At 43.4% G+C, this 266,747-nt stretch overlaps 8 protein-coding genes across 17 annotated transcripts; 3 read left to right on the top strand and 5 right to left on the bottom strand.

Moving 5' to 3' along the window:
• Positions 1 to 12,524: 12,524 nt before the first annotated feature.
• Positions 12,525 to 25,195, bottom strand: SELE (selectin E). Of its 2 annotated transcripts, XM_060276635.1 has the most exons (14): positions 25,066 to 25,195; positions 24,133 to 24,231; positions 22,093 to 22,479; positions 20,275 to 20,382; positions 19,965 to 20,150; positions 18,767 to 18,952; positions 18,450 to 18,635; positions 17,370 to 17,555; positions 17,071 to 17,256; positions 16,166 to 16,351; positions 15,649 to 15,759; positions 14,878 to 14,899; positions 14,705 to 14,762; positions 12,525 to 13,811 (listed from the first exon to the last, which is right to left on the bottom strand). In XM_060276635.1, the coding sequence occupies exons 2-13, from the start codon at positions 24,167 to 24,169 to the stop codon at positions 14,714 to 14,716; spliced, it is 1,830 nt and encodes a 609-aa protein (XP_060132618.1). In that variant the 5' UTR covers positions 24,170 to 24,231; positions 25,066 to 25,195; the 3' UTR covers positions 12,525 to 13,811; positions 14,705 to 14,713. The 2 variants fall into 2 exon arrangements, 1 of the variants encoding a protein (XP_060132618.1); XR_009557861.1 differs by having other exon boundaries at positions 14,705 to 15,759.
• Positions 25,196 to 34,823: 9,628 nt separating this feature from the next.
• LOC118089152 (14 kDa phosphohistidine phosphatase-like) lies at positions 34,824 to 39,389 on the top strand. The gene is made up of 3 exons (XM_060277514.1): positions 34,824 to 35,174; positions 37,765 to 37,886; positions 39,187 to 39,389. The coding sequence occupies exons 1-3, from the start codon at positions 34,940 to 34,942 to the stop codon at positions 39,271 to 39,273; spliced, it is 444 nt and encodes a 147-aa protein (XP_060133497.1). The 5' UTR covers positions 34,824 to 34,939; the 3' UTR covers positions 39,274 to 39,389.
• A 2,163-nt stretch (positions 39,390 to 41,552) lies between these two features.
• On the bottom strand, positions 41,553 to 46,668 carry LOC132592479 (FIGNL1-interacting regulator of recombination and mitosis-like). Its single transcript, XM_060277447.1, has 4 exons — positions 46,648 to 46,668; positions 42,933 to 43,073; positions 42,201 to 42,363; positions 41,553 to 41,896 (listed from the first exon to the last, which is right to left on the bottom strand). The coding sequence occupies exons 1-4, from the start codon at positions 46,666 to 46,668 to the stop codon at positions 41,775 to 41,777; spliced, it is 447 nt and encodes a 148-aa protein (XP_060133430.1). The 3' UTR covers positions 41,553 to 41,774.
• Positions 46,669 to 49,556: 2,888 nt separating this feature from the next.
• Positions 49,557 to 53,451, bottom strand: METTL18 (methyltransferase 18, RPL3 N3(tau)-histidine). Of its 3 annotated transcripts, none has more exons than XM_035124011.2 (3): positions 53,092 to 53,451; positions 52,528 to 52,563; positions 49,557 to 51,750 (listed from the first exon to the last, which is right to left on the bottom strand). In XM_035124011.2, exon 3 carries the CDS (start codon positions 51,596 to 51,598, stop codon positions 50,516 to 50,518), a length of 1,083 nt encoding a protein of 360 aa, XP_034979902.2. In that variant the 5' UTR covers positions 51,599 to 51,750; positions 52,528 to 52,563; positions 53,092 to 53,451; the 3' UTR covers positions 49,557 to 50,515. The 3 variants fall into 3 exon arrangements, with proteins under 3 accessions (XP_034979902.2, XP_034979903.2, XP_034979904.2); XM_035124012.2 differs by having other exon boundaries at positions 53,106 to 53,451; XM_035124013.2 differs by having other exon boundaries at positions 53,256 to 53,451.
• A 1,690-nt stretch (positions 53,452 to 55,141) lies between these two features.
• On the top strand, positions 55,142 to 84,052 carry FIRRM (FIGNL1 interacting regulator of recombination and mitosis). Its single transcript, XM_035123570.2, has 23 exons — positions 55,142 to 55,320; positions 56,160 to 56,248; positions 57,504 to 57,608; positions 61,571 to 61,711; positions 62,281 to 62,443; positions 62,748 to 62,832; positions 64,094 to 64,232; positions 65,214 to 65,294; positions 67,060 to 67,124; positions 68,269 to 68,417; positions 69,688 to 69,817; positions 70,244 to 70,430; positions 71,379 to 71,461; positions 71,851 to 71,902; positions 73,989 to 74,078; positions 75,146 to 75,331; positions 76,320 to 76,442; positions 77,408 to 77,503; positions 78,405 to 78,518; positions 79,450 to 79,554; positions 81,034 to 81,114; positions 81,942 to 82,061; positions 83,797 to 84,052. Exons 1-23 carry the CDS (start codon positions 55,284 to 55,286, stop codon positions 83,980 to 83,982), a joined length of 2,607 nt encoding a protein of 868 aa, XP_034979461.1. The 5' UTR covers positions 55,142 to 55,283; the 3' UTR covers positions 83,983 to 84,052.
• SCYL3 (SCY1 like pseudokinase 3) lies at positions 83,968 to 102,891 on the bottom strand. 5 transcript variants are annotated; one of them, XM_035124015.2, is made up of 14 exons: positions 102,724 to 102,891; positions 99,723 to 100,009; positions 98,556 to 98,741; positions 97,185 to 97,298; positions 95,219 to 95,275; positions 94,529 to 94,631; positions 93,188 to 93,299; positions 91,211 to 91,288; positions 89,698 to 89,837; positions 88,465 to 88,652; positions 87,599 to 87,770; positions 86,200 to 86,358; positions 85,148 to 85,848; positions 83,968 to 84,799 (listed from the first exon to the last, which is right to left on the bottom strand). In XM_035124015.2, exons 2-14 carry the CDS (start codon positions 99,885 to 99,887, stop codon positions 84,743 to 84,745), a joined length of 2,232 nt encoding a protein of 743 aa, XP_034979906.1. In that variant the 5' UTR covers positions 99,888 to 100,009; positions 102,724 to 102,891; the 3' UTR covers positions 83,968 to 84,742. The 5 variants fall into 5 exon arrangements, with proteins under 5 accessions (XP_034979906.1, XP_034979909.1, XP_034979908.1 ...); XM_035124018.2 differs by lacking the exon at positions 102,724 to 102,891 and adding an exon at positions 100,113 to 102,705; XM_035124017.2 differs by lacking the exon at positions 102,724 to 102,891 and having other exon boundaries at positions 99,723 to 102,705.
• Positions 102,892 to 107,700: 4,809 nt separating this feature from the next.
• On the bottom strand, positions 107,701 to 179,008 carry KIFAP3 (kinesin associated protein 3). 2 transcript variants are annotated; one of them, XM_035124014.2, is made up of 20 exons: positions 178,815 to 179,008; positions 173,885 to 174,016; positions 171,597 to 171,751; positions 170,039 to 170,094; positions 168,989 to 169,130; positions 167,622 to 167,721; positions 167,284 to 167,408; positions 166,862 to 166,960; positions 164,636 to 164,814; positions 163,035 to 163,197; positions 151,845 to 151,945; positions 144,648 to 144,756; positions 143,342 to 143,454; positions 142,412 to 142,577; positions 139,691 to 139,816; positions 137,342 to 137,440; positions 135,230 to 135,315; positions 131,956 to 132,145; positions 129,741 to 129,840; positions 107,701 to 108,614 (listed from the first exon to the last, which is right to left on the bottom strand). In XM_035124014.2, the coding sequence occupies exons 1-20, from the start codon at positions 178,907 to 178,909 to the stop codon at positions 108,506 to 108,508; spliced, it is 2,445 nt and encodes an 814-aa protein (XP_034979905.2). In that variant the 5' UTR covers positions 178,910 to 179,008; the 3' UTR covers positions 107,701 to 108,505. The 2 variants fall into 2 exon arrangements, with proteins under 2 accessions (XP_034979905.2, XP_060132614.1); XM_060276631.1 differs by lacking the exons at positions 107,701 to 108,614; positions 129,741 to 129,840; positions 131,956 to 132,145; ... (5 more) ...; positions 144,648 to 144,756; positions 151,845 to 151,945 and adding an exon at positions 151,954 to 161,791.
• An 8,135-nt stretch (positions 179,009 to 187,143) lies between these two features.
• NTMT2 (N-terminal Xaa-Pro-Lys N-methyltransferase 2) lies at positions 187,144 to 199,335 on the top strand. 2 transcript variants are annotated; one of them, XM_060277513.1, is made up of 5 exons: positions 187,144 to 187,300; positions 193,652 to 193,834; positions 196,532 to 196,536; positions 197,637 to 197,886; positions 198,698 to 199,335. In XM_060277513.1, exons 1-5 carry the CDS (start codon positions 187,147 to 187,149, stop codon positions 198,985 to 198,987), a joined length of 882 nt encoding a protein of 293 aa, XP_060133496.1. In that variant the 5' UTR covers positions 187,144 to 187,146; the 3' UTR covers positions 198,988 to 199,335. The 2 variants fall into 2 exon arrangements, with proteins under 2 accessions (XP_060133496.1, XP_034979349.1); XM_035123458.2 differs by lacking the exon at positions 196,532 to 196,536 and having other exon boundaries at positions 187,147 to 187,300; positions 193,652 to 193,827.
• Positions 199,336 to 266,747: the final 67,412 nt, after the last annotated feature.

The following is a 266,747-nucleotide window of genomic DNA, read 5'->3' as shown; positions in this document are numbered from 1 at the left end:
TGGCAAAGAGTTAATTAGAATCTCTGGACTCACCTATACAGCTGCAAATGTAATGTTTTAAGTGCTTTATACAAACGTGACACTAGATGGCGCTGGTGAGCTACAGATAATTTCCATATATTTTTTTAACGTGTTTTTTAACATTTTAATACCTTTTTATACATTCAGCCTCTATGATATTCCCTAAAATTACGTTTCATTTCCTGGGTTGGGTTTTTTAAAAAAAATTGTTATAGCGACCTTTTATTTATTTATTTTTACTATTTTAAGTTAAAATACTAAAACAGATTAAAACTACTTCAAGTTTCTAAGCAGCTGAGTAGGCTTGTCTAAATAATAATGGTTTTTAGCAGGCACCGAAAGAGTACAGTGCTTGATCTCAATTGGCAGTGAGTTCCAAAGTGTAGGCACTGACACACTAAACAAGAGGAGACTGAGAGGAGGGGAGACTGAGATAAGTAGCGTAGGTGGGGGGCAGGAGATGGCAATTCCCTTTCACCCCAAGTGGTAAGAGAAGGCAGGCCACCCCCGCTTCTACCTCTGAAATAAATAGCCACTGGATTTTTCAGAGAGCCACTAGATTCTATTTTTATTAAATATGTTACCACCAGAAATTAAAATCTTTATTGCTGTATGCAATGACTGCGGCCAGGTGTATTAGTGGCAAGAAAGTGGAAGAGTGAGAACTTACCCACTGTAATGGAGTGGCAAACACTTATGTTACAATATGTACAACTGGCAAAACTTACTGACTCAGTAAGGGGATCATCAACACAAAATGTATCCAAAGAATGGAGTGTTTACAAAAAAATATTTAAAAATGTATTATCCTAATAATTCCATACTAGCAGATATGGAATAACGTTTGAAAATATGAAGTGAGATCAGGAAAAAACTAAGAAAAGAAAAGAAGAAAATCGTAATCCAGGCCCGTGGAAAGTAAAGAATCTGCTATTGTATTATTAGAAGGACGGGAAGCATCTAAGAGGGAAGAAATAGGGTGAAATCCAAGGATGGCATACAGTTCACATTGCGAAGAAGAATTTATTTTGAATTATGTATTTTGTTTTTCGTATTTTTTCTGTATACAACTCGACGAGAAGGAAAAATTATGTTGTACTTATGTCATATTTATGATATGTTTTGTATTTTAAACAGTAAAGTATTTTTATTTTATTTTTTTTAAAAAAATAGATTATTCAGAGAGCCAATAAAATGATCCCTGTGGAAACACCAAGTCTAATATCTTGAGCAAATGCTGTTGGAGAAGCTATGGCTGCGGATGCCCAAACTCCACCGTTTGCTTCATTTCCTTACGTTACAAAACAAAACAAAACCCGACACAACCTTGTTCTGGAGGAGATGGCAAAGCCCATTACACTCATGGAGTGTAGTGGGGGTTGCGGCCGAGCCCAAAAGAAATCTGGGAGGGGGTGGGCTGTAGTCAGGCTGAGTCATGGGGCGTGCCTTTGAGTTTGATTGACAGCCACTTCTAACTTAACGACCACGTTGCTTTCGCTTTCCCCACTCTTTGAAAAGCTTGCGAATCTCCCACCCACCCACCGCTGCCTTTAGGCTTTAGTCGACACCGATTAGTGGGGGGTCGCCTGTATTCAGGGGCCCAGTAGGAATTTTGCCACTTGGCTGATTGGCTGTTGCCATTTGGTTTTTGCCTACTGTCAAGCAAATCGCCACAACTTGTTAGGTTGGCCGTTAGGCTTTGGTTAAAAATTGGTATAGGAGGGGCATGGCATAAAAATGCCTACCCCCCCTTACTTGCTCCTTATAGAAGTATTCCGTTAAAGGAATCCTGGGGCTCAGGGGCTCTAGTCCATTCATCCTGCCATAGGCAAGGATGGTGCAGCCATTACAGAGCCGAGCCTTGGGGAACATTCCTTGGGGGAAGGAGAGTGCCTGCAAACCGCACCTCCAATCCCTTGGGGTGTTTACTTGACTTACCGACCATTAGGTAAGTCGTAGCTGGTCCTGACCCAAATGAGTCAGATGGAATTGGTCCTGCCCAACCAGGGCAGATGGTATGGTCCCGACCCAACGGGGGTCAGATGGAAATGGTCCTGTCCCTTAGGGTGGACAGGTGGATTAACCAAAGCCTAAGCCAACACTCAGAATTAAATTGTATTTTGAATAAAGTTGTGTCCGAAAATTAATGCCAAAAACCCAAACCTTAAATATTGTGTCTGTTGTGAGTTATTTTGGGATTTCTGGGGGGCTTTGACACACAACATTGGTTGGATCTTATATATTAGTCTGTGAATGAATGAGCTATATAGACTGAGTATCCTTTGGACAGCAGACACCTGCCTGGTTCAGAACTTTTTTTATGAAACCAGAGACCCCCCAGCAATAACAAGCTCCCTCCCTTCTTAGTAAACATCATTTCCTAGCCAAGCCTGCGGTGGTTTTGCTTCTTTGCTTCGTCCTCGCAGTCTCTCTCTAATAGTTTCTCTTCTACGGAGCGGCAATTGGAGCTGCACTGTTAAAAGCATTCATATGTCAAGTAGCTCTGGTTTCAGAGGAAAAAACCCCCGATGTTTTCATCTGAGATGGGAGAGTTTGAAAGCAGCACATTCCAAAAGGTCAATTCTGCAGGGTGGAGGGTGGAGGAGCAGGGAGGAAATTGGTTGCCATGGGAACCAAAGAACTTGAACATCCAGTTACTTCTCACCAAAACGCAAAAATCCTGCTCTGGGAAAACACAGCAAAGAGCTGGTGAAAACAGTGGGCAGTGGTTTTGTTGCTAAGAAGAGACCACTGCTATTCCACCCATTGTTTGGAAATACTATAGGATGACTAGGCCCTCCTGGAGATGGCGGCTGTGCATTTAAATGCTCCAAGTGGGAACCAACCAAGGCTTCTTACCCAACCAGTTCCTGCATTCACCCTCTTCCCGCGGGTAATGTGGCCAGCAAGATGCATGAATCTTTTAACAAGTGGAATCTGTAGCACGGCTACTCTTGGGCAATTTGTTTTCTATATATATATCCAGCTGACCTTTTCTTCAGGCTTCTCTGTTTCCTTGTTGTAAGGACAGGAGAAGGATCTTGCTGGAAAAGGCTAAAGATCCATTTGGCCCAGGAACCTGTTCCCTGCTACTGTGGCAAACCAGTTTTATTTTTTTTATTCCTCTTCCTTTTTTATTCCCTGGCAATGGGCTTGCTGTTCCAGCGCTGTGGCACGCAGGGTTAACGTTTCCACGAGGCTACTGTTATAGGAATTCTGAGGTCTCAAATATAGACTCAATGTTGATAAATGCACAAGGTAAACACACATACGCAAGTATATAAACAACATGTCTGAAATAGTACAGGAGAGCAATCCAAAAGCCATCTTGGCCAGGGGTCCCCAGACTACGGCCCCCGGGCCGGATGCGGCCCAATTGGCCTCCCAATCCGGCCCGCAACGACCCCCGCCGCCCGCTGCCGCCGCCCGCTCTTACGGCACAGCGGCGATCTTCAAAATCGGGGAAAAAACGCCGAAAATCCTTTGTGCGCATGCGTATGGGCCTCTCCCGACCCAGAAGAGGTCATTTCCGGTGCACTTCCGGGTCGGGGGAGGCCCATACGCATGCGCACAAGCGATTTTCGGCGATTCCCCCCCCGACCGTGTGCGTGTGTGCATGCACACGGGCGCGCACTCCCCCGCCCTCCGGCCCGCCGCGCAGTCGGCGCGGCGGGCACCGGCCCGAAGCCCGGTAAGTCTGGGGACCCCTGATCTTGGCGGTACTAAAGACTCTCAATATTTCCTCTGCCTCCTTAATCCCCCTTGTCTGAGAACAGGCAGGTAGATAGCAATGAGGGAAAGTTCCTGAAGGGATTCCTCTCCTATATCCTTGGTATTAATTATCACCGTTTGCCCAGGTGCTCTGCATTGAGGGATGTCTGGCGGGCATCCCAAATGCGAATGTTTTCTGTAAACTGTGTCTGGAACTATGTAAAACTTGCTAAATTCTCAGGAATATCACACCTCGGCCTGCCTGAGCCACAGCAACCTCACCTTATATATGATGTAATTTCTGGCTGTTTGTAGAGGGGATGTCCTCCTTCTCCATGCCAAAATGAAAACTCTTAAAAGTGTTGTTTCTTCTTGGTTCTGGGTCTCTCTTGCCTGCTTGCTAGGAGGGGAGGGAACTCTGTTGCAACAGAGAAATAAAGATCTGCCTTGCTTTCACTGCATCCTGCCTCCATCCATTCATCTCTGACCGATCATGGACTTAGGGGGACTCATCCCTTGGGAATTGGGCAGGAAAGGCCAACCACCCCTATTTTTCTAGATCACTACCCACAATGATCTCAAGATCTTTCCCGTCACATCACCACCAGTTCAGATTTTTGTGTGTGTACACTTATTCATCCAGATTGGAAAGGGACCCCAGCTTTCTTTTTCACCTTCCTGATGAATTTTGCATAATTTACGAACTTGGCCATCTCAGCCAATGTTTATTGAAAGCACATTGTAAAGGAACACACTAGGAAAAAATTGGTACCCAAAGGTTCTGGGGTTCCCTTTTAATATACAGTGGAACCTCGGTTTATGAACACCTCGGTTTACGAATTTTCGGTTTATGAACACTGCGGACCCATCTGGAATGGATTAATTCATTTTCCATTACTTTCAATGGGAAAGTTCGCTTCAGTTTATGAACGCTTCAGTTTATGAACAGACTTCCGGAACCAATTACACCCATGCTTCGGGTTAAGTACGCTTCAGGTTGAGTACTCCGCAGACCCGTCTAGAACGGATTAATCCACTTTCCATTACTTTCAATGGGAAAGTTCGCTTCAGTTTATGAACAGACTTCCGGAACCAATTGTGTTCATAAACCGAGGTACCACTGTACTGTTAACTCCCAGTGCAGGAGCCCTCAGGTGGAGGCAGCGCACCAGTTTCTAGTACCCAAACTTCCTAATCCCAGCTCGTGTCCCATGAGGGAAAAGAACAGGCAGCTCCTCATTTACCCAGCAAGAAAGGCACTGACAATTACTGCTGCAGATATAGATGCAATGGGAATTCCCACTGTAGGGACATCAAGAAGGAGAAAGGCAAATTGCTTACTAGGTCACGATAATCAAAATACTGTGCATTCTGGACTATGTGAGAAAGCATTGCAGAAATCTCATCTTCTGCTTGCAGGTGACTGGCTGTGTGAAAGGGCAAGCATGCCTCCCAGTTAATGTCACTCACGGCTTGCAGAGGTCAGAGCATCAAGCAGTGCATGCTCGCCTCTCAAGCACGCCGTGCGACACCTATCAAAGAGCACTGGCTCTTCTCTGCACCATGCCGAAAGAATATGGGGAGGGTGGAAAAGTGGGCCTGGCTCACATGTTTGGCTGGGGCAGAAGAAGGGGAGGATAGCAAGGTGGAATGGGGCAAACCTCTGCTCTTCGCCATGCAGCTCACTTCCTGTATGGGCAAAATTCCTAGCATGAGCTGGTACCAGGTACCCTTTGGGGGGCAGCAAGGCCCACCCCACATGTTTTCCTGGCGCACCATTCCAAGCAACACAAGGCAACTGGATATGGCTACCCTTTAAATATCCCACAATCCCCTCAACTGGCATCCCTCTGGGATATTGTGGATTATCCAAAAGAAGGCTACACCCAGCCCCGACTTAGAGCACAAAAAGCGGTCAAGGTAGAGGACCCCTGGACGATTAAGTCCAGTCGAAGACAACTATGGGGTTGCGGCGCTCTTCTCAGTTTCAGGCCGAGGGAGCCAGTGTTTGTTCACAGACAGCTTTCCGGGTCATCTGACCAGCACGACTAAACCGCTTCTGGCACAACAACAGGACACCGTGACGGAAACCAGAGTGCATGGAAACGCCATTTACCTTCCTGCCAGAGCGGTGCCTATTTATCTACTTGCACTGGCGTGCTTTCGAACTGCTAGGTTGGCAGGAGCTGGGACAGAATAACGGGAGCTCACCCGCTTGCGGGGATTCGAACTGCTGACCTTCCGTTTGGCAAGCTCAAGAGGCTCAATGGTCTAGAGTAGACCACAAAGTCACCCATGTCCCCGCTTAGAGCACTACCACTGCAACCAGGTAAGCGCACTGATGGAGGAAGGGTCTCAGCAGAGGACGCGTTTGTCATTAAACCTGGAATGACTCTGGAAGCTGATCACATCAAGGCCTGGTTGGAATGATCTCTCTCCCTCCAAATAAGGGATGAGGAAATCACATAAGCCGGGCCTCGATGTGATGATAGAATTACAGAGAGAACATGGTTCATGGTGTTTGTGTGTTTGCAGGGCCGGTGCGTCCATTTAAGCAGACTAGGCGGTTGCCTAGGGTGCGTAAATGGAGGGGGCGCTGGCCACCGCCGCCCTCCCACGGCGTGCGCGCTCCTCCCGCCTATGGAGGGGACGCTGTGAGCTCCTCAGGGGCTGCAGAGAGCGAGCGAGTGAGCGAGCGGTGGTGGTGGCAGCGGCGGCAGCGCCTGTAGCTGAAGCCTTCAGCTATGGGCACTGCTGCTGCCTTCAGCTATGGGCGCTGCTACTGCTGCCGCTCGCTCGCTCGCTTGCTCGCTCACTCGCAACAGCCGCTGAGGAGCTCACAGCGTCCCCTCCATAGGCAGGGGGGCGCCAGAAGGCGCTGTGTGTTTGTGCATCCCCCTCATTCTCAGGAGGAAGAGGAGCCAGCCACTGAAGAGCTCCTTGCTTGGCCCTGATTTTTTGGAACACTGGGGATTGCCCCCTATATATATATATATATATATATATATATATATATATATATATATATATATAGAGGAGGGGGGCAAAAGCGTTGGGTCCCCAGCAGTTGGTGCTCCTGATAACAAGTCTATAAAAATAAAAACACAATGAGCTTGGAGATCTCTTATTTTCCAGTGGGGCGAGCGGCATTTCCAGTGAACCTTAGTTTGTAAAGCTCAAACAATAACAATAACAATAACACTTTTATTATTTATACTCTCTCCTCCCCAATCTGGCCGGGTTTCCCCAGCTACTCTGGGCGGCTTACAGCACACAAAAAATTGTCATAACATTAGACATTAAAAATTCCCAATACAGGGTTGCCTTCAGATGTCTTCTAAAAGTCAGGTAGTTGTTTATTTCCTTGACATCTGATGGGAGGGCATTCCACAGGGCGGGCGCCACTACCAAGAAGGGCTTCTGCAAAAAATATATATACAAAATATATAGAAAGAAAATATTGCCATTTGTTGCATCATCCCCAGCCATTTTTTGGGCAGGGAGAGAGAGAGAGACTGGTTCTGTTCTCTATTATTAATCTAAACAATAAAACCATGCCAGACAGAAAGAAATTTGTCCTTTTTTGACCTCTAGAGGCTCTCAGTTTATATGTCGGTTTTTCTAGTTGTGCTGATTTCCATACCTTGCAGAAGAGGAATTTTTTAGCAGGTATAACATGCAGAAAGCTGTGCCAATGGAAAGTCCCTCTTCTAGACAACTGTTAAAGAGCTGCCTGAGCTCTGTGTATCTACACAGAGGAAAGGTTGACTATAACTATTTATAGGAAATAACCACTCTTATATTGAGACGTTTGTGAAATTATTACATGATCAGAAAACTTGGCACCTGCGCATTCAAGGTTTGTTAAAATGGCACGGCCGATCTCATAAACAGAGACATGTCAGTGAGGTCATTTTTCTCATCAAGATTCCGTCTTGCTCTTTTCCTCTTCTCCGCCAGATGTTTCTACAGCTGTGGAGACCTAAAAGTAGCAGCACTAGCAAACAAAGCTGCTGGGTAGCTCATGTAGGGTTGCCACCTTTTAATCTGGCAAGCTATAGACAGTCTAGACATCCATAGCTCCAGTGGATTATTACACCACCATACAATCTTGGGCATTTAGTCACGCTGTTTTAATTCTCTTAACTATTAAATACAGAGTTGGACAATGGAATAGTAAAGTGTATAATGACAAGATTCTCCTCGCCTAGCCAAACATTTTAATATACAGCAAAACCTCAGTTTTCAGAGTGTGTGGGGCAAATGAAATTACAACCATGAATTGTGCTGCTGCAAAACAATTTACCTTTTGCTTCGAACCACGTTTGGTATCGCTCTTTGCCGCCTCCAGAAGTCTCTCTTCGCATCCTTTTGATGCACCGAAAGTTTGGACTCTGCCTTCAAACGCAAAAATGGACAGATTGCCATCCATCATGTTATCTCCTCCTTATTGTCCACGGAGCTTTCAGTATTCGAATAATGCGTAAAATTGATGAAGGGACAGCAACTGTAAGCTCTGGAGGGACTTTAGTCTTGAGAACAGATTCAGTGGGGATTTTTCATCGGGCACGTGGGGCTAATCCGCAAGGCACCTCAGGGAACCGGTGGGATTAACAAGTTCCATCTGATCATCCTGTGGGGGCTCCATCCTGCTTGAGGGTGGTGTGGCGGGGAATGGCAATTTATTGCTTACTCTTTAGTTGATAATCACTAAGTCATAAGCAGTACCTACTTAGATCTCTGTCCCGGAGGTCATTCCTTGTTGTGACGCTCCCATTAGACATGCTGTGACCATCCTTGCCCCCTGCCCTGGCTCCCTGTCTGCCTCCCTATTTTAAGCAGAAAGCCCCATCAGGGTGGAATAGCACGCCAATAATACCTTGAGGTTTCAGTGTTTACAAAGCGGTTTATTTCATGGACCTTTAAGGACACGTAGAGGCAGACAATCGTTTTGTGTGGAGCCAGGTGTTATTTTCCATGCCTGCGTTTAATCATGTTCTTGGGACAAGCTGGTTAAGATGAGATCTCCTCCTGTCCCCCATCTGTATTAGAATTATTTATAATAAAAAAATTTTTAAAGCTGTTTCTAATGTTTTTATTGTTTCTATCTCAGGCATAGGCAAACTCGACCCTCCAGATGTTTTGGGACTACAACTCCTATGATCCCTAGCTAACAGGACCAGTGGTCAGGGATGATGGGAATTGTAGTCCGAAAACATCTGGAGGGCCGAGTTTGCCAATGCCTTTTCTATTTCTTCTTGTTTGCCACTTTGGTCTCCTTTGAGAGGAAAGGCAAGATATAACATTAAAAAAAAACCCACCACAAACATCAAACCTCGATATAAAATTAAATAAATAAAACCTGCAACTTCTTACAAAGGATTTTTGGCGTCCTCTGGCTTTGTATAGGCAGGAATTCAAGGAGTGCTAAGTATCAGCTAAGCAGGTCCAGCCCAAGACATTTGGGCACCTGAGGTGAACCACAAAAGGCCGCCTCTCCTCCTGGTCAGGGAAGAAGGGGTGAGTGATGATCTGCAGCGAGACCAGGTCGGGCAATACGGATCTACTGCTCCGTGATCTGCTGCTCCGTGGATCCTGCCACCCGAGGCAATCGCCTCACCTTGCCTCATTGGGTGGGCCGGCCCTTCAGCTAAGTAACTTTCTAGCGCAGAACCTCTTGCCCTAAGCCCAGTCCCCTGCACTGTTTCAATTGCAGATGTTTCATAAAGGCAGAAAGCTAGAAGGGGTGCCTCCAGGGTATTCCTTCCCCATCTGAAGCACTAATTCTGCAAGGGGAACTTGGGGGGGGGGCTTGCTTCTGCCTCAGAGGTGGTGAATCCCTACTTTGGGAGCCTGATCCAACCACCCAAGCATTTGCCCCCGTCCTACTCCCTGTAGACCCTGCTAATTTTGGCAATGCTCTGATATGAACTTCCCTCCCTGGCCATCAGGTCAGTCATTTGATGATCAGAGACGACGATGACACCCCTTCATACCTGACATGTGTGGATCAGCTGAGGAAAGGGCTGCTGGCCTGTGAGAGGCTCTGGGGCACGGTCAAGAGCGAAGGTGGAATTTTACAGCTGCAATCAGAAGAGTTGAGAACAAAGAGAGACCTCTCCAGAGTAACATCGAGTCAACAAAGCCGTAAGGCACAAAGGGATCAGGAATAACTAATATGGACATAATATTTGATAAAGAATTAAAGGAACAATTGATGGAAATTAAAACCTCACACAGGAAGGAGAACTTCACTTGCGAATTTACAAATTACCGAACTCTATGTGTTAATGCGGGGACCCAGGTGGCGCTGTGGGTTAAACCACAGAGTCTAGGGCTTGCTGATCAGAAGGTTGGCGGTTCGAATCCCTGCAACGGGGTGAGCTCCCGTTGCTCGGTCCCAGCTCCTGCCCACCTAGCAGTTCGAAAGCACATCAAAGTGCAAGTAGATAAATAGGGACCGCTCCGGCGGGAAGGTAAACGGCGTTTCCGTGCGCTGCTCTGGTTTGCCAGAAGCAGCTTTGTCATGCTGGCCACATGACCCGGAAGCTGTCTGCGGACAAACGCCGGCTCCCTCGGCCTATAGAGCGAGATGAGCACCGCAACCCTAGAGTCGGACACGACTGGACCTGATGGTCAGGGGCCCCTTTACCTTTACGTGTTAATGCGAATTGAAGTTAATTATTGTAGCTGTGGTATAAGGGTTTTTATCAAGAATGGATGGTATTTGGTTTGAGCAATAGTCCAGAGGCAGAATGAAAGGAAATAAGACCTTGAAGTACAGCACGTGGGAAGCCACACAAAATTTACAGTTGGCTATGCAATTGATTTGTATTTGAATTGTTATTGCTATTTGGTGTTGATATCATATGGTGCATATTGGATTTTTGGAACTGAAAATTAATAAAAATTATTTAACCCCCCCAAAAAAGTGAAGGCAGCTCTTGAGCCAAGAAAAGGGAAGGACCCCCCCCCCTGATTTCACTCCTGGGACTGTGAGCATGGTGAGGTGTTTTAAAGCGGGTGTAGGGTTGTTTGAGAAAACTATGACTTATTTAAGAAGGCTGTATGTTAGTGCTTCTGAACATAAAAGATTATTATTATTATTCAGCATCTATGTTCTGCTGTTTCAATTGCTGAGCTGTTGTTGTTGGTGTGTGTGTGTGTGTGTGTGTGTGTGTGTGTGTGTGATATTTCAATCCTTGTAAACCCCAAGGAACTATAGTGGCATAGACATATTTTAAAATAATTTCCGGAGGCTAACAATTCATAAATGCGAAAAACGTATGCAGAAGCAACAGGGTTTCTATAAGGAATCCGCTTCTTTCAAGCCCCTCCTGGAAATGGGGAAGGCCCCACTTAGGGAGGATTCAGCGGCTGGCTAGGGCCCTGGCCCCTCGTTGCTCTTGTTTGATAATTTGGGGTGTTCAGCTCTACCGTGACTGAAGCACCCTCTCCATCTGTCGGACACGGAGTCTTGTGCAAATGTCACCATCTGCCGGTCACAGTGCTTTCTCACTCTTAATATGTCAAGGGAACAATCGCTGCAAGAGTTTGATTCCGTGGAAGCTCTGTGGCGGGAGGAGAGCACTCCTTCCATGAAGTGCGCCCTTGTGGGCGGATGAGCAAAACAAGATTATAATCCAAGTAGCTGCTGCCAACGAAAGTTGTGAATTCAGACTCAGGCAGTTCAGACTTAATAATGCGAAGTTTCAACATGCTTTGAATTCAGAACTGTTTTATTGGGAAGTACGTAAACAAAAAAGCACAATAAACTTCTGGCAATGGTCAATTTTAATACATAACTTTGAATAAATTAAATAAATACCATATTTTATTATGTTTTAGATTTAAACTATTTGTGTGCTGGGGGGGGGATTTGAAATATAAGGAAACCCCATGCTTCTGTTTGATGGGGTAAACACTAATACCCTGATCTGAAACACATTGCTTGGTCGACAATCTCATTCATGGTCTATACTTGGATCAGGATTTAAAAGATTTGTATGCCCAGGAACCTAGTTTTAACCATGTTTACTAGGAAATACAGTACATTGTGTCACTGATTTTAAGGGAAACATGCTTAGGGTTACTGCCAGGATCTTACTGGAAGCTACCTATCAACATGCTAATGAAATTATATCCCAAATGTCTGAACATATACCAAATAACTGTTAAATTTTCAGTCTCTACATTTCAGATACTCAGAATAGCTTTTGCATATTTTTGTACTTCACATATAACAGGGTATCATTTCTAGTAGAGAGTTTTGTGCAGGTGCAGTTATAAGGTAGTTCAAAGTACTCCTTAGATGCGACTGATATATTCATCCTGAACGACTGAAAAAATGGAATGTTTATAGAGAAAAATAAGATCAGGCAAGCCCAGGACAGGACATGGGCATCATTTCCAGAAATTAGCAGTGCCTTTTAACTGTATTTGATAGTACTGAAACACCCCCCAAACACCCCCCTAATTTAAAAATATATAACTTAACTCTTCAAAGGAAAACTCAGAATTAAGAAGTGACAAAATTTCTGGGGATGGACATAACCGTCTGCACCCTTTGTGCTGTTGGCCGGATATACAAGTATATAAACTATTTAAACAATATTGAATTGGAACAAATTAAGTAAAATCAAGGTATTCCAAGACTGTGGATATAAGCCACAATAAGGAAGATATGCTTCCATTTGTTTCAACACTTTTTAGCTTTGCTATTTATTAGGAAGATTTTTAGTAAATATAATTAATTTTACTACTTTTTTCTGTAGATAATCTTTTTTTTTTTTGGCCCTGAAATGAAAATGCCCAAGCAATAAATATAATCAATAAAATTGAAATTACAGTACTTAATCCCATAGGGATGAAAAATTGCTAATGCCTTAGATGTAATTACACTTTTGCTTTCACAAAGAAGGCTCTGATAGTGAAAATGCTCTGTAAAACATAGCAGCCAAAAAAGGGGGGGGATCTACATTGTTATAACTGAATTAAGGTTATGATAGCTTTCATAAATGTTTCAAAGTCAGCATTTAAGAAATTAAATAGATTCTACTATCCTAAAATTAATTTCAGTGCTTGCTAGATCATATATATATAAATATTGCTGTAAGTTACTTGGAGATATTCAGGTTACAAGCAACTAATAAGTTTAATAAATAGAAATTAATAAATATATAAATAGAGTTCATTGAAAACAAAATAATATCTTCCACACCAGGAGGAAGAGGTGAAACTCATCCACATTTATTTTTTGGCAAAGTACTTGAAGTCTGGGTTTCAAAAAACACTTTTAGGATATGAAACAAAATGTTTCCTATTCAAAGGTGCGAACCTAAAACCCATCTCCAAGCTGAATCTAAAATCAAAACAGCACATTTTCATAGCTGTCTTTTTATATACGGTATATATTTGGATTTTGGCATAGATCAACTATTTTGTATGGCAATAAAAATGCAAAATTCTGGGTGAAGATTTCAACAGATGCATTTAAAAGTTAAGAATCGGAATGTGAATTTTCCCACTATTGCATTTGAACTCTAACCATTATACAAATAATTATTTTATCCCACGAAATGTGGGTAATTATCCACTAGAAAATTCTCCCTGCTAGACGGATTGAAATGAAAGGAGACTAGCTGTTCATGGAATGGGACATGGGAAGAGTCTGGTGGATTGTGCCCAAGGCCATTAGGTTTCACTTTAAACAAACAACAAATATCTTCCACACTGGCTATTCAGTGCTCTTCCTCATCTGACGCAGCTTCATCAATAGAGATGCCCAATAGGTGGCGGGTGGCTTTGGTGTAGCAGGAAGATTTTTCTCAGGTTGCTGTGATACCTTCTCTTCAGTTCCAGGATAACAGATCTCTCCACCAGAGGCACCATGTTTGGTCTTTGCCCATGTTCTCAGAAGCCTGATGGACACTGGCACTCCCATACTGTATTCCCTTGCAAAAAGCAAATGTTTAGCTCAGGCTGTTCTTATTGATAAAACACAAGAACTTCTGATGCCTGGCTTAGGGCCATTCTTCATTCTCCTTCCTCACATACTCCAGAGGAGACAGCTTGAAATCCTACAAAAATAACAATGTTTGACATTTAAAAGAGGTGGATTCAGGAGGAACCCTGTACAACGTACAATCCTATGCATATTTACACCTTTCTGTCCCACCGAAATTCAGTGGCGCTTGCTCCCAAGTAAGTGTATAAGGATCGCAACCACAAATTCTTATTACAAATACATTCTGTGGCCAAGTGGCTCAGATCTGGGGGAGAGGTTGAAACAAGAACTTGAAATATCTAGGAGAATATAAGTTAGCATCCCTGGATATCATGGGCTGGTTGCTATGATGTTACCGTACTGGTGGGAAAATATACTGAGTGAGATGCTCAACCTTGGAGTTCCTATCTTAAAGAGAGTGAGCGTGAGAGTGAGAGAGAGCACAGGCTACATCCGATGTGGGACAAAGGAGCTGAGCAATAAGAAAATTGCTATGTTTCTAGACACACAGAGGGCTGGAGAGGAAGTTTTATTCTATGTTCATTAATATTAATCAATGATTTAGTAGGGATTGAAAATGTGATGTGACCTCACTTGTTGAAACTGGAAATGTTAATTTAATATACGTGCAGGAATTGATTGATGGATAGCTGTCTGAAAAGGAATTAAGTCAAAAAGGCAAGTATATTGTAATGTAAGGTTATCTGTAGTGTGTGAAGTTAAACTAGAATTAATTGGGGAATATGATGTAGCACTAAGGAGAACCGTTGACACATCTAGGAAGGTGTGCGATAAGTCAGATTTGGAAAAATGTTAAATTTGTCTTAATTTAATTTAATTTGCTTAAATTAGTGACCAATCTGTAAAAACTTAAAAATCAATAAAAACAGATTTAATATAAAAAATAAAAAGACCCCTACTCTCAGCTTTATATGTCTTTTCCAAATGAACGTTCTGATGTCTTACCTGAGTGAGTTAAATCAGGTGACCAAAAGCAGCTTCGGAATTCACGCTGTAGCAACTGCTGCAAAACACAAATTAAAAATGCATGCATTAATAAATCACTCTGCCATAAAACAGTGTGATGTCAATGAAATATTACTTTGAATTTTCCACATAAGTTTTGGAACGTAATGTACCTGGCAGGAGAAAATTTCTTCACTGCAAAAGAAAAAGAAGAAGTATTAGTATTTGGAAACCAAGGCTGCAAACCCATTGGGCATAAGTACCTAGGGGGAAAGTTCCACATTCACAGGAGATGGCTCCACATCGTTTTGCTACTATTCCACTTTCTTAGGTCCCTACACATGCCATCACATTGCTTCTGTCACACTCTTTGCACCTCTCCTCGGTGCAGAATGGCATCCCATGAAATGTGGGCAAGTTTAAGGAAGAGTGTTTAATACAAGGATGCCTAAGTGTGTGCAAACAATTACTGAGCAGGACGAGCAACCTGCCTCTTGTGCAGTGTGGATTATTGAGGGGATATTTACTGAGTACTTTATTGGGTGTCATAGGAGATACCAGCAGGTGCATTGGCAACTCCTGATTTAGGTAAATGTTAATACCTTTAGTTGAGATTCCTGCATTGGGGGCAGGCGGGGTTGAACTGGATGACCCTCAGGGTCCTTTCCAACTATACAACACACTTTTGTGATTCTATGATACTCCGTATTTCTGCATCATCCCTTTAAGTGCAACTATGGTGGAATCTACACAAACATTAAAAAAAGCTGTGAAAGTGCTTTTTATATATATAAAAATCGTTTTGAAAACGATATTGAATTTGGCACAGCACACTGTCGCCATCTGGTGTCACGTTTGTGTATTGCACTTTGCTACGCATTTAAAACTGTGCACCTGAGTCCTAGGTGTAGCCTGGTAACAAACAGATGAGGGAAATATCTCACCTTTCCTCCGAAAACGCTTCATGAGCCAAATAAGGAACGATCCTATTGAAAGCAATGAGGCCGAAGTGACTGTAGCTGCAATTGTCATGTTTCTTGAAGATGCTGAAGGAGCTGAAGTTGGAAAAAGGAGTTTGAATAAAATCAGTAGTAAATCACTATTATTATAATACTTTATAGCTGTCAGAGCTTATAGCACAGGAGGCCTCAAATCAGCACTTCTGTTCCTCTGTAGTCTCTCCTTGGTTCCTCCATAGCAGTGCTTTGCCTGGGACAATGTTACCAGTATTTCCCCTCGTGGATGAACTCCTGTTTACGACTGGTTCCTTATCTCCCATAATTCATATGAGCGTTTCCCCTTTCCAACCATCTTCAGAAAGCAACATTGGAAGAGGCCCTCCGTTATGTGCTTATAAAAATGCTTCCTTTTCCCACCCTGATTTTCAAGATCACTCAAAAGTCTCTTCTATACTGCTGGCACTACAAGAAAGGATAGCAATGAAATGAGTGGATACTGTACCTCCACATGCAGGAAGACTTGACGTCCAGTTTCCTGCAGCCAGGCAATGGAGTCTGTTGGGACCATCCAGCACCCATCCCTCTGCACAGCTGACCTCGCAAATTGTGCCGTAGACAAAATGTCTATCAGGGTCCGAACAATTCAAGAAGCCATTCTCAGGGGGTGTCAGTATTTCACACTGTATTGCTGAAATACAATGATGCAGATATTAACCTAAGGACTCAGCAAATAAAAGTGGATTTTACAGTGCAATATACAAATGTGCCACTAGATGGTGACAGCAAGTTATGGCAAATTCAATACATTTTCCAAAATGTTTTATAAGAAGCATTTTCACAGTGGTTTTTTTTATAAGTGTGCAGTTTCTACCCAAGTTTAGTAAACTGTGAATTTCAGTGAACACTGATCTATTTCTCATGTAACAGCAAACTAAAGTAGTGTAGTCTAAAAAGAGGATCGCCTGCTCATCTTGCTACTTGTATGAACTAGCCACTTGGAATATAATTAAAGAGCAGACTATAAATATAGAAACATAAATAATAGGCCTGAGATACAACTCTGCTACAGACAGGGGAGAAGTTTGGTTTGGTTCTGATTTGAATGCAAACCTACATCATTTGCATTTCCCAAAACAAGACCCAAACTGAAACAAAGCTATCCTTTCCCCTCCTCTATATTTTGTGATTCAATTCTCCCATAATTTTTTTTATAAAAACATATATTAGTGAAAATATATGTGCATTTATTGGTTCTTGTATACATTGTGCAAAATTGTACACAAACATGTGTATGTTAGGAGAAATGCACACCGGTACTACAATGCTGATGGATTTTCCTGAGGGCTTTTTATTTAAAAGGATCTGCAAACTGCTTTGGAAATGAGGTGAGATGGGCTTAAGTCTTACCTTCACAAACAGGAATTGGCTCTGACCAGAGTCCCTTGGATGTGCATTGAATTTTGGATGATCCTCTCAAGGTGTAGCCCTCCTCACAACTAAATTTGCAGATTGAATTGTAGCTTGGATCTGTATCCAGCTGGGAGCAGTTTACAAAGCCCCTTTCGGGCTGATGTACCACCTCACATTTCACTGCTGTAAAAGACAGTTGAAACTTACAGTTAGTTTGCATGTCACTGGGACACCAGAAATTAGAAAATAATAATCCTGTAATGCAGACAAAGGCAATGGCCCAGAAGAGGTAGTACCTTCACACTCTGGTTGTTGTCCATCCCATTCTCCATAGGCACCACACTGGAGCTCACTGGACCCTCTCAGAGCAAACCCTTCTGCACAAGCAAACTTGCAGGTTGAATTCCAGGAAAAATACCCGGAAGCGTGAGAGCAGTTCAAGAAGCCATGAGCCGGAGGTTTCAGTTCACTACACGCTACAGCTGTTAAATGACATATTCATCTGCATTAGAGGTTATCTTAGAGTTAACAAGAAAAAATACACCTGGCAACGAGATGGGCTTAGGCTTTTTGTGGATGGGAAAGGGAGCTGCAGGTGAATGGACTGGGTCAGGCTTGAAGGTTTCAAAGTGTTAGACTCTACCGTTAGAGGCAAGATGCTAGAGAGCAGCAAGATTTCCTCACTCTGAAATTCAGTTGGTGGTGGTGGTGAGCTCATAATTGTAAGGTTGCATTAATGAAAGGTCAGTTGTCACTACTATGGGCAGGGAGTGTGAAGGGCCTGCATGTTATGGGAAAATATATTCCCATGTTTCTTTGGGGTAAACTACACATTAGCACTGACATGCATGAATATATCTTGCCATGTGAAAGGCAATACCTGTTGTTGTTTGTTTATAATAGTTAGAGCTGAAATGTAGCAGTAGAAAGTCTTGATAAGCCTTTAGATGTGTAAGTGGGACTTCTAACCTGGGACAAATAGCAGCTTTGGGGAGGAAGGCGCCTTTACCCACTGGCAAAAGGGTAAAAAAGCCTCACCTTGTGGTTCTGATCTGGATTGCCCCTCCCATGACTGCTATTTGAAAGAAGCGTAAAGGAATGGTGCTTCACAAGGCTTTCTTCCTTTTTCTGATTTGGTTTTTGAAAACACCAGGGGCCAGAATCAGTTAGTAAGAACAGAAGCAGGCCAGCCAGCCTGTTTCCAGCTCTTTCAAAACAACTATTCCCAGAGATAAGTGTTGAAAGCTTTCATTACAGATGATTTTAACAGATCAACAGGTAAATGAGTGGGATTTAGCTCATTTAAACCAATGGAATAAAAGACATAACTGCAGATTTTTCAGAACATTTTCTTTCCCATGGATAGGAAATCTTACCTTCACATGCAGGGATTGGCTGTGACCAGCGTCCCTCAGATGAGCACTGAATTTGAGGCGATCCTCTTAAGGTGTAGCCCTGCTCGCACACGAAATCACAGGTTGAGTTGTAGGTTAGTTCTGCGTCCACATGGGAGCAACTCACGGAGCCATTTTCAGGCCAAGGTACTGCTTCACATTTCACCGCTGAAACAGACACAGATTGTGACCTTGGTTAATCCAGATACATTACAGGAGAGCGCTGGGGGGCTGGGTGTGCACAGAGAAATATAATGGGCTATGTGAAGGTAAGCAAGGCAATGAAACAAAACCAGTACCTTCACAGACTGGCAGTTGTCCGTCCCACTCTCCAGATGCCTGACACTGCAGCCTGCTGGAGCCACTCAAGGCAAAGCCAGCTTTACAGCCAAACTCACATGACGAATTCCAGGCAAAATTCCCAGAGGGGTGGGAGCAGTTGAGGAAACCGTGAGCAGGTGTCTGGAGCGTATGGCATTCCGCAACTAGAAATGCAATCAAAATGCTTTAGGTTTGTCTTTGTTCTCCAATCCACAAGATACACGGTACCTGAAGCCGAACATGGATTCTTCACCTAACTACCAAAGGCGTGACAATTTTTCCCCCAATTTGATGGCTATTACAAAATTAAAAGTGGGACCTGAAACAAATTGTTGCCGTGTGGAGTGCTCCTGTTCAGGGTTCCAGCTGGCCAAGCACTTTTCTAGGTTACTCCATTACACACACACATACACACACACCCCACACACAGAGTTTTCAGATACTCCATTCCATATTCACTGCTTGTATTTCTTCCCTTCCTACAGTCAGTCATCATTCTGTGGCTTTTTAACATACTCTGGGCCGGTTTTGAAGAAGTGTATTCCCTAATTTTTTTAAAAATGTGGGTTGTTTTCTTTTGTTTGTACTGCTGCAAACCTTAGGGATCTCCCAAGCCTGCCTGATCCCTCCCCTCTTAAGCATGGCTGGTGCCATCTTTGCTGTCTCAGGGAAACCCCCCTCCCCCCCAGGAGAAAGAGTATGCTATTTGTACTTGGGATCTGAAGGTGGTTCGGGCTGTCCTATTGGGTTCTACAGTCGTACCTTGGAAGTCAAATGGAATGCGTTCCAGAAGTCCTTTAGACTTCCAAAACGTTCGGAAACCAAAGCATGGCTTCTGATTGGCTGCAGGAAGCTCCTGCGGCCCATCGGAAGCTGCAGAAGCCCCATCAGAGTTTCAGGTTCCAAAGAACGTTTGCAAACTGGAACACTCCCAGCTTTGTGGCATTTAGGAGCCAAAACGTCTGAGTACCAAGGCGTTCGGGATCCAAGGTATGACTTTATTGTCATAACTCCCACAGAATCTAGCAGAAAACAATGTCCTTTGCCAACTTAGCAAAGATTTTGATGCTCCATGGCTAATGAAGACTCACTTCCCTTTTCGCTTATAGGGTTCAGCTAAGGGGTTCTGCATTACCGGTAGTTTTCATTCATTTAGGACTCGCTCAGTTCACTGACCTTTACACAAAGGGGTGGGTGCCGACCAGTTCCCAGAATCGGTGCACAATACTGGTTCCAGACCAGTAGATTTGTAGCCTTCGGTGCATTGAACGTGACAAGACGAGTTGTAGCTAAAATCCTTCACTGGGTGGCTGCATTCTAAGGTACCATGATCTGGTTCTTTCAGTGTGTCACAAGTAATTACTATAGAGAAGGAACACAACAAGCAAGGAGTTAGGCAAGGCCGTTGTTTCAAGCAACGTGCATTAAAGCTACAGGGTTAGAGATGAATTGCCTGGTTTGAAAAGAACTATACGATTAATCCTACCATGTTCACAATTGCGCCCGTAGAATCCTGTATCACACTGGCAGGTGTAATTATTAATAGTCTCCATACATTTGCCATGGCCGCTGCAGGAATGCAGATTACAGGAGGCTGCAAGACAATTAACAGGCTATAAATCACCCCATCATATGTAACATGATTTAAACGAACTATTACAACAAGTGAGTGGAACAGGCTCTTGGCCCTGAAGACATTGATGCATTAAACCACTTTGGGTTTAATATTGCATCATATGTAGGCCACATCTTCAGGCTTCACATCCTCTTTCTTGGCCTCATGACCTTTGGGTGCTGCCCATCTTTTTCTGCTCTGTGGATCCAAGGGGGAACATGTTCCACAAGGCAGCAAACAACACAAAAATCCACAATTTGGAGTTACTGGAGGATTCTCCATCTTCCTTCTATGCAAAAAGTTTTATTTTCACCAGTCTTTGATATGGTTTCCCTATAGAGCACTGCACCACTGCATATCACTTGGCTATCACAAGGTGTCATTGGCATAGTTGTCCTGTGATTATTTTCCCGGCTTAGCCCACTTCCATGCTGTTGCTGGTTTGCAGATGGGATTCAATCACACACCGGCAAAATCAGATGGATATATCCAAAATTGAGGTGGATGTACGGTATGTGCTCTTGTGCAGCAAACCTGCTCCCACCACCAAAGATAAAAATAAACATCATACTTTTTTTGAAATAAGGGAATTAACAGCAGTGTGGAATTGACAGTTGTAAGACCTCCTTGTGAATAAATCAGAACAAGGAACAACTGACTTTGCACAACCCCCTTGCAAACTTTGTGCAAATGAGTAAAATGGAAAACTTAACTAACTGGCCCTCTTGAAGCGATCTCAGGCTTACAGGCACCAACAACTGCTTGAGCAAGAAACATACTATTATTTTTTATTACTTTATCAGTTTATTAGTTTATTGATAAGGGACCCAGGTGGCGCTGTGGTTAAACCACTGAGCCTAGGGCTTGCTGATCAGAAGGTCGGCGGTTCGAATCCCTGTGACGGGGTGAGCTCCCGTTGTTTGGTCCCAGCTCCTGCCAACCTAGCAGTTCGAAAGCACGTCAAAATGCAAGTAGATAAATAGGAACCGCTACAGCGGGAAGGTAAACGGCGTTTCCATGTGCTGCTCTGGTTTGCCAGAAGCGGCTTTGTCATGCTGGCCACATGACCTGGAAGCTATACGCCGGCTCCCTCGGCCAATAATGCGAGATGAGTGCGCAACCCCAGAGTCGGTCACGACTGGACCTAATGGTCAGGGGTCCCTTTACCCTTTACCTTTAGTTTATTGATAAACAAACTGAAAGACAACGCTGATGATCAAAAGGCGTTTACTGACATTATTTCCCTAATCCATATTACATTTATACACCATAGGCTGGTAGTATTATTATAGTGCTGATATTGAAGAGTAAATAGACTGAATAGAGAACAGTGGAACTGTGGTGCAAGCCTGCGAATATTTAGGGTTCATCCTCTTTACCATTGAATCAGAGGCAAATATCAGTTGGGTTTCCTAGCGGCTGACGTTTACTCCAATTCAGCAGTAAAGTGGGTTTTCCTGGGGAAAGCAGTGATGCAAACGGAAAACCTCTTGGACCCGCGCCTAGACAGGACGGAACAAGCGGGAAACCACTCAGACCCATGCAATCAGGGCACGGAACAAGTGAAGTAAAGTAAATTTTAAAAAAAGTGTAAGATGCTCTCTTACATAGAAGCCAGTAGGATCTGCCAAACAAGTTTCTAGCTGTTTTAGCGGCAAATATATTAGTCAAATGGATCCCATCCCATACCTGTATAGCACAAAGCCCTTTTCTTATTGCTGCAACGTTCATCATTCCACTTTCCTGCATCTTGTATTCGGTTGATGTAGATTTCCACGCAGTCCTGGTTTTTCCCTTTGTTGTTTGGTTCACCTTTAGCCCAGTTTTTAGCTTCTTCAGTCAATGCCTTGTTTGTTCCCACCCACCTCCACACATTGCCAATTTTTCTGATCCCAATCCAGTAGTACGATCCATTGTAAGGGATCTCTTTGTTTAAGTACTCATTTTCCTCCTTATTTTGAATCGCAACCAGGTGGGTAAAGTGGGTTTTACACCATTTCTCAGCTTCTATATAATTCATGGTTTCAAGTGAATAATGATATGTCCAGCAGGTGCTCTCCTTAAGCAACAAAAGTCCTGGGGAAAAAAGAACACACCATCAAGTTGCTATGTATGTCTATTTATTTAGAAAATGTTGCTCAAAGAACTCTCCAAGCCTTAAGGGTTCAGAAACAGGGTTTATGCTGGAGTAAGAAAACAAAATAGAGAGAGGGCCAAATCAAGTGGTAAATGGTGGAAGGAGCAGCATCCTGGCTCTAGAAGTGGTGGACAACTATGTCATTCCCAGTGGTGGACCTGAGAGGCAGAGAGCACAAATCCATCAGCAGTACTGCCAGAAATGCTCTCCCAACCAGGAATAGAAGCTTTAGGCCCTTTGGGAGTAAAGAGCTTACTTGGAAACAAGGTAAAACTCATAGCTATGAAGATGGGTGGTGGAGGAAAGCAAATGAGCTTGGAGACTGGCCTATAAGCGCCAAAAAAACAGTGAGAAGTCAAGGAGGAAAGGTCTCCTGAACTCTCTAGGCTAGGTGGAAGACAAAGAGAATAACATGACTTTGGACAACTGGTCAAGGCAGTCAAGAAGGAGAGGCTACACTGTATTCATTTTTAAATCAAAATATGACTTCTGTCTGTTTCTGGCTTTTCAGTATACTTTTAAATAATATCTGCAGAATTAGGCTGCCGCTTACAGATGAAAGAAAAACTAAACAAGGAATGTCGATTCCTGAATTATTCTCCACCCCCATATAATATTTTTTATTAATTTTCATTTATAATAATTCGATAAAAGCCACATTAATACAATACCAAATTGCAATACAACTAAAAGAGCCAGGAGGACTGGGTAAAAGGTAAATGGAAATAGCTCTCTGGTTCATTAAATTGGCAAGCTTTCTAACACAAGCAACAGCAAAATTACTTTTCCCATCTAAGCCCCGTTCCGTGCCCTATGAGCTTGGGGCACCTTTGCTTGGTGGTGCTGTGGCTCATAGATTGAAGCAAAATGCTGGGCAAGGGTTAGAGCCTTCACTGAGCAATTTTGGGTCACTGGTTGACCGGGCCAGAAAGGATTTTTTCTCTCTCAACCTGATTGGCACTTGGTTGGTTTTCCCCCCACCTCTCCCTCAGTGAAATTGTGGCCTTCCTTTGTTAGGCAGAAGAACGTTGTTTGTATGAAGGCAGAAATGGTATTGGTATTGATCAACATAATATGGGGGGCAGGGGGCTATGGGCTTAAGGGGAGGATTGACCACGGCAAACCCAAGCATGGGTTGGATTTCTACCTGGTTGGAATCTGCAGCCTGGTCGCCCAGGAAGCCTTGCTTGCTTGGTTTGCACCACAACAAGGTTCAACACAGGCCAACTCCCATGGGACGTCCAAACCCAGCAGATCCATCCCATCAACATGGAGGAAGGATGAACTGATCCTGGGACCCAATGCCATGCCAACACTTGCCCTGCCTGCTGCTGTCAATAAAGATTTGGCCTGATTTCAATCCATCACCATTGTATGGTCTGGTTATTTTGCTGCTCTCATGGGCCACATAATGCGCCTGCCTGGGCTAATAAGGCAGCCAAATAAGAGTGAGCTGAATAATTCACCCAAGAATTGTAGGCTGCAAACAATTCTGTTTGGGGCTCTACTAAAAACCAAAGGAGTTCCCAGAAAGCTGAACTCCACCCGTCCCTTTTCTAGAGGATTTCCCATTCTTGAAAGACATTACTTACCATAGGTGAGAGCAGACAGGAACCAAAGGGCATTCATTATGGCAGGAACTGACTATAAATCTTTTTTTTCCCTCCCTTGAGTTGACTTTGCAGAATTTGCTGTATAAAGAAAAAAGGAAGCACAGCACATTTATGGTAAGGAATGGGTTTTTAAGCAGGGGGAAAACATATTGAGGTTGAACACTGGGACATGGTTTTAGGCTGTGAGGTTTGATGCACTTTTCTGAGACTACAATCCTATGTATCCATAATTACTTGGTAGTAACTGAATTAAATAGGATTTACTTCTGACTTAGGGCTCACCCACACTTCAGCTTGACCTGTGTCTAGAAAACACGGGCCTGAGTGGTTTTCCCCTTGCCCCACTCCTTTCCCAGGGAAAACCTGTTTTTTTAGCTTTAAATTGGAGTAGATGACAGTTCTGAGAGCAGCAGGACAAGAGGAAATCTGGCTAAGTCCTGAGGAGATGGGCATAGGATGATTACACCGCAAATAACATACCGGTAATGAATGTACCTAACAATGAACAGGTTCTTAGACATAAAAATAAAATTGTCCAGTAGCACCTTATAGACCAACTACAGTATGTTTGTTCCGGTATAAGCTTTTGTGTGCATGCTTATATACCAGAACAAACTTAGTTGTTCTATAAGGTGCTACTGGACAATTTATTATTATTATTTATTTCGACTGCGTCAGACCAACACAGCTACCCACCTGAATATAGGTTCTTAGAAGAAATGGACAAATCACACACATGGAATTCTTTTCCAAGTGATATTGTTTCATTATGGGCAAGAATCATTATTTTGAGTTCGGCACCTTTTACATTTTTGCATTTCAGCAATGGTGCAATAAATACATGGCTTACTATCTGTTTATTAATATGCAATAAAAATACATAAACATGCATGCAGAACCTTGTTTACTTACCAACAATAGCTGCAGAATCCTGATTCTCAGAAGTATGCTGGTGTAGCTGCCTTGATGTAGAGCCTGTATCCTTGGTGAGGTCAGTATTCTAGGTTTTGGCCAAGGACCTGTCTTACAGCTTTCACTTGCTGATACACTTAACTGTGAGCCATGAGCCCTGTGTCTTTTATACTGTGTCCAGCAAAAGGTTACTGAGGAGGCGGGGAATGAGAATTTCCCTAGGTAGGAAAAAAATGATTTGCCCGGAATATCCGTTTCTAAATTAGTCAGACAGCCTCCCTGCCTCTTCCTTCTCAAAACACTGGCGAGCATCTGTGCTATTTTTAAAATTCCTGGACATAGAAATCAGTCCTAACAGTAAAAAAAAAGGGGGGGGGCTTCAAGTTTCTTTGCTGCTGTAGCTGCAAATGGAATTGTGTTTGTTTCATAAGCAAGTTCTGTGTTCTAAACTAAGGAAACTCACATGGTGGAATCAAAATCTGCTATTTCAGTGAATCAAATTTACAAATAATTTGTTTTTGTTCTTTTTGTTATTTTCTTCCAAATCCAAATTTTCAAACTTTTTTTTTATAAATAGGTTTCAGAGGCTAGGGGGGAAATGGTTTATGTAGGTTGCTCAGGTTTGGGCTGGGTTGTTGTTGTTGTTGTTACATTTGTATACCACTTAGATGCCCAAATGGCTTCTAAGCAGTTTACAGTTATAAAATTGTAAGAGAGGAAAATGTAACTCAACACATGATTACAGTTGAACGGTCCAATTCCAGCCTTGGAAAGTGGTACAGGGGGGAGGGCACACTCACACAAACAATGCTGCTGCTGCTGCCCCCTCTCCACCGCTTCCGCCCCGGGGTCAAGCCTGACCCGGGAGTGGAGCTGGGGCCGGCTGGCAACATTGGGCCATTGCGTGAGAAAGCTGCCTCGGCAGCTCCCTTGCGCGCTTTAGCCAGGCCCCAAAGACCCGCAGCTCCGGCCTCGATGAGGGAACCTGTCGTGGGGGCACCTGGTTGTGCGCCCCCTGAAAAAAATATGCCAAGGGCCACAGCCCTGCCAGATCCCCCTCCCCCTCCACTACGCCACTGTGATCATCTACATTGACAAGGCAATCTCTGACAACCCCTAGCCACACCCAGGACTTCAGCAACTGCCAATGTTTTTTACATATTCAGAAGTGAGCCCCCTGCCGCTCCTTTCCTGGCCATGGAGAAAACCCCTTAATCCGGATTTTTTAATTTTTGGGGGGCAGAGTTACAAAAAGAAAAGCCCACAGCAATAAATCGGTTTTAGAAAGGGGCAGGATTACACAGACGCACAAAGCATTTTAAAAAATAAAAATAAAATTGAAACACCTTGTGCTCTGCTCTACTCCCCATTTGTTCCCGCCCAGAGTGGTCCTGCCCTCTCCCTGCCCCTCGGCCCTAGGCCTCGGCAGTGGCAGCCTCTCCTCCTCCTTGCCTGGCCCCCAGCAGCCGCTACAAGCTGCCCAACAGGGGAGGCAGCCACGGAGAAGCAATGGGAGGCAGCACTGGAGGAAATAGGGACATTCTGGGATCAAATCAGAAGCCAGGATGGCTTTTTTGTAATTCCAGGAGTGTCCCTTGAAAATTGGGGCACTTGGAGGGTATGCATGTGCCAAGCGGGTCTTGGCCAGCAAAGAAGGAGGCGATTTTGAAATATATTTCTTTGCCAGAAGTAGACCCAGGGTGTAAAGAGCTTCTAAGCTCTCCACCTTGCTTGGACTTAACTTGCGCAATTTCAACCGTGTGCAGTTAAAACCGTGCAAGTTAATTGATGGAGATGATAAACAGCTGCCCTGGACACAGAATTGACCTGCGCGTCCAGGCAGAGAATTGACTCTCAGGCTGAGCACCTGTATTAGAGGGGCCCAGGTAAACCCCACCCCGCACAATCAATCACAAGACATGGCACACATACACACACAGCATTTGAATGAAAATGTCCATCAACTTTTATTGGTGGGGGGCCAAAGGGACCTTAGCCCCTAGGAGTTTGTTCCTGTGGTAGTCATCATTTCTATAGGTATACCAATATAAGTTCCCCTTTGTAGTTTGCAGTTGGAAATCATGTAGCATTAATAATCTCTGACATGTTTTCAATCATACCCCCAAATTTGAAAATTCATTTGTGATTTGAAATGTACACTTTATTATGATTTGATATTTTCCCCTTCGTGGATTTTATGAGCTTCCTACTAGGCATCACTAATATTGAAACCTACTTTTATTGACTGAAGTTCTTAAAATGCCATGTTGGAACTTTACCGGAATAATACATCATTAGTAAAGTTCCAGAAAGGAAGGAAACTCCACCAGGTTGTAAGCTTGTTGGTTATGAAATACCTTTCCTGTCCAGTGTCCAAACAAGACTTTACATCTGCTGATAATCAGGAAAAAGGTCACTGTAAAACTTCCACCAAGTTGATTGTTTTGGCTGCTTACCCAGCTTCACTGGAAAGTGGGTAATTAAGTTTATTAGCAATAATCCTATTGTTCAGATCTGATCCTTTCCATTAAACCCCTTTTCTCCCCTATGATATTTCCCTTCTCTCTTTCATTCCTTTTCTTTTTGTGTTGTGTATTTTAGATTGTAAGCAGGGACTTACCATTGATATTTCTATGAAAGTCACTCTCAGTCTTTGGTAGGGGCATGTTGAGGGAGGAGTGTTAGAGGAGTATTGCTATGTGATTGTTTTTAAAATATAGTATGTATATTTCTACCAAAAAAAATATCATTTGCAGAAATCGTTTTATATAGTATTAGCAAGGGCGGATGTGGGTAATATGGTGCTGTGAGTGAGGACAAAATTTGGCACACATGCATGCTAACATAAAAGCAATATAAGCCCTACATGTGAGTTCTTTTGGAGAGAAGGGAGTAGGGTTGTCATATGTCCAGAAAAACCCAGACATGTCCTCCTTTTGGGGGCCAACATGCCCATCTGGGTTGGCAGCAGCTCATGATGTCCTCTTTTGTGATCTTCAAGATATGGCAACCCTAGGGAGACCATCAAGGGACAGGTTTGGCAAGGGGTGTGTGCATGCACAGACCAAAGGATATACTAGGACTTGATTCACACAATTTTTCCCTAAAATTACTATTGAAGTCATTTTGGTAGGGAGAAAAAGCTACGTTTCTGAAAAGTATTCTTTTTTATTATTTACTGGTAGGTATGGGACCCAGGTGGCGCTGTGGGTTAAACCACTGAGCCTAGGGCTTGCTGATCAGAAGGTCAGCGGTTCGAATCCCTGTGACGGGGTGAGCTCCCGTTGCTCGGTCCCAGCTCCTGCCAACCTAGCAGTTCGAAAGCACGTCAAAATGCAAGTAGATAAATAGGAACCGCTACAGCGGGAAGGTAAACAGCGTTTCCGTGTGCTGCTCTGGTTCGCCAGAAGTGGCTTTGTCATGCTGGCCACATGACCTGGAAGCTATACGCCGGCTCCCTTGGCCAATAATGCGAGATGAGCGCGCAACCCCAGAGTCGGTCACGACTGGACCTAATGGTCAGGGGTCCCTTTACCTTTACCTTATGGGCTCAAATATATATATCCTGAAGACCCAAAAACAAAACTTTTCCTGATCTGAACGAAGCTCAGAAACATGGAGAAATAAAATAGAAATGTTTACCGTTTCAAGGCAGAAATGATTACCAATGGAAAAGTGGGAAGAGGTGGCAGCAGCCAACCTAAGATGTTTCCTGTTTTGTGGTGCTTGTATGAGAGTGTTGCTTTAATCTTTTGGTATTAAGTTAAACGACTCCTTTGTGTATAGAAAAGAAGAATTGAAATCTATGTCTGGCACGACATTTCTACTAGGAAAAAATCCTTTGGGTATGGAAATAAGAAGATGCTGAAACATCTTTTTGTTCTTGCCCGGGTTTTACGTTTAGTGGAAAGTGAGGAAGCTGTGGATCCTGCCAGCCCCAAGGGGCTGGGAAATTTTCTTTCTTTGACTCAAGTCTCCAATCTGTCTGGCACTCTCTATTGTCAGAACTTGGAATTCTGTGCTTGAATCATACAGGCTGCCTCATTCAGTTCAAGGGAAAGAACAATGTTTTTTTTTTATATGGCTGGAGACACACTGATTTGAAAGAAAGAAGTGTCACTTCCTGTGCTGTATCTACACTTTCTTCTCCTCCCTCTGTTGCCTCTGCTCCAATAGATTTGAAACAATACAAAATTTGTTTACATGAGGCAAGTGGAAGAAATGTGTTCACACATCGCAAGCAGCTAGCTCTCTTTAATACCTTTTGTTTATATATGGATGCAAGAGAACTCTAAACTTAGGCCAACGAGACAGAATTTTACTTTTCAACAGAAACAACAATTACAATCGTTAAGCTGTCATTCTGTCCCTTCCTAAATAGGAGTAAGCAAGCCACATTGATCTTGATGCAACTTGGAGCAGACCTGCATAGGACTGGACTGCAGGTGTTGTAAAATCAAATCATAAATGGTATTTTGATGCAGGGTGGCATCAAAGCACATCTTACCACAGGTTTTTTCACAAGTTCAGTACCAATGAGTATTGAATATCTGAATGGAACTGTAGAGGAAGGAATAAATGAAAGTGTCAAATATAGAGGGAGGGAATCCAGGGCTCAGGACAAACATATCTGGGCTAATCACCAATTGCAAACAGCATAATGTTACTTCCAGAGGGTGGTTCAAAAGTTGCACACCATGCAGTTTTTTTAAAATTTTGGAACAGCATTTCATACCTCTAACCTACAGTACACAACTGCACTAGAAAAAGTGGGCCATCACTTTGTAGAAATAAATCTCAACAAAAACAATGAAAACGGCACCAGTGGAGATCTTTTGCTACTGTACCAGAGCTATACCGGTAACTTTTACACTGCTGCAGACAATGGTGTAATGCTGCACTTCCTTACAAAGTTTACATTCACATGTCTAAAATGTGTTTTATGACATTTCAAGATAAACTCAAGGCCACAAATCCATTGTTTGAATCCCAGTTCTTCAAAGTTATTGCAAAGTTATTAGTAAGTGTTGCAAAGGGTCCAGTAAACACTTGAAAGAGTATTTAGTTGTGCTTCGTTTATGACTGTAAATGCTAAACCAGCAGTCTTACTCTGCTTCTGTGGCAGATTCCAGCAAAGGCACCATTTTTAAAGTTTAAATTGTACGTCAGATTTATATATAAATATATATTTAGCACTAATGTGGTATTGTTTTGGTCAGACTGGATCAAACACACGACTCCCCCCCCCCCGGCACTGATTTTTCAAAGGTTGTCCACTGTGCAGAAGAGCTTGAAAATAAAAATACCCGATTATCGTTTTTTAACTGTTGTCAATGGCCTATTTGAAATATTAAACCCCCATATATATGGAAGTGCTCTAAATATTAAAGCACTGGTCAAACACATATGATGGAATTCCTCCCTTTTGATGTGTCTTGTCTTCCAGGAGTAAAGAGGAATTTCCCCCCATCTTAGCTGCCCAGTTTCCCCCCAGGTCTACCTCTGATGTATTTATGGGAAGTGCTGAGAAAGTGCTAATATCTCGTTTCCACACAACCCCATACCAGTTTACTTCCAAGGATACTGTAGAGGCCTATGTTTTGCTGGTATGTGAGTTACTGAAACCAACGATCAACAATTCCTTAAGTTTCCTTGGTTATCTTTTTTTCTTTTTAATGCAACTTACCATTTCTCTATGCCATGGGGTAGGCAAACTAAGGCCCGGGGCCAGATCCGGCCTTCTAAATCTGGCCCGCAGACGGTCCGGGAATCAGCATGTTTTTACATGACTAGAATGTGTCCTTTTATTTAAAATGCATCTCTGGGTTATTTGTGGGGCATATGAATTCGTTCATTCCCCCCCCTCCAAAATATAGCCCAGCCCCCCACAAGGTCTGAGGGACAGTGGAACAGCCCCCTGCTGAAAAAGTTTGGCGACCCCTGCTCTATGCATTTGTCTGGAGTCTTTAAAAAAAGGCTGGTGAGTGACAGGTTTGAAAAGTGCAATGCAGCCCTGTAGCTCTGAACGAAGCTTCTTGGACTTCAAAGGCAGGGAGATCTTGATGGTGGCAGTAGTGAGTGATTCGTCAGAAGTACCTCTCCCTTGAGTGAACCCTGTTTGCCACACCATACTTGGGTTCAAGCGAGGATTGTTTCTTGTGAGTAAAAAGAGCACACCAAGGGGATCTTTCCTCCAGACAAAGCAAATCTTTTGCACATAGAAAAATAAGATATCAGAGAATGGCTGGCCTTCTCTTGCTATGTATTTTAGTATCATTTTGATGTCTCCCACCCTGCTCACCATGTGGGACACTACTGACACGGTTCAGTAGAAAAAGCACTCAGACCCCAGAGCAAAGAAATTCAATGCTGTTTAAACGCACATTTCACCTAGGCAGTGAAATAACTAAAAGTAGAAATTCAATTTTACAACTCCTCTCTCTGTCTCTGTGTGATACCGTATACATGCCTTGTGAGCCATAAGTGGGCACCTTTGAGAAGTTTCTCTGCAGATTGGCCCTTAGTCACTACTGAACAATCAGCTGAAGTGCTGTGACCGTATATGAGCCATTAGCACTTCCTTTTCTTTGAAGAAACGTTCCATTAGATGTCCTGTTGAGCAAATAAGAAGTCTCCTGGGCATAATGAACAAAAGAACAATGCCTCTAGAAATGCAGGCAAGTGACTAAATATTAACTATCTATAGACAGACAGTTTGCATGTTTGGAAGCTGGTTTCTAAAGCCATGTTATCTTTCTGGTACCAGATGTACTTCCCATACCCATATCCGCATATATTTCAGACTACTTGGGCAACAGAACAGAGATATAAAATTGCCCACAAATGGTCTGCTCATAATTTTTCTCAAAGAGGGGAATTATTCATTGGTGCAAAGCCAGCTATCATTCGAAATGCCTCCATCTATCCACTTTGTCATGGGTTATGAGACTATCCATCAACCCAGAGGTTTAGAAGCAACCTCAGCAAGGAAGGAACTGTTTACACATTACTATAAAAAGGTAAAGGACCCCTGAAAGTTAAGTCCAGTCGTGAACGACTCTGGGGTTGCGGCACTCATCTCACTTCACTGGCTGAGGAAGCCGGCGTTTGTCCGCAGGTTTTCTGGGTCATGTGGCCAGCATGCCTAAGCTGCTTATGGCAAAACCAGAGCAGCGCATGGAAACGCCGTTTACCTTCCCACTGGAGCGATACCTATTTCATAGAATCATAGAGTTGGAAGAGACCACAAGGGCCATCCAGTCCAACCCCCTGCCAAGCAGGAAACACCATCAAAGCATTCTTGACATGGCTGTCAAGCCTCTGCTTAAAGACCTCCAAAGAAGGAGACTCCACCACACTTCTTGGCAGCAAATTCCACTGTCGAACAGCTCTTACTGTCAGGAAGTTCTTCCTAATGTTTAGGTGGAATCTTCTTTCTTGTATTTATCTACTTGCACTTGTGTGCTTTCGAACTGCTAGGTTGGCAGAAGCTGGGACCGAACAATGGGGGCTCACCCCGTCACGGGGATTCGAACCGCCAACCTTCCGATCGGCAAGCCCAAGGCTCGGTGGTTTACACCACAGCGCCACCCGCGTCCCTACACATTACTATACTAAAGCATAAATTTTGGATCACCCAAATCCTATACCCCTCTTTCTGGAAGACTCTTTTCTGGGTGCTGTAGCACGGTGTCCGGTTCAAAGTTTTGTTTTTATGTTCCATCGTCCTCGGACATAGGGCACCTAAGTCATACACTAATAAAACGAGAACTGAAGCCTTGCACATCAGTCTTGGGCCACCCAAAACCATAAACACACTGGCCCATAGAAGATTGTGCTCTATGAGCATTAATGACCAGACAAGTCCTGTTTATGAGTGAACTTCACCTCCTTTTCTCAGGCTCACCACCTTCCACCCTTGTTCTCTTCTCGGGATCTCCCACCTTTCTCTCACTGCAATTTCACCCACCATGACTCTGGCCCTTGGGTGACTTTCCTTATGGGTTTATAGCCCTTCATAGAAAAGGGTTCCCCTTCCAACCTACCATAAGGGCTTGACAAAATGCTATGGGTAGGGATGTATGATTTGGGATGTCCTCAAAGTTATCTTGGCATACCCTCCAACATTTTTCTGTTGAAAATAGGGATGTCATGATAATTTTACTATTTATACCCCACACATCTTACTGGGTTGCCCCAGCCACTCTGGGCAGTTTCCAACATATATAAAAACCTAATAAAACATGAAACTTTTTTTTTAAAAAAAACTTCCCCAATACAGGATTGCCTTCAGATGGCTAGGGAGGCAGATAACACCACCACATTTATCAGATGAAAATAAGGACGTCCTAAGGAAAAGTGGGACATTCTGGGGTCAATTCTGAAGCCGGGACGGCTTCTCTAAATCCAGGGCTGTCCCTGGGAAATAGGGACACTTTGAGGGTCTGTTTTGGGGAGCAAAAGTGTGGAAACTTGATATTCAGGCTTTTTTCGCTGAAAGGATCTGCAAACTACCAACTTCAGAACCAACTTCAGAATTTCATCAAACCAGCTCAGGTCATTTGTGTGGTTTTTTTAAATGGTATTTACGGTCTATGTAACATAATGGTGCAAAACTTTCAAAATTTTGGTGAAGGAAGCCATTCCTTCATTTATTTTAAGCTCTAAGCACTATTTACTCTGAGGTAAATAAATGTGCCACACTGCACAGGATACCTGAATTGGCAGCCTGTTCTGTGAGCTTGCTTATTCATTCATTCATTTATGCATTTATTTATTTATCTAATACTTGCAGTGTCAAAAAACAAAGCAAAGCAAAACAAAACCATTCTTCTTCAGAGAAGAACAGCAGATTCAAAGTTGATGGACTATGCCAATCAAAACTTACAGGAAAAACATGAAATCAAGATAACTTTTTTAAATAAAATGGAAATGGTTTATTGAATATTTACAGATAAATTGTAAACGCATAAAAACATTGACAGGATTATTGTAATGACCTGCAGTTTCCAAAGAGTATTTATTTAAAGAAGAAGAATAAATGAGCAAATTAGGTTAATTTGGATAAGCAGAAGATAATAAAAATAAATTTAAGGAACCACAGAAAGAGTGGGAAGGAAGTCAAGTTTTGAAATGTCAAAATGATTGTAAGATTAGTGAAATGTATAAACTTGTAAAATATATTTTTAAAAATAGACCAAAATTTCAATAAGGAATGGGGAAAATATATAATTTACCTTAAAAACCATTGCAAACAATTGAAATTATTAGTAGGATTGGAATGACACTTGTAGTTTAATGTTGTTGTTGTTGTTTTCTGCGTATGATGGCGTTTTAAAAGATTTGGATGAACAGAAAAGATTCATGAGGGAAAGTTTCATATAAGGACCCACAAAGGGGAGGAGGGAAGTTCAAGAAATTCTTCGAGATTCTCTTTTTATTTTGGTTGTTAGATAATTGTTTGTTAACTGTCAAAATCTGTAGAAAGTAAATACTTTTTTTTTTGAAAAAAGAGAATTTTGGGGGGAAATGACAAAAAAAGCAAAAGAAAACCAACGCGCCAACGGCAACGAGGCGAGAGCCCGCCAAAAAAAAACCGCCACAGAATCGCTGACCGTTATTCCTGTCTTTCTAACAGCCCTTCACGCGCTCTCTGTCCAACCAGGGCCTCGCGCGCGGTAAGGCGTGAGCCAATGAGCGCTCGTCGTTCTGCGAGGGCCGTTTGTCTCCATCCCGAGCGAAGCCATTCCTGAGGGGAGTGAGAGAGAGCGAGGCGTCATTTTCTCTTCGCTCGCTATTTTCTCTCTGCGCGCAAGCGGGGCTAGTGGGGGCGGGACGCATCCTGCGCTACTCTCCCTTCGGGCAGAGCTTGGCCATGGCGTCGTCGTCGTCGCCTAAAGGCTGCTTTGCGGGCGAGTTGGCCGAGGTGGAGATCGACTCCGACGGCTGTTTTAAGTACATCTTGGTGCGGGTGCAGCGCGGAGGCAGTGGCCAAAGCCAAGGCGGCAGTCCAGGCCGTGTTGGCAGCCCAAGCCGCGGCGGCGGCAGCCCAAGCCGTGGCGGCGAGTGCAGAGACATCGTGAGGGGATCCGCCTCCGCCGAGTTGCACAGTGAGAGATGAGATTTTACACGCCGCCTTCGCACCCCCGCCCCAAGGCGGCCCACAGATTGGAAAATAGGACATAGGCGTCTCTCGCTCAATCCACCACTTGGCGAATTGTTATTAGATAGATAGACAGATAGGGACTCTTTAACAGATTAAAAATAATAACAGCTAGAAATTTGTCGGGGGAGGGGAAATCATAAAAAAACCACAGATAAAAATAATAGAAACATTTGGGGGGGGGGGAGAGGTCGGGGGAGGGGAAATCATTAAAACCACACAGATAAAAATAATAGCTAGAAACATTTGGCAGGGGAGAAAGGTCGAGCGGGGGAGACAATTCTTTTTTTAAAAAAAACCCAAACATTTGGCGGGGAGGGAGAGGTGAGGGGGGAACAATCATTTTTAAAAACCACCGATAAAAATAACAGCTGCAAACTTTCTTTGGGGGGGGGACAATAATTAAAAAAGGATCCATTTAAACCATGCAAATATGGTCATTGCCAAGAGGTCCCCCCCAGTCCTCAAAAAGTACTGAAAAGTGTTAAAAGTAATTAACTTGAAGTTCTGTACCGCCCCGCCCCAGCAGAATCCTGAGCACCAAATGAAAGCTTGGGTACATGGGTGTAGCCAATGATATTTATATCAATAAAAATGCACAGCTAACAGGTTTGGGCCCCCCAATAAAAGGCCTGCCCCCACCTAACAAAACTTCTGCCTGTGCACATGCCCCATAATTGTCCTCTTTTTTTTAAATGCAAGAACTCAAGTGCTTTTTGGGGACATTCCCACCCCCAAAAAAGATCAACAACTCCACCCCCCAAACAGTTACAATAAAAATGGCATGGTGCCCACCCTTTAAATAAAAGTGTTAGTTTCCCAAAGTCTGTTGGAAGAAGAATGCAAACTGAATGTGTGTTGCCACCAGCAATTTTTGTTCTGTTGCTTTGTCTCGCTTTTGGGAAAAAGGGAACACGGCTGGGCTTCTTTCTGCTTGCTTAAGATTTGCAAAAATACACTTGCCAGTGGCTTGGTTAGGGATAATTCAGGACTTCTGCGACACCTAGAAAAATGAAATTTGATACACTGTCCAGCAGGGTACTACAAACACTAGAAAATGGGAAGTATGATAGTTTGTTTTAAGGGTGGGGGAGAGATCCCAAAATAAATTGAAATATGATAAACTTTGTAGTCCCAGTTACAGGTAGGTAGCCGTGTTGGTCTGAGTCGAAGCAAAATAAAATGAAGGAGTTTTTTTATTTTGCTTTGTAGTCCCAGTTAGAAGACTTAAATACTAGGCCATATGTATGGTTCACGTACAAGAGTATGAACTAGTGTAGATACAAAGTTGGGGAAACCCAGCCGGATGGGTGGGGTTTAAGTAATATATTATTAAAGTTTGAAAATCCTGCCCTAAAGGAAAGTGTTAAGATGCCTTTGCAACCCCCTATATGTTCCTAAAATTCTTTTTTAAAGGGGTGGGGATGGGAAACCATTTGAGCCCCCCGATATTTTTCCTTATTTTGAGCCAGCCTGAATATGCATGTTTAGCTGCCCAGAGTATTACATATAGCAGTAGAAATAAATTAAAAAATTAAAGTATTGTCCAGTAGCACCTTAAAGACCAACTAATTTTCTTCTGGGTATAAGCTTTCATGTGCATGCACACTACTTCAGATACACTGAAATAGAAGTCACCAGTGTATTTCAGTTTAGTAATAAGTTGTAATTCAGCAACTTATCTTTCAAGTCTATTTCTGAAATTCTTTTGTAATGACAGCTGCTTTGAGATCTTGTATTGAATGTCCTGGGAGATTGAAGTGTTCTACTGGTTTCTCTGTCTTGTGATTCCAATCTGACATCAGGAATCACAAGACACAGAAACCAGTAGGAGAACACTTCAATCTCCCAGGACATTCAATACAAGATCTCAAAAAGGTGCTTTTAAACGGGTGTAATACTGTAAAAATGGGTCAACGAAATATCACAAATGGGTCATAAATAACAGGTTTTGTTTAATGTACTGAACCTTCCCCTAGAAAGGGTAGATTTGGACTAAATTGGGGAGGGAGGGAGATATAGACTGGGATTTTGATGGTATTGACAGTGAGATACTGTGGAAAACTTAATGCATGAGTAGCACTAATCCCACATTGAACACTCATCTTGAATCACTCAAAAGTCCTTTACAACCATACTTTATTCTTCTGATAATCCTAGGAAGTAAGACACTGCTAATGCCATTTTACAAAAGATGGACTGAGAATAAAATACTGTACGCTTGCCCATGGCCATTCAGTGAAATCCAATAATAAATGCAGTTCTCCCAGACTCAAGTACAACTCTAGTCACTGGATTTCTCTATTCTAGTGGATTTCCCCCACTCAATTGATAAATCAAAAGATGAGGAGCACCGTTTGTTTGTGATAATTCCTGACATCTTTAGGCCTGAAACACCCATGTTAAAAATGCTCCAAATCTGTACAGAGGCAACGTATTAAATGCTAACGCTCAAATGAGGCAGAATTATTTTTGTACTTCAAGTATTTACACCTTTATTTTTATAAAGTATTCGTAGTGCTATTATTGTTTTGCAGATCAGCTGTATGAAAAGATATGTTGTGAACTTGAAAAGATGGGCTGTATGTGCAAGTGCCTTGGAGGAGGAAAAATTGATCACAATAGCAAAGACAAAAAAATCCATGTATCTGGTAATTCAGTAAGTGTTGTATACATCCAGTATCTAAATATGACAATTCACTTCACATATGTTCTAGTAATTAATGATAATGTCACAAAAATGTATTTCATATTGGTCTCTGAGAAGGAGCACAATTATGAATTACATAATATTGACGGAACTGAATATTTGTTTAGTATGTGAATGTATCAGTCATTGCATAATCCACTAAGAAATTTACTTTTACCAGAAACAAGAAATGACTTGTATTATTTTAAAGCTTTATGAATAAATAAAATAAAATCCCTATGAAAATAAAATTTTATAATTAAGTTGCTACAAAAGCTCAGGCAGGTGACAGCATCCTAAAACAAGCTAGTATAATTACCTGTGAGAAGAGCCACAGAATCAATCAAGACTGGTTTGCTGAAGTCCAGCATCTACAACTATATTGGCTATTTAAAGGTTGCTAATAAGATGTCCAAACTTCTCACAACCAAGGGAGAGCCATTCTCATCACAATTTTAAAAGAGCTTCAAAAAACCCTTCTCGCTTTAATATCTAGTATGATGAAGAGTTCTGGAGATCTTAAAAGCTTGCAAATGGTTTTGTTAAATTTTGATTGGCCTAATAAGGATTTAGGGTGGTGTAGGAACTGTTATAGGGACCCAGGTGGTGCTGTGGTTAAACCACTGAGCCTAGGGCTTGCTGACCACAAGGTCGGCGGTTCGAATCCCTGTGACGGGGTGAGCTCCCGTTGCTTGGTCCCAGCTCCTGCCAACCTAGCAGTTCGAAAGCACGTCAAAATGCAAGTAGATAAATAGGAACCGCTACAGCGGGAAGGTAAACGGCGTTTCCGTGTGCTGCTCTGGTTCGCCAGAAGTGGCTTTGTCATGCTGGCCACATGACCTGGAAACTATACGCCGGCTCCCTCGGCCAATAATGCGAGATGAGCGCGCAACCCCAGAGTCAGTCACGACTGGACCTAATGGTCAGGGGTCCCTTTACCTTTACCTTTAGGAACTGTTATATATTCTTACTGCCTTTGTTTTCCCCACTGTTCTTGGAGAAAGAACAGTAGATATTTTCTGCCCTCATTTTCCTTTTCGTTTCCCAAGCATGTCTTACTATCATAGGGGGGAGTAATCTGGCCTTTTGGGTAGAGAACAGAAAGAAAAGATCCCAATTGATACAAACTATGTGGTGTACTTAGGTACTTATTAAATGAAAAATGAGATTGATAATCATATGTTTGCTTTGAAGAAATTCTAGCAAGAATCTTTAGCGCACACATTTTCCCTTTAGGAGTAATAATTTTGTGCATTCTTCTTTCCTACAGGCATATGGTAAAGCTGATCATTCCATGACTGTGGCAATACTGAAGAAAACCTTTAAGGATTATGACATTAGTTGTTCAGATGACTAGTGAACTGTTGCTTTGCAGTCTAAAATTTAAAGTCAGTTTGTTCTTGGTTCTTTTCAACATAATTCTAAACTTCCACCAAAATGTATAATTTAGCTTAATGCTGAATAAAAAGCTTGACTGTGAATTTGTGGGTGCTTGATTCAAAATTGGTTTTAAAAGTTCTTCTGATCTTGTGAAATTCTGCTATAAGCATTTCAAATATTGTAAGACGCAATTTCTGCCCACAACCTAACCTAAAGTGGTGGTATCAGTTTAAAAACAATGTAGAGCTTAATCTGCTCTTAGTGAATGGGGATACAGTACAGTACAGTACTTTCACGAGTTCTGTCTACATCTTTCCTGTGGAAGCCCTTTTCATTTGGTGGAACTCTATTAATCATAGAGCAGAGATCAACTTTTCCTTATCTGCTTGATTAGATAAGGAGAGGGGGAAGGTTGTGGCTTAATTGGCCGCAGTATCAACAACTATTTATGCTTGGACAGAGAACAAGAATCCAACTTCACCCTGCCTTTCTTACAGAGAGGAGAAGCATCATGGATGGGAGAACATCCCCTGGGCACTAAGAGCCAAGGAGCAAAGCTTGGTCAGTTTCTGATTTCTAATGACATAAGAACTACACTAGGCATGGTGGACATATTAGGTCAAAGCCTAAGAATTCTATTAATGGATTTGCAAATTGATGGTGAGGCCTTGAGGCAATCACCAATCCATCTTAAAAGGACACAAAACACATTAACTCAACATGCTGCTACGACTTAAGTTAGGCATTGGGGCTACCAATACTGTGTACCTCTTTTTAAAGGTCCAGATGATATTCCAATAATTATTAAGTCTAAAACAGTTTTTTTAAAACTTAGGACAGGTTCAATCCCTAGTAACATGAACCAGAACTAGTGTGGGTAGGGATAGAATGTGGAATTAACCTCTCATAGCAGAGCCTTATAGCAGTAAAGATAATTTATTAAAAGAATTGAGTATTTCAAAGGTAAAAAGCTGAACCAAGAGATTTTTTTAAAAAGCTAATGTAACTAAAAATGGGTCTGAGCAAATGCCTTCCCACTTTATGGATTGCAGAAAATACTTTTCAAAATTCACTCTAAAAGGTGGTGCTTTCCAAAAATAATGTCTTGAAGATGCAGTCCATGCTGCCAGTCAAGGTGAAGTCTCCCAAATCCAGGAGGTCAATTTCTACCTAAGATTAACTTCACCTATAGAATCAGCTGATCTTCCCCCCTTTTCATCTGCATTTCAGAACCTGAAGGAGTGGCACAAGGTAAACTTTGCAAAGTTTACCTTGTGCCTCAAGTACTCTTGTGCCTCAAGTACACAAGGGAGTTCTGGTTAATTTACTCCAGTCTCTAAAGCAGAGGTGGGGAACCTGTGACTTCTAGAAGTTATTGTACTCCCAGCTCCTACCAGCCCCAGCCAGCATTGCCACCCCTAAATCAGTAGTCAAGAATGTTGAGAATCCGTTGGGGGAAAATCAGAATTGGAAATGGAGTGCTGTGGAGGAGGTTGTAGCTGGCTGCCACAGTGGCCTGTTAGAAGTTACAAATGGGGAATGGGGAATATGTGGCACCTGCTATAGTGCCACCTTCACAGGTAAACAGGTGCAATCTTCACAGGTAAACTTGTCCCAAGTAGTTAAGGGCTTTATATACTTGGCCCAGCAGCAAATCAGCAACCAGCGCAGACCTCCAAGCCCAGGTGTTACATACTGAAAGGTCACACTCCTGTCAGCAATCATGCTCCAGCATTCCATACTAACTGCAGCTTCCAGCTCAAGTGCAAGTGCAAGGGAAACCCCACACCAGTACATTGTTGTAATCCAGTCTTCAAGCAACCAACACATGAACTACCATGGCAAGGCTTTACCAGTCCAAGAATGGCTGTAGCTGTCAAACCAACTGCAGTTTTTAAGAGGCACTTCTAGCCACTGAGGCTACCTGAGCCACCAGTGACAGAGCTGGATCCAGAAACAACCCCCGACTGCAAACCTGCTCCTTTGCAGGGGGAGTGCAACCCCATCCAGGGTAGGCAATTCACTAATTTCTCAGACATGATAACTACTCGCCCACGGTGCCTCCACTTTGCCATGATTCAAGCTTAGCTTGTTTTCCCTCATCCATCTCACCACTGCATTCAAGCAATGCAATGGCTCAGTACTCTGTTGTATTTTTTAATTAAGTATTTAAATCTAAATGATTCATTCCTTCTCAGATTTTAAAGCCATGATCTCAGTGTATACTGTAAAGGAGATATTTTGGGGCTTAATAGCCCTTTAGTGTGATCATGTACCGTTTAACTAATTTGAAACTAAAAATTCATTTTTATTATATTGATCCGTTCTGATCTATTGTTTCTAATTCTGCAGAGCATTCTGCACAATGGAGGGGCTGCTGTCAGTCCAATCTGAGTCCATATTATGTGTAACAAGCTGGATTAGATATAGAATTTTCAATATCACAATTTGATGCAGAGCTCATATAATCTACTTAGATTATATAACAGATAGCAATAATAGAGTAAAAACATACCTGATTATGAACTTCCATGTGTTTGCATGAAGTGCATGATCTATGCTGGAAATAGCAGAACAGATCTCCAGCAAAGTATGAACAGCTGTAGAGCAAAGGACAAAAAGTAAATGCAAGGTACGTTCAGCATATAACATAGCGAACCGTTCAATACAATGAAGATCATTCAGTTCAACAAAGACCACCATTTCCCTATGTTCACAATATAGTAGTAAAGTGATAGCTGCACTTTTAATTGCTTTCATCTCACATTTAGCCCTGAATTTGAGAAGCAGATCATCCTGGACTGATGAGGAACACCAACTTTAACAGAAGGGAATAGGTATGTGGTAGGAGTTTATACATTTGGGAGAGTGGTTTGCTTTAAAGTGCATGGTTTGCATACACACCTGATGCTATAATTGCTATGCTGTCTTCAGCAGCACAGGAGTTCACAGATACCATCTCAAGCAGTTCCATAAACTGCTTTTGCAAAGCATAGGCCTCCTTAAACAGAGACTGGAGTAAATCCGAAAACAAGTGGAGACACTCGCTGTACAATGACTCACTATTCTGTAGCAAAATAAAAAAACAAACGGAGAGAAAGTGAACACATTGCATAGATCAGTGGTGGGAGTAACTAATTCATGAACCAGGTCATTTCTCTATTCATATTATCTGTAGCTGCTAAGCACTAAATACCAGATCTCACTACATACTATACAAGATGTATTCCAGAATTTATCCCAGATAAAACAACAGAGTTTCTTGCGACACCTTATAGACAAGCAAATGCCTTACTTTGGCATAATATACATTTTGGGTGTTTGGGTTTTTTTGCTGCAGCATACTAACACCAGAGGTTCTCCCCTCTGGAAATTATCCTTAAAAAGTATTAGTGCGTATTAGGATAGTATTTATTGAACAAAACTGTATTCAGGCTTTTTCAATATCGATTTCAATGGAAACAGACAAACACTGGAAAATTGTTTGCACCAAGTTACTAATTCTCTAATAACCTTGTTATACCCTGTGAGAATATAGTTGGCAATTATCTAAAGGGTTGTTTTCCACTGACAGCACAAGGCTATCAGGGCAGTATAGAAATTTAATTAATAGTACTAACTATGAAGTTCACCAACCTTGCAGTGTACAAATGTGTTCTTGATTACATGAAGAATGGAAGAGGGAAGACTGTAGACGTGTTCTAAGGGCACAACATCCTGTACAGTACAGATGTGGCGCACAGACCCTGTTAATGCTTCCAACACATGTACCAAAGTCTGTACGACAAAAATTTTATTATTGTAAGCATCAATGGAGGTTATATAAACAACAATTCAACACAAATCAAAACTGGCTTCTTTCCCACCATTGCAACCAGCTTTTCAAACTGTTTGAAAAACTGGCCTGGCTTAAGCTCAGCAATCAAGTGGCTATGGCATTGCAGCCTGCCTTAATACTATTGCTGCCACAGGTCCAAAGAGAGGGAGGGGAGGGGAGGCAAGTCGCACTGTGTCCACAGACACTCCTCTTCCTCTACATGGCAATAGTGACAGCAGTAGAATGCTTTTAAATTTCTCCTGAAAGTCAATAATGAGGGAGAGAGACAACAGTGAGGGCAATCCACAAAGAGAACCATAACAGAGAAGGCTCTGACAACGCCAGAGGCAGCCCCCTGTCGTGGCACTACCAACAAGGTCTTGGATCTTGTAGGGTCCAAGATGGTTGATAATAGGGGAGGTATTCAGGTCCCAAGCTACTCAGAGCTTTGTGTCTTAATACCCTGAAATGGGCCTACCGTGTTTCCCCTTTTTTAAGACGTAGTCATTATATAAGCCATAGCAGGATTTCTAAGCAATTGCGCGATACAAGCCATACCCCGAAAATAAGACATACTGATAGACCCTTCACCCACTAGCAATAACCCCCCTCCTGCCAGCCAACTCCCCCCTTAAAAATCTCTCCCCATTTTGCTGTCGCTCCACAGACACGTATTTCCTTTAAAAGCTTGTAAAAATGCACCGAACAGCCGTAGCTGCTGGCTGCCGAAGCCTTGTGATTTCCCTTCCCCGTTTCTGAGAGCATTTTTTTAGCCAAGCTGTGTAAGCTCTACTTGGTGAAGGGGAGAAAAGTGGGGTGGGGAGGAGATGAAGGCACGAGGAAGAAAAGAGGGGCGATTGAAGAATGCAAAGGCTGTTTTCCCTTTTAGGGAGAGACCTCCGTGCGCGCGTCTGTCTCTCTCCCCCCCCCCTGCGTCTCTCTCTCTCTCTCTCTCTCTCTCTCTCTCTCTCACACACACACACACACACACAGCCCACCTCTCGCTTCCCCCCACCTTTCCCTAAATTCCCTTCCATTCAATGCACGTTGATTTCCTCTTAACGGGAATCTCCCGTGTCTGATTGTTGTCTCATTGCTTTTACCGGGCATAAAGCAGCCTTTTAAAAATCCTGCTGCAGTTTTCTTTCTACCTTATGCTGCTTGGTTGTCTGTGGAGCTGCCCCTTTAAGGATTTGTAAGTAGTCTGGATCGCAGTCCTTGCCTTGGGGACTTTTATTTATTTATTAAGGACTTTTTCCTTCGCTGTTTGCGAGCTGCTAAAAGGAGCTGCTAAACGCTGCTTTACACAAAAGTTAAACTGCCGGTCCTAACAACACGTGCTTCCTCACCTCGCTGGCTCAATTGCTTCTCAATTGCTACCATTTACCAAGTCAGCAATCTTAATTGCTGCTTAGCTGGCTTCTTTGTTCTCAGCAGGTAGCTTCTTTGCTATCAGTGATAGCACTGCAAAGTGCTATGTTGTTGGAACTTCAGACAGTCTTGCAGTCTTGGGCAGCTGGCTGGTAGAGATCCTTACTTGCTTTAGGTATAGGCTACTGCTAGGACTGTATCACACAGATAGATTCCATTATACTGGTTTAGATTTAAGAAGCTCCAGTGTAGCAGATTGCTATTAAGTGAGTCCCCACCTTGGAGGAGAGAGAGAGCAGCCCTTCGCGAACATCCCAGGGCCGGGGAGAGAGGGCTGCACCAGGGACGCACACACCTCCCTTCCCTCAGACTCGTAATAAAAATACCGGTACCAGTAAGACATCCCACCAAAAATAAGCCACCCTGTGGTTTTTTGAGAAAAAAAAGTAATAAGACGGTGTCTTAAAAAGGGGGAAACACGGTAATAGCTCACAGGCAGCCTGTTCAGTACTTTCAGGAACAGTGGCACATGTTTCTATTAGGCTTCATTTAAAAGTCTAGCAGCCACATTTTGCACTAGCTGCAGCCTCCAGATCGTCCTTAAGCGTAGCTCCATTACAGTATTCCAGGTGGGAGGGCGATGTGTTTCAAACGCATGGGTCAGACTAGAAACAGGGATGATGAGAGTGGAGGCTTGTATCTGCCTAACATCAATCTACAAATGGCTGACATTGAATCTGCTCCCCCGAGGAATAGCCCCACTGATCCTCTGCGACCAGTTCCAGTCAGGCTGGGAGACAGCAGTCCTGAACTGGGTTTTGCCCCTCAAGCCCTTCTAAGTCTGCGGTTGGGCCAAACAAAAGTTACGGTTAGGCAAAGAATCAGACACCGAGAGACAACAGGACTGCTCAGGGTGCCCCAACTATAAAATTGGAGAAATTGAGAGAGATATAGCCGCACCGGCAGCATATCTCTTCTTTCTTGTATCCAAAAATGCAAGAAGGGCTTTTACTCTCATCAGAAGCTCGGCTCTGCCCTCGCCTGTCCTGGAAGGATCCTTTTAAAAAGTCCCATATGCTCAGAGAATTTGCGCCTCTTCATTGGGGGAGATAGGAAGCCCAGAGCACTTATTTTTTAGATGTCCCTTTTATAGAGACCATTGATCCCCTGCTGTCGAGGCTCGCTGACCTCCCAGAGAAGCAAAATTTTGATCTTCTCCTGTAAAGGCAAAGATCAAAAGACGACCTGGATGGTCGCCAGATTCTGTGTACAGATCTGTAGGCGCAGACCACCCCACGATCCAAACTAGTTCATTAAGAAAACCCCCAAACTCAGTTCCTCGGGTGATTCTGGGTCATTTCTCTGCGGTAGCTTATCTCAAAGTTTTTAAGTGTCTATACGCTTATCACATTTATAAATTTTAAATTTGCTGTTGTACAATGTTTGTTTTCCTTCTGGGATTGTAACCCCAAGTGTGTTTTATAAGCTGGTTTCGACCGTAATAAACTATCATCATCATCAGGTGGGAGGTCATCAGGGCATGGATAACTGAAGTCAAGCTATCTTGGTTCAGACATAGTCATTGCTGACAAATCTGCCTAAGCTGGGCATAAGCGCTTCCTGCCACAGAAGTCACTTGGGACCATACTATTTTATTATACTAACAAGTTGCAATCCAAGGATATTCCAAAACTACAAACATATTCTTTCAGTGGAGTGCAACCCTTTCCAGAACAGGTCTTACACCTAATTCCTGGACTTGGGTACCACCACCCACAGTACCTCTGTCTTATCAGAATTCAACTTCAGTATATTGGCCCCCATCCAGTCCATCACTGCTTCCAGACACCAGTCCAACATCTTCACAGCCTCTCCTGATGCCGATGGAATGGAGAGAGAAAGAGCTATCTGCCATCAGTATACTGATGGCACCAAGTTGCAAATCCCCAGATGACAGCTGCTAGTGGTTTCATATAAATGTTAACTAGCATAGGAGACAAAACGGACTCTTAAGGGACCCTGCAGCCCCAAAACCATAGACCTCGTAACAATCTCCTAGTACTGCTTTCTGATAGTGATTCTGCAGGTAGCAGCTGACTCAATGAAATACAGTACCTTCCACTCCTACCCTCTTGAATCACTCCAGAGGGTTGGGAGTCTCACTGTTGCAGGTGCTGCCGACATCCTTGGCACTGTAATTTGACCATGCTATAGGGCAGGCATCCCCAAACTGCGGCCCTCCAGATGTTTTGGCCTACAACTCCCATGATCCCTAGCTAACAGGACCAGTGGTTGGGGAAGATGGGAATTGTAGTCCAAAACATCTGGAGGGCCGAAGTTTGGGGATGCCTGGTGTAGAACAAAGGAGTCTTATTTTGCTTAGCTTTTCGGCTGATAAGGCTTTTCAGGCTATAGTTTTTGGCCATGAGCTGATAAGACTCCATTGGTTAAAAGTAAAAGGTAGACGACCCCTGGATGGTTAAGTCCAGTCAAAGGCGACGGGCGTTGCAGTGCTCCTCTTCCTTTCAGGCCGAGGGAGCTAGCGTTTGTCCACAGACAGCTTTCCCGGTCATGTGGCCAGCAGGACTAAGCCACTTCTGGCAAACGAAACACCATGACGGAAGCCAGAGTGCACAGAAACACTGTTTACCTTCCCACCACAGTAATCCCTTTCCCAGGTCGAATATCAAAATCTTTAACCAGTATTTCAAGGCAGCCCACCACACTTTGATGAAAAGTGAAAATAGAATTGAATTAGAAACACAGTTTGGAACTTGAAGTAGGAACCAAAGGATCTTTGCCTGGAACCCTAGCTGCATTTTCCTAGCCCAAGTATGGGAGGACCATTTTAAAACAGTATTTACTGACGATTGCCCCTATTTGTGATGATTATTATGCAGAGCTGACAAAGCTTCCACTTGAGTCCAGTTATGGTAGAAGTCTGTGTATTAATTAGGAACCTGAAGAGCAGTAAGGACCCGGGAAATGACTTTATCCCAGCCGAGTTGATCACATCAAACCAGTTATCAAACCCCCATGACTTCTCTGTTAGCAGAAACCACTGCAGACTGCAGTCAACTTGTAACGAGGATAGAAAAGGAGTGGGTTGTAGAAAATGACTGGGTGGGATTTGTCTTTTCTTCTGAAATATTCTTTCAATTCAGAGCTCATGAGGCTCCTGTCTGAATGTGCTTTTAGTGTAGCTTCTTCAACAATTATTTCTTCCTGAATTGGGCTTGAAGATACTATCTTAATTGGCACTGTTTCAATATAAGCTTCCCCATGTTTTATGTTATGTGAGATGCTTGTTATATCTTGATACCTGTTTGGCAAACTGGACTGTTCTGCCCAATTGCAAAAATTGAGAGTGCCCATAAGGCACCTGAAGCGCAGTTCAAAGAAACATCAACAACGGAACAAGAAACTGGCATCCAAATATTTAAAACAAATATGAATGCAAAAATGCAAAATCCTTCAACTGTCTGAATTCTGGATATATTCTTCATGTGATAATTAAAGTGGGATTAGGCAGTCACACTGGATAATAAAAAGTTTTTCTAAGATAATAGCACTAAATGCATTTCCAACTACCCACTGTCTTGCTCCAGTACTTTATCCGGGACAACTGTAAAAGTAGCTGTTAAAATGCCTCAGTGGTTCAATCTAAATTTAGATTCAGTTCCAGCCATCAGCATATCAACACTTAACACACCCCAGCCCAGGTGACTAAACTAGGCAAATGCTTGTCCAATTTGAACTATGCCCCTCTTCCTTCCTGCACTAATTTCCAATAAAGCTTATACCTCTTCAGTGTCCTGTTTGGTTACTGGAAATAAAATGAAACCAGGCTGGCTTTCTTCCAAGAAATGTGCATCTCTGAGCCAGATGTAGAGTGCAAACTGATTGGATTTGGAACAGACAACAAAGTACTCCACACAGTACAAAGTAAAAACTACAGTCATGTGGTTTTACATAACAATTACCTGTTCCTTGGCAGGTCTTAAAATTAGGTAAATACAACCTCGGATGAACAGCAACACATATCACACTGTGCCATGATTTATTTAACAGAAATACAGCCAAAAATGGAGACACCACGTACACCTTATGATTCAATAGGTTGCAGAACCAGCTTTAGCAGCAATGACTTGAAGGAATCGGTTTCTGTATGGTCTTATCCAGTGGTGGCTAAACTTGGCCCGCCAGCTGTTTTGGGACTACAATTCCCATCATCCCTGACCACTGGTCCTGTTAGCTAAGGATGATGGGGGTTGTAGTCCCAAAACAGCTGGAGGGCTGAGTTTGGCCATGCCTGGTTTTATCAGTCTCTCACATTATTGTGGATTAATTTTGGAACACTCTTCTTCAAGTTGCTTCACTTCATTGAGATTTGCACCATCGTATTTATGCACAGCTCTCTTAATGTCCCACCACAGCATTTCAATTAGGTTGAGGTCTGGAATTTGACTGGGCCATTGTGACACCTTGATTCTTTTCTTTTTCTGCCATTCTGTCGTAGATTTGCTGGTGTGCTTGGGATCCTTGTCCTGTTGCATGACCCAATTTCAGCCAAACTTCTAGAATACTTTGGTATACAGCGGTACCTCAGGTTACAGACACTTCAGGTTACAGGCTCTGCTAGCCCGGAAATAGTACCTCAGGATGAGAACAGAATCACACGGCAGCGGCACTGCAGAAGCGGGAGTATTAGCTAAAGTGGTATCTCAGGTTAAGAACAGTTTCAGGTTAAGAACGGACCTCCGGAACGAATTAAGTTCATAACCAGAGGTATCACTGTAGAGGAGTTCATGGCCGACTCAAGGACTGCAAGGTTCCCAGCAGGTCCTGCGGCTGCAAAACAAGCCCATACCTGCCAAGTTCCTGTCAGAGAAATAAGGGATCGGACCGGAAGTAGCGCTGCCGCCATTTTGGAACTGGGCGGAGCATGCTCAGAAGCGACTTTTGATGCTGCTTTGCCCAGTTCCAAAATGGCCACCGTGCCAGAAATCGCACTGCAGCCATTTTGGAACTGGGCAGAGCTGCATCAAAAGTCGCTTCTGAGCATGCTCCGCCCAGTTCCAAAATGGCCGCCGCACCAGAATAAACCGGGGGAAACAAAAAAAATCAGTTTTTTCGGCTGGGAACAGCGGGAAAAACGGGGGTTTCCCGGGGAATACGGGAGACTTGGCAGCTATGAACAAGCCACAATCACCACCCCTTCACCACCGTGCTTGACAGTTGGCATGAGGCGTTTGTGCTGATATGCTGCTTGGTTTTTGCCAAATGTGGCGCTGTGCGTTATGGCCGAGTTCTCGTCTGTCCAAAGGACATTGTTCCAGAAGTCTTGCCATTTGCTCAGATGCAACTTTGCAAACCAAAGCAGTGTTGCCATGTTATTTTTAGAGGAGGCTTTCTCCCGACAGTCCTTCCAGACAAGCCATACTCGAAACAAAATAAAAAAATTCCTTCCAGTAGCACCTTAGAGGCCAACCAAGTTTGTCATTGGTATGAGCTTTTGTGTGCATGCACACTTCTTCAGATACCTGAATAAGTGTGTATATGCACACGAAAGCTCATACCAATGACAAACTTAGTTGCTACTCTAAGGTGCTACTGGAAGTTTTTAAACTTTTGTTTTAAAATTTAACACGCCGAGGCCTGTACAGCCTGAGATATAACTCTTGGGTTTCTTGTAATTTCTCTGAGCATTGCAGTGTCTGATTTTGGGGTGAATTTGCTGAGACATCCACTCCTCCGAAGACTGGCGACTGCTTTGAATGTTTTCTACTTGTGAATAATCTTTCTCTCTGTAGATAAGACTTAGCATTGTGTATTCAGAACAAACTATTTGAAAACTTTTTTTCAAAAAAAGAATATAATTTCTAGCAAAGACTCTGTAGATGCAGAAGCAATAGAATCAGGGGACAAATTCACAACCATGAATTAAGAAAAATGTGCTATCAATTTACTTAAGAGCTGCATGAAAGCAAAACAATAAAAAAGCATTTACAGTACTAACACACTGAGCACCTTAACAGGATTTCTTAAAGACCAGCTCAATAACGAAACGCTTTAGCCCTTTGTCAATAACTTTAACAATTCTAGACTTAAATACATTTTTCTTCTCAATGAATTTTGTAAAAAGGTGGACCCCACCTCCACATCCAAAGTAATGTGCTTTGCTGGCTAAATAAACACACCCATTTATTCTCAGTAATTTTAAAAGTGTTTCATGCAAAGCCTCATAGTAATCTGGATTATAAATAGTCTCAGAGGTGAGTATGAGATCATATTTTGCTAAAGGCTTACTGCCATTTAATAGAAGATTACTAAACTCTGACCATTCCCCTGAAAAGAATTTGCATTTAGAAAACAAGTCTTGGGTATTTGGACATTGTTTTAGAGAAAGCTCAGTATTTTCAACATCATCACCCTGATTACCACAGTTGACCAATACATTAGGCATGGTTAGTTCTTCAATCACAGTGCTGTTATAGTCCTGAAAATGGACCTGTTCAGCATTTCTTTTTAATGCAACTATTCCCAGCAACCCGGCCCCACAGCCAAGGTCCAAAACTAACTTGTGTGCAAACTGAATTTCAGCTTCTGACAAATAATCCATGAGATCAAAGGTGCACTCCCAGATCTTCAGACCTCCTTCATAGACACCCGAGATTAGGTCAGAATGAGAAGAAACACTTTGTGACACAATGTCTTCCCCAACAGCATTTTCAGAGGGTGCTGTCTCCACCATAGAAATATTTACACAACGTGTATCTGGGGGGAGGGTCCCCAAGACTTTGTTTTTAAACAATTTCTGGAAATCTTCAGGGAGATTATGCTCTTTGGCACATTTAAGGCACAAGCCTTCTTTAGGCATAATGTTGCTTTTACTCAAAATTCTGTTGTCTGCCACATTAGAAGAGATTTCTGATAAATGTTCCTGGTTTAATATTGTTTCTTCTGAGGAAACCTCTTTACTCTTTCCTGTAGTGTTCTCTTGCTTGTCCAAAAAGACTAAAGACTCCTGTACCAATCCCTGCATTCCATTCCCATCTGCCTCTATTCTGTTTTCTGCTGCACTGTCAATAGAGAAGTTGAACTGAAATTCCATTTTCCTGTAAAGCAGGTAAAATTACAGTTTATATGCCAGGCATGAAGCGCAAAGACACTCCAAAGGAAGTAGATTGTTTTCCAAGCCAGTCCAGTCTTCACTGTGAGATCTTCTACTATGAAGACTCCACTACTTCTTTGAATAAAAGCCTCCTTTAAAAAGAAAAAAGAAATGTATTTGACAGAGTAAGGAAATACAGGTAATAGCATTTTTTAAAAAAAATATTGTAAGAGTTTTAGAATGTTTTTGCTTTGTTTTTATATTGTGTACCCTGTTTGGCTCCTTCAGAAAGGCGAGGTCTAAATTAAATTAATAAACAATTACTATATATAAAAATACTACTACAGTACTGTTTTTCACAATGTTGAGATGGGATACCTGAGGATGGTTTAAATTTACCCCAAAGTACCCAACACTGCTCTTAGCTGTTCTCCCTCCAGCTTGGAGGAATTTAGTGAAGCCCTGTTCAAAGTAGACGAACTATTACAGACAGAATATGTCCTTTTATTTTGTGAGGACAGGTTTGTCCAAACCAACTTTAATCCGCCACCTTTGCTTTCAGAAGTATTACGTTTCAGCTTATGGGGACAGCAAAGAGCAATAGTAAGCATGCTGTTAACCCATTTGGCATCAGATTTGTAGAGGGATGAGTGTAGCTCAGGGGTTTTAGCACAAGCTTTGCATGCAGAAGGTCTCAAGTTCAAATCTCAGACATCCCAAGGCATTAAGATTGTTAAAGGGCTGTGTCTGAAATCCAGGAAAGCCGCTGCAAAAGTTGCTATATAGAAAAATATGCAAAGTGGATCAATTATCTTCTATATTTTGAAGAGCTTCCATTTTTGAAGCAAATCCATACATTAGAATTATTATTATTACATTACTATGAAATAGACAGTAGATACATGCCATGCATGTGAAAACGCACTTACATTTATATCTCATATGTCGAAATGACCTGCAGTTTCCTAAGAGGAATAAAGCAGAGGAATAAATGAACAAGTTAATTTGGAATGCGCCGGAAATGTAAAAATGAATAAATTTAAGGAACCGCAGAAAGAGGAGGAAGTCGAGGGTCGAAATGTTAGGGCTACATATAACTGAAAACCATAAATTAAAAAAATCTATCTATATACATATATAGATACATAGAAATAGGGTTTCCAGACTCAATAGAGGACAGGGCTTCTGTGCCTTTAATTGCCCTGCTCTCTTTTGAGTCTGGAAACCTTAAAGAGAAACCAGCAGACCCTTTGCTTGGAAATTAAACAAAGGGTCTGCTGGTTTCTCTTTAAGGTTTCCAGACTCAAAAGAGAGCAAGGCAATTAAAGGCACAGAAGTCCTGTCCTCTATTGAGTCTGGCAACCCTACAGTACATAGATACCTTACAGCCACAGCTGCACCTTATTTAGAAAATGCATATTCCTCTTCCTAGAGGGCTCTTTTCTAGGAAAAGTTCAACGCGAGGGGGGAGCAGAGCAACAAGAGAGGGCTACCTTCCCGAAATAACCTTTTCTGCGGCGGGCACAGAAAGCAACCAAAAGGCAAGGACGTGAAACTGAGGCGTTTCAAGGTTTCGCGCTGTTCATTTCCCACCCCTTGCCATTTTGGCAACTGGAGGGAGGCTCGGGGGTTGGCTTGCCAGTCAGTCGTTGCTCACAGTCTGGGTCCTGGTTGGACTTCTTTAAAGAAAAAGGAAGAGGAAGACTCGCAGCGCCGGGAAAGCGGGGTTTGAGGCGAGGCCTGCCCCGCCGGAATTTCTCCCCTTCACTCCCAGGCGCCACTTTTCCCGGCCTTGCCTGGCTCCGCTGCCGCCTCAGCTCCGCGTGCGCGCTGCCCTCTCCGTCGTCGTCGTCCCCTACTTCCTTCCTTCTTTCCTCGCGAAGCCTGACGGGATGCCCAGAAAGGGGCGGGGCCTCCGCTTCCAGGGCGCCGGATTCGAGCGGCGCCGTCGCTGCCGCGGCCGCCTGAGGGGAATCTTCGAAGCCGCCGCCTGAGGGGAATCCCAGGCCGCCGCCGCCGCCGCCGCCATCATGTCGCAGGTGGAGCCGGAGACGCTGCCGCCGCCGCTGCTATCGGAAGCGGAGGGCCGGGCCGAGGAGCTGGGCCTGGGCCAACTCCCCACGGCCTTGCCCCGCCTCATCATATCCTTTCATTGCGGGGAAGAAGCGGAGTTTGTATGTGTGAGAGAAAGACACCCCCCCCTCATAAACTCCCCTCATCCCGCCCACCATAATCTGTAGCGTCCTTCTATTGCTCCTCGTGGCCCCGGGACTCCCGCGGGGCATCCTCCTCATCCTTTTTAAAATGTATTTAATGTATTTATAAACCCGCCCCCGCAACTCAGGTTAGAAATAATTAATAATAATTTATTTAATATTTAATAGTTTATTTTTTATTATTATTTAAATAAATCAGAAGTGGAAGTTGGGGGGGGGAGCCCAGGAGGGGTGGGAAAGAGGGGATCATAATATGAATGCTATGGATATGTGATGTTTGTAAATAATTGAAAAAGAAATGGAATAAAAATTTAATAAAAAGAAAGGAGTATTTATTTATTTATTATTTATTTATACCCTGCCCATCTGGCTGAGTTTCCCCAGCCAATCTGGGCGGCTTCCAACAAAATATTAAAATACAATAGCCTGTGAAACATTAAAAGCTTCCCTAAATGGTTTGGAATCCTGCCAACCTAACAGTTTGAAAGCAGGTCAAAAAGTGCAAGTAGATAAATAGGTACCGCTCCGGCGGGAAGGTAAATAGCGTTTCCATGCTCTGCTCTGGTTTGCGAGAAGCGGATTAGTCATGCTGGCCACATGACCCGGAAAAACCGTCTGTGGACAAACGCTGGCTCCCTCGACCACTAAAGCGAGATGAGTGCCGCAACCCCAGAGGCATCCGCGACTGGACGTAATGGTCAGGGGTCCCTTTACCTTTAAATGGCTTGAAAACGTAAAGGGGGGGGGGGTTGGAAGGCAATCACTTACAAAAAATAAATCCAAAATATGACCCCCAAGGAAAATGTTCAAGGTCACTACTGTGCCCTTTTAAGACTCAGGATAGAATTAAGAACAGCTTGAAAACATAAAGGGGGAGGCAATCGCTTAAAAATAATGATTAAAAAATCCAAAATATGACTCCAAGGAAAATGCTCAAGGTCACAACCACACACTTTCAGACTCAGGTTAGAAATAAGAACAGCTTATAAACGTAGAGGGGGGAGGCAATCAAAAATAGTAGTTAAAAAATCCAAGAATCTGACCCCAAGGATTCTCAAGGTAAGTACTGCGTCCTTTCAGACCCAATCTCCTCCTGGGGCAGCCGTGTTTTGTTACCTTGTTTACACACACACACACACACACACACTCTACAAAGCTGCCCTGTGTTTTTCGGGATGAAGGGCAGTATCTCTCCATATCTATATAGCCAGATGGGTGGGGTATAAATAATAAATTATTATTACTACTACTACATATATATATCTATAAATTTAGTTAATAACAGCAACAACTTTAGAGTACCATTCTGTACAGTTGGAACGCAATAGGAAACAAAGCTATTGGCGTGCCGTGCGAATTCAACAAATACCTTTGTTCTGTAATCTTTCGCAGCAGAGGGAAAGTTGATTTTGAGCCAGCCTTTTATCTGCCAGCATAAGTATGGAGTTTTTCTTTAGTATTTGTACTCTATGTATCAGACATCTGATAGCTGGACCCAACGTATCGGTAAGTAAATGTTGTGCAAACTTCAGTTAGATTTACTCCGTGCTTTTTTTCTTGGGGGTACGCATACCCCTAAACATTTTGTCAATCTTTGTACTTCTGTTCATTTACTGTATTTATTTTCCCCAATTTGCACTATAAAATGGTGATTTTCTTGAGTCAAAAAGAGTATACCTAAACATTTGTTTTAGAAAAAAAAAGCATTGGATTTCCTTCCCTGTTTGGTGGTGATTGTCCAGGAATGTTTCCTGCAGACATGAACATGGGATGCAACCTAGTCACATCCACCTTGGTTGGCAAAATGCACTGAAATTGTGCCTCTTGGTTAGTTAGGAGTTTTGCCCCAAGGAAGAAGCCCCACTAACGTTGCATGGCAGTTTTTTTTACGTCATGCTGTGGAGCAGGGCAATGGACTTGGTTTGGCACCTACAGCTTTTTTCCTAGTTTCCCACCACAATCCTTCTGCACCAGTAACTAGCAGTTATTGCTTGTAGGTGTTCGGAAACTGCATCCTTGGGGTCCATCTTTGATACCTTACTCTCTTTTTTTGCACGCTATAAAGATCTATGGCTATAGTTTCAGTTCTCACTACAGTATGTTGTGTATGTACAGACAAGGCTTTGTGCAAACAAATGCCGCAGAATAATGAGAATGGAGTGATTGTTCTGTGGTATTATGGCAGTTGATAAAACTGTTGTGTAACTCTTGATTTTGTGGGAAATTAATGATTTGTTTTAATATTAAATGTTTTTAATGGGTCTTTTTTAAAAAGAAAGAAAAAAGAATGACTCCCCCCTTTGTTAGTATTATGGGTTTACTTTCTTAATTTTTTTCATTCCCAGGTGTCTTAAGGATCTTGACAGAGCAATTTCTACCCCAAATCAATCTTTCTGAGCTGGAGCAAGCATTTTTCTCTAAAATACTACCAAAGGTATGACACTATTTTGAACCAGCAAGTGTGTGTTAAGAACTGCTGACTATTCACCTACTGTTATTTATATGCTTGAGCTGATCTTCCAGAAGCATGTCATTTCTTTAAAGATACATTTTTTATTTACTTGTTTAATGGGAGCTTGGCTTGTGTCAGTGAGCAGCTTGCTTTGAACAGTGGAGCTAACAGATACTAGATTTTATCACTGTTTTTCCCCATTTTAGTTGAGGAAATGGGTCTATAAATGGTTGATAAATGATTTGGCAATTTGGTAGGAGTTTAGCATTGGCTTGTTTAAGTTAGCAAAAAGGCCTCAATCTGCGATTACCTTAGCTATCTATAAAAATAAACTTCTGAATCTGGGGGATTTGTTAACCAATGAAGAAAAGGGGTATGATTGCCAGATCCAGAAATTGTTGCACTTCTAGTTTGAACGAAATGTCAAAATAATTACAAAATCTCCATTCTATGGTGATTTCTTTAGTCCCTACTCATAGGATGGTGTCATTACAAACATAATGGATTTTTGAATGCTTCTCTGTGTGGTTAGATTATGGAAGTAGAAGAATTAAGCAAGATTTGAAAAGATGCTCAGTTATCTTGGAAGATTTGCAAGGCATTGTGAATTTGGATTTCTCCAGGGGTGTCTGTTATCTCTTTAAATGGAGGTTCTGTATTTGACTGCCATGGCTAATCACACTATACTCCCAGATTTTCTCTTGTACTTCTTAAAAGCCATCAAAGTTAATAATAACCATCCCAACATATGACAATGCTGTGCAATTTGGTTGCATTTAATATATACCGTAGAACACAGTGGAACCTCGGTTTATGAACACCTCGGTTTATGAATTTTCGGTTTATGAACACCGCGGACCCATCTGGAACGGATTAATTCACTTTCCATTACTCTCAATGGGAAAGTTCGCTTCAGTTTATGAACGCTTCAGTTTATGAACAGAATTCCGGAACCAATTACACCCATGCTTCCATGCTTCGGGTTAAGTATGCTTCAGGTTGAGTACTCCGCGGACCCGTCTGGAATGGATTAATCCACTTTCCATTACTTTCAATGGGAAAGTTCGCTTCAGTTTAAGTACTCCGCGGACTGTCTGGAACAGATTAACCCACTTTCCATTACTTTCAATGGAAAAATTTGCTTCAGTTTATGAACAGACTTCCAGAACCAATTGTGTTCATAAACCGAGGTACCACTGTATTATTTTAATTGAAATCTGCATTTTTCCCCTAACAGACAGTACAATTATTTGATCTTTTGATATATGAATTATCCCACCAAGCCACAAGAGTAACAAGCCAGAATGTAGAGTTACGTGAGACATTAAGAAACCATCTGCAGGTAAATCAAGTGGAATTAGAACTAACAACAGGAATGATACCAATTATATATATTTTCCACATTGTTGGCAATATTTTGGGAGGCAGTATACCAGCATATACATGGTAAATCATTTGAGGATTTGTGAGCATATGTTTGATTCTATTCTACAAAGGTTGAACTTGATGCTGCAACTGGTTTAGGTTTGTTGGAGATCCCTAGAGCAGGCATCCCCAAACTTTGGCCCTCCAGATGTTTTGGACTACAATTCCCATCTTCCCCAACCACTGGTCCTGTTAGCTAGGGATCATGGGAGTTGTAGGCCAAAACATCTGGAGGGCCGCAGTTTGGGGATGCCTGCCCTATAGCATGGTCAAATTACAGTGCCAAGGATGTCGGCAGCACCTGCAACAGTGAGACTCCCAACCCTCTGGAGTGATTCAAGAGGGTAGGAGTGGAAGGTACTGTATTTCATTGAGTCAGCTGCTACCTGCAGAATCACTATCAGAAAGCAGTACTAGGAGATTGTTACGAGGTCTATGGTTTTGGGGCTGCAGGGTCCCTTAAGAGTCCGTTTTGTCTCCTATGCTAGTTAACATTTATATGAAACCACTAGCAGCTGTCATCTGGGGATTTGCAACTTGGTGCCATCAGTATACTGATGGCAGATAGCTCTTTCTCTCTCCATTCCATCGGCATCAGGAGAGGCTGTGAAGATGTTGGACTGGTGTCTGGAAGCAGTGATGGACTGGATGGGGGCCAATATACTGAAGTTGAATTCTGATAAGACAGAGGTACTGTGGGTGGTGGTACCCAAGTCCAGGAATTAGGTGTAAGACCTGTTCTGGAAAGGGTTGCACTCCACTGAAAGAATATGTTTGTAGTTTTGGAATATCCTTGGATTGCAACTTGTTAGTATAATAAAATAGTATGGTCCCAAGTGACTTCTGTGGCAGGAAGCGCTTATGCCCAGCTTAGGCAGATTTGTCAGCAATGACTATGTCTGAACCAAGATAGCTTGACTTCAGTTATCCATGCCCTGATGACCTCCCACCTGATGATGATGATAGTTTATTACGGTCGAAACCAGCTTATAAAACACACTTGGGGTTACAATCCCAGAAGGAAAACAAACATTGTACAACAGCAAATTTAAAATTTATAAATGTGATAAGCGTATAGACACTTAAAAACTTTGAGATAAGCTACCGCAGAGAAATGACCCAGAATCACCCGAGGAACTGAGTTTGGGGGTTTTCTTAATGAACTAGTTTGGATCGTGGGGTGGTCTGCGCCTACAGATCTGTACACAGAATCTGGCGACCATCCAGGTCGTCTTTTGATCTTTGCCTTTACAGGAGAAGATCAAAATTTTGCTTCTCTGGGAGGTCAGCGAGCCTCGACAGCAGGGGATCAATGGTCTCTATAAAAGGGACATCTAAAAAATAAGTGCTCTGGGCTTCCTATCTCCCCCAATGAAGAGGCGCAAATTCTCTGAGCATATGGGACTTTTTAAAAGGATCCTTCCAGGACAGGCGAGGGCAGAGCCGAGCTTCTGATGAGAGTAAAAGCCCTTCTTGCATTTTTGGATACAAGAAAGAAGAGATATGCTGCCGGTGCGGCTATATCTCTCTCAATTTCTCCAATTTTATAGTTGGGGCACCCTGAGCAGTCCTGTTGTCTCTCGGTGTCTGATTCTTTGCCTAACCGTAACTTTTGTTTGGCCCAACCGCAGACTTAGAAGGGCTTGAGGGGCAAAACCCAGTTCAGGACTGCTGTCTCCCAGCCTGACTGGAACTGGTCGCAGAGGATCAGTGGGGCTATTCCTCGGGGGAGCAGATTCAATGTCAGCCATTTGTAGATTGATGTTAGGCAGATACAAGCCTCCACTCTCATCATCCCTGTTTCTAGTCTGACCCATGCGTTTGAAACACATCGCCCTCCCACCTGGAATACTGTAATGGAGCTACGCTTAAGGACGATCTGGAGGCTGCAGCTAGTGCAAAATGTGGCTGCTAGACTTTTAAATGAAGCCTAATAGAAACATGTGCCACTGTTCCTGAAAGTACTGAACAGGCTGCCTGTGAGCTATTACCGTGTTTCCCCCTTTTTAAGACACCGTCTTATTACTTTTTTTTCTCAAAAAACCACAGGGTGGCTTATTTTTGGTGGGATGTCTTACTGGTACCGGTATTTTTATTACGAGTCTGAGGGAAGGGAGGTGTGTGCGTCCCTGGTGCAGCCCTCTCTCCCCGGCCCTGGGATGTTCGCGAAGGGCTGCTCTCTCTCTCCTCCAAGGTGGGGACTCACTTAATAGCAATCTGCTACACTGGAGCTTCTTAAATCTAAACCAGTATAATGGAATCTATCTGTGTGATACAGTCCTAGCAGTAGCCTATACCTAAAGCAAGTAAGGATCTCTACCAGCCAGCTGCCCAAGACTGCAAGACTGTCTGAAGTTCCAACAACATAGCACTTTGCAGTGCTATCACTGATAGCAAAGAAGCTACCTGCTGAGAACAAAGAAGCCAGCTAAGCAGCAATTAAGATTGCTGACTTGGTAAATGGTAGCAATTGAGAAGCAATTGAGCCAGCGAGGTGAGGAAGCACGTGTTGTTAGGACCGGCAGTTTAACTTTTGTGTAAAGCAGCGTTTAGCAGCTCCTTTTAGCAGCTCGCAAACAGCGAAGGAAAAAGTCCTTAATAAATAAATAAAAGTCCCCAAGGCAAGGACTGCGATCCAGACTACTTACAAATCCTTAAAGGGGCAGCTCCACAGACAACCAAGCAGCATAAGGTAGAAAGAAAACTGCAGCAGGATTTTTAAAAGGCTGCTTTATGCCCGGTAAAAGCAATGAGACAACAATCAGACACGGGAGATTCCCGTTAAGAGGAAATCAACGTGCATTGAATGGAAGGGAATTTAGGGAAAGGTGGGGGGAAGCGAGAGGTGGGCTGTGTGTGTGTGTGTGTGTGAGAGAGAGAGAGAGAGAGAGAGAGAGAGAGAGACGCAGGGGGGGGGGAGAGAGACAGACGCGCGCACGGAGGTCTCTCCCTAAAAGGGAAAACAGCCTTTGCATTCTTCAATCGCCCCTCTTTTCTTCCTCGTGCCTTCATCTCCTCCCCACCCCACTTTTCTCCCCTTCACCAAGTAGAGCTTACACAGCTTGGCTAAAAAAATGCTCTCAGAAACGGGGAAGGGAAATCACAAGGCTTCGGCAGCCAGCAGCTACGGCTGTTCGGTGCATTTTTACAAGCTTTTAAAGGAAATACGTGTCTGTGGAGCGACAGCAAAATGGGGAGAGATTTTTAAGGGGGGAGTTGGCTGGCAGGAGGGGGGTTATTGCTAGTGGGTGAAGGGTCTATCAGTATGTCTTATTTTCGGGGTATGGCTTGTATCGCGCAATTGCTTAGAAATCCTGCTATGGCTTATATAATGACTACGTCTTAAAAAAGGGGAAACACGGTAGGCCCATTTCAGGGTATTAAGACACAAAGCTCTGAGTAGCTTGGGACCTGAATACCTCCCCTATTATCAACCATCTTGGACCCTACAAGATCCAAGACCTTGTTGGTAGTGCCACGACAGGGGGCTGCCTCTGGCGTTGTCAGAGCCTTCTCTGTTATGGTTCTCTTTGTGGATTGCCCTCACTGTTGTCTCTCTCCCTCATTATTGACTTTCAGGAGAAATTTAAAAGCATTCTACTGCTGTCACTATTGCCATGTAGAGGAAGAGGAGTGTCTGTGGACACAGTGCGACTTGCCTCCCCTCCCCTCCCTCTCTTTGGACCTGTGGCAGCAATAGTATTAAGGCAGGCTGCAATGCCATAGCCACTTGATTGCTGAGCTTAAGCCAGGCCAGTTTTTCAAACAGTTTGAAAAGCTGGTTGCAATGGTGGGAAAGAAGCCAGTTTTGATTTGTGTTGAATTGTTGTTTATATAACCTCCATTGATGCTTACAATAATAAAATTTTTGTCGTACAGACTTTGGTACATGTGTTGGAAGCATTAACAGGGTCTGTGCGCCACATCTGTACTGTACAGGATGTTGTGCCCTTAGAACACGTCTACAGTCTTCCCTCTTCCATTCTTCATGTAATCAAGAACACATTTGTACACTGCAAGGTTGGTGAACTTCATAGTTAGTACTATTAATTAAATTTCTATACTGCCCTGATAGCCTTGTGCTGTCAGTGGAAAACAACCCTTTAGATAATTGCCAACTATATTCTCACAGGGTATAACAAGGTTATTAGAGAATTAGTAACTTGGTGCAAACAATTTTCCAGTGTTTGTCTGTTTCCATTGAAATCGATATTGAAAAAGCCTGAATACAGTTTTGTTCAATAAATACTATCCTAATACGCACTAATACTTTTTAAGGATAATTTCCAGAGGGGAGAACCTCTGGTGTTAGTATGCTGCAGCAAAAAAACCCAAACACCCAAAATGTATATTATGCCAAAGTAAGGCATTTGCTTGTCTATAAGGTGTCGCAAGAAACTCTGTTGTTTTATCTGGGATAAATTCTGGAATACATCTTGTATAGTATGTAGTGAGATCTGGTATTTAGTGCTTAGCAGCTACAGATAATATGAATAGAGAAATGACCTGGTTCATGAATTAGTTACTCCCACCACTGATCTATGCAATGTGTTCACTTTCTCTCCGTTTGTTTTTTTATTTTGCTACAGAATAGTGAGTCATTGTACAGCGAGTGTCTCCACTTGTTTTCGGATTTACTCCAGTCTCTGTTTAAGGAGGCCTATGCTTTGCAAAAGCAGTTTATGGAACTGCTTGAGATGGTATCTGTGAACTCCTGTGCTGCTGAAGACAGCATAGCAATTATAGCATCAGGTGTGTATGCAAACCATGCACTTTAAAGCAAACCACTCTCCCAAATGTATAAACTCCTACCACATACCTATTCCCTTCTGTTAAAGTTGGTGTTCCTCATCAGTCCAGGATGATCTGCTTCTCAAATTCAGGGCTAAATGTGAGATGAAAGCAATTAAAAGTGCAGCTATCACTTTACTACTATATTGTGAACATAGGGAAATGGTGGTCTTTGTTGAACTGAATGATCTTCATTGTATTGAACGGTTCGCTATGTTATATGCTGAACGTACCTTGCATTTACTTTTTGTCCTTTGCTCTACAGCTGTTCATACTTTGCTGGAGATCTGTTCTGCTATTTCCAGCATAGATCATGCACTTCATGCAAACACATGGAAGTTCATAATCAGGTATGTTTTTACTCTATTATTGCTATCTGTTATATAATCTAAGTAGATTATATGAGCTCTGCATCAAATTGTGATATTGAAAATTCTATATCTAATCCAGCTTGTTACACATAATATGGACTCAGATTGGACTGACAGCAGCCCCTCCATTGTGCAGAATGCTCTGCAGAATTAGAAACAATAGATCAGAACGGATCAATATAATAAAAATGAATTTTTAGTTTCAAATTAGTTAAACGGTACATGATCACACTAAAGGGCTATTAAGCCCCAAAATATCTCCTTTACAGTATACACTGAGATCATGGCTTTAAAATCTGAGAAGGAATGAATCATTTAGATTTAAATACTTAATTAAAAAATACAACAGAGTACTGAGCCATTGTATTGCTTGAATGCAGTGGTGAGATGGATGAGGGAAAACAAGCTAAGCTTGAATCATGGCAAAGTGGAGGCACCGTGGGCGAGTAGTTATCATGTCTGAGAAATTAGTGAATTGCCTACCCTGGATGGGGTTGCACTCCCCCTGCAAAGGAGCAGGTTTGCAGTCGGGGGTTGTTTCTGGATCCAGCTCTGTCACTGGTGGCTCAGGTAGCCTCAGTGGCTAGAAGTGCCTCTTAAAAACTGCAGTTGGTTTGACAGCTACAGCCATTCTTGGACTGGTAAAGCCTTGCCATGGTAGTTCATGTGTTGGTTGCTTGAAGACTGGATTACAACAATGTACTGGTGTGGGGTTTCCCTTGCACTTGCACTTGAGCTGGAAGCTGCAGTTAGTATGGAATGCTGGAGCATGATTGCTGACAGGAGTGTGACCTTTCAGTATGTAACACCTGGGCTTGGAGGTCTGCGCTGGTTGCTGATTTGCTGCTGGGCCAAGTATATAAAGCCCTTAACTACTTGGGACAAGTTTACCTGTGAAGATTGCACCTGTTTACCTGTGAAGGTGGCACTATAGCAGGTGCCACATATTCCCCATTCCCCATTTGTAACTTCTAACAGGCCACTGTGGCAGCCAGCTACAACCTCCTCCACAGCACTCCATTTCCAATTCTGATTTTCCCCCAACGGATTCTCAACATTCTTGACTACTGATTTAGGGGTGGGAGTGCCCCGTTTGCTTCTCAGAGGTCCTGTGTTGACTGTTTCAGTTGATACCCACCATCTGAGTTAATGAGAGTAATTGGATGTGTGTGTGTGTGTGTGTGATGGTTCTAATAGCCTGTTGACAATTTGAGAATTGTCACAAGTTTGTCCCTTTCAGGCAAAGTCTCAAGCACAAATCTCTGATAAAGAACAGCTTGAAGCATTCCGATATACTCAGTGGCCTTTGTGAGGATATCCTGTTTTCTTTCCAGTCTTGTTTGCAGCTGGCTGAGCAGATGAAGCGGTCTGGAACAGAGGTGAATATGACTTTTAGGCATATTGACCTTGGGATGAAGTTGACTTCCATAGTATTGTGATTAAAGTTGCAAGGACGTGAACTTCTGAGAGCTTTAGACAGGCCACAGCCATAGTTTATGTTTGGGCAGCACACAAACTATTTAGAACCATAGAATCCTAGCTTTCCTTTTGGCCACTTTTTAGTAAATGGCAGGGATGGACAAAAACCTCTTCAGATATCTCTATCTCAGGAGCTAAAGGAACACTTGCTCCCCTAATGGTGAGCATCATGTAGACTGTCACTTTATTGGGCTACACACAGCTTGTTGCTGTTCTCCAGTGCAGTAATGTATCTAGGGCTTGATGAGAAAATTTGATAGAGTCATAGCTGGGGGGGGGGGAGGATTCCTGGATGGAAGCCAATCGTGTCGAGTAAGCACTGGTATAAGATCTGTTGTGCAGGCAGTAAGATGCCTGAAAATGGAAGGCGAGTAAAACATCAGAAAGCCAAATTAACTGTTTTTCAGAATTCCCAAGGACACATCTCAAATTATACATGCAGCTAAAATGCAGTTATACCTCTTCATGTTGTGTTTTTTCGGGTTAAGCACGCGGCAAACCTGTAAGTGTTTACTTCCGGGTTTCAGCGCCGGCGCAGAAGCGTTCTGTGCCGTTCGCGCATGCGCAGAAGCGCTACTCTAGTTACAGACTTTTCAGGGTGTGAATGACACCCCGGAATGGATCGTGTCCGCAACCAGAGGTACCACTGTAAATTTATTGGCAATTGTACCATAGCTTCTATGTATAAACAGGTTCCCCCCCCTTATGTTGAACGTCCATTGAAGCACAGGCCAGGGAATAAAATAGCCAGAACGTTACCTCACTGGACTGGCCTTTCAGTGCTGGGATAGGGCAGAGAGGTGAGGCATTTCTGGTATAAGTGTTCTAAAACACTGTTGAATGCTGTCCATTTGAGCTTTGATTTCTTCCCTTTCAAATAGGAGAGCATTGACTGCAAGTTGTTCCAAAGGACAGTCAAGCTGTGTAGATTCTTGGCCAATTCCCTGGTGCACTACACCAAGGTGAGAGATAGAAACTGGGTTCACTGATGCAAAATATATGTTTGACTTGAATATGCCTTATTTACTGTAAAATATTCTGTCTAACTTGGAAAATGTGATACCATATGTAAAAAGTAATTGGCAATATTCCATCTGTATTCATCAGAATCATTGCTTGTCATGTAGGGCTTAATTTGTGCTGTCTATATTATACATTAGATATTGTTAACTACAGACTCTACTTAGCCATGAAGTTTGTGCTCAAAGCTGTGTCTAAAGAACGATACCTTTTCCGTTTGTCATACCTGTCCTCTTTGTATTGTACAAATTGCACAACTCTTCTAGTCTGCAGTTATAGAAGTCTCTTTCTATTAAGTGAGTGAACATCATCTTTCTTTTTCACCCCTACATCCTTTGTGTCAATTTGCAAATGTTTTGAGAAGAACATCACTTGACGTACAGAATCAAAAATGGTGTTTGTCCCAGAAGGAATTTAGATTTGCTACCCATTTTTTATTGTTGGTATTTGTACTGTTCCCATGTTTTGTAACAGCCCTTGTACCACAGACAGATAAAATGGTTCACTAATGATATCTGAATCAAATTTCCTTCCTTAGCGGCAACTCCTGGAAGAGCAGTTTGTTTTTGGTGTTTTGCAGAAAGTTTTAACATTTGTCTGAAATGCTTTAGGAATTTATTTGGTTCTTAAATCACAAGTATTTGCTGTGATTGCATTGTCCATCTGTAGTTGTTAAGAGTTTAGTTAAGTCAGCATAGTATTTTTGTGTTATATCCCATGTTATGCTTCCTTTTTTCATGAATAAATGTTTTTTTGTTTTGTTTAAGGTTATCAGTTTTGCCCTGGGTTTAGTAACTTTAGCCTGTTTCACCCTACTTTTATCCACTTAGAAGAGTGAATTAAATTTGATTTAAAAATATGTAAAACAGATTTTTAATTCTTAATTTATTTTGATTTTTTACTTAAAGCAAACATCTCTTTTAAAAATGTATTGACTTAAAAGGAGATCTGAATTTCATACAAGCGCTTTAGTCCACACTAGTGTCTTAAAGCTGAGCAATGGGTATCCATGAGACTGAATTAAAGGCTGCTTTTCCAGGTAAAAAAATAACCAAGAGTGGTACTGTATATCACTTATGGGGTTAAGCACAACTGTGCATCCTATAAATATCCATTCAGAAGTAAATCCAATTGAATTAAAAAGTGTTTATACCCCAAAAGTGAGTACAGAATTGTAGCCTATACAGTACAGTAAGTCTTGTACTAGTGTGTATTATCTTTTGAACAAAGTTCCACTCTGCTTAGAGGGACTTCCAGATGTGTATAGACAGGATTGTAGCATTGCAGCACATTCCTATACACAAAAGTAATTGTAGCCTTTTATTTCAAGTAAGTTGTTTTGCTTAATATCCTTGTATGTGCATACAGAGCAAAAAGAAAAGAAAAGTATAAAATATACATGAGTTGCAGGGGTAAAAAAATTGAATTATGCTCCTAGATTGTTTAAAGGCTCTGCTTACTTGCAAGAATTGTATGTAAAGTGCGGCTAAAAAGTATATTTAAAAAATTGCAACATTAATTCCCCAAAAGGTCTGAACCTACAATAAAGATACAGATAAAATGACTAAAATATAATAATATATTATCTCATCTATCCAGAATGATGCAAAGTTTCAGCTTATACAAGGGAATAAAAGGCAGTGGAGATATAATTATATATTAATGAATTTTAAATTTTAAAAGTATTTTAAATTGTTGGCTTTACAGGAGTTCACTCCTTTCCTGGCGGAATCCTGCTGTCAGCTACATCAAACATACCTTCAAATATACAGGTAAGTGGTACCCGATAATTAATTTGGTTTTTTTGGCATAATTATTATGTCATTAGTGTTTTCTGTACCTGAGCTTGGAAGTAATTTGAAAGCTGCCTTCCTGGTATGGCAGTTTGCAAATAGTGGGTTCCAAACTCATGATGACTGAAGACTGATGTCCTAGCATCTGTCAGGAGTTCGTGCAGGAGCCGGGCCCTGGGACCAGCAGGGCTTTGCAGGATTGGGATCCTTTTCGGCTTGTTCCGGAGAGGCAGGGTGCGGCCGCACAGGTGAGGCCACTGTCAGGAGTTTGTGCAGGAGCAGCGGGGCTTTGCAGGACTGGGATCCTCTTTGGCTTGTTCCGGAGAGGCAGGGTGCGGCCGCACAGGTGAGGCCACTTGGTATTCGCTGCACCTGGTGGCAAGAGCCGGCAGGGGATATAAGGCCAGCATTTCTCCTCAGCTCTTTGCCACAGCACTCTCTGCCTCGCCGTGTGCCTCCTTACCTTTTGACCGTGACTTCGTGCCTTGACCCTCGGACTGTGACTTTGTGCTTTGACCCTCGGACTGTGACTTTGTGCTTAGACCCTTGGACTGTGACTTTGTGCTTAGACCCTCGGACTGAGACTTTGTGCTTCGACCTTTGGACTGTGACTTTTTCCCTTGTGCTTCTTGACCCTTGGACCTCTGCTCCCTGGACATTTGTGCCTACCATCTTGCCCCCGGTCCCGACGCTCCTTGCTGGGACTTCGCTCGTAAACAGCCCGGACCGTGACAGCATGTACCTGCAATAGCCCCATTTCCTTCTGTATCAAGGTCTGTGCCACACAGTGTCATAGAATCGTAGTGTTGGAAGGGACCCCTAGGGTCATCTAGTTCAACCCCTTGCGATTCAAGAATCTCAGCTAAAGCATCCATGACAGATGGCCATCCAACCTCTGCTTTAAAACCTCCAAGGAAGGAGAGTCCACAACCTCTTAAGGGATACTGTTCCCACTGTTGAACAGCTCTTAAATGAATGTCACGCATACTATATGAACATAATTAAAGTGTGTCTTGTCTTAGCTCCACAGAGTTTCTGCATTATTTTGAACTTTAGGAATTCATGTTTAGTGCTCTTCAGAGTACAAGTGATACATGAGGCATTCTGTATTCTTTCCTGACAGCAAATTTCCTCCAAGTCTTTATGCTCCAACGATTTCTAAGTCTCATCAGGATGAAATAGCAAGGGAATTCCTCGTGACGCTGGACTCTCTCCTACCCCACCTGCTCTCTTTTAGGCCTTTCCTAGAAGTGGCGTTAAGTAAAACTTCAGGTAAGCTTAAAGGCCCTGACGAGGTTAGTACTGCATTCTCTTGCAGCAGAGAACTGGGTGGAGAATTCTGATGGGCCCTGCAAGCCAGGCGTTTCTTCCCACTAGTCGGCTGCAAGAATAAAAAAATTCCACAGTAGCAATACTGCACAATCAGACCAAAGTTACAGTGGTACCTCTACTTACGAATGTTTCTACTTACGAATGGAGCTCCGTCCGCCATCTTGAATGCGGTTTAGATAGGATTTTTTCTACTTACGAATTTTTAGATAGGGTTGCTTCGACTTACGAATTTTTTCTCCCAATGCATTCCTATGGGATTCGACTTACATTTTTTTTCTACTTACATATGTGCGTTCGGAACACATTAAATTTGTAAGTAGAGGTACCACTGTACTTATTAATAACTCAGCTTTGTTCAGGTCATAAACATTATTATTATTATTAGATTCATTTCATGGCTTTAGAATATTCTTCCCATTCTAATTTTAAAAGCTAATCTTTCTTTTTCATATGTAAAATTTTATATTCTTATTAAAGGCTTAATTTCTCTTAATAACATTTTTATTTGTTTAGTTATAAGCCATAAACTTTTTGCAGGTGCCCCATAATACTTGTTTGGCATTTGTAAGAGATTGATCTTTTAGTGTGGCAGCACTCACTTTGGAACTCCCTGCCTATTAATATCAGGCAGCTGCTTTCACTGTACAGTGGTACCTCCGGTTACGGATGGGATCTGTTCTAGAGGCCCAGCCGTATCCCGAAAATTTCGTAACTGGAGGACTGCTTCTGTGCACGCTTGAGCGAGAAACCCACTTCCGCGTTTGCCGCGGCCATAACCCAAAGATTCCGTAACGTGGAGGTTACGCAACACGAGGTACCACTGTATTCTTCTTTGGCACCTTCTGAAGACATTTTTGTTTAGGCAAACCTTTCCAACATGTGCAGTGTTCCATGTGTTATCATTCATTTTAGCTTATTGTTGGTTTTCATTCATTTTGAATAGTTGTTTTTTAACTATTTTTACTGATAATGTTATTGTTTAATGCTTTTTGCAAACTGCTTTGAGGTTTTGTTACAATCAAGTAGTATATAAGCAATGTATAAACATTAAATAAATAAAACAGATAAAAATTACAAAGACAAATGAGTTTTAAGTACATGGTTGTAGATTTCCAGATTTATTCAGACATGAGAGCTCCATATACATGTAAGCTTGCTTTAAAAGTTTTCACTTAAAAAACGTTTTTTCTTTTTTTAAAAATGACTTCAGATCTCTCTCCTGAGCTGCATTTTCCACAATGTCGTCTTCTGCTTTCTGTAATGGACAAGTTGCCATCCCAGCCCCAAGATGTGCAAGCTCTTTGGAACACTGGAAGTCAGTTACCAGAGGAGATTCCCAGGTAATTCATTGCTGCTGTAGTAAATTAATATTAGTAGGGAAGCATTTTTGTGATTAACATACTTGGTGTTGCCATCCTCAGGTTGTTTTGAACATGTTTTATAAAAAGATTTGTTGTATTGAGTGAAGGGTTTAGTGAAGGTCAGCATGATTAATTCTAAATAGAATTTCCTCAGTATTGTCAATTGACTGTATTATGGATAGTTCTTGCCAGATTTAAGATGCTTACTTCTGTTAGGCATACATCACTGAGAGTAGACTTTTGCAACATCTGGAAATCTAGCAGTCAGTAGCATAAAATCCACCCAGCACAATTTAGGGCTGCACTATCTCTATATTATTCGTTTTAGTGATGCATGTTGGATTGTTGCAAAGAGTTAGCTTTAGGTAAGAGGAAGTAATCCTGATGTTCTCCATTTCTCTGTAGAGTCTCCTTGTTTGCAGCCCTCTTCCTCAGTCTTCAGCAATGTCCTGGAGAGCTTTTTCTTCCTGTTTGTTTGCCAGCAGCAATGGGGACAGGGCAAGCTGAGGATCATGTCACCTTTTACCACTATGTCTGTGTCCATTTGTGTGCCTTTATCACATCCCTCTCGGTTTCACATTTCCATCTACTGGTAAGGAGAAGTATTGTAAGACAAGCCCCATCTGCTGACTTGGAGCAGCTGGTGGATTTTAAAACCAAGATTTCCAATATAAGTCATTCTTCTCCACTGCATATCTTACCATATAATAAAACCTTAAGATGACCTCTGTTTGTGTAGCTGCCACAGGCTAGCTACAGAGGATCAGTCCAGGGTGGTCCTCTCCTGCCTTTCCATCTTTGCTGCCACTGCCATGGAATGGGGGAGAAAGTCTCCCTTTGTCCATTCATTCTTCCACACTACTGCCTTAAGAGTCTCTACCCTGGAAAGAAGAGAATGAGGGGTTTGTCCTCCCCACTTCTGGAAGTTCGAGCTGTGGGAAGGGGTGCGTTGGTGGAGTTGCACAGGGAGTGGGAAGGGAGTTTGTTGAGGGGCAAAGGAAGTGGGGAGGAGAGTCTGCAAGGGGCAAAGGCAACTATCTGTAAGGCAACTATCTGTAAACAAGCAATAAACGTCCATAAAAATGGTGAATGTACTTACTTTCCAAAATACGTTTTATCTTAAACAATTGTAAGCACAGTAACGTTACGATTGATTTTGACTGCTCTATGACTAAGCTCTTTAGCAATGAAACGTCTTGATGACCGGAACGATGTCAGAGCACTGAACCACTAGTGGACTCTTTTTTACTGCATTTGCAATTGTTTAAGATAAAACCTATTTTGTAATGAAACTGCTTTTGCCATTTTTATGGATGCTTATTGTTTATTTACAGATAGTTGCCTTGGTGATCTTATCTTGAGACAGTGCGCAGGCATACCACATGGAGCTGGTAGTCAGCTGCCCCGGACACAACTGACCTGTGCCTCCATGGACAGCTTTGTTTTTTCTTGTTAGTTGGTGGGATGACAATAAACAGCAGTTGTAACTTCTTTCTAAGCAACTTTTTGCCTGTGTATACATGTGTCTGTTTTCTTTCAGGAATGCTCTCTGCTGGAGGCTGTACTTGGTTCTAACACAATCACTGATCTCCTGGCTATGGATGTTTGGTGCTTCCTTGCCCGGTAAGAAAAAAAGAAATCCTTACAGCATATTAAAACAATAAAACAACAGCCGGGCAATGTTCCTCCGGACTCATGAGGAGCCTCTTTAGTAGGGCTGGATGAGTCTGGGCCCCGCCCCCTAGGCAGTAGGACAAGAAAAAAAATTACGTTACGTACAGATACCACTTTTTCTTCAAGAAAGATAGAGTATCATACAGGGAATTTCTTTTCTCCCCACAGTAAACTTTTTAAGCTGAGAGAGAATGACTTGCAAGAGCTATGCTGATAGGTGCCATGACTAAACAGGGATTTGAACCCAGGCCTTCCCAGTTCAAGGTCAACACAGACTAGCACCCCAAGGAGAGATCTGCTGCCTCACTTGTTCATCTTGCTCTTTTTTCTTCTCCCAGGTATGGAAGAGCGGACTTGTGTGCTCATCATGCTTTTATAATAGCACATTTGGTAAGCAGAACGTGGTTTGTTTATAAGCAGAGGTATTTTAGCAGAGCAGAAAATGTAACATAGCACAACATGAAGTTTACATAGCTGCAGATTGTGACCCCAGGCCTCTTGAAGACTATGGGAAAATCTGTTTTACAAAACAGGGGAAATGCTCAGCCCACCCCCCATTTCCCGATGTGTTTGTATTGTTGTTGTTGTTGTTTAGTCGTTTAGTCATGACCGACTCTTCGTGACCCCATGGACCAGAGTACGCCAGACACTCCTGTCTTCCACTGCCTCCCGCAGTTTGGTCAGACTCATGTTGGTAGCTTCGAGAACACTGTCCAGCCATCTCATCCTCTGTCGTCCCCTTCTCCTAGTGCCCTCCATCTTTCCCAACATCAGGGTCTTTTCCAGGGAGTCTTCTCTTCTCATGAGGTGGCCAAAGTATTGGAGCCTCAGCTTCACGATCTGTCCTTCCAGTGAGCACTCAGGGCTGATTTCCTTCAGAATGGATAGGTTTGATCTTCTTGCAGTCCATGGGACTCTCAAGAGTCTTCTCCTGCACCATAATTCAAAAGCATAAATTCTTCGGTGATCAGCCTTCTTTTGTATAAGGTAAAGGTAAAGGGACCCCTGACCATTAGGTCCAGTCGTGACCGACTCTGGGGTTGCGTGCTCATCTCGCATTATTGGCCGAGGGAGCCGGCGTATAGCTTCCAGGTCATGTGGCCAGCATGACAAAGCTGCTTCTGGCAAACCAGAGCAGCACATGGAAACGCCGTTTACCTTCCCGCTGTAGCGGTTCCTATTTATCTACTTGCATTTTGACGTGCTTTCGAACTGCTAGGTTGGCAGGAGCTGGGACCAAGCAACGGGAGCTCACCCCATCACAGGGATTCGAACCGCCGACGTTCTGATCAGCAAGCCCTAGGCTCAGTGGTTTAACCACAGCACCACCTGGGTTCTTTTGTATAATAAGGGCTAAATATTAGTTTTGTAATATAGGCGCTGTGGTTAAACCACTGAGTCTAGGGCTTGCTGATCAGAAGGTCGGCGTTTCCATGTGCTGCTCTAGTTTGCCAGAAGCGGCTTTGTCATGCTGGCCACATGACCTGGAAGCTATACGCCGGCTCCCTCGGCCAATAATGCGAGATGAGCGCGCAACACCAGAGTTGGTCACGACTGGACCTAGTGGTCACGGGTCCCTTTACCTCTACCTTTAATATAGCAGTATTTAGTCAAATTTAGTTTGAATTTAGTCAAAATGCAGTGAAGTTAGGGGATGATTATATTCTTTCTTTCTTTCTTTCTTTCTTTCTTTCTTTCTTTCTTTCTTTCTTTCTTTCTTTCTTTCTTTCTTTCTTTCTTTCTTTTGCCAGCTTGATTCTCTCATTATATATTTTGAAATATTTCCACCCCATGTCTTCAGCCAAACATGGATTCCAAGGAAATGTACATACAAAATTAATTATCAACACTGTTTTAAAATAAACAATAGCACAATAAAATCTGGGAATCATGTCATATTCAATCATTTTAAACAAGCCTAAATATGTTCATGGTGCTTTCTTCAGGAGATGCTTGGTTGTTCAGCTTTGCTTCATTTTGATAAGCATTTTTCTCTAGGTCTGATTACCTAGTGACGGGGAATTAATTTGTTATTTATTTTTACCTTCCTCTTTAGTATGTGGTTTGGCTCATTTGTTTGAGCTATCTGGATGGTTTTAACAAACAAATGCTGGCCTTGATATGCCACTCTAACATGGTGCCACTTTGATTAATTCCTAATTTTAGGCTTGTTGTAACAGAATAATTTGTGTGGTACAGGCTACTCTGAAGTAGTTTAGGAGGGACACACAAATGGGTGCAAATGGTATTTCGTTAATACAGACATCTGGCTGTGGTCAAGTGGAGAATCAGTAATGTTAAAAAAGGAATATGTAAGTAATGTTGGACTTGCTGTTACTTAAAATAGGACCCGGGGTACGTATAGCTATAGGTTCTGCATCAAAACTGTTTTCTTTCTAAAAAAACCAAACAAACATGCTTAGATGTTGCTAAATTGTTAGAATTTTGTGACCTAATAATTTCTTGCCCTATTCAGATAAAAGCTTGTCCTGCAGAGCATTTTCAAGTTTCTCAGCTTGGAGTCCTGCTGAGGCGTCTGCTCTTCCTAATGACTGCTGATCACCAGGCAAGTACTGCCAAAAAGGTTATTTATTGATTCCAACTGTACCCCATCTTTCCTTCAAGGAACTCAAGGTGGTAAGCACTTTTTGTTTAGTAAAAGATGAGCCATATGTTTCAACTTGCTTTGTTAGAACCAGAACAATTTTTTAGGGCTCATTCAAATACTACACTCACCATAGGAAGGTGGTCAAAGATGTTTCTTTTTAGTGGCCTCCACTCATTTTGTGCGATTAGATTAATCTTACCATCCAGAAGGTCTCCCTTTCAACTGCTGCACTGAATGTGCAGCCCAGGCATTTAGAGTTTTTCCTCATGGTAAAAGGCTTACAGCATGGGTAGGCAAACTAAGGCCTGGGGGCCGGATGCGGCCCAATCACCTTCTAAATCCTGCCCACGGACGGTCCGGGAATCAGCGTGTTTTTACATGAGTAGAATGTGCCCTTTTATTTAAAATGCATCTCTGGGTTATTTGTGGGGCATAAGAACTCGTTCATATTTTTTTCAAAATATAGCCCCCCGCCCCCAAAAGGTCTGAAGGACAGTGGACCAGCCCCCTGCTGTAAAGGTTTGCTGACCCCTGGTGTTCTGTGAAAACATTTTGGTGAGAGCCGTACTACCTGAATTTAGCCCAGAGGAATCATTGTGTGGAGTGTCTTTGCAATTAAACCTCTCAGGAATCTCCCTCAATACTAACTGAAGTTGTGCACCTGTCTGTTATGTAATTAAAGGGTAGACATATTTTATGGGTATTGTTAAGGTTTTCTGTGAACCGCCCAGAGACCTTTGGTATAAAAAATTCAATAATAATGATAATGATAATAATTAATTGTCTGTCTTGGAAAGAGAGTGGCTGAAGTCACATTCTGGTTTGGGGACTGGAGAAGCTGCTGGGATGGTTTCAGAGTCTAAACCTTGCCTTTGAGAGGGAGAAATACTTTCCTCTAGCCTGCCATCTTACTCTGTCATTCGACAGAAAGGATATTCTGTTTAGTTTATTACTTTCCTATATTTGGGAAACAGCTTATTGAACTCTCCTGTGCTCTTTCTGATGTTGCCTTCACCTCCTTGCAGGTGAGGTTCACCCAACAATTTCCTTCCAGAGAAACAGACAACCTGATATTGTGGCAGCATCTTTCTCTCCAGGCCCTGATCCCTCCCCTCAGGCAGCAAGTTGCTCATGAGCTCTTTGTGGCCGGATTTGCACAATGTCAAGAGTGGCTGAGCAGCAAAAGGTCTCTGGAGGAACTTCCACAGGTGGTAAGGAAAGGCTTGAATGAATTACTTCCGGATGAAAAACTCTGGTGAGGATTTTCTTGTCCTCTTTGGTTCTGTTATGGGCATGGGTCGGCAAACTAAGGCCTGCAGGCCGGATCAGGCCCAATTGCCTTCTGGATCCCGCCCGTGGACGGTCCGGGAATTGCCGCGTGGATTGCCAGCGCACACATTCTTTCCCTCTCCCTCACACGGCGGCACCGCCTCCTCCCTCCCTCCTCCTGGCTTCTCCGCACCCTGCCTAGAGGAGGAAGGGGGCTGGGCTTTGTTGGCGCCAGCAGCAGCAGCAGTGCTTGAGCGGCCGCCATTTTAAGCAGCCCCTCTCCGGAGCCCTTTCGCACGCTGCTCATCGTGCCGCCAGCCCCTGCTGCTCGCAAGACACAGGTAAGCAGCCACCAGGGCTCGTCCAGTGCTGTGGAGAAGGGAGGGGAGAGTCGGTGGGCTTATAGGTCTGAGGGACAGTGGACCGGCACCCTGCTGAAACAGTTTGCTGACCCCTGGTTATGGGGATACCCACAAGTAAGCCCAGCTTTTTGCATCTTTGTGCTAATAGTATAATTTAGAGGGATATAACTTTTTGTGCCGAGTCTATCAATAGTTTGCATGACTGGGATCAAGTGTTGGTGCAAAGGATGCAGGGCTTCAGATTCCTGAGATTCAAGACTTGCACTTTAAAGAGAGAATGCATTTATTTTTTCCTTGCCTTTATAGTTGCAGAGGGAAGCCTGAAGGTGCACACACTTTTTCTGTTAAAACAAGGGTGCTAACTTGTGGCTCTCTGGATGTTGCTGGACTATAACTCCCACCACCGCAAACTACTGGTTAGCTGAGGTTGACAGGAGTCCCACTTCTGGAGAGACACAGGCTAGTCATCCCTGTGTCTAAATGCTTGCAGATCTAGATGGTGTTTCTAGTGATCAGAGATACAACAAGAAGTGTTCCTAGCTCCTCACAGCTCTTTCTTCTCCGTTAGAACACTGCTCTCTCTGCCTTGTTGTCCTTGTGCCAAACTGCTGGGAAGTCACTAGAGGTGGGACAGCAAACAGCACTTGTTGGAATTGTTGGCCAGTTCTTGGTAGTTCTACCTGCCACACAGGTGAGGAAATTCATTTCTCACTTCCTGCTGCTCCGTCTAGTTCTCCCTTCTCCACAAGTCCAATAATATGTCAGAACAGAGATAGCTGCAGTTTTCCTGTTCTTGTGGGAGGGCTATAGGAGGAGAAAGCAGAATTCCAGGAGAGAGAGAGAGAAGAAGAAGAAGATGATGACAACGACGGTGTTTTTTACAGGAGCAGGAACATGCAGTTTGCATCTTTCTTGCCATACAAATGACAACATTTAAGGTGTTGCTGACTCTTGCAATAGTACTAGTTCCATTATGTGCCAAAAGAGAGGGGTATTTTTGCCTTGTACCATATAGCCATAGAAACGGGCAAAGAAGTGTTTCCGCTTTGATATACAGCCATACCTCGGGTTAAGTACGCTTCAGGTTGAGTACTTTCAAGTTAAGTACTCCGCGAACCCGTCTGGAACGGATTAATCCACTTTCCATTACCTTCAATGGGAAAGTTCACTTCAGGTTAAGTACGGACTTCCGGAACCAATTAAGTACTTAACCTGAGGTACCACTTTACAGTACAGGGTGAATTTAATAATACTTCAGTGCAATATGAATTGTTGTTAACACTTGCTAATCATGTGTGAGATTTTTGGTACCTACAATCACCAAACATTGTGCTTTACTCTCATCTGGCAAAGACCCCAAAAGGGAACTGGGCTAGGAGGCAGCAGTTTGTGGTAGTTTGTAACAGTCCTCATATTTAGATGAAGCTGACTTCACACTTTCCGTCTGTGAGAGGAGTGCACCTTCTGTCAGCTTGAGTTTTGAGTAGATCAACAACACTGACTTCCTTAGCCAGACAGCCTTTCATGCTGCCGTGACAGAGGCAGGGCACAGCAGAATCATTAAACATTCACTTTGCAGTGGATCTTTACCTAGTTTAGCGAGCCAGAAATAGAGGACACTGTGAGGCTATAATATGCTCTTTTTGTCCAATGAAGGTCTCCAGTCTGCCCTGTCTGCAGCAGACCTTTAGCTTGGTGCTTCGACTCATGCAGTTCTTCATCCAAATATTGGAGCCTCAACTGCTAATTCAGGTAAGAAATAGTGTGATGAGCAGACTTGCCTTGCATACACAGGTGGGTGTCTAGCAAGGTACTTTTCACAGCTGATTGCTGCTAGTTATGACAGGTGTATCCACACATAATTTTTCTACCAGAGAATGATCCTGGTAAGCATAAGCCACAGTAGTACAAGAATGTCATGATCCTAGTTCCTGGCTATTTAGAAACCCTAGCCCTCATGAAGCAGAGCTACAGTTTGCTTCATAAGGTGTAATTATGAAGTTACAGCTGGTTTGCAACATACTCACAAAACAACCGCCTGCATCTTCACTCACAGATGTTCACAGTATAGTGAGAGGGAGGAAGAGTGTTTTGCCCCCTACATGATTTTAAGGGCCTTCAAACAGTGTTTTATATTTGGAGGCACATACCTCTTGCCCAGGCCCAATGCTGCCACAACACCTCTGGCCTGAATTTCCCCCACTTCCATCCTTTATTGGCCTATCTACTGTCAAGGCTAGAATTTGCCAATTAGTTGAGGTTGAGCATATTTAGCACCTGTGCATACTGCATAAACAATGCTACTCTGGTGAGGGTTGACGGATTTGGGAGAAGCAAACAGTGCCAGGAGCCTTCAGGGTTGGTCAGTGAAACAGAATTTCCTGATCATACTTTAAACTACAAGATTTCCTGTCCCACTACTATGTTGATTGTTTAATCTATTATTTCTGTTATAAAAGGTTGCTGTGCTTCTTTTGCATGCAGGCCAGGTTATATGAATTGTCACTTCGTGTTCTTGCATTTTAAACCCCTCTAAACCTTACTCCACCAATGTGTGTATGTAGCTGTATCTCACTGGATGAAACGGACCAAAAGAGCGTATATCATAATCTTAAAATGTGACAAAACTCTTCATTGTTTTCTCTTCCTGCAGATACTCACATTGCAAACTTCCCTCCTTCAACTTAATCCCCCAGATCATGTTCTCACTGCAATCTTAGATTGTCTCTCTTCAATGGGGGTTCCCATTATTCCACCAGATTTCCAGGTAAATTCACTAGAACAAGATTCTGTTCTTTCATTAACCTTCTGCAGGTGTCATTTACGGGTGAAAATAATGGCTGTAGTACGAGAACATTGAGACAATGTTTTTCAGTGGTGGCCACTGAGTAGCTAAGGCCCAAAGTACATTAATCATGAGAATGTCAAGTTCCTAATACTTTTAAGAAAGCCTACATGGAAAGCCTACATGGGTAATGAAAGGTACAGGGACTCCTTGATAGTCCCCTAGGGGTAGAAATATATCACTATTACATTATCCCTGGACTTGGTGATGTTCTTGCCCCTGAGTTTATTTTAGCCTGGAAATGCATTTTTACTTGGAATTTTCCATTTTTAAGTCACTTTCTTGACGCTTCTGTTGAATGGAAGTGGGTCAGTGTGACAACTGGACTTGGCATGTTGTGGGACGTTTTGCTGGTTTGATTTGGAGGGCTGGACATGCCTATTCGTCAGCAGAGTCCAGAGAAATAGTCATATCAGTCTGTTGCAGCAAACAAAAAATATTTTGGTATCTTAAGAGACTGACACATGTATTATGGCTTAAGTCAGGCATCCCCAAACTTCGGCACTCCAGATGTTTTGGACTACAATTCCCATCTTCCCCGACCATTGGTTCTGTTAGCTAGGGATCAAGGGAGTTGTAGACCAAAACATCTGGAGGGCCGCAGTTTGGGGATGCCTGACTTAAGTGCTTGTCTTCTATCTGATGCATAAACTGTAATAAAATTGTCAGCCTGTAAATTGTTACAAGATTCTTCGATACGTTTTCTCAGTAAAGGCTGCCATGAGCTTTTCATTATTGTCATTCTCAGTGGGGTATCTGGGCTGTCTTTAATTATGATTCCCAGGGAAATTATGAGAGGAGGGAAATATATAGGCTTAAAACACAAATGATAACTGCATTATTCACTTGTTAGGAGCAGGTTTTGTCCAAGCTGTCCTACCTGTTTTCTTCTTTGCTGGCCAACAGTAGCTGGTTGATTCATCAGCACGCCATAGAGGCATTCACACAGTTTGCACAGGTAAGTTGAAGTCCAGCTGTGGTTTCCAGTTTGGGGGAGAAATGCACATGATCCCGCTAAAATTAATTAGTTTTCAGCTCACTCTTAACACTCTTGGTGTCTGTAAAGGGCTCGATCCAGCTAAGTTTGGCTACAAGTAACTGAGCTCCTGGCATCCAGAAATTCCAGAGGAAAGTGTGCTGGTCCTCTGGTGGAAAGAACTGCCAGTAGCACACTCCCTCCCTCAAGTTCTCATTTGCACTGCAGTTTTGAGAAACGAGAAGCAGCAAAAAGTCTCTCTGACTTTTTCTTATCTTATCCAAACTGCAGTGTAGCGAGAGAAGAGCCCACAACTCTTCCAAAACCTTGCCACATGGTTTCAGGAAGATGCACTGTCTTCTGGAGTTTAGAGAAAATGAGAAACAGTAGGACAGGCATCCCCAAACTTCGGCCCTCCAGATGTTTTGGACTACAATTCCCATCATCCCTGACCACTGGTCCTGTTAGCTAGGGATCATGGGAGTTGTAGGCCAAAACATCTGGAGGACCGCAGGGTGGGGGTGCCTGCAGTAGGACAACCTGAAAAGATTGTAGGGATTTATTTCGTTCTGAGGTTTGGTGAAGTTGTTTTTTTCTTTGGGGGGGGGGAACCCCAAAAGAAGCTAAAGTCTCTTCCACTATCTATCCCTTTGCTTTCTCCGTGTTCCAGGCCAAATGAGAAACACCCCTAGTAAGCAAAGCTAGGGTCTGCAGACCACTGCTTAACTCCCATCACATTCAGTGGTACTTAGCTAGATTAGATAAGATGCTTCTCTTTGGCTGGATAAGTAGTGTTAAGTCACAACATATTACAGATTAGTTTTTTCTGGATCTGTAGATGTTTGTGTTATTAAAGAGAAGAGAAACGCAACTGAAGAGCTGATGAAGGAATTGCGTAAATTCTACTGATTGGTATTTTAGTTGTAATTTTAGCTCTGCTTTCATAAAATACTTGGGTACAGTGAAAGACTAGGGCTTAGAATTGTAAAATAATAGTAACAACAACAACAACTATTATTATTATTATTTATACCCCACCCATCTGGCTGAGTCTCCCCAGCCACTCTGGGCGGCTCCCAATTGAATATTTAAACAATACAGCATTAAATATTAAAAGCTTCCCTAAACGGGGCTGCCTTCAGATGTCTTAAAATTAGGATAACTGCTTATTTCCTTGACATCTGATGGAAGGGCATTCCACAGGGCGGGTGCTGCTACCGAGAAGGCCCTCTGTCTGGTTCCCTGTAACCTCACTCAGGGCAGAAAGATTTAGGAGCACCTGACTTTGAATAAACTACATGCTCTTTTGTTGTTAGTTCTAATAGTGCTGAACATTTCCAGTTGTTTAGCAAAAATTCCACAAATCTGCTTGATTATTGTGTTAACATAACCAGGTTGTGGTAGGAATGAACCCTCTTATCCCCATTTGTTTTTTTGTTTTGTTTTTGTATTTGTATTAAGGAGACGAGCCATGAAGCCATACTTTCCCAGTGCCTTAATTCTGAAGAAATTAAAAGCAAAGTTGTTGGCTTCCTATCAAAGGTATTTCTTAAAATATAAAATGGATGGTATACTGCTAGTGCCAGATTTTCCATTTTGAAATTTAATGTTTCCTGAACAAATTATGCACATTGTTAATACAGTTATATTGAGTTTACAACTAAACTGAGCCTTTATCGAAACAAAAGGCATAACCTGAAACAAAGATATGTAGACGACAAAGCTTGTGCGTGTGCCAAAAGATGGACTTTTGTTTATTTACACAAGTAAGGACACTAAATCACTTCTTTGTGGTCTCTGCAGTCATACCTGTGCTTATCTATTTGAAATAGTTAGATCACACCTTTCAGCCTAACGGGCCTTCTTTAAGGCACCCAGTAACCTCTAACTACCGGTAGTGGGATGCAGGTGGCGCTGTGGGTTAAACCACGGAGCCTAGGGCTTGCTGATCAGAAGGTCGGCGGTTCGAATCCCTGCGACGGGGTGAGCTCCCGTTGCTCGGTCACAGCTCCTGCCAACCTAGCAGTTCGAAAGCACATCAAAGTGCAAGTAGATAAATAGGTACTGCTCCAAGCGTTTCCGTGTGCTGCTCTGGTTCGCCAGATGTGGCTTTGTCATGCTGGCCACATGACCTGGAAGCTGTATGCCGGCTCCTTCGGCCAATAATGCGAGATGAGCGCCGCAACCCCAGAGTCGGTCACGACTGGACCTAATGGTCAGGGGTCCCTTTACCCAAGCTCTAACTAAGGGAAAACTGAACTTGTAATGTTAGAAACAGTTTTCTTCCAAACTCTTGACAGTAGTAGCAGCAGCTATGAATTTAACTGCATAGTTCCCGTAGGTTATTTCTGTTCTGGCTTTTCTCTCAGACCCGCCTTGTAGAGGAGACAGCAGAAGCAAGAGCAGAACGAATAAAAAAGGAAAATGTTCGTCTTAAGTGCCACTTGCTAGAAGCCACAGCAGACAGACAAAGGAGCCTGACCTTGGAGGTATGTTGCGGAATTGGGAATGCGTGTCTTAAGGGATTCCTGCTATCATTTTCACAGAGTTCCAAAGATGGTGCTAAATTTGTGCCAGCAAATTTAGGGCTAAAACGTACATTTTTGTTGTTAACTTGAGCAAGTCTGTGCGCTCGTGAGAATACATTTATTGTGTGAACTACCAGTATATATAAGCAATAGTCACATCACATGATCACAGCAGTTTATAGGAATTGCTGCTTCCTAACTGTATTTTTCCAGACAAAACAAAAAAAATCCTTCCAGTAGCACCTCAGAGACCAACTAAGTTTGTCATTGGTATGAGCTTTCATGTGCATGCACACTTCTTCTTTTCCAGTTCATAGTTTGCATGTGAATGTTGACCCAGAGGCAGTCACTAGTCAGGTAAACAAAAATACTAGTTTGGGGTTTATTAGTCCTCATTTTATATCCCGGTATGTAGCTTTTGGTATAAGGAAGAAAGGGACTCTTGGCTGAAGGAGGGAAGATAGCACCTGCTAATCGTTCTCATCTGTTGAGGAAAGGCAGTCTGGAACATGTGGGCTCCCAGTTCAGGCAGTGACACTTTATCCTGATATTAGGAAGTGAGGATAGTTCTGCATTGCAGTATATTCTTACCTTCAAGCCCTACTTCTTTATTATTACTGTAGATACAAACTAAACATTTCTAACCCTTGCAATTCATGGGGAGAAAGAGTCTCTCAGTCTGTCCTACCCCCCAGAACAGGGAAGAGATTTTTTTCCCTCTAACAATAGCTGCCTAACTATACCCGGTCTACTCTGACATAAGTGCCCCTGAGTTCAGTGTAGCTTGGATTGCAGACTTTAAAGGGCCATGTTAGGCAGAGCCTTTTTTAGGCAAGGCAAGAGGTTTTAAGACCCATTCTTTTGACTACTGAACTTCAATCATATTGCTGTAATTGAGTTTGTAAGTGATGGGGCCACAGCTGCTTTTATAGTCTTGCTGGTATACTTAGAACTTTCTCTACAGATGCTTGTTATACAAAACTTCACTTATATGAATATGAGGAATTAGTGCTGTATATGCCACAGATTCAGACAAACAGCTGGACCTGTGTGTGGTACAGTAAACAAATAAGCAGGCTTAAACAAGCCTTGTTGCATTTTGCTGGTCTGCAATAGCCATTTTGCCGGAAACCATGATGAGAGGGAGGGGGAGAGTGGACAAATAAGAGAGCATTTGTTTCCTTGCTTGCCTTTTGCAATGTTTTTAGAGGGTTTTCCTGTCGTTTTGGGGTCAAAACTCCATGCTCCGAAAACGCATTAGAAATTTCCTCATAGGAATCGTTGACACGTTATGCAAAAGCTTGTGTAATTATTTATTTCCAGGAATGCATTATATTCAGTAAACACAACCTGCATGTATATAATAGTCCATGCTGGGGCTTTTTGTTTGTTGGAGTGACAAGTAACTAACTAGTAGTCTGAGAGCTGCTTTTAAAAATAAGCACTGTCATGAGAAGTGACTCCTCTTAATATTGCAACTTTTCTTTGGAGTTTGCAATTACAGGCCAAGAAGATAGTGCCTGACAGTCTCCATACAATTTGAAAGTGGATCATTTTCATTTTTGACTAAGCAGCACTACTTAGCATGCTTAATGGCTATGAATCAAAATCTTGAAAATCAGATTCCATCTTGTGTGTTGAGCAGTGACTGGGTTCAGAAGTGTCGGATTATAAAACTGCTGTTTTCCATTTATAGCCCTTCGCAAAAAGAATTTGCTACTCAGCCAGTGAAGAGCAATATAAGTCTGCAGTCGACGCTGCCGGAAGGACACTGGAGGCTTTGAAAGCGCTACTACAAAAGGGCCCACCCCCTATTTGGTTCGCAAAAAAACTGGAAACACTACAGATGACGCTGAACAGTTTGAAGAACAGCACAAGTTGATAATTTAATGCAACCTTTTGCGTGACTTCAGTACTGCAGACTGCAGTCCCACCAGATTCACAGCTCAAAGCCAAAGAAACAAAGTGCAGCCCAGTGGTAATTTTAGAGTAAGCATGTTGTATAGTCGGTTTGTAAAGGTTTACAGGGTCTTATTGGCTTGAAGAGTGAAGATACTGAGCGAAGCTTTAAGTAATTGAACACAGAATTAAAATACATTTTTTCTATGCCATTTCCTTTGACTTCAGCCTGCCTCTTTTGGTTACCAAGAGCATTACAAACATGTAATGGAAACTAAACTGTGAGAACTAATTTTTGCTGTGATGCTACTCTCCCCTAATTTAAGTTCACAGCTTCTCACACGGTACAAAAACATAGCTTTGTAAAAGACAGCCTAGAATCTCTCGCACCTCTACCTGTTGAATCAATGTAAGCACTTTTAAAGTCTAGATTTCTCATAAAAAATAGCTTACACAAGCATTTAACCAGTGAATTGTCCATTTATTTTTCCTAGTTTTCCATAAACAGTAATGGTTGGTGGAAAAATATATCAGACCACACAGCCTATCCCTCTTTCCAAGCGCACAGGGCTGGCTGCATGAATTGTCATTGTGGCCTAAATGCTGCAGGTGGAAAAGGCAAGCACCTGAACGGACTTTGAAGATACCTGTGAGGCCTTGGTGCCTTTGGAGGGGCAAGATTTGTCCAGGGCATTGCAGAAGCAGCTATCTAACTTAGAACACAGCTCAATGTCTTTTATCTGTCACCAGTTGGCATCATCTTCCCAGTTCAGCTCATCTTGTTCCCAGCCAACATCCACCTAGAATAAAGGTAAAATGCATTAATTCTAACCGCAAGCTCTGTAATAAATGTTGCACAGCTAAGCTGCTAAGAGCCATTACTTTTTATTGGCTATCAGGGTTTATACACATTATGTAGAAGAGTAGTACAAAAAGGATGCTGAAGGCAGAGACTCCATCCCTCTCCTCCAAGCCAGGCAGTCCTGGCGGCCAACACAGTGTTGCTCACAAACCTCACGATTCCTTTTTTCTAGCATTACTTTGAGAAAGACTTAGGGCTGTATCCTAAACAGTCTATATTTTTTTTTAAACTGATACAACCTGTTAAACAAACAGTACCTTGATACCAGAGGTATCCAAATTCTCACCTCTGTAATTTCAGCTGCTGCAAATTTAGAAGAGAACTGTGCATCGCATTCGCTGCCAGAGACTGTGTTAAAGTTGTTCTGAATGACAGGATGGGGCCCTAGCTCTGGCAGAATCAGTAGTGCTGACGGAGGTTTGATGTCCGGGACCATGTCAGCAAACCAGTCCAGCTCTGTGTCATGCGACTCTTTCCTCTTCACCTGGATCATATACTCCTCCCCTAAACCACATTCCAACTTGGGAGGCTTCTCTAAAAGTGCTGCTTTGGGCAAACCGATTTTGTCTTCCTGGTGGTCCCTGTGGCCGTAGCTGCCACTATTGGTGCTGGGTCCCGGAGATGGATTACATTTGAGAGTTCTGAATTCTTTTCTGATCTCAAACATAGTTGGAGGCAGCTGCAGCTCTGCGATATCATTTAACCCTACAGCAGTGAGGCTTTTTCCTGAGGGGAGTTTAAAGCTATCAGCTGCACCGTCCCAAGATTTGCCGTCTACATCATGACCGGCAAGACAGGGGCTGCTGTTGACACAAAACTCTTTCCTTTGGCTCTCTACTACACTTTTGTCAGCCTCTGGCTTTTCACACTCGCTCCAGTCTGGCCATTCCTCTCCTATCTTCTCAACTGCATGCTGGTAATTTCCACCATTCCTCAATATATTTAATCCACCAGGAACATTGCTTGAGTGCAGAGAGTCTTGTTCTCCTGTGAAAGACACAGAGCATATGTCTGTTTTGAGGAAGGATGCATTATAAAAATTTAAAACACACCAACATGCACGACTGCTTGCACTGAAGAGACATAAAAAGTAATCCAAGCTGAAGAACAGTCCACCAGATCAGAACATATTAATCTAGTCTGACATCCCTTTGCAGCTATCAACCTGAGCTAACCTGTTAAAAATATTAAGTTCAATGATAGGAAAGGCCTGCAGTCTAAAGTGGCTAAGAACTATAAATGCTAGATTTTTTTCCATAGGGCAGAAGGCATTATAGAATCTTCAGAGCCTTTTTACAAGCAAGGACTGTGGCAATAAAAAAGAAAGACCAGGATTACCTTCCCTTAAGGCGACATTAGAATCTTGCCTTGGCACATGGTTCCTGCTACTGAAGGGAAGATTCCCAGAGCTTGGGCACTTGAGAAACATAGAGTTATTCTTCTGCAAGGGCTGATAAATCAGCCTTCTCTGGCAACTTACTACATGATTAGGAGAGTCTACAAGGATACACAAACCAAAATATGGAAAAATCATTATCAACAATATTTGCTTTTCAAAACGTCTACCTATTCATATGCAAAGGTATAATTCTAAGCAGTTTAAAGTATAGCTAAATTTATTTCGAATTCTGGCATGCTTTAATGAAGCCAAGCAAGCCGAATACATTTAGTATTTGCACTCTTAACTGGAATTTATTTTTGTCAGTTGCACTTTTTAGCATACCAAGCACATTTGATTATTCTGCGTTGATTTCCCACAAACAGGTCTTGGGGAAAGACATGATTTTCTCACACTTGTTAGGCTATGAAGACAGTAAGAAACAGCAGAGTCTTGTTATGCTTTAAAAAAAACCTTCAAATACTGCAAGCCTAGCTGGGGGAGCAGGAGCCGATTTATTTCCTTTGTGTTGTAGTTTGGGCAAAGATCTCCAAACTGACGGAAGTGAGAGCTGGAGAGGGATGAAAGCTGTTCATCATTGTTGCCCAAAGTCCATGTGCCCTCGGTGGAATGAAAGATACCTAGGCTGGGCTTTTAGGCACTTATGTTGTCATAAACCCATTAAAAAGTGTTAAGTGACAACACAAACATGAATTTAGGAAGGTAGGCATCGAACCTTTTGCATAAACTATAAACTGAACACCAGACTCAACTCAATTAACTTGATTATAGAAAGGAGGATCATTTGCAGAGACAATTTCAAGATTGTGGAAGACTAAATGAGAGTTTGTTCCCCCCGACCCAAGAGAGATTCTACCCATACGCACTTAAATTTTAAGTATCGGTTCCATTCAAAATAGACATTCAGGAGCTTTGGGGGGGATGATCAGCTGCTTGGCATGTACACAAAATATGAACAGCTGAGCCTATTACAATTAGCGCATTGTATTTTTTATTAGGCTTGTTCCATTGATGGCAGCAATGACCACTAGTCACCCAGTGCACTTTTGACTCACATGCCAGAAGTAAATTTTCTGTTTAGAACTGGTTGCCTAAACACCATCCTAACCCTGAGGAGAAAATCACTGGGTTCAGCACCTATTCCCAGCTGAGAGCTAACCATCAGCCCTGGTGCTTTCCTCATTAGAGCATCAATGCCTTGTGTTTTAGGAAATATAGTTCACTAATTAATCTGTTGCTCCAGTTACAATCTACTCTGGTTTGAGGAGCAAAGCAGGCCTATGTGCAGCTCAACTGGTTTGTAGGAGAGCTTGAAACCTGCTGCTGCTATTTACTTACCTTCTGGGGAAAAGTCTGTGGTTTTCGTGAAGCTTGGTGCCGAGCTTTTGAAGATCTTTGTCCTGTCGCCTCCCACGACAACTTCTGGTCCGAGCAGTGAAACCAGGACGCCTAAGCTTTGCAGCGTTGCAGCCACCAGAGAGTCGCTGGTATCTCGCAGCCCCAGTAAAACCTAGAATAAGGACAGGCTATCAAGCACAAGCCCATTCAACTGGGGAACCGTTTGCTGCAGGTTCTTAATCCTCTCTTGACAGCCCAACCATCTGGGAGAAAAGTCCCTGTGGCATGCCTCATTCCTCTAGCCAACTTCCTTCTGAAACCAATGTGGGTTGTGAGCAAGCACCACCTCCCTTCAACACCCTGGCTTCTTCACAAAACCAGTAATAATGAGTCACTAATTAGCATCTGCTTATGGTGGATTCTAACCCTGATCACAGACATAAGGGTTTGGAGGAGGAGGTTCAGTGTGAGTCAACATGCCAATAAGCAGGATGTGTCGTCTAAACGGGAAATAGGGTTATGATTGCACAGCATGGGCTATACGACAGGGGTGGGAAATCTGTAGCCCTTCAGGTGTGATTCAAATCCAGTTCCCAGCATGGCCAATAAACAGGGATGGAGGCCTATGTTTCCTGGCCCTGCTTTAGCAGAAGGGCACATTTGTTTCCGCGGTTACACACACACACACACACACACACACACACGGACACACGGACACAGTAGCAAAGCTTCGGAAGGGGGGAGATAGGACATGTGGATATAATAAGATTGACTTCTGCCAGTGCTGGACAGCCTTTATTTTGTCGGGAACCCCACAAGTGCTTTCTTGATACGTTAGTCCCAGATTCCTGCCTTGTCATATTCACCTGTGGCAATATTACATTTTTCAGCTCTTTCTGCGTGAACAGCTCCGCATAGGCATCTAGGTGAGACAGCAACACCATCCGAACATGCTCTTCATGCACCTCAAACAGTTTCAGCAACGCGGGGCTGACGTGCGCCTGGAACACAGCTGGAGACAGCAGGCCATTGATTTGGCTCTCGCCCACTTTATCTAAAGCAAAAAGGGTTGGGAGGGTCAACAGGGGGGTCTGCGGAAGTTAGCGATTTGAAACTGCCAGCACGGACAGGAAAATGCCTCTTACTATCACAAAGCCTTCGATCTTACAGTAATGTGTGGTAGCTTTTCTCTAGTGATGCTGCAAGCTGGGAGCAGAAGTTTAGCGCTTCCGTCTGCTGCAGGGAATGCTTCTTCTCTGCCCTCAAACTCCCAGTTGGCCTGGGATTTCTAAAACTGAAGGAAAGCATGCTCAGGTCTCACACACTGCCCAGGGCACTAAGGGCTGCTGGGCTCTGCGAGAGTTACAGCAAGCCACCTCGAGAATCGTGGTCTAAAGATGGGACACAAATAAATGACGAAGCAGCGGCAAGTGCTCTGCATTGACCTACTGACTCGTCTCGTGGTTGTAGGTGGGCAGGCACTTTAGGAAAAGCAGTCTGGAGTCTTACGGGAAAAGGAACGGCATCAGTAGGTGAGAAGCAGAGTACCTTTCTTCTGCCTGGTAAATTTAGGCCAGAGGACAAGCTAATCTCTACAAGAGAGTCAGAGCAGGGGTCGGCAATCTTTTTCAACCATGGGCTGGTCCACCATCCTGCAGACCATGTGGGGGGCCGGACTATTTTTTTTTGGGGGGGGGGAAATGAACAGATTCCAATGGCCCACAAATAACTCAGAGATACAGTTTAAATAAAAGCACACATTCTACTCATGTAAAAACACCAGGCAGGCCCGACAAATAACCCAGAGAGCCATTTTAAATAAAAGGACACATTCTATTCATGTAAAAACACACTGATTCCCGGACCGTCCGTGGGCTGGACTGAGAAGGCGATTGGGCCGCATCTGGCCCATGGGCCTTAGGTTGCCTACCCCTGAGTTAGAGCATCAAGCGAGAAGGAGAGGCAGCAACAGGGAAGAATGGCTGTATTGTGGGCAGGTATATAGTACAGCTGTCCCCTTCAGCACAGCTTGAAATTCTTCATCCACTCACACTTCTAATGTGTTGCGCTTAATCTGAAGAGATAATAAAAAATTTCACCTTTTCTTGGACCAAGGAGATGGGGAAGGAAACTCTTGACAGCTACTGGCTCAGCAAACACAAGCTGATTGAGCAACAGGGGTACCAACCGCAAAGCGATCAACTTTTCTGACAAGCCAGCCACTCTGTCCAGCAGGAATCTGTGTTGAGAGAGAAATTGCTCAGCCTTCGCCATTATTGCCTCGCAATGCAATTGCCGGACCAATTTCCTCCCCTCTCCTTTCTTGCTCGCCCATTTACAACCCAAACACTGGGAGTGTATCAGTTGTACAAATGCCCAGTGACTTGGGAGCCCAGGGCTATGGCAATAGAGCAGTGGACACAATCCTTTTGGGAATGGCAAATCTATTGCTGGCATTGCCAGCCCAATGCCCTCTCTCGAGGAATTTCCTTCCGTTACCCTGTACTTGCCATTTATTTATTCTCAGCTTGCAGCCCTGATCACATTTTTCAGGGACTAAGGATGCAATCCACACACCGGGGAGTAAGTCCCACTGAATGCAGTAAAGATTTATTCATGAATAAACATGCATTCGATTGCACCATAAAGGCATTTGAAGAGATCATTTTCATTTTTTTTGTTACACTGAAGTTTGTATCACTGTTATTTGGTCACATGTATAGCTCCTAGATGTTCTGATTCATCTGCATTCTTGAAGATTGCTTAAGTCTCACCCATGCTGGCCCCGAGTGATTTCTCCAGAAGGAATGTAGCCCTCAAAAGCAAAAGATTTCTATGCCCCTGCTGTGTAAGCCTACACATCACAGTACTGGCGTGCTTGAAGTGAGGAACATCAAGTGTCTCTAAACATCTACAGAGTGCAATTCTTTCGGTCCTACATATCGTAGCTGAGTACTGCACGATTATTTGCATGATCAGACCACCAGCACTCAACCAGCTAACTTCCCCAACCTTTGGTTATTTCTACTTTTAAAATGTAGTATCCTCTTTTTTGCAACAAAATGGTGCTTATTGTTTATGTTGAAAATATGGAATGGGCATGGGGGAGAGAAATGTTCACTGCATGCTTCACATCTGAACTAATACCCGAATGTCTAAAGTGGGGGCTCTGTTGCCACTAAGTTACAGTCCTAAAATGAACTAGTTGAGACGGCGATTCTCATTTGCACCCTCATATACATAGGAGTTTTCTTGGCAAAATAGAAGACAGGAGTGCCTGGCATGCTCTGGTCCATGGGGTAACGAGTTGGAAACGACTAAACAACAACAACATACATGGGAACTAGTAATTAGACAAGACAGCACTTGCAGTCATTGCAAAAGGAAGATATTTTTCTGAAACACACTACTGCTCTGACAGACACAAAACAGAACGTATTTCAAGAATGTTACCACAGCGTTTTGGGAGTTAAAAGGACCCCTTTTCAATCTGCATTAAAACCAAATCACACAGTTGACGCCCACAGTGACCAGAAAAAATACTAATTAAAATACTATGGGAAAGAAGACTTTTTAAGAATAGTGGCAAGCTAACCTAAGTAATTCACTTACTTGAAAAATTCAGTTTTCTCCTCTTCCGTTTTCAGCGTTAGACTGTTCAGAAAGCTCACAACTTCCAGGAAATCATTTCTGATAATTTTAAAAAAAAAGTCACTATGCATCAAGAATTGAGAAGCAGAAGCAAAAGGAATTCAGTATCCACAAAGGAACAGAAACGCTTAAGTAAAGTCGAGATAGTGAAAGAAGGGTAAACTTGTTTCTCTCATTTCATGCTGCTGGAAATCAAGGGGTCATCTAATGAAACTGAATGCTGGAAGAATCAGGACGGACAAAAGTACTTCTTCACACGGTGGTATGAGATCACTGGCGCCAGGTATAGGGGGTGCTAGGGGCTCCAGGAGGTCCAGCCCCCCCCAATATTAAGGGGGGGCGACATCCCTGTTGCCGCTAGGCACCCCACTCCACACCAGAAGCCAAGAGGGGGGTGGGGCAAGTGAGGGCGAGTGGCAGAGCCCAGCACTGCACCCCTCCTCCTCCCCGCGGCACGTCCCACTGGGGCGGATGCGTCATGTGATGCACCCCCCCCACCAATGTGACTTGGCGCCTTTGTATGTGATTCACTTCTACATGATGTAGCGATTGATGGCCCCCACCATCCCTGGTGGCTTTAAAAGGGGGTGAGACATTCGTGGAGGAGGAGCTTATTAAAGGCTGCAAGTCATGATACCTGCATTGACAGTATACCTCTGAATACCACTTGCTGGGAATCTCAAGAGGGGGGGGCTGCCACACTCAGGTCCTGCTTAGGGACTTGGCACAGGCATCTGGTTGGCCAATACGAGAGCAGGATGCTAGCCTAGAAGGGCATACGGCTTGATCTAGCAGGTCTTTTCTTACATTCTTAGTACAGCCGTACCTTGGTTGTCGAACGCCTTGGTACTCGGATGATTTGACTCCCGAACACCCCGAACCTGGAAGTGAAGTGTTCCGGTTTGCAAACGTTTTTCGGAAGCCAAACGTCTGACGCAGCTTCCGCTTGAGTGCAGGAAGCTCCTGCAATCAGAAGCGGCGCCTTGTTTTTCCGAACCATTCCGGGAGTCGAATGGACTCCTGGAATGGATTAAGTTTGACAACTAAGGTACCACTGTAGAATTAAAATCTGGGGTTGTATCCAATGATGTTCTGCTCAGCACAATGGACCTTTGTTAGTCATGCCCATTAACTTCAATTGGGTCTAGGAAAAGTACAACCAACAGTGGATACAACTCTTTTATCTTTAGAAGGAAATTATAGGACCTGGCCTTAGCCTACTTAAGTCTTCAGATGATTACTTAAAACTTTAGATTGTACAGTCATACCTTGAGTTACAGACGCTTCAGGTTGCGTCTTTTCGGGTTGCGCACCGCGTGAACCCGGAAGTACCTGAAGGGGTTACTTCTGGGTTTCGCCGTTCGCACAGAATTGCTAAATCGCACTATGCGCAGAAGCACCGAATCGCGACCTGTGCGTGCACAGACGCGTCGCTGCGGGTTGCTAACACTGCAGGCAGCAAGCGTGCCTCCCACACGGATCACGTTCACAACCTGAGAGAGCACTGTATATTAACTGACAGAACTGAATTACGCAACAATTCTAATAAGAAGATACTGTGACATTTCTCTTAATCATAACTTCTTGCAATTATGGTTGGAAAGTATATTTTGTTTATCAGAGGCCAATATTTAGGCAATTTCGACTACTAGGTGTGAGAAATGTCGGCAAATGTAACTTAGAAAATCGGGATTTCGAAGAGCATCGTTTCCTATCACACCACTAAAATTGGAGTGATTGCCCTTGTAGAATATGATGGTAACTTTATTCCCCCGCTCCTAATCCGTAATGAAATTCTTTTAAGGAGTACACTTGTTACATATCCCCAGTTGTATGGCTCCTTTTACCCACACTCCAGAAACCTCTGATAATGACCTCTGAATTACATACTCAGGTAAGCTTTTAAGGCATCAGCACACATTCTAAGAGTCTGCTCACCTGAAGAATTCATGCAACAATAAACTGGACAGCGGAGAGCGGCCCATAAAATCTGGGTTCAGCAAAGTAGACCGTAAGGTGTCGTGAAAGCTTGATATAACATCCTCTGAAACTGAAAGACAGTTTAGCAATCAAATCTATGTTAGAAACTCAGGGCAAAAAGACAGGCTCAAGCAATAGTGGGGGCAGTTAAGGTTCGTTCTTCTGCCCCATAACAGCAACAATTTTAGCAACAGGAATGACTTTTCCTGCAGTGATTTACAAATGCAGAAAACAAGGTTTGGCCAGATGGCAATGCAAGCACTAAGTGTGCTAAGAAATAGCCTTCCAAACCAACACAAGGAGAGAAAACCCTTTAAAAATAATATCGGCTTCCACTTTAGGACTTAGTCCTAGTGGATAAATTACGGGGAAGTACTCTTAAGGAAGTCATTCCTCATGCCATTTAGCTGGTGGAGCTTCCGCAGGTATGTGGCACCAATGCCCGGGAATATTTAGGGCAGATTCTCTTCCGCCAAGTGGGCCAATAATATAAAATAAAAGGAATATGCCATAAGGACCTCAATGCAGATTACCATGCTATTTATCTAAACCCTTAGCTAATATATGCAGAGGGGGTAATTAAGCTACTGCTATGTATGCACTCTGCATGTGTTCTAGAGAAACCATTTTAAATAGCAAACCACTGTTAGCTACTGCACAGCGCTTGCATTTAAGACAGTTGTTTCTCAGACTCATTACAGTACAGTCAAACCTCGGTTTGCGACCGCCTCCATTTGCGACTGCTTCGGTTTCCGACCACCGCAGACGCGGAAGTTTTTACATCTGGGTTCCGCGGCGCTCGGGTGCGCAGAAGCTATCTGCGCAGCGTGCGTAAAAATGCTCTATCGACGCTTTGCGCACGCGCAGAAGCGTACATCGAGGATCGACCGATTCGGGGAGCGACCAGCTCTGCGGAACGGATTGCGGTCGCAAACCGAGGTACCACTGTAGAATCTCTCATGGAGGAACCTTGTATATTAAAGTCCCTCGATACCATTCATTACCATCTTTAAGAGGCAGCGTGTTGTCCCTGAAATTTGCAAACAAAACCATCATACCACTTAATAAGTCATTTCCTATCTGGAACCAGAACATCTGTTCAACAACATCACCAAATTCTATCGGGGAAATAATAGACAACTCAACTCCTCCAGAGTGAATGTTCTAATCTAAGGCAACAATTTTAACTGCAAGGATGTATTTTCCATACCAAAAGCAGCTCATCAGAAGATTCAGTCACAAAGGAAACTTGGGATTGCTTATTTGCAATGATGCCATTTCAATTCCAAGAACTCTTACCCTCTTCATTTAAAAAAGTCAGCAGGTTTTCAACCATTACACCAAACGAGTAGGCATCGCGGGAATGCCCTTGGCCGTCAGGAAGAAGTTGGAAGTCTTCAGACTAGAGTCATAGAAAGAGGATCACACAGCAGAAACTGGCTTAGTCCCTTTGAAAATACTTCCCACCCCTGACTCCAGACAGTTTGTACACAGTTTGTTTTATATCCCTGCCTTTCCATTAAGGTGTTCAATGCAAATTACAAAAACTAAGAACAATACCGTAACAAAATACAAAAACAATGGAAAATATCAGAGACTATATAGCAGCAAGGAGTCTAAAAAATACAAAAGCGTAAAAGTCTAGTCACAAATTGGGAAAAACAACGACACGATATTGAATTTTAAATACACTTTACATGTTAAAATATGACTTGAAAAGGCAAGCAGGTATTTTGCGGTGCCAAAGTTGGACTCTGGTTAAAAATGTTTACAGACAGAAAATCCAGAGACAACGTTCTTGAGGGTTTCCCCATGCAATTCCAAACTAGAAATTTAACAGCAACTTCATCTTAGCATCTTTTAAAGTATCTTCCCCACAGAAGACAACGGTAAGTTAGCTGCTTATTGGCTCCACCCATCAAATTAAAAATGGAGAGTTTTCTGAGCTTATTTTTCAGATCTCCCACATAAACAATGGAGAAAACTTACCAGTTCTTCAGGGGGAATGCCAGTCTTCTCCCGTATTGTCTTGATACTATGCAGGAACTATAAAGAGAGAAGAAGCCTTTGAGCCAATGAATGGTGATTATAGCAACACTATTACTTATTGAATTTGCACACCACCCTTCATTGGTAGATCTCAGGAGGATTGAAACATGACAAACTATGAAAAGCATATACTACAGAAGTCTTCACACGTCAGCTGCCATCCGTATCATCTTGGCCATACACTGATCAAATATTCAAGAAGCTGTGTCTTTCCTCTGTTTCACCCCTGAAGTAGCGGCTATGCAGAATGCCTTGCCCAACACAGTGCTTTTCAATCTGTGCTCTGTAGAAGCATGGATTCTGCAACAGGATATATTAAAGTGGGAACAAAACCACTCAGGTTGCCTCTATTTTGTGGAGTTAAGTTTCCTTTTATGGCTCCACCAGAGGAAAATTGCTCCACACAACAGCAGAGCACTGTGCCTCTACATTCCTTTGTGCTCTCGTGCTGTGCTGAGCTAAACCAACATTTGCCTTATTGGGTGGACCGAACTAGGATTACTGATTAAACTCTGTCACCAATAACCATGAGCTGCAGCCAAGAATAAATCCAGAAAACTCAAATGGCAATAGCATTACTCTCAGGTCTGCCATGTTATTAAAAAAGGTTGAGTTGATTTCATTTATGATATTTTACTTCACATTTATGAAACATTTTGTATACTTCTTTACTATGTTTATTGTCAATCTCTTCTTGTATTTTTGTCCTTGGGATTTTATGTGTAATGTTTAAAAGGTAAAGGGACCCCTGACCATTAGGTCCAGTCGTGACCGACTCTGGGGTTGCGCGCTCATCTCGCATTATTGGCCGAGGGAGCCGGCGTATAGCTTCCAGGTCATGTGGCCAGCATGACAAAGCCGCTTCTGGCAAACCAGAGCAGCACATGGAAACGCCATTTACCTTCCCGCTGTAGCGGTTCCTATTTATCTACTTGCATTTTGACGTGCTTTTGAACTTTATGTTGATACTAAAGCAGATGCTCTATTTAGTCGTACTTTTACAAAATGTAGAAATTCCCTGGTATTGTTTGTATAACCCAGGCATAGGCAAACACGGCCCTCCAGATGTTTTGAGACTACAATTCCCATCATACCTGACCACTGGTCCTGTTAGCTAGGGATGGGAGTTGTACTCTTGCCCTGCAAGACAAATTTTTCGCAAGACAAATGCGTCTTGCGATCTGATGGTGATTCGCAAGATGAATTCGTTTTGCGAAAAAATCATCTTGCGAATTGCGGTTTCCCATAGGAATGCACTGGAATTTAATTAATGCGTTCCTATGGGCAAAAAAGAAAAGAAAATTCAATGCATTCCTATGGGAAACTGCGATTCGCAAGACGAATTTTTCGCAAAAGGAATTGACTCGCGGAACGAATTAAATTCGTCTTGCGAGGCGTCACTGTAGTCCCAAAACATCTGGAGGGCCGAGTTTGCCTATGCCTGGTATAACCTATGTTGTTACCCACTTGCTTTGTTCAGATATAAGCAGGATATAAATTGCCCAAATAAGAAAATGACTAGCTTGTTCATTGCAGCCTAACAGGAGCTAGTGAACTTTTGGCTAAAAGATCATTAGCTCCCAGTCTTGTTGAACACCATCACTGAAGGCAGCATTAGCCAATGTGGGGCCCTTCAGACAATGTTCTAGTCCAGCTAGTCAGGGTTGCTGGAAGATGCAGTCCAACGCCATCTGTGGGGTCCATGTTTGCTACTACTGGTTCAGGGAATCTGCAAGCTTGCTTCACCCTTTCTTTCAAGGCAACAAGGCTTGCTAATGAGCCCACACACATTTCAGCTTGAGAAACTTTAAATTACCCGACACAGCGAGCTCAATAGCAAAGACCACCCAGAAGTCAGGGAATGCCCTCCTTGGGCATGGCCAAGGAGTGGACTATGCAACTCTACCTCTGCTGTTGCTTCACTCTGGTTGCAGACAGTTTCCATGCCTCCTAGTTTCCAGTGCCCATCTTCACTCACAAATACAGAAGATAGGCAAACATTGTTGTGTGTCAGGTGTCCCTAGAATACATTTTGAAAGGAAGGGAAAACATACAATAAGACTGGGAATAATTGTAGGCATAAAACGCTTGTTAGTACTAATTGGGTGTCATGAGACTCCAGAGGAGAGCTGCCAAAACCACAGAGGAGGTTTATATGCCACCAGAGAGCTCTTGCAAGGAGAGGAGCTGTATGCCAGGCCAAATTTAACTAGCATAACTCAGTTTACTCCCAGCACACCATATCTGGGCAAAGAGAGAAATTTATGCTGCCTCCGGGTGTGCTCCCTTCAAATCTGCAGAAGAAGCACAAAACAACCGCTGAACAAACCAGATGGGAGACATTGCAATGAATCATGTAAAACCCTGGAAAAATACAAAGCCAGCCTCAGAAGGCACATGATCTGTTGTGCATTTCAAAAGGCATTTTCCCTTATTCCGACCCCAATGACTGTAATATTGCCAACTGCCTAGCAGAAATGAATTTCCTTTCGACTGCAAAACCCAGAACTCCCAACTCCAGGAGCATAGGAAGATCACACAATTCTTTATGCTACTAATTTCACCTAGCATAGCTTTACATGTCACATACATATAAACCTCCTCCTCTTGCTGTTCTCCCACACCAGCCGAAATTCAATGCATTATTTTAAAAATCGCATTTCTAGTTCAAAACAAAGCATATAAAAAACAAGTTTATGCAAAAGTAGAAGTTTATTATATCTGCAAAAAAGTGTGCTCAAAGGAGGTCTTGCAATAAAGAATTTGTTTTACTTTTGGAACGTATTACGCAACATGCATATCCAAGGGGTCTTCTCGATATGCCGTTTCAAAACCAGACAGTGACAATCATCAATATATTAACCTGAAAGACTGAATGAGGCCTCCGAAGAACTCATCAATCCTCCTTGCCATCTGAAAGCAGCCCAGTAGCTTTGCTAACAGTTAGCATTAAGTTAATTAATTTAGCTTTGAAACTGCTCATTTGGAAAACAAAAACAAGCAGACTGAAGACATATGATTTTACAGGTCCAATATCTTGCATTCAAAGTAGCAACGACCAAGTCCAGTTCCTCAAGCAAAGCTCCCTCCATACATTACAATTGGTTAGGCCATGCCAATCAATGTGGTGCTCTCCAGATGTTGTGGACTCTCATAATATCTAACCATGGGCTGATGAGAACTGTGGTCAAACTACCTAGAGGGCCCCAAGGCTTTCCTATCCTAAACATTCACCTCTATTCCTAGAAGTAGAGAGAAAACCAAACCAAAAACTCACCCTATCATGGAGGAAGACAAGCGCCTGCAAAACATCATAGATACCAGCACATATCTCTGGAGAAGAGAGGGTCTCCAGTACTTTCTCCAGTGGCTGAACGCGCTCTGTAACCAGGTGGATCCCATCTGTTTCCACAGTACAAGAAAGGAAGCGCAGGAGGCAAGGGTGGCGTAAAGTTTTCAGGTGCTTCCAAAACGCAAGATAAAGCCACTCAGTATATGGGGCATCAGCTTATGCATCACACATTAAAATAGTGAAAAGGAACAGCAGTCTACGTTGCTTTTTTGGCACAGCTTGATTTTTGCATGTTACGATTTGATTATTTAATTTCTACGCTGCTTAATATATTTAAAATATATCCAAGCAGTGTACAAAAAAACAACAACACCCTGAAGCAACAGTAGCCAAAGAAAATATTACAAAAATACAGTTACATATTAAAAAGTTGCATTAATACAAAGTTACTTATGTAAATCGCTATCAATTCATTTTCCTTGACATACCCTCCCCTCTCAGCCTCCAGGTTCTCACCCCGGGTTCAAACAAACCCCCCACCCACAAAAGCCGCACAATGAGAAGAATTTCTGGAAGCAGCAGACATCGCCATAGGTCTATCACTCTATATCTGCTTTTCATAAACAGGCCCCAAGTGGGTGGTGCTCAGGCTGCCTACAGCTGTGCCCCATTCTCCACACCCAGTTCCAGGTGCAGCGCGTTGGCTGAGTTTTCCCAGGGATCCAGAAGATGGGGAAAGGGCCTTTCTCAACTCTCAGCTCTTCCTTCCTTTGCCATTTTCTTTTCTTGCTCTGTGTACCCTTGTCCAAGGCTGACAGCTCAATAACGTATTTCTAGTTTTCACCAGTTTCGGCTCATGCTTTGCACTGGTGAGTTTGAGCTGCGTTGGTTAGCCAAATCTGAAAGAAGCTGAGTCATATCAGCTCAAGGCGATGTGAATTAGCTAGAATTCCTGTTAGTTTGGTTTGGCTCCTGCTCTAAGTTGGGTCAGTAGGGGAGAGAGAAAGCCTGCTGCAAAAGGAGGATATTGTACCATTCCCAACCCGAGAGTTATCATTGTCTCTGCAGTTTTTATATGAACCACCCTGGAAACTGCTGGTGAACCAAGTTCTAATTTTTAATAATAATAATACACCAAATATAATACAATACCTTGGCAGCTTTGTTAACATTGTCTTCATTTTCTCTCTTGTACACAAACACAGAAGCAAGTTTGCCACGCTGCAGTACCGCTGGGTAAATATTGACTCCAGAGGGTAAAGTAAATGGAGGCTCTTGCAACGCATCACGCTTTAAAGCGCTGTTCTCTGAGCCCATCACCTTGTAAACTCAAGCCGTTTTGCAGCGGGCGTTTTCTAGTGTCAAAGCAACTTTAAAGAGAAGCATTTCCAGACAAATTAGTCCCAAGAGACGTTACTGTAAATTCCTCATAGCATTCTCTGCACAAAGATGAAAGACACAATAAATAATTTTAGATATTGTTTTGGTTTTTCTCACACACACAAAACAATGCAATTCTAAATAAGTCTAAATAAGACTTACATTCAAGTAAACATGCATAGGGTTGCCTTGAATCAGTCTTGGGACAAAGGGTTCGAATTCCAATCCAGCGTGTTAAGCACAGATTCCAAGGTTCAAAAGACATCATCAACTTTTAACAGTTCTTCATCTTAAAGAAACAGCCACACTATTTCTATCAGTTAATGCTAAAACATAAAGCCAGAAGTGGGAATGTACAGAGGAAAGCACCAGAATCTGCATTCTCTGGAAGCAGATTAGCTGTGTTCACTGCCCAGCCCATATTGCTGAAGGGGGGGAGGGCGGGGTGTTCAATCAAAAGCAGCAAAGGCGAGAAGTCCACTTTAAACTTCCCCATTAACATCATGTATTCGGGGTTTATAAATGTATCCAAAGAATTTCACAGAATCATAGGATTGTGGAGTTGGAAACCTTTGCCTGACGTGGAACTCAAACCCATGACCCTGAGATTAAGAGTCTCCTGCTCTACTGACTGAGCTATCCACAGACACCTCGAAAAATTTACAATTTTGAAATTGAATTCTTTCAAAAACCTGTGCCAATGAGAGAGGAAGAGAACCAGAAAAGCAAATCAATAAGAAAACGGTTTACACGCTGTATTAAGAAATAAAGAACTCGGTTGCGTTCATCTGCAACAGGCTATGTACAGGTAAATCACTTGTGGATTTGCCCCTTGAGTCTAATGTTGAAACCTCTAACCATCCCTAAAGGCTGCACAAGTTTTTCTTTTGTCCTTGGCTCTGAAGGATACAGAAACAACCTACTTCTAGTGGCGGCCTCTTGTCTTCTAAGCACTTTTGTGTACTTCAGGTATGAAGCAGTCTTTCTTTTCTGCCTGCTCTAAAGTCCTGGCAACATCACTGACCAGACAGCATACGTCCCCCTGGGGGCTTACTACTTCTATACAGTACTGCCTTTAGAGCACCAGGTTTCAGGTGTGGAACACGGCTGTATTTTCTGGTTTTCCTCTGCAGCCTTAAGCTTGTAAAATGAGTTTTTTTTTTAATACCCCGGAAAAATGTGTTTGTTACACAACACCACCCCCACCTGTTTTTTGTGTGCGGACAAAATCAGACAGAAGAGTATTACGTTAAGCCATTGATATTTTCGTGTGTGTCATTTAAGCAAAGTTTGATGAGCACCTGGAATTTAGCGCCAGTAATTACGTGCTGCTTTATATCAGACCCAGGTAAGAAAATCTGCCACTCATGTCGACACACTGCAGAGGTTTTACCACCATTTGCGCTATTTTGCTTACCCTACCCAACAAAAACAACAACACCTCATTGACAACCCTTGATTTTCTCAACTCTTTACTTTGTAGTGGTAGTAGTAGTAGTAATTTATTTATTTATTTATACTCCGCCCACCTGGCTGGGTGTCCCTAGCCACTCTGGGCAGCTCCCAATGGAATATTAAAAATAGAATCAAACATTAAAAGCTTCCCTAAACAGGGCTGCCTTCAAATGTCTTCTAAAAGTCAGATAGTTGTTTATTTCCTTGACATCTGATGGGAAGGCGTTTGTTCTCTGGCCAAACTGTGTCATCAGGGAGAAGTCTTCAGTTAACAGGCACACACACTCATACGTCTTGCGACACCTTAAAAACCAACAGGCCTTCTGTAATAAAAGTTTCAAAGGACAAGAGCTACTTTTCAGATGCAGGAAGGGCTGTTCTAAGCCAGCAAGTGCACAGCTGCTATGAAGACAGAGGCAACAGCAGCTCTTGGACACAGGAGATGCATCTCTGTGTCACAGACCTACCGCTGCCTATTGCATTTTGCGGCCTTGTGGTCCCACTCTTAACTCCCACCACCAACAGCAACATGGTACGTACACATTTTTTTGCGCATATAGTTCAGGGTGCACTATGCGTCTGATTGGGCTCTGTTCTGCAAGGGATTCTCCCATAATGAAGCTGTCCCATGTTTAAGGTCTTGCAAGACTTTGGTGTTTTTCTCCAATTTCCAGTCACAGCTCTTTCCTGGAGCAAACGAATGTGAACGGATGTGTTTGAAGGGAATATCTACCATAAGTTACATTCCAGCAGGCCTTAAAGGAGAGCCCCAACACGACACTGACAGGCAGCAGCATCAACTGACGTGTATCATCATCATCATTATTATCATCTTTTCTTTACCATTATTACTATTATTACTAACTTTTCTTTACCTTTTATTTTTCTTACCTTTTATCATTATCGTCATTATCATTATTACCTTTTCTTTACCATTTCATCATCATCATTATTATTATTTATTGAATTTATATACCGCCCTCTACCCGGAGGTCTGACGGCGGTCCACGGAGTAAAACCAAAACCACGAAATACATAACCAAAACAAAAACAACCACCTTGCAATTACGGGGAAAAAACCCACCTCTCTCTCTCTCTCACACACACACACACACACGTGCAACACAAGCTCCTCCAATGGACTCAGATCTAGATCCCCACAAACAGTGATCGAAAGGGTTTGTTTTTTGGGGGGCGACCCCAATTCCACCCCCCTTTTCCCCCGAGAGCGGAGCTGGAAGGAGCAGCCCCCTCGTCGGGGCCCAAGGCGGACTGGGCCTGGAGGGGCGACGCCCCCCTTCCCGCCCCCTCAGCTCACCTGCCGCCGCCGCCGCCGCCGCTGCCCCGAGGGCGGGGGGCGCCCCCCGTGCCGCCCTTCCCTTCTCCGCCCTTCCTTTCTCCGCTCCCGCACCGCCGCTTCTCACGTCAATGCGAGTTCCGAGGCGGACTTCCGGGACGAGGAGCACCATAAAGTCTCCACTGCGGCCGCACAGAAGCGCTTCCCGCTGCGAGACGAGGAGGCGGACTTCCGGTCCGATGAGCACCATAGAGTCTACACCACAGCAGCCGCGTAGAAGAGCTTCCGCGGCCGCCCACTTGGCGGAAAGCGGCCGCCAGGGGGCGGCCATGTTGCGGGGGTGACGTGTTTCCTGTCTTGGCATCCGATAGCAACAGGGCACAGCGACACATAGCACAGGCTGATTGCGTCCGGTAGCAACACATAACCCGCGCTTATTGGTTCCGGCTAACCCCCTTCCCGGGACTATTTCGGGTTGTTTTTTTTAAAAAAAATATTATTTCCTCCCCCTCACCCGTCTGTACGTTGTCCTAAAAGAAAAAAGGAGAGCGGGCTTTTAGGAACTGGGCTGGCTTTAAATGAACGGACTGGTGCCGTGTTCTTTTCATTGCAATTAATCTGCATGTTTTATTATTATTAATTTTTATTTTATTATTATTGTTGTTGTTTATTTTATTTTATTTGCAGTATTGGGTTTCTATACCGCCCTATACCCAGAGGTGTCAGGGCGGTTTGCAGAACAAGATCAACATAAAAACCACTATATATATATATATAGAGAGAGAGAGAGAGAGAGAGAGAGATTATATATATGTGTATGTATATAATAAAAACAATAAAAGAACAATCCAATAATATCCCCCGTTTCAAACGGGTTTAATACGTGGATGGTTTTGATTCTACGTGGTGTTTCCCGTGATTCGTTTTCCTTTAATTTTTATTTGCATCTTCAAAAACAGGAACAGAGAGCATCTTGAGCGCCCCTCCCCTCCTGCTGTCCCACTTACAACTTCATACCAAATACACAGCATATACCATATGACTTCCCATATGACATATACCATATGACTTCCCTTCCATCCTTTTCCTGGTTCCTTTTGCTTTTCTACTGCTCCACGTAATCCACATCTTTTTAATCATCCAATTTGTTATCTATTAAATACTCTATGACTTTGTCTATACTGGTTCTTGAAATATTCAATGATTATCCATTCCTCCTTACGTTTCTCATCTTCGTTTTCTCTTACCCTGCTCGTCAGACCAGCCAGTTCATCATATTTGAACATTTTACACAGCCATTCTTCCTTGGTGGCTACTAGACTTGTTCTCCACCTTTGTGGCAATAAGATTCTAGCTGCAGCGGTGGCGTATTAAAGCAAATGCTTTTGTTTTGGGGGGACCTCTATTGTTACCATCCCCAAGAGGAAAATCTCACGTGGTTTGGGGAGATTTTTTAAAGTATCTTTTTCAATTCATTATATATAGTTTCCCAATATTCCTTAATTATTTTACAGGACTGCCACATGAATAAAAATCCCTCAATTTCATTACACTTCCAACATACTGTACAGTGTACACCTTCTTGTTTTCAATCTGTAATCCTGCCATGATCAGGTGTCCCATCAGTCTGGGGGTGGGGGGTGGGGATATAATAATATTCTTATCAATGAATATATAAGAAGCCTGTCCTCAATCTACTGACAGCCCCCAAATGACTCTCAGTGAATGTTCTGCATTTCTCAGAGAGGGCACCTCTGTCCCCACAACTGTGTACTGTATATTTTTATTACCATTATTTAGATGGTTACAGATCTGCAGTAAGGTTTTTTTTTGGGGGGGGGGGGTGTTGCAAGGGCACACCCATAACTGCTAGAGTAAGGGGATGTTGCAAAGAAATAAATGCACAATTTGAAGGGAATGTGCCGGGTGTTAGATTTAAAACACAGGCTGGACCATTTCTCCTGTTCAGAAGGTGGCTGATAGCGATGCAGTTAAAAACATGAAATATACTCAATACTCAAGAGTCCTGGAGTGACTTCATGCTCTTTAGTGAAGCTCATAAAACAGTGAATGGAACCGCACCCCCCCCCCAAAAAAAAACCACCAGGCTTTTATATACACAATGAGTCCCGTCTGATTGGCTGATTCTGCTTCCCTCCTGGAGCCTGATTGGTCTTTTCCTGCAGGCCAATCAGTTGAAGCATTCTACAATGCTACCAGCCTAATGTTCTAGGATCCAAGCTTAGTACATAACAGGTCACAATGGAAAAAAACACCAGTGCAGGGCCATTAAAGAACAATTGGCTATGCAGGTGCCATCTTTTCCTTCCCCAGATGCATGTCAGCAGAATAATTGTGTTGGGAAGGGGAGGTCACATGAGGCATGACGTCCCACAACAAAAATGTGCCCCCTTGGGGGGGGAAACAGGTCTGGATAAAGGGGGACAAGATGGCAAGTTTACATCCTTCATAATAAACTCCGTCTCCATTTTTCTTGACATAATTCAAATCCTACAGGTGACCTTCCATGAAGAGCTTTCTTGCTCCCTGAAGGCATTCAGGAAATATATTGAATTCCTCTTACCTCTGTAAAGATGACATTATTTAAATCTTGCTGCCTTTAAAATTTGAATAACACCTGAATGGATGCCATGAAGTTATTTAAATAATTGTTGTTACAGATAATGGTCAGATAGATAAAAAGAAGAACTCCTGCCTCTCTATCCTTTTAGTTATTTTCTTCTGTTCTTTTTTCTTTTTCTTTTTATATAATTGAGTTTTGCAAAGATCATGAGTATTCCATTTTATATTTTCTTTCTCTTTATTGTTTGATACATCGCTTTCTATTTTCTTTTTAGAAATGAGTTTGGATTTCAGTGCTCAATATATTTAAAACCTTCAATAAAATTGTCAAAAAAAAAACACCCCACAAAAACCTGCTGCAAAATAACTGCAAAACTTTGGCACTGGTTTCCAGGGGATCTCAAATGTTGGGGTTCATAGTTGTTAAGTATGAGCCCCGTGTTTGATATATCAGATTCCGTTTTTGGGGTGCTGCAAAACCCAGGGTTTTCTACTGCAAAAAACTGCAAAACTTTGGCACAGGTTTCAACCCTTCTTCCTAAGAACTGTTGCTCCGAGCAGCAACTTACCAGACATATTAGGAAGTATTGTCTTGCAAGTTCTCTTTCCTGAAGGGATAATCACAGAAGCATAGAATCTTAAGAGTTCAAAGGGACCCCAAGGGTCATCTAGTCCAACCCCCTGCAATGCAGGCATCCCAATTAAAGCATCCATGACAGATGGCCATCCAACCTCTGTTTAAAAACCAAGGAAGGAGAGACCACCACCTTCCTAGGGAGTCTGTTCCACTGCCGAACAGCTCTTGGTGTCAGAAAGTTCTTCCTGATGTTGTCGGAATCTCCTTTCTTGCAACTTGAAGCCATTGAAGACTAGATAACCACCACTGAATAAATCAGGCAACTTTAGCTTTAGCTTTAAAGATCTTGGCTAAGTACCCAGAAATAATCTTGGTTTCGGGAGTATCCTCTCTCAGCAAATATTGGATTAGACTCTTTGGAAATCAATATTTTGAGCTGTAAGGGAGTCACTAGGATATCTCTGCAACGGATGTAGAGAAGAGGGCAATCCAAAATTAGGTGATGTATTGTAATTGGTGTTTTCTTATTACAGGGACAGAATCTGTTCTGGAAGGTTTTTTTAAAACCTTCCAAACAATATAGATGATAGGGTAATGTATTTAGACGAGCTAGCATAAAAGTTCTGCAATGGAGTTTCTAAATTATAAAAGTAATTAGGCATTACTCTATGAGGGGGCTGCAATCCTAAATAACCAGATGAACATAAAAAGGCTGGGAAGGGGTAGAGTTTTTGGGTTTCATTATCAAGCAGCCTCTGCTTGATGAGAGAGATTTGTGAGTCATCCAATAGAAGAAGGGAACCTATTGCAATCCCTATTTGCCTGAGTTTGAGGGTAATATCAGAACACCATGTAGAATTATGTGTATCTCTCAATAAAGAAGTTAGTGTCTGTATTAAAATGAATTTTTAGCCAGTATTTGAAAGTCATAATCCAGCCCCTAGATTCTAGGAGATGCTGGTCTAACTCTGCACACATAAACTCTTGTGTGCTTGTCGCATTGCATCTTAGTAATTTATGGACAATCCATCTTTCCTTTTAGTATCAGACACAAGCCCAGGTGAAGGATGTATTCTGTGTAGTGGGACAACATGTAAGGGTCAGTAACATTTATAATGCCACCAGCATCTGGCGAAAGCTAGCATGAGCCGGGGCATTTTAATATAGTGCCAAAGTACTACAGAAATTAATAAACCCTCCTGCTTCATATATTATGGGACTGAATCCAGGATCAGATTAAACCAGTCTAGCTGCTATTAAAATTTATTTCCATAGTTCCTTTCTGTGGGATTTGTGTATTCAGTCCCGATGCACATTGGGGTCTGAAGTGTGAGCCGCTGAGGTGAGAACCAAGCACTCAAGGCAGGTGGTCTGCATATTTCTAAGGCCCCCCAACTCAATTGCTTCAGCATTTTAACAAAAAAAGCAACACAAACAGACAGCTTCTACAGTCATTAAAACAAATAATTCTCCATTAAATGTAGTAAAAGGACTCTGGGGAGGTATTTCCTGGGAGTATTTTGGATAGCAAAATGAACATGGAAAGAAATTACCAGAGTGGGAGGTCTGGGTTTTTTTTTCTTCCAGCACACATTTTTCATTTCAACTATTATCCTTGCTCCATACGATATGGAGACATTAGGATGTGGTTTGCCAAGTCATTTTGAAGCTCAAATACAGGAGAAGTCAAAATGTCCATTGCAGTTTATAAAATGGAGTACAGGATTAGTATCGTTTTGCCATATTAATGATATACAAAGTGCAGCATAGTTAAGAGAGACCTGGCACAAATGAAGGTGGAGGGTCTGGGTTTCAAATATGAATCTTTCTGTTAATGTCTACTATATAGTCAGTCCTGATTCGCACATCATTGTTCCATGCAGCATAAGCTGGGCTTCTTGGCAAAGCAGCTCCTTGCATATATAATTAAGCAGAAAGATACACCTGTCCTTTGAAAGGCACATTCTGTCTAGAGCAGAGCTTTCCAAACCGTGTGTCGCGACATGTTAGTGTGTCGGCTGCAGTGTGTAGGTGTGTCACACGAACTTTCTCCTGGGGCTGGAAGGGGTTAGTTTAACCTCCAGTTTGCTAGTAAAACTGCATTACAATGTCGCGAAATGATGCATGTCCAAAGCATGTGTCACTAACGTGAAGAGTTTGGAAAGTTCTAGCCTACAGCAACGGCTTTCCTCTAGAATATGAATATGGAAAATAGGTGGCCAACCCTGGATTTAAGGGTCTTATTCAGCCTTCTTCAAGGACATTAAAAAGGATAAATCAATTACTTTTTCAGAAGCTAGTTAAAATTATTGATCATAAACAGTAGTAAGCTTAATTAAAAACTCACAGAGCCTCAGTATTCAGTACCACAGTCTACAGGACCTGCATTTAATAGCAATTAAATTAGTTGCTTAATATACATAACAGTGTTGACATTCCAGTTAATAGATTTCAACATACAGCACAAACTGTACAAAAAGGGAGTCACAGAACGACTAACGTTTCTTTGCAACACATACAGAAGAAAATGCACCACAAATACCTGTAAACTGTATAACCATGCACTAAGAAGACGGAGAAAAGTCTTAATTTAACTACAGTTCAAGAATGTGGGAAGGCAATAGTTTAATACATCAGGATGTTTTATCGGGCTCCAAAGGTGTAGTAGTACGGGTCATCTGGCCGATATCCGTAAGCAGTGGTGGGGCGGCTTGGGATACCCATGGGCTGGCCAAATCCATCCACGGCAACGCTATACAGAAAAGAAAAACACCTGAGTTGACATTTGAAAAAGACATCACGCAGTGCAAGGGTCCCTCTGACTTTTTCCAGAATGCAAAAATATATTGAAATGTACCTATTTAGTATCAAGCATATGCTGGTCTTAGAGAACTGGTTCTTATGTTCAAATCTCTCCAGCAAATTAAGGCTACTTGGGTGACCAGTGTAACATGGAAGCAGCAATTAACACAGGCGTAGCTGGAGTTGCATGGAAAATGTTGCCTTATATTCAATCAAACCGTTGGTCCATCATACCCAATAAATTCATCAGATATTATTGTTTATAGCCAATAGTCATCACAAATCACACAGCTACAAAGCAAAAGGCATTTCATGTACCAGACCAGGACAAATCTACCAAATGTCCAAAATGTAAAAACGTTCCTTCTGGTCAGCATCCCTGGGGTTTGGCAGTTGCACTATCTGGAAATGTTGCCCTTATCTTTCTTGCTGCGAGTGCAAATGGTGCCACCTTAGAGCTGGTGCAATTATCAACATCTGCCAGCAGCCATTTAATTTTCAAATCATCTGGGTGACCTTCTAAGGCAGTGATGGCCAAACCTGGCTGTTTTGGGACTACAATTCCCACCATCCCTGACCACTGGTCCTGTTAGCTAGGGATGATGGGAGTTGTAGTCCCAAAACAGCTGGAGGGCCAAGTTTGGCCATCACTGTTCTAAGGCAATCTGAAAAGGGGAGAGTGAATCATACAATGGACAATATAAAGTATCAGACCCTCAATAAGCCCTGATCCACATATACAAAGGTACTCTTTTACAGATCTGTTAGTAAATCTCCCATCCAGATATTCAGTAGGCATTGTTTGAAATCTAAGCTGAGTGAAAGCTCGTATAACAGGGGAAAAGGTTAATTCTCACAAGTACATATAACCCTTTTGTGGTCTGATTTAATTTTAGTGTACCAAATAGCAGGGTGGTAATTCTTTATATTCCTGCCAACCTAGCAGTTCGAAAGCACGTCAAAGTGCAAGTAGATAAATAGGAACTGCTACAGCGGGAAGGTAAACGGCGTTTCCATGTGCTGCTCTGGTTTGCCAGAAGCGGCTTTGTCATGCTGGCCACATGACCTGGAAGCTATACGCCGGCTCCCTCGGCCAATAATGCGAGATGAGCGCGCAACCCCAGAGTCGGTCACGACTGGACCTAATGGTCAGGGGTCCCTTTACCTTTACCTTTTTAATTCTTTATATATTCAATATCTTTTTTTGCATCTTTGCTAAACACGATATTTCATCTCTTGTGACCAGGAGCAACTACCAATATTGGGGAGATCAAATAACTCTGCACCAGATCTCTACGAGATTTTACCAAGCCTTCTCTTTTCTGCATATCCAAAAGGCATCTTTTGGCTAAGTGTTGTTCTGGCTGCAATGATATTTTTCCCCAATACAGAAACATGGATTTGTGTATACTGTACGAGCTTTTATAGAGGGAAGGCCTGATTCAGTCCTTGGTAGTGTTCCAGGTGTACTATGTGGCACTGCCAATATTGTACACAGGAATCTACAGTGGTACCTCTTGTTGCGAACGGGATCCGTTCCGGAGGCCTGTTCGCAACATGAAAAGGCCGCACCCTGAATCGCTGTATCTGTGCACGTGCATGACTCAATGCGGCGCTTCTGTGCATGCGCGCAGGTTACAGACACGCCGAACCCGGAAGTAACCCGTTCCGGGACTTCTGGGTTTGGCGCGTCCGTGACCTGAAAAGACGCAACCCGCAGCAGACATATCATGAGGTATGACTGTATTTTGAAGTAGCACATCAAGTTCCTCCCTGCAATGGGTAACTCCATATAAGAGGTGAGACACAATCTTGGCTTCAAAAATCTTTAATGTTGGTTCCGCTAAATGATGGCCCTCTGTGGAATTGGTGCTTCTCACACGTGCAAGCTTTTGCAGCATCCACATGTTATCATCAAAAGGCCAGCCCATACTTCCACACATTCCTTTTAATCTGGATTTACCCTTCTGGAGGACAACCTGATAGCCAGTGGCCCATGGGTGATATCGTGACACCCCGTCTGCAAATTAAGCGCCCATCTGGAAGCATCTTCCATAGACTGAACAGAAGCTGCCCTGCTGGCAAAACCTTTTGTGCCCAGTTCCATGCATTTCTTTGCTGGGTACAAAGGGGCAGAGGAGCAGGGTGTCAAGCCAGAAGAAGCCCTTTTGAACCGGTAGATGGCACTCTCTCCTCATCTCTGGATGCTGTAAGCTGCTTCCAGTCACTTTCAATTTACTTCAACCTACTCAAAACTACTCCTGAACATATTTTTAATTAGGTAAGGGAGGGGAAATCATGGTTTCAATTACATTCCGATCAAATCAACTCCTTTAGTTCAATAAACATGAAAGTAATTAGGTGCAGAGCCTTACAGTTCAGAGCTCAAGACATTTTGGTTATTTCCAAATGGTTTGCGTATGTGATGGCTCCACTATGACAATTTGAGACATTAAACCAACATAATATTAAAACATTCAGATCACTCGGAAGATCACTGGGAAGGCTGTGAATCTGGCCTAATTTACATGTTACTTTTGTGGCACAATTGCTGCTCTCTTATGGTAAATTCCCACATTGAAATGCTGGTGTCTAAAGTTTTAAATGTAAGGATAGTTCTAATGCCAGTGTCAGCAATCCAATGGAGACATGGCGCTGGTACAGAACTTTTTAGGCATTTCTTAGTCTGTGTGGCAAACAACAACGAGGGAGGAGCAATCATACCCAAACACTAACATATAAATTAGGGGACCCTCATACATAACTCATAGATAACTTCGTGGCTGGTTGGGGACAAGCATAGTAAAGACTGTCACTAATTTGCGGGACACCCTGATAATCAGCCCAGATCTGTAATACACCTCGGAGGTGCTTGTCTAAAAATGTGTTGCCTTTGCTCTTCATTGCCTTTCTTCCCCACACAAGAGAATCTTTAAGCTTCAGACGGAAGCAGAAAAATACACATTCCAGGCAACAGACTAGCAGAAACCCTTAAACTATTCCATGCAAAGAATAAGCCTTTGTGCAGTTAATAAATAAGTACCAGTGAGGCCTTAAAAGTTATTCTACAAACTAATGAAGGTTTCATCTCTTCATGCCTATCAGCACAAATTCTGACTTCTAAAAGGGATAGTAGAATTTGTACAATAAAAGTTCAATGTTTCTACTCTCCCCACCAATTAATGTGCTCAGAGTAGTTGCAAATTTGGTTATATCATAGCATGTCCCAGGGTCATAAAAGCAGATTCTGAGGCCTCCATGATGTGGTAGAATTTAAGCTTTGGTTTGGTTTGTTTTTTTAAAAAATAAGTTTATATGAACATAAAAATGTGTTCTGCAGCTGGAACTCCAGAATGAATATTTAAGTAACGCATTAAAAACTACAAAGAAGTGGCAGAAAGAAATCAGCAAGATCCATAGCTGCCAAGTTATCCCTTTTTTAAAGGGATTTTCCCTTATGCTGAATAGGCTTCCTCACGAGAAAAGGGAAAACTTGGCAGCTATGGCAAGATCACTCATTGTCTCTGCACCAATGCCCTTCCATGTTGTAGATCTCCTTAATTTTCTTTTTAATAATAATAATCATCATCATCATCATCATCGCTGAATTATTTGAAGGTTTCATTTATTTATTTATAAATATTTCTTGCCTGTCCTTCAGCTAAGGTCCCATGGTGTGTTACAGGAATAGAAAATATAATTATAAAAGCTGTTCAGCTAACGATTCCTTTTCTAAAGCTGCAGATAGAAGTGACACCATAATCCCCATTTTGTATATGGGGACAAGACAATTGGACCAACAGGCAATGGATCCACACCAGTACGAGAATTTGCTAACAAAACGTGCACATGGTAAGGAATATAGAATCATAAAGTTGGAAGAGACCACAAGGGCCATCCAGTCCAACCCCCTGCCAAGCAGGAAACACCATCAAAGCATTCCTGACAGATGGCTGTCAGGCCTCTGCTTTAAGACCTCCAAAGAAGGAGACACCACCTCACTCCTTGGCAGCAAATTCCACTGCCGAACAGCTCTTACTGTCAGGAAGTTCTTCCTAATGTTTAGGTGGAATCTTCTTTCTTGTAGTTTAATCCATTGCTCCGTGTCCACTTCTCTGGAGCAGCAGAAAACAACCTTTCTCCCTCCTCTAGATGACATCCTTTTATATATTTGAACATGGCTATCATATCACCCCTTAACCTTCTCTTCTCCAGGCTAAACATACCCAGCTCCCTAAGCCGTTCCGCATAAGGCATCATTTCCAGGCCTTTGACCATTTTGGTTGCCCTCCTTTGGACACGTTCCAGCTTGTCAGTATCCTTCTTGAACTGTGGTGCCCAGAACTGGACACAGTACTCCAGGTGAGGTCTGACCAGTGCAGAATACCCATGCTGACTTTTAGTGATCACAGCGTTCCTTTCTAGGTGCTCACAGACCGTTTGCTTAATGATCTGCTCTAGAATCTTTCCTGGTATTGATGTCAGGCTGACTGGGTGGTAATTGTTTGGGTCCTCTCTTTCCCCCTTTTTGAAAATAGGGACAACATTTGCCCTCCTCCAGTCTGCTGGGACTTCGCCTGTTCTCCAGGAATTCTCAAAGATTACTGCCAGTGGTTCGGAAATCACCTCTGCCAGTTCTTTTAATACTCTTGGATGTAGTTCATCTGTCCCTGGAGACTTGAATACATCTAAACTAGCCAAGTATTCTTGTATACCTCCTTACTTATTCTGGGCTGTGTTTCCCCTGCTGAATCATCTGCTCCATATTCTTCAGGTCGGGCATTGTTTTCTTTTTTGGAGAAGACAGGCAAAGAAGGCATTGAGGAGTTCTGCCCTTTCTCTATCCCCTCTTCGCATTTCACCATCTTCTCCTCTAATTGACCCCACTGTTTCCTTCTTCCTTTTGCTACGGACATACCCATAAAAGCCCTTTTTGTTGCTTTTAACCTCTCTAGCAAGCCTGAGATCATTCTGTGCTTTAGCTTTTCTGACTTTGTCTCTACACGTGCTTGCTATTTGTTTGAATTCCTCTCTGTTGGTTTCCCCCTTTTTTGTACAATATCATGCTCATGGTTCAAAACCATAGGCTACTCAAGCCCCATCCTCCTCCACACTGTGTTAACAAGCTAGCAATCTAATTCAAAGTTAATATTCAACAATCACCACCTTTCAGACATGCAAATTTTTATATAGCTGCCAAAGTGTGCTTGGATAAATTACTGGTCTTGGATGTAAGAATTCCTGCTGTTCAGAACAGCAGTTGGACTTCTGTGAAATCCAACAAAAAGCTATAAATAGAGGAAAAAAACAGTAATTTATCATCATCTTTTAGAGTACGTATCAATGAGTTTAGGTTTCACAAGCTTCTTGCCACTGGTGGAATATACTGACAAGCAAAACAGGTTCAGGTCTAGTTGCACCCTGGAACCTTTATAGTGACTGGGAGACATGGAGTTAAAGTAGTGAACAGCTTAGCTTAGCTAATTACTGTGTAATACTAACTTCAGTTGCTCGATCATTTTGAGATCCGTTAAAATAGGACTGTATACTTTACCCCCCTCTGCACTCTTAATGATTTGTTTTTTTAGTCTGAAATCATTTCCAGCCATCAGTTATGCTTGTGGTCTCTACATGTGCACTTCCCTTGAGCACAAATATTTCTTTTTCCTATTGGTCTGCCAGCCTTGTCAAGAGCAAATTGCACTGTAAACTAAATGCCAATACTTAAAAACCTCTCGGAGAACTCAGGCTGCTAGCATGATCTAGGACCTCTTCAGAATGGCAGCTGAGCTTTCTAATTTGCTCGTGAGAACTTGTCAAAAGAGGAAATGTTCCAAAAATACATGATGCATTTTATAAAGTCCTTGGGACTTGCACTGCTTCAGAGCAAATAAAAATACCACATATGTTCAGGATTCCTAAATCAGCTGAGACACATCAAAGTAGTAAAGAGGAGTCTGAGAGGAGATACTATAGGCATCTTCAAATATCTAAAGGGCTGTTACATGGAGGCGGGAAGATGCTTTTTCTCTCCTGCCCTGGAGAGTAGGACTTGAACCAATGGCTTCAAGTGACAAAAAAGGAGATCCTGACTCAATGTCAGGAATAATTTTCTGACAACAAGAGCTGTTTGACAGTGGAACAGACTCCCACAAGGACTGGTGGACTCTCCAGGGATATTTAGTTGAGATTCCTGCACTGCAACTCTTATGATTCTGTTAAAATGGAGAGTATTACACCAATAAATTACAATAATTCGTTGTGGCCCACAAAATCTAATTTCTTCCAGTCCTCAAGAGAGTAGGGGAAAGAGAGCTTGTTTACCTGAGACTGCGGCTATGTGAGTGCTCACCTGTCACCTATATTGGTTCTGTACCTGGCACAGAACAACATTCATGGTGCAAAGGCCTGGCCTAGCACCACGGGGCACATACGCAAGGGAGCTGGGGCAGGCATCTTCCTGCTCAGTTTGAAAGCAGACTGATGCTGAAGCCTAAAAGAACCAGAGTCTAAAACAGGAACGAAAGCAAAACCCAACGTGCTGCAAAGTGGATCGTGGATGGGCTCTGTTTCTGCACAGCCGCATCCACTCAAGTCTGAAATTTTCTAAAGCAACCGCATCAGCTGCCTATTAATTTCCAAGCCCATTTTGGGGTGCTGTTGCTGTTATTTCAAGCACTAAACAGCTTTGGACCCAAATCCTGCTGGAGTATCTGCTCCCATACTAACCTGCCCATGCATTAAGACAGGGAACAGCAAACTTTTTCAGTCCACTGTCCCTCAAACCTTGTGGGGGGCCGGACTATATTTTTGGAGAAAATGAACAAATTCCTATGCCCCACAAATAACCCAGAGATGCATTTTAAATAAAAAGGACACATTCTACTCATGTAAAAACATGCTGATTCCCAGACCGTCCGTGAGCCGGATTTAGGAGGCGATTGGGCCGGATCCGCCCCCCGGGCCTTAGTTTGCCTACCCATGCATTAAGATCTTCAGACAAGGCCCTTCTTTGAGTTCCTTCTGTAGGAGAGCTGTATTTTATGCATCCAGGAAGGAGAGGGGGCCTTCTTTGGTATATCCTCCCAGAGGAAGTAAAGGGAGGTGCTGACACTGCCAGGTTAATACATTTTTATTTGTCTAGGCTGTTAAGAATTCACCATATTAATTTAGCTAACTGTATGGTTTTTGGTTTACTACTTCTCAAATCTTATTTTGTTGCTTTGATTGTCAGTTTTTGTTTTATAAATTAAATCATCAAAACACTATGACATACACTACACTGGAATTCATGTTTGGATGAAGATGTGGTCTAGAAAATTTCTAAATAAATACATAAATAAAAAGTAAAGTAGCCAGCAACAGTAAAAGTAAATAAATAAGTGGCACACCAACAAAACCATCCACAAGAGGAAGTATCAATCATCATTAGTTTTGTAGCTTCTGCTACAGATAAATACACCTAGTGTTTGAACGCTTCCTAAAGTGCTGAATTTGGTCTCTACACTATTTGATACATTATGCAATAATAAATACACACCGAACTTGAGCCTATTTCTCAGCTGTTATTTTTCCATCAACATACATCTTAAGACTCCTGCTAAATTTTGCAATGGGCTGAATTCTTGCAACTACTGATAGGTGTAACAATAACATCATCCTCCCTGCATCCCTTAGTTATCAAAACATGCTAAGTTCCAACACTGTTAAGTATTATTATTAATTAAATCTGTATACCACCCTATAAATCTCAGGGTTGATCACAACACAAAACTACAATATAAAAAACACAAAATACATAATAAAAACAAAAGCAGAAACCCAATAATTTCACAACATTTAAAAGAGCCTCAGGTGTCTATAAGGTGTGAGGTGCTCTTTAAGGTAACAGGCTAGAAGCCTTTCTAGTAAGCTCTAGGAATAATAGTTTTTCTTTCCTCCACTTATTTTTTTAAAAAGAACCTCAATTCACCTAATTTATTTAGATCAAGAATGGGGAACCTTTGACCCTCCAGGTCTACAACTCTCCCCAACCAGCAGGGTTGGTAGACAGGCATGAACAACTTGGGGGGGGGGGGCGGCGGCGACACATTTCCCAATCCTGATTTAATACTGCAATCCTAACCTATCCATTCTGAAGGAAATCAGCCCTGAGTGCTCACTGGAAGGACAGATCCTGAAGCCAAGGCTCCAATACTTTGGCCACCTCATGAGAAGAGAAGAATCCTTGGAAAAGACCCTGATGTTGGGAAAGATTGAGGGCACTAGGAGAAGGGGACGACAGAGGACGAGATGGTTGGACAGTGTTCTCGAAGCTACAAACATGAGTTTGACCAAGCTGCGGGAGGCAGTGCAAGACAGGAGTGCCTGGCGTGCTATGGTCCATGGGGTCACGAAGAGTCGGACACAACTAAATGACTAAACAACAAACCATGTCTACTCAGAAGGAAGTCCTCATGCTGCCTTCCCAAACCCCGGGAAAGCTGGGAAAGCGCTAACTAGGCATGAACACATGGAATTGCATTATAAAAAAATTAGAAGAGACCACTGGATCAGGCCAATGGCCCATCTAGTAAAGCATCCCATTCTCACAGTGACCAACCAGATACGTATAGGAAGCCCATAAGCAGAACCCAAACAATTTCCTGTCCTGTGGTTTCCAGGAACTGATATTCAGAAGCTCAGTCTCTCCAACAGTGGAGGCACACTAGAGTCACCATGACTTGTAGCCATCAATAGACTTTGCCTCCATGAACTTGTCCAATCCTCTTTTTAAGCCTTTATGTTGAGTTGGGCCCCTGGTGAGACGTTTTGCTGTCCTTGTGGTTTGGCTCACTGTCAAACCTGCTCTTACGCATGTGTAAAGCATGCACATAGCTGCCCTTTCATCAGGCAGACAGCAAATCCGAGTTCCACTGTGTGCATCTCTATAGTGAAGTGAATTTGTGAACTCGTAGTGAAGGGAAAATAGAAAGTCAAGGCGATTAAACCTTTTGTACTGCTTTTGTACCATGCAGTGGAGCTCTGCAAACGTTCTGCTGGCTGTGGCTTGGCATTTAACAGCATGTGATCAGTGAGGAGGAGGAAATTTTATTCCATTTAACTGTTGCAGATTTACTGCAGTGAAAAAGGGCTATGTAACCTGAGAAGCGACAGAACAGAGAGATCAAAGCTGCAGTCTGGAAACTAAAATAAACCTTCAGGCTACTTCCTGCAAGAAAATTCACTCTGGCAACTAAAACAGAGTCCACCTAAAAACTGTTCTGTTTTATGAGCTGTCACAGCAGCTCAAGTGGTTTGGACCAGTCAAGTTCAGAACATTATATTTCCTTGTTTCTGTCTCACATACTTCTGTAAGCAGTTTTATAGGAGAGTTTTATTTTAAAAAGAGAAAAATAGATTCCCCCCCTCCTCTGGGCTGAAATTGAGAAGGTCACAGCTAAACACATTAAAATAAGCAGGTCTTCATTTGCACATTCCATGCCCATTTACTACATTTTAATATTTTATTTTTGGGATTTACAGGCAGTGTACATTTTCTTTATTAAGTCTTCCGCATTCTGTTCAATTATTGTTTAATATAGGCACAAATCAGTTTACACAGCCCAGATGGCTTGTAACCCAGGAGCTGGTCTTTTCCAAGCACCACATCTGGAGGAAGTTCAGGGAGCAGAAAGAACATGGGAATTAATTAATACTAAGTTTCAGAAATTGACAATTTTTTTGTTCACTCGTAGGACATGGAGGAACCTGAAATTACTGCACCAACATTCAAGACCCAGTTTTGGTATGTATTAATGCTGACCAGACTGCAGGTGTGAGTGAGTTAAAGAGCCACATGTGAGAAAACAATGCAGCTAAATACTTGAGCTAGATTAACAGCTGAATACAGAGTCTCCTTGAAAAAAGCATCAGATAAATATTCTGCTCAGAATTATCATCACTCACTACACAGTTCACAGATATTTTATGAAATAATTAAAAACTAATTGCTGAAGCAATCATGAAACTTCTACAAACTGCTAGTTTCTTAGCAAAATTCATTGTCAGAGCTATCTGTCACTCAGTCACACAAAGACACACTGCTACAAGGCCTAAATGCAGGACCTGCTATCCAAACACAATGCATTCTCAGTAAATTGTCTGTTAGACAATTCACATGAGTTGACCATTTCCATTGTTTCCTATGAGAACATTTCTAATGTGTTCCCAACCGCAGAATTTTGACTCCCATATGATAAGAAAAAACTGGGAAAACCTTCTTGAAACCTTGCAAAAGGCAAACGGGGGGGGGGGGGGATACTCTCTTATTGGTCTGATCTCTCCCACTTCCTCCCCATCTCCCACCATGGGATCTGGTGAATCGCTGCTGTGGACCAGCAAAACACCCAAAGTAAGTCTTGTTTAAGGCTGCTTATTTGCTTACGGTACTAGACACAAGTCTGGCTGACAATCTAAATCTGTATTGTATACAGCGCAGTTTGGGTACTAACTCCTTGTGTTCGGATAAGTGGATCTTTGTATAATGAGCATCTGGACCTGCATGTAACTGGAAACGTGTTAACCCAAACCTGGCAGGTTTCATTCAGTGTTGCACAGCCACCTCCCCGTTTTTTCACCACAGTTCAATACTAAAAGCACAATTTAACAGGAACAGACCTATGATGTGGCCACTCCAGGACTACGTTTGCCTCCCACCTACAAACATACACACACACACACACCCCGACATGGCTGAAGTGCAGAAAATATACATGAGCAATTAAAAAAAGTTATTAGAAGCGCAGAGGTACCACCAAATAAGCTGCGGGAGGGTCTTTGGAGAAACAACATCTAAACCGAGAACTCTGCAGACAGATCTCTGGTTTCACAGTCTTTGGACAACTGTAGACACAAACGGAAAAACTGAGAGTAAGGCTAGAGAAGCGTTTCAGAAATGGGAGGATTTATAAATGAACTGTCCTAGGCTGAACTCTCCCAAGAGCTTAGCTGCTCCCAGCCCTCTTGGTTGTCAGCATCATTGACCAATGATAATAGCAATAACTTCTCAGAGTTAAGCAGCATTCTGTTTCTGCTTGATTCTGTTTAATGAAGATCCCTGAGCACGCTTGTACATTGCACTGCTGAATCTGGATGAGTTTAGTTTTTCAAAGGAAGGAGAAAAGCTGAGATACAAAAGGCCGTATCTCCATAGGTACAGTGTTTCCTCAAGTTTTGAGGTCAGAATGCGAGTAAACCATGACCCAACTCCATGTCCAGGAAAGCGCCTCTTTCCTGCAAAAGGAATAAGCAGTTGGAGTGGAGTCACAATGGCTTAGATAGGTGTATGGTGAATTATGGTGCTGGAGGAGACTCTTGAGAGTCCCATGGACTGCAAGAAGATCAAACCTATCCATTCTTAAGGAAATCAGCCCTGAGTGCTCACTGGAGGGACGGATCGTGAAGCTGAGGCTCCAATACTTTGGCCACCCCATGAGAAGAGAAGAATCCTTGGAAAAGACCCTGATGTTGAGAAAGATGGAGGGCACGAGGAGAAGGGGACAACAGAGGACGAGGTGGTTGGGCAGTGTTCTCGAAGCGACGAACATGGGTTTGACCAAACTGCGGGAGGCAGTGCAAGACAGGAGTGCCTGGCGTGCTATGGTCCATGGGGTCATGAAGAGTCGGACACGACTAAACGACTAAACAACAACAATGGTCAGAACCCTGCTGCCTGCTAACCAAACAGTGCTGTGCTGGACATTAAGGGGAAGTCCCACTTTTATGTGTGGCTTTCTTGCTAGAGGCCCTGCCCATCAGCCAAGAGGCCAGATGACCTGGAAGTAAAGACTACCCCACCCCAGAACTCCTGGAGAATGCCAATACTATCTTATGCCATACGTGATATAAAAAAAACATTGGCAGCAATTTTGACTAATAGGCTTGATACCATTAATAAGTACTGTAAATGTCCTGATGATGATCAAACAGGTTTCACTAAATAATAAGGTTCCAACATTTATTTTTAGATTTGGAATCACGGAGAAGGGTCCTGTTTTTTTGCAAGCATTTCAGACAGTGAATAGAATTTTGAACTTTTTTTTTAAAAAAATGAACTCCTACACCTACAGCCAAGCAGCGCATCAGTTGACCTCCAACCCACTGTGTTGTCTTTTCTTGTGGTATGCCTGCCTGCTCTCACTGCCTGCTCTCACTGCCAGGTACCTTCACTTTCAAGAAAGGGGCTGCATCCAACTAAATTCTACTCAGAGAAGAACCACTGGTATTAATGGATCCAAGTTAGTGGATCCTTTAATTTCAATAGGTCTGCACAAAGTATAACTAACAATGGACACAATCCAATGTGTTTTGTAATATGGATTAAGTAGTAGGTACAAAGGATTAAGTTAAGATCCTTGATAAAATGTGACGTGTTAAAAAATAGCATGAGAATAAAACTGTCTTAGTTATACAGTGGTACCTTGGTTTACAACCATAATCCGTTCCGGAGGTCCGTTTGTAAACCAAAACAGGTTGTAACCCAAAGCGTGCTTTCGCCAATGGGGCCTCCCCCAAAATTTTTTTGTTCGTAATAAAAAAAAGGGTTGTAATCCAAAAAAAGGTTGGAAACCGGGACATGCACTTCTGGGTTTGACCTGTTTGTGATTCAAAATGTCTGCAAACCAAGGTACCACTGTATTAAGTCAGCAAGACCTGGGCATAAAGCAGGCAAGCTGGTGTTGTTGCCATTGACATGGGTGGTACTTGAAAGTTGTGTTGCAAGTGTGTTTGGATGCTTTCCTGAGAAGCTACAGCTCTTCCTCAGCAGTGGAAGGGAGATAGGAAGCCGGTGTTGCTTGGGAGCCACTGATAAGACACTGGTGGAGGAGGAGAAAGAGCCCCCACAGGCTCTGCCCTGAATTGAAGGGGGGAAAACATGAAAGGGATATCTAATATATTCAAATATTTGAAGGGCTGTCACACAGATGATGAAGCAAGCTTGTTTTCTCCTGTTCTGGAGGGCAGGGCCCAAACCAATGGATTCAAGTTACAAGGAAGGAGATTCTGACTAAACATCAGGAAGAACTTTCTAACGATAAGAGCTGCTCAACAGTAAACTGGACCACTTCAGGGGGTGGTGGATTTTCCTTCGTTGGAGGTTTTTAAGCAGGCTGGATGGCCATTTGTTATTGATGCTTCAGTTGAGATCCTGCATTGCAGGGGGTTGGACTAAATGACTCTTGGGTCTCTTCCAACTCCACAATTCTATGATTCAATCCTCATTAGGCTGTTTTTTTTTTTGGGGGGGGTTATTTCCTTAGGGTACTTTTGTCTAAATATATTTTTTGGATTTTTGCTGAATTTGGGTTCCCTCAAAACCTCCAATAGCACCTCCTTGTATGTGGGGGTTGCATTCTGAATGCAACAGGACTCCCAACCTGGGCACTGGAAATGGAGGGAAGGAAGATATTTGCCTGTTAAGGTCATACCTTTTTTCAGATTAGAACATTCTTTCCTCTGGAAACACCAGTTTTTCAAAGCCTCTAGAGACCTTTTCTTGTTCACTGAAGTAGATTTACAGTTTGCTAATGCTGATGTGTGATAAACTAATAAAACGTTACTACTGGTTTATAGGCCCAATCTGCTAATAAAATCTAATTCAGTTCTTCCTGGAGAGGGTAGGCAAATGAATGATGTCCAAGTGCTATAAGTTGAATATCACTTCATTTCACTGGACTTAAAGGGAACTCAGAAGTGTCTTAAGGACATTCAACAAAAATGCACATTATATTGCAATGATTAAGAGTCACTGCCAACATAGCCACATACCGCCAGGATCCCACTCTGGCTACGTGAAGTTATGATGGCCAGCAACTCCAGATAAGCATCAAAATCTGCAACCAGCTAAAAGTGCTGTAGTGTGGATTGTATTATCCATCTTCAAATGCACATGGAAACATGCATCTGATATACCTATATGTTTGCTGACCTGCAAACATGAGTCTGCTTCCCCATTAAAGTTCTCCTTATCTGAATAAAGGCACATACATGGTTCTATATAATGATATAGTACTAGTAAATGAATACTATGGGCTGTGCCTGCCCTCACCAAGCCCCCTTCCCTTAGATCTTGCCAACCCTGCCCTTATAGCTCACCCAAAGCCCCCCCCCCCACCCTCTTACAGTTCGTCCAAGCCACTGCCCGATCCTGGTAGTGGCTGGTGAGCTGGCATGGGTGGGGTTCAGTTACTCTCCCAGCTTGCCAACACTGCGGGCCCCTACCACTTACCAAAAGGGGCATGGACCTCAGTGCATGGTGGTAGAGCCAATCCAAAGCTCCTGCCTCCATGCACCATGCTAAGCTCCCATGTTACATCACTGGGCAATAACAGTACCCCAAAACAGTTCACCCCCCCTCTCCTTACTGCTTGCCTCAAACAATGATCATTTCAGCCTCAGCTGTGGAGGACGAGGAAGGAGAAAGTGGCCGATGACAGTAGCAGAAGAGGAGAGGTGCTGAGGAGTTATTCTGTTCTGCCTGTTCCTCTGTGGCTTGCATAGGCCTCCTTGGCCATTGCCACTGTAGAGGCTGGAACAGCGGCATCAGTCTGAGATAGGTAGTGGCAGAGCAAGCCAGTTGCTGGGAAGGTAGTCAGTCTGTCCTGACAGTTCCTATGTGGGTCACCTGGGTCACCTGCCCATCTGCTTGCCCATCTGGGCTGCCCACCTGCATGACAACACTCCACTGCAAATACAGGACAGTGGTACCTTGGTTCTCGAACTTAATCCGTTCCAGGAGTCCGTTCGACTCCCGAAACAAGGCACGGCTTCCGATTGGCTGCAGGAGCTTCCTGCACTCAACCAGAAGCCGCGTTGGATGTTCGGCTTCCAAAAAATGTTCGCTAACCGCAGCACTCACTTCCGGGTTTGTGGCGTTTGGGGGCTGATTTGTTCAGGAGCCAAGGCATTCGACTACCAAGGTACCACTGTATACTGGGATTAGGTTCCCACTATCTACAAATATTAAATAATTTGTTGGTTTTGAAACAAAAGCAACTGCAGTAATTTTAAAGACTGTGACATATCTTGTTCTACTATGGCCAGAAAAGGTAAGGAAACACCACCACGGTAACAGCAGCTTTTACAAACCACAAACAACTTGTCATTAGCTGGGGATAGATAGAAGTGTGACAAATATATAATAAAGGATGTGTGGCAAAGTCTTCACTTTTTTACTCTATGTCCTGTGTTGTTTTTAAGACATACCAGCTTTCCTTATTAGAACGTCTTAACCAGGCTTCCTCAAACTCAGCCCTCCAGATGTTTTTGGCCTACAACTCCCATGATCCCTAGCTAGCAGGACCAGTGGTCAGGGATGATGGGAACTGTAGTCTCAAAACATCTGGAGGGCCGAGTTTAAGGAAGCCTGGTCTTAACCTAGGTAAAGGTAAAGGGACCCCTGACCATTAGGTCCAGTCGTGACTGACTCTGGGGTTGCGCGCTCATCTCGCATTATTGGCCAAGGGAGCCGGCGTATAGCTTCCAGGTCATGTGGCCAGCATGACAAAGCCGCTTCTGGCAAACCAGAGCAGCACATGGAAACGCCGTTTACCTTCCCGCTGTAGCGGTTCCTATTTATCTACTTGCATTTTGATGTGCTTTCGAACTGCTAGGTTGGCAGGAGCTGGGACCAAGCAACGGGAGCTCACCCCGTCACAGGGATTCGAACCGCCAACCTTCTGTTCAGCAAGCCCTAGGCTCAGTGGTTTAACCACAGCGCCACCTGGGTCCCGGTCTTAACCTACCAGCTTATAAATTGTACATACAGAAGAGCTTTGTGACAGCCTTACATTTTTATGACACATCTGCCATCTCGAAACTGTAATACTCTACCCCACCCCACCCCACCCCACAAACCACTAACTTTACTTTAAAACCTCCATTCACAAATGGAACACAATGCCTTGGCAATGAGCATTTCAAATTAATTAAATACCACCCAGGTCCCAGTCCAACACTAAATGCTACACTATACTGCTTCTCAAATGGATCTACCCATTTGTGCTGAAAGGCCTGGGTTAAGCATATTTATTTTATTTGCTTTTTCACCTACTACTGGGGTGGCTGTGGCTCCTACATTTTCCCTTCTAGTACAGTGGTACCTTCGGTTACGAACTTAATTCGTTCCGGAGGTCTGTTCTTAACCCGAAACCGTTCTTAACATGAGGAGCGCTTTTCCTAATGGGGCCTCCCGCTGCTACCATGCGACTTCCGCTTGCCCCCCGGATCAAAGTTCGCAACCAGGAGCATCTACTTCTGGGTTAGTGGAGCTCGTTACCCGAAGCGTTCATAAGGAGGACGGTACGTAACCCAAGGTTCTACTGTACATGGTTAGCCTGTTTTAGCTGTGTGAAGCATCAAACAATGACTTAGTTAGAACAATGGACTACTCTGGCTATGATTTTCCTGAGCTACCTGAAAATTCTTTTCTCTGCTTTCTCCTTTCCCCCTCCATTCTCCTGAGAAGTGTTGGAAACTGGATTCATTTGAAAGCAAAATTGCTATTACTTCGGCAAGGACCCTGTTATTCTGAAATTGCAGGGCTTTTCATTTATGCGCATTTATATCACTACCCTGTATGTTTCACTTGGGGGCTGCATTAGTAAAACTTTTGAAACCTGCATTACTTTGCAAAATAAAGCAAAACACACGTTTGCTCTGAGTGTGTCTGTGAGACTTGCTCTTATTATTGCTGAAGCTCAGAAAGAAATACCACCCTCATTCTCCATCGGAGTTCAACAGAACTCCAAACAAAGTAAGAGACTTAAAGCTCATTTTTATTGTAGTCTAGAAGGTTCCACAATCTTAGAAGGGGGCATGGCTGGCAGGGGGTGAGGTGTGACTATCATGAACCCTGAACTTCTGAATTTGCTACTATACTACTCTGTTAAGAGGTGGTGGCTAAAATATTTGGCTTGGATACAAGGGCAGCCCAAAGTTACAATCTCCTGGGTCAAGTTATTTTATGGAAGTTATCTAATAAAGAACCAAAAGACAGCGAGAAACATGTGTGTGGTAGTACTGTGTTAAATGCAGTAACAGCTGATGAAATGCTGAAAGTGTTTCTCAAATTGAGAAGGGGAAGCCTCAAGCACAGTAACATATGATTCTTATTAGGTTGTAAACAGTTAAGCATTAAAATGCCCTAGAATGATATGGAATGAATGAAATGCACACTACATAAGAGAACCCCGCCTTTCTGCGATTATTTTTAATTAGCCATCCTATTAAGTATGATTTTAACTTCCAACACCAACTCAGATTTGAAGAGATGGGCAGTTGAACTCCGAACACTAGGGAATAGCAATTCTGTTGTTCATGCCCCAGAGCACTAATGCATTTTACATCAAGCTCAAACATCAGGAAATCCTGGCTTCTGGCGCCAAGAAGTTCAAAACTGTAATGACACATGTCTGAAAACTGGGATTCACTATTCAAATGCTGCTGTCTATTCTTTCAAGCAAATCACTGTCTCCCCCTCCTTTGCTATGTGAAACGGAATATTTGCAGCAGAACATGTTTTCAATTAGGTAGTTTTTGTCTTACAAATAGCTCTGCGGATAACCATATAAGAAGTATTCCCAGAAAGAAGGAATGCACTGGAAAATCATAACACAGGTTTTGTGCACATCTCCTGCTATGCTGCCCCAATTCTAATATTTGGCTGAAAAGCTACAATCTGTAAGTCATATATTATTGTACATTAGCAATATTGCAGCATAATTATCATAACATCACAACTTGTCAATCCCATATGAAACATTTGTGTGCTGATACATTGTGAAGGGGAAACCAGCAACAGCGAGGGCTCACTGATGGGGTTACCTATTCAGTTTCTGAGCTTGAAATGGTGCTTTTGAGGGTGCTCAAGAGGGCAATTTATTGTCATTCCTACAGTACAAACTGTATTGCAAATTCAGTAATCCAGGTGATCCTCGAATGAAGGGTGGTAAATAAATTTAATGATAATAATTTACAAGCAGGAAATGATGCCTAAATATACACAGAACAATGTTGTATTGTTTGGAGGTGAGGAAGGGAGAAAAAATTGGCAGGGTAAGGAAGAGACCCACAAAAACGACCAGCTCCTTTGTGAGCATTGCTGGTTGAACACTTGCAAAAATCCTTGATGTTTTGCAAGTGTTTGACTGGTTTTGACTTGAGTTGGGTGTGCTTCTTGCATTACTCTTTTCTGCACACGAGAGGCCTCCATATAACACAGTATCCGAATAATTATGTATCAGATACCTAAAAACCCTTTAAAAATATTTGCAGCAATCTGTGTGAATGCCTCTAAGGTAGGTCTCCATGTGACACTTGCAAAATTAGCACCTAAAGCAGTTTAAAGCAATACCCACCACCATAAAATGAACAAAAATTTGCTCGGCAGGCAGCACCCAAAGTTCTTGTCCTGCAATTGCCCCTCACATTGTGTTCAATCCTTTGAAAAAGTAACAGTGCAGGGAGTGCCCCCAGGCCACATTTGAAAAGGGAGTGTCAACTCTTGATTTTTATGTTCCATTTTACTCTAAATCAATCCGGATCTCTGAAATATTTTTTTTAATTAATTACACAAAATATTAGCTATGTAGATTTAGCACTGCACTGAATTTTCAGAGGGTTCATTTTACAGTGCAAATGCTGCCATGTGATTTGTTTGTTTGTTTGTTTGTTTTTTAAGAGCCGGGGGGGGGGAGAGATTTTGCCAAAAGACGCCAGCTTTTCATTCTGAACGATGCACATCACGATCTCTCTTCCACTTGGCAAGCAAGAGAAGGGGAGGGGCCAAAGTGTGTATCACACAGCTCTAAGCAGCCACTGGAATGGAGAGAAACATTTTGCCTTTTTTCACATACCTCCTTAAATCTACCAAAACAGTGAGGCACTTTTGTAGAATGTAAAAGGTTTGGTGAAAAGGGCCCTCAGTCAGCACTAATGCTACTTGGACTCTACAGTGCATGGGACCAAAATGCACCTGTTTTCATTTTTATATATATACGTTTGAATTCGAGGTCCTGAAAGCAAATGTAACTATCGTGTGAGGACAACTTGCTTTTTCACAGCTGAAGAAAAAGGCGTCATTTGGCAAACAGACAAGATGTTACACACACACACACACACACACACACACACACACACAGCCTGATTGCAGCCATCATCATCTTTCATAAGAATATACAGCCAAGAGGGACCTTGCTGATCGAGATGGATTATTGCCTGCTGAAATCTGTCATCTCAATGGGCCATAAATAAAAATACAGATCTGTGAATCTCACTTTCAGACTCCATAAGATAGTAATAGTAAATAGTAAATATTTCTTTGGTTGGCAATTTAGGTGTCTAAAATAAAGCACATGAAGGCAGTTCAGCTCTCAGGGCTTTCACACTTCTATACCAAAATTTTAAAGCACCTCCAGGTTGTAGTATTCCAGGAAAAAGTTCCAGTGCCATTTCTTACCATCCAGATTCTTCCTTTGTGTGACATTCTCTTGTTAGGAAATATTCACATACAATGCACTTCTCCCTGACTTACCTTGCTGGAGAAAATACTACCGTTTCTTTATGCACTGTTCAACGGGATACCTTCCAAACCCATCTCTTTATTTCACAAACATGTCTCCTAAATAAAAGGTGTTCCATAATTCCAGCAAAGAAGCAATGCCAAATCTTTTGCAAAATCAAAGTTCACCTACTTGGTCTTCCCAGAAAAGTTGGCGCATGATCAGAATGGAAGAGACTGGAGAGGTGCAGACATACATTTCTGAAAAAACTAGTGTGGGAATGGATTTTTATGATATTAAATATTCAAGATGAAAAGTGTGCTTTTGAGTGATTTTTAAAGCCCTAGGGAAAATAGCCCTACCTTAGTGATCTTTTGCATCTCTTTTCAGTGATGTATATGGTTGCTTTTCTATCATTTAAACGTTGCTTCTTGTGATCTCAGCCAATCAAGGTTCACTTTTCCTGGCAGTACACAGCCAGCCAGATCTAATATTGCAATAACCCAACTAAGGGCAAAAAAAAGCCCTCCCACTGATTGCACAGACATGTGGGAAACATTTTGTTTTGCCACACTGCAGTTGCTGTTTTATTGTACTCAACAGCATCTGCCTTGACCTAGAAGCATATAACACACATGGCTACACGAGCTAAGATATACACAGGGAGATGCACTTCTGAATGTGTCTTCTCATTCACAACTCACCTAACTTAATCGGGTGTGTGGCTGGTCGGGAGAGCACACCATCAATGACAAAGCCCACCCTCTCTTCCTTGACACACTCTTGCAAAGAGCCTCTCTTAAAAGGATGTGGAAAATCAGTAAAGGGAGGGTCGTTTTGTAGAAGAAAACGTGCCTCTATCACCCATTTCAGCTCAATGCTTAAAATTACTCTGAGTGGCTTTTTTTGGATCCCAGGGCATCAGCAATATTGCTGTCCGTTAGGTAGGAAGATTTTAGTTAAAATAATAATAACGGCAGTAGAGAAATTTACATTTAACAACTCATTTAAAATTACTGAAAACATCTCTGTTAAGTAAATCAAAACTCCAAATATATCTACAGACCAGTTTCCAAATAACAATGCCTGTCACAACACGGAAATAATTGTGTGGTCTGGTTTTATGTTCTATTTTATTGATTTTGGGAAGCTATCAGAAATACCAATCTGTTAGAAGAAACCCAGGATTCAACTGACAGCTGGGATTTCCAACATAACAAAATGGTGAAGTTTGGTGAATGGTTTATACTTTGCAGCTTTGTTCCCATATTATGCTTTGTAAAAGTGGCTTGACTTGACAGTTATACTCCGTTATGCACTGGGTGACTGGAGAGATACAGAAAGAGAATGGCTGCCATATTCTCCTGACATAAGGCTTCCACCAAATCCTACAGCCCCTCAGGCAGCAGAGATCGAGTACAGAATTGCACCTACCCTGAAACACGTGTTTGAAAATGTACAAATCCAAAGCTTAAGATGTGACATTGATAATGTTTGAATTAATATAAGATTAGTCTTTTGCAGAATCAATTTACCTGTTGGAGAAATGATGCTGACCCACAAGGTCTCCATTCTGAAGGTGGTAATCACTGAAGAAATCAGGACTCACTGCTCCATCGTGTGCTATCAGTCCCTCTATATAAAGAGAAGAGGTAAAGCTGAGTGTGCTATTTATTCATTTTTATTTACTATTACATTTCTATCCCACCATTCTTCCAAAGAGCTCAAGGTGGTGTATATGCATCTTCATTTCATAACAACCTTGTGAGGTAGGTTAAGCTGGGACATAGGGACTGTCCTGGGGTCACCTTCAAGCCTGAGAGGAGATTTAGTCTCCCAGAACCTAGTCTGATCCTTTGACCACTACCCTATCCTATCCTACCCTACCCTAGGAAGTCTTAGCAAACTTGTGTAAATTCAGTCCCAGCAATATAAACAATTTAAACCAATTCCCATTAGACTGTTATTTTCCACAATTGCAATTTGCATCTAAGGAACAAGCCAACAGGGCATGGTGACAATTTCATTACTAAGCAGTAGATAAACAGATCCACATGGTTACTACCCTAAATTAAGCACAAATGAACACTGTAGTAAAAAAACGCAAATTCCCTTGCAACGCAGAGATCCCCAACAAAATATTTAAAAAAAATCCTTCCAGTAGCACCTTACAGACCAACTAAGTTTGTCATTGGTATGAGCTTTCATGTGCACGCACACTTCTTCAGATACCCAAGAAATCCCCAAGAAAGCTTTCAGCATAAACAAGGTGTGACAAAGAAGGTGGTGAGTAAGAGGGAGCAACTGAGAGACAATATATTTTTTCGCAGCAGTACCATCTCATTTCAACTGAACTGACCAATGCTATAGTTGGGGCTTTTAGTACGTAGCAGGTGGGTGTCTTCACAGCTCAGTTTTGCTCTCAGTGAGTCCCAATCCCTTTTGCGTATCAATTACCTGCAGGTCCAATATCCTACCACTGCATTCTTTCACAACTAGGACTCAGAATCAAAGCAAGCATTGGGGGGGGGGCATACACAACGTGCTTACCAACATCAGGGGGGGGGTAGGGCAGAGGTGCAGGTGAGGTGGCAAGGGCACACTTGCACAGCCAATCCAGTGCTCCCACTGTTGCAGTCGTACCACCCCGTCACTGCCATCATGCCGTGCCCCATCCCAGTTAAGTGATACAACTCCACCGTCAATAGGGCAGCTTTGTGGACCCATTCCTGGCAGGAGTGTTTTGCAGGAGGCAGCTGACAAAACTATTATTATACCATTCCTGGGGGGGGGGGGAGAGAGGAGCAAGATCTCCTTCCACAGGCTTTTGAGAATGTATTGAAAATCCAATGCCTCTTTTATATACTAAAATACATTTTGGGGGGAAAAACAAACACTGCCTACCAAACTGATCGCTCTTAAAAATTAATCATTTTAACGTGTTGTATTAGAGATTCAGGTAAAGGTAAAGGGGCCCCTGATCATCAGGTCCAGTCGTGGATGACTCTGGGGTTGCGGCGCTCATCTTGCTCTATAGGCCGAGGGAGCTGGTGTTTGTCCGCACACAGCTTCCGGGTCATGTGGCCAGCATGACAAAGCTGCTTCTGGCGAACCAGAGCAGCGCACGGAAACGCCGTTTACCTTCCCGCCGGAGCGGTCCCTATTTATCTACTTGCACTTTGACGTGCTTTCGAACTGCTAGGTGGGCAGGAGCTGGGACCGAGCAACGGGAGCTCACCCCGTTGCAGAGATTCGAACCTCCGACCTTCTGATCAGCAAGCCCTAGAATCTGTGGTTTAACCCACAGCGCCACCTGGGTCCCTTATTAGAGATTCAGGGTGGTATTCAACTAAGTTTTATGCAGAGCAGACCTAATGTAATTAATGAACGTGACCATGGTCCATTAATTTCAGTGGTTCTACTCAAAGTAAAGCATAGTCGAGTGCCACCCATAATACATTAACATGCATATCAAAAGCAACGTGATTGCATCGTACAATAACGGTGCATGTATTAATTTAACTTCATCACTGTAAAAACCATGTGAATTCTGAACTTATGCCAGTTGCTAAACATGCATTCAGCTACCTATAATAACAAACTTAAAGTTAGCCAACTTTTTTTCTTTCCCAGCAAAATAACTTTAGCTGAACCTCTCTGTGAGATTGGGTGTACAGGGAATCAACTCCATGAAATGCTTGCAGGGAGCTTGTGCAGTGGGGGATTTTATGTTATCTGTATCAGCCTTACCAGCATTGTAGTAAAGATCAGGTCTTTCAAGAATGTCCCCTTCATGAATATACGGCTCAATGCGGTCATCCCCATACAAGTACTGTTCATTTTCATCCATCTGCCGACTTTCCACCATTTCTAGCCACTGAGAGTTGTGCCATCGAAACTTCTCACTCTGGATCTTCTTGGCCCATTCCTCATCATATTCCTGTTAGGGAGATTTAAAGGCTTTAATACTAGCTAGCCTTAAAGTAAAAACTGTTATTAGTTCTTCACTTTTGCAATTAAATTTCTTGGATAGGTAATTAAAAAAGGCACCTTAAAAGCTAAAATCAATATGCTTCCCACAAGAGTCTGGCTTGTAATTTTGTGTGAACCCAGGGCTCAGGTTTTACTTTTCTGCCAACAAATCATGAGGAAAAGCCAATGTTTTGTTCTCAGCTTACTGCTTGCAGTTTGTTTAAAGCGTGGGGAGGAGAACCTCCAGCCCTTAGGCCAAATTTGTCCCATTTCCCCCTAACTTGTTGTCCAGTTTGGAGAAGGTACAGAAGTGGCTGGATTGGCTGTGCAGCTGAGTACCCCATGGGGAACTTGATCGCAAAGATCAGTGTTTCCCAAAGTGGGCAATAATGCCTCCTGGGGGGCTCTGGAACAATCCAGGGGAGCGGTAGAAGCCTCAAGTGCAATTGGGGGGCATTGAATAAAAATAAGGGGGCGGCGGAAGCAGAAAGAAAGAATTTTGAAAAACTGTTTGTACATGTTTCGCCTGTTGTGTAATGACACTTACTGCCAGGTCAGGCGCTGTTGCAAGATGGCAACAATTCCTCCCCCTGGATCTGATGATTGTGCTGGAGGGAGGGATTTCCCTGTTTCACCTGCACGTCCTATGTTGTAGGACAGTGGTTCCCAATTAGCCAATTACTGAGGCCCCCCTATTTTTCAAAAGCCAAGCCACGGACACCCTACTTTTGAAATTTTTGATAGCTCTATGGTGGTTACCTCTGCAAAGCAATTTTATGGACAAAATGTGGGGTAGTCCCTTATAAGCAAAAGATTTTAGGCATACTAAAAAAAAAAGACTAGGGCTGAGCGATATCTGGTTTTCAACATCGTGATATATCAGCAGTTAAACATTGCGATATTCCGATATATCACAATGTCTGAAAATGGAGATCAGTCATGGGGATAAAGAAAGGAGCAGTCACAGAGGTCTGGCAGGTGGGGTGTGTGCAGATCAAGCATGGAGGACATAGGACCTAGTATTGTACGATGTAGGTAGAAATATAGATACATAAAAGAACGCAAATTTGTTACTGCCTATTTCTGTTGGTTCGCCTAAAGAAGGTAGATTTATGGGGCAGGATGCTGAGTAATTTTTTTTGAAAAGGGGACAGTAGGCCAAATAAGTTTGGAAATCTCTGACACAGATCATTCCTGCAGAAAGCAGGGTTGAAGGGGGGGGGGTGACTTCAACCCGTCTGAATCAGATGTGTGGGGATTTCTGACAAATAGCCAAAACAGAAGATAGGAACATGGGAGGCAAGACCATTGTTTGAGCATGTATAGCAGTGAAAATACTGTTCTTCCCCCTGCTGCAAGTTTAGTCAGTTCTTGTTATTGTCCTCTACCTTTATTAGCGCCTTCATTGTGGAAAATACACAAATTATTTCTGCATGATATGTGCCATTCTTTTTGAACGACTAAACCTTTCCTTAAAGTACTAAACCACTAACACATTACGAAGCATTAAGTAGCCTCTCAAAATCTGGGTGCTATCCATCGGGGTCCCCTATGTCACTGGTTTCCGTCACACCTCTTATCTAATTAAAATACTCGGTGCTAAGAGAGAACTGTATAAATCTGTTCTGTGTTTCGCTGTGTCTGATGGAAAACAGATCCCCCTTTTTTCTTTAATGTGGCAGGTCCTTAATCTGGTCAGTAATAAGGTTCATTAAAGACAACTGCTCAACTAAATTAAAGCTGCAATGCAGTAAGTTGGAAGCACAGCAAAAAAAAAATTCACTTGAAATGTTATACAGCCATACATATATATGCACATTACATAAGCTCACAGCTACTGTGACAAGGTACAATATCCCTGAAACCATTAGGATTGTATCACAAAACTGCCACCTTGAATTTTACTTCTGGGGGTTATTTCTCTTAAAACTGTGTCAACACATAGCTTCTAACCACAATTTGTCCAACAAATTAGGCTGATGTAGTATTATTATCTGCCATGTGGCAATAAAGTACAGTTGAAATGGAGAGACAAAGAATTGTTGCTACTGCATATTAGTCGCACCCCATTTTTTCCCCAGCCCTAAAATCAGTTCCAAAGCTTTCACTGCATTAATCGCCGCAGAGCGGATTTGAGCAGAACATCCAGGTTCTGAAGAGAGAAAATGCTGGCAAGATAGCGATCGCCACAGGCTCAGTGAGCTGCTACTGGAGCCAGAAGCTGGGGGACCCAGGAGGCCCGGAGAAGCCACAGAGGGGATGCGACCATGCTATGTGCAAATACTTACACAGGAATGACCTACAGAAATAATCCAAAGTCTAGGAGAAACAGCTCTGCCTTACTAAATATGAAACATTTATTTTCATGAAATATATCATAGTACAAAATAGGTGAAATAATCCAGGTGTGGGGAACTGCATACATACATGCAAAAATGTTACAAAACACCACTGATTGCCACTTCCCCACATGGGTAAATTAGGTATTTTTTAGGACTATAATATGATATTGCATGCATTAAAATATCCAAGTCTTAAAATACTGTAAACAGTCATTTGAAGAACGCACTTGCATTTTAAAAATAATAATCTGGGGGAAAAAATTACTAGTTTTTATGCACACAAACATTCAGGGCAGTGTTTCAGTGCACATGTGTTAATGTTTCTGCCTAATATTTCAATCTGATCTGATCCACATGGTATAACAATTATTCTTTTATAAGAAAATATTCACCATATAAGAATGGAGAAAGTGCCTTAAAATAAACACACTGAATTATTTTTTTAAATCATATAACTTAGCAGAGAAGTTTCAAAAGAAAACACATAATACAAGCATCCCACCAATCCTGTGTTTTCTGAAGGCACCTATAATTTCGGAAACAAAAATAACTGAGTAAAATATGAGGAACAAATTTTACTGAAACATATTTGCAATATAATTGACATAGTATTCACTGTCACGCGTCAGAAAATACAACTGCTTTTCAGAAAAAAAGGTGCATGTCATTTTCATGAATACTCAGAAGGAAGGAAGACAAAAGTCACTTACTGCTATTATATCCAGTGTATTGTCACAGACTTTACGGATCTCAGCATTTTTATCATGCATCAGGTCTATAAGATATGCTGGAGCCTCTACGAAGATATAGTTAAGGACGTAAACCAATTACGGATGCCTCCAAACTGTGTTCTATACAATTTTGGTGTTAACAGTGTATGCCAGGGGTGAAGAAACTGTTTCAAATTTATTTTAATGTAGCATTTTAAATTACTGTAATTCATTCTGGAACGTTGTGGTGAAGGGTAGGTAAGAAATCATTTAAATAAATCATAGAATCGTAGAGTTGGAAGGGACCCCAGGCACCATCCAGTAGTTTAACCCCCTGCAATGCAGGAATCTCAACTAAAGCATCCATGGCCATCGAACATCTGCTTAAAACCTCCAAGGAAGGAGTGTCCACTACCTCCTCAGGGAGACTGTTCCACCGTCTAACAGCTCTTACTGCCAGAATGTTCTTCCTAATGTTGAGTCAGAATCTCCTTTCTTGTAACTTGAAGCCATTGATTTGAGTCCTACCTGTCAGAGCAGGAGTAAACAAGCTTGCTCCATCCTCCACCTGACAGCCCTTAAGGTATTTGAAGAGGGATATCCTATCTCCCCCTAGTCTCCTCTTTTCCAGGCTAAACATCCCCAGCTCCTTCAACCATCTTCATAAGGCTTGGAAGAAACACACATCTGTTAACATTAATTGAGGCACCTTACTGAGAACTCTAAAGAAAAGGGAGTGTGCTTTTTAAATGTGAGATAGACTTGCTATTAACAATGCTAGAAGGAAAAACAACCTTCAGGTGTTTCTTTTCATCACATTTGGAAAGCGGGAATACAGATCATTCCCTAATCCCCTATTACATTACCGCCCATAGTAACTGATATTGAAAGCATAAAGATATGCTAGCATCACATGCAAAACGGAAAGAACAGCCATTTGCTTTGCATATTTACATGTTCTCAGCGCCACCCATTAATCTAAATAAGATCATATGAACATTTTATTAAAGCTTGCAGCCTTACTCAAAATCATGTAAACGTTTATGGATACAAAAATATATATACAGTTGTTATGGAGATAGTTTAGCACACATGCTAATAAGCTCATTCTATGATCTGACTACACTAAACAACTTCTATTCCAGAGCAAAAATGAGTGTTATAACATACTGTGGTTTACTCAGAACAGACTCAATGAAATGTACATTGCTATGATCCCATGCACCGACAGCAGCAGAGTTCACAGAAGAGCAGCAGCAGCTTTTGAAACAAAAACTACAGATCAAAAACCACAGCTATTCCTGCCATCATCCTTTGAAACTGACCACCTACTGCCTCTCCTCCTGTTGTGAATGAAGACATCCAAGATTAGTGACAGTGATGGGGGTGGACAGAAGAGGAGGCATGTTCTTTTGTTTGCTATCCCTCATAAGAACAGAAACACAGTTGTGAAGTGGGGCCATTTCTGAAGGCAACACGGAAGAATGGAATTGCTAGCCCTTTTGTTTTTGCAGAGCTCCCGTTGTTAAGAAAGCTGCATGACACACAGAAGAGTAGCAATTACACTTTCACAGTCACTGCATCTCCCTGGTAGGCATGGCTGCCGTCATTACATTGCCCCTGGGAAGGCACAGGAATCCTTGGAGGACCAAACTAGTAACCCCACAAAGGAGTTTGTTGTTGTTGTTTAGTCGTTTAGTCGTGTCCGACTCTTCGTGACCCCATGGACCAGAGCATGCCAGGCACTCCTGTCTTACACTGCCTCCCGCAGTTTGGTCAAACTCGTGTTTGTAGCTTCGAGAACACTGTCCAGCCATCTTGCCCTCTGTCGTCACAAAGGAGTTACTCCTCCTCAATAAATAGCAGCTTAAGATACAACATCAATATTAGCTTCAATTGCTTCACTGCACCTCTAGAAAATGTTTGGTTATTTAATTTTTTTTAAAAAAAACACCAAGATTGAGCCTAAAATATCAAGCAATTCAATTTCAGATAGAAATGCATGGTCTGCAGTGAACCTATAGTGATGCTACCTTGAAATAAGAGCTTCTGCATATTCTGTATAACCAATAAAAGCACTGCAGCAGGACTATTTGATCTACAAAAGGATACGAGTCTCCTTGATTATGACATCTCTAGTGGCTTGATGGAAGACCATCTGGTAAAACACATAAATGATTTGGCACACAAACTCATCATCTTCTTGCTGAGCTATACAAAAGGGGGAAAAATTGCTCCGTCAAACTTTAAATCCCCAACGACTTGTAATCATGAAGATGATGCATTAAATTTACTAGATTATCATAATCCACATGAACATATACACTAAAAACACCAGTTTTAACCAAAGCTCAGGAGTGGCATTTGTCTGAAGGTCCTCCAGAGTTACTTACAGGAGGGGAGAAGCGTGTGCTTATTATTTCAAGGGACATCCTTCATTGGAAGGAACCCAACGCCACTACTTTCTACATCTTTCTACATATTCTTCTTGCTTTGGGGGGTGGGGAGAGGGCAGAATATGCCACCAATCTTCCCACCCCATTTTACTTTTGGAGATTCGGAAGATAGGCACTCTGAGTTAGCACACTGCTTTGCTCCACCCACTTAACCCCAAGAATTGTCTTTGCTCAGGCCACTTCCATAAAAAAGCAAAAGTGAAAATCCCACCCTCTAAATCCAAATAGCTCTGCTACCCAGCCTAGCTCAAAGCAAATACAGTGGAACCTCAGTTTTTGAACATAATCTGTTCCGAAAGACCGTTCGGCTTCCGAAACGTTCGAAAACCAAAGATCAAAGGCAGTCAGCAAAATCCATTGGAAAAATGGAGAAAGCTGATCGACTTCTGAGGCGTGCTCGAAAACGGAAGCATTCAGGCATTCGGGTTCCAAATTGCTCATCAACAGAGATGTTCGAGAACGGAGGTTCCACTGTACACTAGGAGCCCCTGGTCTCCTTGAAATAAAAAGTGACTCCTTGTTTGTTTTTTAAACTAGTTCTGAAGGAGGAAGAGGTGGACAATAGAGGTGGTTGCCTGCATTAAGGATTGAAGGCAGGCCTTTGGAGCACAACTCTCCTTGCCTTTAGGACAGAACTACCCATTGCGTTCCAACCCCACATCCTGAAAATCTGGGCACCACTTTTCCTGAGCAAAGCAGCACCAAAGAGAAGCAATATGTAGGCAGAAGGGGTAGTTTGGAGAAAGGAATTTAATCATGCTCCTGCAAACTTTCCACACCCCTGCCACTTACTTTCCAGTTGGCATACCAGAGCTGTGTTAGTGACGGAGGCACAGGTACCACAGATGGAATAAAAACCACTAAGAAGAGAATTGTGGAAAATGGTAGGCAAGGAAAAGGTTAGACACCCCCACCTCCTAAATTTCTTCTCTCCTGTTAATCACTCATGCCCTGATACCACTTTGCAGAGGGAAAGTAGCAGTCACAAGTTTCAAGACGTGAAGTAGACAGAATGTGCAGTTTTCAGGCTTAATCTACATGTCCACCTCACATCTGGAAAGTCAGGAATGTGTGAACCGGTGCCAGATTGGCCTGAAGATAATAAACTGGGCTTTTAAAGTGTTCCAATTCAAAACTAAAAAAATCTCAAGGGATTTTTGAGTGTTCATCTGGAAGACTTGAAAAATCCAATTTATTCACCACACCCTTTTCACTACTAGACACCCCTCTTCCTCAAGTAAAAAAAAATTAAAACAATCCATAAATTGTGGAAGGGTGGGGTCCTCAAATTCTGGTCAGCCTTGGTAGTAGTCACTCTCCTGAAATATGTGGTTCCCAGGACCCTACTACCTCAGAGGGGCTGGTCCTTTGTTGAAAGTCAGACTGAATTCCCGAGTCAAAACCATCTGAAGCTCAGTTCTGGGTTAGTGGTCCGCTCTCCTTTGAGCTGAACTGACAACAGCTCTCCAGAGAGCATGTATCCCTTTCTCAGCTCTAAGCCATGCCCCGCATGTGAGCTGCTGCTTTTCACCAATGCACCCTTTCATTACAGCTGAGTCTTCTGTAGATCATTACCCCTTCTCCTTTGCCAAGGGAAAACTTATTTAGCTTGGGGAAAGGCAAGGGTTGGGAAGGATAAGAGATGGGGCATAGTGGAGGGACGGTACAAGCCCCATTTCTAGCTTGTCCAAGGTCAAAAGTAGATGGATCCTAACATGAGTAGTAGCCGGCCTTCTTGAAGAAGGGGCAGAGGAAAGTTAGCATTTCAAGTCCCAACCCCTTGAATATTATTGTTTTGTTTTTTTTAAGTGGTATAACCTCTGATAGGATTTGTCTTGGATGAGCATTAGAGGGCAATAAACAATTCTAACATTAAATAAGCATTCACAACATAGGTTCAATAAAGTGCTTACAGACTTGTGGAACTAGGAACTGTGTGTGTGTGTGTGTGTGCGCGCACACACACACACACTCCAACATCCATAGGAAATACTTAATAACATACCATTTAGTAGTTCAATTAGTGCCGGAATAATCCCAGATTTAGCTAGTAGCGCTGCGCAAGAATCATCCATGGACACTGTGCCAATCATTATCACCACTTCCAAAACAAGGTCATCTTCTGCAGAACCTGATAAATTTAACAAAGAAAGAAGGTATTGCTGAATCCCACAGACACACACCAGAATTCATGCTGGAAGAAAGCCACACCCAGAGAGAATCTTTCAATAAAACTTCCTTTTTTTAGCAGCAAGCAAGCATTTGAGGTGGCTGTTATACTGATGCAACATCCTTGTTTAGCCTTCAGCCCCAACAAAGTACAACAGGGTCGCTGATCGTAACTCCTGTGCCCCATTCTAGACTCTCTCTTTTTTAACTGATGCAGTGGGCTAATAGCCAGGAAGGCTTTAGGACCGGACCTATGTCACAGGTTTTTTGAGACAACCATTGCTTTGGGTGTCACAGTATCTGGTTAGGGATTGTTAGATCCAGTGCTTTTTTTTCTAAACAAATGTTTAGGGGTACTCTCATTTTGACTCAAGAAAATCACCATTTTATAATTCAAATCGGGAAAAATAAATACAGTAAATGGACAAAAGTACAAAGATTCACAAAATGTTTAGGGGTATGTGTACCCCGTGCCCCCCCGAAAAAGCACTGGTAAGATCCATGGGTCCATCAGAGCATTTTCACCAGCTCTGCACCCATCTTACCAGAAGTCTTACCAGTTTATTGGTCCTCATTCAGCCCAGCAGTGCATCCACACTCCAGTCCAGTTCCTGCACCACTACACATTATCCAGATATTATGGAGAAATAGAGCTGAATGCTATCAGTGTACTGACGACAGTATGTTCCAAATCCCCCAATGACTTCTCTCAATGACCTCATATATATGTTAAATAGCATTGGGGACAAAATTGTGCTCTGCGGAATGCCATAGCCTAGCTGCCACAGAGCAGAAGAGCACTTCCTGAATACTATGCTGACCCTGGAAGTAGGAGTGGAGTGGAACCTCTGTAAAACATGCCCCCAGTACCCACCCTACCCAGTTGGGTCCAGGAGAATGCCATCCTCAAAGATATTAAAAGCTGCAGAGAGACTGAGGAGAAGCAGTAAGGTCATGCTTTACTTGTCTTGTTCTCTCTATAAAGGTCATTAATCAGGGCAACGTTGACTGATTCCATTCCAAAGTCAGTGCTGAACCAGACTGGAATAGGTCTAGAATGACTGGTATATCTCAAGAATGTCTGCAGTTGCACCACCAACCCCGCCTTGAGCACCTTCCCCCCCAAACAGGGTATCTGCGGCTGGTCGAAAGCTGTCACAAAGCCATGGGTTCAGGGTGGGCTTCTTTAGGAGTGGCTGTATTGCTTCCTCTTCAAGGGCAGTGGGGACAATCCCCTTAGGTCAGTGATGACCAAACTTGGCCCTCCAGCTGTTTTGGGACTACAACTCCCATCATCCCTAGCTGACCAGGACCAGTGGTCAGGGATGGTGGGAATTGTAGTCCCAAAACAGCTGGAGGGCCAAGTTTGGTCATCACTGCCTTAGGTAAAGACACAATTACCACCTCCTGGAGCCAGCTGGTTAAACCTTGGCAGCTACATTTGATTAGCCAAGAGGGACAGAGCTCAAGAGAGCACATGCATGGTCAAGTGCATTACTGTAATGTGTCACAATCATTATTACTGGAGAAAGGGAAGGAAGTCTAGATAACCCACAGGTGTTACTGTATTTGTTAATCATAAAGGTAAAGGTAAAGGGACCCCTGACCATTAGGTCCAGTCGTGACCGACTCTGGGGTTGCGCGCTCATCTCGCATTATTGGCCAAGGGAGCCGGCGTATAGCTTCCAGGTCATGTGGCCAGCATGACAAAGCCGCTTCTGGCAAACCAGAGCAGCGCACGGAAACGCCGTTTACCTTCCCGCTGTAGCGGTTCCTATTTATCTACTTGCATTTTGACGTGCTTTCGAACTGCTAGGTTGGCAGGAGCTGGGACCAAGCAACAGGAGCTCACCCCGTCACAGGGATTCAAACCGCCGACCTTCTGATCAGCAAGCCCTAGGCTCAGTGGTTTAACCACAGCGCCACCTGGGTCTTGTTAATCATATGGCAAAGTAAAGTCAGCGTTCTTGGTTTATTTAGCTAAACAGAGAAATCAGGATTTAAAGAGCTGTACCCTTTCTATCGTAACCTCTAAAAGGCTGCCCCTAAAGGTCAGGAGACCCTCTGGAATGGCAATCCATAAGGTGTAAACAGCTGCCACCAGCAAAGAAAATCAGCACACATGTGTCATAAAACACACACCATCAGACTCTTCTTTGGATTTCTGGTCAGAAAGAGTTTGAGCATGGAAGCCGCTGGCTATTCATAGGAAAAGTATATTTTAAAGATGTGAAATGTGAAATCTGGGTAGTAAATGAAAACATATGATTATTGGTTTATACCTCTAGAAAACTTGCTTTTTGGATGTGGTGAAAAGCCCCTATATAGTCTCAAAAACCTGACTAGGATATCTGATGTTTTCATCTGACTGAGAAATAGACCGTGCCTGGATTGTCATTTGGGATTTTAGCCCAACTATGAAAGTTTGCTGAAGTGTTACTTTATGTTCTTCAACTTCCCAAAATTCAAAGTAAAGCCCATGCCAATTAATGGACCTACTACCATGCCACACTGCAAAAGAAAGTATCTTGAATTACTAGGCATTCATAATATATACCTGGCTTTAATTTATCTTTGAGGTATGGAACCATTTTGTATTCTTTCAAGACAAGTTCCCAATCCAAATCAGGCAATGTCAAATTGGCCAGTGTTCCTAAGCATTCGATCACAAATTCCTCATCTTCGTCATTTGATATCTGGGCAGCTAGGTCACCAACATAATCCTAAACAAAGAAATAAAGCAAACATTTAACAAATACACTGCATGCATAAAGGAAAAGACATTGGAGCAGTGAATGACAGCCATCCCATTAATATGGTCTGTCCCCACTTTTTGAAATTGTTATAATGCTGGTGATCTGGAATGAGCAGGTGTGTCTAGGTGGTTACCGAACTGCTGGTTATATTAGAAAGACAACACACAGACAATATTGGGGATCCAACATCAAACAGAAACCCTTAACTGTGTCAAGCTAATAAATACATTTTCAGTTCCAGACTAATTATCCAGTCCAACAGACACATTTTTATATATTAAAATCTAAATTTAGAAAAAAGTGCTATATGAATGTCAACTGCACTTTCAAAAATACTTTCAAATACATTCCCAGTATTCAAAGCACTCCATACACATGGTAACAGCTTTATAAAGGCAAGCCAGATATTGTTATAAGACAGATGATGGCAGGGATGCTGAGATCTGTAGGCTCAGTAATCAGCTACCACACACGAAACAGGAAGGACAGAAGAAATTATCTTTAAAAAAAAATACTGGCATGCGGTAATATCAACTAGAGAAGTGAGTTTACACTGTTTACTATAGTATTCCAACATAATTAAGTCATGTGAAGTGAAAACATTTGCAAAGCTGCAAACGATCAAGTGCGGTGTTCAACGTGAAGTTATTTTATCCATTATTCAATTTCATTAAAATGAAACAAGTCCCCCACCTTATGAAGGGTAGAAATTACTTATAAGGCATGCTTACAATAAACAAGGTTTTGGTTGGCCCATCGTGCTGAGAGATGTTCCTAATCATCTTCATCAATAATGGGTCCTTGAATTTCAGTGCTCTCTTCATCAGCATCTTCAGTCCATTTCCTGAAAAGAAACGACCCAAATGAAAGGGGGGGGGGAGAGAGAGAAATGTATGAACTAATTGATTATAACATTTTGTATACAACATTAACAAAGATACCATCCAATCCATTTACATTGTACAGTGGTACCTCTACTTACGAAAGACTCGACTTACGAATGTTTCTACTTACGAATGGAGCTCCACCCGCCATCTTGGATGCGGTTTAGATAGGATTTTTTCTACTTACGAATTTTTAGATAGGGTTGCTTCGACTTACGAATTTTTTCTCCCAATGCATTCCTATGGGATTCGACTTACATTTTTTTTCGACTTACGAATGTGCGTTCGGAACGCATTAAATTCGTAAGTAGAGGTACCACTGTACATGATGCCTACTCTGGTTATGTAGGACAAACAACATCACATCATGGTAGGGGCTTGCTATAAGTAGTCAACAAAGGGTGGTATTCAATGCTAGTCCTACTCAGAGTAGACCTACTGAGCAGTCCATTTATGGCAAAGGTAGTACTCTTGATTAGATTGCTCTCCTGTAAGCTGCTATCAATGACAGCATGTTTTGTTGTTTATTTTCTTAATGTTTTTGGGGGGAGAAGACTCTTTTAAAAAAAGAAAGGAAAAAGACTGGCTTAGTAATTTGGTAGAAAACTTCCCTTCATTCATTCGTTATTGAGATTTATATCCCATCCTTCTTCCCAGGGTTGCAGGGCAGATGACAACAACAAGCATCTTATACACAAAATATATTAAACAATTTTATTATCTTATAAACTACATATTTATATATACAGAATACTACATCTTTCTAAGGAAGAATTATCATGGATTCTGCATAGGAAAGTCTAATTTTCCAGCCTTTGGAAATTTTCAAGTGTCAAAAAGTATGCAGACAGGGCTAATCTGGTAGACATTGTACACACGGACTTCCAAAAAGCTTTTGACAGAACCTACTAACTAAATGCTGTTGAATAAACTTAGCAGTCATGGGGTATGAGAACAGGTTCTGTTGCATATCTGAAACATGGAACAAGAAGGTAGACATAAGCTGGCTGCTCCTTCAACTAAGGGAAGTAAGGTTATTTAAAGATCTGTATTGGAACTGGTTCAATTTCTAAATCAAGTCAGGGTTGAGCCAATCCTGATCCATGACATTATTCATAGTTAAGCAGTTCCTCAGCCATAGTGTAATACTCACCTTCACAAATGAGTTGTACATTTCTCTTGTTAGCTGCCAGGTTAATGCAAAACGAAATGAGCTCGAGGTCGACGCGTTCATCAGGGCACTCAAACAACATCTTCATTAACTATCAACACATAAATGTCAAGCAACTGCATTATCAGCAATAGAAATGAACCCATCTCTTACATGAAACCCATATTACAGGCAAACTAATGCCAGTGTACTGGAAGAAGCTAAGATCACCAGTGTCGAAGCAATGATTCGTCAACATCAACTTTGTTAGATGGTCATGTTGTTCATGGAAAGTGTAATGCTGGTGGTCAACAAAAGGTTTAAAGCAGGCATCCCCAAACTTTGGCCCTCCAGATGTTTTGGACTACATTTCCCATCTTCACCGACCTCTGTTAGCTAGGGATCATGGGAGTTGTAGGCCAAAACATCTGGAGGGCCGAAGTTTGGGGATGCCTGCTTTAAAGACTCTCTCAAGGCACATTTTTTTTAAAAAAAGTACAGTAGTATAAACACTGACAACTGGGAAACACTGGCCTGTGAGTGCTCCAACTGGAGAACAGCCTTTACCAAAGGTACCATGGACTTTGAAGATGCTCAAACTCAGGACGAAAGGGAGAAATGTACTAAGAGGAAGGCACGCTTGGCAAACTCTCACCGTGATCAACTCCCGCCCGGAAACCTATGTCCCCACTCTGGAAGGACATGTAGATCAGGAATTGGCCTCCACAGTCACTGTTAAGACCGTGTTCATGGAAGACAATCTTACTCAGCTACGAGTGATAGCCAAAGAAGAAGACAGCCACATCATCTCAACATATCTGCCCCATGCATTGCTCAAATATGGTGGCAGACCTTGGTCACCAATGAAAACCTGAGTGGAAGTTGTGCAGCAGCTCTTTGTGGATGGTGTTGTTGGACAACTTTTAGGCAGGGAAAGAAAGGCAGTAAACTAGTCCTAGCACAAAAAAGTATATGGAAGATGGACAGAGTAATAGGCCAATATAAATGATCAAACACAACCAGTACAGGATGGGGTTGGGCAATGTCAAAAGTCCTTAAAGGTTCCTGAACACTTCATTCTTGGTCTCTCTTACCTCCTTGAGTGTTGGGTTTTCTTAATATTTCTTAATATTGATGTGGTCAACAGTGCTACTCAGTGGAATGTGTTTGATTGTAATAATGATTTGCATGGCAGCACACCTGTGAACTACCAACGTTTCAGCACACCTGTATCTTAACAATGTAACTAATTAGAGGTGGAGTTATGTGATGCAGCGATGTGATAGGGTAACTGATTATTTTGAAAACTGTATTTAAGTTGACCAAATGCTTTGTATGGTCTTTGTATGGCTGGTGTAGAGTGGTGAGTTCCAGCTGTTTGATTATTATTTAAAAATAAAGTAAGCAAAGATATTGCGGGCAAGTTTTTATTCCATTGCCCCAGTCACTGTGCAAACTCGGTTGGCAAAGAAAGCCCAACAGTGGGGAGACTCTGTTGCAACAGAAAAATAAAGATCTGCCTTGCTTTCACTGGATCCTGCCTCTATCCATTCTTCTCTGTCCGATCATGGGAATCACAATGATAGACCTTCTTTGCATTGGCAAGGCAGTTTTTAAAGCATTTCATCCTTAACAAAATTAACACCACATATTTCAGTTGCAAAAAGGCTGGGGTCAGAAAGAACATGATGAGTATCTTTTCGTTGCCATACTTGGTTTGCAAGAAGAAAAACCGCTGCCCGATCACAGTTATGCTAAAATGTTGCATTTCTCTATTTGAGGCAGCTGTCACTTGCAAGAGAGAAATGGTCTCAAACAGAACCATGAATTATATTATTGTTTCTAGACAATGAATATGTGATTTCAAGACTTTTTATCTGCTTCTGATTTGACCCAGGAAATCTTGCAAGATTTGGACACCCCATATAAATACAGGGAAGCAGGTTCACATAAACATTCTCAACTAACCCATCTCCACAACCCCTAATTGGGCCCTGCATTTCCCCACCTTCTCCTCCAACAATACAGCACAGCACTGCATTGCACTACAATGCAGTAAAATAATTCTCAACCTATTTCCCCTCTGTAACATGGACATCCTCTGTGCCCTATCAGCACAAGCAGCATTTCAGCAGCGTTACAAATCCAGTTTACGTAAATATTTCCTTTATGAGTTCCAGTGCTCAGATCCTTTCTGCTTCCCAATCCTAAGGGATCAAAAATGTTAATGTGGTATTTACCCTTTTGTCTTCCAGTATGAGGGCTAGAGTATTTTTCCCTCCAGGAAGAAATGAAAACGGCACAGTTCTGTAAAATGTCATCAGTTAGATTGCTAAAGTGGGTTCTGGCTCCGTAATTATATTATGGCCTCACAGTGATGAGGTTAAACCTGGTTTAACTAACACATATATTTTACAAGATAAATTGTCATCCATAATATGCTCCTAATGAGATCATTAAGGCTGTGACTCATTGATTAATATGGATAATTAAGGGCTTTTGCAAAGATACATAAAAGGAGGGCTTTTAATCTTCCCAGCTAAAGGACTGATTTTATCTTTATCTAAATGCCTTAAAGATAACCCACTCTCTAAAATTTAACTGACCTTCCGTTTGCTGCCAAATACTGTTGTTTCTTTCTGTAGAAAGTGACAAAAATTATTTGCCATATTTATTCCTACATTTATCTCCCACCTGCCCTCCAGGGAGCTCAGGCAATGTACTGTACAAACTTGTACATTACTCTGTTGTATGCTTATAACAACTCTGTGAGATCGTTAAGCCAACTGGCCCAAGGTCATCCAATAAGCTTCATGGCTGAGCAGGGATTTGAACCCTGATCTTCCAGGTCCTAGTCCAACACTATACCACCCTACCTCTCCATCTCCTTGGTGAAACCTTTGGTTCGTGTTCTCATTCTACAGCAACTTTCTCCACTCTGGCCTTTCATTGTCACATCTCGTCCCTCTTACCTAGATACAGAATTTCACCACCAGAAACATTTGCATCTCTCAAAGAGTTCACATTGTGTGACACTCCTATGATTTCTACGCTAGCTTCAATCCAGTCACCTATCAGTTATAGGAATTCTAAGGTCTCAAATATAGAATAATCAAATATAGAATAAATGTTGATACTTGCACAAGGTAAACACGCATACATAAGTACGGTATATAACCCACATGTCTAAAATAGTACATGAGAGCAAGCCAAAAGCCATCTTGTCTCTCCTAAAGACTCTCTATATTTCCTCTGCCTCCTTTAATCCCCCTTGCCTGAGAACACGCAGGCAGAGAGCAGTCAGGGGGAGTTCCTGAAGGGATTCCTCTCCTATATCTATGAACCTCCTTGGCATTAATTGTCATTGTTTGCCCAGATGCTCTGCACTGAGGGATGTCTCACACGCTAAAGTTTTGTGTAAACTGTGTCTGGAACCATGTGAAACTTAGGATCCTCAGGAATATCACTCCTTGGCCTGCCTGAGCCACAGTAACTCCACCTTATGTGTGATGTAATTTCTGACTGTTCATAGAGGGGATGCAAACCCTTAAAAGAGATGTTTCTTATTGGTTCTGGGTCTCTCTTTCCTCATTGCACGGAGGGGAGGGAACTCTTTTGCAACAGAAAAATAAAGATCTGCCTTGCTTTCCCTGCATCTTGCCTCCGTCAATTCATCTCTGACGGAACATGGACTTAGGGGACTCAGTTGGGCAGCAAAAGCCAACCACCCCTATTTTTCTATATCAGGCATCCCCAAACTGCGGCCCTCCAGATGTTTTGGCCTACAACTTCCATGATCCCTAGCTAACATGACCAGTGGTCAGGGATGATGGGAATTGTAGTCCAAAACATCTGGAGGGCCGAAGTTTGGGGGTGCCTGTTCTATATCATATCCAACACATAGCTTTTGTTTTTACCTCTGGCACCCTCAGTAGCCCTGTTCCCCCCCTTATGCTCCTGCAGGTCTGCCATCCTCAGCTGCTGGTAGACTTTGTAACACACGTGGGAACAGATCCAAACCATATATTAAGGCACATTCAATGCACATTGAAATGCACATATAGCTTCCCCCCACCCAACAATGTAGTTTTTATGGGATGGGAATTGCAGCTCTGGGTGGGGAAACTACAGTTCCCAAGATCTGGTTGGGGTGGGTGTCACATGCTTTAAATGTATGGTGCAGACCTGCCCTCAAGTCTTTTCTTCCTTACTATTCCACATGCTTGGAATACTCCTTTAATGTTCAGTATGCCCAGAAGTCTCTTAGAGTGCAACACCTTATATTTTTATTTTATTTTAAGCATTTATATACTGCTTTTCAGCTACACAACTGCCAGAGCAGTTTAATATTTGTGAACTCGTACTGGAGCAATGAAGAAAAAGATAATGTAATAAAGAACTGCAACAGAAGAGAGTTTAGGAAGTCAGAAAAACCTTTCTGTAGCAGCAAATTTCACAATGTACTGTGTGAAGGAGGGCTTCCTTTTACCTGTCCTTGATGCTTGGTTTTCATATCAAGAATGGGTAATGCTATAGAGCAGGAATTAAACAAAACATCTGCAAAGGATGTATCTGAAGAGATGTGCATGCACACAAAAGCTTATACCTAAAACTACTCAGTTGGTCTCTAAGGTGCTACTTTATAATTTTAAAGTTCTTCTGGAAGGATTCTTTTAAACACTTTCTTAGATCATATAACTTTTTTTGAAAACTTGATTCTTTTAAGGGAGTTTTTAGGCTTCTAAGAACATTCTTTTAAACTATCTTTTCAAAGAATTGTTTTAATTTATTTTGACTATGGCAGACCGACATGGCTACCTACTTGAATCTGCAAAGGACTTAATCTAAAATTGCAAAAGGGAATCCAACTAAGTCATACACAGTGCAGACCCACTGAATTAAATGATTTCAATAGGTCTTCTCTGACTATGACTAAAGCTCACCTGTAGTTTGTCTGTAAATTATCTATTGTATTTAGAAGATAAAATTGTCCTCTCTTAATTAAATGAAAAATGAATTGAAGTTAAAGTGTGCTGCCAGCGCTGAACTGCATTCCTGTAGAAAGGGAGGGAAGTCCTGTAATTTTATCTAAAGTAGTTCAAGTTTTTAGAATAATCCTTTGGTACAAGCTCCATGTTTCCCATTATGTCTTCATTTAATTTGATTGCTACTCATGCCACTTCAAAGGGGAGTGTAATTGCTGCCAAATAGGAAATATTAAAATTAAATTTGTTCTGCTTTTACTATGTCCATTGTCATCTTTTCTTCATTTAGCAGGAAAGCAGTAAAAGGGCTGCAGCGTGTGCAATGAAGAGGCAGTAGTTTTCAATCAGACAAGTCCCATATTGAGTATCAGATACCACAGCCCAGGACTAAAATCACTGTGTCTAGACTCTCTGGCACCTGACTTCACTTATTTACCAGTGACCAGAGGCCAACCCCCACAGCTTTCCGTTCATACACCTCAGTCCAGCCCTCTCCCTCTCCCCGGCTCAAACATCTTTGAATGATTATGCCTCAAGAACTGCATGCCTCAAGAATCTCTCTTGACTGGCTACTCCCTCACTCTTAATGTTTGAAGTGATGCTTTGGTTTCTGAACTTCAGCAGATAATGGTGGACAAAAGCAAAGGGGGCTGTCAAGAGAGAACGTTTACCAGCATTAAGCTAAAAAGAAGCTTGCAGATCAAAGAGAGGCCCAACTGACAACTGTGGTGGAAAAACATGTGGATAAGTAAGCTGCAGAGGAGTTTGCATACTGCTCTGTGGAGGAATATTGAATATCACTATGACATCACAGTGCAACCATGCCCTTTGATTGGCCAGGCTATTACCTATAAATGCTTTTATAAACATCTGGATGGCATTTGCACCTATTTAAATAAAGCATGCACTGCTGGGGTCTAAACAAGAATGGACTGTTAATGCTCACTTTTAACTCTTACTACAATAGCACCCATTAACTCGGGCAAGGCATGAGAGCCTTCCAGTGATACTGCATTCCTTTCAGCCACTAAAAATGGTTTTAAAAAAGATAGCAACCCAATGAACCTACAGGCTGCAAACCAAAAACCCACAGAAGCGTCTAACTCACAAAAGTGAGTTGATTTGCAGTCCATGTAGCACTTTTGTATAACCTCCAGTTACAAGCCTGAGAATTCAAATTTATTCTTTTAAGACGCAAGTTCTCACAGCTGCATATGTATTTGGATGCCGAAACAACTAGCAGGATTACAAACAAATAGAACAGTAATCACAACTCTTTATTGCCCTAGAAAAATGCTGATTAGGCAGACTTAACTTTTTAAAATTGAACGTAACCAGTTCGGAATATAAATACTAAAGGTAAGTAGTACCTCTGTGATGACAAACAGTACAAAATCAGACTATTAAAGGCTCTTCAGGAACTCATCAAGGCTGTTCGCTAACAGCTTTATTTTTTGCCATGTCAAACCACTGGCATGTGCAGTAAGAACCGACCTAGATATAACTGGAGTCTAAGTAGGTTATGGGGTGTTTAATATCAATTTCAACAGAAAGTAAGACCCAAACAATTAGGTCCAATTTACAGGGAAAAGGATGCGGACTTTGGGAGAACTAACATATCAAAATAAACTTATGCAGGAGATAAAAGAAGTCTAAGTTAGGTGAACCCAGTTTGAAATACCATGGCTTGAAAGACGTAATAAACATGAATATCTTACTACAAATTTTAGTTTGCTTTTAAATATTCCTTTTTCAGGAAAGTTACTAATGAATGGCCTGAACCAAGGAGAGTAACCTGTTACCACTGATCAGTGAAAGCTCAAAAGTATAGAAATCCAAAACTACATAAGTTGCCTGAAAACAGCAGAAAATCCCAAGACCATACAAGAAAGATAAATTTCAAAACCTTCCTGCTCACTGAGATTTTTCTGAAGCAGCAGCAGCTTTTTGCCGTTACAATTTCTAAAAATGATAATGAGCAGCACTGCAACAAAACAGAGGCGAAGCATTTCCCTGCTAAATCAATGGGCAAATCCTATTGCCTAGAAGAAAAATGGGTGGTTAACCCCCCCCCCAAAAAAAGCCATTGAAAGGCATTAGCAAGGGAGAAAATATTGTCACTTTTACTGTAATGTCCTTATGAATTCTGCTACAAGGAAACTGAAGATTAATCCAGTATGGGTGAAAAGGCCATTTGAAAAGAAAACACACCTACCTGAGGTATGCAGTCTGTGTATGCAAACATCGATTTAAAGCGATCATCCATGCTTATATGGTAGAGAATACACATGGCCACTTGCTTATAATTTTCATTAGCTACGGAAAAAGAAATGGACAAAAAGGATAACCTAGATGAATCCATCATGTTTGAATTGGCATTAATGCACATTTAACCAGGTTTTTAAAAGACTTCAGAGTTTACCATTTCGGAGACAAGCATTTGTACTATTCCACCGTTACTGCCCTTTAAAAATAAAAAAGGAACAAAGAAAACATTTTGAAGTAAATGCAACACCAGGCAGAATCAAAGAAAGAATCATTTTGGATACACCTTGATAGCACATTGAGCCAGTTGTTGTCTCTCCTGATTTATTCTTCATGCTCCCAAGTATTTCTCTCTTAGTATTAGGTTCTAATACTTCAGGATGTCAGGCTACCAGGTCTCTTCACTCCCACTGTTCCCCTGTCTTTGCCATTTCCTGCCCGTCCCAACCCTTTCAACTCAGTAAGCTAAGGATAAGCTTAGTGTTACGGAGCTGCCATTTATCATGGGAATTCTAACAGTTGATTCTGAAGATTCAACAAAGAACTGGGGATGAAGGCTTTTAGAGTATTAGTAGGCAACTCGTTCCATATTAAAGATCTAATCAAAAATAGATTTAGCACAGTCTAGCTGCATAGGTAATGGATTTTTCCTATGGAAATCAATGAAACTGAAAAGTACTTAATTTTAGATTAATCATGCCCACTGTGTTCTGAAGATAAGAGAGAATTGCTCTATTATAGGGGCAATTAACAATATGCACACCCCTTTTACCAATATGCATACCATTTAAAGAAAATTTCCTTAGTACTGTTAATGGTTTCGTGGTGAAGAGCAAGAGGGAACTGGCAAGAGAATCTGTAAAGATCCTACTGCAAGTCCAATCTAAGTTCAAAGTGCTTAGAAACCCACACTCACTCCTTCCACCGAATCATGTGGCAAATCCTTCTCTTGCCCCGCTCCCAATAAAAAAATAAAAAACAAAGCAGGGGGATGATATTGCACACAGCAATATAGCTTAGTATAAGCACTACAGCATCAACGCATTCCTCCTCCAAATCTAGTGTGAAAAGGAGGCTATTTCAGTTGTACAACCTACATCTTTGCCCACTCTAGACCTTGTCCCAGAACTTGAGGAATACATACACCCTGTCATTCCTTACGCAGGTCTGTGTCCTCTAATACAGTGTTCCTCAACCTTGGGCCTCCAGCTGTTTTGGAACTACAACTCCCATCATCCCCGGCCACTGGTCCTGCTAGCTAAGGATGATGGGAGTTGTAGTCCCAAAACAGCTGGAGGCCCAAGGTTGAGGAACACTGCTCTAATATAAATCACGGGCACGTTCCATATAACAGTCCAATGTTGATTATTTTCCCTTTGCCAATCTCAATTTGAAAGTGAGTTTCTCAACCACTGCAATATGCTAGAGGCAGCAGGTTGCTGAAAGCACGGGAAGAGCAAGAAAAAGGTTATGGGACTGGTAGCTCTTTGGTTTGTTACGCAGTTGGTCAAGTAGACCAAGACATTATGGGTGGTCAACACTCATTTTGTACTAACAACATTCGGAGAGCACGAATAACTGTCACATCAATTTCTATCACAAGGAGTTTTGATGTCATTGTGCATCTGCCAGTTATTTGCACTATGAGTGGACAAAGTTGGAAGGCAGATAGGCAAAGAGAAGGGAGAAGCACAGCACACCATATTGACCCAATTTGAGTGCAAGATTACATGATGTTTCATAGGGAAAGTCGTAGCAAGGCAACAATTCAGATACAAACACAAATGCCAATTCTATGCAAAGGTTTTTAAAAGACAAGGATAAAAATAGTCATATGATGCCTTGCAGAGAGACAAGCTGCTTAAAAACAACAGCATTTAATGACTAACAGTGCATTGGCCAAAACACTTAAGGACAGCTCTAGCAACTAACAGCCTGGACATTATGTATTATGGTAATAAGGTTAAATAATGATGAGCTCACTGGCTAATAAACTGGGTGGTCAGAAATACTTTGAATTTATTCCCACAGGAATTTATCATTGATTAATCAAATCATTATTCCAAAGTGTTATTCAATTGTCCTTTGCATTTATACTACCATTCCAGAACACTTGGTCATTCCCAGCTGAAGGCTGTTAATGCTCAACAACCCAGTCATTAGCAGCAATAACTGGTTTTTCTGTGGAAATTATTGCCATTATAAAATATACTCAGTGGTTTATAGAAATAATACCGTTAAATTTGCAGCTGCAGTTCATCTGGAACAGCTGGGGTGGAAAAATATTGTGTCCCTTGGGCTGTTTTCACAACAAGTTTTAAACAAATTAAAAGCTCCAACTACACATATGATGGATCCAAAGTTCAAAATTATTTTAAGCTTTTGAACATTAAGCAAGCCATGTAGCAGCAATTATGGACCAAAACTACTCTATTCTGCTCATTAGTACACAATCCCTAACCATGCTAGGGCTGCAATGCAACACTGAGGTTTTAATCCTCTCTCTACATTTTGTGACTTGTACGCCCTACTCATTAGAACCAATGTGACGCATCTGCGCTAAAGAATATGTGCACATCACTACATGAAACCCCGAAATGTATGCCTTCCTTTGCATACCATCCTATCACCTTTGCCTGCTCCCACACAGAACAAGACAATGCCTGTACCCTATTGAGCTTATTTTTCCACTTTTTGTTTTATTTCCCACATGTAATAATTTTTAGATTAACAGAGGAATTCCGCAAAAAAAGTCACACTGGCCAAGAGGCAATATGGCAGAAGTCCTACTATGCCGATGGAACATGAAATATGCTGCCACCATGGCAGATAGGCCAATGGAAAACTTCATCAGTGTAGCAGTTCTGCTGGCAAAAGTATGCCTTTGAAAACACCTTAAAGTGGGACAGGGTGGGAGACAACACAGGGAGGCACACACATATGCTATACCTCTCCAGACCATGAGCCCTGTCAATGGGGCAACTTTACACCAGCCCTGGAACTGAGACACAAGGAACGTCCCTCTCACTGACTGTATGACAAAGCATAAGATACGGTGGAATTAACCAGCAGAATTCTGCACCAGGCTGAAGTTTCTGAACCGTCTTCAGAGGTAGCCCTACGTATAATGTGTTGCAGTAATCCAGCCTAGCGGTTACCAGAACAAAGAAAACAGAAGTTGATCTATCCCTGTCCAGAAAGGGTCACATCTGGGCCACCAGCAGAAGCTGATGGAAGGCACTCCACAACACTGAGGCCACCTGAGCCTCAAGTGACACCAAAAGATCCAGGAATACCCTCAAGCTGCATACCTGCTCCTTCAGGGGCAAGTGTAACCCCATCAAGAGCAAGCAACCTTTCATCTATCACCCCACTAACAGTGCCTAGGTCAGGCATAGGCAAACTCGGCCCTCCAGATGTTTTGGGACTACAACTCCTATGATCCCTAGCTAGCAGGACCAGCGGTCAGGGATGATGGGAATTGTAGTCTCAAAACATCTGGAGGGCTGAGTTTGCCTATGCCTGGCCTAGGTCTTATCTGGATTAAGTTTCAGTTTGTTGGCTCTCATCTTCATTACTGAGGTAAGGCCATGGTCCCCGTTCATCCCTGTCTCACCAGAAAGGGTAAAGGAGAAGTAGAGCTGTGTGTCATCAGCATACCGGTATTGTTGACAATATACTCCCAAACTCCAGATAACTTCACTCAGTGGTTTCATGTAGATGTTAAACAGCACAGGGAATAAAATTAAACCCCGAGGAACCCCAAACTGAAGGCTCCATGGGGCCCATAGCTGCCAAGTTATCCCTTTTTTTAAGGGATTTTCCCTTATGCTGAATAGGCTTCCTCGCGAGAAAAGGGAAAACTTGGCAGCTATGATGGGGCCCCAAGCATCACCTTCTGGAAATGACCATCCAAGTAGCACTAGAACCAAATCCTGCAATATGGGTGAGCTTCCCTTCAAAAACAGGCAAAACTGCAATTTGTAATCCCACCCACCCTTGAATGACGTAATCTAGCACTGTTGAAACTTCAGTGCAAGCATAGCCTAGGATCTCTTTTGCCATAGGGCCTTCTATCTAGACAACTCTAGACCTACATGGATTATGGAGGCAAATGTTTTTCCAAGCCATGCATGCTGCAAATAGCACAAAACCCACCTTCTGAATAAATCTCTGAATAATTACTGTTTTCCCAAGGCCAATCCCTTTCATTCTTAATATGATTCAGCTAGTTACTGCTAGAAAGAAAAGGACACCTTAGGCAATGTTCACACACAAAATATTGAAACCAGCTGTGGTAGGACTGCCATAGGAATAAAGGTTTCCTCATTTAATTGGGAAAACAGGAGGAAGCATAACATTTTACTACCATGAATAACTTCAAGCAATCCTGATAAGAGACTATGCTGTGCTCTCAGGGCAGGACATGTGCTTTCTGTTACGATCTGCCACATCTAACCCCAATTGTTTGCTCACTTAATCGGGTTGGAAAATGTATGTTTCTTTATAGGATAAATTAGGCTTATTAAAATTAGAACAACATTGCTGTAGCCCATAAGAAGGTCCTTTCTCAAACAAATGTGTGAAACTGCATATTAAATTCATTATGAAAAGGCCAAGCCAGGGCATAAAGGAAAAGTTGGTTTAAAACTTCTTGGAAATAAATGTTCATAAAAATAATGGAACCTTTATTTTAAAAAAGAAAAAAGATCATAGCTCTGGTAGACAAAGAAGGCATTCAACTTTTTAAAAGTTGAAGATAAAACTGAACACAATAGCAGCATATATTTACACATATACAATACATGTGTAAAGACATAAAAACAAAGTTTATTTGCAGTTGTTTTTGACTATCAATTAAACTTTGTGAACAAGTTAAGCTTGAAGCGCAGATGGGCAACCTGGCAAAGTAGCCCAACTAGGAGAAGGAAAACTCAGGCCCTAAACCACTGCAGCCTTGTGGCTACACACTCATTCATTAAAAAGGCTTTGGTTGTAAACCCCAAGGAAAAATGTCTTGCAGTACATCTTTGGGAGAATAAAAGGCTAAGGAGTAAACCCTACACAAATCTGGAGTGGAGTCCCTAAGGCTGTTGGATAGTGTCTGATATGCCTCCTTCGGGCAACTCCTGCCACCAAGCTGGTACCAAATGTATTGCTTTCCTTTTCTTTGGACCACAACAGCAAGGCAGGGGCAAGTCTTGGGCAGCCCAGCACCTCCATACACACTACCCAAGTTTGCGTCTACGAGGTCACTTCAGTGTTGCAAGTACAGCAAAAGCACAGGAGGCAGCAGTTACAAGTTACAGTATAAGCACAACTTGATATGCCCAAACAGATATTTAGCACTTCGGCACTCCATGAACGTGTTTATCTCCAGATTTGAATATGATCATCTGTTTCGAGGTTCTAAATCACCACTTATTAAAGAAACAAATTGCAATACTTTCCTTCAGAGAAATCCGAAGTAGCAAACAGGTTTTGAAGACCAGGCCTTTCTCGGAAGGGGGTTTAGAAAAAATAACCACAATCAAAGTTAAGGCCATTCAATTATGCCACAAATGTGAAACTATGTAGCTGAGGTGGAGAATCATTTTGAACTGGGATTGTACAAACATTTTCTCATTCATTTTTTTTACCAACGGCACCACCCCTCATAGAACTGATTCAGGAAAAAGAACAAGGTTTTGCAGTCAAAAGAAGGTTAAAAACTATTTACTAACTTTAAAAATCATCTTGGTTAACATAGTTTTACGATGCCCCAATTTTGATGAACAATTCAACTTTATAGGCAGATGGATCAAGTGACTTCAGAGACAGGCCTTATTACACTATATTTGTCAAGAAAATTTTTCCTAGGGAAACAAAAGCTGGATCTAGACACATCAAAGAAGTGTTTCAATTAAATGCATCTCAAACTTTGTATGAGAAATCGAGTTAGCAAAAACAGAACTCCACAGCACCATCTGGTGTCACAGTGTTAGAATGCATAGGTAAAGGGACCCCTGACCATTAGGTCCAGTCGTGACCGACTCTGGGGTTCCGGCGTTCATCTTGCGTTACTGGCCGAGGGAGCAGCTTCCAGGTCATGTGGCCAGCATGACTAAGCCGCTTGTGGCAAACCAGAGCAGCACACGGAAACACTGTTTACCTTCCTGCGGTACCTATTTATCTACAGTCATACCTCGGTTTAAGTACGCTTTGGTTTGAGTACTTTCAGTTTAAGTACTCCGCGGACCCATCTGGAACGGATTAACCTCACCTGGAGTACTGTGTCCAGTTCTGGGCACCACAGTTCAAGAAGGATACTGACAAGCTGGAACGTGTCCAGAAGAGGGCAACCAAAATGGTCAAAGGCCTGGAAACGATGCCTTATGAGGAACGGCTTAGGGAGCTGGGTATGTTTAGCCTGGAGAAGAGAAGGTTAAGGGGTGATATGATAGCCATGTTCAAATATATAAAAGGATGTCATATGGAGGAGGGAGAAAGGTTGTTTTCTGCTGCTCCAGAGAAGCGGACATGGAGCAATGGATTCAAACTTCAAGAAAGAAGATTCCATCTAAACATTAGGAAGAACTTCCTGACAGTAAGAGCTGTTCGGCAGTGGAATTTGCTACCAAGGAGTGTGGTGGAGTCTCCTTCTTTGGAGGTCTTTAAGCAGAGGCTTGACAGCCATATGTCAAGAATGCTTTTATGGTGTTTCCTGCTTGGCAGGGGGTTGGACTGGATGGCCCTTGTGGTCTCTTCCAACTCTATGATTCTATGATTCTAATCCACTTTCCATTACTTTCAATGGGAAAGTTCACTTCAGGTTAAGTACACTTCAGGTTAAGTACAGACTTCCGGAACCAATTGTGTACTTAAACCAAGGTACCACTGTACTTGCACTTTGTCATGCTTTCGAACTGCTAGGTTGACAGGAGCTGGGACCGAGCAACGGGAGCTCACCCTGCCACGGGGATTTGAACCGCTGACCTTCTGATCAGCAAGCCCTAGGCTCTGTGGTTTGGCTGGGAAGGCCATTTCTTCCAAGCCACACCCACCTGCCCTAAACCCTAAACCACCTGCCCTAAACCTGCAAAGAATGATGCAGGAAGCAGGGAATGATAGGTGGACAACCCTCACTCACCTGTTAAAATGACCTGTTAAAATGACCCACAGGGGTTGGGGGAGATCAGGATCCAGTCCACTGGCCAGCTCTCTAACCCTGGACTACGGTATAACACCACTCAAGCATAATTTATCTGGGCCCAGCACTAACTTACAATAATCAATTCATTCTGCCACAATCCTCTTTATGTTCTGAAAGGTTGTCAAGAAAGGCCTTCCTGTCCTTTCAAAAGATGGAATGGTGCACTTAGATTGTTACAGTTCCTTTTGTTTAAGCTTCCAATGACTATCAAGCCACCTGATTCATATACAGTGGTACCTCTACTTACGAATAACTCTACTTACGAATGTTTCTACTTACGACTGGAGCTCCGTCCGCCATCTTGGATGCGGTTTAGATAGGATTTTTTTCTACTTACGAATTTTTAGATAGGGTTGCTTCTACTTACGATTTTTTTTCTCCCAATGCATTCCTATGGGATTCGACTTACAAATTTTTTCGACTTACAAATGTGTGTTCGGAACGCATTAAATTCGTAAGTAGAGGTACCATAGTAATGGTTAGTGGTAATGGGAGCTGTAGTCCATAACTTCTAGAGAGCAACCCATTAGCTCCCCCTGCTATCTTGACGGCCCAGTGCTTTTTCCCATGGGGGTACTCTGAGGCACACAGTACCAGCACCTTCTTTTCCAAATGTTAAAAGTGTGGCACTTACTAGAACAACTTCGTGGTGGGTACGGACACAATTTTTTCTATATAAAAAAGCACCCATAAGGCACCACGCAAAAATCAAGAAACAGAATGCAAAAATCCACCCCAAGTGTCTGTCTGTGTAGTATCCACAAGCGTGTTTCAAGCACACTGAGATCCCAACCTACTTTTTTCAGACAGGCCGACAGCCATTCCTCTTATTTTCAAACCAACACAAAACAGGGTCATGCCAGGATTACAAGAGAATTATGAGGAAATATTTTGTTGCTCACACCTCTCTGGACAAGGCTAGATGGAAACAGGCTCCCAAGGCTTGGGTTTTCAGCTGTTAGGGGAATAAAAAGCCATCTCTGTAGGATTTGCCTTGCCCAGCTTCACAACAGTCTGCACAAAACTTGCAGCCAACAAAAGAAAAGTACAGCTAACTAACTGATATGCGTGGTAGAAGTTTTTGACAGAACTGGCTGGCGGAAAGCAAGCTGGGTTCTTTCTGGAGACAAACAGGTTCATGAGGTGCTAAATATCTGTGTGGGCATATCAGCAGAAGTCTTTCGAGACCTTGTGATATGTGCTGCCTTTGTCAATATACCAAAGGACTTTCAGCCACTTAAAGCAACTGTTATGATGATCATATAAAAAGCAGAATGTAAGTGAGGGTTCAGAATTATAAATGTTATGCCCTTGCCAATAGGTAATTCAATATTACTACAAACAGTGACCTGTTTGAACTTCATCAGATTGGATGTCCCTCCAAAATACATCTTTTAGCTGGATGACTATGTAAAGTGATGATCTGGACAGAGAAATAAATATGCAGTCTTGTTATATTCCTGTACTAAAGAACTGCCACACAAATAAATATTGAGAACAGTGTTAGAAACTGAGATATGAAAGCTAGGAGCTAAATGGCACCTTAAACCGAGGTTATAAGGCAACAATGGAATGTCTAGGCATGCTTTTTTAATAATAAGAATACAAAGCTGAAAATGAATGACCTGCAGCTAAAATATTATGTTCATTTTTCACATAGTCTAGTCCTTCCCCTGCCCTTTTAAGAGGGTCTCTTTTCCAGTCTTCAGAGAGTAGCTGGAAGTGGGGAGGCAGAAAAAGGTCCTCCTTTCCTTCCACTCTGCAGTTTTAATCTGAAATCTTAGGCGCAGTACTGCACCCAGAGCTCAGAAACTGCTTGTGCTAATGAAATTCCCTGTCACAAAATGCACCTAGAACAATGTGAGTTTCGAACACTGATTGAGAATATCCAGAAACTAATTTTGCAGATGTTGTTGTTGTTGTTTAGTCGTTTAGTCGTGTCCGACTCTTCGTGACCCCATGTTCGAGAACACTGTCCAACCATCTTGTCCTCTGTCGTCCCCTTCTCCTAGTGCCCTCAATCTGTCCCAACATCAGGGTCTTTTCCAAGGATTCTTCTCTTCTCATGAGGTGGCCAAAGTATTGGAGCCTCAGCTTCACGATCTGTCCTTCCAGGGAGCACTCAGGGCTGATTTCCTTAAGAATGGATAGGTTTGATCTTCTTGCAGTCCATGGGACTCTCAAGTGTCTCCTCCAGCACCATAATTCAAAAGCATCAATTCTTCGGTGGTCAGCCTTCTTTATGGTCCAGCTCTCACTTCCATACATCACTACTGGGAAAACCATAGCTTTAACTATACGGACCTTTGTTGGCAAGGTGATGTCTCTGCTTTTTAAGATGCTGTCTAGGTTTGTCATTGCTTTTCTCCCAAGAAGCAGGCGTCTTTTAATTTCGTGACTGCTGTCACCATCTGCAGTGATCAAGGAGCCCAAGAAAGTAAAATCTCTCACTGCCTCTATTTCTTCCCCTTCTATTTGCCAGGAGGTGATGGGACCAGTGGCCATGATCTTGGTTTTTTTGATGTTGAGCTTCAGACCATATTTTGCGCTCTCCTCTTTCACCCTCATTAAAAGGTTCTTTAATTCCTCCTCGCTTTCTGCCATCAAGGTTGTGTCATCTGCATATCTGAGGTTGTTGATATTTCTTCCGGCAATCTTAATTCCGGCTTGGGATTCATCTAGTCCAGCCTTTCGCATGATGAATTCTGCATATAAGTTAAATAAGCAGGGAGACAATATACAACCTTGTCGTACTCCTTTCCCAATTTTGAACCAATCAGTTGTTCCATATCCAGTTCTAACTGTAGCTTCTTGTCCCACATAGAGATTTCTCAGGAGACAGATGAGGTGATCAGGCACTCCCATTTCTTTAAGAACTTGCCATATCATGTCTAATACTACATCTAGAAGTGCTGTTCAACTTCATTACATAGAAGAAATTATTTCCAAATGTTGACCTAATTCAAGCTGGCTTATTACAGAGATATATGAATGAACTACAGTCTAGAGAGATACTTGTCTAAATTGAAATATGAATTTCTCTTAATAAATAGATTTTTGAATGCATGTTTGACCAATATACAGTGGAACCTCGGTTTATGAACACCTCGGTTTACGAATTTTCGGTTTACGAACGCCGCGGACCCATCTGGAACGGATTAATTCACTTTCCATTACTTTCAATGGGAAAGTTCGCTTCAGTTTATGAACAGACTTCCGGAACCAATTACACCCATGCTTCGGGTTAAGTACGCTTCAGGTTGAGTACTCCGCGGACCCGTCTGGAACGGATTAATCCACTTTCCATTACTTTCAATGGAGAAGTTCGCTTCAGTTTATGAACGCTTCAGTTTATGAACAGACTTCCGGAACCAATTGTGTTCATAAACCGAGGTACCACTGTACACATTTTTGCAAGCAATTTCCTCCAACCTAATGCATTTTTGTTTGTCATTTTCATGAATGTATGCATTTTATACACACTATTTTGTGTTCTCATTTTTTTATGCTGTGAACTTCTCTGTGATCTTTGGATGAAGGGCAGTATACAATTTTTAATAACAATAATAAATGTTTTTGTACAGATTGTTTGGTTGGAAAACATTATATAAATATCAGAGAAGTGCAAATTTTAGAGGCTAGCTGTGTTCAAGAAGTGCATCTTAGATTGCTTCTCATTAAAAGGCAAACAAAACCAAATTTCTTCCCATTCCCTACATCTTATTTTCATTTCCCCCCTACCTTGAGATCTTCAACTCAAATTATACCCTGAACTATGCTTGCTATATTCTGAAACAGCTTCATTTAAGGGGGGGGATGTTAGAGAATTGGTAATAATTAGGAGATCAGTAGCAAAAATACATATTTTTCCAGAAAATATTTCACTAACAAAATGCTTTCAGTAGCTCTAGGGTTAAAGTGAGTAGTGAAAAAAAGACTGAAACCTACCCAACAATGCAGTGAGTTTTGGAAGAAGCCCAACTTGTACCATTTTATTTCTCAAGCTTGTGTCAAATGAAAGGTTCAATAAAAGTCGAAGAGTAATGTTCAGCAAATCTTCATGTTCACATGGTACCATTTTAACCAGTTTGTCAACAATATCCATTTCAACCTGTGTTAGAAGCATAGGAAAGTAAGAATTCTGAAAGCCTTCTTGCAAAGATTTCATACAATGGAACAACAGTCAAAAGCTTAAGGCTTCCAAAGCATTTTCTCCTCAAATACAGTGATTTTTATTTTTCTAAAAAGAGGTCTGCTGAAGTTTCCTCATGAATAGCTTCTGACTGAAGGTTACCAAAACATAAACAATACTTAAGTCAAAGCTCAGCATTGCTTAGAATCTGGAAAGAGAACCTGTTCAAGTGATACTACAGGCTTAGAACTTTAGTAATGCAATTCAAGAATTAGTAAAAACTGGGGTGGAGGAGTGAGATGAAACAATTAACCATATGAAACTATAACTACCAAGACACTGCGTGTATTCTAGGCAGCAAAATGTTACCCTTTAACAGATGTATGAAGGTCATGTTCAACTGCATATCATTTTAAATGCCACAACGATTTAATTAATTCATTTTAAAAGCTATATTCCAAAGACTTATGAGCAGTATCATATCCTGATATCATGTTTTCTGCACAGAGGACAGGGCAAAGAGAGACATTTGATCATGACTGGTAGTAAACAAGATTTCTCTCCTCAGCAACATTTCTCTGATACATGTCAAGACTGTGTCTAGTTTTATGCAAAAGCATGCCTATTTCTTTAATCGAAGAAGCAAAACGGAAAGAAAACAATCAGAATCTCTTCGTACATGCAAGAATTTAGTAACTGAATTCAAGGCACCTGTTGCAGAATTTTAAACATAGTAATATTATAAAGTTCAGAATGATGCAAAAAACAGAGAGTTTAAACACAATGTCTCCTTCAATTCCAGTTGTGGATATTTTGGGTGCGGTATTTTTTATCTAGGTGGAAAGAGTGCGGGAGGGAGGGCGTTGAAAGGGTGTCTAGAGGGTGCTCCCCATTAGGTGTGTGAGGCACTGGAACGTAACCCCCATAAAAGAGGAGAGTTGCCTTTATTTAACTGCTGAAATAAATGATCGGAGTTGCAGTCAAACAACATCTGAAGGGCTATAGGCTTCCTATTGCTGGTCTTGAATAACCTAATATATTCAGATAAAAGGCAAGCCTGCATACACCAAGTCAGCCATTTGTCCGTTGATCGCAGAGAAATCTACTGTGATTGGTCATAGCATTTCAACATATCAGACAGAGACCTTTCCAAGCCCTGGAGTTGTGAGGGGCTCCTCCACATGAAAGACATGCACATTCCAGTGAGCTTTTATATTTCCCTGTGTGAGGTACATGAAGGTGCAAGTTCCCAGGTACTTAGGCATTGTGAACCACGTAATTGATTTAATGCCATCCCAATTCAAGCAAACTGCAAATGTAGACTTAGTTACAAATGGAGAACAGGAAAGCAATGATACTGCCTTTTGTTGATTAGCTTTCCATAGACATGGTTTCAGCAAAATGCTAGAAGATTTACCATATCATTTTTGTTTTCCATGAAGATGCTGAGTTTCTTCAGAAATGACACAACCAGTATCAGCAGCTCAAAGTTATCCCGGTCCAGAGCTTTCACCAACATGTGGACAATGTTTTTGTTTCTCATCTTCAGCTCAGTACGAGTATCCTCCGCAAGATTCAACAGCAGGTAAAGGGCAACTGGCACATTGGGGGCGGGAGAGAGAGAGAGGAGAAATCACAATACTGAGAAACAAAAAATGTAGCGTTCAATCATTTCTAAGAATGTGAAATATTTCCAAGGATTTTGGACACTGCAAACATCTCCTGTGTATGGCAGTGAAATGAGAGCCACTTAAATGATATCAACAACAAAAAGGTGGAAGTAAGCTACTGCATATATTTCAAGTGTTTTAGTTTACTGGAAAAATGTGCCTTGGCCTTTTAAAAATAAACTCAAATATTTACACCAATCATCATAACAATATTAGACATCCTACCTCGGGTTGCCATATTACCAAAAATGAAAATACGGACAAAGTTGTTGACCTCCCCCCTCCCCGGGGCAACACCTATCTCTTTACAGAATCATCAGTGGACCATATTTAAGCAGCAAAGGTGGACTAGCACATTTCATGAGTGGTTGCTCAGAACTGTTTCCCTGGAGGTTCCAGAGGCAGAGAAACACCTTTCAGTTGAGCTGGAATTTGATGGCTAGTGACTAAACTAGCTGTTAGTCTTAAAGGGGCTCTCTTTCTAAACCTGCTACCTACAGTAAAAGGGAAACATTTCAAATAAATTATAGGAGAAGGTTTAAGTTCATTCTACCATAAGCATAAATAATAATAAGCTATACTCAGGCAGTATTATGTGTTACACATCCCACTGAAATCAATGGAATCTATAACTCATAAGGAAAGGCAAATTCAATTCTCCAGTTGAATTATATGAATGAACAAAGCGTTAAGAGATTTCATAAACTATTGATGTATAGCCTTATCTATACTTCCACCAAGTGCCACAAAAGATTATACATGCTTCCAAATTGTATACATGCTTCCAAATAACATTTTTGGCATAGTGCCCAGGGAAGGTCACTTCGGTATTGCTAACACAGTGGTTTGACTGTGCCAACAATATTTAGGAGGATATTGGGGTCCACATTTTTCTGTACTATTAATATCCATGATCTAGTATCAAATTTCCATAGAAAATTTTATCTATTCAATATATTCTATCAATTCAGTGCCTTTCCTTTTCACTTACAGTACTGTACACAAATTCTTAAACAAATGCTAGAAATTTCTCATTTTCTGATGGTCACTAGCTGATACCTAGTTAATGTTGGTAGTATGCTAGGACCTTAGCTCTATGCAGGCCTCATGTAACCTGAAAGCAGGGGGCTTTTCTCAACAGATGAATTTGTAAATAGAAATGATTGGCTGTTTAACAAAATTCATAGACTGTTTAATGAAAAAGTATATTAAGCACTTTACATAAGAGAGTCTAAAAAATTTATTTTAAAAATCAATAAAATAATCAAACTTTTAAAATAAATAAATGTAATTTATTTATAACAAATATTTACATACTGGTATTTCCTTTTTTACAAAACAAAGCGGTTTATAATAATACATTTATTTATTTTTTAAAAAATCAACTAGCTATTGCAGAAAAATGTGTCCTTAATTGCCTGCATAGGCCTGTGGAATAGAAAAGTTTTCAGCAGGCATTTACATTTTCAACAAAAAGCGCCTGCGGAACCTCTACTGCAGGCATCCCCAACCTTCGGCCCCCCAGATGATTTGGACTACAATTCCCATCATCCCTGACTACCGGTCCTGCTAGCTAAGGATCATGGGAGTTGTAGGCCAAACATCTGGAGGGCCACAGGTTGGGGATGCCTGCAGTACTGGGTCAAGGACACAGCTCTGGTTTTTTGTTGTTAGCACATGGGCCTCACTAACTCTGGGAACAACCAATGACACTCCAATAACAAAGTAACAAGTCTGGGTAAGCTTGCTGAAATAAAAATGTTTTTAACAGGTGTAAAAAAAAAAAAACACCAGTTCAGCAAAGGTGCCCACCTGCTATTAATAGCTGCAAAACCAAAATAAGCTTCACTGAAATAGCAGCTCTGAGTAGCCCAAATAGCTTCAGTGTTAAAAGGACATGAAGAACCTTGGAGTCCTTGTCAACCATTTCCCTAAAGAACTGAGAAAGTAACTACTACAATAGGAATTTGTACCTCGAAGTAGCTGCTCTTGCTTGACAACAAGCCCCTGGTACTTTTTAAAGGTTTTTTCATATTCTTTTTTCAGGGTCTGATTATCAGGATCTTCATCAAGTGACTATTGGGAGTTAAGAATATTCTTAATACATCAGGAAGGAAAAAAAAGAACAGAAACTCTTCAGTAGTCATGAGTACAAGCAGTCTGATGGCCTGCAGAACTTTAGGAGAGGAACCCTAAGAGGGGACCCCAAAATACTCCAATGGAGACTGAGCGTGCTTAAGGAACACACAGTAATGGCTAGATTTTTTTAAGGGAAGGGGGTTGACTGGCTGGAACTCTGAACAGGAGCACTAAATGCTACAATATTATGTCCCACTTGTCTACTACAGATAACAAAGCTAATGTGAGGGCTAAGATAAAATTACAGAAAGGATATCAGCTTTCTTCTTCTTGGTGAGTTCTTCCTGCCACAGCTCATGCCTCTTCAATTCATGATCAATGATGTTCATGCAGAGAGCCCCAATCTTGTAGTGTGTGATAAGTCCATGAAACTGAGAAAAACTATGTTATGAAAAATACCAAAAAAAAAAAATCAGACCAGTGTGATTGGCTTTGAAACAAAACTTCTATTGCCAATCTAACACTCACACACACAAACAGATCAGTGATGTTGCAACAAGAGAGGTTCTACTCTATGCTTCAGCTTCCTCATTTAAAATATATATATTAATTTTTCAGAATACATTCATATACATTTTAAATTATGTGACATACCTGGAGAAGCAGAAGAAAATATAAATGATATTAGTAGCAAGTTCTACACTTTGTTTCCAGTCCTCTCGTAGAACTCTGGCCAAAGCCCCCAGTGCAGTTTCTAAAGAAGGGAGAGAGCATGATCAGTCTCAGCTGCGGATTACATTGCATCAGGAAGCAAACATTCTTGCCCCATAAGACCATCTGAAACATGCACTTAGCCACAAAATATATCCTGCCATGTTACTTCAGATTAGTATCCCTCTAGAACTTGCTTTACAATATCACTTAATCTATGCTATCTGGGCACACAAAAATGGCAAGTGGGTTTGCGTTAGGTACAGAGAGCAGGAATGGGAAAACAACAAGATCATGGAATAAGATCTGGACAACAGGAAAGAATTGCAGCGTAAAAAGAGGGCCAGAGGCCTTCTGAGTCTGGAGCATGGGAAGTCGATAAATTCGTATAATTTGGCAGAAGATTTGGGAAAATGTTTAATTGATATTTTTGTAATTTGTATAATTGGAAGATGGATTAGGTATTTAAATAGGAAAATCTAATAAAAATGTTTACTAAAAAAAAGATCCATAAACAGTAACACCTTAGAGGTCCTGGGCCCGAACGAAATCAGATTAGCCTCAACTAGAACCAGGGCCTTCTCAACGTTGGTGGAACACTCTGTCTCAGCTGTTTTATATCCGGTGTTAGCCGCCCTCAGCCCGGCCTCGGCTGGTGAGGGCGGGGTATAAATAAAATGTTGTTGTTGTTGTTATTAAAAAAAATAAGTAATTAAGCTAAACCTAACAAACATACTAAGTCTAACCAGGGTGGAGAGGGTGAAATGGCTGCTGAGTGATACTGATGACTCTGTGACTTATAAGGTGCCTGTCTATGCCCTAGCATCTAGGAACAGTGCTTTTTTTCTTATAAAATGTTTAGGGGTATTCTCATATTCCTATTCATATTGAAATACTGCCCCTCAATGAGGCCAAACTTAAGATTCACAAAATGTTTAAGGGTATGTGTACCCCTGCGTCATCCCCCCCCCCCAGAAAAAAGCACTGGCTAGGAAGATTAGGAAGAAAGAACTGGATGAGCTAGCGGTCAATTGCAAAGGGGACTCCGAGAACTAATTTGCACTTTTTTTGTGGAGAATTACTTTTTATTCTGTGTAATAAGAAATTTTGGTGGATTTGATCATGGTTTTATTGCATGTGTAGTGACTGCTATTCTTGTTTTTGTTTTCCTTCTTTGGATGATGCCAAGGCCTTCAGCTAGCACTGAAAATCTGAAAAGCTTATTTGAAAATCTGACTACTAAGCCTGCTCCATTTACTGAGGCAAAATTCCCACCACAAGCTGAAAGTTAGAAATAAGCCTAAAATTACCATTAAGCAGAAGTTCTTCCAGATTATCAGGATTTCTGGCCAGCTGCAGAATGAGTGCAGAACCACGCACTTTATCAGGAATATCTTCATAAAGTAGTTCAATGTATTCGTCCATGTCATTGATATTGGCTACTTCATCAATCTGAAAATATCAAGCAGAGAAAAAGAAAAATACAGTCATACCTCGGGTTACGGCCGCTTCAGGTTGCGTTTTTTCATGTTAAGAACACGGCAAACCCGGAAGTGTTTACTTCCGGGTTTCGCCCCGCGCACATGCGCAGAAGTGCTCTATCACGCTTTCGCGCATGCGCAAAAGCGCCACTAGTTACGGACTTTTCGGGGTGCAAACGGCACCCTAGAATGGATTGAGTCCATAACTAGAGGTACCACTGTACTGCAGACATGCCAGGAAACAAATTGCAAGTACTTAAATTCATTCCTTCTTTTTCATATAAGTAGCCCCACTGCATTTAAAGGATAATTTGTATGAGTAGCTAGTGAGGAATGAAATCTTGTATAAACAGGTTTGAAATGAGACATTGAGAGATAAGTATGAATAAAAACTTCAGGGGTGGGGAAGATAGCCATTATGAACATGAATGTGCTACCCAAACTAGTCATTTTATTTTGTAAAGTGTCAGTTTCCATATCATTAAACACAGTAGTTAAGCAGCATAAAATTATATCAAACATTGTTTGAATTATTTTTTTAAAAAAACAACCAAGAGCATTATAGAATCTTAGAATCGTAGAATTGGAAGGTACCCTGAGGGTCATGGAGTCCAACCCCCTGCAATGCAGGAATTTCAACTAAAGCATCCATGAAAAATGGCCACCCAACCTCAGCTTAAAACCCATTCAAGGAAGGAAATCACCATTTTAAAATTTTACAAAATGATTATGAAGTACATTCATATCATGTACTACTGCATCTTGCAATAATTTTTTAATTCATATAGAATAGATGAATTCATTCCAAACAAGTCAATGAGATGACAGAAAAGTTTAACTACACAGTATTTAAAATCCTCTAACTTTAACAATGCCTACCTCCATCCCTTCAAAAGGTGGTGGATCTTTTGGCTTATTGGATTTTTCCTTCTTTTCTATGGAAAGAAAACAGAGTCATAGCAATAAAGGCTTCTTTAATGTTCTCGCTTTATTTTAAACTGCCTCTTTATGTTCAGCTCAGGAGAACTGAAAAGTGCTGAGTCAGTCGCACCCATACATGCCAAAGGCCTATGCATGCTCGGGGAAGTTCCATTGAAATCCATAGTTTACTTATTTCTAGGTAGACGTATTTTGAGGTCAGGGTATCAGTCTAGTCCATTATCACAGATTACCACTTAGGTTACGCACAAAAGAAAATGCACACAACCTGCTTCTCTGGGCACACCTAAGGGGACACTATCCCTCCTAGCAGCAGCTCATTGTAACCTAAAGAATGACATTCCAGAGGAGCAGCTGCCATTAGAAAGGCAAAACCACTAGAATGCCTATATTACACAAAACCAACTGAAATGAATGAATGGGGCGAAACAGGGGGAATATCCAGGAATCCTTGTCTTGTCTGCCTGTGCCAGCATCTACCAGTGCCAGTTTCTTATGTCTACCAACCTTATCATCATTGTTAGACACTTAGAAGACTATTCCATGGTACTTTCCGCCAGACAGAAATATACAAGAGAAGATTAAGAAATGAACATACTACGGGGCTGACAAAATAGGAATTGCATTTTGTACATACTGGACTTGGTGTTTAACTGAATAAGCTACATTTTAATATGTTATGTCACGGTGTTGATTCTGACATTATGAGAAACTATATTTAATTTTGAGAAGTAGTTTCTAGTAAATAACTTTACAATTGTTATTACAGTCGTACCTCGGGTTACGAACTGCGCAAACCCAGAAGTGTTTTCGCCGTGCACGCGTGCGCAGAAGCGGCGTGTACGCTTTGCGCATGCGCAAAGCGCGAAAATATCAAAATTAGCGCTTTGCGCATGCGCAAAATGGCGGTTCGGGCCTTTTTCGGGTTACGAACTTTTCGGGTTACAAACTGCGACCCGGAACGGATCGCGTTCGTAATCCGAGGTACCACTGTATTTGCCATTAGAAAGGCAGCATGTGTGTAGTCAGGATTTTTGTTAGTGGGGGCCATTGCTGAGCTTGGGAATCATGGGTAAAATACTCTGTAAATAGGACATTGCAGGGGGCTACAATTTAATGCAATCTTTTAGGATCCCAACCTTAGGGACTTTCCTTCTACCTTCCCTCTCCACCACCCCTACCACCTCCCCCCCAAAAAAACCACAGATCAGAGTTGAAAGCATCATACGACATCTTTCTCTATCTCAATAAATGCACATTTGGGAAAGAATTTTCAAACAACAAAAATGCCAGCGATATTGCTTGATTAATGAAAAATGTATTCATATTTTAGTTTTCTTATACTTGGCTGGTTATGTTTTCCCCAGAAAGTTGTTTATCTGGTGGAAAGAGAGGCTGCCTTCACCACTGCTCTTCTCCCATCAATAAACAGATAAAAGTGAGAGGTACCTACACCACAGACTGTTTCAAAGTCTGCATTTCATCTTGTTTTGCCCACCTTTTGCCGATGAGGTGTCTCTGCGGTTCTGCAGGTAATACAGCAACTGTTCTACCTCTGCTAGTTTGGAGGGGTGAATAAGCTTGCATTCCTCCACCACCTTCCGAGCCAGGGAAGAAATGTCTGTGTTTGCATTGAGACTCTTCAGTCGGATGCTGTAAAATATAATCCAAGATTTTTCACTTTTAGCTGATGCAGATCTCATATACAGCGAGGGGGGAAAGTATTTGATCCCCTGCTAAATTTGCCCGTTTGCCCTCTGACGAAGAAATGACCAGTCCATAATTTTAATGGTAGGTTTATTGTAGCTGTGGGAGGCAGAATAACCACAGGTAAACCCCCAGAAACCCACAAGACAAAAGTCAGACATTGATGTGCATTATAATGAGTGATATAAGTATTTGATCCCCTATGAACCAGCCAGATGTCAGGCTACCTGGTATCTTCACTGTATGTAATGAGCTGAGATTAGAATCACCTGCTGTAAGGGAGAGGTCCCTGTTTAGGGAAGTTCTTAATGTTTGATGCTGTATTGTTTTTAATATTCAGTTGGAAGCCGCCCAGAGTGGCTGGGGACACCTCTACAAAAGACAACTGTCGACAGAAGCAATCAATCCAGCAGATTCCAAAGTAGCCACCACGACCAAGACCAAAGAGCTGTCCAAGGATGTCAGGGACAAGATTGTAGACTTGCACAAGGCTGGACTGGGCTACAAGCAGCTTGGTGAGAAGGTGACAACAGTTGGTGCAATAATTTGCAAATGGAAGAAACACAAAATAACTGTCAACCTCCCTCGGTCTGGGGCTCCATGCAAGATCTCATCTCGTGTAGTTGCAATGATCAGGAGAACGGTGATGAAGCAGCCCAGAACTACATGGGAGGAACTTGTCAATGATCTCAGGGTAGCTGGGACAATAGTCACCATGAAAACAGTTGGTAACACACTACACCATGAAGGACTGAGATCTTGCAGAGCCCACAAGGTCCCCTTGCTCAAGACAGCACATGTACAGGTCCGTCTGCAGTTTGCCAATGCACATCTGAATGACCCAGAGGAGAACTAGGTGAAAGTGTTGTGGTCAGATGAGACCAAAATCGAGCTCTTTGTAATCATATCATCAAATATTGGGTGAGCACCTCCTTCCCTCAGCCAGGGAATTGAAAATGGTTCAAGGTTGGGTATTCCAGCATGACAATGACCCAAAACACACGGCCAAGGCAACAACGGAGTGGCTCAAGAAGAAGCACATTAAGGTCCTGGAGTGGCCCAGCCAGTCTCCAGACCTTAATCCCATTTAAAATCTGTGGAGGGAGCTGAAGGTTCGAGTAGCTACACATCAGACTCGAAATCTTACTGTCTTGGAGAGGATCTGCAAAGAGGAGTGGGACGAAATACCTCCTGAGATATGTGCAAACCTGGTGGCGAACAACAAGAAACATCTGACCTCTGTAATTGCCAACAAGGGTTTTGCCACCAAGTACTAAGTCATCTTTTGCAAAGGGGTCAAATACTTATTTCACTCATTATAATGCACATCAATCTCTTGACTTTTGTCTTGTGGGTTTCTGAGGTTTTTCCTGTTGTTATTCTATCTATCACAGCTACAATAAACCTACCATTAAAATTATGGACTGGTCATTTCTTCGTCAGAGAGCAAACGGGAAAATTTAGCAGGGGATCAAATACTCCCCCCCTCACTGTACAGGTGACTCCCCACTTACGTGGGGGTTGCATTCTGTGGGGAGCCCACTGCACTACATACAGTTCCCCCCCAGCTGTTGAGTGGGGTAGCAGAGCAGCAGCGAGAGCTCCCACATGCCATTTTGGAGCCCTTAGAGTCTTTTCTTCTGGACTTTTGGCTCATTGGTGTCCTCTTTGGGCTCAGGGGAGGGTCTCCTAGTGAGCCATAAGGACTTTCCAGCTCTCCCCTGCCATTTTGGGTTAGAATATTATGCTTTTTGTTTTTGTTCCTGTTTTTGAAAATATTTTTGACACATTTCATTATTATTCTTATTAAATTTGTCTACCGCCCTTCATGCGAAGATCACAGGGTGGTTCACAACATTAATATACAAAATGAGAACACAAAATAAATAATAAAAATGAACAAAAGCGAAACCAAACCAATAACGCTCCTCCCAATTTTTTATATAATATGTAGAGTTGATATGGTTTACTATATCAAGTCTCAACTGATTTAGGTTATCGAAAATTTCCTGGTTTAAACTTTTTGAAACTTTAAAAATGAAAAAGGTGGACATCAAAGGTATTTTAACAAGAACTTACATTTTTTGACACTCCTTTCGCTCTCCCAGCATGGGATCTCCCATCTCCCCAAGGATGGTAGCTTCCACTTCATAGTGAACAATAAGTGCCTTTTCTGATGGATGTACATCAATATTTCCCCCCTTTACCTTCCTGTTAAGTAAGAAAAATTAAGTGTAGCAATTTAGCTGCGTGATACAATAAGAAAAACATATATTTGACCCTCTTGAAATTCAAAGGTCCTACGGCCCTCCTTAAGCGGTCTCCTGCTACTAATGTATTTATTTAAAGACTGTTTTGTTGTTGGTCTTTTATGTTTTAAGCAATATGCTCCTAAAATCCTTTTTTCTTTCTTTTTAGCATCCCTTATTGTCTTGCTTGCATTTCTTTTGCCAAAGTATATATTCCTTTTGGTTCTCTTCATTTTGTAAGACTTCAGTTTTCTGAAGGAAGCCACAAAGACACCCTCTTGGCCCTGGTGGTACAGTTATGTATCTGTGATATATATTCTAGCTGAGTTTATTGTTGTTTTAAACAATGCCTAGATATTTGCCAAGATATTTGATCTTCTTGGCTTTATCTCTCAGTACAAAGCCTTACTTTCATTTTTTGCTCCTGAAATGTGGGATACAACTAACTCCTATTAAAACAATTTCTAATGAAAAAGCAGTAAGGAAAAACATTGTCTGATCTTAGCACAAAAAGAATGACAGAGCCAATGACCACTTCCCATCACCAAAACAAGCAGATACAATTCTCCCCACCCTTTTCAGGTGAGTAGAATTGTTTGCTACCTACAGAGAACTATTAGTGCAAAATGTACTCAAGACTGTTTTGTTTATCCTCGGAATAGTCAGCTGAGGCAGTTACTACTATTCCCATTTTGGCAAATGGAGAGATAGCAAAATGCAGATGCTTCTAGCTAAGCAGTATGGTATCTACCAGTTCCAGGCCATATTTGCATCATGCATCACCCATGAGCTTCATTGACGTGCTCCACAGTGTGTCATCTAGCCCAACACATTTCAGTTACTACAACAGGCAGAAAAAAGCACTGTGGTCCACCAAAACCCTCAACAATTTTCATGAGGGGTTGTTTGGGAACCACTGATACAGGAGATTATTTCAAGCAGCTGTCTCAGAGTATACATGGATGACACTTCAGGTAGCAATCAGCACCTATTATTTGTCACAGTAACGGATGAGAAATAAAGCTGAGCACACTACTTGGCCTTCCATCTACCAGGTGTACTATCAAGTCACAAGATCATAAAAATATAAAAAGGACTGCCAGACTGCTCATAACCCAACAGTGATCAGAAAGAAGTCTCACAAACAGGGAATGAAGGTCACAGCCTTCCCGTTGCTTGTTCCCCAGGGACTAACATTCAGAGACATGAATGTTAGCAGCCACTTAGTTAGTTAGTTAGTTAGTTAGTTAATTTGTTGTTATGGTTCTCGACTAGCACACACATTTATACATCAAACAATCCAAAAGACAATCTAAAATATATACAATAAATATAAACTTTAACCTTTGTAAACACTGTTAGATAACAGAAGATATCACTACTTGGGAGGGTACGCATATAAATAATATATCTAAACTTTCACCATTATAAAATTATTAGATAAAAGCAGGTATCACTATTTGGGAGAGTACATCTAATAGTGGCACAGGAGCATCTTTAGTTCTGTCCTGTAATTTTATGAGCACTACTAACTAGGTCAGCCCAAATTTTTATGGCTCTAGCACAGAACTTGGCTGCCCTTGTTGTCACATTGGAGTTAGCATCTGAAAGGAGTCACTCTATATAGAAATTGTCCGAGTGTCCAGGAAGCTCAGCCAGCATCGGGGGGTGAGCTCGCCTTGCACCTCCTCGTAGAAGCTGCATCGCAGGAATACGTGGCCAATAGTTTCCACTTCCCCAGATCCACACGGGCAGCATCTCTCACACATTGGGGTCCATTTGTACTTCCCTTGAAGAACTGCTGAGGGCATTATGCGGTATCGGGCTAACATGAAAGCTCCTCTATGAGATGGTATTTCCAAATGGCAAAAATATGCAGCAGGGCGGGGTAAGTATCTCTTTGACTCCTGCGTAAGTGGGGTACTCTACTCAAATCCTTCTGCCTTTCTATATCTGTTATCCTCCGTTTAACAATGATCTTTGTTAGCAGCCACTGAAAAGTGCCCTCACATTTAAAGTTTATTCTGCTAAGTATCATGCCTTAGAAAGATGCCCTTGTACTGTCTGCTTTCTTCTTGCCATGATGCAGTGCAAAAGCTTCCAAAAGCACTATCACCTATCACTTAGTGGAAGAGAATATGTGCCTTGTGAGCAGATTGTCCCCCTAGGTCCAATCCCCCACTGGCCAGTGTTCGAAATTAGCAAGGTGCCAGGCACATTTTACACTAAGCTTTCGACCACTTGCGATCAAGTGAAGATGTCTGGGTGCCAGGATGGCACTTAATCTCTCACCATCTGGAGGTGTCTGCCTGGGGATCATTGGATCCGGACTCTTTTCACACACTAATACCCCATCCTGTAGAAGTCTTATCAGTTACTAGCCAATCCTGTAGAAGTCCTACCGTGTTTCTCCTAAAATAAGACGGTCCTCAAAAATAAGCCATGTCAGGCTTTTAATTACTAGAATAAATATAAGACATCCCCCGAAAATAAGCCGGGGGTGGGAGCCGCTTCGAGGAGCGCAGCGCAGTGCGAAGAGCCTAGTGAGAGGCAGCTGCGGCTGCAGGTGAAGCCCGGGATCTGCGTGGGCGACTGGGGGCGAACGCCCTGAGCGCTGCGGCGGTGGAGAAGAGGCGCCCGATCAGCTGAGGATTGCCTTTCGGACTGTCTTTTTTCTTGAGGATTAATTTTTGACTCTGCATATTCCGAACTATAAGAAATTATAAGTGCTTGGCTCTTTCTGATAGCCCTTTTTTTCTTCGACTCTGCACATTGTGATTCAAAATAGAAATGCCTGGCCTCCTGAGTGCCTTATTGACTATGCATACGCTAGCTAACTAATTAAGGCAGCAAACTCCTTGCGATATCTCTACCGTTGCTTAGCAAAACTGCACACCCCGCTCCCGCTCGAAAAAATAAGACATCCACCGAAAATAAGCCATGGTGTGTTTTTTTGGAGGAAAAATAAATATAAGACGTGTCTTATTTTAGGAGAAACACGGTATCAACTTTTAGAAGACATCTGTTTTTATATATGTGCAGGAAGCTGCCCAGAGTGGCTGGGGAAACCCAGCCAAATGGGCAGGGTATAAATAATAAAATTATTATTATTATTATTATCTTTTATCTGCACAATCAGAATAAATTTCTGGAACCAAATTGCTTTTTCTGTGCAGCTTGAGCCCTGAGCAGGAGCAGTCAGCATTAAAAAGAGAGAGCTCAGAATAGACCAATATATATGTGAACTGTTATTGGATCAAGGGACTTTTCTTCTTCAAGTTCTCAGCATTCTTAACCCAGCTCAAGGTCGTCCTCTGAACCAGCCAGACGTTGAACTGTTAATCGATTGCGGTCAGCCCACCGTTTGGAAAATAAGACTTTAGAGTTGTCTTTCCCCCAAAACAGCAACCAGACACTCTGTTTCGGTGACAGCAACCTTTGGTTTTAAAGAGCCGTTTTTTGCACCTAGTTTTTACGCTGGGGCTGGCCTCTCCAGACAGGATTGGGAGAGATCCCTGCTTGAAACCCTGGATGTCCCTGAATTACAAGTCCCATCATCTCTGACCACTGGCTGTGCTGGCTAAACATGGACCACTTATAAACACCATCTGCAACTCCTCGTAAGATTCCATCAACGGTGTCTCTGAAAATTTTTACCCATCACTTGGGAAGATAGGCGAACTAATGCCGGTGCACCGGAAGAAGCAAAGATTACCAATGTCGAAGCAATGATTCTTCAACATGTACTTTGTTGGATTGTTCATGTTGTTCGGATGCCTGATTATCACCTTCCAAAGCAACTACTCTATTCTGAACTTAAAAATGGAAAGTGCAATGCCAGTGGTCAACCAAAGAGGTTTAAAGATGCTCTCAAGGCTAATCTAAAAAAAATGTAGTATAAACACCGACAACTGGGAAACACTGGCCTGCGAGCACTCCAACTGAAGAAGAGCCTTTACCAAAGGTGCCATGGACTTTGAAGACGCTCAAACTCAGGATGAAAGGGAGAAACGTGCTAAGAGGAAGGCACACTTGGCAAACGCTCACCGTGATCAACTCCCGTCTGGAAACCTATGTCCCCACTGTGGAAGGATGCATGAATCCAGAATTGGCCTCCACAGTCACTTACGGACTCACTGTTAAAACCGTGTTCATGGAAGACCATGATCGCCAAAGAAGAAGTTGGCTAAGGATGATGGGAGTTGTGTTCCATCAAACACCGGGGGGGGGGGGTGATTCGGAGCAAGATGAGCCAATGGTCTGAGCTTCCTTCATCCCACTAAGTTCTCTCCCCCACCTCAAGGACCCTCACCTTCTCCCCAAACCCACCACCAACTTCTCCCCCACCCCACCCCAACTGACCCTCACCTTCTCCCCAAAGCCACCCTCACCTTCTCCCCAAACCCACCACCAACTTCTCCCCTACCCCACCCCACGGGCCCTCACCTTCTCCCCAAACCCACCCTCACCCTCTCCCCCCACCCCACCCCAAGGACCCTCACCTTCTCCCCAAACACGCCGCCATCTTCTCCCCCCCTCCACCCCGGCTTTTTCTCCACCTCCCACCACCTCATGACCCACAGCACCCGACCCCAAATCTCTCCGCGACCCCCTCACCGGCGCCCCTCCCGCACCCCCAACTCGTTGACATCTGAGGAGGGGGGGTGAGGGGAGAGAAGGGGAGGATGCTCGGCCGGGGGGGGGGGAGGTGGGGCCGTTTCGCTGCCGCTCCCTAAACACCAGGCCCCGAGGCGCTCTACCTCTTGAGGTACCGGGCGTCCTCCCCCTGCATGGCGGCGGCCGCGGTGCTGAAGCGCGAGGGGGGCTGCGAGGGGCGCCCGTCGCCGGCGGACATCGGGGGAGGCCAGAGGGGGCGGGGAGGGCGCCGTTGCCAGGGAGACGGAAAGAGCGAGGGATGGAGAAGCGACAGGCGGACGCTGAGGGCAGCAAGGCGCAGGCGCAGGCGGTGGCCTCCGAACTGCGCAGGCGCGCTAGGCGTCACGAGGGGGCGGGGCGAAGGGCTCTCAGGCGGTCGAGCTCTGTCAGTTTTGGAATATGTTCCTATTATGTCTCTCTGTGAGTGAGTGAGTTTTAATTCAGTTAATGCTTCGTTGTTGCTTTTTTAATGTTGGGGTTTCTATTCCTCTGTGTTATTCACTTTTCTTGTTTTTAGTCTGTAAGCCGCCTTGAGTCCCTGTCGTGGGGGCGGGGGGAGGCGGGGTATATAATAATAATAATAATAATAATAATAATAATAATAATAATATAGATTATTGATGTAAACCCCCAAAATGTATTTTCTATAGTAAAGTTTTTACCTCTATCTTCAGTACATTTTATTTTATTGCTATGGCTAGTGGCTGATGCAAATAAAGATTTTTCTGATTCTAATAATAACAATATTATTTTTTTAATGACGGGGTTTCTATTCCTCTGTGTTTTTAACTTTTCCTGTTTTTAATATGTAAGCCGCTCTGTGTTCCTGTCGTGGGGGGGGTATATATATATAAATAAATAATAATAATAGAGGAGATTTTCTAGGGGGGTTGTAGGCTGGTGCATGCATGGGGGCAGGGAGGGCAACTGGCCTACCCCCCCCCCAAATCCTTTAAAAAAAATGAAAACACTTAATTGACAACTTTTCGGGGGAGTCCCCCAAAGCTCAACAACTTTTTGGACAAACTTTGAAGACTCAATCCCAAAGCTCAACAACTTTTTGGGCGAGCTTTAAAAGCACCCAATTAACAACATTTGGGAGGTTAGGGTCAACAATGGGGGGGGAGCACAAAAATCCTGTCTATGCCAATGCTGGGTTGGGGTTTCCGGGTGCAAAATATCCTGTGCACGAATGCAAACCTTCTCCCTTCTTGCAATTTGAAGCTATTGGTTCGGGTCTTCCCCTCTGGAGAAGGGGAAAAACAAGCTTGCTCCATGTGACAGACCTTGAGATATTTGAAAATGGCTATCATAGCTTTCAGTCTAATCTTTAATTTGGGATTCGGATGTACTGTACAGCTCTGATTTTTAGCAGACAGAAGAGTAAAGGATTACTGGAGGGACTTTGGTAAGTAATCCTGATAAGTTATGTTGGTGTCCTTCTAGTGAGCAGTCCCAGTGCCCATTCTAATGAAAGATTTCCATTTACAGACTGGGAAACTGAAACAGCAGTCCTATACATGCCAGTAATGGTCCATATGAGTTCATATATGCAAAAAGACAAACAATTTTTCATTATCTGGAATATTCTGGGAATGGCTCCCTAGATATCAAACTGTTCTCCATGAAGATGGGTGGGCCATTAAAAAAATCCATTATCTCACTGCTAGTCAATGGAGTATTATAGATACTTGAATGACAGGAATGATTTTTTTAAATGGGACATCTTTCTGTGTGAAGTTATAAATTGCATAGTGTTAGAATTCAACTCAGAATTTATCTGCATTGCAAGTGATGGGAGAATGTCCAAGTTTGCTTAATACAAGATAAGACCTTAACCTTACTTTGTGTCTGTAGTGTTTGTTTAATTTACTTTAACTGATAGTCTTTAATTTAATACAGAAGTCAACTTACAAATGGTTGTTGGTAAAAATGAACATAAAAGGGATTTCTGCCCATAAAATGGAATTATTGCAGTCCTACCTAGTTACGATGCTGAAAAATGGATCCAAGGCTTCCTGATGTCCAGCTACCTCGCACATCATGATGGTCTATGATGTTCAGCATGTGCCTGAATTGATACTTTAAAGGCAGCTTTAGTGAAAAGGGCATTGGTGTTGCTGAAACCCAGCATCTTAGTGACCGGTGAACTGTGACATCACTATAACTCCAGACTTACTTGCTGGTAAGAAAAGGAAAGTCACAGTGGTCATTAACTTGTGCTCTTTGTCTTTCTGGGGTTTTGTTTTTCATGCATCTCTAAACATATTTTGTCCTAAAAATAACATTTATTTATTTATTTTTACAAATTTTGCTCCTTTTTCCAGCCAAATTTGTAAGATTTGGATACATTTTAATCTAAATGATTATTATGTTCTGACTCATCTAAATGGAGTCCATCTGCTTTAAAATGTTAACCAGATGAAATTCTCCTCCTTCCCTATACATAGGATGTATTTTTAAGGGAACATTTTAATTACAGTGGGCCAGATTTAACTAAGTTGTGCTTATGGAAGCCAGCACAAGAAGTCTTGCTAGTGCAGTGGAACTTCCTCCCTTATCCTCCCCCTCTGCCTTTTCCAAATTTGTTCAGGGGGGTCAGGAGAACCCTCAGAACAGCAAGAGAGGGGTGTGATGTTGAATGCTGCCCTAAATACTTACATCATCATACATCATATATCGTTTAATTTGTACGCTATCTTTTGATAGTTCTAATCATGCTCAGGGTCTATTACAACATGAAAAAATACATAATTACAAACACAATAAAAGATGTCATAAAGAATAAAATGTCAAAAAGTACACAACAAAATTTAACAATTTCCACATAAATCATAATAAGTTCTCAAATAAAGATGACAAAAATCAACAGTAGCAACAAGCTCCCCCCTCCCACAAAAACCCTAAACATTCATTCATTCATTTACCAACCACCTTTATCTTTATCTTCCAAGGACTTTGTTTCATTCTTGCAACAAACGTTTTAGGTAGGTTAGACTGGCCCTAAATCATCCAAGTGAGCTTCATGTCTAAGTTGGAATTCAAATCATGGTCTCCCAGGTCATAGTCCAACACTCTAACCACCATATCCTAGCCCAAGATTCATTTTTTTGTAGTTGTAGTCATCCACGGCCTCACCCTCCTAGGTTGGGTGGGGGAAAGGCCTGCAAAGAAATGATTCAAAATAAAACATAATTATGGAAACTTTCTCAAGGAAAAGCAGTATAACCTAAGAAGCAGGGATTGTCAATGAGCTTTCCATTGTAACTAGAACACTTTTAATGTTTACCTTAAAAGCTCTGGCACATGAGATTGTATCCATACAAATTTACTAATATGTATTTTACTAATCCAGGGGAAATGCTGTACTATGAGTCCCCAAGGCTTAATATCTAGGTGTTGGATATTTGATAAACTTAACATGGTGCTTTCTTAGTGGGATACAGCCCTCCTGGGACAGCTTTGTACAACCCAACCCATTAAAAATACAATGTATGCTTCCCTTGTCAGGTCACTTCAAGCGGTTTTCTTAAATTTACATTTGTTACTTGATCAGACTCCCCAATCTCTGGAGGAAATCTTTAGTCTTTTCATGTTACAATGATTTCAGTTACTGGGGACGACTTGATACAAATGTTATTTTAACTACTAAAGGTAAAGGGACCCCTGAACATTAGGTCCAGTCGTGACCAACTCTGGGGTTGCGGCACTCATTTCGCTTTACTGGCCGAGGGAGCCGCTGTACAGGTCATGTGGCCAGCATGACAAAGCCGCTTCTGGTGAACCAGAGCAGCACACGGAACACCCCGTTGCGGGGATTCGAACTGCCAACCTTATGATCGGCAAGCCCTAGGCTCTGTGGTTTAACCCACAGCGCCACCCGCGTTGTATTTTAACTCCTAGTCCTGAGTTAAACAGAGCTGAAGAGAGTCATGTCAATGCAAGGAAAGAACAGATAGAAGTATTTTTAATTACGTTATGTATTATTGTGGTTTTATACTCTAAACCGCTCTGTGATCCTCAAATGAAGAGAAGTTTATTTATTTATTATTATTATTATTATTATTATTATTGATTATGATGATTATACAGTAATAGTAAACTACTAAAAATAAAAGCAGATAACATGGTTTGTAATATGTTTTTTTAAGGTCAGTGAATAAGTACAAATGACCACTTACCAACTAATAACAACCCAAGCTCTAAATGTAGCTATATCAAAAGCTGTTCATTTGTAGTGTTCTACTACATTCCATCAAGTTTTGAGGATTTATTTTAACCACCACCTGGCTCTCCAAATAAGTGTCTGATAGAATACATATGAGTAGTAAAATTATCCTCACACTTGATAGAACATTTAAAAAGCCACTGTCTTCCAACACAAATTATCTACAGTGGTGCCTCGCAAGACGAATTTAATTCGTTCCACTAGTCAATTCGTTTTGCGAAAAATTTGTCTTGCGAATTGCGGTTTCCCATAGGAATGCATTGAAATTTCTTTTTTTTGCCCATAGGAACGCATTAATTAAATTTCAGTGGATTCCTATGGGAAACCGCGATTCACAAGATGAATTTTTCGCAAAACGAATTCATCTTGCGAGTCACCATCAGATCGCAAGATGCATTCGTCTTGCGAAAAATTCGTCTTGCAGGGCATTCATCTTGCGAGGTACCACTGTATTGGCATATACAGTTTGTTGACTTTTCTTTAGAAACACACACAGGCATCCAAAACAACTCAAGGCAAGTTCTCAAATTATAAAACTGTATGCACAACTTGTGACCCACCAGGCTAAAATATCCTTCAGTTAGCTGTATCACATGGCCTGCCAGGAACACAATACAGTGGTACCTTTACTTACGAATTTAATGCATTCCGAATGCACATTTGTAAGTCGAAAAAAATTGTAAGTCGAATCCCATAGGAATGCATTGGGACAAAAAAATCGTAAGTAGAAGCAACCCAATCTAAAAATTCGTAAGTAGAAAAAATCCTATCTAAACCGCATCCAAGATGGCGGACGGAGCTCCATTCATAAGTAGAAACATTTGTAAGTAGAGTTATTTGTAAGTAGAGGTACCACTGTAAATGTCTTGTTTTGATCTCTGTCTAGGAGTGCACAGGCTGGGAAGGGATGTCAAGCCCTTTGTAGGCCATGGCCCATGCCTGGTGGACTGCATTTGGCTTTGTCGGTCACTGGCTGTGCAGTCATGGATTGAATATGGCAGCTGAACTGGAATGGTTGTCAAGAGAGCTCTTACATAGGGCATTGCTTTGTGCGAAAGGATCACCTACACAGCTCTGATAGGACCTAAGGCTCTGTGCTCCAGGTTTCATATCTGCAATCCTACCTTGAAACCCTGGGACTGAAGAAACAAGGCCTTTCTTCTGGTATTTCTGCATATAATGTAATTGATTTAGCAGTAAACGTGAAATGGCCTCAGTGGAACATATCTGGCAAGGCTCTCTGAGGAGTGAGTTCTGTGATGCCAACTCCTACAAGGTCACAGAATGTGAGCCTAATAAAGAGGAAGCATTGAATGCTGGGAACGAGCAAGGGGAAAAGTCTGTTGATAAAAGAGGGGAGGGGGAAAGGATTCAAGGGAAGAACGCAGATAGCAAGGCATCAGAAAGTAAAGGAAGAATGAACACAAGGATCAGGATTGAGTCTGAAAGAACTATATAGTATACAAAAAGCAGCTTAATAATAATAACAAGTGGCATACCATAAAATTTGGCATGATGGTTTATTTTGTGGTGTGTCCATTATTGAATTTACGACTTAATTGGTTGTTTTTATTTATTAAAACAACTACCGGTATTTTTTAAAAAAATCTGCCATGCTGAATGCTGTTTGCCCAGAATAAAAAATGGGACAAAAGAGATGAATGCCCTTTGGAGCCTTGGATCCAGACTTGGAGCAGAAATATTGAAATCAATGAGGCATGTGGACTATTGTTTTCAGTTGGTCTAAAATCATTGGACTGAACCAATAATGGCTCTAACATAACACCTAAAAGCTATTACTACCTGTTTTCAACCTTAGAGGAGCAAGCAAGCCCCATTTTGAATAGGAGCTAACCAACAGAGGGCAACACATGCCCATATGAAATAGTTCTTGCTCCTTGAAATTTCTGGTCAAAAATATTATAGTGACCTCAAGCAATTCGCCGCCGCCGCCCTGCAAGAGATCAATATTAACTTTGAACAATTCCCATATTTTTTTGGGGGGGGAGATTTTCATTATAAAATGTATGTTCTAAATATACACCACTCAGCAAACAATTTTTTGCCCTTCCATACAGCACATACCTTTTTCAGAACCTCAAACTCTTTATCCTTCCAAGGCAGTACAATAATGAGCAGCTGGTTTTCTATTATCCAGAGAACTACAGTTGGATAGGGAGTAATCCAGCATTAGTTACAAGTTGGAGGACAAACAATTCGTACACAGTACCAGAAGACGGGTAATGAACATTCCACCAAATGGGTCCTGTTGGAGATTATTTGCAGAATCCCCTCTTTCAAAGTGGTTTTTCCTCTCACTGATGGAGTCTGCCTTTCTTGGCTACAACAAAGAAGAAGAAGAAGAAGAAGAAGAAGAAGAAGAAGAAGAAGAAGAAGAAGAAGAAGAAGAAGAAGAAGAAGAAGAAGAGGGGGAGGAGTTTGGATTTGATATCCCGCTTTATCACTACCCAAAGGAGCCTCAAAGCGGCTAACATTCTCCTTTTCCTTCCTCCCCCACAACAAACACTCTGTGAGGTGAGTGGGGCTGAGAGACTTCAGAGCAGTGTGACTAGCCCAAGGTCACCCAGCAAGCTGCATGTGGAGGAGCGGAGACGCGAACCCGGTTCCCCAGATTACGAGTCTACCGCTCTTAACCACTACACCACAATGGACCTTGAATGTAAGGACTAACTGTATCTGTGAGTGCGAGTGTGTTCACCCAAAGTCCACCACCAGTTATGGCCACACCTCTGCTATGTGGCCCCTGAGTACTCACTCACCACCCCATGTGGCCAAAATGTGGCCCACTCCTAGTTTAAGTATAACCCCCCCTCCAAAAAAAACCCCAGTTTGCAGTGTTGTGAAAAATTACAGACACATCCCAAATACCCTAAAACAATAAATAGAACTTATTGATAAATGCCCCATCCTGTGTCTTGCTGCAGCATCACACAGGCGCCAGGGGGGGGGGAGGCAATGTTTTGGTGCCATCAATTTACTTTGTGCTTCGTAGGCTAACATAAATGCAAAAGGGAGGGGGGTGGAAGAGATGGCATGTCAACAACTGTGTCCGCACAACATGACAAAATGATGTGACGTTGTCAGCATTTTCACCATGTAGCAGTGGTGCTGGAGGAGACTCTTGAGAGTCCCATGGACTGCAAGAAGATCAAGCCTATCCATTCTGAAGGAAATCAGCCCTGAGTGCTCACTGGAAGGACAGATCGTGAAGCTGAGGCTCCAATACTTTGGCCACCTCATGAGAAGAGAAGAATCCTTGGAAAAGACCCTGATGTTGGGAAAGATTGAGGGCACTAGGAGAAGGGGACGACAGAGGACGAGATGGTTGGACAGTGTTCTCGAAGCTACGAACATGAGTTTGACCAAACTGCGGGAGGCAGTGCAAGACAGGAGTGCCTGGCGTGCTATGGTCCATGGGGTCACGAAGAGTCGGACACGACTACCGTAAATGACTAAACAACAACAACAGCAGCAGTGCAACAGGCAGTTATGCCCATGCAGATATTTAGGATGTGGCTAGCATATGCTTTTTCATGGCCACTAAATGCCCGCTTGCATTTTTTTTTTTTACAAAAAAAGGTCTTGCATCAGTGCAGAATGAATGAAAGTGCAAATTTAGGTTTGGTGAACCTCCAGGGGAAAGTTTATGGGATTGCAAGCAGCTACAATCTGAAGAAGTCCTTATGGTTTTCTTATGCTACAGATACATTATCATTAATGTAGCTGACCTCCCACATCCCCTAGTGCATTATCATGTTATTTTTGTATGGCTCTGAGCCCTTAGTGGTTGCGGGTGAGTTATAAACCTAAAGACATGGCCTTTGTATTGGGAAACAACAGTGCTAAGGGGTGCAGGAATAGCCATGGGACAATGTCTCTGTCCCTTTCAAGAGGAAGCTAACGAGTTTTAAGATGGGATGTAAAGTGACCTATCTAAGAGCAGATATACTTTTCCCCTGTCTAAGCAATCTGGCTTTTTATCACTTCCCAGCACCTGCTAGTGCAAGAGCATGACACTTCGGGGATTATTCCGAGCAAGTGTCAGGAGACTCGGGCAAACAGACAGACAGCCACATATAGAATGACAGAGATGGACGTGGCTTAAATGACACCACCGGAGCCCTCCGAGAGGGCAGACAGGTCCCACTTGGCACCCAGGCAACTTCCTCCAGGGAATTGTGAATAGCATGGAGTATATGGGGGCCCATTTAGCCTTTAAATCGCGCTGGCACAAGACAGACGAGGAACTCTGTCGACATAGCATGTCCTTCATCCTCCACAAGGCAATTCGGAACGATTTTTTCCAGAGTTACCTCTACCTTCTGGAGCGGCTGCCTCTGGGTGAGTATGCTGAAAAGCAGCAGCAGTGTGGAGTGGCTTGCCAGGGTATGCTTGGCTTCTGAAAAGAAGAGCAGACAGGGGTTTTTGGACCTCTGCCCTGGAAGCCCCACCCTCTTTTCATATTGGTTGGAAAGTTTTCACAGAGGTGAACTTAATTTGTTTGCTCTTGAAATACTGATTTGCAGTCATCTTTAAATGTGATATGGATGGTAGTCAACCAGCAAAATAGACCTTGGCGGTACGTCTCCACATGTTTGTTTATTTCTGAAGGAAGTGTCTGTAAGATCCATTAGTCAGTGCCACTGACCAGTTGTTAATGGCCCGACTACAGATTAAAAATCAATATTGGACCACCCCCAGAATCCATCACCAAGGTTTGACCAGGTTCCCTTTCCCTTGCCTGCCTGCCTGCTTCTGTCTCTTGCATGCCCCTATAGTTGCAGGTTGTGTTAGAAAGGTACGGTTAGAAAGGTTGTGTTGGAAAGGTACACAGCCTGCTTTAGCTAGTACTATGAGGCAGTGGGTTGGTTCTCACATAACACTAAGGGGCCGTCCACATTTCTGTTTGCCTTGTTATTTCCCCCTAGGAAAGCCACCAGTTTAGCACTGAATCAGAACAAATAGCAACTGGGTTTTCCGCAGATGGCCACTCAGACCCATGTTTTCTATGCATGGGACGTGTAGACGAGCCCCAAGTCAAACTCTTGGCTTAGAGCAAACATACCACAAGCCTGCAGGTCCCCAGAGAGGATATCGCAGTTGCTGCGCCTCTCCAGCCCTTATGCTGCTATGAGCTAAGCCATGGTTTGGCGTCAAATGTCAACTGAACCTGGGCTTGTAGTTTGCCTCCTCCAGACAAACTGAACAAGTTTTGGTTACAGCTCATGGCCTGTCTCGGGCAAGGCAGACCACAAGCCCAGGTTTGGATAACACACTATGCCAAACCATGGCTTAGCTGGCAACAGTGCAGCATCCGTTTCCTCCCTGGGGACCTACATGGTTTGCCTTAGTGTGTCATATGGACCAGGTCAGCGAGTAACGCCAGGAAGAAAAGAGAATTTGCGGAGAGCAGTCCTCAGGGTCTCTTCCCACTCTACAATTCTATGATCCTGCTGTGTCTTGCGTTTGAAATTCACTTGTACGCTGCTCGCTTTTAAGATCTGCTAATGTACACAGTGTAAACTGTTACTAGAGCAAAGGGAATGTGCGAGACCAGGATTTTTAGTCCTTTCTTGCAATTCGAAGCCATTGGCTCGTGTCCTACCCTCCAGAGCAGGAGAAAACAAGCTTGCTCCATCTTCCATGTGACAACCCTTGAGATACATGGCTATCCTATCTCCTCTCGGTCTCCTCTTTTCCAGGCTAAACATACCCAGCTCCCTCAATCATTCCTCATCAGGCTTGGTTTCCAGACCCCTGATTATCTTGGTCCTCCTCCTCTGTACATGTTCCAGCTTGTCCACATCCTTCTTAAAATGTGGGGCCAGAATTGGACACAGGACTCCCAAGTGTGGTCTGACCAAGGCAGAATAGAGAGGTACTATGACTTCCCTTCATCTGGACTACTGTCTGGATGCATTTGTTGCTGCTGCCTATACAGTGGTACCTCGGTTTATGAACACAATTGGTTCCGGAAGTCTGTTCATAAACTGAAGCGTTCATAAACTGAAGCGAGCTTTCCCATTGAAAATAATGGAAAATGAATTAATCCGTTCCAGACAGTCCGCGGAGTACTTGAACTGAAGCGTTCATAAACTGAAGCGAACTTTCCCATTGAAAGTAATGGAAAGTGGATTAATCCGTTCCAGACGGGTCCACGGAGTACTTAAACTGAAGTGTTCATAAACTGAAGCATGGGTGTAATTGGTTCCGGAAGTCTGTTCATAAACTGAAGCGTTCATAAACTGAAACGAACTTTCCCATTGAAAGTAATGGAAAGTGAATTAATCCGTTCCAGATGGGTCCGCGGCATTCATAAACCGAAAATTCATAAACCGAGGTGTTCATAAACCGAGGTTCCACTGTAGTAGCATTGACTGGGGTACACGGTGTCCCACAGGGTCTACGGTCGAGACACATATCCCATTTGGGACCCCCCGTTTGCATGGATACACACCACATGGATAGATACCACTAGTGGTACCTACTACATCAGGCATCCCCAAACTGCGGCCCTCCAGATTTTTGGCCTACAACTCCCATGATCCCTAGCTGACAGGACCAGTGGTCAGGGAAGATGGGAATTGTAGTCCAAAACATCTGGAGGGCCGAAGTTTGGGGATGCCTGTACTACATCCTGTAAAGTTCCGTTTTCTTACATCAGGGAGAATGACCAGACGCATTGTCTAGTAAAAATGCTTAACACATTTGCAGAGCAACCCCTGTGGTGCAAGATCTCGTGAAGCTAAACACCCAGGCGCTTGGTTGCAATAGCTGTCACATACCTCTTAAATATCTGAAGCGCAATAAGCACAGAACTGTCATTCATGCAGCGACCATGAAGCAAGCAAAGGAGAAACTTCATCTACCAAACAATTTTAAACAATAACTAGAACACCAGAATTGCATTCAGCTGGGGTGGAGACTGGGGGTAGTTTTCTCAATTGAAAGGCAGACATGTCACTTCGAGAATGGTGGGCAACCTTGTCACGGTCCTCCAAACCCACTTACTTCTTTCTTTTGTTCTGGGATGAGCTTTGAAGCAGGTGGGGGGCTGAGTGGGTTTTTCTGCAGGTTTACAGCAAGACTCCTTTTTTGTGTCAGCAGAAATCTGCATGTCGTGGGCATCCTAGCGTTGGCTGAGGCTTACGATATCGCCAACTGTCAGGGTAGTTTTGCAGCCTTAAAAAAAAAAATCGTTTATTTTTTGTTTGAAAAATAAACATATACCATGTTTCTCCGAAAATAAGACACTGTCTTATATTTGTTGCTGTTGTTTAGTCGTGTCCGACTCTTCGTGACCCCATGGACCAGAGCACGCCAGGCACTCCTGTCTTGCACTGCCTCCTGCAGTTTGGTCAAACTCATGTTCGTAGCTTCGAGAACACTGTCCAGCCATCTCGTCCTCTGTCGTCCCCTTCTCCTGGTGCCCTCAATCTTTCCCAACATCAGGGTCTTTTCCAGGGAGTCTTCTCTTCTCATGAGGTGGCCAAAGTATTGGCGCCTCAGCTTCAGGATCTGTCCTTCCAGTGAGCACTCAGGGCTGATTTCCTTAAGAATGGATAGGTTTGATCTTCTTGCAGTTCATGGGACTCTCAAGAGTCTCCTCCAGCACCATAATTCAAAAGCATCAATTCTTCGGCGATCAGCCTTCTTTATGGTCCAGCTCTCACTTCCATACATCACTACTGGGACCACAGCGCCACCCGCCTCCCTTATAAGATGAGCAGCCTACCAGCCTACCTATAAGATTAGACCACAGCGCCACCCGCCTCCCTTATAAGATGAGCAGCCTACCAGGGAAATGTGGAGCAAGTCTAGACTGACATTCCATCTTGGTATCAGAAACAGCTCCCCTGTCCAGTATTTGCTTATCATGGTATCCTCATGTGTAACATAATTTGAGATGCTACGTCTATGCCAGGGGTCAGCAAACTTTTTCAGCAGGGGGCCGGTCCACTGTCCCTCAGACCTTGTGGGGGGCCGGACTATATTTTGGTGAGGGAAATGAATGAATTCTTATGCCCCACAAATAACCCAGAGATGCATTTTAAATAAATAATTTAAATAAATTCTGGGCTGCATCAATAGGAGTATAGCATCTAGATCAAGGGATGTAATAGTACCACTGTATTCCGCTCTGGTCAGACCTCACATGGAGTACTGTGTCCAGTTCTGGGCACCACAGTTCAAGAAGGATACTGACAAGCTGGAACGTGTCCAGAAGAGGGCAACCAAAATGGTCAAAGGCCTGGAAACGATGCCTTATGAGGAACGGCTTATGGAGCTGGGTAGGTTTAGCTTGGAGAAGGGGTGATATGATAGCCATGTTCAAATATATAAAAGGATGTCATATAGAGGACAGAGAAAGGGTGTTTTCTACTGCTCCAGAGAAGCGGACACGGAGCAATGGATTCAAACTACAAGAAAGAAGATTCCACCTAAACATTAGGAAGAACTTCCTGACAGTAAGAGCTGTTCGGCAGTGGAATTTGCTACCAAGGAGTGTGGTGGTGTCTCCTTCTTTGGAGGTCTTTAAGCAGAGGCTTGACAGGCATATGTCAAGAATGCTTTGATGGTGTTTCCTGCTTGGCAGGGGGTTGGACTGGATGGCCCTCGTGGTCTCTTCCAACTCTATGATTCTGTGATACTGTAAAAGGACACATTCTACTCGTGTTAAAACACGCTGATTCCCGGCCTGTCTGCGGAGGACCGGCTCTAGGGTTAGTCTCGGGGGTGCGGGGTGGCAGGGCGCCAGGCCGGCAGGAGGGTGCTGCGTGGCAAAGCCGCGTGGAAGCCGTGCTGCGCGCTGCGCCCGCCCACCAGGGCGGGGGCGCCGGAGCGATCTCCGCCCCACGGCGCCAGGGCGCCCGGCCGGCTTGAGACGGCCCTGCGTCCGCAGGCTGGATTTAGAAGGCGATGGGCCAGATCTGGCCCCCGGGCCTTAGTTTACCTACCCATGGTCTATGCCATGGGCAAAAATCTGACACAACTGTCAGACACATTTTAGAATGCTCTAACTACATCTGCAAAGTGGCACGGCAGAGTAATTGCTGTCCATTGCGCACCTATTCCACTGTCCATTTCTGTAAACAAGTTTTGCAGCATTTTTTGATAGTGCTTACAAACCCGTGAAGCATGTTTGAGTGGAGGCAAAAGTGGCCCAAAATACGTGAGCTGCAATCGTGTCTCTATCATACCATTTCCACAACTTTCTCTCTCCTGCCTTTGAGGATTTTACAGCTGTGCTCCAGGCTACTACACCCACTCCACTGGAATGGTTACTCAAGATACAGATAAAATATATCAGATGCTGTTTTCTTTCCGCAGGTCATATATGGCTATATAAGTGTCAGGAGAGGAGAAAGAGAAGCTCCCAGAATTGCACAGCAACCATTACAGCCCAGTCACCACAACCAGGGGATCATCTGCCATTGTTTGTTTGCATTTGCAAAATTGTTTGTGGCGGAGGATGCAAAAAATAAATCACCAGGGGGTGTAAAAAAACAACCCAGGTCTGACCTGTGCTGAGTTCAGCACTCACTTGCAGCATACATCTCTCAGGCATAACATAAATGTGTAATGGATTAAAGGTTTAATAGTATCCGCTCAGCAGTTGTCTTAAGCAGGTGATGACAAGGAGGGCTGGGAACATTGCTTTTGTTGGAAGGAGCAACAGCCCAGGCATGTTGTTTAGATGAAACTTAAGAGCCCTATTCTCACAGTCTGCCTTGCTGTGAATTATTCCCATTACATTTTCTTGATGCTTGCAAGAGACGTCGTCATTGTTAAACTGTGTTCTGGATTTGCTGTCAGTAGCAAATGTAAAAGAAAATAAAACTATAAAGACCAATTAAGAGTGCAGTTTAGTCCTTCTCACAATGTATGTGTTAGCAAAATCACTTGAAGAATGCAGAGGGAGTCCAGAGAGAAAAGGAATCCTGATAACATTTTACTGAGGAAACTGAACACAAAAGAATGCAATCTGAGGAGAAAGGAACAGAGAGGCTTTCCTCTTTCTTACTTTTAAACCTTGTACAAAGCAGGGAGACATACAACCAAAACACAGAGGGAAAATTCCCTCAAAACTACATAGCCAATCAGGGTATATGCTACCTCAGTGAAGATCAGACCACTCTGCCACTCTACCAGACAACACATCTACCCTTTCCTTTTGGTGAGCTGACTCACCAAGAACGAAATTAACCCATATAAAACATAACATAACAACATAACATAACAAACTGCTGTTGCACTTCCAACAATATGTATCATGACAAGTGACTTTTGTCTCTGCATATGTTACTTGTACAGGGTAAGCATAATGAAAAGGGGCCTTCTCTATGCACTGAGACTCCTTGTTTGCCCACAGTTGAACATTATTTAGTTGTTAATCTCTATTTTCATCGGAGAAATGTTGGAGGGTATGACACCAATACGTCAATCCCTTTGGTTCTGCAGCCACAGCCGCCAGAGAAGTGGCAAAGGCACGCAAGGACACCCCACTCTATCCTTTCCAGATTTGCAGCCCCCTGCCCCCAGCTCTCTGCAACCTGCCGCTTGAGGCAATTGATTCATTGAGGCTAATGGTTGGGCCGGCTCTGCTGCCTTCTAACAAGAAGTGTATATATATATATATGTTTATACAACTGGGAAAGACCGCAAACAGTTATTGCTTTTGTCTCCTTGTAGTCAAACTTTATGCTCTGACAAGCGAAGTCATCAACGGTGAGATGCAGTTCTATGCCAGAGCCAAACATTTCTACAAAGAGGTGCCAGCATCGGAAGAAGGCATGATGGGGGATTTCATCGAGTTGTCCAACACAGATGTTGAGTCCTCCAGGGAATTTCTTAAGAATTTTGTAGGGGTGAGTTGTGTCTGTCTTTGAAGTTCACATCTCTTGTTATAAACCCCTTTGGTTTTATGATTGTGCCTCCATTTTGTGCAAGAAAAATATGGAGACCACATTCCTCTTGTCTTTCCGAGGGATGTGTGTGTGTAAAGGACTTTGAGGGGAAATAGCCCACAAATTTGAAACTTGCATTTGGAAGTGTGTGGCTCAAATCTAGTTGGCCTTGGTGAGAAGAATTTGGTCTTAACTGGCTGTATACATGTTCGCTGAGGGTAAGGACAGGAAATCACTTTTTCCCAATGACAAGATATTTCAATGGCTCCTTGCAAGAAAGCAGTGATAGCTTTTGTAAATTTGTTCCGGTCAGCCATGACAATCGGCAACTCTTTATCTCAGAGACTTGAACTGGTTGCAAGTTTTCCTGGGGAGCAGTTTTATGTTCCTTCAGTGCGCTTCTCATGCCTTCCACTAGGTGTGGCAATGCAATAATATAATTTGGCTGCCCTGAGATGTCTGGCTATCAGTATTTCGTTAATTTTTAAAGAAGGAATAGACCTATAGGAAGGAAAAACAACTTTTGGGGGGGGGAACCCACTAAGCCTGGGACTCATTTGAGGAAAAGTTAAACAGACTGGAAAGATGTTTCTCAGACAACCAGTTGATTTATTTATGTATTTTATTACAGTTCTCAATTGCCTTTCTGCAAAAAATTAGCCCCCAAAGCAATGTACGAAACCAATAAAAGAGATTTAAACAAACCCAATTTAAAACCAATTGGAAATACACTGCAGAATAGAAATCAATCCATGTTAAATATAAAGGAGATTTTTTAAAAACGACAACTGAAAACATGCACACAGATAACAGTATCAAAATTCTGCAGTTGTCTGGCAGAGCAGCATGGACCAGGAGTGGGGGAAATGTGCCCCCCCTCAATGTTGCTGGACTCTCGACTTGCATTAGCCCCAGCCAGGAATGCATAATATGCTCAGCAACATTTGGAGGGCCACACAGGTTTGCCACCGCAGACTCTGCTGTGCCTTACTCCCAAAGGGAAACATGAAGGGCCTGGAACCCCTGAAATCTCACACCACTTGGAGACAGGGGTAGCATGTAGCAATATAAACAAATTTAGTTGCTTGAAAACACTGTAACAAAACTTTTCTGAGAAGATGTCAAAAGGTCCCAATCTACAATATCAATCAGAAATATCTGAAATAATAACCATAATTTAGTTGTAGAGGTTTGTAACTCCTCAGCGGCGTTGGAGCCAGAACAAGGATTAAGTGTAATAAATTCCACTTCAGGGCTGTTTGGTTATCTTAAACAGCTCTCAAGTGGTACTTAATCCTTTCACTCAGTCACCGTGTTCACGGTGACTTTTAGCAATGAGCAAACTGTTCGTTCAGTGACTTGGAAACAGTCACATTTATATGGTTGCTTGTACAGCAAAAAGTTACGAATTTAATCAATCCGAAATTCCAAAGGGGTACTCATTTATGATTTTACATATTTAGATTTCGTTCTCATGCTGTGTTGTCATTTCATGATTCCTTAGAGCCAAAACGGGTTGGTGAATGCTTCTCTCTGTGAGGGAGCCTTCCCAGACCCGCTGAAAGAGGCGGTTATTAAACCTCTTCTTAAAAAACCACCTTTAGATGCGGCCAATATGGCCAACTATCGCCCAGTCTCAAATCTTCCATTCCTGGGCAAGGTGATCGAGTGAGTGGTTGCTGAACAACTCCAGGCACGCCTGGAAGAAGCGGACCATTTGGATCCCTTCCAAGGCTGAGACCCTACCTGCCTGCAGACTGTCTCGCCAGAGTGGTGCATGCTCCCGTTCCCAACACTGTCTATTCAGTGAGTATGCTTAAGTGTAAATTAAAATGACTCCACGTGCTCTGTTATTCAGATGGATTTGCATGCCTATTCAGGATGTTATACAAAATACTCTGCTTTATGAATATAATTGGAAGTGTGGAACCATGTGGGAATAGGCAAAATCAGAGTTTACCAAACGCCTCCCTCTCCCCGCATAGACGCCTCGAAAATTGCTGAGGCTCTTTGTAGCCATTGTCATGTGATAGATGCCCTATGAGTTTTGATTGGTTTTTAAAAGTTGCTTTCCATTTGTTCATATGGTGTTTTATCGTATTGCAACAACTTGAACTTGGTAGGATTCACACCGAATGATCCCCGCAGCTCCGCTTGCAGCACAGAACAGTCGAGGAGGTGGCGTCTGTGTGTATTCTCCATAAGTGTGTGCATGCAAAGTGCGTACGCCCACTTTGGGTGGCAGCTCTTTGATTGAACAGGTTAGCCACTCCTGAGTTAGAGACTTTGTGTACTTCTAAAATGGGATCTTGTCCTAAAGGGGATAATAGATATTCAAAACAGCCAGTTGTTTCTACGATTGTTGCCTCTGGGTGTGAAAACCACCTGTTATACCTGCCTCAGGATTTGACATCTGGTCCCATGACATCTGTGCAAGAATTAAGGACTCCTCCTCCTCCTCCTCCTCCTCCAAAATGTTAATTAAATTGTGTTGCTTGCTTATGTTGAGGACAGTACCATCGGCAGAGCAAAGTGGGAAGGTGCAGAATGCTGAGCTACATTTCTACAATTACTCTTTGCAACCAGGGATATTTATAGCTATGACCCTGTCTGTTTGCCCCTGGTTTGACCTTAATAATCTGCTGAATTAATCACTGAAGCACAGCCCAAGTAGAAATGGCATATGGGCACCTGACATGATTTACCACTATTAGTAATGTTAGAGGGAGACTATTTAGAGCCAAACTCTGCCCTGGGATAGCTCCTATATATGTGGCGCCAGGGATTGGGAAGGGACTTCAACTTCATCGTTCCTGTGGTATCGTGGAGCAACAGGGAAGCCATTTCCATGTGAATCTGTTGTTATTCTATGTATCCCCATAGGGTCTATCAGGGGTGCCAGCTATAGGGGGCAGAAACGGTTTCAACCCCCTTGAATAAGGCATGGGGAAAATATATAATGTATTTGAAAAAAAATATTGCAAACAAATACACACATTAGTGGGATTGGCAGAAACCTTGTAGTAAATAAACTGAATTACGGATTGATTAAGGCTTTATAATAATTGGATTTTTTGAGAAGATGCAGCGGGAAAATAATAGCATAAGGATCCACAAAAGGTGGGGGAGGGAAGTCAAAGGGGATACGTCATGGGTAGGCAAACTAAGGCCTGGGGGCCGGATCCGGCCCGATCGCCTTCTAAATCCGGCCCGCGGATGGTCCAGGAATCAGCGTGTTTTTACATGAGTAGAATGTGTCCTTTTATTTAAAATGCATCTCTGGGTTATTTGTGGGGCCTGCCTGGTGTTTTTACACAAGTAGAATGTGTGCTTTTATTTAAAATGCATCTCTGGGTTATTTGTGGGGCATAGGAATTCATTCATTTTTTCCCTTCAAAATATAGTCCGCCCCCCCCCCCACATGGTCTGAGGGACGGTGTACCGGCCCCCTGCTGAAAAAGTTTGCTGACCCCTGGGATATGTTGTTTGTATTCTGTTTCTTATTGTCTTTTGCTTTTTGGTTATTGTTTGTAATTGGTTATTGTTTGTAAAATAGAAAATGCAAAAACAATTTATTTGTTGTTGTTGTTGTTGTTTAAAAAAGGAAAGGGTTTTGTATCTGGTGCAATCCACTATTTCTCTTCCTTGTATCTTTCAACAATAACAGAAGGATAAGACTGACCTTGCAAGATTTCCGTAAGGTTTATTGAGGTAATGAATGAATGTGAGAGGTCAGAGCGCCCAAGCATTGTTTTTCATGCTCTCCGCAGGGGCCTGGCAAAGCGGGCACCGACTTCGCTCTTGACTGCGGCTCAGGAATCGGGAGGGTGAGCAAACATGTCCTTCTCCCCTTATTCAAGCATGTGGAGCTGGTGGACATGATGGATGTTTTCCTGACAGAAGCTCAGAACTACTTGCAGGGTCAGGGAGAAAAAGTTGACATGTACTATTGCTGCAGCCTCCAGGAATTCACGCCAATGCCTAGGAAATACGACGTCATCTGGATCCAGTGGGTTTCAGGTCAGTTCCGCCATTTGGTCCCCCATGTAAAAACGAGTGAGCAAGAGACGCTATGGGAAGGGCCCATCGCAGGTCATGTTTGCGAGTGACACAGGATATGCAGCAGCGAGGGGCTGTCTACGCTTCTGCTCTTCCTGTACGTAGAAAGCATGGGTCAAAGTGGTTTTCTGCTTGTTTCGTTGTCTGCTTTCTAAGCATGGCTAGGAGCACTTTTGTCTCTGCTTCACTGCTTTCCTCCTAAAAACACGCTCTTTAGTGCTGAATTGGAACAAATGGCAATCCGCCATATGTTCTGATTCAGCACTAATAATAATAATAATAATAATAATATATTATTATTATTATTATTATTATTATTATTATTTCTACCCCATCCATCTGGCTCGGTTTCCCAGCCACTCTGTGTGGCTTCCAACAAAAGATTAAAAATGCATTAAAACATCAGTCATTAAAAACTTCCCTAAACAGGGCTGCCTTAAGAAGTCTTCTAAATGTCATATAGTTGTTTATTTTTTTTGGACATCTGATGGGAGGGCGTTCCACAGGGCGGGCGCCACTACCAAGATGGCCCTCTGCCTGGTTCCCTGTAACCGCTCCTCGCATAAGTATAGTTATTTGTTAGACATTCATGGATGGTGCTAAGCAAGGGCGTGTGTGCAATCTACTCCTCTGATAACTAGCTTGCCCCCTGCTCTCATTAAAAAAAAAAAAACAGAAATCAGAGATGTAAGGCAATGCTCCATACTGTTGCAAGGCTGAAGTCACCTTTCCAATGAAAAGTATAGCCCTGTTCTGTTTTGACCTCCTGCAGGAAACCTGACAGATAAGGATTTACTGGGGTTTTTCATTCGCTGCCAGGATGGTTTGAAGGAGAACGGCATTATTATCCTCAAGGACAACGTGGCACGGGAGGGATGTGTCCTCGATCCCTTGGACAGCAGTGTCATCCGAGATCTGAACATCCTCAGCAGTCTCATTGAAAAGAGCGGCCTCACCATCCTGAGGCAGGAAAAGCAAGGGGGCTTCCCTGAGCAGTGTGTACCAGTCTGGATGATAGCCATGCAGAGGAATCCCATCCACGTGAGAAATGGGATGTTGTAAGGGCCATTGACATACGGCTGGAATTCAGGGCAACAAAGTTGGGGGGGGGGGATTGAAGTAGTGTTTCCAGACTGGATTTCTCGTTGTAAAACAGCAGCAGCACTCCCGTGTTTTCCCTTTTCGGTTTCCGCGGTTTTCGGAGCTCAGGAGAATGGTTGTTGTTCTTTTTAACGGAATGGGTGTAGAGGACCCATCAAACAGCTATCCTAACCTATGCAGTCTGATAATGGCTGGAATGGCATCTACTCTAGCCATTTCCTTCTCTGTCATTTGCCTCTCTTCTCTTGGAAATCAACTCTGATCCCATTAACCCTTCTCTTTCCAAACAGCGTTGCCGACACCCCACTCAGGTGTGTACAGCAACAAGGACTTGAAACATGGCAGCAGAAACTACCTGAGTTTTAAGCTGCTGGTGTGCACATGTGATTGTGATTGGAAGTGTGCAGATCATGTTTCCTGAAATATCTCATTATGGCTAGGAGGGCCAAGACAGAGTTACCTGGAGCCTTGTGATGATTTCCTTTTGGGTTTTCCTTTGGGTTTTCATCTCAGCTTGGGCAGTCTTCACATCTGAGCAGAAGAAGGAGAGGTTACTTAAGAGGCTGCTTGATCTGTTCACCTTTGGGGTTTTTTCCCCCAGCTCTAAACTGCCCCCTTTAAACTGCATTTTTTCCCCTGCAAGAGAAAATGTACAGCTATTTTTGTTGGTTTGTTTTGTTCTTCTTCACATGCTGCTCCTTTCTGTTGGGCATTATCTAGAATAGTATTCAGGGTATTCATTCTGCGGTGTTTCCACAAAGCTTGAGATTCGGAGGGGATGAGTAAATCAAATGCCAGAGGCAATTGTCACTTGAAAACCTGGATGCATGCAATTGGGAGTTCGTAGTTTCTTATCCCCTCAGACAAATTCTCTCCACCACAAAATGAGCTCCAAAGCTTTACTGCAGAACAGTCCTAAATACTAGTTACAATAAGATGGATGTTAGTTACAAAATAGCAAAGTAACAGGTTGCAAACAAGCGATGGAGCCCTTTAATTACAGTGGTACCTCTACTTACGAATAACTACTTACGAATGTTTCTGCTTACGAACGGAGCTCCGTCCGCCATCTTGGATGTGGTTTAGATAGGATTTTTTCTACTTACGAATTTTTAGATAGTGTTGCTTCGACTTACGAATTTTTTCTCCCAATGCATTCCTATGGGATTCGACTTACATTTTTTTTCGACTTGCGAATGTGCGTTCGGAATGCATTTAATTCACAAGTAGAGGTACCACTGTAGTTCAGTAAACTTTCCTCTCTCTGGTCCTGGAGAGAGATGCTAAGCTTGTTCATAGATGTGCAGTTGTTCCGCCATGGCTGCTGCTGCTAGCCATCCCCAACAAGCACACACATAGACTTCTCAAATTTCAGTTTCCTGCAAGCTCCTGTTTCCGGCAATAAGTCCTCAGTTGGTTTTTAGCTCATTGAAATGGTAAAATACCGGTATTCCCTGAAGCTTTTGCCATAGCGGAGCCTCTTCCCTTTACAGCGTTTTAAATACAGTGTATTCAAACACAGCATTTTATGCGCATTTAACTTCAAACTTTAAACAACACACAGAAGAAATAGAAGCAAAATATGTGGAATGAAAATGTTTTAGATTAGCTCCCTCTGGCTTTGATAGGATGGTCCATATGCTACATATTCAGGAAAATTCAGTCAAATGACTACAAGGTTATCTGACAATAGATGAGGAATTTAGTTATTTCTTTGACGATGACACTTAAAATATTCTGTACCCAAGCACTTGTAGGAGCCTAGGCATTAAGTGTAGGTTTATTTTAAAATTTATCAAAGTTATACCACACCATTCCTCCCCAATGAGTCCAGGGTGGCCAGAGAGGCCAAACCTTCCCATCTAGTTTTGTATAAATGGAAGCAGGTGGTTGGAGCCATTTTTAAAGCTAAATTTTAGTTAATTATTCCATGTAATCAACTTATTTCTCCAAAGACCCTGGGGTAGTTCACTCCCTTTTATTCTCACAACAGTCCCATGAGGTGGGTTAAACCCAAGATATAGTAACTAGCTAAGATCATACAGCAAAATGTATGCCTATTGGTTGAATAGAGATCTTTTGCCTGCATCTTTAGTACAGCAATTAAAGTAGCTCTAGTTCATCAATAACTGATTTAGTGAGCATTCATCCAGATTTTCTTGAGGGTGTTTATATGTCTTCTTGTTAATCATTCGTCCATTCCTCCATCCCAAACTTTTCAATGCATTTCCCATCACTACAAAAAAAGTTATCTATGTTAATTTATTGTGCTAGAGTGCTTTAAAAAAGGTAAAGGTAAAGGTACCCCTGACCATTAGGTCCAGTCACTGACAACTCTGGGGTTGCACGCTCATCTTGCTTTCAGGCCGAGGGAGCCAGCGTTTGTCCGCAGAAAACTTCCAGATCCTGTGGCCAGCATGACTAAGCCGCTTCTGGCGAACCAGAACAGCGCACGGAAACACCATTTACCTTCCCGCTGGAGCGGTACCTATTTATCTACTTGCATGCTTTCGAACTGCTAGGTTGGCAGGAGCTGGGACCGAGCAACGGGAGCTCACCCCGTCTCGGGGATTCGAACCGCCGACTTTCTGATCAGCAAGCCCTAGGCCCAGTGGTTTAGACCACAGCGCCACAGCTGCTTTAACCCACCTCAAATGTGGAAACCTGAAGGATGCATCTGAATCCCTCCAGCAAAACATGTCATTCTGCAGGTGTCATGAGAAATCCTCATGACATGTGAAATGTCAGGTCAGAAGGGAAGGGAGAATTCCAACAGGGGCATGTTGTCTTACTGTCAGAAAAAATAGCAAACAAATTATTACACCTTATGATTTGGTGACAAAATTTGGGCACCTCAGCTATAAAAACCTTGCGTACGAAATAGCAGGCACACAGGGCACAATCTATTTACGAATTCTCCTAAATAAGCCTATTTTATATTAATCTCTTGCTCTTTTCATTTCAGAACTGTCTAATTGTAACAACAGCAACAGCAGCAGCAACAACATAATACCATGTCCATCTGGGCAGGTTACAGCACATATAAAAACATAGTAAAAGGTCAAACATCAAAAACTTTCCAATAGAGGACTGCCTTCAGAAGTCTTCTAAAAGTCAGTTAGTTGTTTATTTCCTTGACGTCGGAAGGGTGGGTGTTCCACGGGGAGGGCGGCACTACTGAGAAGGCCCTCTGCTCATAGCTGCCAAGTTTTCCCTTTCCTCACGAGGAAGCCTATTCAGCATAAGGGAATTTCCCTTTAAAAAAGGGAGAACTTGACAGCTATGCCTCAGCTTGGTCCCCTGTAACTTTGCTTCTCGCAGTGAGGGAACCTGCAGAAGACCTTCGGAGCAATGGGGGTGGAGACGCTCTTTCAGGCATACAGTGATTTTAAACGCACTGGGATCCAGTGAAGATCCTTTAGGGCCGGTGTTATATGGCCCTCCGTGGCCGCTCCCAGTCACCAGTCTAGCTGCTGCATTCTGGATTAGTTGTAGTTTCCAAGGTAGCGCCACATAGAGCGCATTGCAGTAGTCCAAGTAGGAGATAATGGACTGGGCCACATGGGCCAAACCTGTCTGCTGCCTGCCTGAGTTCGCTGTAGCAAATTGTACAGTTGTACCTCTACTTACAAATAACTCTACTTACGAATGTTTCTACTTACGAATGGAGCTCCGTCCGCCATCTTGGATGTGGTTTAGATAGGATTTTTTTCTACTTACGAATTTTTAGATAGGGTTGCTTCGACTTACAATTTTTTTCTCCCAATGCATTCCTATGGGATTTGACTTACATTTTTTTCCGACTTACAAATGTGCATTCGGAACGCATTAAATTCGTAAGTAGAGGTACCACTGTATGTAACTCATGCTGTTCCTTGGCACACAGAAATGAAGCCAAATTAATGGCCTTCAATGTGACTATAGCAACAACGTACGTAAAGTATCCATGGGAATAATTAGCTATTTGTATTGGACACACAAACTGGGCACAACCAGAGTCTCACATTTAATGTAATAAAGCCATCTACGATATGTGTATCCTGACTAGTGTTGCCATCGTCATGATTTTCTGTTTCCTTTATAAAGCATCTCCTGTTGCTCTGTCAGATGCGTTTAACTGTGTGATTAAAACCAGTTGTGCTGATTCCCTCCTTTTCTTTTCCTCCTTTGATGATTGCGTGATAAACTCAAGAAAAGGCTACTGCAGTCATTTGCAAACATTCCCTTCTTCCTTTGGAAGGTCATCATAACCCTGGTAAATAAATGGAAAATCTGGTTGAAGCAATTCCTTTCATCTAGGGAAAATAGTTATCATCACAACATAAAAACTGTGTTGATGGGCTAGACATAAGTTCCAGCTTTTTCCAGGTGTCTCTTTCAGCGCTCAAATCACCTGCAAACTGCTTCCATCTTTACAGACCCAATCCTGATACATGTGAAAGCTGCTGAAACTGAGTAACCATTTACATCCATCACTGGGCAGAGAAGAGTTGAGGCACTTGGCGAAGGTTTACGTTAATTTCCTTAACCTTGAGAACATAGGATTTGATACTGTGTGACAGCATATCCACATTTCATGAAATAATTATTGGGGGGGGGAGAGCATTGTATCGTCAAATTGCACCCCCAGAGCAAGTCCCTTTTGAAGCAATGGGCCTTGATGGAGTTGCTCTCTGGAGGAATTGTGCAAGGTCTATTGGTTGAGGACAATTTACCTGCCACCAATAATACATCAATGCACATAGATCATTGTAAGGGGGAGGGATTACAGCCCGTCTCCAAGCAGTCATGAGAGCGAGGGGTCTGAAGAGGTGAGTCAGGAAGCGGAGGAGGAGTGCCAGGGCTCTGGCAGCACTAGAGAGCCCCTGCTCCATAGGCAGGAAGAGAGAGAGGCAGAAAGAGTGGACAGGAGTAGGGCAGACAGAAGACCAGTACCTCCGACGCCGGAACTGAGAAAGAGAAGGAAAGGGAGGCGCTTCTCAGTTCCGAGGCTTTTATGCTGGTCAAAAACACGGAAGAGTTTAGTGCAGGAATCTGACTCGAGCGGGTAGACATGAAATGAGCAATCCGTTACACTGTAAATAATGTGCACCAATAATAACATCTGAAAGACAAGCATGTGGACGGTCGTTACTCAAGAGTAGTCACAACAAACCATGACGATCATGATGACAAATTGCTGGTGGACTGCAGACTGTGTGGACAGAGGTAAAACTAGACTTTATTTCACCCAGGCAAAGACTCAATTTGGCACATACACCGCAACACTTTTGTTCTTAAAGGGCATAAAAAGCAGGTGACGTATTATTATATAGAAAAACAAAACTTTGTCTTCAAAGACTTCATGGATTCGTTTTCCGCAAGACACCAACCCACCCATGCTCCTGAGGGAGACTGGAGGGAGCCCCACTGTAAGTGGGGTGGGGAGGGCTTTGCTGGAGCCTCACACAATTGAGACCAGGAGGGATTGAGGCTCCAGGGCTGCCATGAGCAGAATGGGGTGAGATTGTGGGAATGTTAGGGATGTGGATTAGGATATATTATTAGATCCTATCCAAGCTTGTGTTAGCAAGCTTCCAATATCAGCAGAGTGACATTCCCCTTTTGTGCGCAGCAAAACGTGAGTGTTAGGTTCGTTAGAACCTATACAACAATATTATACTTCCTGACAAATCCCCTTTGTCCCTCTTAAAAGACATACACAACACGGTGTTCATAAAATAAGATAGAGTTTACTTACAGGTTCATCCTGAGTTAACAGCATAATCTCAGAAAGGCAGGTTTACGTAGAAAAGTTACAAATATATACATCTGGAGTTTTCTTAGTAAAGTGAGGCTCCATCTGGTCTCTCTCTTGGCAACAGGCCGAGAGGGAGAACCATCCTAACTGGAGATTCTCTGGAGATGTGTTCCCATTGAAGGAGAAATGGCTAAGAGAGAGAATGGCTGCTGGCTAGGGGCTTTTGTCTGCCAGCTAATCCATCTCATCTGCATATCTGGAGGAACAGGAACTGAGCTTAGTCAGGTGAGTTCCACTTAGTGGACACTCTAGGAACTGTTGTGACTTGTCTGCCCCAGTGTTCCATCCCACAGAGATGACCCTCAGCAGGGGCACCAGCTTGTGCATTTCTTTGGGCGTAGGGTGGGCAAGAGCATCCCAGACTGGGCTTCTTTCCTCCTTGGCTTCTCCTCTGAGCACCCGAGGGAGACGGCAGTGCTGCATGGCCTTCCTTTCAAGGGGTTAAAGATAAGCTGAGCAAGATTCCTAGAGAGGAAGGGAATTTGCAGGATGGGGGGGGGATTTGTTTTGCAGGGACACACAGACACACACACAGGGCGCCCTCCATAGAAACCTGCATAGGCACCAACTCCTAGGGGCCAAGGCACTTTGGGCCCTGCAATGTTTTTAGGAGTGTGAATTGTTCGGGGGGGGGGGTATGAAGCCAGGTGCAGCACACCTTTGGTGGCTGGTGGCTCCTCCTCCTGTTGTTGTTGCTGCTGCTGATCAGTGAGTACAGTATCATAGGAGCACTGATCCAGAGTACAGTATACAGTGGTCCCTCAACTTACGAAGACAATCCGTCCCGCGGCGCTCTTCGTAAGTCGAGGTATTCGGATGTCTAAGCGCCCATTCCGCGCATGCGAGAAGCGTGATTTTGCGCTTCTGCGCATGTGCGGACCGCGTGCGCCGCTTCTGCGCAGCCGCAGAACGCGCACGCGGACCGCGCGTGGCGAAAAGACTTCCGGGGTTGTCGACTTCGTAAGTCGAAACCTTTGGAAGGCGAAGCATTCGTAACTCGAGTATTTTCTACAGTGTATTTTCTACAGTGTTTATATTTGCTTACCTGTAAGATTGGCTTGTTAAGAAATTGAACTGCATCCTTCTCATATTATTTCTTACAAGTCTGGCTGATGAAGAATTGATCAAGATTGGCTGATTGACCGAAACAGATTAGTTACCTGCACACTCTGTTCCGGTGATATTTGGTGACAGATGATGTATATATCGAACTTTTGAATTGTTCTACTGCGACTGGTGAAGAAGATTTAGAGACTTTGGTTGTAATTTCTTTTCTTTTCTTTTAAATATTTTTTATTGAAGGTTTTCTCAGTTTACAAAGACGTGTACAATGTCTCTCATAACATTTTCACAGATCAGTTTCAATTGTTGAGACATTGGGGAGGAAAAGGGGGAGAGTGGTAGATAAGGGAAGGGTGTGTGTGTGTGTGGCAATGTTTCTGTTTTACTTAATGTGTGTGTGTGTGGGGGGGGGTTGTCAGCAACGCTTGCATAGGTTCCTTGTTGTGCATTTGTTTTCCTTTGGTGGTGAGAGTTGTTGGTTGTAATTTCTGATCATTTGTATTAGTCTATAGGGTTTAGTGCCATTCTTATTGGCCATTGTGTTGTATTATATTGTTCAGCTTGTCTACATTGCAACACAGGGGTTTGTTTACCGATGATTGCTGCTGCTGCTGCCATGGCTGGGGGGCAGCTTCAGTAAGCATAGCCGGGGTGTGTGTGTGTGCCCGGTGGCACTTACCTTTGGGGGCAGCACGCCGGAGCCCAAGGTTGTGTGCAAGTCCACATGCCCCAGAGCCCAGCGACGTGCCGCTTCCCAAAGCAGCTCGGGCCAGGGCTGAGCTTGCAGCACACCGAGCTGCTGTGGCCCCCCCCCCCAGCTGCCAGAGGGCGGCTGAGATGGGCATAACTTAAGTTTACCAGATTTTTCCCAATGAAAAATAAATAAATAAACACTACATGTTCGGGATGTTGATGCCGCAGCGATGGCAGTGGCAGAGGGGCCGCCGCCGCCTTGACCTCAACCGCCACGTTTCCCCTTCCTCCGAGGCTTCTATCTCCTTTCTCCATGAGCCTGGGCAGCCCCTGAGTTGTTGGTTCTTCGGTGGTGGTGGTGGGGAAGCGTGTCACGGTCCGGTCGGCGGGCGGTTGAAGCCCTGAGGACGTCAGGACCAGAGGCAAGATGGGGATGTAGAAGCAGGAACAGGTGCAGGGCTGATGGTCCAGCAGCAGGCAGTCGCAGGGTCAAGGAGCAAGGCAGAGGCGAAGGTCTGGGAGTCGAGAAGCAAGGTGTCGGCAAGTCAAAGATCCCAGGGTCTAGGATCAAGGCGTCGGCCAGGCGAGGGTCCAAGGAGCAAGGCGTCAGCAAGGCAAGGGTCCAAGGGTCGAGGATCAAGGCGTCGGCAAGGCAAGCGTCCAAGGAGCAAGAGGCCAGAGGCAACCAGGCAGGGATAGCGTTGCTGTGGCAAAGAGCTGAAGGGAAATGCTGAGCTTTTATCCCTCCCAGCTCCTGCCACCTGGTGCAGTGAGGTATCAAGTGGCCTCACCTGAGTGACCACTCCTTGCCTCTCCAGCACAAGCTGAGGTCTTCACCTGAGTGGCCACTCCTTGCTTCTCCAGCTCAAGCTGAGGCAGGCCCCAGTCCTGCAAAGCACTACAGGCCCCAGAGCCTGATTCCTGCCCATACTCCTGACACGTTGCCACACTGCCTTTCGGAGCAGCCACATCCATCCCAACTCCTACTTGCGTGCAAGCAGGAGCGGGCAGGGATCTCTCAGGCAGCGCAATGCCTCCCTTCCCATCGGAGCAGCCCCAATCCCATTCCTACTTGCGTGCAAGCAGGAGAGGGCGGGGATCCCTCAGCTGGGAAGGGAGGCTTCCCATTGCCTAACTGAGAGATCCCCACCCCGCTACTGCTTGCATGCAAGTAGGAGTTGGGAGGCTCTTCCAATAGGCAGCATGAAGCCTCCCTTCACAGCTTAGTTGCTGGGGTCAGGGAAGGTGGAGGCAGCCCAGAAGCTGCATCTTAGAGCCCCTGCACTACTATCATATGGGGAGCAGCCCCTGAAGCCAGCCAGAGTCAACTGCTCCGGCCTGCTGAGACTGCCGCTGCTGCATTTCCCGGGGACGTTAGATGAAATCCGAGGACATTCTGGGGATGGAATTTGTCCGGGGACTTATTTGCAAATCCGGGGGCTGTCCCTGGGAAACGGGGACATCTGGTAACCCTAGCATAACTGGCATGCGCTGGCCCCACGGGAGGTACTGGGCCTGCAGCGCCTGAGCCACAGTGTCTGTCCCGCATTGCTGTGTGTGCCTGTGTTGCCTTCTCCTTTCCAAAGGGTTGCACCGGTGCTTCCCTCCTGGGGTTGGGTGAGCTCCCTGTTTTGGGGGTGAAGGGGTGTCCCAGGGCTGCAGGGAAGGGAGAGAGAGAGAAGGGAGCTGGAAAGAAGCCCAGACAGTGAAATGGGGAGAAACAGCCAGGGCTCCCTGCAGGGGCGTAGCCAGGATCAAAATTAGGGGGGGCAAGGGGCAAGGGGTGGGGGCAAGGCACGGGGGGAGGGGCCACAGTGGGGCAAGGAAAGCCATGGTCATTCAGGGGCGAGGGGGCGCCAGGATCAGCCCGAAATCGGGCTGTTCCAATCCCCTCCTCCCCCTCCACGATCGCCGGGGCGGGTCCCTTCTAGCTGGCTGACTGTGGGGCGGGTGGAGGGAAAGCCCCAGAGCCATGCAAAGCATTTGGCTGGCTTTCCCTCCACCCGCCCCACAGCCAGCCGGCTAGAAGGGACATCTCCCTTCTCCCTGGCTGGCTGTGGGGCGGGCGGAGGGAAAGCCAGCCAAACGCTTTGCGCGGCTCTAGGGCTTTCCCTCCACCCGCCCCACAGCCAGCCAGGGAGAAGGGAGACGGCACCGGGCGGCGGCGGGCAGCGGGGCAGGCTGGCCAGTGTCCCTGCTTCTAGGGGGGGCAACTGCCCCCTCCTGCCCTCCTGCCTGCGCCCATGGCTCCCTGTGGACTGGCTGGCGTCCTGAGAGCATCCCTAACGCCCACTGGAAGCTTCACCCCAAGCAAAATCCCTGTCTAAACATTTCGGCACTGGTGGTGTGTCAGAGACTTCTTCCCAGCAGGCACTTGGGTCGGCTTTTTCAGAGGCAGCATTGTGTGGACTTCAGTAGCACAGAATCCCCAGCCAAGCCTGCCAAGGTGAAAAGCCAAGAGAAATCCATGCGAGAACTTTATCCATCAGGAGCTATTCCTTCCACTAATCCTTCTTTTGGCTTGGGAGCTCGGATTGAGAAACCTCCCCTCTCTCCCAACATTTTGCTTTGCAGAGGCAAGGAAGCCCCTACCTAAAACCGACCAAACAAGAAGGAAGCACCTCTATGATCATCTCTATAATAATAATAATAATAATAATAATAATAATAATAATAATAATTTATTTATACCCCGCCCATCTGGCCGGGTTCCCCCAGCCACTCTGGGCGGCTTCCAATAAAACACTAAAATACAGAAATCCATCAAACATTAAAAGCTTCCCTAAACAGGGCTGCCTTGAGATGCCTTCTAAAGGTCTGGTAATTGATGTTTTCTTTGACCTCTGGTGGGAGGGCATTCCACAGTGTGGGTGCCACTACCGAGAAGGCCCTCTGTCTGGTTCCCTGTAACTTAGCTTCTCATAGCGAGGGAACCGCCAAAAAGCCCTCAGCACTGGACCTCAGTGTCCGGGCAGAACGATGGGGGAGGAGACGCTCCTTCAGGTATACTGGACTGAGGCCATTTAGGGCTTTAAAGGTCAGCACCAACACTTTGAATTGTGCTCGGAAACGTACTGGGAGCCAATGTAGGTCTTTCAGGACCGGTGTTATGTGGTCTCGGCGGCCGCTCTCAGTCACCAGTCTAGCTGCCGCATTCTGGGTTAGCTGTAGTTTCCGGGTCACCTTCAAAGGTAGCCCCACGTAGAGTGCATTGCAGTAGTCCAAGCGAGAGATAACTAGAGCATGCACCACTCTGGCGAGACAGTCCGCAGGCAGGTAGGGTCTTAGCCTGCATACCAGATGGAGCTGATAAACAGCTGCCCCGGACACAGAATTGACCTGCGCCTCCATGGACAGCTGTGAGTCCAAAATGACTCCCAGGCTGCGCACCTGGTCCTTTCAGGGGCACAGTTACCCCATTCAGGACCAGGGAGTCCTCCACACCTGCCCGCCTCCTGTCCCCCACAAACAGTACTTCTGTCTTGTCAGGATTCAACCTCAATCCTCCAACTGCCTCCAAGCACTCACACAGGACTTTCACTGCCTTCACTGGTTCTGATTTGAAAGGGAGGTAGAGCTGGGTATCATCCGCATACTGATGAACACCCAGCCCAAACCCCCTGATGATCTCTCCCAGTGGCTGCATATAGATGTTAAAAAGCATGGGGGAGAGGACAGAACCCTGAGGCGCCCCACAAGTGAGAGCCCAGGGGTCTGAACACTCATCCCCCACCACCACGTTCTGAACACGACCCAGGAGGAAGGAGCGGAACCACTGTATGACAGTGCCCCCAGCTCCCAAACCCGCTAGCCCATTGACATGGCCTTCCCTTCCTTCCTTCCTTCCTTCCTTCCTTCCTTCCTTCCTTCCTTCCTTCCTTCCTTCCTTCCTTCCTTCCTTCCTTCCTCTCTCTCTCTCTCTCTCTCTCTCTCTCTCTCTCTCTCTCTCTCTCTCTCTCTCTCTCTCTCTCTCTCTCTCTCAAAAGGCCCAAAATCCAAAATCCAAAAAAGCAGGAACAAACGCTTTCCCCGAGGTTTAATACGAAGAGCCTCCACTGAGATTTCTCTGTGGAGACATTGGGTTTTCCTGGCAAGCAAGGTTGCAAGATACTCCGCAGAATGTCTACAGCTTTGCATGTCAAGAGGAGCCAGGAGGCCGGGCATGCCAGCCAAGGGAAACAGGGCTTCAGTCCCAAGAACGCTTTTACAGAGACAAGAGACGTGCAGCGGATTTGGAGGAGACGGCTGAGCTGGGGCCTCTTTTTCTCTCTCCTTTCCTTTTTTCCGCCAATTCCCAGCAAAGAAACCTTAGGATCCAGATGCATCTGGCTTGCTGCGGTTTGATGAAGGTGGTTGCCCGAGTTCCTGATTCTTCAAGTATATGGAGGAATCCTGAATCGTGCCCTCCCTCCCAGCTCTTCTCAAAACACACACACACACACAGAGAGCAATTTGTCAAAGCGAGCGTTTCCATGGCCAAGCCCCAAGAAAAGGGAGTTTCCCATCTAATCAGGGATGAAAAGGCCTGTAAGGAAAAAGGAGGGGATCACACATGTCTTGGTGTAACTGCAACTTAGTACTTTGCTGTACAAATAATCTCTGGAAGGCGTGAGGCTCCACTGATTAAGGAGACAGACCGTGCGGGAGAAAGAAACAGAATGAAACCGCAACTGAAGTGTAAAAATGGGCCCTGCCCAAAGCCATTTTGGTCTGACACCTCATAAATTATGCGCAAAGCCCTGAACAAAAGAGGGTGACATGGGATGCTGAGGTCAGCATTCATTTTTCCATCTCTCCACTCCCAGAACCTTTTTTCCATTCTTTGGAAACCATCTAAAAGGAAACAGCAGGAGCAAAAAAGAAAACGGCTCTTCAACTCCCCCTGCTCCCCTCCTGCTGAGGGGAGACTATTCGAAATTTTAGATGACTGGTGACAATTTATGGCCTTTTAAACTGTGTATGTGTGTGTGTGTGGGGGGGTACTATTCCCTTTTGTTATTTTGGTATGTATTTTGTGTTTTTATATTGTAAACCAGGCTTCCTCAAGCTCGGCCCTCCAGATGTTTTTGGCCTACAACTCCCATGACCCCTAGCTAGCAGGACCAGTGGTCAGGGATGATGGGAATTGTAGTCTCAAAACATCTGGAGGGGCGAGGTTGAGGAAGCCTGTTGTAAACCATCTTGTCACCTTCGGCTGAAGGGTGGTATAGAAATTTAATAAATAGTAACAACAACAACAACAACAACAACAACAACAACAACAGAACCCCTCCCCATGCTTCCACCAACCGACCTGCCCACGTTCTTGAGTTGCTCCTGTTTTAGGGTTGCCATGTTTCAAAAAGTTATCCAAAATCTAGACTTCCAACGTTGGCATGTACTTTTAATCTCTCTATATAAAAATGTTAAAAAGGTGAAACTGTGGGCCCCACTTTTCTCCGAAACCACTTGACCGATTGTCCTGGAATTTGGACACAACGGTCCATGCCACTACCCGAGTGTTTGCACAACCTCGGATTGCTCACATCTCATACCTGCGCAGGTAAAAACCTGCTTTTCCACAAACTAAAACAGCGCCCTCAAGTGGCGTTATTCCCACAGCTCCTCCTCCTCCCTTCCCATGGAGTCTAGCCCACACCCACAAACCCCGCCTCCGCCACAAGATCCTGTAAAACAGGGGGACTCTGAGACTCAGGGGGATCTGAAGGGGGGCTATTACCCTCCATTTGACAGACTAACACACAGCAACATGTGCAGGGCCAGCTAGTCTTTAATAGAAATGAATTTTTGAAAAGAAGAGCCATAAGGGAACCCATCTGATTCTGATTCTACCCTGCAATTCTCTCCTGCAACACTGCAGGGCTGACCCTACTAGTGCTGGGAAATCCTTGGAAACCAAGTAAGTATGGGGGCAACGGCTCTTTGGTGAGAGAACCCCACCAGAGATTTAACATGGCAAAACATGCAGCAAAGAAAAGCATGGAAATATGGGATGCAAAATCTTTGAAATGTGCCCTTTCCAGTGAACTCTGAAAGTAACCCACCTTTAATACTTCTCTCCAAAGTATCCCACTTCCCCAGCACAAAGCTAGACCACACGCTTAGTAAGTCATAAAATGGTTTACTTACAAAACACTTCATTTTTATTATTTTATTTATGATTTTCAGTTGTATATATTTCAATAATTTTACAATCATTTTAACATTTCAAAACTCGACTTCCTCCCCCCTCTTTCTGCGGTTCCTTAAATGTGGTTTTCTAAATTTTCTGCATATTCCAAATAAACTTAATTTGCTCATTTATTCATCTACTTTAAATATATATGCTTATAAGACTGCAGGTTATTACAATAATCCTGCCAATGTTCTTATCTGTTTACAATTTATTTGTAAATATTCAACAAACCATTTCCATTTTCTGGTTTTTTCAGTAAGTTTTTGTATCCGTTCTGCCACCCCTATCACCTGAACCAGAGCCTATCCGCAACCTTACAAGTTGTGACGATTTGCTATGCGGCAGACGAAACCCAAATGGCACCAGCCAATCAGCCGTGGGGAAAATTCCTGCCGTGCCCCTGTCCAAATGACAGACGACACACTACGGCATAGCAAGGTCAAGCACAAAAGCCCTAAAAGTAGGGAGAGGTGGGTGTGTATTCCGAATGCATGCGCCAAAAGAGGAAGTTCTGGGTCACAAGCATGGGTATATATAGGTCCCTCAATCCATTTAGACTGCGCCCCATGGGCCAGATTGAACCCAACATTGAGGGACCCACGGATTGGGTGTTGTGGCTGAGCAATCTTAGCCACCCACAACACAGGAGGTCGGTCTCCAGGTCTCACCGCAACACATGCCCTCTTTTAGGGAGGACACAATTTGTTTCCCAGGACACACAGGTCTTAAGTAGCCCCTGGGAAGGTGGGCTTGCCTGTCTCCTGCCATGATCTGGCGTTTTCCCTCCCATGTGGTAGAGGATGTTATTCTGTCACCAGCATTCATATGAGATTCCACCACCAGTTCAGCTGGCCTCTGTTAAGTGTAGCTGGGAGGGCAGCGAAATGCAATGCAATGGTGTGTTGTAGCAGAGCTCGGCACTGTGAGCGTCCTTACACTGTAATCCTACTGAATTTATTTTGGGGGGGGGGGGTCTTCTGCCAGGTAAGTGGAGCTTGGCTTGCAGCCTTAGTGAGCTACATAGCTCAAGCACGTGAACACGATTCTGCCAACTTTTCCAGTTCCAGCTGTAGTCAAACATATTATGGCAATCAGACCCAAACGTTGGCCTGCACACACACAAAATCTGGCAACTGGTCCAGAAAAGAAAACCTCCACCTCCCAGCCAGCCCAGATTTATGTTCAAGGTTTGTTATCGGTACTAAGGACTCTGTACTGACATAAAGGGGGTGATGTTTGTGGGGAAGCACATCAGAAATTGGTCTGATATTCAGACCTGATACCGCTGAAGCAGGAAAGGTTTCCTGGTTCGTATTTCTTGCAACTGTTGGGTTTTTACAGTGCTGTTTAAGTAAGGAATTATTTGAGGAATGTTGAGATCTACAGTGCTTCATAAATGAATCGTGGGCAGCCCTTGGAATAGCAAGTGGGCCTAGAATTGGCGGCCTCATTCACCAGACCGGAGTACAAAATGCGCTCGTCTGCAAACCCTGCTATTTCAAACACATTAACAAGCGTTTACTGCGCACATGAGTAGCTTTCACTTAGACAGGAATGTGCCTGTGTAGTCCTGGAATTGTGTGGAAGGTTCAGAAAGCAAAGGAGGAAAAATATCTCCCTCTGGGAAACTTAACTCTCTAACCAGGCTGGGGGGTGGATTGGGAGGGGGAAGGATCAGATAATTGGGATCTTTATGATGGTTGTTAAAAATGTTCTGGAACCAATTCAAATACCAATCAGAAACCACATTGTTCAGCTAAATCATTTTCAGATGCCATTTCAGATATAGAACACAATTACTCCTATTTTCAAATGTAATGTTACCCCCACCCCCATTTTTAATTTTTTTTAAAATGACCTTATTTTCTCTTATTTTATTTTTATCCAACTTGGCAGAAGTTCAGGCATGCCACAGATGATCTACGGATAGGCTTTCAGCTTCTCCCTCGCAGCTTAAGGCTTGGCCGAACCCACCATGCTGTTTCTAAGAGTTCCGTGAAATAGATAGGATGGCTTTTTTGCTTTCCATATCATATGCCGGAGATGAAGAGGCTGGGATGGCTGGGAATTTCTTGGGAAATTTGCATCCGTATTCAGAACAAGAATGAGTTGGGTGGCCGTGGGGAGCCTCAAACCCTGAGACTCAGGAAAGAGGAATCACAGGTCCATCCTTCCCATTAGCATTAGTTTGGTGACTGTTTCAGGTGGTAAATGCAGAGGGACAGCTGCTGTCCATCCCAAACCTTCCCTAGCTAGTCCTGTTTTGTCCCATGGTATGTCCTGGGACAACCTGATCTGGCCTTCTGCCTCAGGTGCAGTGAAGAGAAAACCATCATTTTATATTCAGTGCTACAGGTGTTCTTTATTTTTATTTTATTTTAAACTTTTTATTTATACTTTTCAGGTTTATACATTTTGCTGATTTTACAATCATTTTAACATTTCAAAACTCGACTTCCTTCCCCCTCTTTCTGCGGTTTGGGACCCTCGTACCTACGGGACCGCCTCTCCTGGTATGCCCCGCGGAGGACCTTAAGGTCCACAAACAACAATGTTCTGGAGATCCTGAGCCATAAGGTGGCTAGATTGGCCTCTACTAGTGCCAGGGCCTTTTCTGTATTGGCCACAACTTGGTGGAACGCTCTTTCACAGGAGACCAGGGCCCTGCGGCATTTGTCATCTTTCCGCAGGGCCTGCAAGACAGAGCTGTTCCGCCTGGCCTTTGGGTTGGACTTAGTCTGACCCCTGTGTTTTCCTCCCTCATGGCTTGGATTTATGGACTACTTAAAATCAGGCTGCATTTTAAATTTTAATACTGTATTTTAATCAATTGCTTTTTATGTTTTATTGTAATTTTATTGGTGTGAGCCGCCCTGAGCCCGGTTTTGACTGGGGAGGGCAGGGTATTAATTATTATTATTATTATTATTATTATTATTATTATTATTATTATTATTATTATCTTCTGCAGATCCAAATTAACTTAATTTGCTCTCATTTATTTATCTGCTTTAAATATAGGTAAAGGTAAAGGACAGTTAAGTAAAGGACAGTTAAGTCCAGTTGCAGACGACTCTGGGGTTGCAGCACTCATCTCACTTTACAGGCCGAGGGAGCCGGTGTTTGTCCACAGACAGTTTTTCCGGGTCATGCGGCCAGCAGGACTAAACCGCTTCTGACGCAACGGAACACCAAAACCAGAGCAGCGCACGGAAACGCCATTTACCTTCCTGCTGGAGCGGTACCTACACTATTTATCCAGTTGCACTTTTGGGCGTGCTTTCAAACTGCTAGGTGGGCAGGAGCTGGGACAGAGCAATGGAAGCTCACCCTGTCGCGGGGATTCGAACCACTGACCAGCAAGCCCAAGCGGCTCAGTGGTTTAGACCACAGCACCACCTTTAAATATATACTCTTATAAAACTGCAGGTTGTTACAATAATCCTGCTAATGTTCTCATCTGTTTACAATTTATCTGTAAATATTCAATAAACCATTTCCATGCTTTTATAAAATGTTTGTTAATTTTATTTCCAGTAAGTTTCATCATTTCCGCATGTTCCATACATTTTTGTATCCATTCTTCCTTTGCTGGGACTTCTGTTTCTTTCCATTCTGGGGAGAGTAACATTCTTGCCGCTGTAGTAGCCTACATGAGTAAGTTTCTATACAGTTTCAGTAGTTCTATCCCTATAATTCCCAAGAGAAAGGCTTCTGGGTTGTTGTTTTTTTAAACAAACGTTATATTAAACATCTTTTTCAATTCATTATATATCATTTCCCAGTAAGCTTTAACCTTAACCTTTCAGTATTTGATCTACAATGCCAAAAGCAAGCTTCTCATGTCTCTGGAAACATTATAGTGAATTGTAATGTTTGTCATATTTGAACCAATTAGTGGGTGTGTTCCCCCCCCCCCAGCTGATTGTTTTGTTTCATTTTTTGGTGGTGAATGGATTTCCATCAAAGTTTGAATCTCCTTGCTCCAATATTTCTCTATAACTTTTGCTAGCATGCATGGCATTTTGGAACTCTGGATGTATTAACATTTGGGATTAAAGATCAGACTACATGTTAGGCATAGCTCGGTGTAGGTTTCTCTTGATTTTTTTATTCTGCCCTGCCTTTTAAAACTATGGGTTGTGTTTTGTTTTTGTTTTTTTGCTCTTGGGACATATTGTCTAAGCTGCATTCTAAAAGCTCTTATGCTGCACACACTGGTTTTTAGGCAGGAAATAGATTGGGTTTTAACGTTTTAATTAATGTTTTAATATTGTAAAGTTTTAATTGTATATTGTTTTTACTCCGTTGCAACTGCCCAGAGGACTTTTGCTGATTAGGCTGTCAACAAATGCTCTTCAAAAAAGTCATATTTTTTGTTTGCTTGTTTAATATGAAAAACAGCTGTTGCAATCAGGAAGGGAAAAAAGAGGGGGTGGGGAGGGGGTGCTTAACCCTTTCCCTACTGACCATTTACCCATCATTAAACAGAATGCATAAATCCTAAATCATTTCATTTGTATGCCGCCTTTCCATAGTTCATGCTACACTTGAGGCAGCTTACAACATGAAAAAAAGCCACATAATCTATATAAATAAAAATGTAAAGATGACCTTGTGACTACGGTAATCTATGCTCTCCGAAAGTGCTTGACCGATTGCTTTAAAAATTTGACACAATGTTGCCACACCATACACGAGTGTTTTTATATACCTAGATTATATAGATGTCTCACCTGTGACCTCCTTTTTTAGTAAAACTTTCTTTCAAAGTTAGTTGTATTACCATCTGCTGGATGGCAAAGCAGCACAGCTGAGGATGTCTCAGCTGCTGCCATTGGCTACAGAGTATCTGTGACATCACAATAACATGGCATTGCCCAGCATTGCCCAGCCAGGGGAACAGACCAGGCCCTTCCCAGGATGCACATGGGGGGTGCAGATGGAAGAGAGAGAGGGGTCGGGGTGACGGGTGCCATCACACGGGAGGAAGATGATGTCACACAACGGGGGGATCCGAGAGAGAGGTGTTGTGACGTCTGGTGCTGAGTGGGGGAGAGCCGTGGCTTTGGGGAGGATGAATGGGTCGGGGTGGGGTGGGGTGATTTAACAGAACACGTGTGTTCTGTTTATTTGCCACAGCAACGCGTGATTGCCACAACAACGCGTGGCCGGGAACAGCTAGTTACAAATAAATATAAGAAAAATGGTAATACACAATAACTAAAACGCATCAAAAAAGTACGGAACCAAATTAACCATTAGCGCATTAAATCATAATAAGGTCTAAAGATGCAAAAAGTGAATATCAATAATGACAGAAACCACTAAAGATCAGCCTCGGGTTTTGTGACTAAAGTCAGTCAAGGCCTCGCCTTCCAGGCCAGCAAACCAGGGAGCAGGTCTTCCACGACTCACAACCAAGAAGGTCTCTTAAAGCTGTCACTTAAAGCTTCTTTTTTCCCTCAGAAAGGAAAACATATCGGTTTCTGTGCATTTACCCGTATGGGGAGAAAAGCAGTTTGAGGACAGCAGTTTTGAGAGGGGAAAGGGGGGACAGGGAAAAAAGTTGAGTGCAGTTTAATTGTACTATTATTTATTGAATTTATATACCACCCTATACACAGAGGTCTCAGGGCAGTTCACTGAAAAGAGGGTGATTCACTGACCATTCTTTTATTTCTGAGTAGCAGGGCTGCCATACACCCAGATTTTCCTGGACACAACCGGGATTCGGGCAGCAGAATGACGTCTGGGCAGATTTTTGTCAAATTGACAAAATGTCTGGGAAAACCTGGATGTGTGGCATTGGGGTGGAGAGGAGGTTAATGTTTTTTTTAAAAAAAAATCCATAGAAAAAGCTCAACAACTAAAAAAAGTAAAAGTAAAAAAACCATTGGTATGTGATGTTTTCCAACACCCCAGGAGCACACTGCGGGTGGCACTGTGGCCTAAACCACTGAACCTCTTGGGCATGCTGGTGGTTCAAATCCCCGCGACGGGGTGAGCTCCCGTTGCTCTGCCCCAGCTCCTACGAACCTAGCAGTTCAAAAGCACACCAGTGCAAGTAGATAAATAGGGACCGCTCCGGTGGGAAGGTAAACGGCGTTTCCGTGCGCTGCTCTGGTTCGCCAGAAGCGGCTTTGTCATGCAGGCCACATGACCCGGAAGTTGTCTATGGACAAACGCCGGCTTCCTCAGCCTATAGAGCGAGATGAGCGCCACAACCCCAAAGTCAGACACGACTGGACCTGATGTTCAGGGGCCCCTTTACCTATGCTACCCTGGTACTTCCATTTTTTACACTGTCTAGATGACCCCAGGTTCTATTCAGTGAACCCTAAATATGTAAATGGGCCTCTTGGTGTGTGCATTTGGCGTTTCACCTCCATATCCCACCAAGGTGACTTTGTCAGTTGGCTTCACCACAATGTTTTACCTTAATGCCTCTGCCTTATTGTTTTACCATTGATTTAAAATGAACAAAAAAGGGAACCTATTTTCTTCTGGAGGGGTAATGCACTGAAGTGGTATCCTTTATCCTATGCCAGAATTTGAACTATTCGGTGCTAAAAATTAGAAGGGCTTAGTCACAGATGAGAAACAGGGCTCCAATTAGAGTAAAATATATTTTTTTTTTGTGGGGAATAAATGTAGCATGGCTGCACGTGCAAAAAATAATACAAAATTGGTCCTCATGGGCTTAGTTGGCAATGGTTATTTTTGTACCCTGCTGGCATTTATGAGCAAATAATCAGTCGCACAAAAATAGGGAAAGAAAGATTGTTCTGTTTTGGCATTTCGATGGACCGAATAGGGGGTGTTTGATGTGCATTCTCCACAGATACTGAATGCCTGGACTCTCCTAATCCCTCCGGGAGGCACGCCCTGCCCCCACCCCGGGTGCCAGAGCATGAAGCTCCGCCACTGGCTGCTGCCACGCCACCAGCACACGATTTCTGTTCTCATCCTGAGGTAAAGTTCTTAACCCAAGGTACTACTTCCGGGTTAGCGGAGTTTGTAACCTGAAGTGTTTGTAACCCGAGGTGTTTGTAACTCGAGGTACCACTGCACTTGTAACCTGGATCTTCTGCATGCAAAGTATGTGCTCTCTCAACTATAGCTGCTCCCCAAGCTGTGATCTGCTGCCCCATTACACCTTTGGGTGGGGGAATGAGGCTGTTTGCAAGGATTAAACTCCAATGATTTGTCCTTCTGGTATCAAATGTGAACATTTACTCCTCTCCCTGCTTTTCTGTCTACCAGCTCCATCTGGTACGCAGGCTGAGACCCTACCTGCCCGCAGACTGTCTCGCCAGAGTGGTGCATGCTCTGGTTATCTCTCGCTTGGACTACTGCAATGCGTTCCACGTGGGGCTACCTTTGAAGGTGACCTGGAAACTACAATTAATCCAGAATGTGGCAGCTAGACTGGTGACTGGGAGCAGCCGCCAAGACCACATAACACCGGTCTTGAAAGACCTACATTGGCTCCCAGTACGTTTCCAAGCACAATTCAAAGTGTTATTGCTGACCTTTAAAGCCCTAAACGGCCTCGGCCCAGTATACCTGAAGGAGCATCTCCACCCCCATCATTCAGCCTGGACACTGTCCTCATCTAAGGGTCTTCTACTCGTTCCCTCACTGCGAGAAGCTAAGTTACAAGAAACCAGGCAGAGGGCCTTCTCGGTAATGGCACCCACCCTGTAGAATTCCCTCCCATCAGATGTCAAGGAAATAAACAACTATCTGACTTTTAGAAGACATCTGAAAGCAGCCCTGTATTGGGAATTTTTTTCATGTCTAATGTTTTACAATTGTGTGTGTGTGTGTTGTAAGCTACGCAGAATGGCTGGGGAAACCCAGCCAGATGGCCGAGGTATAAATAATAAAGTTGTTGTTGTTGTTGTTGTTGTTGTTGTTGTTGTTGTTGTTGTCAAAGCCCTTTGCCCTCTGAACAGCCATCTTAAAGATACATTCTTCTTCACAATACGGCTCTCAGTCTTTTAAGTTGCAGAGCTGTGTGTGAAGGTTGGCACTCCCAGATAGATAAACCATGCTTCTTGTTTCTCCTCAGTTTCAAGGACTTGGAAATCAGGGCCTTTCATCCTACCAGGGGTTGAGCCTTGCCAAGATGTTGACAGTGTTTCACGTAATTGCTGGAGAAAGCTGTGCAGAGCGTGGAAGCCGAGGAAAGGAAGAAACAGAGGGGTGCTCTTGGGGCATATCGCTCACATACTGTGCTTTCTGAAAGGTACGCTCATGGAAACATTCCTTAGTTTGATGGTCCTGAAGCCGCAGGAAACATGAATGGAGGGGAGAGAATACATCTGGGATAAGAGCCAGCCAGATGTGATTTTTCTCCCTCTGCTTCTCTCCCACCCCAGCCAAGTAAGCCTGAAGCTACTCAAACGAGAAACTTCAGAGAAGCCCCCTCTCGAATCATTGCTATAGAAGAAGAAGAAGAAGAAGAAGAAGAAGAAGAAGAAGAAGAAGAAGAAGAAGAAGAAGAAGAAGAAGAAGAAGAAGAAGAGGAGGAGTTTGGATTTGATATCCCGCTTTATCACTACCCGAAGGAGTCTCAAAGCGGCTAACATTCTCCTTTCCCTTCCTCCCCCACAACAAACACTCTGTGAGGTGAGTGGGGCTGAGAGACTTCAGAGAAGTGTGATTAGCCCAAGGTCACCCAGCAGCTGCATGTGGAGGAGCGGGGAAGCGAACCCGGTTCACCAGATTACGAGTCTACGGCTCTTAACCACTACAACACACTGGCCCCAGTGCTGCCACTGGAATCCAAGTCTTCTTCTTTGGCGACGCCTTGTAACCGAGTAAGATTGTCTTCCATGAACATGGTTTTCACAGTGAGTCCGTAAGTGACTGTGGAGGCCAATTCTGGATCCACACGTCCTTCCACAGTGGGGACATTGGTTTCCGGGCGGGAGTTGATCATGGTGTGGATTTGCCAAGCACATTTCTCCCTTTCGTCCTGAGTTTGAGTGTCTTCAAAGTCCACAACACCTTTGGTAAAGGATGTTCTCCAATTGGAGCGCTCGCAGGCCAGTGTTTCACAGTTGTCGGTGTTTATACTACATTTTAAAAGACTTGCCATGAGAGAGTCTTTCAACCTCTTTTGTTGACCGCTTTCCATTTTAAAGTTCGGAATAGAGTAGTTGCTTTGGAAGACTATAATCAGGCATCCACACGAACATCCAGGGATCCAGGAACATCCAGGGACTCAGCGCTATCTTTAGCATATGCGCCGCCGGGGTGCAAAGATCCACCCAGCGCCCCCCAAATTTAGTTTAGCCCCCAAATTAACTTTTATTATGCTTATGTCAGAAACCATGCTTATGCCTTATCTCTTGTTTACGAAAGAAGGGAGGGAAAAGAAACAATTTTTTTTGTTCATTTATTTACAATACACTTATACCTAAGTATACAATACAGTCAAACCTCGGTTTGCGACCGCCTCAGTTTGCAACTGCTTTGGTTTCCGACCACTGCGGACCCAGAAGTGTTTACATCCAGGTTCCGCAGCACTCGGATGTGCAGAAGCGATCTGCGCAGCGCATGCGTGCGCAGAAGCACTCTATCGGTGCTTTGCGCACGCGCAGAATCATGCCTCGGGGAGCAACAAACTCGGGGAGTGACCGGCTCCCCGGAACCAATTGTGGTCATAAACGGAGGTATAACTGTAACACAACACTTAAACGTATAAGTATTGTTTAGGCATCTACTCAGGAGAAACATCAGTTATGTCAAAGGTGCCGCTGACCCTGCTGCCGCACAGCAGCTCAATACAATAAGTAACATAATATTTTGATGTAAGAGTTAATTTTGCATGCTCCGTTGTGAATGACAAGCACCGTCGTTGAGTCTGACAAGCGCCACCGTTGTGAATGACAAGCACCGTCACTTTGGTAAATGAGCGCACAAAGTCGAAAGCCCTTTAGTTAAATAGTAGGTACACATTTCATTTATACCTAGGTATATATGTATTTTGTTTTTTTCTAGCTTGATCAAAATTATTTATTATTTCATAACAGGTAGATAGTTAAGAGCAGGGGTCAGCAAACTTTTTCAGCAGGGGGCCGGTCCACTGTCCCTCAGACCTTGGGGGGGGGGTGGACTATATTTTGAAGGGGGAAAATGAACGAATTCCTATGCCCCACAAATAACCCAGAGATGCATTTTAGATAAAAGGACACATTCTACTCATGCAAAAACATGCTGATTCCCGGACCGTACGTGGGCCGGATTTAGAAGGCGATGGGGCCAGATCCGGCCCCTGGGCCTCAGTTTTCCTACCCCTGGTTAAGAGCTTAGGCAGCTTCAGCGGTGGGTGTCTTGCACCCTCTATAATTTTGTGCCCGGGTGTCCCACACCCCCTGCACCCTATGTAAAGGCGGCCCTTCTAGGACTGACAGTCGTCAAGCAACACAAATAAGAGATCAAACAAGGAACTGGAGTTTCAAAGTGAGCTCATTTTGACTGCCACAAGCCAACATGCCCCTGCACCCAAATATCAGAAAGCTAGAACTGGAGTTGTCACTGATGTAAGAAAAGTTGGGTGCCTTTTCTATTCAGATCCCACTGAGCACCACCACCATTTGACCAAGGTTAGCTCTGAAGGGTACTTTAGTTAGGAGTGTAAAATAGATTCCAGGATGGGGGGGGGGTGTCACTTTTTAAACAGGAAAAAATTAAGACACTCATGACTTTAGTCATGCATTAAAAAAAGCATGGAAATTTTAAGTTGATGTATGCCCTAAACTTCAATTCACAGAAGGTTTACATTATAAGCAGGAAACACGGTTGTGGAGATTTTTGATCCATGTCGATTTTAAGTCTGCCCACCCTCTTTCTGCCCACCTTCATATACATGAAAATGTATATTTAAATATGTATGTGAATATGTATTTTTAAGTGTATTTTCTCTCAAAAGATGCACTTCTAAAAGTATTTACTTTGAAAAGGAAAAAGCAAGTGGGTTTTCATGGGGTTTGTTTAGTTGAGAACTGTCAGCGGAAGAACTGTCAAAGGAAGTGTGAACGCCAATGGATAATTAAGTTCTCAACCACAAATTAGTCTGAGAGGATGGTTCATGTTTGAATTCAAAGAGGCTGAATTCCTCAAGCATCTTTACACATTTCATTATTCTGGGTCAATGGATTTGCTACCTTCTGCAAAATATATGTGGCCCAACTTTCACTCTGTTTTGTATATTTGCAAATAAGCCAAATGTTACAAAGACATCCTTAAGTTTAAGTTGCTTCAAATGGAAGAACCCCAGCATTACTGTCCTAGAACTTTCCACCATTAAGGGAAACGGGGAATGATCTAACAGGATATGATTCAGGCTGCAATCTGATATGCCAGTTTCCCAGCTAGTCTTGGAGTACGCAACAAGATTTGCACACATACCTTGGCAAGGCAACCACCCACTGCAGCAAGACTATTCTCCTTTAGGTATTCCATGATAATGGGACTGGTGCTACAGGTAAAGGCCAACAATGGCTTTGTCTGTCTGGAAAGGTCTATATCGTTATGGTGCTGGAAGAGACTCTTGAGAGTCCCATGGACTGCAAGAAAATCAAACCTATCCATTCTTAAGGAAATCAGCCCTGAGTGCTCACTGGAAGGACAGATCCTGAAGCTGAGGCTCCAATACTTTGGCCACCTAATGAGAAGAGAAGACTTCCTGGAAAAGACCCTGATGTTGGGAAAGATGGAGGGCACAAGGAGAAGAGGACGACAGAGGGTGAGATGGTTGGACAGTGTTCTCGAGGCTACCCACATTAGTTTGACCAAACTGCGGGAGGCAGTGCAAGACAGGAGTGCCTGGCGTGCTATGGTCCATGACGAAGAGTCGGACACGACTAAACGACTAAACAACAACAACAAATATCGTTTTAGCTATGGATTTATGTAATTCCGTTCTAATAAAATGCATTTTAAATAAAAGGACACATTCTACCCATGTAAAAACACGCTGATTCCTGGACCATCCGTTGGCCAGATTTAGAAGGCGATTGGGCCGGATCCGGCCCCCAGGCCTTAGTTTGCCTACCCATGGATCAGTCCCTCCAATGCTTCAACAGTCTGTCGGCCCTCAATGAGCTCTCTTCCACTCTGCAAATCTCTCTGCCTGCTCTGATCATCCTCACCTACGGCCTCTTCCTCACCTAAACACTCTCAAGAAGGCTTCTGGGGCTGTTGCCTGTTTTCTCCTGCTCTACCACCACCTCCCTCCCATTTTCACAATTTTATCCTTACCCACCCACCCATGCATGCCATTTTTACATCATAAATAAAAAAATATTAAATGAGTGTAAGACGTGAGTTAACCTGTATATAGACCAAGCCAGGAAGGCATTCTCTTATGCTGCCAGAGGGATTGGTAGGGTTCACATTGTGGTGGAAAAAGCACTGGAAAGCTCAAAGGAGAGAAATTAGCTGTTGTCTTCTCTATAAAGACTAGACTGTGCTTACCTGTTCGTAGGCCACCAGAGGTGCAACATCTGTAATAAAAATCCTCATGAAATGCACAGAACAAAGGAAACAATCCTGTTTTCTAGGGCTAGTGTTATGTACTGAGCTGAATCATAGAACAATAGGATCCAGAATCAGCAGTCTGATTGGTCCGCAGGAGCCACCCAATCCAACTCCAGGTGGAAGTGAATCCGCAACCTGATTGGCCTACAGGAGCAGCCAATCAGGCGGCTGGCAAAAGTGAATCCGCAACCTGATTGGCCTGCAGGAGCAGCCAATCAGGCTGCTGGCAGAAGTCAATCCACAAACTGATTGGCCCACAGGTGTAGCCCTGAAGTAGCCAATCACGCAAAGCCCATTGTGTAAATAATGTATATAAGCAGATGGTTTTGGGGAAAGGGCATTCTTCTTCTCTTCTTCTCCTTGATGACTACAAGCTGAATAAAGAGCATGAAATTCACTCTCGACTCCGTGTATATTTCAGTTAGAATCCAGCAGCAAGAAAAGAACCCTGGATGGTGCAGTTAGTATTTTTAGAATTTTGAAGAACTGCCCTTTCTTAGCAGTGTTGAGCTTTCCAGTAAAACTCCTCATTTTATGTTTAAGGGGGTGGATGAATCATACCAAACGGTGAGTTCGATCCGTTTGTGCCACCAACAGCCTGACCTCTGAGGGTGCCTTCTTGACACTAACACTGCCAGAAAGCGGATGCTGGATCAATGCCCTCTATAGAAACCCAGATTCTTTCCCCAAAAGGAATGAATCATTAAAGGGGTAAATCCAGTTCTGTTTGTGAGTCACACACTCTTCTGGATGTCAGAGAAATGAGAAAAGGAAAACAGGATTGCCTCGCTGGGGGTATGTTTGGTGGAGTATTGTGGTTTGGGATATTGGCCAACAGAGGAACTGCAATCATAAAGACCAAATATGAAAGACTTAATGGACAGGAAAACATTGCAAAAGGCCCACGCCTTCTGCGTACCCATGGATTCTGACATGTGTGAACAGTGGAGGTGCTTAATTGGTGGTGAAGAAATGGAGCATGTTTTAGGACAGAGCAGTATTGGCAAACTTGGCTCAAATTAAGTCCTGAAATGAAATTCCTAAACTATTCTTCTTTGGCGATCACTCGTAGCCAAGTAAGATTGTCTACCATGAACACAGTCTGGAGTCTGTAAGTAACTGTGGAGGCCAATTCTGAATCCACACGTCCTTCCACAGTGGGGACATAGGTTTCCGGGCTGGAGTTGATCATAGTAAGTGTTTGCCAAGCGTGCCTTCCTCTTAGCATGTTTCTCCTTTTTTCCCCTGAGTTTGAGTGTCTTCAAAGCCCATGACACTTTTGGTAAAGGCTGTTCTCCAACTGGAGCGCTCACAGGCCAGTGTTTCCCAGTTGTCGGTGTTTATACTACATTTTTTATTAGATTTGCCTTGAGAGAGTCTTTCAACCTCTTTTGTTGACCACCAGCACTACACTTTCCATTTTTTAAAACTATATTAGGACTGTACTGAATTGGCAAGGACCATTTCTGGGCTTTTTTCACCCACTTTGAAATGGGGATGAGGTAGCAGGGAGCTTATCTGCACTTCCTCTTCCCCTGGGAAAACTGCTCTTTAGCACTCAACTGGAGCAAATGGCAGTTGGGTGTGGGAAGGAGAGGGGGAACGCTAGTGGGACTCATTGCGTAGGTTCCAACTAGCATGACTATTCAATTGAATCTGGCCCTAAAAGTTCCACTGAAAAACACAGGCTTAATTAATTGGTTGGGTGTGAGATTTGTTTAATATTCGTTAAAATGGGATTGGTTGGTAGGAAATAGCAGGATCCATTTATGCCTTCCTATCCTCCAATATGGTCTGAAGCTCAACATCAAAAAAACTAAGATCATGGCCACTAGTCCCATCACCTCCTGGCAAATAGAAGGGGAAGAAATGGAGGCAGTGAGAGATTTTACTTTCTTGGGCTCCTTGATCACTGCAGATGGTGACAGCAGTCACGAAATTAAAAGACGCCTGCTTCTTGGGAGAAAAGCAATGACAAACCTAGACAACATCTTAAAAAGCAGAGACATCACCTTGCCAACAAAGGTCCGTATAGTTAAAGCTATGGTTTTCCCAGTAGTGATGTATGTAAGTGAGAGCTGGACCATAAAGAAGGCTGATCGCCGAAGAATTGATGCTTTTGAATTATGGTGCTGGAGGAGACTCTTGAGAGTCCCATGGACTGCAAGAAGATCAAACCTATCCATTCTGAAGGAAATCAGCCCCGAGTGCTCACTGGAAGGACAGATCCTGAAGCTGAGGCTCCAATACTTTGGCCACCTCATGAGAAGAGAAGATTCCCTGGAAAAGACCCTGATGTTGGGAAAGATGGAGGGCACAAGGAGAAGGGGATGACAGAGGACGAGATGGTTGGACAGTGTTCTCGAAGCTACGAACATGAGTTTGACCAAACTGTGGGAGGCAGTGCAAGACAGGAGTGCCTGGTGTGCTCTGGTCCATGGGGTCACGAAGAGTCGGACACGACTAAAGGACTAAACAACAACAACATCCTCCAATATGTGGGAAAACCAGTAGCACTTCAGCATGAGCAAAACCCATCTCTCCAACATTCCCTTTGAAGTCAAGGCACAATCCTGTGACACACAACACACTCCTAGTTTTCCATTTACAATGCATGGGGTCCCTCCCCAGCTCAAGAATCTGGCATCTGAGCTCCTCTTAACAACTTCACAGTTCCTGCTCATAATCGCTTATGGGCACCACGTGCCTTGGCACCACCAGACTGACAGGCATCCCTCTCTCAGGGCAATATGATTGCTTGCTTGCAAACCTGCCTATTGCGACATCAGCTGGGAGACAGGGGCCAGGCTGCTGGGTTGCCAGGCAGCTGTATTAATAATAAGAAAAATAAGGGGAGGGGGTGTCAAAGTATAATGGGATGAGACCACAGTGCATCTTAGGGGGCCCCCTCCATCCTTTAGCCACCCAGAGTGGCTTGGGTAACTCAGCCAGATGGGCGGGGCATAAATAATAAAGTTGTTGTTGTTGTTGTTGTTGTTGATAATGTTGAATTTTTGTTGTTGTTGTTGTTGTTGTTGTTGTTTAAGGCAGGATCAGGCTATTGTTCTCCTCCTCCTTCACAGTCCTGAGTGTGATGGTTCTCCTGCCATTCTCCGTATCCAGTATAATATAGAGATTTGAAGTTACTTCGTTGCACGTCGTTTGGCTCTCCAGATGTGCTCTGAAAGGCACGGTTCCTAGCAGGACGTGCCCCATGGAGAAGCACGTTTCGGAGCTCTCCCTTCCCTCTGGCATCTAGAATGAAGAATTGCTGGCATTTGCTCTCCAGATGACCTGCCTCAGTGTCGCAGAGGGCAAGAGGCTGTTTCTTTTCCTGTGTCTCTAAGAGAGTTGCTTGTTATCAATAGCCAGAGCCAGAGCTACGCGACAGTTTTTTAAAAATGGTATTCTTGCCTGTGCTGTGGGTGCCCATCCTACAAGCAACAACCGTCACACATTTTCATAGAGCTTTGTAAACCTCCCAGGATTAGAGGGGTTCAAAAGAAATGAGCGCGCACATTAAAAGGCAGTGATGCTTTCGTTGTAGACATATTTGAAAACAATTGGCTGCCTCCAGTCAAAGGGTATGTTCACGCTGGCGGCTTAAAATGCAGCGAGGCTGTCCCCCTGCCCCGCTTCACTGGGGTTCAATCTGCATTTGCACAGTGCTGTTTGTATCAGAGGGGCGGCGGTGATGTCATCACCTGGTCACATGAGCTTTTAGGTTTCCCTGCCCCTGCGACTCTCCCTTCTGAGCCACTATTCATGAAGCTGTTGTCTGTGGATGCGCACTCCTCTTGTATGCCCATTTTCAAGTACAAAGAGAATGTGTCTTTCTAGTCAAATTGGAACTGGTTTGAGGAAAAGAAACATGCATCAAACTAGCAGGAAGATTGCACTGGATGCAGAGAAAGTGATGATGGGAATATACCTGTTCAGCCCGGACACAGGTCCAGCGCCGAGGGCCTTCTGGCAGTTCCCTCACTGCAAGAAGTGAAGCTACAGGGAACCAGGCAGAGGGTCTTCTTGGTGGCGGCACCCGCCCTGTGGATGTCAAGGAAATAAACAACTATCTGACTTTTAGAAGACATCTGAAGGCAACCCTGTATTGGGAAGTTTTAAATATTTGATGTTTTATTGCATTATTATTATTATTATTCTGTTGGGAGCCACCCAGAGTGGCTGGGGAGACCCAGCCGGATGGGCGGGTTATAAAGAATAAAGAATGAAGAATAAGGAATAAAGAATATCTATTATTATTATTATTATATTATATTATATTAATATAATTATAATAATTATATTATTAGAAGGCTGATCGCCGAAGAATTGATGCTTTTGAATTCTGGTGCTGGAGGAGACTCTTGAGAGTCCCATGGACTGCAAGAAGATCAAACCTATCCATTCTTAAGGAAATCAGCCCTGAGTGCTCACTGGAGGGACAGGCCGTGAAGCTGAGGCTCCAATACAGTACTTTGGCCACCTCATGAGAAGAGAAGAATCCTTGGGAAAGATGGAGGGCACTAGGAGAAGGGGACGACAGAGGACGAGATGGTTGGACAGTGTTCTCGAAGCTACGAACATGAGTTTGACCAAACTGCGGGAGGCAGTGGAAGACAGGAGTGCCTGGCGTGCTATAGCCCATGGGGTCACAAAGAGTCGGACACGACTAAACGACTAAACAACAACAACAAAATAATTATTATTATTATTATTATTATTATTATTATTATTATTATTATTATTCCTGAGGCCATTTGGGAGTGTTTACAGTGGCATTGCACTGCAGCAACTCCTCATACAAGTGCTTGCACCAACTCCATATATTTTCCTAGCAACTGTTCCCTTTCACCAAATGTGTTAGCACATGCCAAAAGCCCGCCAGAAATTCTGAGCATGCAAGGGGAAAGGAACATTAAAAGGCGCCTGCCTCGTCTTTGACGTGGCAGAGCCCCACGTGTCAGAACAGCATCGGTGCATTTTCATTCCCAGTCCTAAATTCACAAGCATGCACTCTGCTCCAAATGCTGCCATGCTCACCATCACCCCACCATGTGGTGATGTACCAGTGGCCATGTGTTTAGCACACACATGCACAGGAACTGCAAAGCTGTGTTTGGGGCAGGGTTCTCCTTTGGATTTGCCGTTGAATTCTGGCTGCTGACTAACCGGATAAATTTAAGTTCAGGCTAGTAAAGTGAAGCTAAGGCCATCTGTGAAGTTGTCTTGGTTTCCATAACTTTGGAAAAACAGCGGTAGGAACGGAAGCAGCAGCATAAGAAGAGGGGTCCTCGCTTCTGGGTCTCCTTTGCATGCATGAATGGTTCTCAGAGGAAGCTAGCTCTGGCCATAGGAAAGGGTTAAGCAGTGTTGTTCCTTGTCACATGACTCTGGGAATGTGAGCTGAGTAAGATCCTTGGGCAGCAGAGAGCAACTTGCTGGAGAGGCACATGTTGCCTGCAGATGTGGCCCAGACCACAAACACTTCAAAGTGCTTCCCTCAGACTGACAGAACATTCTGACGCCGACTGTAAATGCCCTTGACTCTCGGAGTGGAAAATATCAAACGCTCCAGCGGCCCCCAAAACGCAGCCTGTTTTCTACGGAAAAAGCCTTAATGAACCTGCAGTGAAGGGGCAGGGGCGGTAGAGGTCGGATTCAGGTTCTCAATGGTCCTTTGTGCGATTCCTACAGGCTGGCAAAAGCCGTTTGCTATGCATTTGGGCGCAACTGGAGTTTGCTTCAAACCGCAAGAATAGCTCGCGTGCTGGTCCTGCTGGGTTAAGGACCTAATGATGACTGCCACAGGCACTTTCGGAAACGGCAAAAGTATCTGCTTCAATTCCTCTTGTCTTGTTTCTCCTGCTTTCAGCTTGCTCCTCATGGTCCCGTCTTCGTACTTTGGGCGAGTGTCATCCATCTGTATCTGAAGGATTTTTATTTTATTTTAAAATACTGTATATACATATTGCTGAAATGTGTGCCAATTGCAACCAAACATCTCAGCAACCAAATACACCGGTAATTTTGATGCGATGTTGAAGAAAGTGGGGAGGGAAACCTTAATGGACTTCCCAAAGTTGTGAGATTGTCTGGGCTGGGCTAGTTAGCATGTAGGTGGATTTGCACAAGAGCAGTTTAGTTTTCAGAGTGATGGAGCACTTTCTTAATGAACAAGGAGGATCTAGGCAATGGGTATGATCATAGAATCATAGAGTTGGAAGAGACCACAAGGGCCATCCAGTCCAACTCCCTGCCAAGCAGGAAACACCATCAAAGCATTCCTGACATATGGCCGTCAAGCCTCCGCTTAAAGACCTCCAAAAAAGGAGACCCCACCACACTCCTTGGTAGCAAATTCCACTGCCAAACACCTCTTACTGTTAGGAAGTTCTTTCTAATGTTTAGGTGGAATCTTCTTTCTTGTAGTTTGAATCCATTGCTCCGTGTCTGCTTCTCTGGAGCAGCAGAAAACAACCTTTCTCCCTCCTCTATATGGCATCCTTTTATATATTTGAACATGGCTATCATATCACCCCTTAACCTACTCTTCTCCAGGCTAAACATACGGTACCCATGATGATAGCCTTTGCAAAATTCTTATTTTCGGATTAATATTGAGAAAGTTGGAAATATTTCTGAGCATTGGTTTTGAAAGAGTGAGTCATGTTCCTCACACTGCTTTCAGTGACAGACTGTGTGAAAGAGAGGGGACCCCAATATACCCTAAAAGTATTTTCAAATGGTTCACATCCACACATTCCTCACCACGTCTTTTTGTCTGCTCTAGTTGCAGAAAAGCCACTTCTTCTCCTGAAATGCAACAAAAGGTACTTCTAGGGTTGAGAAAAGCTCAGTATATTTGCAGGGTTGGGCTAATGAAGTCACTTCAGAATTAGCTGTGATGGGCTGAGCTCTCAGAAAACTCTGTTCACAGCTGGGAACTTGGCCTTTGACCAGGGCCGTCTCAAGCATGTCGGGCGCCCTAGCGCCGTGGTGCGGATATCGCTCCAGTGCCCCCGCTCCGCTCCGTTTCTTGCCCCCGCTCCGCTCCGTTTCTTGACGTGGCTGGGTGGGCGCAGCGCGCAGCACGGTTTCCGCATGGTGCCCCCTGCCGGGCCGGCGCCCTAGCGCCCTGCGCCACCCAGCCTACCCCTAGAGCCGGCCCTGCCTTTGACCTATCTAAACTTCTCCTGCCTTCCCGAGAACCACATACCTTTTTTCCACTGAATTGGTTTGCATGACAGTAAGGTGTTCCAGAACCAATGCATTGAAAGTAAATACTGCACATGATTACTGTTAATTCTTTTTATGCTTGAACATATCTAAACAGTCGGTGCCTGTGTACATAGAGAGAACCACTTTTATCATGTTCAGGTTAACTTATCCATGTCTGCAGAGGTCCTGTGGTGGCAGCCGTGGCCAGCGCTGCAGCAGCGACTAGGCCAAGCCAGGCCAGGCCAGGCCAGTTGCCACCACAGCGCCGCAGCACCAGAAGTAAGGAGAGGACAGTGGCGGCAGTATGCAGCAGTCCCGAGCGGAAGCCAGGCACCAACAGCAAAAAAATCTGGGTGCCTGGAGTTTGTGCCGCTGATGGGTACAGCTTATTCTTTCTGCCTATGTGTGGAACCTTACACTTGTCCTTATTGAAATTCTTTATGTTAGTTTAGGCCCAGTTCTCCAACCTGTTAAGGTCATTTTGAATCCTGATTCTGTCTCCAGTGTGGTGTCATTTGCAAATTTGATGAGCATCCCCTCAATTCCTTCATCCAAGTCATTTAGGAAGGCCTGGGGGCCGGATCCGGCCCAATCGCCTTCTAAATCCGGCCCGCGGACGGTCCAGGAATCAGCATGTTTTTACATGAGTAGAATGTGTCCTTTTATTTAAAATGCATCTCTGGGTTATTTGTAGGGCCTGCCTGGTATTTTTACATGAGTAGAATGTGTGCTTTTATTTAAAATGCATCTCTGGGTTATTTGTGGGGCATAGGAATTCGTTCATATATATTTTTTCAAAATATAGTCCGGCCCCCCACAAGGTCTGAGGGACAGTGGACCGGCCCCCTGCTGAAAAAGTTTGCTGACCCCTGATGTTGGTGGTACCTAACACCACTGAAACTAGCGCTACTATTCCCAGGAACCTCACCAAAATGCTGGAGAGGATGCACCTTCACAGGCACATACCTCCACATGTGGTGGGAATGCCCCCAAATCCAACACTTCTGGACATCAATCATACAAGAAATATGCAAAATAGCTGAGCAAGTCACCCCAGAACTGGCCCTACTAAACATCTTCCAAGATAATAATGCCCACTCACATCACAAAGAGCTCATAACCCACCTACTCTCAGAAGCATCATAGCCAGACAATGGAGAGACATGTCAGGAGTAAGCATAGACAAATGGTATCCAATAGTATGGGAAACAGCCTTATTAGAAAAACTGACCAATAAACTGAAACTGACATGGGGGGAAATAGAAGAAGATGCCTTCACCCCAGTATGGTTCCCCTTTATCACATACACAGCCCAACAAGACAACAAGAATCCACCGACAGCATAGGAATCACTCTGGCTAACCTGATCCAAACACACCCCACTCACACACAAAAACAAATCTCACTACAGCCGACCAAAGACAACCAACCACACCCTAGGCTAACCCCAACCTCTCTCATCACCAAGGAAATACAACATGCGAATAGTAAGAAAACCCATATAAGTAATGCTGACATAAAACCCCACACATAATAGAATAATAATAGAAGCATAACCACTCGACCCCACCCACTCCATTCCCCACCCCCTCTTTCCCCCCAACCCAACACTGTATGCAACACCAATGTCTCACAACAAATGAAACTGATCTGTAGAAACCACTGAGCCTAGGGCTTGTCGATCAGAAGGTCGGCGGTTCGAATCCCCACGGCGGGGCGAGCTCCCGTTGCTCGGTCCCAGCTCCTGGCAACCTAGCAGTTCGAAAGCACGTCAAAGTGCAAGTAGATAAATAGGGACCGCTCCGGCGGGAAGGTAAACGGCATTTCTGTGCGCTGCTCTGGTTCACCAGAAGCGGCTTAGTCATGCTGGCCACATGACCCGAAAGCTGTATGCCGTCTCCCTCGGCCAGTAAAGCGAGATGAGCGCCGCAACCCCAGAGTCCTTCACGACTGGACTTAACTGTCAGGGGTCCTTTACCTTTTTATGCTGATCCCTAATTTCATAACAGTTGCTGTTGTGGCTATTCTCATGAGTGATTTGAAAGAGCATCATCAAAGTGTCTCAGTACCCTTCAGTCAAAGCTTTGTTGTTTTTAAAAAATATTTTTAATAGATTTTTCCATGTGAACTTTTCTAACAATATATCTTTAACATTTTTTTTATATTTCCACCCTCCTCCCCTGGACTTCCCTCATACTCCCATTTTGTTTTATTTCCAAATTGTTCACCCTGCGTATTGTTTCCCAAATTTCCCCCCAATACATATAGTCTTATTTTTTGTTGTATACAGTTGTGATTGTTTACTCAAACCCTGCCAATGAGTCCTTTCCTTTATGTTTCCTCTTCATATATGTTGTCAATGCTTCCCATTCTCTTTTAAAGTCAAAGCTTTGTGACCAGGCGGTTTGCCCTCCTGCTAAACCAGATCCCAGCCCAGTGCCTCAGTAAGAGCTATTTCCTGGTATGCGGTTAGAGGTGTTTTGGATGGCAATATGTACAGAATGTACAAAGAGTATATACAGGGCACAAAACTTTTTCCTTTCTTAAAAGACTATGTTGGCCCAAACCATCATTCCTCATTCTACAATGTGGTTTTCTCTATGTGCAACCTCTGAGGACAATTTAAAATCAATAAATATAAGAAGCTCCTCCCGAGAGGCTATATTATTCAAGCCCCAAGTTGGAAAATCTTCACATTGGGATGAATTTAATCCCCTCCATCTCTAATAATCATAAACCACCACAGTACTAGAAACAGTAGCTGTTGTTTATTAAAAATTCATCTGCCTTGATACACAAGACAGAGGGTGTTAAGGAAAGGGAAAGTGTCTCCTTACCTGTTTCTTAAAACAATGTTAGTATTGGAAGGGATAATAAATAATAATAATTTGAAGGTTGAAGAAGGTGCTATGCTAGGTGTCACTTTTTTCTTTTTGTATCTTCATGTCTTAGACATGTGCACTTAAAGTAGCAGAGGACTGTAGGCAGAAACCAATTTATACGAAGCGTTTAATGACCTGTTCAGGGAAACCAGTTGCCATTATTTAAAAAAAACATGCTCCTGTTAAGTGGCATGTGGAACATAATGTAGTTTTGATAAAGTCAATCAATCAATTAATTGTCTTTATTAACCACCTCATAATACAGATTCTCTAGATGATGTGCAATTAGTTTAATGGCGACAACTTTTAAGATATGACAGGAATACAAATTCACACTAAAAGCCAAACCAGCACGAAAAAATAAAACTAGTGCCAGACACTAGAATCAGCTGCACGATTTCCAAAACAATGTGCAAACCAAAACCCATCTATCCTTCAAAATTTGCACTTAACTGAATTTTGCAATGCAATTTTCTAGCCAACCAATGTTTGCAAAAAATATATATATTTGGGGAAAGCGTGTATAAACATTAAGGCATTTGTGAAGATAATGCACGCGAATGCATTATACCAGGCATCCCCAAACTTCGGCCCTCCAGATGTTTTGGACTACAATTCCCATCATCCCTAACCACTGGTCCTCTTAGCTAGACATCATGGGAGTTGTAGGCCAAAACATCTGGAGGGCCGCAGTTTGGGGATGCCTGTGTTAAAGGATTCTAATCTAGTTTCTGAATAGGGAATTTGCTGTGATGGTTGGCAAAGGAATGTGAATGGTTCTGAATGGTTTGCAGTGACCTCGCTGACCTGAGGAACTGGCCTGACTGCCCATGCTCTATGTGTTCCTCGAGTGCCTCAAGCCTTGTGTGATGGTTAGGCTGGCAGCAGATACGATCACCTCACCAACAACTGGAAAGATAAGCTGTCTGGCCCTTGCTCTGCTGCTATGTCCACAAGCCAGGTAAATGTCCGCCGCCCCATACCTGAGGTAACCATTGCTATCTTATAATTACTAAGAAAATATGGTCTGAAGCTCAACATCAAACAAACCAAGATCATGGCCACTGGTCCCACCACCTCCTGGAAAATAGAAGGGGAAGAAATGGAGGCAGTGAGAGATTTTACTTTCTTGGGCTCCTTGATCACTGCAGATGGTGACAGCAGTCACTAAATTAAAAGACACTTGCTTCTTGGGAGAAAAGCAATGACAAACCTAGACAGCATCTTAAAAAGCAGAGACATCACCTTGCCTTCAAAGGTCCGTATAGTTAAAGCTATGGTTTTCCCAGTAGTGATGTATGGAACTGAGAGCTGGACCATAAAGAAGGCTGATCGCCGAAGAATTGATGCTTTTGAATTATGGTGCTGGAGGAGACTCTTGAGAGTCCCATGGACTGCAAGAAGATCAAACCTGTCCATTCTGAAGGAAATCAGCCCTGAGTGCTCACTGGAAGGACAGATCGTGAAGCTGAGGCTCCAATACTTTGGCCACCTCATGAGAAGAGAAGACTCCCTGGAAAAGACCCTGATGTTGGGAAAGATTGAGGGCACTAGGAGAAGGGGACGACAGAGGACGAGATGGTTGGACAGTGTTCTCGAAGCTACAAACATGAGTTTGACCAAACTGCGGGAGGCAGTGCAAGACAGGAGTGCCTGGCGTGCTCTGGTCCATGGGGTCACGAAGAGTCGGACACGACTAAACGACTAAACAACAACAACAACCCAAACTGCCCTCCTGACTGGTTCTGATTAAAATAATAAAGCATGCAGTGAAACAATAAATAAGTAACAACCACACTAGTAACTCCTTAAAAACACCAGAGAAGGCAAACAAACAACACCACCACGTCCACCCCCAGACATTCTGCACGACATGAAAAAAATTCCTTCCCAGCTCTATAAAAGTACAGCCAGCAGATGCCTGTGGTAAACCTGACATTGAAGGAGGAAGGGTTGGATGTTTGACATGCTGGCCCATATCAAGGCCAAGAAATGTGGGGAGAGGCCTTTCTAGCCTTATACCCAAGGCTTGCCCGGAAATCTTGCAATTCAAAAGGCTGCAATCCGGGCCCTCCTGAGATTGGCCTCTTGTCTCATAATGATGAGGAACTCCTGTCCATTGCAATACTAGTTTTGGAAAGCCCACAGTGTGTGGAATCAGGGCCACCTTTCTCAGCTACTGTCTACTCTCTTCCTGATGGCAAATGGTGTGGTTTGGGGAGTCAATTTCTTGATCCTTTCCAAGTGGGACAGATACAGAGATCTCGCTGAGGCACACACCTTTCCCCAGGCATATCCAACTCCCAAGAGACTGTGATCTACTCCCAGTATAAAAAAAACTGGCAGTGATCTACCCATTGTCATTGGAGGGAGGAGCATGTGTGGGGTGGGTGGATTGCCTAGAGTTGTTGAACTTTTTTGGGGGAGGATTTTATAGCTTTCCCCCATGACTTTTTGTACATGATAAGAATACCGTGATCTACCAGGATCAGCTGGGGATCTACCGGTAGATCGCAATCTACTGGTTGGACATCCCTGATCTAGATTCATAGAATTATAGAATTGGTGTGGGAGATTTGCAGTCAAAACATAACTTGTTGTTTAGTCATTTAGTTGTGTCCAACTCTTCGTGACCCCATGGACCAGAGCACGCCAGGCACTCCTGTCTTCCACTGCCTCCCGCAGTTTGGTCAAACTCATGTTCGTAGCTTCGAGAACACTGTCCAACCATCTCGTCCTCTGTCGTCCCCTTCTCCTAGTGCCCTCAATCTTTCCCAACATCAGGGTCTTTTCCAGGGAGTCTTCTCTTCTCATGAGGTGGCCAAAGTATTGGAGCCTCAGCTTCACGATCTGTCCTTCCAGTGAGCACTCAGGGCTGATTTCCTTCAGAATGGATAGGTTTGATCTTCTTGCAGTCCATGGGACTCTCAAGAGTCTCCTCCAGCACCATAATTCAAAAGCATCAATTCTTCGGCGATCAGCCTTCTTTATGGTCCAGCTCTCACTTCCATACATCACTACTGGGAAAACCATAGCTTTAACTATACGGACTTTTGTCAGCAAGGTGTTTTGTCTGTGTTGCTGACAAAACATAAATAGCAAACACAATGTTGGTTGATATATAAAATAGGTTAAGACTATAGAGCTGTATTTCTGAACGGCCAATTCAGACCATAGAAGTGTAAATGGTAAAATAGGGTTGGTTAGGTCATGCTCCTAAGAGTTTATCTCCTTCCTCACTCTCTTCTGTTTGAACCATGTAGCTGATCCACATGTGTGAGACTGGTGCTCTGAGCTCAGACTCTATGTTTGAGGATACTTCTCTGTATTTTGTACTCAAGAATAATCTACCTGTGTTATTTTGCTGTAACGTTCAACGTTATGTAAGTAAAACATTTAAACTTACTTGATGGCGTAGTCTATTCACTGCTAGAGGGGTACAGACGGGGGAGTCCCACATTGAGCCCCTACGAGGGGATATTTAAAGGCCTAATAAGCTATATTTCACACACTTCACAAATGCTGCATAGAGGTGTATTTTATAACTCTACTGGTTTGGATCCTGTCTTCTAGAGCAGCAGCAAACCCTTCAGGTATTTGAAGATGACTATCATGTCACCTCTCTGTCTTCTCTCCTCCAGGTCGAACATCACCAACACCCTCAATCATTCCTCCTCAGTAAGACTTCTTTTCTAGTCTCTTTATCATATTGGTTGCCATCTAGATCAGGCATCCCCAAACTTCGGCCCTCCAGATGTTTTGGACTAAAATTCCCATCATCCCTGACCACTGCTCCTGTTAGCTAGGGATCATGGGAGTTGTAGGCCAAAACATCTGGAGGGCTGCAGTTTGGGGATGCCTGATCTAGATGATATATGTTAGATCTGTATGCATAAAGAACAATGAAGAAGGTTTTGTGAGAATGAGACAGAAAGAGGAGAAAGAGAAGAGAGCCAAGAGAGAAAACATTTTGGGGTGCTGAGTTTCACTTTGACAATCCGATGTGGGACAGTGGATTTACTCTTTGTAGAAGTCCTTAAGCTATTTGCCTTCCTCTATGCTTTATTTGTATATCTGCAGATAAACCCAGCTATTACTGACATCTATGTCTTCAGCGATCTCTCCCACCAAAGGGAAAACACTGCACCTATAAACATTTCACTGTTCTGGTAAGCTCCACAAGTTCAGGAAGGCAGTAAATGATTCTGAATATCAGTTGCTGGAAACTGCAAGAGGGGAGAGGGCTTTTGCATTCAAATTCTGCTTGTGCACTTTCCATAGGTTTCTCTTGGCACCTTGATACAGGATTTTGGACAAGATGGACCACTTGCCTGATCCAGCAGACCTCTTTGTGTGCTCTTAAGGAGGGAGGGTGTTATGTAATTCCATAGGAAAATAGGAGAGAATGAAAGGAGGTGGTTGAAGAGCTTGGATCCTAGGACAATAGACAGGTAGGATCCTAGAATGCAACAACCTGATTGGCCTGCAGGAGCAGACCAATCAGACACCAGGAGGAAGTGAATCAACTAATAGGCCAGTAGGATCTTAGAATGCAACAAGCGATTGGCCAACAGGAGCAGACCAATCAGTCTCCAGGAGGGAAGCAGAATCAGCCAATCACATGGGACCCATTGTGTAAATAATGTATATAAAGCCAGAGGTTTTGGGGAAAATTCAATCACTGTTCCTATGAGCTGAAATAAAGAGCAGGAAATCGCTACTCCACTCTGAGTATATTTCAGAGGGTGTAGCGTTGTGTGGAATTATCACTAGGAACAATGTAGGTATTTTAGAGGTGTATGGTGACTGTGACCCATTTAGCTAGAGTGCATCCTTTTCTCTCTCTCTCTCTCTCTTTTTGAGAACCCCTCCCGGGCCTGGATGACATGTTATCTGAAGTCTGCTATGGAGAATGAGACAAGCAAGATAATTCCATAGGGAAATAGGGGAGAATGAAAGGAGGTGGTTGAAGAGTATTCTTCAGCTTTCAAGGTCTTGACAGCTCCACACATGTGTACTCCAGATGTCTGCCCTTTCTTTCTAGCACCTTCTTCTGCAAATAAAGGTTGGCTGTAGAGAAGAATGAGCATGAAAATGGAAGATGACTGAGCGAAACTCTCAGACTACTTGAAAAACACAGAGAGTCTTGGCGGAACTAGGTGTCCCCACTCTGGCTCTACTTACAGAAGCTGGCCAGGCTGTTGGCTGATTCTCACTTCAGCATGGGCAAATGGAGCAGTGCTCTCCACAGCACATGAGGGCAGCAAGCTAGCTTAGGAAGCACCTGACAGGTCATGCAGCACATAATGCTTTGTCCTGCAATACCTCACCACAGCTCACCACCAAAAAGCATCTGCTACCTGAGACTCCATACCTGCCAAGTCTCCCGCTGAAAAATGCGGGATCAGCAGCGGCGCGGCACCGGAAGTTGCGCAGGAAACGGATTAAAATCCGGGGGTTTCCCGTGAAAAAACGGGATACTTGGCAGCTAAGCCTGAGACAGCCAGTCCTCCTGGCCATTGTGGGCAACTGTCTACCACTCCCCCTATTGGCCAGGATGAGCAATGGTGACACCAGCTAAGAGCATAAAGAGAGAGGGAAATGATTAGGCAAGATAAGTCCTGCAAAGATAAGTCCCGGGTGGCAGGATGTAACTGGGACAAAATGACAATTCTGAGCATAAAGTGTTATAAGAAAATGCCTCTAATTCCCTTATGGGGTATCTAGAGGCCATACAGTGTCCCTCAGGAGATCTCTATCGGCTGGAGTGAAAGCAGAGGCCAGTCAGAATATATTGAAAGCAAAACGACTAGTAAGCAAGGCAGTGATCCATGAAGTTTGACCAAACTGCGGGAGGCAGTAGAAGACAGGAGTGCCTGGCGTGCTCTGGTCCATGGGGTCATGAAGAATCGGACACTATCCACAAAGTCCCAATTTTGAATTTGCTTTCTTCTTGGACCAGGCATCAGACTTCCCATACCCCAACCCAAATAATAAGAGACCAATGGGTCAAAACAGGCCACAACTTTATTGAATACAGATGAAAAAGCTTTGGCTTGGGCATGGGGCAATCAAAATACTTCTGGCCCACCCGCCGTAAGTGACGCATGGTCAATCCAGGCGGGGGTTCCTAAGACTTACATCCAATAGGGTGACCCCTGCAGGGACCACCTTCGGCCCTCCCCCCCGGGCACGTGGACACGGCTACTCCCCCCGGATCCCTTTAACGGGATACCCCAGAGTTTGGAGGGGCAGGCGGAGACTACAACCTCCCCTCCATCCAAAACAAAGGATTGCCCCAAAGCCCAATCAGTTGTGACGATTGCTATGGGGTGGGCAAAACCACAGGGTCAGTGCCAATTATCCCAGTGGGAAAATTCCTACCTGGCCCCTTGAAGGATGGAGACCACCATAGCCACAGCAAAGTTATTGACTATCAGCTTACACCAAGGGTGGCTGGGCGGGGAAATTTGGCGCAGGAACGAACAGGCGGAGCTCCAGGTATTGGCTGCTTAAATGGGCAAGGGGTGGATCCAAGGGAAGCCCACCATCTGCTCCAATCTGGAGGGGCACAGGCAGTTTGAATTCCCCCAATGGGGCCCCAGTGAAGCCTCCTCTGTCCTGTAATGCCGCCACACTAAAAGGGTGAGCGGGCTTGGCCTGTCACAGTCTGGTCGGCGGGAGGTAGCAGGACCGCCTGAGGACGTCAGGACCGGGGGCAAGGTGGTGGTGTGGAAGCAGGAACGGGGTCCGGATGGTGCAGGGCTGAGGGTCCAGCAGCAGGCAGTCACAGGGTCAAGGAACCGAAGGTTGGGAAGCAGGGCGTCACGGAGGCGAGGGCCCGAGGGTCAAGGAGCAAGGCGGAGGCAAAGGTCTGGGAGTTGAGGGGCAAGGCGTCGGCAAGGCGAAGGTCCAAGGGTTGAGGAGCAAGGCAAATGAGCAAGCAGCAAGGAGCAAGGAGCAAGGAGCAGGCTCAAGGAACAGGAGGCCAGATGCAACAAGGCAGGGATCGCATTGCTGTGGCAAAGAGCTGAAGGGAAATGCTGAGCTTTTATCCCTCCCAGCTCCTGCCACCATGTGCAGTGAGTTATCAAGTGGCCTCACCTGAGTGGCCACTCCTTGCTTCTCCAGCACAAGCTGAGGCAGGTCCCAGTCCTGCAAAGCACTACAGGCCCCAGAGCCTGACTCCTGCCCATACTCCTGACGTGGCCAATGAATCCTGACCTGCCTGCTCTCACTGATCCATACAATGTTGGATTGGATTCAGACTAAGTCCTCGGACTTGGATACAACACCACCATGAGAAAGTTTTGCTATGGAAATGGCAAAACGCTTCCACTACACATTTTCACATCAAAGTATTTTGCAACGCTTTATTCCTGCGGTATTTGAGCAACACGGCGTTTCCATCCAATCTCAGAGGAAAACAAATGCCCAAATTATTGGCATTTCCTCACAGGACGAAAATATTTCCCCACCCACTGTGATTCTGGCCTTTAGCGGAGCTACGGATCCTTTTGTCCATGAGTCACTTGGAGACTTGGTGACTCACGGCGGCTGGAGCAGCCACAGGAATGTGCACCCGGCTTTGCAGAACAAATGCCAGAGAGTCGGTCTGAAACAGAGATGTGTTCAAAATCACCGGGGTGCTCACCAAATGCAAGGCTGCAGGGGAAAGGAGAGGAAGAGGAAAGTCTTGCATGGCTACTGATGTCACAAAGGAAAAGGGTCACATTATAATCCAATGGTGTCAACCCATTAGTCCTCACGTTTGTCTCAGAGACTTTGTCAGCGATCAGGATGGGTCATGGTGGAATGACTACGGATGGGCAGTTAAAGCAGATAAAGTCCTTTCCCATGTTATAGCAATTCTAAGGTCTCAAATATAGAAAAAAAGTTGACAATTGCACAAGGTAAACACACATACATAAGTAAGGTAAAGGTAAAGGGGCCCCTGACCATCAGGTCCAGTCGTGTCCGACTCTGGGGTTGCGGTGCTCATCTCGCTCTATAGGCCGAGGGAGCCGGCGTTTGTCCGCAGACAGCTTCCGGGTCATGTAGCCAGCATGACAAAGCTGCTTCTGGCGAACCAGAGCAGTGCACGGAAACGCCGTTTACCTTCCCGCCGGAGCGGTCTCTATTTATCTACTTGCACTTTGATGTGCTTTCGAACTGCTAGGTGGGCAGGAGCTGGGACCGAGCAACGGGAGCTCACCCCGCTGCAGGGATTCGAATCGCCGACCTTCTGATCGGCAAGCCCTAGACTCTGTGGTTTAACCCACAGTGCCACCTGGGTCCCTCACATACAACTCACATGTCTGAAATAGTACAGGAGAGCGATCCAAAAGCCATCTTGGCTCTCCTAAAAACTCTCAATATTTCCTCTGCCTCCTGAATCCCCCTTGCCTGAGAACACGCAGGCAGAGAGCAGTCAGGGAAAGTTCCTGAAGGGATTCCTCTCCTATATCTATGAACCTCCTTGGTATTAATGGTCATTGTTTGCCCAGATGCTCTGCACTGAGGGATGTCTGACAGGCATCCAGGTTGTCCTATCAAATGCTAATGTTTTGTGTACCGGTAAACTGTGTTGGGAACTATGTAAAAGTTGCTAAATCCTCAGGAATATCACACCTCGGCCTGCCTGAGTCACAGTAACCCCGCCTTATGTGTGAGGTAATTTCTGACTGTTTGTAGAGGGGATTGTCCTCCTTCTCCACGTCAAAAGGCAAACCCTTCAAAGAGATGTTTCTTCTTGGTTCTGGGTCTCTCTTGCCTCCTTGCTGGAAGAGGAGGGAACTCTGTTGCAACAGAAAAACAAAGATCTGCCTTGCTTTCACTGCATCCTGCCTCCATCCATTCATCTCTGACCGATCATGGACTTAGGGGACTCAGTCCCTTGGGGTGTTGGGCAGGAAAAGTCAGCCACCCCTATTTTTCTATAGCACCCTTTATGTAGTCCGTTTAAGGGGGAAAGGAACATTTAGGGGGCTTTCTCCCAGGGAAAAGGTTGCAAGCTCCCTAAACTCAGCATTTCACCCTCTCTCTCAACATGCAGATTATTGCACCTTTCCTGTTCTCTCTAAGATGGTTCAGAAGGAGGCAGGCAAGCAAGCAAGACAGACTTGGAATCATAGAATTGTATAGCTGGAAGGGATCCTGAGGGTCATGTAGCCCAACTCCCTGCAATGTATGAATCTCAACCAAAGCAGCCATCCTGCAAATACATGGGTTCAAACTTGTGAAGTGCAAAGTACAAGTGCGGCATATCAGATGCAGAGAGTGCATGCTTGTAGAACATCAGTGTTTCATTATAAGAATTTTAAGGTCTCAAATATAGAATAAGTATTCCTAAATGCACACATATCTAAATATATAAGCCATGTGTCTGAAATAGTACGGGAGAGCAATCCTGAAGCCATTTTGACTCTCCCAATGACCTCAAATATTCCTCTGCAGTAAGGGCGGGAAATGGAGAAAGCCTTCCCATTGTCTTTTTGCTTACAAATCCTATCTTAAAGGTGTCTTTGTGTATGAATAGGGTGAGCCTGTGACCTGGATTCAGGAACTAAAATATTAACCATCACAAAAGAATGGCCAGGCTGCCCGGGTAATGCAATCAGTGACCATTATTAGGTATCCTGGCAGACAGGATTTCTGCTGTAGACCGCCTCCTTCTGTGATGTATGTATGGTGTCAGGTAGGTAGCCGTGTTGGTCTGGATCGAAGTAAAATAAAAAAAAATTACTTCAGTAGCACCTTAAAGACCAACTAAGTTTTTATTTTGGTATGAGCTTTCGTGTGCATGCACACTTCTTCAGATATGTATGGTGTGTGTGTGTGTGTTTTGGGGGTGGTGGTCTTGGGCTACAGGGTGGGCAATTTCAAGAGTCTATATCAGGGGTTGTCAACCTGGTCCCTACCGCCCACTATTGGGCATTTCAGGATTCTAGGTGGGCGGTAGGGGGTTCTATGGCATAAGCTGAATCCTCCTTCCACACTGGTAGGTGGTAAGGAAATTTTACCATGAAGAAAGTGTTGGATTTTTTGAATAGTCAAGTTACTTTAGAGCCGGTCTAATGTAAATACTGTCTGTTTAAGAGAACAGGTGCCGGTGATTTCTGTTAATTGCTCACAGGCGTGGGCTCTGCTAGAAAGCCTTCTGTATCTCTTAGTTAGATCTTTCAGTTTGATTCATCTCTTAGTAGATCACTCTCTCAGTTTAAGAGATTCCTTAGTTGAATCTTAGTATGAGAGTTGCTTAGTTATAATGCTAGTTTGCTGTTAATTCTCGGGTAGTTTAATGGGAGTTATGTGGGAGTTTGTGGGAGGTTTGGAATGGGTTGAAGGTTGGAATGTTGCTAAGAGAGAAAGCATTTATCTTTAGCTTAAAGTCTCTTTAGATTCAGTTTGTTTTTCAGTTAAAGAAACCCAACCGTTTATATTTTCATCTGCATACTTTTACCAGTGTGCAGCTAGTAAGGGGTTTCATATAAGGGAGATAATTCCCTACACTCTTGGTGGTGTTTTCTTAGCCAGGTCAACTTCTGACTGCGTATACTCTGCGTGAAGCATACTTTAAAGGGCCGCTATAAACTGGGATATATGATTTAGATTAAGCAAGTTTCAATACCCAGTTTTCTCCAATATTATTCTTATCATATATATTATTTTCCACTAGAAAGATTCATTAGTGGGCGGTGGGTATAAAAAGGTTGACTACCCCTGGTCTATATAAAAGCTTGCGCACATTCTTCGGGGTTCTCTCCTCCCTCCTGCATGTGGTGAGTGGGGACCCTGTTGCAACAGTTCCTTGAATAAAGATCAGGCTTATTAGCTGCTTTGCTTCTCAGTATTCTCTGGTTGGCCTCTGTTATTTTCTCCTCCCAATAGGGAACCCACTTAAGGACTCTATACGGGCTCTGGGATACCCCATAAGGGAAAGGGAGCAGTTTTTCTTAGAACAGTTTCTTATGATGTATTTGAATGGTTTGTGATTGGTGCATGGAATATCTGTGGCCTGGGCAAAAGCACTCCTTTCTGACTTTGAAGAGCCAGGACTCCATCTGGGACATAATCTACTGCTGAGATCAGACAACCCTTTCCTGCTCTGGCACACTGAAGTGCACATTAATACCTTATTGACTGCCTATCTTTTATGTTTCATTAACTTGCAAAGGATTACAGTGCTGTTCAACGCCCCCCCCCAAATCTTTGTATAATGAAACAGCTGTTGTGCATTATATTCCTTTTTAGTAAATTGTGTGGTTATAATGGGAAATTAAGCTACAAACCCTTGCAAGTTTACGACCTGCAACTGAATGTAGCCCGTTTTCCTATTTTATAAGTAGATTCATTGCAACTTTCTTTTATACATCAGCCCTTGGAAAGGACAAAAATACTTGCTCGGGTCCCCAGCAAAACACATGAAGGATCCCGAAACAAGTCAAATTAATTTTTTTTAAAAAAGAATTCCCTTACTTTTTCTGGCTGTATGCAAACATCCCAGTAACAGTACAAATTTAGTCATAAATCTGAACTACAGTTATCACTGTAAACCAATAACAACTGTGCAGATACTTACCATAGTGCTTCGAGTTAACAGTGATAATAAATCTGTCATAATCCCCATGGCAACCCACTTAGTTGCGCTGTAGGAGTCGCACGGATGTTATTGATAAAATCTGCCGAACTCTGCTCTAGCTGAGTCACCACACAGAATACGATTTCCATTTTATTATAACAACTCTAGTTAAATGGTGATTTTATGTGGCAAGCCATATTTATTTTCCACAGCAGTTTTATTTTGTTTCTGTAACTTGCATGAGGCCCCACGTCTAATACGAACAGGCCCTGGGCCCTGTATAAGTTAAGAGAAAGCTGTGATCCTGTGCCCATGTTGAACATGCAATAAACATGCGCAGGCTTGGGCTATTTTGAGCCAGCTAACGGAGGGCTTACACACGATTCCTTTCGACCCTGTTTTCCCCTGGGGGAAACCTGTGGTTTAGTGCTTAAATTAAACAAACGTAGGGCTGCCAGGACATTACTGGGATTACAAAGGTGACGTCAAGGGGCAAATTTCTGGAAGGCGGCATCACATTTGTTTGGTGGGGTTTTTTTTGTGGGGGTAAATGGCTCTGGGGTTTGTCTAACTTTTGGGGTATCCTGGTGTGTGTTTTTTTTACTTTTTGAAATATTGCAACTAGACTGGTGACTGGGAGCAGCCGCCGAGACCACATAACACTGGTCCTAAGAGACCTACATTGGCTCCCAGTACATTTCCGAGCACAATTCAAAGTGTTGGTGCTGACCTTTAAAGCCCTAAACGGCCTCGGTCCAGTATACCTGAAGGAGCATCTCCACCCCCTTCTGGCGGTTCCCTCGCTGAGAGAAGCCAAGTTACAGGGAACCAGGCAGAGTGCCTTCTCGGTAGTAGCACCCGCCCTGTGGAACTCCCTCCCACCAGATGTCAAGGAGATAAACAACTACCAGACTTTTAGAGGACATCTGAAGGCAGCCCTGTTTAGGAAAGTTTTTAATCTTTAAGAAATTAGTGTATTTTAATATTTCTGTTGGAAGCCACCCAGAGTGGCTGGGGAAACCCAGCCAGATGGGCGGGGTATAAATAATAAATTATTATTATTATTATTATTATTATTATTATTATTACTACTACTACTACTACTACTACTACTATTACAATTCTTTTTAAGCTCCTGTGAGAATTTATTGGCTGGGATTTCATCCTGCACTGTATGCTTGTTTTGTTGTTGCTGAGAAGTTTTGCAGCGCCTGTGCTTTTGTACTCTTCCATAACCCACCATGGGAAATTCCATTTGGCCATTGACTGGCAGTGAGAGGTTCAGGGCAGATGTAATGAAATATTTCTATAAACTTGTTCTCAGTGGTATTTGGTCGGACATTGCTGGAAACAGAATGCTGGGACTAGATGGATCTTTAGTCAAATGCAGCAAGGCAATCAGTGTGTTCTTAAAGTTTGACACACCCTCTAAATAGCTCAGATTTACCGTTCAACCTGGACTAAATACACAATCACATGTACCATTTACAGACGTTCCTTCATTTCACCTCTGTGAAAGTTTAAAAGGAAAATCTGCTTTGCAAGTTTTCCCCTGCCAGGACTGCTACTAGCACTGGTGTTAGGCTGGAAGAGGAGGAGGAGGAGAAACAGCAGAAAAAACAGACACAGTTCCCCTCCAGATTCAACCATTGCATGTGTGGGCCAGGCTTCAGCTACGAGTCTTGAATAAGAAATCAGGTGATGTACATACATACAGGAAGAGGAGGCTGCATACCTTTTCTCATTAGTATTCATGATTACCGGAAGGTTCTAGACGGTCTGGATTTTTTGGGTTTCTTTTTAATTTATGATTTTCAATTGTATAATTTTATGCATTTCAATAATTTTATAATCATTTCAATATTTCAAAACTTGACTTCCTTTCCCCTCTTTCTGTGCTTCCTTAATTTTTTTTTTTAAATATTGCTTAATTAACTTAACTTACTCATTTATTCATCTACTTTAAATATGTACTCTTAAAAAACTGCAGGCTATTACAATAATTCTGCCAATGTTCTTCTCTGTTTACAGTTTGTTTGTAAATATTCCATAATCCATTTCCATGAATAAGCATACAGTGGTACCTCGGTTTATGAACACAATTGGTTCCGGAAGTCAGTTCATAAACTGAAGCGTTCACAAACTGAAGCGAACTTTCCCATTGAAAGTAATGGAAAGTGGATTAATCCGTTCCAGACGGGTCCGCGGAGTACTCAACCTGAAGCGTTCTTAACTCTAAGCCTAAGTGTAATTGGTTCTGGAAGTCTGTTCATAAACTGAAGCGTTCATAAACTGAAGCAAACTTTCCCATTGAAAGTAATGGAAAGTGAATTAATCCATTCCAGATTGGTCCGCGGCGTTCACAAACCGAAAATTTGTAAACCGAGGTGTTCGTAAACCGAGGTTCCACTGTAGTACAGTCATACCTCGGGTTATAGACGCTTCAGGTTGCGTCTTTTCAGGTTGTGTCCCGCGCCGAACCTGGAAGTCCCTGAAGGGGTTACCAGTACTTCTGGGTTTTGGTGCTTGTGCATGCACAGAAGCGCTAAAACGCGCTTTGCGTATATGCAGAAGCACTGAATCGCGACCCACGCGTGCGCAGACACGTGCTGAGGGTTGTGAATGCTGCGGGTTGCGAACGTGCCTCCCACACGGATCACGTTCGCAACCCGAGCGCCCACTGTAAAGCTTCAGGAAAGCATATTTGCTGGTGGAGCGAGCTGTTTGTGTGATTCATTTGCTGCTAACTCTCTGCTGAGTTACTCTGCTGAACTCTTTCCATGCCCTGGGGTCTGAGACACCAGGAATTCATCCCAGGAAAGTCCTGGAGGCGTCAGGACCCTGAGCCCCCTATCCAAGATAAAGTAGCTGCTCCCCCCAATCAAGTAAATCAATAAAAATACATAACTGAGGTTCTGCCCCCTAACATGAAGCCTGCCCCTCTGCCACAAAAATGCTGGCTATACCCATGTGCCTATATCCTAAAAATCCATTCTTTTATGATACAGTGCACCTGGAAGCAATAAACAAAGTATTGCAACGTGCTATTTATATGCAGATAAAGGATGAGATACCTTTTTAAAATGCATGCGTTGGCTCACTTTGTTTAACAAATGATCGTATAAATATATTGCCAACGGCTACTTGGGGCAGATCCATACTGTATATTTAAAGTACACCCGAAGTCCATTTAAAGCACGTGGCTCCCCCAAAGAATTCTGGAAACTGTAATTTGTGAAGGCTTCTGGGAACTCTAGCTCTGCGAGAGGGAAAACTGCAGTTTTCTGCGAAAGGGAAACTGCAGTTCCGAGGACTGGATATGCTTATCTTCTTCCAAAGCAACCACTCTATTCCAAACTTAAAAATGGAAAGCGTAATGCTGGTGGCCAACATAAGAGGTTTAAAGACTGTGGAAGGACGTGTGGATCCAGAATTGGCCTCCACAGGCTTCCGGTCCAGCGCCAGCGCCGATCGGCGGGGTCTTTGTCTCGCTCCGAGACAGCCCGTCTTTGCTAGAGGAGGGAGGGCAGCGAGAGCAACGCTGCATCCCATAGAACCCCGGGTCGGGCGTCCCGGGGGCAAAACTGCTCGGCAGAGCCCAAAACCGGACTCCCCAACCGTCCGGCTGCCCTAGTAAGAGCGCCGGAGTGAGAAGGGTCGAAGTTGCGGGGGCCATTTTGAGCACCATCGTCGCTCTAGCGGGGAGAAGCTCCGAGCCGGAGGCGGAGAGCGCTGGATTCTTCCAAAAGAAAGAATTTGAAATTAAGACTGTAAGTAAGCTCTCAAATTTGGATTGGAGTTTGAATATTAATCTGGACTAATTTGGATTTGGGAGAGAGGGAAATAAAACGGAAGCCACCCCCTCCCACCGGTAGCTAAGGAACAGTAAAATAAATACCCGAAGCCACGAACTGAATGTTTAAAAGGTATCCTCAAAAAAGGTTCTCCCCTGGATGCAGGGTAAAAGGGGAGAAGGACGATTCTCTGCAGAATGATGAAAAAGAAAGAGGAAAACCTTTTGTTTCCCCGGGAGCCGGCAGCCCAGACAACCCAGCGAGCTGACGAGGATTTAAAAATGAGTTTTACTTTATTTAGACTCTCAAGAAGCTAGGAGTATATGCTTTTGAAATGTTTGAATTGTGAAATGTTGGTTTGGACCTTTGTGAATCTGGAATTGGAAAATGCAACTACTTTGCTGAGACTGGGAAATAAGCAGTGACCATTTCCCACCCCACACGATAAGCAGTGACCTTGACAAGACGGAACTATGTCAACAAAAAGTTACTCGCCTGAGTTCCAGCGGATTGTTTTGACAGCCATGTGGGAACTAAAAATAGGACTATGCCGAGATGAGATTCAACAGCAAGAACTAAAGCAGCAATTTCAGATGGTGATTGCTGAATATGATTTTTCAGATGATGAGGATATGGAAATGGAGGAGGAAGATAGCGACAATGATAGCGATAGCAATTTGGATGATCTGGTCAATGAGGTAGACTTTGACGTGGAGCATGAAGAGAACAACGATGATGACTGGGACAATACAACACAAAATGAAGCACACCACAAGGAAAAAGTTGATATTGATTTACAAAAAGAGAAGCGGAGTACCCCTCCTTTGAGGAGGGAACGACAGGAACCAATGGAATTACAGATTTCCCACAAGGAGAAGGACATGAATAACTTAAGAAGGGGAGAAACTCAGGGGGGCCCTTTGGATATCTGGGGGACAAAACATTGGAAAAAGGGGGTGGGATGAAGGAAAAATGGGAGTGAAATTATTAGGACGGATTATCAAGAGCAAATTAGGATTGTTGATTACGGAACTTGCTGGATTGGAGGGAGGTAGTCGGAATTTGGGGAAGAAAGGTTATATTGGGATTTTTTAGAGTGTAAGAGTTAATTATGGGAAAAGTTAAAATAAAAGAAGTTTAGGGATTTAAAATTTTAAGAAGTCTATTGAGGGGAAAAAAATTAGGCAAGGGAAGAAAAATTGGATAATGAATTATAAGGATTAAGAGATTCAGTGAAAATGGTATTAGCTAAGTTTAAAAATTTTATGAAGAGGAAAAGTAAGTTGTTTATAGATATGGAAACTGTTAAAGAGGATAGTAAAGGGATGAAAACTGGGAAAGGGGGGAGGTAGGGGAAGCCCACAAAATATGGTTTATCAATGTAAATTTGAAAAAGATTGTTTTTATTATTGTCTTTTGTCTTTTTTCTTTTTTATTATTCTTTTTTTGAAATTTCTTCTCTTTTTTCTTTTAGTGTAGCTTTTTTCTTTTTGGATTGCTGGGTGGTTGTCTCTCTGCTTTCTGCTCCTGGAGCTCTCTGGTGGCAGGGGGGGGACACTGGGGGGGTGGGGGAGGGGGGGACATAAACTCATCTTCAACTGCCTGCCTGCATGGGATACTCCTGTGGCAGGGGAGGGCCCATGGGAGGGGGTGGTGGAAAGAAGGTGGAAAATTTGTCTATGAAAGTGTTTCTTTTATATATGTTTCTTTTTGTAAGCTGTAAAATCAATAAAAAATTATATTAAAAAAAACCAGAATTGGCCTCCACAGTCACTTGCGGACTCACTGTTAAGACTGTGTTCCTGGAAGACCATCTTACTCGGCTACGAGGGATCGCCAAAGAAGAAGAAGGATATGCTTATAATGTATGGGGTGCCCTTGTTAAGTCTATCTCATATATACTATGTTAATATGATATAAAACAGGAGTGTGTGGAGCTTAACTTATTTATGTGGTTTACTACTGTGGACCTTGGCATAAGTTAGAGGGTTGACATCTGTTTTAAGATGGGAGACCCTCCATGATGGACTATTTTTTAATTAAAAAAATAAAAATATATACTTTCTTTTTTAAAAAATACTTTCTTTCTTTTTAAAAAATAATTTTAAAAAAATATTTTCTTTAAATATATATATATATTCTTGCGTTACAAAGGTATGCCTATTGTCTCTTTTTTCAGGTCATGGAGTCATTTCTACTAATCAGTTATATTCAATATGAGACATTTAATGTTGCATACAGTGTAAGGTTGAGGGAGGAGAGAGAGAGAGGAAGGGTGGTAAAACTTGCATTCTTTTACTTAGTGTATGTGTGGAGATTTTGTATCAGCGCCACTTGGGTAGGTTCCCTTTCTGTTCATTTATTACTTTTCCTTGGCAGTGTGAGCGGTTGAGTGGGGGCTGGGCATGGCTGGTTGTCTTTAGTTGACTGTTTGTGTGTTTGGGGGGCAGAGGGTTGTTGGGTCACGTTAGCCATATTGATTCCTATGCTGTTAGTGGGTTCTTGTTGTTGTCTTGTTGGCCTATGTAATAAAGGGGAGCATCTTCTATTTGGTGTCCTCTTCTATTTGTCCCTGTGTTAGTTTCAGCCTGTTGGCCAGCATTTCTAGTAAGTCTGTTTCCCATAAAATTTTGGTACTAGTGGTCCATGTTCATTCCTGACAGGTCTCTCCAGTATGATGTTTCTGCCTGCTGAGAGTAGGTGGGTTATGAGCTCTTTATAGTGTGAGTGTGCATTATTATCTTGGGAAATATTCAGTAGGGCCAGTTCTGGGGTGGGTTCCATTACCTGTTTGGTTATTTTGCATATTTCCAGAAGGATCAGATTTTGGGGGTATTCCCACCACAAGTGGAGGTATGTGCCTGTGGAGGTGCAGCCTCTCCAGCATTTTGGTGAGGTTCCGGGGTGTATCAGCGCCAGTTTCTGTGGTGTTAGGTACCATCTGTAGGTAAATTTCATGGTGAGTTCCCTTTTGGCTGAGATGGATTTAAAGCATAGCTGCCAAGTACCCCGTTTTCCCCGGGAAACCCCTGATTTTACTTACCTTTTCCCGGTGGTCCCCCGTATCACTTCGTCTCCCATTTTTCTCCGTTATTTTCTCCTGCCGGCGGCCATTTTTTTCTTTCTGATTTGCCCTTCTATGGGCACCAAAAATGGCCACCGCTGGCTTCAAAAGTCGCATCTGCGCATGTCCGGAAGTGCATAGACGCTACTTCCGGTGTCGGCAGCGGCCATTTTTGGTGCCCATAGATGGGCAGAGCGACACCGGAAGTGGCGTCGACGCACTTCCTGACATGCGTAGAAGTGACTTTTGAAGCCGGTGGCGGCCATTTTTGGTGCCCATAGAAGGGCAAAGCGACACCGGAAGTTACGTCGACGCAACTTCCGGTGTCGCACGGCTGCCGGTCCCGGATTCTGCAGTCCGGGACTTGGAAGGTAAGATTTAAAGGGAGGTTTAGACCACATTCTAGTCCATTGGGTAGGGTTTATTTCGTAGCCTATCTCGTGCTCCCAATGTTCCTTGATTGCATTGAGGGAGTTTGTGGGACTTTGGAGCAGTATTCTGTATATTGTGCATACCATTCCCTTGCCGTGCCCCTTAGGAGGAGGTTTTCAGATGTGATCAAGGGCCTAGTGGCTGCTGATTTTACTGCTGGATTGTTTAAGAAGGCGTGTAGTTGGTGGTGTGTTAGTCAGGGTATTTGGGTGTCCCCTAGTTTGTCTTGTATTCCATGTGTTGATATGGGTTTCTTATTTTTGTAGGAGTCTGCTAGGCAGTATAGGCCTTTGGCTTGCCAAGTTTTTATTTGGAAGTTCTGTGCCACATGATGGAATAGTGGGCGGCGAGCCAAAGGGGATAAGTGGAGATGGGTTTGGGGACAGCTTGCCTACTTTTTCTTGGATTGTGTGAACTTATTAGGGTTGTGGAGATTTTCCTTTGTTTGTTTTGGAGGAATGGGTTTGCTGCAGTGGGGGTATTTTCAATTGTCACTCTCTCCAAGTGTACCCATTGTTTCTTCTCATCTTCTAGAATGCATGGGATTATGTGGCACACTTGGTTGGTGATGTTGATGTAGTATAATTCTATGTTGGGGATTCCCCATCTTCTTTCTTGCAGGTATTTGGAGCTTATTCTTTGCTTTTTGTGTGAGAAAATAAATGAGTGTAATTCCCCCCCCCCCTGTCGTTTATGGAGTTGTGTTGAAGGAATCCAGATTGGGAGGGTTTGAAATAGGTAGGTTAATTTTGGGAGGGTGATCATTTTGACCATGGCTATTTTGTCTAAGAGGGTGAAGTTGATGTCGTTTCACTTCCTGAAGTCTCTGTTGATTTGTACCCCTAGGTATCTGAATTTGGTAAGGCAGAGTTTTATCTTTGTGATGTTGCTGAATTCCTTTGGGAGATGCAGGTGGGTGTTGAAGCACATAACCATGGATTTAGCAAAGTTCACCTGTAGGCCTGACACTGTATTGAATATGCTGAGGTTTTTTTTTATTATGGTGATTGCTGTGTTTATGAGATCTAGTGTCATGACCATTAGGTCACCTGCAAAGAACCCGAGTTTATAGGTTTTACCTTTTATTTCCACTCCCTTGATATCGGGGGGGGGGCAGCTTGGAGTCGGATTGCTAGGGGTTCCAGGGTTAGAATGAATAGGAAGGGAGACAGTGGGCACTCTTGTTTTATGCCTCTTTGGATTGCTATGGTATTGGAGTCCATACGATTAATTCTGCATTTTGCTGAGGATTTGGATTAAATTTGTTTAATAATTTAGAGAAAGTTGGGGTCAAATTGTTGTCGTTTAGTTGTTTAGTCGTGTCCGACTCTTCGTGACCCCATGGACCAGAGCACGCCAGGCACTCCTGTCTTCCACTGCCTCCCGCAGTTTGGTCAAACTCTTGTTCGTACCTTCGAGAACACTGTCCAACCATCTCATTCTCTGTCATCCCCTTCTCCTCGTGCCCTCAATCTTTCCCAACACCAGGGTCTTTTCCAAATTACATGTTGGTAAATACTGCTATTAGGTATTTCTATTCCAAAAAAATCAAAGGCTTTGAGGATGTCCAGCAACATAATCGTCAGTGGGAGTTTGGTTGTTTTGCTTCGTTTGATCAGATTTAGTAATTTCCTAATGGGATCTGTTATATTTCAAACAGGGATGAAGCCAAACTGGGCTGGTGTAGGAAATTTTTTAGGCGGTTGGCCAAGGTTGATGTGAATATTTTGAAGTCTTGACTTGCGGTATGATTCTACTTTGAGACTATCCTTGAGTGGTTTTGGGACAGACTATTTTAGAGGAGGTCCAAGTTTTAGGGATGTGTCATTAAATAGGCGGGTAATGTAGGGCATCAGGATTTCTTAAATTACAGTGGAACCTCTACCTGTGACCATAATCCGTTCCGGAGGTCCATCCGGAGGTCAAAACAGGTAGCTGGGAGAGGTGCCATTGTGTGCAGGCACGGGCAGCGATTGCCCGCTTCTGCTCATGTGCGAACGGCGGCAAACCCACCGCTTACTTCCAGGTTTGCCATGGACATTGGGCAAAATCGACTTAAGCGGAGGCAGACGTAAGAAGAGGTTTGACTGTGCTTGTAGAATTCTGCCGTAAAGCCATGCAGGCCTGGAGCTTTGTGTGGTTTTAGGCTTTTGAGGACTGTTTCCATTTCCTCTGGGGTGATAGGACCGGCCATGAATTCTTGTTCCTCTGCAGTTAAGGTTGGCATAGTCAATCCTACTAGGAAATTTCTGATACCCTGCTCAGATGGGTTGTGGGAGGTGTATAGATTGGAGTAAAATTCAGTTTTCTTCACAGCGTGGGTTTCTCACTATAAGACAAAATTATAGGGTCAGAATACTCACAGCCCAGCAACTTGATTAGCAGACGCTCCCGTGGGGCTTCATAATCAAATATTTGTTCACTGAAATGGAATCAAAGCAAAGGGTTTGCGAAGCAAGTCCCACAGCGCACGATACTGAAATAACAGATGGAAATTTAACAGAATTGAAACATTCTTTCTGTGCCGAGGCCTCTTTGAAGTGTGCAACTGAGCTCAGCCAAGAATGAGGGGGGAATGGACAGTGTCAGCAAAGCAGAGCATTGGCTCTTCCCAGAAGATGCGTATCCCAGCATGCACTGCTAGTGACCACGGGTTTTTCTGGTGCTTTCCCGGGGGTCCAGATCCCGGCACGCACTGTTGTTGAGCATGCCCAGAAAAGATTTCTCACAAGGAAATGCTGTGACCACACTCATGATTTAGATTGGCTGGAGTTCTATCATTTGGACAGGGTTTTCAATGCAACATTGCAATTTTGTTTTCAGCAAAAAGGGTTTGGCACCATTTTGCCCCAGGAGATATGAAACTGAAGAATTTAATATTTTGGCAAACCAATCTGCCGTTCTAGGAATTTGCCATTTAAAAGAGGGGGCGGGAGGGAGAGAGAGAGAGAGAGAGAGAGAGAATGAGGAATTCAAAAACCACCTAATTGATTCAGAGAAAGAACAGAAACTATACCCAAATATGGGGCACCACCCATTCAGAGTTAAAACGCTATTTAGTTCCCATTATTTCAATGAGATAATGAAGCAAGTCCCTCTTCCCTATTTAAATCAGCTGGATTTAAAAGTGCCTAACTTTGGCAATCAATTGGGTGTTGCCAGTTCAACACAAGACCAGACGGTTCTTCTGTCCAAAAACGAACAAATAGTTTTTTTTAATTAAATATTTTTTATTAGAAAGTTTTTATAACATCAAAAACATCAATAAACCAAAACCAAAAAGAAAACAAAAACACAACAATACAAACAAAAAAAAACACATACATCATCTTATATCATCTTTTTAACTCATTGTCCCTTTTGCTTCCCCAACTCCCCTCTATCTGATTTTCATTTTAGATTCATCTGTAACAGTTTCTATTTCATTACTTTTAATTTTCATCATCCTGTATTTTTCTTGATTCCTTTTAATCCCATCCTTTTATTTATATCTCACAAATAGTTTTAAAGAAGTCATTTGTTGTAAGAAAGACATCTCTTCCCATGGTGTACATATGTCCCCCCCCAAAAAAAATAGTTGCCTATAATCATACAGGTTTTGTAGGTTTTTGAAATAATAATATAACTTGCTAAGCCTTCATGTGCAAAACAAAACCTTCCTCTAGAAACCCAAATTTTGCAGAAGGAATTGCCCCAAGTCTTTAAGTTTGTGCTTTGGGGGTATGCAATGAAACCTTACTATTGGCAAATATCTAGGCTATGCAGTTATGCACTCCTATGCATGTCTAAAATCCACACACACACATTAATAGAGATCTGCAGTTGAAGCCTTGACGTGGAGCTCTGTCACTGTGAGGTCCACTCAAGTCTAAACTATAAAGTCGCGAGGTCACGGTTTTGCCAAAAAGCCAACGTCGTCCGATTCACTCGAAAGTGGTGCCAAACATCTGCAAATGCCCCCCCCTGCAATGTTTGGTGGTAGAAACCCCACATTTCAGGGTGGGCCATAACATGAGCCCTCGGTTCCCTAACCCTCGGGGTCACGATTTCGTGGAAAATCCATTGTCGGATTCACTTAAAAGCAGTGGGAAACACCTGAAAATGCCCCCCTGCAACATTTGGCAGTTCAAACCCCACGTTTCACAGTAGGCCATAAAATGAGCCCTCGGCGCTCTAACCCATGGGGCTCACGATTTTGCCAATAATCCAACATCGTCCGATTCACTCGAAAGGAATGCTAAACATAGACAACTGGCCTCCTGCAATGTTTGATCCCATGATTTACCATGGGGGGAGCTCCAGTTACAAAGTAGTAAACAATAATCACCCAAGTTATATACATTTAACTTGTGCACATTCAGTTTAATGTGCTTTGCATTTTTTTTCTTTAAATTTTTTTAAAGGGGTGTGTGTCCAGGAAAAAAGACTTTGGCGATGCCATCGACCATTGCTCCCAACATGTTTTGACTATATGCGATTTTGGCTAGAGGCGCAATCCATTGGACATAACCCTCGCATAAGTTGAGGGCTTACTTTACAACAGAAATAAATTGGGGGGAGACTTTGCCATTTGAAACACCTTGTTGAGAGCAGAGAGACATCCACACACGAAACCTCCCTCACAGCCTATCAGAGCATGTGCTACCTCGCAGATCATGCTACGTTTCTGGGTTGCTATGCAGTGGGTTGCGCTGTGGTCTAAACCACTGAGACTCTTGGGCTTGCCGATTGGAAGGTCGGCGGTTTGAATCCCTGCGACAGGGTGAGCTCCCATTGCTCTGTACCAGCTCCTGCCAACCTAGCAGTTGGAAGTGCAAGTAGATAAATAGGTACCACTGCGGTGGGAAGGTAAAAGGTGTTTCTGTGTGCTCTGGTTTCCATCACAGTGTCCCGTTGCGCCAGAAGTGGTTTAGTCCTGCTGGCCACATGACTCAGAAAGCTGTCTATGGACAAACACCAGCTCCCACGGCCTGAAAGCGAGATGAGCGCTGCAACCCCCCTGTCGCCTTTCACTGGACTTAACCGTCCAGGGGTCCTTTACCTTTTTTCTCTCTTTTGCTATGCAACACCTCCACATCCCTCCCCTATTGCCTAGGTGACAGTGACAACAGCACCTACTTTTAATTCTGTGTATGTTTTTAAATTATTGTTTATTTCTATGTTTTTAGTGGTTCTTACGTTTATATGTAAGCCTCCTTGAGGCCCATACAGTCATACCTTGGGTTGCGTCCACTGCAGGTCGCATTTTTCCGGGTTTCAAACACGGCGGATCCAGCAGTGTTTCCTTCCGGGTTCCGCCGCACGTGTATGCGCAGAAGCGCATGAGTGAAAGTGCCGGTCGGGTTGTGGACTTTTCGGGGTGCAAACGGCACCCCGGAACGGATTGGGTCCGTAACCTGAGGTACCAATGTAACGGGAAAAAGTGGGGTATGAATAAAGATATCACCACCACCATAAATTTACACATTTGTCCAGATTTTTGGTTTTGGGGAAATGGCAACCCATTCAACCTCTGAACGGATCTCTGGAACAGATTATAGTCGCAAATAGAGGTTCCACTGTATCGGGGGGCGTAGGAAGATAGGGGCGGTGCACCCCGAGCGACGCGATTCCAGGGGCGCCATCGCCGCTGTCCACCCTGCCCCCAAATCGCCCGTGCCACCCCTGCGTGCGGCGCGCCCCACCCACAGAACACGCGCCACGTCACTGGGGGCAGCGTGCCTGCTCCCCCCCCAAGTGATGGAGCATGAAGCTCCGCCGCTGCACTGTATTAAGTTTGCCTTGGGCCAGTCACTGTCTGAGCCTAGCACACCTAGCAAAGGGACCCTGTGCTAAACCAGACCTTTCTTCCAACACCCTTTGCCTCCCTGCTTACAACAACAGGCATATGCTACCTTCAATAGATTACATGACTGCTCCTTCTGTGAGAAAACTATATTACTAGACTGATGTTGTCTATGTAGCTTTCTGTGTTGTTTAGTCTGCAATTCTAAACAAAGGTGGAATTTAGACACATATTTTAAAAAACGTTGTGAAAATGCTTTTTTTAAAGTTTTGAAAAATATATTGAATTTGCCATAGCTCGCCATCTCCATCTATTGGCACATTTGTATAAGGCGCCTTACAGCACACTTAAAACATTTTATTTGCAGCTGTATGGCTGAGTCCAAACTTACTAGGGAACAAACCCCACTGAACATAGTTCATTCTGTTTCTGAGTAAACATGTACAGGATTCTGTACATGTTCTGGGCTGCATCAATAGGAGTATAGCATCTAGTTCAAGGGAAGTAATAGTACCACTGTATTCTGCTCTGGTCAGACCTCACCTGGAGTACTGTGTCCAGTTCTGGGCACCACAGTTCAAGAAGGATACTGATAAGCTGGAACGTGTCCAGAAGAGGGCAACCAAAATGGTCAAAGGCCTGGAAACGATGCCTTATGAGGAACGGCTTAGGGAGCTAGGTATGTTTAGCCTGGAGAAGAGAAGGTTAAGGGGTGATATGATAGCCATGTTCAAATATATAAAAGGATGTCATATAGAGGAGGGAGAAAGGTTGTTTTCTGCTGCTCCAGAGAAGCGGACACGGAGCAATGGATTCAAGCTACAAGAAAGAAGATTCCACCTAAACATTAGGAAGAACTTCCTGACAGTAAGAGCTGTTGGGCAGTGGAACTTGCTACCAAGGAATGTGGTGGAGTCTCCTTCTTTGGAGGTCTTTAAGCAGAGGCTTGACAGGCATATGTCAATAATGCTTTGATGGTGTTTCCTGCTCGGCAGGGGGTTGAACTGGATGGCCCTTGTGGTCTCTTCCAACTCTACGATTCTATGATTCTAGGATTGCACCGCTAATCTGACTTGGAGTAGTACACACTCAACTTATTATTATTATGAATCATTATATTTTTGTGGACTCCGGTGAGTAGTAGCTTTAGTAGGAAGTCATAGAAAACATTTGGGTGGAAGCAGTGGGGTTTTTTCGGTTAATAAAGTGAGGTTCTGGTACTCACAGCTTGATAAAAGCTGCTGTGCCTGTCAGCACAAAATGGCTACCATGAACAGCCAAAAAAGAGGTAACGTTACTCTGTATGGATGAGTACTCTCACACGCAAAAAAGCGCTGGGTATAAGCGATCAAATACGGGAAGTCTGACGCTGCAAAAAGTTGGAGCAGAAGATTAGGGCTGATTAGAAATGACATACCTAGCTGTGTGCTGTGAAAATAGAGCCCTTTTAAAGCTTGTTGCTGAAACTCCTCTCAAACTTGTTTTACTGTAAACATATTCAAATTATATTCTTGTCCAGAAGTGGCATATTCAATCCACGTCAGCATGAAATGCCTCGTGCTGCCAACGTGAAACTTCGTGGGCTGTGCAATATCACACTGGGAACACAATTGCCAGGCACGGAGGCCTCGGAAACAGCAGCATTTTTACTGTAAACATCTTCAAATTATGTCTGCAAATTAATTTGCAGCATGCTCTCAGTGGCACATGAGGGAGCATGAAATACTTCCGCAACCTCTTTAAAGATAAGGCAAGCTCAGAGAGCACTCTATTGGAAACATGGGGTGTCAGAATATTGACAAAGAACTGAAAATAAAAGGAACATTTAACTTATTACTTGGTCAGAGTTTTTTTTTGTAATTAATTGACTTTTTAGCAGCAGCTAAAAAAAGCCAATGCAATTCTGGGCTGCATCAATAGGAGTATAGCATCTAGATCAAGGGAAGTAATAGTACCACTGTATTCTGCTCTGGTCAGACCTGACCTGGAATACTGTGTCCAGTTCTGGGCACCACAGTTCAAGAAGGATACTGACAAGCTGGAACGTGTCCAGAAGAGGGCAACCAAAATGGTCAAAGGCTTGAAACAATGCCTTATGAGGAACGGCTTAGGGAGCTGGGTATGCTTAGCCTGGAGAAGAGAAGGTTAAGGGGTGATATGATAGCCATGTTCAAATATATAAAAGGATGTCATATAGAGGAGGGAGAAAGATTGTTTTGTGCTGCTCCAGAGAAGCGGAGACGGAGCAATGGATTCAAACTACAAGAAAGAATATTCCACCTAAACATTAGGAAGAACTTCCTGACAGTAAGAGCTGTTCGGCAGTGGAACTTGCTGCCAAGGAGTGTGGTGGAGTCTCCTCCTTTGGAGGTCTTTAAGCAGAGGCTTGGCAGGCATATGCCAAGAATGCTTTGATGGTGTTTCCTTCTCGGCAGGGGGTTGGACTGGATGGCCCTTGTGGTCTCTTCCAACTCTATGATTCTATGACTGAAAGGGTTCCCTGATAAACTGGGCAATAGGATTTTTTGTTTGTTATTTTATACAAAGTGCAGAAAGCAAGATCCATCTTAAAAGAGGTATTTCCCCCTTTCTCTCATAGGACGAATCCCTCTTCTAAGATGCAAGCCTTGGTATTAATACTGTGCAGGTATCATCGAAAAAGGAAACATGTTATCAGTGCAAAGTGCTTTTAGCTTTAATCCTGGAGTTGTTAATGTTATGCTTATAGGTAACACTACTCTCAGACAATTGTCATACGTTTTTTGGGGGAAACACCCATGTTTGGTGCTGGACTGTTATTTTGTGCAGAATCTCTCTGGGCTCCAAGTGGAAGGATTTGCCTGGTGTGTTTTGGTCGCTTGGTTAAAGGAGAGTGTCTTTTAGCTGGTTTTTGAGGGGATACTGGCCTGCTTCTTTGGTGTGATTTGCCTGATTTTTTTTTTTTTGCGGGCAGGGATCTGAGCACCACCACTTTTTCTTCTGTGATATGGGTATTTTGTGCTGCCCACCATAGCTTCCCAAATATGCCCCTGGACACAAAATGTTGGGAATCTCAGCCTCAATCAAGAGTTGCACGACTTAACTGGCTGAAACTCATACCATTAGTCAACTGGGACTTCTTTGCATAGCTGCCAAGTACCCCGTTTTCCCCGGGAAACCCCCATTTTTTCATACCGTTTCCCAACGGTCCCCAGTATCTCTTCGTCTCCCGTTATTCTCCCTTATAATCTCCTGCCGGCAGCCAATTTTTTTCCCCTGCTTTGCCCATCTATGGGCACCGAAAATGGCCGGCGCCAGCATCGAAAATCACATCTAAGCATGTCCGGAAGTGCGTAGACGTGACTTCCGGTGTCGGCGGTGTCCATTTTTGGTGCTCATAGATGGGCAGAGCGACACCGGAAGTTGCGTCTACGCACTTCCGGACATGAGTAGACACGACTTCCGTTGTGGCGCCGGCCATTTTTGGTGCCCATAGATGGGCTGCCGGTCCCGGATTCTGCAGTCCGGGACTTGGCAGGTATGCTTCTTTGATCAGATGGCCGTCCCAATTTAATGCAAGAGCAACCATTTCTCATGTAGAGGGGGAACCGTAGCAAAACGTTGGCATAAATGGCAAATGACAGGTGCAAGCCAGCTCTCCGATTTCTAGTGGCAATATCCCTAGTCCTGGCAGTGCCCCTGCAGCCTGTTTAAAATTTCCAGGATTGCAGCTTTCACTTTGTACCCGCGGCGTGGCACCACGGGGTTTCATTTCTACCACGACTGCTCTGTTCACAGCACTTGCAGCTGCAATAGACTGTGGGAAAATATTTCATTTCCCCAAGAGATAGCATTAGCCATGAGCGGGATTCACAGGATTGGCCCCAGTCCACACATATGTCTCCGGCACTCAGATGCTTCTTAGTATGGAATCCCCTCAGGTCTTAAGACTGGCTGGAAGCAGGTAACTTTACCAGGGCTCCGAGAACATGCAGTCTGAGCTGTAAACCTATTGCCACAAGGAAATACTTGAAGCTGAATTGTACATCACGAGGCAGGACATGCACATCCCTATCTTCTGAGATTTGCTGGAGCCTAATCTCCAGATCTCACAGTAGCACCACAGTTCGTGCAGGGGCTGATGGGAGCTGGGAGTCCTAAACATCTGGAGAGCACCAAGTTGGGAAAAGCTGTTCTACTCTGACAGCCAGTAAGTCTTGCACAGCCAGCTTCAGGCAGAGGCCTTCTTAAACATACGACAAGTTGGTTGGTGTATTTCATTACTCTGGCCACTGACCACAGCAACCGCTGAGGCATGGGACACAGGTAGCGCTGTGATCTAAACCACTGAGACTCTTGGGCTTGCCAATCAGAAGGTTGGCGGTTCAAATCCATACCACGGGGTGAGCTCCTGTTGCTCTGTCCCAGCTTCTGCCAACCTAGCAGTTCGAAAGCATGTCAGTGCAAGTAAAGGTAAAGGGACCCCTGACCATTAGGTCCAGTCGTGACCGACTCTGGGGTTGCGCGCTCATCTCGCATTATTGGCCAAGGGAGCCAGCGTACAGCTTCCAGGTCACGTGGCCAGCATGACAAAGCTGCTTCTGGCGAACCAGAGCAACACACGGAAACGTAGCGGTTCCTATTTATCTACTTGCACTTTGATGTGCTTTCGAACTGCTAGGTTGGCAGGAGCTGGGACCGAGCAACAGGAGCTCACCCCGTCGCAGGGATTCGAACCGTCAACCTTCTGATCGGCAAGCCCTAGGTTCTGTGGTTTAACCCACAGCACCACCTGCGTCCCCGTCAGTGCAAGTACTGTAGACAAATACGGGAAGATAAATGGCGGGAAGGTAAACAGTGTTTCCGTGCGCTCTGGTTTCTGTCACGGTGTCCCGTTGCGCCAGAAGCGCTTTAGTCCTGCTGCCCACATGACCTTGAAAGCTGTCTGTGGACAAACACCGGCTCCCTCAGCCTGAGAGTGAGATGAGCGCCACAACCCCATAGTCGCCTTTAACTGGACTTAACTGCCCAGGAGTCCTTTACCTTTTCTTACCTTTTACCTCGATCCTCTAGTCAATGCTCAGAACTGGGTCCTGAGGGGCTTTAGTCATTAGGAAATCCCTACAGTGTCCCAATTTACACAGCCCTAACTCAGCTTTCCACAAGGAGAATTGCAGTCCTATTCCTAACACTCTAGTCTGATTGTTTTGGTCACGAGCAAAAGAAGAAATCACATTTTTAATAGTAGAAAGGAGCCCTTGCATCTTGTTAACATCTGCAGTTCAATCACATTTCTGGGCTAAAAGCTGCGGAATGCCTCAGCAGGACATAAATCTCACCACTTGCCGAAGTTGCCATACATGGGATCCAGATGTGACTGGGAGAATTGAAATTCACTTATGACACATAAGGGTGTCGGCAGCTTTGAGCAAACCCTAATAGAAAGGATGCTGAACTAATGCGGCATAACCACCCCTTGAAGCCCTGGCTGAGGTATCATATCATAAAGCTAGTAGTCCTGTCTCGGGCATTAGCAAGAAGCAGAAGGTGTTTTGAATTTTCCTCCAAAGTCTCATTACACGGTACTTCCCATGCACTGCTTACTTGCCTTGGTGTCTTTTTCAGTCTGCCAGAGATCTCTGCCGTTTTATGTAAACATAAAGCAGAAGCTCTTCTCTTGAGTGATGCACACCAGAGGCGTCTTGCCCATAGAGGCTAGTGGCGCCGGGCGCCAGGGCGCCAAGTTCTGGAGGGCGCCAGGGAAGAGGTGTAGGCTGGACGTGGCACCTCGCACCATCAGCTCGCCGCACTTGCCCACCTGCCATGCTGCGCCGAAGCAGCGCCGTGCCTGGAGCCTCCGTCTGCCGTGGCCACCGCGGCACAAAGCGGCCAGCTGAGCTAGGAGGTGCCGCGGCCAGCCTCTGCCTCTTCCCTGCCCTCCAACCGCTGCCCATGTCCTCCAGCCCCACTGGCAGCACCGTCCTCCCTAAAAAAGGTGGACAACTCCGGGAAACGGGGGGGGGGGCAGATGGAGCTTTGCACCACGGTGCCGGATATGCTTAAGACAGCTCTGATGCACGCAATTTAATGCTAAGTCTCTTCTGTGACAAAGATATGACAGAGACTGATGAGAACTCCCAGCCCATTTGCCTTTTGCAGCTGCTTCTAAAATATGTACCCATGTAGCGGTCATTTCCCACTATGGCTACCACATCCCTTTTCTGAGGAGCCGTTTCTTCTGCCATATCTCCGGAGTCAGTTCAGGAGACTTCTGCTAAACCCTGTTCTCCTTGCCATCAATAGAATCATCTCGCCTACCCCTCTCCTGAAGGCAGGCCGTCACAATTTGTGAGTGACCAACCAATGCAGGCCACCAGTTACCCGGTATGTCTGGCAGCTGGTAGGATAGTGCTTAGCTTGCTGTGTTTGAAATGTTCCTGGCATCGCCTAGTTGTTAGAATTATTCTTTCTGTCGCCCAGCACTGAGCTAGCTATTCTTTCCATACCCATTCAATCTCATGCTCCCTCTGCTGTTGGTTCGCTTTCACGTTCCTGGATATCATCTGCTGTTTTACACTGCACACTAAAATTTTCAAAATCGCCTGATGCTCAGTTTTCAGAGTGATTCCCCCCCCCACCTACCCTGCACTTCTTTCTGGGGATATTTGTTGCATTTCCTAATCATTTAAGTGCAATACTTA

This window comes from Zootoca vivipara, chromosome 7, assembly GCF_963506605.1.
Source record: "Zootoca vivipara chromosome 7, rZooViv1.1, whole genome shotgun sequence".
Classification (NCBI taxonomy): Eukaryota; Metazoa; Chordata; class Lepidosauria; order Squamata; family Lacertidae; genus Zootoca; species Zootoca vivipara.
This window is presented reverse-complemented; position numbering and strand designations above follow the sequence as displayed.

What these genes read in the sequence shown, in the direction of transcription:
- FIRRM (XM_035123570.2), top strand. Translation starts at nt 55,284, where the DNA reads ATGTATCAGACATCTGATAGCTGGACCCAACGTATCG. An exon ending in ACATACCTTCAAATATACAG is followed by an intron (nt 67,125 to 68,268) that starts GTAAGTGGTACC and finishes CTTTCCTGACAG; the next exon opens with CAAATTTCCTCCAAGTCTTT. An exon ending in TAGTTCTACCTGCCACACAG is followed by an intron (nt 76,443 to 77,407) that starts GTGAGGAAATTC and finishes TGTCCAATGAAG; the next exon opens with GTCTCCAGTCTGCCCTGTCT.
- SELE (XM_060276635.1), bottom strand. Translation starts at nt 24,169, where the DNA reads ATGAATGCCCTTTGGTTCCTGTCTGCTCTCACCTATG. An exon ending in GCCAATCCCTGCATGTGAAG is followed by an intron (nt 17,556 to 18,449) that starts GTAAGATTTCCT and finishes GTCATTTAACAG; the next exon opens with CTGTAGCGTGTAGTGAACTG. An exon ending in ACAACAACCAGAGTGTGAAG is followed by an intron (nt 17,257 to 17,369) that starts GTACTACCTCTT and finishes TGTCTTTTACAG; the next exon opens with CAGTGAAATGTGAGGTGGTA.
- LOC118089152 (XM_060277514.1), top strand. Translation starts at nt 34,940, where the DNA reads ATGGCGTCGTCGTCGTCGCCTAAAGGCTGCTTTGCGGGCGAGTTGGCC. An exon ending in CGCCTCCGCCGAGTTGCACA is followed by an intron (nt 35,175 to 37,764) that starts GTGAGAGATGAG and finishes ATTGTTTTGCAG; the next exon opens with ATCAGCTGTATGAAAAGATA. An exon ending in TCCATGTATCTGGTAATTCA is followed by an intron (nt 37,887 to 39,186) that starts GTAAGTGTTGTA and finishes TCTTTCCTACAG; the next exon opens with GCATATGGTAAAGCTGATCA.
- SCYL3 (XM_035124015.2), bottom strand. Translation starts at nt 99,887, where the DNA reads ATGGGCTCAGAGAACAGCGCTTTAAAGCGTGATGCGTTGCAAGAGCCT. An exon ending in ATGTTAACAAAGCTGCCAAG is followed by an intron (nt 98,742 to 99,722) that starts GTATTGTATTAT and finishes GCGTTTTGGAAG; the next exon opens with CACCTGAAAACTTTACGCCA. An exon ending in AAAATGTAATATTGCCACAG is followed by an intron (nt 87,771 to 88,464) that starts GTGAATATGACA and finishes TCCTTATTCTAG; the next exon opens with GTTTTACTGGGGCTGCGAGA.
- METTL18 (XM_035124011.2), bottom strand. Translation starts at nt 51,598, where the DNA reads ATGGAATTTCAGTTCAACTTCTCTATTGACAGTGCAGCAGAAAACAGA.
- KIFAP3 (XM_035124014.2), bottom strand. Translation starts at nt 178,909, where the DNA reads ATGTCCGCCGGCGACGGGCGCCCCTCGCAGCCCCCCTCGCGCTTCAGC. An exon ending in TGGAAAACAAAAATGATATG is followed by an intron (nt 163,198 to 164,635) that starts GTAAATCTTCTA and finishes CTTCTAACACAG; the next exon opens with GTTGAAATGGATATTGTTGA. An exon ending in CAAAGATAAATTAAAGCCAG is followed by an intron (nt 139,817 to 142,411) that starts GTATATATTATG and finishes TAAATTTATCAG; the next exon opens with GTTCTGCAGAAGATGACCTT.
- LOC132592479 (XM_060277447.1), bottom strand. Translation starts at nt 46,668, where the DNA reads ATGTCGGCAGCACCTGCAACA. An exon ending in TGTCGGCAGCACCTGCAACA is followed by an intron (nt 43,074 to 46,647) that starts GTGAGACTCCCA and finishes TTTGTCGTACAG; the next exon opens with ACTTTGGTACATGTGTTGGA. An exon ending in CATAGCAATTATAGCATCAG is followed by an intron (nt 41,897 to 42,200) that starts GTGTGTATGCAA and finishes TTTGCTCTACAG; the next exon opens with CTGTTCATACTTTGCTGGAG.
- NTMT2 (XM_060277513.1), top strand. Translation starts at nt 187,147, where the DNA reads ATGGAGTATATGGGGGCCCATTTAGCCTTTAAATCGCGCTGGCACAAG. An exon ending in TCTGGAGCGGCTGCCTCTGG is followed by an intron (nt 187,301 to 193,651) that starts GTGAGTATGCTG and finishes GTCTCCTTGTAG; the next exon opens with TCAAACTTTATGCTCTGACA. An exon ending in CTGGATCCAGTGGGTTTCAG is followed by an intron (nt 197,887 to 198,697) that starts GTCAGTTCCGCC and finishes GACCTCCTGCAG; the next exon opens with GAAACCTGACAGATAAGGAT.